This window comes from Cyprinodon tularosa, unplaced genomic scaffold (assembly GCF_016077235.1).
Source record: "Cyprinodon tularosa strain WSP-4 unplaced genomic scaffold, ASM1607723v1 ctg540, whole genome shotgun sequence".
NCBI lineage: Eukaryota > Metazoa > Chordata > Actinopteri > Cyprinodontiformes > Cyprinodontidae > Cyprinodon > Cyprinodon tularosa.
In genome coordinates, this window is record NW_024039275.1 from 676,028 (window position 1) to 964,385 (window position 288,358).

General features: G+C 39.4%; 7 protein-coding genes and 2 long non-coding RNA genes across 13 annotated transcripts; 5 read left to right on the forward strand and 4 right to left on the reverse strand.

Annotated features, from left to right (window-relative positions):
* Positions 1 to 9,110: 9,110 nt before the first annotated feature.
* LOC119796285 (WW domain binding protein 1-like) lies at positions 9,111 to 45,460 on the reverse strand. Of its 2 annotated transcripts, none has more exons than XM_038304778.1 (6): positions 45,080 to 45,460; positions 16,302 to 16,346; positions 16,059 to 16,097; positions 14,124 to 14,271; positions 12,767 to 12,928; positions 9,111 to 11,833 (listed from the first exon to the last, which is right to left on the reverse strand). In XM_038304778.1, exons 1-6 carry the CDS (start codon positions 45,128 to 45,130, stop codon positions 10,842 to 10,844), a joined length of 1,437 nt encoding a protein of 478 aa, XP_038160706.1. In that variant the 5' UTR covers positions 45,131 to 45,460; the 3' UTR covers positions 9,111 to 10,841. The 2 variants fall into 2 exon arrangements, with proteins under 2 accessions (XP_038160706.1, XP_038160705.1); XM_038304777.1 differs by having other exon boundaries at positions 14,124 to 14,337; positions 45,080 to 45,458.
* Positions 45,461 to 67,619: 22,159 nt separating this feature from the next.
* Positions 67,620 to 98,663, forward strand: mxd4 (MAX dimerization protein 4). 2 transcript variants are annotated; one of them, XM_038304729.1, is made up of 6 exons: positions 67,620 to 67,868; positions 68,281 to 68,392; positions 74,836 to 74,865; positions 94,877 to 94,991; positions 96,828 to 96,990; positions 98,489 to 98,663. In XM_038304729.1, the coding sequence occupies exons 1-6, from the start codon at positions 67,805 to 67,807 to the stop codon at positions 98,653 to 98,655; spliced, it is 651 nt and encodes a 216-aa protein (XP_038160657.1). In that variant the 5' UTR covers positions 67,620 to 67,804; the 3' UTR covers positions 98,656 to 98,663. The 2 variants fall into 2 exon arrangements, with proteins under 2 accessions (XP_038160657.1, XP_038160659.1); XM_038304731.1 differs by having other exon boundaries at positions 67,621 to 67,868; positions 68,293 to 68,392.
* Positions 86,898 to 89,464, reverse strand: LOC119796254. The gene is made up of 3 exons (XR_005282442.1): positions 89,181 to 89,464; positions 88,643 to 88,833; positions 86,898 to 87,519 (listed from the first exon to the last, which is right to left on the reverse strand). It is a non-coding gene; the product is annotated as an uncharacterized LOC119796254 (long non-coding RNA).
* A 4,733-nt stretch (positions 98,664 to 103,396) lies between the features above and the next one.
* LOC119796252 (PRELI domain-containing protein 1, mitochondrial-like) lies at positions 103,397 to 115,881 on the reverse strand. 3 transcript variants are annotated; one of them, XM_038304727.1, is made up of 7 exons: positions 115,464 to 115,510; positions 114,778 to 114,984; positions 112,041 to 112,266; positions 111,815 to 111,928; positions 109,659 to 109,737; positions 109,287 to 109,312; positions 103,397 to 104,165 (listed from the first exon to the last, which is right to left on the reverse strand). In XM_038304727.1, the coding sequence occupies exons 1-7, from the start codon at positions 115,493 to 115,495 to the stop codon at positions 104,130 to 104,132; spliced, it is 720 nt and encodes a 239-aa protein (XP_038160655.1). In that variant the 5' UTR covers positions 115,496 to 115,510; the 3' UTR covers positions 103,397 to 104,129. The 3 variants fall into 3 exon arrangements, with proteins under 3 accessions (XP_038160655.1, XP_038160656.1, XP_038160654.1); XM_038304728.1 differs by lacking the exons at positions 109,287 to 109,312; positions 115,464 to 115,510 and adding an exon at positions 115,730 to 115,881; XM_038304726.1 differs by lacking the exon at positions 109,287 to 109,312.
* Positions 115,882 to 119,001: 3,120 nt separating this feature from the next.
* Positions 119,002 to 123,494, forward strand: ndufb6 (NADH:ubiquinone oxidoreductase subunit B). The gene is made up of 4 exons (XM_038304732.1): positions 119,002 to 119,275; positions 121,572 to 121,664; positions 123,181 to 123,225; positions 123,349 to 123,494. Exons 1-4 carry the CDS (start codon positions 119,096 to 119,098, stop codon positions 123,412 to 123,414), a joined length of 384 nt encoding a protein of 127 aa, XP_038160660.1. The 5' UTR covers positions 119,002 to 119,095; the 3' UTR covers positions 123,415 to 123,494.
* Positions 123,495 to 125,757: 2,263 nt separating this feature from the next.
* toporsa (topoisomerase I binding, arginine/serine-rich a) lies at positions 125,758 to 130,237 on the forward strand. The gene is made up of 2 exons (XM_038304773.1): positions 125,758 to 125,901; positions 127,332 to 130,237. The coding sequence occupies exon 2, from the start codon at positions 127,335 to 127,337 to the stop codon at positions 129,678 to 129,680; it is 2,346 nt and encodes a 781-aa protein (XP_038160701.1). The 5' UTR covers positions 125,758 to 125,901; positions 127,332 to 127,334; the 3' UTR covers positions 129,681 to 130,237.
* Positions 130,238 to 134,346: 4,109 nt separating this feature from the next.
* LOC119796274 (methylthioadenosine phosphorylase) lies at positions 134,347 to 185,135 on the forward strand. Its single transcript, XM_038304767.1, has 8 exons — positions 134,347 to 134,460; positions 140,068 to 140,154; positions 140,234 to 140,292; positions 140,395 to 140,562; positions 153,414 to 153,516; positions 170,035 to 170,274; positions 181,370 to 181,492; positions 184,312 to 185,135. Exons 1-8 carry the CDS (start codon positions 134,437 to 134,439, stop codon positions 184,348 to 184,350), a joined length of 843 nt encoding a protein of 280 aa, XP_038160695.1. The 5' UTR covers positions 134,347 to 134,436; the 3' UTR covers positions 184,351 to 185,135.
* LOC119796276 lies at positions 138,437 to 138,766 on the forward strand. Its single transcript, XR_005282443.1, has 2 exons — positions 138,437 to 138,526; positions 138,655 to 138,766. It is a non-coding gene; the product is annotated as an uncharacterized LOC119796276 (long non-coding RNA).
* Positions 185,136 to 186,209: 1,074 nt separating the features above from the next.
* cdkn2a/b (cyclin-dependent kinase inhibitor 2A/B (p15, inhibits CDK4)) lies at positions 186,210 to 189,667 on the reverse strand. The gene is made up of 2 exons (XM_038304768.1): positions 189,254 to 189,667; positions 186,210 to 186,783 (listed from the first exon to the last, which is right to left on the reverse strand). The coding sequence occupies exons 1-2, from the start codon at positions 189,374 to 189,376 to the stop codon at positions 186,532 to 186,534; spliced, it is 375 nt and encodes a 124-aa protein (XP_038160696.1). The 5' UTR covers positions 189,377 to 189,667; the 3' UTR covers positions 186,210 to 186,531.
* Between the last annotated feature and the right edge of the window lie 98,691 nt (positions 189,668 to 288,358).

Sequence of the window (288,358 nt, forward strand, 5' to 3'; positions counted from 1 at the left end):
ATATATTTTCTACAATAAATCAACACATGTTCTACTCCATCTGTTTCCCCACAATAAGAACAATCACCAGATGGATGTTTCCCTATAATTTTAAAACCACTATTTAAACTAGTATGCCCAATCCTCAACCTGTTTATCCATACTGCCTCTCTCCTATTCATTATAATATGATTTCTTATGATTACCTCCGACAGCTCCACTGGCTCCCCATACAGTTCCGCATTCAATATAAAATTATCATGATGACTTTCAAGGCACTTCACCACCTTGCCCCCCCATATCTGTCAGACCTCCTGCATGTTCCCACCCCCTCCCGTGCTCTTAGATCCTCATCTGCTTGCACCTGTCTGTCCCCTCTGCCCGTCTCACCACCATGGGGAGCAGAGCATTCAGCCGCTCTGCCCCCCGCCTCTGGAACTCTCTACCACCTCAACTTCGAAATACGGACTCAATTCTCCATTTTAAAATGCAACTCAAAACCCATCTGTTCAAGATTGCTTATTCTCTTTAAAAATATAAATTTCACTGTCACAGCCTCTGTATTTTTTAAATGTTTTTAAATGTCTTCTTAATTATTATTTTTATTTTTCTGACACTTTTTATGTTTTTGTACGGTGACCTTGAGTGTCCAGAAAGGCGCCTTTTAAATAAAATGTATTATTATAATTATTATTATTTCTGTATTTTATGTGAATAAAAAATTCCATCTCTCCTGTCATTTATTATTTATTTTATCTTCAATAATTACTTTTATTTTTGCTCTACTTAATGGGACATCATATTCAATTTCTCTTGCTTTAACTGCTTATTTAGCCAACTTATCTACTTTTTTATTATCTACAATTCCTGTGCTGGAACCTATGTGAATTGAATACTTATTTTTTGTTGCTTTATACCATTTAACAAATAACTAACTTCAGCTAAAAGATCTTGAGTGAATTTACATTTTAACTTAGAATTCTTGTCAAGCAAGAAATTGAATATGTACTAATACCAAACTGTATGACCGGACCTCATTTATACCCCAACAAATGGTGTTGTATTTCGTATGGGGCCCACCTCGATAATGTTGCTTACGGGCCTATTGTTTTGTCGTTACACCATTGCAGAATCATTCATTATTCTGTTGTTTAAAACTAAGACTAAATGGATTTAGCTTTTCATAAAAATCTGTAGATACATTTAAATTTAACTCTTAAATTATGGGTGGGGGGTGGGGTCTGTTATTGTCAGCCCTGTTTTAACCAGTAGATGGCGCTAAACAGGCTTTAGTTTAAAAAGATGTTAATACCCCAAAGCCTTTTACCCAGTTAAGGCTGCTATGTTGATCCAACAGATCTACTATGCTACTTTTTTATACCTTGACAATTTTCTTATTAATCTATTACCTTAAATAGGCATAAGCATCTATCTCACCTGGGATATAACAGAGATCTCCAAATTATATTAATGTTCATGCATTTTATTACTCAGCACTATTCATATCTCTTTTAAAACTTGAAACATTACAACTACTTGGATATATGTTATTATATCCCCTGTATTTGACATGTTTGCTTAAACTGAACTGTATGCACAAACGTGATTGAATTCAGTTTTTATCCAATGTACAGTTATTTTAAATATTAGTTCATAGATATATCATTCATTTAGTTTATTTATGTAGCTCCAATCCACAACACAAAATCTTAACTCTTTCCAGAGACAGTTCAGTCAAGCCATATAAATAGATTGGTTGAAGGTTTTAGATCTAATAAAACCTGCCAGACTGCATCGAATCCTTGACTTTGCAAGATTCACTCCTCTTGAATGAGTGACAGTAGGCATTTGCTTGCATTTGACTGTTCAGCAATTTGAGCCATATGCTGCGTTTAACAGGAAGAAACCTCCAGCAGAGCCAGGATCAGTGTGAGCGGCCTTCTGTAGAGGTCGACTGGGGTTCAAGGAGACAGAAGCAGATATACAAGAGGAACATAGAAGTACTTTTTCATGAATACTTTATGTTAAAAACAGAGGTGTCATCCAATGCAGATCATTGGCTCCATCCACATCTAGTGAAAACTAGTGTAATTGGATGTGTGATATAACGCAAACACTCATTGGTTATCTAAAGGAAATCATCAGAAGTAAGCATGTGTTCTTCAAACTGAAAACGTGAATTGTCTATGCCATGCTACAATATCGGATTTAGAAAAAAGATGTTGAAATGTCTGAAAGGTCGGACACAGGCGAGAGCTTATCGGGATATTGAGACGGAGACCAACAAGACCTCCCTCATCCTAAGCACTATCTCAAAGAATTTTTCAAAATAGTCGAAAAATTTAGCTTTCAATCCATATAATGGCATCTGGCTGTTTTTTTTTTAAGGTTACTTTATATTTTTATACTTTTAAGTAGTTTTTGGAGCACATAATTTTTCACTTTTACTTGAGTAAAGAGGTCAAGTTGATACTTCAACTTTTACCAGAGTGTTTTTACTCTGCAGTATCTATACTTCTACTTAAGTAACAAATGTGGGTACTTTTGACACCACTGGTTAAAAAGGGAATGGTAAACTAGCAACACAAGTGGCTCTTAGTAAGAACAAAACAGTTTTTATGTCAAAAAGGACAGTAGAGAGCACTTACATTAGGTAGGATAAAAGCTGAGCCCATCACTATTTCTAAGAGATAAACAGGACTAAGAAATTAACAGAGAAGCAATGAAGAGAAATTATATGATGAGAAAAAGCAGAGAGAACATAAAGTTACATTGAATTAACAAATAATACAGAATTGGGGAGTAGTAGAATAAAGCACAATGATGAAAAGAGGTCTCTATGTCCTCCGACAGTCTAAGCCTATGGCAGCATAACTATAGAGATAGATCAAGAGAACTTGAGCCATTATAACTATAAGCTTTGTCAAAAAATGTATTGTTAGACCAGACTTAAAATGTTTTAAGTCTTAAAAGTAGACAGGGTGTCTGCCTCATGGACTAAAACTGGTAGCTGGTTCCACATGAGAGAAGCCTGATAACTAAACGATCTGTCTCCCATTCTACTTTTAGAAATTCCAGGAACCGCTAGTAAACCTGCAGATTGAGAGCAAAGTTCTCTGTTAGGAACGTAAGGAACAATCAGACCTCTGATATAAGATGCAGTTTGACCATTAAAGGCTTTATATGTGAGAAGGAGGATTTTAAATTATATTCTATATTTAACAGGAAGCCAATGAAAACAAGCGTGGATAGGATGAAATATTTCATTTTAATAATGATCAAGACTTTTTAACTGGAGTTTGTGGACTTCCCATTATTAATGAATTACAATAGTCCAGCCCTGAAATGACAAATGCATGGACTAGTTTCTCAGCATCACCCCTGGTCAAGATGTTTTTTTTTTATGTTCAATATCCTAGAAATGAAAGGAAATTCTAGAAACCAATTTAACACATAATTTAAATGACAGGTCCTGATCAAACATAAACATTGTTTTTTTAATTATCTGAGACCAATTTGATGCCATCCAGATTAGCTTTTAGAATGGTCCCTGTTTTGATTTTTTGAGTTTTCGAGAACTCACTTGAGGTACAATTATCTCACAATAGTCTCTCCAACTTTCCACCCATTATATAAGGATGCCCCAAAAACAACCAGGCCATAAAGGCGTCGTTCGTCAGTCTCAAAGCTCTATGAAAGCTGGTGTTCATCAGCTGATCCTCTGATGGTCACATTGACAGGCATTAATAACATTCAGACCACAGCTAGTTCAAGCTGCATCAGCAGTGTGATCTAATCATGGTCTTTTCCAATTCAGTGCCCCCCAACCTCCCTTGGAACATGAGAGACATTGCCTAGGCATTGTGAATTGAAGATAATTCAGACATGTTTCCCGGCACACCTACACCACCTGTTTGGGTTTACCAGGAGCGGCTGGTAGCCTCCACAGGCAACCAGATCCAACTCACTATTAGGTGGTGATCTGTTGACACCTATGACCCTCTGTCATCGAAACAGATAGTTCCATTGGTTTTTTTTTTAGGCCCAAAGTGTCTTGGTAGCAGTTACACATATGAACCACTTTGTGCTCAAAGTAAACGTGGTGTTTGACCATCGCTGCGCAGAAGTACTTAACAAAACAATGCTTGGATTCAGAGAGTCCAAGAAGGTCAGGTAATCTGAACTGCTGTTTCTTAGGCCCACATTAACGAAGACAACAATCAGAACTTTCTCTATTGGAACCTAAAGACACTAACAGCCACCCTTTTGCTCTCCAGAGAAAATTCGAAAATCAACAAACTCCGTCTTTGCTTGTGAATAAAAACAAGAATATATATATATATATATATTTATATATATATTATATAGTATATACAATGTATATATTTACTGATACAATTAGAATGTCATACCTTTATAGGACAGTAAAGACATCCAAACTCTGCCAGGATGGCTGTTGGGGATTTTTGCGAATCTCTCAACAGGGTAATCGCCCGACAACACATGTCTGTCCCACTGTCTACTGCATCTCATACCAACTTACAGGAAGAAAAAAAAACATCTAAGCTTGTGGTTTGGACTTTATGGACTAGATTTCTAAAAGAAAGAAAAACGTGAATGTCATCTGTTAGTTGTACTCTGATTTCTCTGGTAGATATTTGCACGTCAAGCACAATGGTGATGATTTGATACCTAGGAAATCTATTTATTTTATTTTGTGAGAACACAAAAAGAGAAATCACAATAGATGGGCTTGTCAAATCCATGCTGTATTTTATTCATAAATGAAATAATTATCAATAAATTTAAAAAATACAGTTTTAGGTTAGACCTAGAGGGTTTTTACGCTGGTTGTTTTTGTCAAACATAGCGGGTCAGAGCTGTAATATGTCATGTTAGGATGACTGATACAAATACCTGCAAGTCAAACTGCCCCACAGAGTTTTGATGATAAAAAATGTGAAGAGCTTTTAGAGTGATTGCTTCATCTGAAGAGGCTCAGTGACAGATCCACCAGTGGGAGATTTACATTACAGCACCTCTCTTGCCGTTTACAGAACATGTACACAGAGCAGTGCTGTGTTAATAAAAAGCAAAGACATATGAATGGTACCATATTTATTCAGTGAAAAAAAGGCTTTTTTGATTAAAGCACAAGTATTAAATGGGATCCAATTGACAGTGAAAAAACAGCAAATGGACAAAAAAAGGAAACACTTAAAACTTATTTTCAACAAGCGACAATTTCCATTAAGATACAAAAAAAAATTGTATACACGAAACTGAGTATCTTACTTAACAGACTTCTAGACAAATAGCATTAATACTCACAGTAAGCGACAATTTTAACAACACAGCCTCACAAAAACTTTCTCACACACGTGAGCAACACTCTGAAGAGCTGCAGGTAGAGTTCAACAAGGATGCCCTTTAAGTACACCACCACATGTAGTAATAATATTAATCTGAAGTACTACACAAACAGCCACATTTACATACTGTTATATGTCCTGCTCTGAACTATTAGTCATCATAAAATTACCTTTGTCAGCAGGGTTTGATGTTTCGGTGTGAAGTTGTACAGCTGTAACAATCTGAGCCTAAAAGCAGAAGATGAATTATGAAAGAGCAAATAGTCTTTAACAGAGAAAGCTCAAGCAAGGTAACAGTCTAACATCAGGCCTTGGCTTACAGTTTGGGCTTTTGTGGCTGCTGGAAAGGCAGAAAGGATGTGAAGCCCCAGGTTGTTCTGCTTTAAATGCACATATGTGCCATTTTGTTCACAAATGATCAGATCCGTACAGAATCCTACCAGGGCTCTTCTTATCTCATCTAATTTTATTATCTAGATAAAATAATAAAATATTTCTCTTAAATCCACATTAGTATTTAAACCAATTTTTTGTGCTTTTTTATTGCAGAACATTAAAATCCAAAAACAAATTACCAGATAAGTGGGGCAATACAAAACATGCTCTACATTGATACATTAGTGATTCTTCATCTTTTAGTTTCTTTAAAAGAAATATACAGACTAAAAGCAGCCCCACAACTTTTGGCTGACCCTGGTAAATACGTGTAGAAAAGCCTTCAAATAAATGGATCTTGTATTGCAGCGGTGAGACATTTGAAAAAAAAAAATGCAACATTCCAAATTTATTACATTTATTAATCACGTTAAAAATGTTTCAACATCATCAAGTACTTATATTCATCATGAAATAAATGTTACTGAAGCATTTTTGGAATCTATTCTTTTTAATTTTTGATTAGCAATAAGATGTTCTTTATTATTAATGTACAACTTCCTGTTTCTTTAAGGTACAAATAGTACAACCCACAGTAATGTTTGTATTAGCCACTCCTCAAAATGGGAAATACAGGAGATATCTAATTTAACAGGGGGACATTTTAGTTTGTTTAAGCCTGTAAATAACACATGAAACCTTTGGAAAGCTTTGCGATGCCAGAGTCCGGTTTCTGGGTAAATAAATCTGGACCCCATCCAGGATTCTGCAACAGATAAAACTGCACCCTGCAACAACAGCTGCTGATCTCAGGATTGTTTTATTCTGACATTGGAGTAGTTCAAGTGCAATAGAGGATGGTATTTGAGTAAAAGAATAATGGGAGGATAAAAAGATGGGCTCAAACCTGAAGATGTAATGGTGTGAAAGTAGGTATTTATGGAATACTTAAGATTGACAGAAGTTGAAAACTTTGCCTCTTAGTCAACACAGGGTTGGAATAGTATTTTCCTAATGTCGATACATGCAAATAAGTGTGAAAAGATGAAAACAAATCTAGTGACTGAATTTATCCGCTACTGATGTTGTGAAAGCAAACGGTGCAAACAGAGGGTGAGAATTTTTATACCTCCCCGGGTTGCCCATGTCACCACATAGTCTCCACATAAACTATCATGTGTAAACATGCAGAGTTTCTAATCTGGAACCTTCTGCTTTGGTACGAAAAAAGATAGAGATGTGGAGCGACGCTCACGGCCACTATATTGGCATTATCTGCCAGATAAGTTTATTTTAAGGCTTTTTACACAACTTAAGCAGATTTATAAAATAAGGAGACCCTATATTTCACTGCAGATAAAGACTTTTGTTCAATCCTGAACTTAAATCAGTGAATTTAAGATATTAAAATAGGGGTTTAACTTAAATCTCCTAATCTCACTTTGCATTTAGAAGGAATCCTAATGCAAAGGACAAGCATCTCCCCCCCGCAGGGCTTCCACATCTTTCATAAAGAGGTAAATGTTTTATAACAGTTTATGTCTTACCGATCGGAGCGGAATAGAAAAAGGAAAAAGTGCAAACACTATTGCTAAATACAGGTTTTCTTTCTAAGTCTCACATGTAGTTTTTCACAAAAGATAGAATACGTTCAGCACTGTCAAAAAACATGTGCCTAAGTAAAACTAATCACAGTTTAAAGAAAACATGTAGAAACTACAGAATGGCCCATAGTGTGTCTGTATTTCTCTACAGGCACAAAATACTTGATCAACAAAGACCGTATTAATTCTGATGAACAGTCACTCACCACACACTGTACACGGCTTGGAATAGAGAAATATCAGAGGATTAACTTCAACAAAACCACCTCATCAAGAAGCTTCACATGAAAAAGATACAATTATAACAGACAATCAAGTCCGCTCTTGACAAAGACACCCTCAAATAGGCCTTTAGTTGTGGATAGGGAACACGCTTGTTCCATATGAAGAACAATCACAGAGAAAGTTGACTTAAGACAATTGCTTATCTCCAACATAATTTTTCTGTACGTTAAAACCAGGCCAGTTCATTTGGCTGCTATTCATGTGTGTGGAGATAAATCAGGGTCATATTTGTATAAAAATGCATTGAAAAGCAATAAAGGGAAGTTATATTAGGAGCTGAATGGGAATTTCATATCTTGAATGTCAGAATTTAAAAAATGTATTTGGAAAAAAATATATTTCAGTTTTTAGGTAATCTATTTTATCTTTTATCTATTTCATGATTTTCAATATTTCCCTCCGTTCCTGGTTATTACCTGCACTGTAGGATATATTAATGCATTAATTGTATTGGCTCTATACACATTATAACTGTGTGTGTATGACTATATAAAGTCAGAAATAATGTGCATTTGTTCAAACAAATGCACCTTCATTTGAAATTGACATTAAAACAAAAATAAAATTAAGGAAAGCAAGGGTGGTCTAGAATTTTTTTTCTTGTAATAAATATTTGAACAATTTCCTAAATTAGCCTTCGTTAAAAAAATAATTTTCTGTTGATATAAACAAAGTACTTCTGAAAATAATTATACAAACTAAGTTGTTACTTGGACTCTATTCCTTAAAATGCACATGCTCACCTGTTTTAGTTCACTTTATGAAAACCAAAACACTTGAGCAGAAATCTGAATTTGGTGTGATTTTCTTCTCATATTAAAAAAAAGAATAAAAAAATCTTCAAAGATAAGATTTCTTTTCTCCATGTTCTGTCTCCTTCAGCTAAGCGTAATCCACTCTTCATGCAGTGAGATTACTGTGCAAGCATGGAAACTTCAAACCTTTGTAACCTTCAAATCTTTATCAAACACACCAACATTTTCTGTTTATTTGATATTTATTGCTAATCAGTTTATTTCTTGTTTTTGCATTTTAAAAATAAATGGGACAATTTTGAGGGATAGAGAATAAACAGCATATCCCAGAACAACAGGAATTCACAGAATAAGGTCTACAAATATAAATTAGGACAGATTTATAGAGTGAATTGGAGTGAATTATTTTTTGAAGTAATCCCCAAAAAAATATCTTAACAGATTTTGTTTTACTTGTTTGTTCGAAAGAAAGAAATAGAAATGAAAATTCTTCCCTACATTGAAATAAAATGGTCTTGATTTAAATGCATGCACATTTGTTTCATCCATTACTGTTTTATGTGCCAACCTTTACCTTAGCTTCTCATCCTTCATAGTTTAATTTTTTTCAGTTTAAAATCAAAAATTTAAATCCTTTTTCATTTCTGTTTTAAATAGACAAATCTGATAGCTGTTTTTCTGCTCCATACCAATGTGCCAAGCAACAGGTAAGCAAAGGAGAAAATGCTTTATAGATGCATCAAGTTCACCTCAGTATTTTCTTACATCAATTCAATGAGGCAAAGGCCTGAAAATTAAAAACCTCATCTCATAAACTCCCGCCTTTATTATTACAAAAACATGGAAATACATGGAAGCTGTCCATTTATTTTTAAAGCTCCCAGCTGTCTGACTGCATTGTCCTGCCGCAGTTTTCCCTGCAGCTTACTGTACTTTGTTTTTTTAGTATGCATAACTCTTCTACATTCATCATCAGTTGTCAAAATGTGATTTTATATTAATATAAAGACTCAACAGTCATTTCATGGAGGAACAGTTAACTGGAAACAGGCTAAGACACTTTTAGTTCAAAGTTAAACACTTTGTAATTACAGTATGAACACCTAACAGTCTGAAATAACGAAGTGGGGACACTATAAAGGAAGGAAAGCTTTAAAAACACAGCTGTGTTCTGGCTTTTTGTACAAGCATTGGGATGCAGGCTGGTAAAAATGTACATCTTCAGCATTCCCGTGTTCAATGTTCATTATTCCAAGTTTGCAGAAAGAAAGTTAGGACTACATTATGCTATCCAGTTTAGTTTCAGAGCTGCACCTCTAAAAATAGAAATGCCTATGACTCACCGAGGAGTGAACTTTCATATTCTTCTGCTTCTGCAGAAAATTTTCACCGGTACACAGGCTTGTTGGTGTGCTTTGCACTTTAATGCATGGTGAGAACAGTGGTATGTAAGGCAGTGGATCCTTATCTTTTTGCTGGATTACATAAAAAAAAAGTTAACAGTTGCTGAATTCTCCAAATGAAATGGATTTTAGCTTTCTCCGATTCCACACACGGATGTAAGTAAAAAAAATAAAAATTAAAGCTGTGCTGATCAGACTTTTACAAGCTGATACTGGTATAAATCTGCCTTTAGCGTTTGCTGATTTAGATTTTGGCTTATTCTGGTTTTTCAGGATCAGTAAAGGTTGATGAAACAGTGAAGGAAAAATAAAAGAATTTCTTTGGTTGAGGTAGAATCCTTAAATACAACAGAAAATAAAGAACTACAATGTTATCCCCTTATATGATTCAAGGCAATCTCATAACAGTCGGATAACGTATTTACAAAACCCTAAAAGCTAGAACTTTTTAGTTTTGATGAATGAAACTTATGGAGGAAATAAAAGTAATTCTTTATTTGACTTTTTGATCATCAATTGAAGCCAGTCAAGTAAAAACTAACTTATTTGTGCATCTCTAAAAGTCTCCTGTCAAAATCCTTTTTAAGTTTTTTTTAAATAAATTGCCCTCCCAGTTTCCCTTGGAGTTTCTGAAGCCCACCAGAACTAGATGCATGAATTAAGTATATAAATTTTTTTTGTATTACAGCGCCCTTTCTAGAGCAAAGCTGGATCAGAACTAAACATAAATGAGGAGAGAAGGATTACAGACATAGTTTGCATGCAATGCATGCTGGGTAACTGCAAAGACTGAGCTACTGCTATACTATTTTCAGCAAAGAAAAGACAGAAGCAAGATATCTTGTCATTAACCCAGGCATTAATCATTTCGATGTTTGATTTCTCTGGTTGTTAGTTCTTCCAGAAAGAGTGATCGAAAAGCTCTATCTAACCTAAGACAGTATAATCTGCAAGACTTTCCTTTAGTGATCTACCCTCTCTTTACCTATTAGTGCTGATCTATAGGAATGCTGTAAAGCATTACCTTCTAATTAATGCTTATTAAACCACCTCAGACCGGTTGTCTGGTTACGACGTCTCCAAAGTAATGACGGCGTCACCGGCCTTGTAGATAACAGTGGAGGAGGGGGGAGCCTCGCTGCGTAGCACCTCACGGGGACCCAGCATGGATGGTTGGACATTGAGCTTTGATCCAAGAGAAACTCCAGCGCTTTCATCCCCGTTTCCTTTACCCACATTCCCTTTCTGGTGGTGCTCCTCCTCCCCTCTCCTCACATGACAGCGGCACACCTCGATGCCAGAGTCGCCTGTAAGCCGTCGGTGGCTAAAATGATCCTCATCGTCTTCTTCCTCCTCGTATTCTTCTCCGTCTGGTTTTTGCTCCACTTTAACATGATTATCTCCATTTGGTGAGTGCAGATCCTGTGCAGAACAGGAGGGTGTTACATCATGAGGTGCAGACTTCACATCAGCTGCTGGGTCAGAGGGCAGGAGAAAGTGAACCTGACCTGGAGGAGCAGAGGATAACAGAACAAGGGGGGAGAGCGGGAGGCGGGCGGGATGTGAAGGTTGTGAATATAAAGGGAGGGAAAATGGAGGACAAGGAGTTGAGGGTCTGTCACTGCCGGCAGAGGAGGGTCGCTGCACAGGTATGACATCAGGAGTGGCAGCAGGTATAACATCAGGGGGAACTTGTGACGGGGAAGACTCAACAACATAGTCACCCCCAGCTTCACTAGGGGTGGACATGTGGCTGCTGTTGTACGTCTCGTCGGTCACCTGGACAGAGAATGAGGTGCTGGATGGAGAGGTGAGGGAGCAGGACTCGCAGGAACAACTGGTGTAGTTGTCAGAGCTCTGAGAGGAGGTCAGCCCACTGGGACCGGGGCCCAGGTACGGAGGGCAGGGGTGCCGGTGGTGGTAATGATGGGGGTAAGAGGAGCTTGGCTCTGCAGTTGTCCCTCCCTGCAGGGCGAAGATGGAGCTATATGGAGGTGGAGGCGTGCCGGGGCAGGCAGCTACCTCCTCATAGGTGGGCAGCTTCAGGGAAGTCAGAAAACCTATGGCAAAAGAACAATAAACTTTCACATTTTTTCATCTTAGAAAAAGCTTCATGCTGCCCTAAACCACCAGATATTGCCCATGGAGTCACACTTTTGTAGTTATAATTAAAAACAACAGATGTATCACCTTTTTTTCCCTTAACAAATATACTTCCTGTGCTTTGCAAAAGTGCCCCTTAAATGATTCAACATTTAACCAGCAAAGCTATAATGATTTATGGTAATAAACATACAAGTGAGGACATAAAATTAATATTTAATCCCAATATTTGGTGGGATTGATTGTAATAACAAAACAAAAAAAGAGAGACAATAACAAACACAAACACGGCTCTTAAAATCCATGCCCATTTTTAAAATGACTTTTTTGGGACTCTGGTTACATGCAGAAGTGTGAAGTTATTATTACTAGGTTAAACAATAAAATTTTTTTATCAGATGTTCTAATGTGCTGCTATATATCGATGATAATCATGACAATGAGTAATGATTCATAAAATGTCTATCCCTACAAAGAAGTTGGGAAGCGGAAGGAAAATGGCCGATTTAGTTTAAATCTGAATATAATAAAGTGTGTTTTGCTTTTGTATACAAGCACTCTGAGTCAAGCCTTACTTTTAGTTTCAATCACAGGTTCAAGTCCTTTAGAGATTGAAAAGTTTTCTCAAAATGAGTGACACTGGATAAAGATTTTCTAAAGATAAATTTCAAAGTGTCTGAAATAGTCATTCTAAGATGTTGCTATGCTTTGATCTAAGCCATCCCTTCTAGCTCCCTCTGTATGTTCAACGCTGCCAGCAACATGTGCCTCACCTTCTCATTATTTTATTAATGTTGTAATGCTGAAATATCTTCTCTCCCGGATCAAACTAATCAAGAGTTAATCAAGTCAAACAAATCTCAACAGACTTTAGAAGTAATTCAACATACTGAGATCCAGCATTGAGGACGGAAAGTTAGAGGCTCCATTATAGGCAATCAGATTGATTTCCCTTTGCCTTTGCTGCTGCTGGATTCTCAGCTTGGCTCGGCGGTGACGGTAAGCACAGAAACAGCTGAAAAGGATCAGCACCGTCCACAGCAGCCAAAACCCTGTAACGGAAGAAAAAGCTGTGAACAAACAATATTCGGCACATAGGTCAATGTGCTTTGGCATGCCATGCAAATAAATAAAACCCTGGAGGTTCCATACAGTTACATTACTCTGCTAAAGTAATTTATAACTTGATCTGATAGTTCCTTTATACCCCATCTGCATAAACCTGCTGCACTTTGTGGGTAGAGGCTTTTTCAAGCAAAAATGGACTGTTTAAATTCACACTACAATTTGAATCATAGATGAGTCCTAACTTTGACTAGGCCATCCTAAAATCATTACTGCAAGCCATTTTGATGCAGTAAAATGTGTTTTAAGTTGTTTATTTTTATTATTTTAAACAGCATGTTATAGGACCCTATTTCCAACCAAGATTCCCTTTCTCATTTCTTAGGATCTATTCTAAGAAGACACAGGGTATTTTACAGTTTTGGTAAATATAAGATGATGCTTTTTCTTCTTTTTAAACAGCAGTGGTTTTCCCCTTGAAACTATCCAGCGGATGCTAGTTTTGCAGAGATTATTTCATACTCTTGAATCATGAGTACCAATCTGAGCGAGGGGAGGCCTGAAGTAATGTGTTACTTTAGGCTCTTTTGTGATTTCCTGGATGAGATGTTGATGTGCTTTTGGAGTAATTGTGGAATACTGGACTCAAAGGTTTTGTACTCTAACCTGTTTTCTTATGGTGGCTGTGGAGTTCCAGAGCCTTCTTCAGGTTGTCCTTGAGGGTATTTTTAGTTATGTATTAAGTATATGTGTATGAAAACCTAAGGCCTCCATGTTATTTACTGATTTATCACAGTTCATTGTAACATAACAAGTGGGGTAGTGTGTTCTGCTGATAAATTATATTGAAAGCTGTTATTTATATTTATACAACCTATCCTAGTCATATATTAAAAGTTAATCTGATTATCTGCAACATTCAGGGCTGACAAAACATAAAATACACAAGAACTCTGTACAGAGAATTTTTTTTTTACACTTTAAATATATGACCCGATGAGCTAAATAACTGATCCTTATGAGGATTATTTAATAAAGCAGCAGTTCAGCTGAAACTTCATTATAGAAAAATAAAAACTAATCACAAATAGATGTACATATGGAGCCCTGATCATGTGTTTCCATTCTATACTCCTTAAGCATTTAACTTTTTGAATTTAAAAGTAAAGCTAGTTAACTCACACCAGAGTTCATAATAATAGGTACAGCAGCCTGTTTCTCCACAGCAGTGTCCTGTTTCACACCGGTAAGCCGGGCTGTTGTTGGCTCCTGGACAGTATTTGGGACTGACCACAGGCTGCCTGCCTGAGCCGACGTGATGCTCCACCACCTGGTGGACAAAGACAGGTGGTGTAGCAGGGAGAACCTTTCCAAAGAGATCCACCGATCCTCCTTGCTGCAGGAGAGTAAGACATGAGGTAAAAACACCTTAAAAACTGTTAAAAAGGGGATCTGAGAAAAGCAATGCCGATCTAAAAGTATCTTTAGAAAGGATAACTAATGAAAACTTAGAAATACAATTCACTGGAGCTATAAAATTAGTTAATTCTACTCTGAACACGATCTATAAGAAAGAAGTGTTAATCTCACAGTGAGCTGATGGAGGTTAAAAAGCTTAAAACATTATTAAATTTTTCTGATTTATGAGTCCCATGACACTCATATCCTCTACTATATAAAGCTATAACCCAGTCTAAATTTCTTCACATTTTACTGCGATTTATGTGACTGATGAACAAAATTAGGAGGTGAAAGCAAAACATTTAGCAAAATATGTATCCTCTTATGTACATTTGCATTTTGTCCCCCTTTCTTTGATACATGTAAATAAATTTCACAACAGATTAACAACTGCAAAATATGCCTTTAGCTGACAGAGGAACCCCCAAGATTGTCAAAAAAAATATGTAAAGCATTTTGCATTTAAGATAAAACTTTTTCTACTGTCTGCTCTTTCCAGAACTCCTCAAGTGAAAAACATTTTTTTCACCTGGGTTGAATTCATAAGAAGTCTTCTTTAGAGAAACCTTTGACTATCTGATTATTAATCGAAAAAAATAACCGACAGATTAATCAATTAGCAAAATGTTTAGTTGCAGCCCTGGAGCCCATTGGAGAAGCAACAGCATCACAAAGACCAAAGAACAGTGTAGATAATGAAAAAAAAGCTGAGATATTTAAATAGACGTAAAGTTATCTGAAAAATTATTCAGACACTTTCAACAAAGCACTTTCCATTATTGTGGTTAATGAGAGCATTAATCAAACAGGTAGCCAAGTTACACAACTGCCAAGATCCACTCAACAAATCTGCCTTTTCATCAATAGTGCCAATAAGAAACAAATTACTGTAGGTTAAAAAAAAGCTATTTTTAAGTCTATTTGAAGTGTAAGGCAGGCTAAGTAGGGGATACAGTGGAAGAATGTGGTCCAGTCACAGGACAACAGAAAGTAAATGATTTGGTCTACAGGATGCAATGGTGGAAACCATGTATTACACAAAATCCTAAATACTGAATCCAAGTGGGGATTCATGTTGGTGCAGCTGGGATACCTTTCTTTAGTAGAGACACAGAAACTGTTTGGAGTTGATGGAAGTATAGGTAGTGCTTTAAACAGAGGATGTCACCCACACTTGGGTGAATGTTCACCCTCCAGCGGGACAACCCTAAACATACAACAAGAGTCCAGACCCAAATCCAATTTAGAAACGGTGGCAAACCTGACAGTCGATGTTCCCAGACTCTCTATATCCAATCAGTCTGAGCTGGAGCTGGTTTACAAAATAATCTCCACATATTTTAGATGCAAAAAGCTAATAACTGCTGTAACTGCATCAAAGCATGGTTCTTCTAAGTAGAATAGGGTGGATACAACACACTTTCTGTTTTTTATTTGCACAAAACTAACACCATCTATCCTTTTCTTTAATGTCATCACAATTAACTTTTGTACAGTCAGTCATTCAAAGCCTAACCAAATACATGCATGTTTCTTGGATGTAAAGGACAGTTTTATTAACGCTGAAGAGGTACAAATACTTTTGCAAGGCACTGTATATTCCAACAGTTTAATGACAGTTATCAGTTCCAAATTAAAACTAAAGACAAGCCCCACCTCATCAACTGTGTTGCTGACTTTCTCCCTCAGAGGCACCTAGAATGAGAAATACAATTGTAGCTGAATTAGGCAGCAACAGGTCAAAGGCATCTAAATCTGCTCTGCTAACAGTTACAGTACCACACTAGAATCAAAGGTGCTAACAAGCAGTAAGGTTTGCTATAGAAACAGCTCAGAGATAGACTCTTCTGACTTCGTTTTCCATATACTGATTCCGTGTTTAAAGGTTGGTATGCTTACTGTTGAAGCTTCAGGTGAAACCAGCCCCTGCAGGGACATCGTCATCTGGTGAAAAACAGAGACACAATGATCAGGACAGAGAGAACAGCATGGCCATGATAAGATGTAGATGGCAAGACTAAGCAAACAATATGTGATTAGTCTAAGAGTGACACATTTTCCAGTCAGAGGCTGTCAACTGCTGTCTGCTTGCTTTTCAAGGTAATAAATAGGCTTTCTTTTCTATGCAATGAGCAAAGCTGATAGAAATCAACATTTCTGAGACATTTTCCCAAAATCCTCCCGTTCCTTTAAATCTTTATGAAATACACAACGTAGTAAAAGAAAGTTAGACAAACGTACCCAAAGGTGAAAGGAACAGATAAAAACATACAGTGGTTTATATTATCAGATACTACAACTATTGCTGGTGAAGATTCTCAGTCATCCAGGTCATAGTGATTCCAAAAAAGTAAAAAAAAAAACAATCCACTGGACTTTGTTTCCAAGTTTAAAGACATTTCGCTTCTCATCTAGGAAGCTTTTTCAATTCAAAATGTCAGAAGTACCGTTGAGTTTCAGGCTTTATAGAGTGGCCCAACAAAGCCTTGTTTTGGCTTAGAAAACATGCAAATGAAACGGACAAACGGGTCAACCCCTTAGGAATGGGGGCTGTTTGGCTTCTAACCTCTCCACAGATGCATACCCCAAGACGGAACAGCTACCCCCTCGGGACAAGACTCTGCGGTACATCTACACCTTATGGAGAAAGGACATTCTTTTGTAGGACTAGAATGTTCACATTTTGGAAAAAGAAAATACTGGGTGGTTTGAGAGGGGCATGAAGGAAGCCATCTTTGTTAAGAAAGAAAAGCCAACCTTAAACAGAGAGGGTCGACTCAGATTTCAGCTTTCAAAAACCTATAATGCAGTGACAAGAGTTGATTCTTTCCCGCCATCATGGCAACCCCAACCCCTCTACAGGGGAATGGACAAGAGGGAAGACCTTTGTCAGGAATCCAGTTTGTGTGGTCTGTTTTTGTGTTTCCTTTCCTCCTCCACCAGGTGGTGCCCCGTCCTCATTGGGGCTCCCTGCCACCTGCAGCTCATCGCCTCATTAACTGTGGATTGCTCTTAAGCTGCTAACTGCCACTACCTGTCATGTCTGGCTGAACCTTACGGACCCACATGCAGAATCTGGCTCGGACACGACTGAAGGGAGAAGAGTTTATTGTTTATTCAGCCAACACGGAATGGAGAATAACTGAGAGTCTCTTAGAATACACTGCCACTGGCTGTGCAGGTGGCTGGAGGTGCGCTGAGGGAGGAGACGTTGATCACGGAGCTGTCACAGAGGTGGTGAAGAGCGGGCAGTCAGACTGAGGCGATCGTCAGAGAGTTTTCACTGGAGCGGTGGAGAGCGGGCAGGCTGACAGAAACTAAGCTGCAGATAGGATCAGCACGCTGAGTTAGACGCAGAAGGGATCCGTCCAGGAGCGCTTCGATTAAAACCTGGGAATCCAGAGACACAAGAGGTGAGCTATCAGGAAGCTTTCAACAGGAATCAGATTAAACTTTCTCGAGGGGAATTTCACGAGGGCTAGATTGGTACCAGAATATGGGGACCATCAGGCGTGGAAGAGATGGCTGCAGCTCCTTAAATCCCTCTCAGGTGGATGGGTTGATTGGTCTCAGGTGCTCGGACAGCCAGCCACGCCCACCTGCAGTGCTCCAGAAGAAATAGAGAAACACTCCACTCAAGGGTTCTGACATCACCCCCCCCTCAATGACCGCCCCTTGGCGGTCCACTAGAGCCAGGACGAGAATCCTCAAAGTCCCTAATGAGGTCAGGGTCCAGGATAAGGGAACGAGAAACCCAGGAACGATCCTCTGGGCCGTAACCCTCCCAGTCCACCAGATACTGGAAACCCCTGCCTCGCCGACGGACATCCAGCACCCGCCTTACAGTGTACGCCGGGTGCCCACCAATGTCCCGAGGGGAAGGAGGTGGCTTAGGAGGCGGGCACAGGGGGCTAGATCTGACTGGCTTAATCAAGGACACATGAAAAACAGGGTGGATCTTAAGACTCGCTGGTAACTCTAGACGAACAGAAGAAGGACCCAAAACAGATTCCACTTCATAGGGGCCAATAAATCTTGGAGAAAGCTTCTTGTTAGCTGATTTCATTTGAATGTCTCTGGTGGAAAGCCATACCTTGTCTCCAGGGCGGTAGGCAGGGGCAGGAGCTCGTTTCCGGTCAGCATAGCGCCGATTCTGTTCAGCGGTTCGATGCAGGGCTCTCCGAGTCTGTTCCCAAATACGCTTGCAGCGTCGAAGATGATGTTGAACTGAAGTAATGGATGTCTGCCCTTCTTCTGATGGAAAAAGGGGGGGCTGGTAACCCAGCGACACCTCAAAAGGAGAAAAACCTGTAGCAGAAGATACATGACTGTTGTGGGAGTACTCAATCCAAGGCAAATGGGAACTCCAAACAGTCGGATTAGATGAACAAAGACAACGAAGGGCAGCCTCCACTTCCTGATTTAAACGTTCAGTCTGACCATTAGTCTGTGGGTGGAAACCAGAGCTGAGTGAAACCTTGGCTCCTAAAGCCGTGCAAAACTCTCTCCAAACCCTTGAAGTAAACTGGGGTCCCCTATCTGAGAGAATCTCCTTAGGGATGCCATGTAATCTGAACACATGTTTAATGAGAAGCTGAGCTGTTTGAAGTGAAGACGGGAGTTTCTTTAATGGAACAAGGTGACAGGCTTTTGAGAATCTGTCAATGATAGCTAGAATGGTGGTGAATCCACTGGAGACGGGCAACCCAGTAACAAAATCTAGAGCTATGTGAGACCACGGCCGCTCAGGTATAGGCAGGGGTTGAAGAAGCCCACTAGGGTGTTGATTGGATGATTTGTCCCGGGCACAGATATGGCAAGCAAGAACATAATCCCTAACATCCCGGTTCAAAGACGGCCACCAAAATGCACGTCTCAGAAGACCAATGGTCCTGCCAACTCCTGGATGACAGGAGAACTTGGCTGTGTGTGCCCAGTGAATAACACGGGAGCGGACAGATGTGGGAACATAAGTGCGATTGGGAGGACCGCTGCCTGGATCGGGTTCCTGGCGCTGGGCTGTCCGGACTAGGTCTAGTATGTCCCAGTTAACAGTGCCAATAATACAGGATGGTGGTACCAAGGTACCTTCAGTGGGTTCCTGGTCAGAGGAGAACTGTCGGGAGAGGGCATCTGGCTTAGTATTTTTGGAGCCAGGCCGGTAGGAGATAATGAAGTTGAAACGGGTGAAAAATAGTGACCAACGGGACTGTCTAGGGTTCAGGCGTTTAGCTTCTCGGAGATAGGACAAGTTTTTGTGGTCTGTCCAAATTAGAATAGGTAAATCGGTTCCCTCAAGCCAGTGGCGCCACTCCTCTAAGGCCAACTTAATAGCTAAAAGTTCTCTGTCCCCAACATCATAGTTTCTCTCCGGAGGGGAGAGCCGACGAGAGAAGAAGGCACAGGGATGTAATTTGTCATCCTTAGTTGAGATCTGAGACAGCACCGCACCGACACCAGAGTCAGAGGCATCAACTTCCAAAATGAATTGCTTGGATGGGTCTGGTTGGACAAGCACAGGAGCATTAGCAAACTTACACTTAAGTTCCTGAAAGGCCTGATCTGCCTCGGGTGTCCATATAAACAGCCTCTTGGTGGAAGTCAAGCTAGTTAGGGGAGCAGCTGTCTGACTGTAGTTCTTAATGAACCGCCGGTAAAAGTTTGAAAACCCCAGAAAACGTTGAAGATGTTTCCTTGTAGTGGGGACCGGCCAATCCAAAACCGCTTGAACCTTGTGAGGGTCAGCCTTCACCTGCCCGCTCTCTAGTATAAACCCCAGGAAGGAAATTGAGGGAACATGAAACACACACTTCTCTGCCTTGACAAAAAGTCTGTTCTCCATCAAACGTTGCAAAACCAGACGGACATGAGCTTTATGCTCCTCTGATGTCTTAGAAAATATCAGAATGTCGTCAATGTAGACGAAGACAAAGTCATTGATGAAGTCCCTAAGAACATCATTGACCAGTGATTGGAAAACTGCTGGGGCATTGGTAAGACCAAAAGGCATAACTAGATATTCAAAATGACCCAAAGGAGTCTTAAAGGCTGTCTTCCATTCATCACCTTCACGTATTCTAACCAGATGGTAGGCGTTACGGAGGTCTAGTTTGGTGAAGATCTTGGAACCCTGGACTGGCTCGAAAGCTGAGGTTAGAAGAGGGAGAGGATATTTGTTCTTAATTGTAATTTGATTGAGTCCTCTGTAATCAATACAGGGCCGGAGAGACCCATCCTTCTTAGAAACGAAAAAAAACCCAGCTCCCAAAGGGGACGTAGAATGTCGAATAATTCCTGCAGCAAGTGATTCATTGATGTACTTCTCCATGCTTTCCCTCTCAGACTTAGAGAGGTTGTACAAACGACTAGAGGGCAAGGTGGCTCCAGGAAATAACTCAATAGAGCAGTCGTAAGGGCGGTGGGGAGGGAGAGAGAGTGCTCTGGACTTACTGAAGACCAGTTCTAAATCATGATATTCAGAAGGAACGTTAGATAGGTCAACAGTTACCTCACACCTCATGTCAGCGGGTTGGGAACTCACATGGGCAGAACGGAGGCAGCTTGAGAGACAATGGAGGCTCCAGGACTCAACTCTACCCTCTCTCCAGTTCAGATGTGGATTATGTAATGAGAGCCAAGGATGGCCAAGGACCACTGGGGACTGGGGAGAAGGGAACACAAAAAAGTTTAGCTTCTCATGATGGTTGCCAGACACAACCAACTCAATAGGTTCTGTAGTGTGAGTTACAAAGGATAAAGGCTTACCGTCCAAAGCCGAGACGTGAACTGGAGAAGGTAAAGGCAAAGTGTTAATTTTTAACTGTTTAACCAGGTTACGGTCAATTAGGTTTTGTTCACATCCTGAATCAATTAACACCGGTACCTGAAATGATTCTTGATTAAGAAGCAGAGAGCTTGGAAGGATGAAACGGGAAGCAGTTTGGTTGAGCCCACCCACCAGTATTCCCGTAACTACTGGTGGGCTCCCCCTTTTGGCCTCTCTGGACAAAGGGCAATGTAATGACCAACCTGGCCACAATATAGGCACGCCCGTGAGTCCATACGACGCTGTCTTTCTTCAGCTGACAGACGGGCACGCCCAATCTGCATGGGCTCCTCAGGGGACATTGTAGTGGTGGATGGATTTGAGGTGAACCTGGCAAAGGCTGGCTGGGGAGAGGGTACCCCCCCCCTAAATCTTTTCTCACGGGACCGCTCTCTTATCCGGTTATCAATACGGACTGCTAAAGAGATGAATTCCTCCAACTCCTCAGGTTCATCCTGATAAGCAAGCTCATCCTTTAAATGTTCATTGAGGGCCTGCCGGAAAGCTCCCTTAAGAGCTGGCTGGTTCCAACCAGAGGCTGCAGCTAAGGTCCGAAAATCTATGGCAAAATCTGCCACTGATTGTCTCCCCTGTTTGATACTCCAGAGCTTTCTGGTGACATCAGCCTCAGAATCAGCATAACCAAATGTTTGCTTGAACTCAGCAATAAACTCCTCATAGGATCTCCGAAAAAGGGTCTGTTGACTGAATTTTGCCTCAACCCATCTTAAAGCCCTTCCTTGAAGAAGTCCGGCAACATAGGAAATACGGGAGGAGTCATCGGGGAATGATTGAGGTGAACGACTAAACACTAGTGAACACTGGAGCAGAAAACCCCCACATTTCCCGATCTCACCTGAATAGGGCTCTGGAGTTGGTGAGGAGGCGTCCCGGAAACGTGACTGTGCGGGAGGCGGCAGGGGGAGATCACTTGCTGCGCCGGCTGCGTGAGGGGGCGGACCTGCTGCTGGAACGGGACATGACAGTTTCTGATTAACTTCGTGCATTAACCTTGTTAATTGGTCCAAGCGTTGTCCTGAGAGGTGCTGCTGCTCGAAAAGGGACTGCAACATGTTTTCGTGTTTTACCAAAATACCGGCTGGATCCGCTGCGGAGCCAGGAGGTGATTCTGCTGGGTCTGACTGGCCTGATGGTTCTGTCATGTCTGGCTGAACCTTACGGACCCACATGCAGAATCTGGCTCGGACACGACTGAAGGGAGAAGAGTTTATTGTTTATTCAGCCAACACGGAATGGAGAATAACTGAGAGTCTCTTAGAATACACTGCCACTGGCTGTGCAGGTGGCTGGAGGTGCGCTGAGGGAGGAGACGTTGATCACGGAGCTGTCACAGAGGTGGTGAAGAGCGGGCAGTCAGACTGAGGCGATCGTCAGAGAGTTTTCACTGGAGCGGTGGAGAGCGGGCAGGCTGACAGAAACTAAGCTGCAGATAGGATCAGCACGCTGAGTTAGACGCAGAAGGGATCCGTCCAGGAGCGCTTCGATTAAAACCTGGGAATCCAGAGACACAAGAGGTGAGCTATCAGGAAGCTTTCAACAGGAATCAGATTAAACTTTCTCGAGGGGAATTTCACGAGGGCTAGATTGGTACCAGAATATGGGGACCATCAGGCGTGGAAGAGATGGCTGCAGCTCCTTAAATCCCTCTCAGGTGGATGGGTTGATTGGTCTCAGGTGCTCGGACAGCCAGCCACGCCCACCTGCAGTGCTCCAGAAGAAATAGAGAAACACTCCACTCAAGGGTTCTGACACTACCTCGACACCAGAGTGTTTGCTAGTGATGGTGAGATGAAGCCTCATGAGGCATTGAACCGTTTGGTCAAATTGCTTCAACGATCCCCACAGTTCATGAGGCTTCATGTGAACATGTCACCACCTACTGGTGGACAGCAGAACGACAGTTTGTAATAAGATCAGTGATTTTTTTTTTGCAACTGTTTTTCTTTTTTCCCCCTTTTAAGTTCCCTTGAAATTATTAATGGTTGGTGTGTATAATAAAATCTTTTGTAAGTTTTTTTAAGTGTAAAATTTCTTAGAACAATAATTTTAGTAGCACCGTTTTTCTGCCATTTTAGTGAAATAAACTCTAGCAGACAGTGACAGTGTTTGTGCAAATTGGGTAATGATGAGCAAAATGAAAGGTGTTAGTCATTTTTATTCAAACATGATAGTTTTTCCACGTTTTTGGGTTTTATTCAGGTTGGAAGTTGTGTTCAACCAATCTTTTGGCTAAACCGACCTAATTTACCCAATCTATATTTTTACTCGGGCAAAAAAATGCAAATTAGTCTCATCAGCCAAAATAATTAAGTGTAATCGAAATTTTCAAAAGTCAAAGACAGGATTTGAACCATCAACCTCTAGAGTAGGAGCCTGACTCTTACAGCTGACGCCACCTTTGTAGCTGATCGCACCCAGGAGAAAATACTTCTTAAGACTGACGTGTTAAGGCGGGCTTTGTCCGGTGGTTTGCTCAAATTTTGATAATTACATTGTTTATTCCAACCAAATTAGCAACTAGATTGGTTGGAAAAACAACCAATCTATTATTAGAATCTATCCAAACTTTATCCAGCTGAGAGCATCTCTCCTCCAAACTCCCACATCTTAACTGAACACTGTGGCTGTTTAGATGCCTTTCAAAATTCTTGCGCATTCTGAACCACTTCCCGAAGCGGGCACGTGGTATCACGGTAACGAGGCCTCAGACGTCATCAATTTTGGCCCCTCCTCTAAATGAATCACGCCTCGACACGCGCTTCGGGGAAACGCCCCCTCCATTACTCGACACACGCCTCGAAGCCTCGGCTCATCTCATAACATCACTAGTGTTTGCCTATACTGGGCATTCTAGCCATGCTTAGTTTAGCAGAGTCTAACCTGAGTCTTTGTTTTGCCAATACTGGGTACTCTAGCCATGCTTAGTTTAGCAGAGTCTAACCTGAGTCTTTGTTTTGCCAATACTGGGCACTCTAGCCAAGCTTAGTTTAGCAGAGTCTAACCTAAGTCTTTGTTTTGCCAATACTGGGTACTCCAGCCATGCTTAGTTTAGCAGAGTCTAACCTGAGTCTTTGTTTTGCCAATACTGGGCACTCTAGCCAAGCTTAGTTTAGCAGAGTCTAACCTGAGTTTTTGTTTGGTAGTTTTTGGTACTTTAGCCAAGCTGAGTTTGCTGAATTAAACTGAGTTTTTTCGTCAACCTGAGTCTTAACTTTGTTTTTTTGTCTTTGCCTCTCGGCAGGAAGTCATCCAGCAAACTGGATTTGTTCGGACCTTCTCTCTCTTGAAGGATCAACTGAGCTTCTAATTGAGCTGGGGTTCCAAACAGGAAGTTTGGATCCACTTACCCCAAGAGGTCGTTTGAGCTTCACACCGAGCAAAGGTTTCATCTGCACCACAGCACGTTCAAGTACCACAGGAAATCTGAGTGGCAGTCAGCTTCTCCATTCACCAAGGAACAGCAGCAGTCTGACTAACCCTGTCCGCCCAACACCAAACAAGAAAATCTCTGAAACATTCCACAAAGGACACCTTTTTCTGGAGAAGTGAGTCTGCAACCTATTCCTCCAATTCAAGCCAAAGAATCTAATTTCCCACTGAGCCTGAACTAACCACAGTGTCTTCCCCTCACCTTCCAGTTCCAGTTTGACAGGGTTCATAGCAGCACTGGTTTCATCACATTATTCTATATAAACCTGTTTAAACTTTTCCCTGGTCTCTCTGTTTGGTCTTCTGCATTTTGGGTCAGACCTTTAATTAAATCATGACAACCTTGCCTGTTCAGCCAGGCCAGCAATTCCTTTTAACGAGACCCCTTTCAGAAACATACAAGCCAAAACAAGGGTAATTTGGGCTACTCCACAAAGCCTTAAACTCAACACCATTGGCATTTTAAATTGACCATCTGACATTTTAAATTGAAAAAGCTTCCTAGATGGGAACCGAGACGTCTTCAAACTTGGAAACAAAGTGCAACGGGTTGTTTTTTTTTAACCCTTTTAGAATACCACAATTATAGTTTCATCAGGTGTTGGTATCGGTCTTAATTGGTTATCCATCCCTTCACTGATTTATGATCTTCCAGTTATCCACAGTGATTTTTGCTAATCAAATTTATTTTAAAGAGGCAAACTTGGTCGAAAGGAAACCAGACCATGCCAGGCTTTAAAAAAAAACAAAAAACAAATGCCCATTATCCCACAATGTTTGAAAATTACCTTAAACATTTCCTGTTTAAAGGCAGTTTGGGACTTCCAAAAGAATCACAACGCAGAAATTCACCTCTATCAACAGCTTTAATGAACAACAGGATGTGCAAAAGAACAAAAAAGTGTATCAAAGAAATATGGGTACAAAGTCAGACTAAAACAAAACAAATGTATATATGAAGGGATTAGATAAAAAAAATTATGAATAGAGCTTAAGGGCATCTTATATACAGTAAAATGATCTTATGTACATTGATGTATGATCTCAAGAAATATTTCTTAAGTCACAGCTTTGGAAGCTTATTTTAAATAACAGAACATTTAAAATAGATATAATACCCTTCTATATGTATTCAAGGCAACACATAAGCACTTTTTTTTTTTTTAAGTAGATTATCAGATAGACAATTGAGGATCTGCACAAGCCCGGAATGGAAAGCCATTTTGTTCAGTAAGCAAATGGGTCCTGTTTCCCAGAGAGGAATTTCTTCTAATGCAAAATATTTGTATCAGCAGTAGCACCTTGTAAAGATGCTGTCTGGAAATGGTAGACAGTCTTAAATTCCTGCCTTGAAATAAGTTTGCTAGTATCATTGGCTGAAAGGCCACTAAGCAAGGACGGAACTATTACTCCAAAAAGATTACAAAAAGACAGATTAGGGTCTGCGAATGAACCCAGAGACCTTCGTTTTGGAGATAGGCTTTATAGTCTGATGAAACTAATATTGACGTGTTCGGCAGTAATGCTATTTTTTAGATTTGAAGGTGAAATGGCTTTTACAAACCTCTCAAACTGAACTGTGAAGCAAGGAAGTGGCAGTTTCTTGGTAGCGTTTTTTTTTTTTTTTGCTCTAGGAGCAAATTGTGTTCTTTAAAGAAAAATGGTACCAGGAGGAAATATTTCAGCTAGATCTTAAGTGTCTCCCAGACAAGCAATACAACTAATCATATTATCAAATTAGTTGAAACTGAATTTTGCAGAGGCCAGAGCAAAGTTCTGATTTCAGTCGGTCAAAATTTGTGAGCAGAAGTTCAAACCTAAAGCACCAGTTTTGCAGAAGGCATGAGTGCAAATGTGGAAAGCTTGACAAAAGGATATCCAAAACATTTGACCCAGATGATTCAACTTAAAACCAATTTCTTCAAAATATTAAGGAAATACATGTTATCATCTTAATTTGAAAAGAAATACAAATTCTGAAAAAAAAGTTTTCCTGCTCATCAATCCAGCAGCAAATATAAACACTTTGTGTAATCCTGAATGAGTAGGATAGCTGTGATTTGATTTAATTGCAGACAGTGAGGGAAAATGGAGATACATCCTTTAATACACTGGATGAAAATATCAGTTTTCAATTGTATTTCCCAAGAGAGACTCCACCTCCGTGGACTCTCTTCCATAAAGAGTAGAGGCTCTATCCCAAGCTCTCTGGTTTCCAGATCTCTATGGCCAAGCCTAGTCATTCCACAGAGCAAGCTAATTTCAGCTAATTTTCCTTCATAACTTTTTACCATACCCATGATCTATGTTGTACCCGCAGAAGATGACTTGAACATAGATGTAAAGGTAAAAAGACAGTTTTGTTTTCTCTTTGAAAACAAAAATGCAGCTCAAATTGTCAAACCATCTTCTGCTCAATTCAGTTCAGTTTATTTATTAAGCACCAATTCACAACACATGTCATCTCAAGGCATTCACAGAGACAATTCTACCACATTGTACAGTCAGATTGGTTCAAAGTTTTCCATCTAAGGGAAACCAGTTGATTGCATCGACTCATTGACTCGACTGCAATCCCTCACACCAAGCAAGAGAATGAAAGAGAGCCATTACAGTTAGTCACAGAGAAACAGGACTACGGTACACTGAAAAACAGGCCATGCTCCAAAATCTATGAGCAAATGTGTTATGGCAGGAGCACAGCTGATAGTTCTCTCCAGGATGGCCTCACAGCCAAACAGAAACAGACCAGTAGAAGCTATTTTGATGATAAAAAGAGAAGAACGTGTAAAGTTAGGTGATGAACAAATACTGCAGGATGGGAGAATAGATAGAAGGAAGCAGAATGATGAAAAGGGGTTCCTGTGTCCTCCAGCAGTCTAAGCCTATAGCAGCATAACTATAGAGATAGCTCAGGATAACCTGAGCCCATCTAACTGTAAGCCTTATCAAAAAGGGAAAGTTTCTGTTCTATCTGGAACTTCCTTGTTAAGCTAAAGGAAAATGTACATCAGGGGTCACCAACCTTTTGGGCTACTTCATGAGTACCGAGTCATAGGAAGGGCTATCAATACTGACCTATGAACTGGAGGGATCAGCGTTCACCTAAACTTCATACATATTCATATTTTTTTTTTTTTTTTTAACTTCAGATTTTCTTTATCCTATTGTCAATTTGAAAGATCTATAAATACTTACAAAAGAAGAGCAACAGAATAAAATACAATTTTTGTCTAAGCCCACTGGTGACTTGCTCAGAAGATGCTGTTGCTACCCCATGTGGACCCTGAGGGCCCTGGGTGCCCATGGGCACCACATTGGTGACCCCTAATGAACATTTTAAATGTTTAGCAGAATTTCTTTTTTTTTTTGTTCAGCTAATTAAAAATGCATTCTTGCAGCGAAGGAGTAGGATTAAGTAAGTGCCAAACACTCAAATGATGAGCAGAATCAAATTATTTTAACATTGGACAGACAGCCACATCAACAGCTTCAGTTAAACCAATGAAATGGCACAAGGCTTGCTGCTGCAGACTGACTGCAGGAATGTTAACAAGTCATGCTTGGTTAGCAGTGAATACAGCCGGTGGTCATGCAGATGCAGCACTGAATACTGACAAAAAATATATTGCTTTGAAAGCCTTTACTGACCGATAGGATGCCAAAAGTGTGCATCGCCACAAATATTCAGTGGATGTTTAATAAATCCACATCCATGTTTAATGTGACATCGACTGAAGAACTGCATAAAAACGGTGGAAAAGTTACCGAGAGCATACCTGCAATAATAGGCAGAGAAAAAACCATGCAGCCTGATAAAAGGAAGGTTTAATGGACACCGGCACCAAAAGGCAGGACCTTCCCAGACCTGAAACAATTCATCTCTCACTTCAGCAGAGGATGCACAGAGACAGAACATATGAGGAGGAGCTTTGATAGTTGACCAGTGTTCGTTTTTATTTTATTTTATTTTTTTTTTTTTTTATCCCCACCGAAAGGGTCGCTAGAAGAGCGAGACTTGGTTACAACTCAGTGTCCAAATGTTGTTTGTTTATTTTCTTTCTTGATTTCACACTTGAAACACAGCAGGTTATAAACCTGTGGAAAACACCAAAGTTGTGCTATACATTAGATGCCATGTTCAGATATTTACATAAATAACCAATACAAATTCACTGCAATATCAATGAGAAATCCATATAAATACACATAAATGCATCCATAAGCTATAAACTCTTATTTAGACACACACCATAAAGCGTCAGTAACTACCGTATAAAGATGTGCAGCTTGTATAAATAATTCATATAAATACAATTCCTCATTAAAGCATAGCCAACAATATCTATAAATATAAACAATAGAATGCACAACAGCAGACACTACACTTAATCCATTTCATTACATACAAACACCAGAGCTACCACTGCAAAAAGCAGCTTAAAATAACAACAACAGGAGCCCATTTACAAATGCTAGGTGAGTGAACCACATCTCCCATCATGCATTACAGGAAACAACTACGACTTCGGCCCGACTACAACACCCAGAGTGCACCGCGAATCAGGAAGTAAGCGCATAGCATCAAACGCGCTTCGTTTCAAAAGTTTGTACCGTCAACTCAGACTAATAAACTTTAACAGTAATCGGCGGATTAAAACAATGCACTCGCCAAGCGACCACAGTGAAAAAGTTATAAACATCCGACCAGTTAAAGGGCAACAACAGTCGATCAAGCAGTTTAAAACAACCAGCGAGAGAATATTAAAACCCAGCACCTTACCGGTGATGTGCGTCGCTCTTCCAGCCATGCAATTGGATTCTGTCTCTGTGCGTGCACGCTCCTGTTTATCTACGCATCACTAGGAACACTACATCCAACGGCAAGCCAGCACACCAAACCAGGTAAGTGCCACCTCCCACCTAATCAGCTGTGCTGCGTTACACCTGATCACCCGTGAGTTGACGTTGTTTACCCACCACCAAATGACAGTGCACAAAACACCTCCCACTTGACTGAATGATCGCAAGATCCAATGAAGTCACAAATCTTACAATTAATTAATTTCTCTTTCAGAGTCCTTCAAAGCTCTTTCAAGGGGTGTTTTTTTTTTTTTTTTTTCTTCCCGGGCATGATGCATGTTTGCGGCTCTTCATGACGTACAACTTTGATGGCATAGTGGCAGCGTTCGGCGTTCACCACTACGTCAGATTGAGGCTGAGGACAGAGGGTTTTGATCCTCCACCGGAAGAAGGACCACAAGTCTCCTTACATCCCTCTTGATCACAGTCGTGGGCAAAGGAGAGCAGCTCTTCTTGCGGCTGCCCGACTGTGATGCAGGGATGCCAGTGCAAGTCGTGATGTCAGCATCCCGGACGATCCCCTTGTTGTCAGGGTAGACAGACAGAATTCTGCCCAGGCGGAACTGACCTCTCAGAGCATTTGGGTCAGCTACCCAGACGAGATCACCGACTCTGATGTTTCTCTCTGACCGGTGCCACTTCTGACGAACGAAGAGATTTGGGCCAGCAAGCTCCCTCCATTTGGCCCAGAAGCGATCTACCCCGATTTGGATAGCTCGCAACCGCCGCCAGGAATGAGTTTCCAGGTCGAGACCGGTGGTATCTCCCCCCAGCAATGCTCGACCCAGGATGAGGGAGTTTGGTGTCAAGTACTCGATGGAGTCCTCCTGCTCTTGAGCTCTGGCATCAATTGGCCGTTCGTTGGTTAAGTTGGCTGCCTGGTAGAGGAGGGTTTGTAGTTCTCCCCATGTGAAGGACCCTGTGAACCCACCGAGGTTCGTGAGCGCCCTCTTCAGAAGCTTCACGGCAGCCTCTGCAGCTCCATTCCTGTGTGGCGCATCTGCCGGGTGGAACTCCCACTTCCACTCGGTTCCATGTTTTGCAGCCACATTTTCCATGGATAGGGTCTGCAGGCACTCCAGGCGCTTGTAGAACTGCTGTAGGGCTGGTTTGGCGCCGGTGAAGTTTGTTCCCCGGTCAGACCAGAGTTTCCTTGGATGCCCCCTCAGGGCGACAAAGCGAGTGTATGCCAGGAGGAAGCTTTCTGCTGACTGGTCATCAGTGAGGTCCGCATGGACCGCTCTGGAGACCATGCAGCAGTAAACAATCCCCCACACTTTCTTTGAAGTCCTTCTTTTCACACTATCCTTAACCTTCCTATGGTGTTAGGGTCCCTACGGACCCGTTTTGAGATTTAGCATGCATAAAAGTACATCATACATTTGTTTTTTGCATTGAAACTTTTTGACTTTGTCAAGGACTTCCATTTTAACAAAGTAAAATCAAATTTAATTTTTTTACTAAATTATAAAGTGCTCTGGTGAAAAAAATTACTTTTGTGGTGTTCGGGTCATTTTTGACCCGGTTAAAATTGTTGATTATAAAACAATAAAAAATGCCTAAAATGTAATCATGAACACACAATCAACCAACAGGATCTTCCTTCAACCACTTCAGATTAATTTAGGGCCTTTTGTCTTTGCCTTTTTGTGAAAACAAACAAAGGGAGACATGTCCAGGCTTGTCAAGCCATTTGAGTGTAGAGGTGGTGACTTGAAGAGTACACATCGCCAATTCACAGGATGCAACAATGAGGAGAAGATTCACTGTAAATAAAGCTTTGGATCACATCTTTGCTGCAAATGAGGCAGAGGACACAGGATTTTAGCGATGGAGATGAGCAGGCCTCTGAGAACGGGCAACAATGTCTCTTTGGACGTTTCAGATGATCTCAAGAGTCCTCAGATTTGACAATCGATACACCAGAGCAAAATCTGACAAGCTTGCTCCCATCAGGGATGTTTGGGAGAGATGGGTGCAACTCCTTCCACTGATGTTCAACCCAGGGCCAGAGGTGACAGTGGATGAACGTTTTCTCCCTTTTTGAGGAAAATGCCCGTTCCGGCAATATATGCCCAGCAAGCCAGGCAAATATGGCATAAAAATCTGGGCAGCCTGTGATGCTAAAACAAGCTATGAGTGGAACCTACAGATTTACACAGGGAAATCTGCAAGATGCATCCCTGAAAAAACAAGGAAAACGGGTAGTCCTCGATTTGACTACTGGACTGCAGGGTCACAAAATCACTTGTGACAATTTTTTTACATGCTATGACCTTGGACAAGAACTTCTCAGGAGGAAACTCACCATGGTGGGCACCATAAAAAAAAATAAACCTGAGCTGCCCGCTGAAATGTGGCTGGTGAAGGACAGGAGGAGTGGACAATCTGGACAAGTTGACTGCCACCTACAATTGCCAGCGAATGACCAGGAGGTGGCCAATGGTTGTGTTTTACAACGTCCTCAATGTGTCTGCATACAATGCATTTGTGTTATGGACCCATATTCACCAAGGGTGGAATTCAACCCAAAACACTAAGTGGAGAATGTTTCTTGAGGAGCTCATGAATTCCCTTGTCAAGCCGCACATTGAACAATGGGAACGGGTGCCCCGAGACCCAGCTACTGCAGACTTGGTCAGACAGCTGCAGTGGTCACCAAATACGCCATCCACATCCAAAGCAAACAAGAAGAGCATCATCACCTTCCCCCTCTGCAGCCAGCCCTGCCTCAAGCACTCCATCCACAGCCACAATGCCAGTGAGACCACCTCGCTCAAAAAGAAAGAGGTGTCAGGTCTGCCCTAGCAAAATGGACAGAAAAACCTACATAGTGTGCTTCACCTGCAACAAATATATCTGCAAAGAACACACCAAAAGTGTAAATATACACAAATATAAATATTGTATTCAAGTTCTATTGTGTGGGGAAAAAAAGACTTGTTTTTGCCCTTGTCTTGAAGTAAATATATACGGGTCAAAAATGACCCGAAACACCATAGATGTTACTATATTTGATAATATTAAAATTAAAATCTTTTTTTTTTGTTGAACATTTATGAAATGTGTTTTAATATCTCTCAGTTGCACTCAGGTAACAGAACAACTGATTATTTTGTTGCCTTCTTCTCTTAAGGTTCATTTGACCACTTTTTAGACATTGAAAACGAGGGGTATGCTGCTAAAACAAAGGCCCAGGGGGCCACAAAAAAATATTAAAACCAATCTTTTAATAGATAAGGGAGCCCAATCAGCTAAACAAGAGTTAAGAAAAACATTGGATGATAAAAGATTGTTTTTAGGGTATTTTATGGCTGATTTAATACTCGGGTCCAAAATGACCCGCTAACACTACAGATGGCAGCAGAAAACTAACACAAGAGGAAGGTTAACCTCGAAGGGGCCAAAGAGGTCAAGGGTGGTGAACTCGAAAGGGCAAGCTCTCTGGGTGCGTTCTAGGGGTAGGTCGCTCATGACTTGCTGGCATAATTTGGCTCTTTGCTTTGCGCAGGTGATGCAATTGTTAAGCACCTTTTTGACGAGTTTTCGTCCCTGTGTGATCCAGGCTTTTCTTCGTGTTCGAAGTAGGGTTGGAGCGATGCCTTCGTGATTTTCTTCATGGGCCTCCTTGACCAGTAGGGATGCGAGCCATGACTGGCATGGGACCAGTGGCACGACCACTTTATCCTCTTCCAAACACTGGACTCTCCCTCCACAGACAAGAAGACCCATGGTTGGTTCTTTTTGAACGACTAGATGATCAAGCGTTGTGTCTTGGAACTTGACGCCGTGTTGGGCCTCAAGGGCTAAGAAGTTGAAGGCAGCAGCCCTTTCTCCAGCTGAGAGGTAAGTTTTGGCCTCCCACTTTAAGGCTCCAGGGGTCTGGGTGCGTCTGCTTAGCCAGATGTCAACTGCTCTCTTCAGCCAGCCAAGAGCCCCACACAGACGTGTCAGAGAGCTGAATCTTTTTTGTTCGACTAGTTCCACGAGAGCGATGATATTTTGGGCAGACCATTCCCAGGGCGGAGCTGCAGCTGACATGACTGTAGCAGAGAACGCCTTCCTTTGGAGTGCTGCAATATCTCCAGTGACGGAGGAGATGACTTCTCCAGCAGTTTTCACAGGCCATTCTTCAAAGGGGAGTTTGAGGAATGCAGGGCCTTCCTGCCAAGCTGAGCCTTCATCAAGGTCCTCAGGAGGTGCTCCCCTTGTGATGAGGTCAGCAATGTTTGCTTTCCCTTCGACCCATCTCCAATTGTCGACATGCCCGGCCTTTTGGATTTCCCCTACCCGATTGGCAAAGAAGGACTGATAACCATAGCTATCCTTCTGGATGGCTCCAAGAATGGTCTGGCTATCGACTATGTGGACCCACTTGTTGACTTGGATATGGCAGTGCTTTTCAAAGTAGGACCTCAGGCGAGTTGCGAAGACAGCCCCGCACAGCTCTGCTTTGATGGCATCACCCTTTTGGTCTAGTGGGGTGAGTTTGGCCTTGGACTCAATGAGTCTGACAATGACTCCATCCACGGTCTCCCAGCGGAGGTAGAGCACTGCTCCATATGAAGCTTCACTGCCGTCTGAGAAGGTGACGCCCATGGGGCAGCCTATGGCTCCAGGGGGAGTAAGGCTTCTGGGGAACCTCACCTTGCTGAGTCGTACGCACTGCTCAAAGAGGGTTATTGCAGCCTCCCTGAGATGCTTTGAGAGGGGGTCGTCCCAGGTGTCTTTAACAGGACGGTCTGTTCCGGCCTCCTGAAAGGACTCTCTCACAAGCATCACACCCTTTTGCTTGACGGGTGAGGCTAGGCCAATTGGGTCATAAAACCCTGCGACTTGGCTCAGCAACACTCGGCGGGTGAGAGGGTCAGGGGTGTTTGCACGAACCTCTTCCTCTTGTAGGTCCAACCCAGTTCTCATCTTTCCTCTCCGTTTTGAGAAGTTCACTGAGGTGAGCAGGCGGAGTTTGTCAAAGTCTGGCTCGTAGCCTAGACCGAGTGCCTTATTTTCTTCGTCCCGCATTTGATTTGGGAGTAACAGGGTCTTGGGTTCTGTTGCTCTGGAACAGTCAGGTTCTTTACCCCTCCCACTTTGGCCAGTGAGGACCCACGGTTTGAGTGAGAAGCCGCCTGCTTTGAGTATCTCTTCGACTCCCTCAGTCATCCTGGTTAGAGCTTGGAGATCATTGTGGGAGGTCAATATATCATCGACATAGCAGTCCTCTGTCACAATGCGACGCTCTGGGATCATGGATTTGAACTGGGGCAGGTTGGCAGTCTCCCTCATGGCCACCTGGGCAATGCAACCGGCAGGCTTGTCACCGATGTTGACCCTGACAACAGCAAACTCATCGATTTCTCCCTTGGGGTCATCCCTCCAAAGGAATCGGTGGAGGTGTACTTCCTCATCTTTGAGCCACACTGAGTTATACATTTTTCTGACGTCTCCGAGGGCCGCATACAGACCACTCCTGAATCTCAAGAGGACACCTCGGATAGGGTTGAGAACGTCAGGGCCTTTATGGAGCAAATTGTTCAAGCTCATCCCTTTAAACTCCTGGCTGCTGTTCCAGACTATTCTCACTGGCGTCGAGCTGGAGTGAGGATTGGGAGCGACCAGGTGGCTAATATACCACACCGGCCCGTTCCAGTCTTTGAGCTGCTCCTTGGTGAACTTGACAGCAGCTCCTCTTGCCACCATGTCATTGATTTGCTCTCCGTATGCAGTCTTCCACAGTGGTTCTTTAGCCAGCCGGGCTTCAGTGTTTCGGAAAGTAGCTTCCACAGCTTGGCGGTTGTTTGGCAGACTTGCGGGGTTCACTTTCCAAGGGTAAGCTGCATCCCAGTGAGGAGTATCACTGTGTTTATCTGCCAAAACATACGAGAGACAGCCTTTTATTTTCTCGAGTTCCCTTTCTTCTCCAAGGGTCATTTCCTGGCCACCCAGAGAGCATTTGCCGCACTTGCAGCTCCCGCATTTCGGGCTGCACGCTGCCCCGATGCTATCCCACTTGAACCATTCGAACACTTCTTTGTTCGTGACAGTGGTATTGCTGAGAGCGGTCAGTGGAAGCTTTTTGGCTGGGACGAGAATCTCTTTGTAGAGGCTTGACGAGGTCCTCATAGTCCGCGCAAAGTGGGTTTCGGACTGGTGGAGAGTCAAGTCCACAGACTCGAAAAGGTCAGGGTGAGTGCCACCGATTGTTTTGCCGAGCGGTCCATCCCACAAGACGAGATCACCCTCCCTCTTTAATGGTTGAGGGACCAGTCGACCCTCCCTGTGGCTAATTAGGAGATCGATGGCCTCAGGCCGGGAAAGCTCTGCAGCAGCGACACCAGGAAAGATTTTCTGAAGCTGTGCTGGAGTGACTGGGTGGCTAACCTCGGCAATGCTCTCTAACCCATAACAGAGTAGCCTATGTTCAGCCACTGTTCCCTTAGCGGTCTTCACTCGCAGGCGAAGGGAGTATCTCTTGGTTTTGACCGTTTTGGTCATCCCTCCGACACCATGCACCATCAATTGAATTCTCTCCCCATTCAGTCCAAGCCGCTGGGCGGCGCAATGGGTGATGTAATTGGTGTCGGAGGTGAGGTTTATCAAGGTTCCAATGAGCTGGCCAGAGTTGCTTGTTACTTCCAGGAGCATCATCACTACTGGGTACTCGTCTGGTGTTTTCCCAGCAGTACAGGTTAAGGCGGAAGTCTTATTAGAAAAGGCCTTCCTAAATTCTTCTCTGAGCTCAGGGGCAACTTTGTCCAGGAGCTCCTCCTGCTGGCTAGTGAGACCTAGGCCTTTGCTATTTACTTTTCTCTTGGTACTTGCCAGAGGTGTGGATCTGGGGCACAGCAGGTAGTGATGGGGCTCTTCTGTTCTGCAGTCTGCTTTGGTGCAGACAAACTTTTTGTTGCTGCAGACGTTCTGCAAGTGAGGACCAAGACACTGAGAGCACAGCCTGTTTGCATGGAGATGGCTTTTCTTGCCCTGAAGATCCATTCCTCGGAATATAGTGCATGCAAAAAGCCTACCTGCATGGGCCGTCTCAGAGCAGGCAGAGCAAGCAGCAGCCAGTGGCTTTGCCTGGGATCCCCTTTGGCCCGAGGTGGCTTTGGAGTACGCCTTCTTGGCTTCCTTGACTACTGGCAATTTTGCAGAGGGGATTGCCTCTCTGAGGCCTTCATCCAGCTGGTCTAGCTCCTCCAGCATAGCCTCTTGCTTCTGGAGGTAAAGCAGCAGGCAATCGAAGTGGGTTTGTGGGCTGAATCCATGCAAAGGTTCCGCTTTGTACTCGATCCACTTTTCTTTTAGTGAGCTTGGTAGTTTTCGCTCCAGTGACTGCGCAACAAGCCTGTTCTTTAAGATGTCCTCCTCTCCTAATATGACCAGGTTGCTCAGGGCCCTTTCCACGGCCTGGATTAATTCAATTGTCTTCCGGGGACTATTCCCCTTCACAGGAGGTAGGCTTTCAATGTCTTCGGCAATCTTAAGGACGATTCTTGCCTTGTTTCCCAAATGATTGTCGAGGCGCTTGAACATCTCCTCTGGGCTTGAGCAGCTGGACAGAACCAAGTCTTTTTTCACCCTTTCACTCAGGCTTGCCAGCAAGTGGAACCGGGTGACTCCAATGGTTCTCATCGGGTTTCCTAACTGTTCCAACTCTACCCACTCGGCCCTCCAACGGTAATAGTCGGTCATATCTCCTGAGAAAACAGGCAGTCGGGTTCTTTCAAGTCTGATCTGTGGCTTTGAGAAGGGTTGCAGGCTAGGTGATAGAGAGGGCCCTGGGACACTGGGTTGGTAGACCGTTTGGTGAACGCCAGCAGCAAAAGAGACGCTGGGTTGGTCAGCACTAGCTGAAATGGGCTCTGATTTGGACATTCGGCTTTGCTTTTTCCAATTCAGTTCCCAGTCTCGTGCTCTGCTTTTAAGTTTGTAGATTGCCTGCTTATGCTGACTGACTTTGTCAGACACGAGCCGTTCCCATGCTATAACCTTCTGCTCTAATTCATGGATCCCTTCCAACAGGCCATCATGAAGGGCTTCAAATTCATGCTCTGGCATGTCTGCAACATTTGTATTTTCCACTTCCTTGTATTTTTCTTCTGTTCCCTCAATGTGGAGCAGAATCTCAGGCATTGCAAACTTTTTGTACAAGGTTTCTCTGGTGAGCAGGAGAGTGTCACTGTAGACGATGACACACTGCTCAACTTTTGCTTTAGTCATCCTTGCCTCTTCTTCACCGTCCTCCACATCTTCCAGAGCCTCCAAGACAGCTAGCGCAGTGTCGTGCATCCTGTTGAAGTCAGCACTGAGTGCGCGCATTTCATCAGCAAGGGCTCCTTTTTCCAAGATGTCAGTAGTGAGAGAAAGCTTGTTAGCTCTCCTGGTGAATGCAGCTTGTGCAGTGGACCGTTTCACTTGTAGGTCTGTTATTTCGGTGGAATCCATTTTCCTTGTTTTGTTTTGAAATTTGATGAGGTGATTCGTTTAGAGGGATTTTGTTTTGTTTTGTTTCCTCTTTGTTGATGGCACCTCGGTTTATAACTGTTCGGTTTTTTTTTTTTTTTTTTTTTTTTTTATCCCCACCGAAAGGGTCGCTAGAAGAGCGAGACTTGGTTACAACTCAGTGTCCAAATGTTGTTTGTTTATTTTCTTTCTTGATTTCACACTTGAAACACAGCAGGTTATAAACCTGTGGAAAACACCAAAGTTGTGCTATACATTAGATGCCATGTTCAGATATTTACATAAATAACCAATACAAATTCACTGCAATATCAATGAGAAATCCATATAAATACACATAAATGCATCCATAAGCTATAAACTCTTATTTAGACACACACCATAAAGCGTCAGTAACTACCGTATAAAGATGTGCAGCTTGTATAAATAATTCATATAAATACAATTCCTCATTAAAGCATAGCCAACAATATCTATAAATACAAACAATAGAATGCACAACAGCAGACACTACACTTAAGTGTTGCATTACAGGAAACAACTACGACTTCGGCCCGACTACAACACCCAGAGTGCACCGCGAATCAGGAAGTAAGCGCATAGCATCAAACGCGCTTCGTTTCAAAAGTTTGTACCGTCAACTCAGACTAATAAACTTTAACAGTAATCGGCAGATTAAAACAATGCACTCGCCAAGCGACCACAGTGAAAAAGTTATAAACATCCGACCAGTTAAAGGGCAACAACAGTCGATCAAGCAGTTTAAAACAACCAGCGAGAGAATATTAAAACCCAGCACCTTACCGGTGATGTGCGTCGCTCTTCCAGCCATGCAATTGGATTCTGTCTCTGTGCGTGCACGCTCCTGTTTATCTACGCATCACTAGGAACACTACATCCAACGGCAAGCCAGCACACCAAACCAGGTAAGTGCCACCTCCCACCTAATCAGCTGTGCTGCGTTACACCTGATCACCCGTGAGTTGACGTTGTTTACCCACCACCAAATGACAGTGCACAAAACAACCAGACAGCAGGTCAGATCCGCCAATGAAGATAATCAAAGATGGAAAAGTCTGCTGGATCCTCAAAGAATGTTCTTGCTTTACTCTGTGATCAGTTGATTACTCTTTATTCCTACAGATTAAGCCTCACACTCATTAAAACATCTCTTCCTGGGCTATGCTGCATACAGAGCAAATTGTAAACAGAGGTTGTTGGTGCACTTCAGACTATCTGCTTTCCAAACTGTTAATCCTCATAAATTGCATCATAAACTGAATAACCAGGGCAGTTCAGTGTAAAGGTAGATTCCAGATTTCCTCCGAAATAGAAAACAACAATATGGGTGGTTTAGTAGCACATCTCATCACAGGGATGCCAAATTGGTCTAATCTGGTTACTGTTGACCACCATAATGGACATCTACTTTTCAGGTTGGGTGGCGGTTTGAAGAGGACAAAAATGCAGCCTGGAGCTGAGGTGGTTTCTTGCAAGATTTAATTCACCAAAAAGAGCAATAGAAGCAAAAATCCAAAAACATAAATCCACAAAATACTGAAAACCAGGAATACTCAAAACAAAGGCAAAGAAATGACAAAAAACAGCAAACAGTGACTGAGCAGGAGGTGCATATATGGGAGAGAGAAACAAAGACCAGGCTAATCAGCAGATTGGGAGCAGGTGTGAACAGAGGAGTCTAGAAGGGAGCTAGGGAAAAGGAGACTGACACAAGAAGGCAACAGAGGGTAAAGAAGAAATATCTAAGAACTCAAATACAATCCAAAATAACTAGAATAACACAAAATGGAAATAAAACCAATGAAAACTCGAAGATAAAACTTAAACAGAACCAAAACCATGACACTACTCCTGCAGACATCTGAAGATAGCCAGAGCTGTTAATCCCCCACTGTCAAATTAGGGCTGTTTAATCATTTTGCATCGTGTGGAACAGTACTATACATTAAGAAATAGTAAAATCTGTGGAAAAAGATACATATGATCAAAATCCAGAATGAATAATACTGCTCTATTATAGCAGTTTAAAAAAAAACGCTAAGCCAACCCAGGAAATACTTTTGTCATTTAGAGTTCCTGTGGTAAGGCCACCACGTGGCATTAAAGCAAGCATGAGAGGGAGGGGGAGTCACTCAGAGACCACCAAAAAACCTCAAATGATCTGCAGTACAGTTCCCCTCAAAGCACTCAAAAAAAGCAAACAAAAAGAAAAATCCAAACTGAATGAGGGACCCGTGTTAAACCAATGCTTTAAAGTTACCAATTGGTCATCAATACCTCACCTCTCGCCACCTCTTTCTTCACTCTTACAGTTTAAGCAAAATAGAAAATGATCTTATCATTTCAAAACCAAAATAAATCATTAATTATATTAACTTTTTTGGAAAGCAAAAAAAAGAAAAAAACTATTTTCTAATTAGCTGAAATTGGTTAATTTAACAAGAACCTGCCAGTTGTGATTTTCAAGATTAATTTCAACAGAAAGGCTTATTGAAATAATACAGGCAAAGCCGCAAATGATATCCCAGTATAAAGAATAATTTAAATAAACTAACAGAGAGGCTATGCTTGTTGATCAGAGAACGGACAGTATTCTGCAGTGGTTCCTAGAATTTCTAAAAGTAGAATGGGAGGCAGATCTTTTAGTTATCAGGCTCCTCTCCTGTGGAACCAACTACCAGTTTTAGTCCGTGAGACAGACACCCTGTCTACTTTTAAGGCTAGGCTTAAAACTTTCCTTTTTGATAAGGCTTATAGTTAGAGTGGCTGAAGTTATCCTGATCTATCTCTATAGTTATTCTGCTACAGGCTTAGACTTCTGGAGGACATAGGGACCCCCATTTCATCATTCTTCTTCATTCTATCTCTATTCTCCCACTCTGCAGAAAATGTTAGTTCAATCTCTAACCTTATGCTCTCTCAGCTTTTTCTCATAGTAGCTTTGCCTCGTCTGTGACACCATCCTGGAGAGAAATATCAGCTGTAATGCTGCCATCAAAACCCTTGTTTAAGATGTTGGAGATCGGCCTGTTTTCCAGTGTAGTCCTGTTTCTCTGACTGTGACTGGCTGGATGTGCCCTCTTCATCCTCTGACATGGGGGCTGGGTCGGAGCTCGTCTGCCTGGCTGTGTGTTTCCTGGACAGGGCCGCCTTTTACAGCTGCTTTTTGTATCTCTGCTTCTGTCTCCTTACAGTTGGCCTCAGCAGATGGCCGCTCACACTGATACTGGTTCTGCTGGAGGTTTCTTCCTGTTAAAAGGCAGTTTTTCCTCTCCACTGTCACTACAAGCATGCTTAGTGTGAGGGATTGCATTTAAGTCAATGAGTCAATGCAATCAACTGGTTTTCCTTTGATAGAAAACTTTGAATCAATTTGACTGTATGATCTGGTGAACTGCAACGTGCCTTGAGATTAGGGGTGTGCAAAATAATCGTCATGATGATGCATCGTGATTCTAATTTTCATGATCTACTGCATCGATTCTGAACGCCAAGTATCGATTATTAATTTAAAAAAATGAGTAAATAAAATTGCATGAATGGTTGGCGAACATCAGCCAAAAACAAGTGTAATACAACTTCCAGTCCAGTAGATGTCGCTGCGGATGTGTTGACGCACGCTGCCTTGTGTCACAAGCATTTCTACTGCGCCGAGTCATTCAAAAACAAAACATGGAGGAGAAAATATTACAATGCATCGCAATAATTCAAGTATCGTGATGCATCGTGATAGAATCGCATCGTGGCATGTGAATCGTGATTCGAATCGAATCGTGACTCCTTTGGCAATACCCACCCCTACTTGAGATGTTGGCGCTATATAAACAAGCTGAATTGAATTGCAGTCATACTGTCAATAAATCTTTCATAACTCCAACAATGTCAAATAAAATCAAATACCACATTCAGACATAACGAAGCACTGCAAGGCCTAACAGGCCATCGACATTAATGGAGAAAAATTCCCCACAGAGAGACCCACTGATGTTTCAGCAGCAGAATGATACACCAAATCCTGCACACATGACAGACAGGTGCTGGAGAGGAAACACAGGTACAGGAACGTCCTGTTTATTGCAACACAATGAGAAAACTACAACCTCAAACAGGAAAATTGGGACGAAATAAAACCTCAAACATATTTTTGTGACCCATCGTAAACGTTAACATGGCCTGGTTACTATATATATATTTAGTGAAAAAAAAAAAAAAAAAAAAAAAAAAAATATATATATATATATATATATATATATATATATATATATATATATATATATATATAGCCTTTATTTACATAATACTTTTTTAAGACTCTTGTGGCCTGAAATTAACCAGCTTATATATCATGTGTTACGTTACAGTGGGTTGAACCACCAACAACCGTAGATTTTAACATAAAAAAACTACTAATCAATTTGGTAACTGTTTACTCTTTGCTTTGAACAGGTCTGTTTAATAAAAACTATATATCAATAAATGAGGGATTTAGAAAACAATTTCTATAGTGAAAATAGTGGGGGGGTTTTACATCTAGTTTACATTTAGTTACTTTAATATATATAAGATATATTTAATATATATATAGATATAATTAAGCACATTCAAAAGGTGCATGATTTATTTTCTTTAGTGAAAATTAATTTTTCTTTTATGTCCCTTTTTGCGGCCTTGAAAGAAAAAATAATAATCTTATGTCTTATATAAAGCTAACCCAATCATTTTTTTTTTCTTTTTTTGTGGATTTATAGACATGCTGATGAGAATTCCTACAAATGTAATCTACTTGATCAAGTTTTACCACACTAAGTATTTACATTGTGTTTGCCTGCAAGATCAGGGGCGGAGCTAGATGGGGGGCCATGGCCACCCTTAGCCAATCATTGGCCACCCCTGTGGCCACCCCTACCATTTTTTTCTCTCAAGTAGACTATTCAAAACATTTAAATTTTATATATATTAACAAATACTTGACAACAAAAACACTGTGGTCAATTATGCACAACAATTTACTAACAGTAGAGATGATTAGTACAGAATTCATGCTCTTTCAGAACTAGATTTTGTTTTATATGCTGTGAAGAGAAAATTATGTGTCTCTGCAAGTCATCTAAGAGTCTTCATTGAAATCATAGATACTTTAAATAACTATTTGAATAAAATGCTATTAAATTATCAATTTATGTAGATATTAGTACTTGTAAATATCAATTTAATGTAGAATATTATTGATAAAAGTAGGTAAGTAGTGACAATGGAAAAGGTGTTCGCTCCAGAACTCAAACCTCAAAGAATTTTATCCACTATACCTTTTATCTAGACTGATTTTTAAATATATGCATCTATTGCTAGCAAAGGCTGTAGGAAACTATAGTTAGTATTTATTTAGAAATGTAAGTTGTGCTTGTTCCTGTTGGAACAGTGTAGATCAGTGGCGGCCGGCCCATAGGGGGCACTGGGGCACCGCCCTCCCTGATAAGAAGAGAGAAACGTAAATATATTTTTAGAAATTAACTCATAAATGTCAGTTTTACTCTCTAGACTGTGTACCTATAAGCAAAACAAATTATATAAACTACATTTCCCTATCTACTGTCATTAATTTGTGGATTTCCACAGACAGACTCCTACCGTCTCTGTTCTGGGGGCGCTGATCAGACTGACCCACATTTGCAGAGAATCTGTCAATCATGTACTATTGCTAGGTGAATTTAATGGCCAATCAGCGTCTCGGAACTTTATGGTATTGGGGCGCTGAAAATACTGCGCTTTAACAGGCTTCTGAACCCAAGCGCAGGTGCAGACAATTAGAGGGAAGATGGCGAATGTAACGACCGAGATGTAGCTTCCACCAAATTCGGTGAGATCCTTATTTATCTACCCGTTTGCCAGAAGAATATCCCTGTTGTAGGATATGAACATTTCATGTCATGGTTATTGTGACTGTGACGAATCCACCTCGTCGCTTAAAACAACCTCTCTAACTTTGCGCACCACACACACATTCTTGTTATACTGTGTTTGTGAGGACCAATACACTCGCGCTGAGACCAGTAGCTCCATGAACTTAAAACACACAAGCTGTTCCTGGTTACCTGCTGGCGTATTGAGGGTGCACACTTAATATTTCAGTGGGGTTAGCCGTGTGTGTGTGTGTGGGTGTGTGGGGGGTGTGGGTGTGTACGTGTTTATGCTACGGGGACTTGTCATCTTCAGTCTGGCTGCGTCTTTGCTGGGTTCAAACCCAGTTTGGTGTAATTGAATAAGTCAATGAATCTGTGTAAAAGAATTAAGTTGTAAAAATTATTTGTTTTTGTACATCAATTGTTTGTGGAGGTAATATATGGACAAAACTGATTAATGAGAAGAAATCAGAAATAAGAGAGCCTGAGGGGAGGGGCTTAAACTATTTAATGAGGGCTGTGGGAAGAAAAGCGGCAATTTTTGTTTTCTGTTTCTTTGTTACATTGCTGGTAACTGGAGGGAGGCTGAGGCCCAGAGTATCTTGTACATGTTTAGTTTCTTTTGCACCCTGTTTTGAGTTTTTGAGCTCAATAAATCACCAACACCGGTAACCCGACTGAGACTGGATTCTTGGAGGCCAAAGAACCCCGTCACAGTGACCCAAATCATCACTGTTACTGTTATTATATAGTAAATTAAATCATTACTGTTAAATTGTATGTATTGTCCAATTGTTTATTTGAATTCTTATTCCGGATTAGTTGGAGACATACACTAGGCTATATCAGCCCCACCAAAAATATTTTTCACCAGCCGCCATTGACCCTGAGGTTCTGGTTCTTGGTTATTTCCTGGCCACCCTTATAAAAATAAAATCTGGCTACGCCTCTGTGCAAGATTAAAATAAGATGACTGACTTTAATGAACACATTTACCTAATTGTATCTGATTTTAATGCCCTTGAGCCACGCATAATGTTAAAGAGTTGGTAACAATCAAAATGTAGAAGAGCCAGGTAAAGGCCAGCATGTTGCTGTGCAGAGTCACTCCAGCCCAGCTGTTGACAGCAGCAAAAACCTGCGCAGTGTTTTACCTCATTAGCCTGCAGCCCAAGGCAGAAAGTCAGAGTCTTTTCTGGATCCATGAAGACAGCCAGGCTCCACAGGATGCACAGGTTACGCACTGAAGGCTCGATTACCGCTGTCCCACTCCACAGACTCGGCGCCGTCCCCGTCCGCCATTCCTCTGCCCCCCTTGTCTCTGGCGCGCGCGCATCAGCGCCTCTTATCACAGAATCCGCTGAAAGCTGCGTCAAATCTCACTGTGCATGAAGGACGCGTCTTCTAGTGCTGCGGGGACGCATTTATGTTTCGGTCTGAGTTTGCAGCTGGGAGAGACAGAGCCGTGCATGATGTCATGCTTCCTCAGCCACCTGCTCCGGAGAGCTGCGGCTTTGATTGGCCGGAGCTCCCAGCAACAGCCGCGCGGAGGCTGCCTTAGCGGGGCTGAAGGGCTCCGATCACACCGCTCCCAAGACTTCCTGGAGGATTTAGAGTTTAACATAACATAAACCTCATCTGTGTGAAAAACATTGTCCAAATATGCTTTGCCTCGCGTTAAGTAAACCCTTATTATTTGTGACAACACGTTATTCAAATTAAAATAATTAGAATTTTATAAAGAGGGATTTTGAAAAGCATGAATTTATATTTGTCGAAGAAGATTTCATATTCACTTTTACTGTTTTATTTAAATGCATCAGCAGTGTAACAGGTGTTTATCACAAACTCACTCATCCTTGGTCATAATGCGCACTTACTGGGCTAAATCAACCAATCCTGAGACCATGGGAGCTTTTTAGGGATTTCCACTTTTCTGTCAGGTTTTCTTCCAAAACTTTTGCCACATATTTTTCTCCATCCACCTACCAACTAGCTCAGATTGCTTCCCTATCCCTGTCTAAGAAAAAAAGTCTCCTGCTGCCACACCGGATTATAATGTCCACCTGGAATCTTGTACTGTAGGTAGCTACTGTAGACTTGAAGCTGTAATTTAACCTCACCTGACCAGATCCTATTTGTTTTATCCTCCTTGGTTGTGTTTCCTAAATGGATTTTTTCCATTTTAAAGCAAGTTCTTATTGATTTCTTTCAAGAAAGAATACTTTTTTTCAAACCACCCCTCCTCCCTGAGGGTTAAATGAACTGATTGTTTAGATCAGGGGTCACCAGGGGGCCCTCAAGGACCTCTATTACAGATGGAGTCATGTAAACAAAGTAATTTCGCCCTGTGATTATTAAAGTATTTCTCATTCTGATTCTTCATTTATGGGACAGGTGTTGTGAATGAAATGGTGTCCAGCTTGAAAGAGCTCCTGTGAGTCTCTGAATGTGTGCATTGATGACTTAAAGACATCTTCTGCCTCCAGTTATCTGTTTACTACAGTGATTGGAATTCAGCTTAATGTGTATTTAAAGACATTTCAATTACTGGAAAAATTTTTTTTTTTAAAGTCTTCTCAACAAAAACTTTCATGACTGCCAGCCAGTACCTCCATGGACCCCCTAGGGGTCACGGACCCCCTGTTGAAGACCTCAAGGTTAGAGATTTGATTTTATTCTTTTTTAATCATTTATAGAGCATTTCATCATATTAATCATATAGGGCATTTAAGCATTTATAGGGATTTCAAAATAAAATTCAGGTGAATACTGACTCCTCCAGTTCATAGGTCTGTATTGGTAGCCCTTCAAACGACTCAGTACCCATAAAGTAGTTCTAAGCTTTTAAAAGGTTGGTGACCCCTTTTTTAGATCAATATTTAGATTATGAGCTTTACATCTCTGAATTATTTTTCCCTAATCTCTGAATAAAAGAAAGTTATACATATGCAATATAAGTTTTCGTGTGTTTTTAGGACACAACTCAATGCTATTTTTGCACAGCACTGACCCTTTCCATATATATGTCCTTTTGCACCAATATTTATAAAACTGGTTTTTGTTTTCTCCTATACTGTTTACATGAGGACCACTGCTGTACTTTAAATGGTAATGTTAATTTCATTGTTGTAAGCTGCTAATTTCCCTGTTGGAAGCTTTAGGCAATGTAATTTAAACATTAAAGTTTGTCTATGTCTAAGGCTAAGTCAGTTTATTTGGACATGACAGGTTCCTGTTGACCCCCATCTACAACCGCCCATGCTCACATGTCTTTATCCATATGTTAACTTGTTATTCTTGCCCTGTGTTTTAAACTGTGCATTACTTTCTTTGACGTGGCTTCGTTCTGCCCTTGAGTTTTTGTGTTCTATAAATGCATTTTTGTTAGTTCATGGCTGCCTACCTGAAGCCTGATCTGCATTTTAACATAAACCCTTTGTATTGTAAGGTTCTGCTCTCGTTTCAAGTAGCTGAAAAAAATATGACTGCCTAAATGTCCTCTGATTAGCTCTGAGCCTATTCCCTGTAAAGCTTTCAAAATGATGATGTTGGAGTTTTCTGCAAAAAAAAAAAAAAATTTCAGAACATCAAAAAAAATTCACTGCTCCTTATCAAATAATTAAATGACAATAGTTATTAAATAACTATGAGCTTGTAGTTGAAAACTTGTAAAGTGCCGATGTGCAAAATCATATTGAACAAGGAAATGATTTTCTTTACATGCAGTTCTGTGATTTGCCACATGAGGGCAGCAGGAAACTTAGTTTATTATGTTGTTTCTCGCAAGAGCCTCTGACAGAGGGTTCATTGACATGCAGAGGGAATTTCTGTAGAGTTATGGTTATTACAGTTAAGTGACACCTTATAAAAACCTGGTGTCAGTTTTTTTATAGTCACCACTGTATATAATCTTTGTTTGGATGTTATGATGAGAAAACTGTCCTTACATAGCATCAAGAGAGAGTCTTGTCATGTTTCTGAATTATACTGTATGCTAAGATTGTGCATTATGAGTTAAACTTAGCATTTTTAAGCAAGTGTTGTAATTGAATTTGGATAAAATGCAATTATGTACAGTTGTATAACTTACATATACTAAAAAAAGAGGTGTTAAAGTGAGACAAAAACAGTTTAAAAAACATGTTTGACTTAGAAATTAACACAGACATGACCTAAAACACATTAAAATTGCATTCATACTGCAGCTTGGATTACAGTCATTTTCTTAAGCATTGAAGAGAAGCCGCCTGGTCATGTCGTTTCCTGACACATAATGACACAGTTCAGCATAACATACACTTCCTCTGGCATGTTTTGGCACATTCACATGCATGCAAACACCCATACAAAACAATTCCTTTAAAGTAGGTGTAAACTTTCTGTGAAGGCTAAGAGGCTAATTACAGTTCTTACATAAAAAAAAACTTTGGGAAAAATATGGGCTGTTGCTTAAAATTAGTGCTTGAATATTGAACAGTCAAGGTGGATTGTGCGTGTTTGTTACACTTCTGAAATTAAGCTTTATTTGCTTGTTAACATTATAAATATGGATTATTAAAGTCAAAATGAAACTTATTGTATGCCCCATTCTTCTTTCTGTGGTAATGTTATGTATAATGTTATTGGCTGTCTTACATATTCACTACATTTTATCTAATTGGGATTTTAAGTGAAAGACTAACACAAAGTTGTGCAAATTGTAAGCAGAATTAAATAGATAACTGAGTTTCAAAGGTTTTTAGGAATAGAAACCAAGCAAAGTGTGACAAATATGTGTGTTCAGACGTGCTGAGTCACTATGTAGAATTACCTTTCCTCTGTAGTTGCAGCTGCATATTTGTTGTTCTATATCTCTGTCAGCTTTGCACGTTTACAGCCTGATATCCTTACCCATTCGTCTTAATGAAATGGTTAATATACCCATAAATTTGACTGAAAGTTCCTGAGCACAACAGTCATATTAAATTATGCTACTAATGTTTCAGAAATGTAGGATTAGTTGTTCACTGGGTCTTTGTAAACACATATATAAACTTTGATCTACATTTTCTATTGCAGCTCTGATTGTTTGCTGGAAGGTGAACTTTTGCCCCAACTTTAACTCAAAACTGCCCTGTTTTAACTCTCCATCTTTCCGTCAAAATGCTTCCTTATTCTTGCTAAAGAAAAATATGCCCACACTATGATTCTGCCACCAGCTGTTGTGTTCCTTTGACCAGAAATGCTGTTTGAATTTACCTAAATTACACACAAGTCAACTTTTTTTAGACATGATACATCGCTTTCTGAATCCTTCCTGTTAAATATTATGCACTTGTTTGTGTTGTTTTATTACAAAAGAATGAAAATAATATATGAGGCATATGAAGTTGAATGTCTTAATCACACTTCTTGCACTGCCAGTAATTTGTTTTCCTCATGAACCTAAATGAAAGGGATTTTCCTCTGCAGTTTTGGATTACATTAAACCAAAATGTCCAGCTATTTGTTAAGTTCAAAGAAAAATCCCACAATGACAACATGCTTATTGTTTTGCAAGACACAAAGCATCGTCCAGTCCAGTTTACAATGAGTTTGTATAGTGAACTTTTTGAAAATTATCCAAATAAATAAAATAAGGAAAGTAAAAAATGTCCCCAATAGTTGTACAGCTTCTGTGTTTTTTTGTGTTACTGTCCATCATATCACCATCATAAGCCTGGCAATGATGTCACAATGATGGTAAAAAGAAAAGCAAATTTTATGCAATTTCTAACTTCTCTTTTTTAACTGTGTCAGCTTCTGACAGGAAAAGCTCATTAATAATATGCCAGGTCCAGGAAATGCAAAGAGCAATTGTTCAGTATGCATCTGTTTGCACTTACCACAATGTGAAAATTACATCCTGTGCCTCATGGACTGATGACATTTAAAATTAAAATCCTACTGTAAATGACAACAGGATGCACCTCATGCCCCTGCTGCACCCGCAAAGAGTCAATTTTACCACAACATAAGTTGTTACCGGTAAATCTATAAAACCAGTAATGGTTTTATTAGTTAACTTTCATGTTCAGTTGCATCACAGTTGTATTTAAACATATTTTCTGATTAAAGCAGCTTGTGCCCTCTGTTGGAGCCTGCTTTGCACAAATTTTTTCTTCTTCTTTACAGCCCACAGTATTTAAAGAGCTGTGTAGAATTGGACCTTCTCCTTTTTTTAGCAGTGCTCCTGAAATATTTTTGAACTCAGGAGGACTGAAATGGAAATGTTGATTGCATAAATTCATTCTTAGTCCCCAAAATCTATATCTGACACTTCCGCCTTTTTATTATGGGAGGTTTTCAGCAGGACCGGTGTGTTTTTGCTGTGAGTTGTTCATATACACTTCAGCATGAATGCTGCCTTTGAAAAAGTCAGCAATGTCTGTGTATATATATTTATAATGATGTTCTGTTAATAAATATCTGAACACTTACTGATAAAGCTATGCAAAAATAGCGCTTATATCTGTTATAATCCTTTTGCATAGTTTCTATGTACTAACAATAGTTTCTTAAAGAGATTTTGTGCTAATTCACTAAGACATTTGAATCAGTGGCAGTTTTTATTTTGCTACTTATCATAGATAATGTGATTTAGAAATGGATTTTTTAATAACTAACAATATATTTAAGAAATAAATGAAAAGAATAACCTTTTTCATAGAATTTGGTGCTTTTCTCTTTAGAAATTACTCATATTGGCACAAACATCCACTTATGTAATGGAGGTTTGATCAGATGTTTAAATGGATGTGCAAACGAGCATTAGAAAAAAATATTCAGGGGATAACTCAGAGAAACATTTAATCTCTTTTTAAGTGCTTGTGGAACCCCTTAAGAAAGTGGAAGCCTAATTATAATGGTCATATCAAAAACTACCACAGCCCCAAATTACAAGATGGCAGAACCAGATAGAAACTTTGTTCATCACCCAACATTTACAGCATTCCTCTGGGGGGCTCCTACTTACATCTGGAGGACATTTGAAAAAGCAATAAAGAAGAATTATGCCACCCCCCCCCCCCCCCCCCTTTTGTGATTAATGGGTGCTGTTGTTTTTCTCTTTTTGAAGGAGACAACAAAAAAAATGAAGCATATTACAAAAAACATAAAACACGAAGAAATATTTCAAACTTTCTAAGATTTTATGATCAACTTTACTTTAACAATTGAGTAAAAATTATTTAAAGAGGCTATACTGTAAGAGGTGAAAGACTATGTTTTTGAAAAATATTTTTAAGTGTGAGTTTTTTTTTTCTCAATCCAATATTAATTCAAATTTTTTTTTTAATGTATTTTAGAAAGTAGCAGACAATATGTCTGCAATACGAGCTGATTTTATTGTAAGGCTCTGCTGATCTTTAACAAGGCTGCAAGCGATATTGGAAATTGGTGATGTTTAATAGACGCGGACATTTGTTTATTTTAATGAAGAACTATATATATGTTCTTTCCAGCTTTTTATTGTCATGACAATGTCACAAGTACAGAGCAGCGAAATGAATTCTGCATTTAACCCATCCCTTTTCAGAGCAGTGCGCTGCCATTGTACAGCGGAGCGGTGTGGGGTAAAGGTTTTGTGCTCAGAAACCCAGAGTTGCAGTCTGTGGGAGTGGGGCTCAAACTCAGAACCTCTGGATTCCAAGCTCTATGCCCTAAGCACTAGGCCGCCACTCCCCCTAATGTGCATGAGTCTGGGAGTATCTGCTGGTTATGACTTCTGACAGTAAAACCTGGCATCCAGATCCATCTCACGAACTGCTCGCTGACCACCTGTCCTTGATTAAGACTCTTAAAGTCACTGGATCCGCTTGCCTCTATGAAGCATGTCAGGAGTGTGTTAACATAAGCACACCAATCATCTGTCCCTGAGCAAAACTACAGCTGTCAAACTGTGCTGCACGCAAACAGATGCTATAAGGTGTTGAGAAAGGTATTCCTCTCCTGTTTGCAGAGGGATCAGACTGCAAGTCTGAGTGCAAACATTTGTCTTTATGTTTTAAAGCAGCAGGTCTACACCTAAAATATCCCTAAACAAACACAAACTTCAGTGTTTCATAGATACAGATGATAACACATCAAAACTTAAATGCAACATTGCTTATTGTTCTCAAAAACAACTCACTGACACCAGTCATATTTTCATCCCCATTGTTTTTGGAATGTAAATGGGCTTTAATATAATACTGAAAGTTTTTTTTTTTTCCAAACACATTAACTGTGCAGTTGAAAATAACGCTGAGTAGATGTTAGCAACTCAGGTTGTTTTATGACTTTTCTCTGCTGTTCCTTTCTTTGAAAGAGGATTAAAGTGACAGGCCCCACCCTTCTTTAGTGCGTACAAAACCAACATACACACATTCTCATCTTGCATTTGTAGTGAGGACCGTGTGTTGAATCCTATTTACTTGCATTGAGTTTCAGTTATTTTTCAACTCTTTCTATGCCGTAACCCTGATATAACCCCATACCTGACTATTACCAGTGCATTCTGCCCTCTAACCTTAAACTAAACTTATCTCATACTTTAACCCTAAACCCAATCGTTAGCAAACTGGGAAGCCAGGAACAGTAAAAAGTCCTCACTCAGGTACAAATCTGATAAAATTGATGGTGAGATCTGAGAAATGGTCCTCACTCTGATGCCAGGACAGAAGCACAAACACACACACAGACAGCACCACAGGCCAATAAGAGGCCTGGGACAAGCCCTGGCAAGCCAGACCGTTTTAACTAGGACCCCTACGCTTGTAAGTGCATATTATCAAGTGTTATTGTCATGGTGCTGAGTGAGACGACCAAAACATCACATGATACGACTTCATTAGATTTCATCACTGCACAGCCTTGACTGCAACTAAAAAAAGAAAGCAACACAAACAAAATGCCTTACATGTGGTGTGACTGCGAGTTAAAGATGAGACAACCAGCTGAGACTGACTCAGACGACTAGTTTGTTTGGCAGGCAAAAAAAGATTCCCCTGCTATGGGGTTAAAAAATAAATGATCATATATTTCTGTCTGTTTTATATTGTCTTGTTTGCAGAGCATGTACCGTTTAACCTGTTACAAACATAAAGCTTTATTTGTTTTACTGGGATTTTAAGTGATCGACCGACAAAATGTACCATGTAGTTGTTGGGTCAAAAGGACATAATGATTTTTGTACTTTTTTTTGTTGTTTTTTTTGCAAAGAAAAGTGTGGCATACCTTCCCTTTTGGCCTCGTATCCTGAAATAAATCAGAAGGTTTACAAGAAAGTATTGAAGTTTGAGAGAAATTTAAAGCAGATTAAGGCTAAGATCTATAGCTGAGGTGGAAAATCCATTTAAAGTCTTGTTGAAAGGTAGGCGTCTGGGAAAAAATTTGATTTCTCAATATATAATATGATTCTTGGCTGCCTGATATAATATCAATCTTCCAGTTCCCAATGTAAGTTTTTTTTTTTTTTAAGCAAACCATTACATTTGAAGTTGCCCAGCTCGTCATGACTCTTGGAAAAATATTATGGACATAATGTTTTACAATATTAAAAAAGAGAACTCTCCACCTTTGGGTCATGTCTTTTTTTTAACATTGGGATAATGAGAACAAGAAGAAAACAATATGATAACAAAAGATAAAGAATTAGGGGCTCACAATTTAAAAGTCTTTCTTTAGCTAAATTAATTATTCAAGGTTTGTCAGAGACAAGATTCTGGGTTGGATAATTTTTCTTGTGCTGTTGCAACTGCTGACTCAAAGTATTTTTTTTCTGAGGCCAGCACAAAAATAAGAGGATCCCAGAGGACCAGGGAGGAACAGAAAAGAACATCAACGACAGCCTGCAACCAAAACTCACTGTCAATAGTGACACCAATGACCCCGTTAAAAGTCCAGCATAGAGGGAAAAAGTGTTCTTGCTGCACATGTGTAGTGTGTCTGCTTTCCTTTTGGCTTCTTTAAATCTGCTGACAGGGGTTGACTAATTCAGTTCCTGATGCTGCAGCTGCACTTTACAACCTCTTCACCAGATATTGTTCTTCCTTTCTCTTGCTCACCCCTCTTTTTCTTGCATTTTCATTTGCTATGGTAATAAAAACTAGAACCTTTTCAGTTTAGTAGCTGTTGATGTGATACAGTTTGATGCTAAAGCTTGCACCCGTTGCAGACAGCTTATGAGGCATGCATTTTTCAGTGCCACACCTGCATCATCCTCCTGAGAAATAACGGTTGCCTAAACACTTTTAGCTTGCTGCTCTCCAACTGATCCTACAGTCTTGCTGAATGAATTTGTTGACCTTTCCTCCATTTTTGTGCACCGTTGTTGTTGCAGTCCTTTAAATTCTTGGCTGCCCCCGAGTTAACCACTCCCATGGTTTCTATTTTCTTTCTCTTTTTTCTTTTTTTTTTTTTGGGAGTCCTGAGACACAGTGACCCACTTCCAGTTCCTTCCTCTCTCTAAGCAGAGTGCGTAAAAAAATTCTAAAGTTAACAGTTTCTGTTTTTTCATTTGTTTTTCTCCAAGTTGTATTCTCCTAATCTCACACATGTCCACCCCTATCAGTCCCTACACGGTCTGCATCAACCAGCAAATAGTTGTCCTCTTTGAGCTCTGGAGTGGGCAGGGAACTTTGCCATCACTCATTATCAGGGGGTCCCCTGGCACGATGTCTCCCTCCTCTGCATGCAAGGAATGCAACCTAGATGCACCCCAAAAACTTCACAAAAAGCTGCACTCATTCAGACTCACACAGCAGAACTTTATAATTGCTTGACCAACAGCAGAGTCTAGTCAAAGGAAGGTAAAAGCAAAACTGTTTTGATCAGAGGGAACGTAAAACTGTTGTTCAGCTCTCTGTTTTACCCTTTTTAGCTATGCACAGCTGTATATTGAAGCTCCAGAAATATTCACACTAGTTTCTTCTTTTATGACATCTGTAACTTTAGCTAAATCTGACTTGCACAATCTGTTATAAACAGAAACCATTACATTGTTGTCCATCATGTTTTTGTCTTATTTCCCCCTTTCTTTCTACCAGTTTCAACCCCTGCCTCTCCTCTCCACCCACTTGTTTTTCTCTCTCTCCCTCTCTCTCTACCTTCCCCCATTGCTGAGTCTGGCAGGTCCACGGGTTCAAAGACGTGCACGAACCAGAATGTAGGTCAGCTATTGGTGCTGAGTTACCGATTAGAAACAGCTGTATGTTTGTGGGCCACTCTCTCTCTATTTATCTGCTGCTAGCAACCACTGCATGACAAGACAAAGAGACATATTCACACTGTTGCCCCGAGCTCTAAAAACTTTGCATTTAGTTCCACTTTATTCCCCTAAAACAAATGACAGCTAAAGGAATCACAAGAGCAACCAGTTCTCTTGTGTGGATAAATAAATAGGCCATACTCATCATTGCTGCAATTGATTTCAGGAAAAACAAAAAATGTGTATGCTGTTCGCTTGCCCTCTTTTTTTCTTTATTGCCATTTTGAAAAACTTTACAGTTGTTTATTGCTGCTCTCTTTCTCAGGACAGGTGGGAGTATCTGTGGCTTTCCTATTGTCTTTGGATGATTTTTTTTTAGCTGGTTTTCCTTCTGTTTACCCTGTTTTCACATTTTGCAATGTAAAGCCACAGACTTCTGATTTCACACGATAGAAAAACACAAAATTATGCCAATATAGAAGGAAAGTGGATTTTAACATTTTCAAAATGCCTAAATGTAAATGCTTTGTAGCGCAACCATTTGCTACAGCTACAACCCTTTTAGCTACAACAGAACATGAACTTTAACCAATAACACTACTTTCTAAGCTTAGTCGTTTCCATGTCTGTGCAAAAAAGCAATCTGTAAAGAGGAATAAGCAAAACTGCGCTGAACACTGCAAAAGTTTGAATCTAAGTAATTTTTTCCTAAAATAAGTTATTTTTTTTCTTGAATTGAGCAGGTAAGGGAGACACGTTGCAAATGGAATAAGACAATTTACAATTTACATTTAAAATAACAGTTTACATTAAAAAAGACAATAGCTGTCTCTTATTTCAAGTGCATAATATCAAATAATCAATTTTTAAGGGTAAAAATAGGCAGATCATCTTATTTACCAACTCAAATTAAGGGTAAATACGCCTAAACACTTGTGCATTTGCAGTAGAGTTTTGGGAACAAAAGTGATCAAACACCTAGAAGTAGGTGTATAATCCAGAAGGCGGGATAGACAGTGCAGTTGGTCTGACAACATATTCTCCCATCTGAGTTTTGGATCTCTGGGAATGTCTCGCTAGGTTTGCAGCTCTGTGTCATTCTTGCCAATTTCAGACAATCAAACTTAAGCTTTAACAATATTATTTTTATTAACAAGTAAGTATTAACAGCTTGGCGTATTGTTGTTTGATGAACATACTCAATAAAAAAAAAAGACTTACGCAACTTTCTATCTAACCTTAGTCCTTTGTTTTTGGTGATGCTGTTTGATAACTAATGCTCTCTAAATGGAGATCTATACAGAACAGGTGTACTTATAAAATCACACACAGGTCAACTCTACATACTTGGCTCCTAAGGGGTATTAGTTGCACTAGATTTTATTTAGGGGCATGATCTTAAATGAGGCTTTATAGAAATTCCCCAAAAAATATTCAGAGAATTTAGCCAACTTTTACTGACAAATTATAATAATCAAAATTAATATCAAAAGTAATTGTTTTTGTTAGGCCCTCATTCTACTATCACAAAGGGGAAAACATAAGCAAAAAAGGGAATCAGGGGATTTTGAGCATCAAGGACTACTGGAAGGATATGTTGGTTGATTTTTGTTTTTAGTTGAGTCTCTTTAACCGTTCCCCTTTATGCTCCCACCTCAGGACCGGATATGAGCAGTAGATGATGATGTAGGAGTGCCTAAAGGGCAGAAGAAAAAAAATCCAAACGCACGCTTATGCACACCTGCCTGACGTTCGCTCCTAAACCAAGTCTGCATTCAGGTATGACAAAGAGAATTGTTGACACACAATAAGTCACACACAACCAGGCAGTGCTCCGTGTGTGCTGGACCTTGAGGAATGGTGATAATTACAGCGTCGTTTTGTCTCTGACATTTGTCCCAACCACTCCCTGTGACCACTTGTGAGCCAGCTGATGAAAAGCTTAAGCTTCACATTTCAGCGGCGTAGGTATTTACACACACGAAAACAGCTGATTAGGGGAGCCACATGGGTTCTTCTTCACAGCTGTTGGATGGAGTCTGGTTGACAGAAAGTTTGAATATTGAAAGATGCAGTTGTTTTTAGGACCGTTTGTTCAGTTATGATGTTTTTATTTGACGTTTAGATACATTAAACACTCGAAAAGTTTGATCTCAGACTTTTAATTGTTTGTTTTTGCATTTTAATCACCATGGGATGATTATACAAAGATAGCGATTACTTCTGTGGACATGTTTCAATTGATCATGTTTTGCTTTCTTCTCTAATCCACAAATACTTAATTCAATTCAATGTAGTTTATTTATATAGCACCAATTCACAACATGTCATCTCAAGACACTTTACAGTTCAACCAGATCATACACTCAAATTGATTCAAAGTTTTCTATCTAAGGAAAACCAGTTGATTGCATCGACTCATTGACTCGAATGCAATCCCTCACTCTAAGCATGCTTGTAGCGACAGTGGAGAGGAAAAACTCCCTTTTAACTGAAGAAACCTCCAGCAGAACCAGGCTCAGTGTGAGCTGCCATCTGCTGAGGCCAACTGGGGTTCAAGGAGACAGAAGCAGAGATACAAATAGCAGCTGTAAAAAGCTTTAAAAAATTCCTACAGCCACAAAAATGAAACACTGAAAATAGATTCCCTCTTTATTGATTTATTAGTGAAATCTAATTTTGTGAAAGTGTGTAAACCTCTTATAGGATATTTATTAAATGAATTGTGTGAATGAGGTTTAGGTGTACATGCTTTTTTTCTTTTTCTGCTGGCCATGTAAACCAAGCATGAAAATAAATGTTGAAGGAGCACATGAGGTCACTTCAAGGTCACTGCTTAATTTATTCACATTTAAAGCTACCTTTTATACTTAAAGAGTGTGATCTTCAAAGGATGTATTTTGGGTGGACGGTCACTGCAAAATCAATACAAGGAAATTGTTCCAAGTCACCACAGGTCCAAAGAGGAGAAGCTGTCTGCACTTCAGGGATTTGTAAAACCCAGACATTCTGACAGGGATTCTCAGCAGGTTGTCAGACAAATCCAGAACCACCACATCCAGCCTTCAGTGTTTTTTTCTGCTCCCGTAACTTCAAACCATCCACTACAAGAGCAGAACCACATCTATTAGTGGGTGGTCTGTCACCATCCTTCTCTGCTGCCCACCCGCATGAGAGGATCTGACTGGTTTGCATATTTATTGGGCAGGATGTTTGTTGTTGAAGACCCGCTGTTTGAGTGTATGAATTAGTTCCAGTTCACCAGTTGCCATGGTCACGGATATGCTTGTTTTATTTGAACCCATTCACACCAACCCAGAACCCACCCACCCCTTCCATCACAGCCTAGTGGGATTGCTTTTTTTTCTATGGATTTTACTATGATGAGAACCAAACCAAACAACCCGGAAAAATATGTTTCCACAAACACATTTCATAAGACATAGTTAGCAGTGGTTTAAAAGCCTTCATGCTTCCACACTACATGAGACATAAGCAGGACAACATGATGCTCATAGTCATGTGGTGCTGAGCTTCAGAGGTGAGGGGGCATGTGACAGTTGTTATTTTACTTTAGATGGAATTACACAGGGAAAGGCCAGGAAACCAGGAGGGTTTCAGGTGTAGAAAACAGTCCTGTTTAGATGCAAAGACACATGAGATTGAAAAACTGAAGGACACTGAAACATTCTATCTGATGAATAGCCTCAGATAGAATGGTAAGAACCAGGCAGATGGATAGATTGATTGAGTATTCTGACTCCACCTCTAACACTAAATTCAACAAAACATGAAAATATATTTAAAATGTTTGCCATATTGTAGTTTTAGTAGGGATTCATTTTTGGAAGAAATGTATCATCAGTTTCTCCCCGGGTACTCCGGCTTCCTCTCACAGTCGAAAAACATGACTGTTATGTTAATTGGCTTCTCTAAATTCTCCTTAGGTGTGAGTGTGTGCGTGAATGGTTGTTTGTCTCTGTGGTCTCCTGCGATGGACTGGCGACCTGTGCAGGATGTACCCCGCCTCTTGCCCATTTACAGCTGGAGATAGGCATCAACACCCCTTTTGACCCCGCTTGGGAGTAAGCATGTTAGAAGATGGATGGATGGATGCATCATCAGTTTCCCACCATACTCCCTGGCTAGAATCACCTTGTCCACATGTCACTGATTTTATTTAAACATCCTTGTTTCCATTGATCACTTCTACTTTCTTTCATTTCACCATTCCCAGTTTAATGTCCTGTTGCCTTATTGATTATAAATTACTTTAATTGTTTTTTGTTCAATCTCACCATGCTGCTTCTGTGCACCTGTCTGCCTATGACAAATGACATTGGTGAAATGGTCAATGGTCACCAAACCTTTTCATTAATAGCCTGAAGTCTACCAAGTATACAAAAAAACTATCCAAGAACTTGTCTTCAGCAACGATTAACAGCCCAGAATAGTCTGCAAAATTAGACAAATTTAGCATTAAGTTGAAGCCAGTATATTTGATACAGTTGGCTTTAAGATGTGGACACACCAAGCTTCATTGTTTCAGGACTATTTCTTTAGTAACTACCCTGGTACTTCACTAATGCTGACTCATAGGAATCTTCAGTGGGAAGGATGATGGAACGTGTTGCGTGATTCAAGCAACCAAGACTAGTTGAGTCATCATTAACTCCTTAGATCATGTGATAAACTGCCTCAAGTTAATTTTAGCATGAGCTTACATATAACCTTGATTGCTGCAACTTATTCGTACCAGACTAGAACTGCTTTTGCCTTCTGACGTGACTTAATTCTTTGTGCAGATTAGACAAGATTTCAGTCACATTCGTCAGAAACTTTGATTAACCGTCAATTGATATCCAGTTCCACCATTTTCCTCTGACAACAGCATTCCTCCACAGAACAGATACTTTTTTCCTGATCATTCTCTATAAACCTTTAAGATGGTTGAGTCTGAAAATGTCAGCAGATCATCATTTTCTGAAGCCCAGCAACAGAAATCAACTCATGTTCCAAATCATGAAAATTATCTCTCCCGTTTAGATGTTCTGTTTGAACCTCACAAGTCATTTTTACCAACTCCAGATAGGCATTTGCAATTATAAGTCCTTTGTTATCAGCTGATATACTATTTGTAAACAGATGGGCCTAATAAATTGGCAGATGAGTGGACTCTACCAACTATAAAGTGGAAATATAAGAAAAACCATGCAAACCTGCTCATTAAAGCAGTTGTTTGCCACCAGTGCAGAGAAACACATAGGGGATCCTGATTTCTGTTTCTCCATTTCTTTCTTCTCAACTTATCTCATAACCTTTTTCCTTTTGGTCATAGTCGCTTAGAAAATCAACATTTCAATTACTGATCCTATCATCAAAACAGTTTTTCAAACTTTAATCTTCCTCTAGCAATTTTCACTTGGGTCACTGTAAATAAGGAAAGTGTTGGACTTTTGACCTGTGTATGGAGTGACAGTGGAAGGAACTGGATAAATCTTGATTACACGTGGAACAAAAATATTGGAAGGCAGACTGCACTGGGGAACTTTGGCCCAAAAGAAGCCAGGAAGATGGTGTTGGGTGCTTTGTGACGTTGAGTTTGTCAGTAAGCAATCAGTAGATTGCTTAATCATTAGATTAAGCAATAAATCATTAGAGCTAAAATAGTACCAGAGTCATTTTTCACCAACAAACCCAAGCCAGGTGGGAAACTTTATCTTGGCTTTATTTGCTCTTTAAACTAATGCTACTGACACAATGCGACTTCCTTGAATTTTGTCAAAGCCTTAACAACCTTCTGCAGAGGCATCCTCTCTGCAGCAGTGCAGCTGGTGTGTCACATTGTGATGTAGATACAGAGAATGCTCTCCACCACATAGAGATAAGTTTCTCAAGATTGAGCTTCCAAGTCCAGTTCTCTCCACAGCTTCCTGAGGAAGTATAAATGCTGATGGGCTGCTTTCCTGACCAGACAGGAAGTGTTGGCACTGCAGGTGAGGTCACTGGATATATGCACCCGCAGGTACCTGTAGCTGGAGACCACCTTCATCGCTGCTTCTCTGAGGTACAAGAGACACAAAAGATCCTTGTTCCTTCTGAAAATCCACCATAATCTCCTTCGTCTTACCCATTTTAATGTAGAGGTTAATGTCTCTGCACCACTGCACCAGGTGTTCAACCTCCTCTCTGCATTTGGAGTCATTATTGCTAGTGATGTGTCCCATAACTGATGTGTCGCCTGCATATTTCACTATATGACAGATGGTATGTCTAGCCATGCAGTCATATGTCAGCAGAGTAAACAGGAGGGATAAAGCCCTGGGGTGGGCCAGTCCTGAGGGTGATGGAGGACGATGTGATGTTGTGGATCCTGACAGTCTAAGCTCTGTTGATCAGGAAGTCCAGGATCCAGTTCCCCAGGGTGGAGCTTTTGCACCAAGGTCTGTGGGATGACGGTGTTGGGGGCCAAGGAAAAATCAAGGAGATGGATGTAGGAATTTCTGCCTTGCAGATGAGTGAGGGCTGTGTGGACCACCGACGAGATGGCATCAGCGGGAAATCGGCTCCTCACTGTGATTTTGATAGATTCCTTGATAGGGGTCATGACTGCCTCTCAAAGTACTTCTTAATAACCGTTGTTAAGGGTATAGTGGGGGATTTTCACAGATTTTTGAAAAGACCCGCCCTTTCTACTTAAAGAAAAATGTACAACGCTGTTCCTGCTCCTGGGGGGGAACACCTATTAAACGCGTGCGAGAGCATGCATGAGCCCATTTCTCCTTGTGCATGCTTTGTTTATAAGTTGCTGTTTGCACAGCTCATACAAGCTTGCTTTCCAAAAGAAGATTTGCAATTTTTCCACTATGTCAGACTCAGTGCCGGTAAATGAAAATGGGGACAAGCATGTAGGACGGCCTTACGTAAACATATTACCCGAAAGATTTACAATTTCTTGGGATCTGGAGAAGTTCCACCTGTCTCCAGCAGAGTTCGCTGTGGATCCTCCTGAGTGGAGCCTTCGACACACCCGAAGCCCATCTCATCATCAGGAGGATCCTCCACTATATAAGCAGCCCTCAGACCTCGCATCAACGCCGCAGTGTTTATCCAGTTTGGTTAGCACCTGAGCCTCTCTACCTCTGTGAAATCTTTGTTGCCTCTAGTCTCCTAGTTGGATACTAATTCCCCTTTTTGCCTCTGCCTACAGGAAACCTGTTTTTGCCCTGTAAGCTCTGGATGAGCTTAACCTGTCGAGCCTGCCCTCTGAGCCAAACCTGAAGACCTTTCTCTGGATTCCCATGCTGCTCTGGACGAAGAGCTGGAAAACCAAGGTCTGTCCTAACGTTAGATGCAAGACGCTGAAGCTGAAACTGAACTCTGCTGAATCAAACAGTCTCTGGAACCAACAGTGCCTCTCCCAAAGCCAAACCCGGATTCTTCAAGGTAGATCTCTGAAGATAACATTTCCACATTCATCTGCTATGTGGCTAACTGAACTGTCTCCCTTCCAGTATCCTGTGAACCAGATCCCCAGACGTGAACCTGAACCAGACATATACATATGTACCTTTGTTCAATAAACTTTGTTAAACTTTTACTCCAGTTTCCGTCTCCGTTGTGTTCTGCATATTGGGCCTCTCTGAACCAATCATGACACTTTAATTCAAATATACAAAGACATATAGTTAAAAATGCCACAAAATTGCACCTGAGACATGCAGGCTTCTTGGGCTCAACAGTTTATTTAAAAAAATAAATAGAGAGCCAACCATCTTATGTCACGACTTCTAACTGTTTTTATAAGAGAAATAAAAGAGAGGTGTTCACAGGGTTACTGCTGACTATATTATTTATTTCCACCACACTTTATGATAACTTTAATAGATGTTTTATTAAAATCACACATAATTTAGAAACTTACATGATAGCAGTTTCTACCAAACATGTTAGCATTAGGCTTAAAGATAGTTTCTGTCTCTATAACCTATATTTTCTCATATAGTCATAATAGTCTTATCATTATAACAGAGTTGGCCACAGCTGATCTGTGACATGAACGCCATTGGACAGAAAGGATCCGCTGTCAGCATGTCAAGATGTGGCCAAGATGGATGTTGGATACAGGAAAAGGAAGAGTTATAGAGGAGAGAGCAGTCATTTGGCTGCACAGCCCTGGGGCATGTGGAGCCTGAGCCACTATGATCACAGAGCATGCAGATGATAAGCCTATAAATAGAAAAAAATGAAAGAAGGGACAAAGGCTATTTCCTTTATAAAACTACGCAGAGGAATAAGTGGTACTGGAATGCAAACGCAACAACCACTAGATCAAATTATGATTTAAATAGCTGTGCATGATGGAAGTATTGACACCATGCATATTTTTAATTTATTTTAGGTTTATTTTGATAGACTACAAAAAAAATTCAGTTGGATTTAGCTCTAGACCTTAACAGGTTACTCATACAGTGGTCTTTGCTTTGATCACAACAATGTTCTCTGTTTAAGGTTGCTGCTGTGCTGGAAGATGAACCTCCCCCCTCCAGGACTGGCCTATATGTTGCTCACTCCCCCCTATGAGCAGCATCTCTGTCTTATCACTGAAAAGCTTCCCCATGACACGAGGCTGCCATTGTCATGTTTCAAGTGGGGGTTGATGTGATCAGGACGAGACAGACATGCTATTTTGTTTGTAGCATCACTTTATCCTGAATGTTTGTTCTTTCCACTACATTACTTGGGTTAAAGTAGTTTTTTTTAAATATAAATGTCTTTTAACAGTACAAAAAGTTGACACTCATTCATAGAGGCCAGATTTTTGGAGCATCGGCCTGAATGGATTCCCTATCTCCTGGGTAACTCCTTAAAAGTTACCATAGGATTCAACAGCTTCTTTTTGATGGCTTATCTTATTAAAAGAATCCTTTTTTAAACTTTTGCACAACTTTATCCTCGTTATTTCTGTGTTCATTGGTCTTAGTCCATTGGTTGAGATTGGATTTATTCATTTTTAGATTGTGCAATAAAGGATATAGCATATAAATCTGCACGATGGTTTTTTCAGATTTTTATTTTCAATTGTATTTAGCGATAAAGAGGAAAGCCATGAGACAAAAGTTATGGGTTTACAATCAGTAGTTTATCTTTTCATCAGTTCAGGGGAAAACAACTGCATTATCCAAATGACAGACTGATAGTAGTTTCTAGGAAAATGATCTAAAATGTGTACCCTGCAAGTGCCATTGACCAGAGAGAGTTAGCTGATTTCATGCTTTAGAAGCTGTCATTGGTGAACATCCAGTTCATGTCACGTTCCAAGTACCGTCACTGAATAATTACTGTAAACCGAGCAGCAGAAGCCACATCTTTCTTCTGAAATTCACTTCAGTTTGTTTTCAGAGGAAACAGAACTCCTAAAACAGAAGTGACTATGTGCTCATGATGATAAATGCTTCATAGAAGAGATCATTTCCGGGTTAAAGTCGACTTGGGTTTGCAATGCAATGGAGATTGACTCGCAAGGTCAGAAATAACGATAAACCAGGGTAAGTGCATGCTTCATGTGCCTCAGTGAGCCTGTGGCTTCCTGCAACCAGAATGTAGTTGCAGTTGTAAAGAGTTCACTGGTACAGTGCAGGAGTGTCATTGCACATGTGGGCTCATGATATGAAGGGTTCAAGTTGCATGACTACTCCATGATAACCCAAAAAGACCGTTAACAAACAAAAAAAAAGCATTAGGTGAAATTCAAGAAAATGCATCACTTTAGCTGTTGTGAAGCAGGTGAGTTTTATATTGTGTGTTATTTACTTCTCACTTTTACTTCTACATGGAGACCCATTTTACCACCACATTTATTTCTTTCATTAGCATAAAGACACCAAGTCAAATGAGTTCAAGACATCTAAAAATAGTGATTAGCATATTTTAAATATTTACTATCTCCCCCTTTCTGATCTGCATATCAATTTTAAAACTGTTAAAACTGTTGCGTTATAGAATGCAATCGGTTGCACCTCTTTTTGTCATTAAGGGGTAAATCTGTAAAACCTTTCTTACCATGTTTCATTTTCGATTCACATCATAGTTATGTGATTTTGTCTCTGCTTTATGTTAATCTTTTAAATAAATCAATCAAAATCCCTCGACCTTTATAGTCATTATATGAGATAAGACTTGAGAAAGAAAACTCTTCACAGCACCATTTATGTAAACAACACTATAGCATGCTCAGTTTCTAGTTGTATATTATCATCCGTCTCGATGTGGCAGATAACAAATGTTAACAGCTACACATACATGAGGGGATTCTTTAGTTTTGTCACAGTAATCTTTTTAAACTTGCTGACATAAACAGAACTCCAGACCCACACACTAACTTACACCATTCTATGATATACTATCTTGCTGTATGGGCCCCATGAGAATCTCATGTGTCACAGACTGTATTACCAAGAAAGTACAACACAAACGATGTTTGTGGACCTCAGGGTCTTCATAATTCACGCTGAGAGTCACTTCCTCATTGTGATGCATTTCTGATTTCTTCAGTATGCAATCCAACGAACATCTGGTTGCAAGCCTACAAAACTAGCTGCCATGCTCATAAAAGCCAGATTTGCAATTCCCTCTAGAGATATTCATAATTCTTCAATTTCTGCAAAACCTCTGACACGTCACTGTTGTTTTTAATTGATTGTGGACGGGACAGTATTTTTTTTTTTCAGAATAGACCTGAAAAGAACTGATCTTGGTCACACGATCTGACTTGACTGAGAACAGTCAAAAAATAGCTAGCTTTGTTGTAGAAAGTTGGCTTTTTTTAGCAGATGTGTGCGCAATAAATAGAAACATGTGTCTTGATGAAACATGATTACTGACCTTTGGGATACATGATATAATATGTAAAAAAATAAATAAAAATAAATCTGAAAGAGGACATTTTTGGGATATCTGAACCAATCAGCTGATGATATTCAAAGCATTGTGAGTTCATGAGAATCGTACAGACAAATACTCATACATAGCCCTACACACTTCATAAACACTGACAGACAGATGAGCAATCGGAAAACAAAGTTATTCTAAAATAAAAAATCTAATTAGAATATGCTTTAAAATTTTTGCTAGGGCTAAATAAAATACAAGGACAAATAAAGCTCTACCTATAAAATAGTTTAAATCATACACATTTTGCAAGTATAATATTATTTCATCAAAGTTCAAATCATATTTATATCTGGTGATACACTTCTGGTTGATCATTTAAATGCATACCTGGTTGCAATTTATATTATATTCGGTACATATCCAGCTGTAAATTTAGTTCATAACACTACTGATCTATATATTATATTCATTATTTATAATAGTATTCATCTCTATACTCATTCAGTAGAAAACCCATGTCCTGTGTTTATAGAACCATTATTTATCCTGCACTTGCTGCTATTGCACTTCTGGTTAGACCTAAACTGCATTTCGTTGCCTTGTACCTGTACATGTGTAATGACAATAAAGTTGAATCTAATCTAATCTAATCTAATAGGTTGAAAGTTTTTAAAACACTTTCCTTACAAAAAATACATGGACAAGAAAGTCCAGTTATTTAAACCACTTTTTAAAAGATTGCATTAATGCCAATATTTCTATTGCCATTAAGCAAAAAAAAAAAAAAAAAGAGGTCATGGAGGTCATGTTTTCAACCAAAAGGGATTTGAATAAAGTATTGCATAGTGATGTTTTATATTAAAATATATGTAAAATACTAAAACTAATAATAAAATAATAATAAATGTAGTGTGTAGTTTAAGATATGCTATTGCAATAAAGTGTCCAAACCTCTTTCACATTCTTACCAGGTGTGATAAATATGTATGTGCATAAACAATTCTTATTTTGCATTCATGCTGTATTGTGCACCAAAAGATGAAGTAAGAATAAAGAGGTTTAAAGGGAAATTGGTGTTGCAACGGGTCCTTTATCTTCACAGCTGGGTAGCTTGGGGTTATGAGCCTACTAACAGAATACTCTCAAGATGACTTGGACAGGAAATAAAGACAAAACACTGTCCCTGTTACTAAGTATTAGATGCCATGCCATTTAAATAGTCATATATCAAGTGTTTAACGGAACAAATATTATCGTACTGCCCTAGCGAGTGTTGCTTATCCCGTGACCAAAACGCAATAAATAAATAAATCATACTTTAAAAAGTTATCTAATTTTTGGAAACCAAAACAACATCCAAGTTCAACCAATGAACACGCCCACCTCTTCCGCACTAGCCAATCAAACGCCTACATCCAGTGCGGGCGGCCAATAAGCATTCAGTAAGGCGGGCACTAGCGGCTGTTGCTAGGGCATATCACCAATGACTTCCCCCGGTCAAGCCAATCACATCGCGCGGAGGTGTTTCATTCGCGAGGGGAGCGTTTCTGATTGGTCAGCGGTGTAATCACTTGGTTTCCTGAGTTCAGATGCTGCTGTTACTGTAGTTTGGAGCCGACAGGACTCAGAAGTGAACGTAGCAGCATCTAGGGATCGCTGAAGAACAGTTTTTAATTTTCATCCTCATTCCATTATTTTATGATTTGTACATTTGTGTAGATATATATATATTCTAAATTCTATTTTTTTAAGGAATAAATAAAAAAAGCCGGAGAAGATGGAACTGAATTCGCTTTTAATTTTGCTGGAGGCTGCAGAATATTTGGAGAGAAGAGATAGAGGTAATTAAAGCTGATGTTGGTGGCATGTATATGAAAAAGCTGTTTTTTTGTGCATGGGTAAATTAGAAATGGGCTCGACTGAATGCTGCTGGGTTTTTAACACATATCCTGCCTACAGTGCAGGTATGATGTCACTTGTTTCTCATTGGGACACAGACAAGGCGACAAAGTGGACCCTGAAGCATCATGTGCTTCAGAAAGATAAAGTATTTTACTTTTTTTTTTTTTTTTTAGTAATGCATCTTGCTCGGGTATTTCGTTTGATAAATGGAAATATATAAAATCTATAAAAACGTGCGTTATTTTGCACAGACATGCGTTATATCTTACAATGATTATATTCATCAATGCTTTGATGATGTGTCAGCACAGGAAAAAAAAATAACATTTTCCTTTTTTTTTTGTCTTATATGTGTGTCCACAGAGGCAGAACACGGTTATGCGTCTGTTTTTCCTTACAGCAACGACTTTTCCAGAAAGAAAACTAAAGCTGCACCAATTTCAAGAAAAGCTCAGAACAATAGGTAAACATATATGTCTTGCTTTTAATGTGACATGTCAATGTAAAGTGTAGTAGTGCCTAAGCATGAGTAGCCCAGCCCTGTGTGTGTCTGGGCTGGGCTGGGATCACTGTGTTTTGGTCTCTCCAATCAACAGTGCCACGCGTACACTGTCAACTCTGTCTGTTTCTGTGCGTCCCTCCTCACGCTGAGAGCCCAGAGAGAGAGAGACAATCACATGCACATCCGACTTGCATTTAACCTTTCGTTTCTGCAGCTTGTCTAACACAGCTTGCAATACTTTCACTCCAGTTAAAAGTCTTGTGTTTTTCATGTGGCTGAGAGTGTTTTGTTTGGTGTGTCTGCTTGCAGAATGAAAGTCCTGCAAAAAGAAAGAGGGGTCGCATTTCTTCACATAGCCAAACATACACAGAGACCAAAGGCAGACCCCATTCTGCTTGTCCTTTTATTTATTTTTTTTTTTACCCCTTTTAAATCAGACTATCTGGGGTTTTTTTCTTCCTTTTCTTCCTTTAGTTCCCCCCCTGAAAGGCGCCTCCCATTCCAGCAGACTTTAAGAAGGTCTGCTGGACTGCATTACATAACTGCAGCTTTCAGTTTCGGTTCAGTTTAGCTTTATGACTTTTAAATGGTTAGATGAATGACTAAAGGTCGATATTTTATCCTTTTTTGTCAGAATAGCTCTGGCTTTACCACTTTGTGTCCTGCTTAGCTTCTATTTATATTCCATATCCTTGTGCATTGAATATCAGTTCATTTTAGAACTCTTTATTGCTGGATCTGTGAAATTTCATTTTTAATTTCATATTATTGACATTATTTTCTGAATATTTTGTAATTTAAGGTAAAGCGGAGGATATTCTTTTTGTGGGTGGATCATCAAGATTAGTTGTCCTCCTAATTGTCAATCAAGGCGACATGCTAGGCCCCATTTTCATCTTTGGGACTGATATATTGGAAAAATTGCAAATCTTCTTTTGGAAAGTAAGCTTGCATGAGCGATGCAAACAGCAACTTTTAAACAGAGCGTGCACGAGGAGAAACGGGCTCGTGCACGCTCTTGCACGTGTTTAATAGACGTTCCCTCTCAGGAGCGGGCACAGGGTTGTGCATTAAGTGGAGGGGGCGGGTCTTTTCGAATCAAAAATTTGCGCAAATTCTCCACTATACTAATAAACAGAGATTTTGACTGTTACTAGACGGACGTATTAGCGGGAGTTTTTCAAGATGGATTTGTTGAGACTGCAAACTCAGATCTCGCCACTTTATAGCTTGCAGCACAAGATTAATTTTCAATGCTAATTAAGGACATATAAAAAAAAATACTTTAATTCATCAGAGGAAATGGAAGAACACCCTTTTTTTCCAGAAGACATTCACTCCAAAATGACTATATTACGAGGGTAACACTAGGTAGAGGCCGATACCCAATACTAGTACGAAAACATTACCATTTTGTTATTCATTCTAATTGTACCTACTTATATATAATCCTGTTTTGAACCCAGCCACTGACCCATTGTGTGTCACTAATATCCATCTTTGATTGCGTTTCTGAGTCATGCAACTGTAATGAAATCCAAGACATTCCATCGTATTATTAGACCTTACTGCAACCCTGAGTGACTTTAAACCATCAACACGCCTGCATCAGGTGGTTAGTTACTGTGGTTATTAACATAGGGTAAGGAGGGAGGAAGCAGTGTGTGTGCGATGATGTAAGACTTTTACTGAAAGCAGAACCGTTTTCAGGTAAAGAAGTGAATACTGTACAGAAAGCAGCGGAAATAACGGCAAATTTGCATTCTTTTATTCAGTTTTAGATTTTAGTTCGATGTGTATGCCGGAGATCTTCTAAATGTCCCACTTTCTTTACTGTTTCGCTCAGGAAGGTCGGTGGTGACACAAAACCTCGCATCTTCATTATTCAGTTCTGCTCTGTTCCTGGACAGTAATCATCCAAAGCAATATATATATTTTAGTTATTTTAGATGGTAAAGGGCATCCTTAGGCTTAGACCTTACAATAATCTGGATTTATAATAAAAGATGGTTTCAGGACAGTTATTTCCTGCAAGGGGAGGGGGGTATTGCTGCAAAAAAATCTTGCAAATATCCTTTTTGCTTATTGAAAAACTGCAACTTAACTTTACATACCACAGATTGCTGCCTGTTTGAAATGTAACCTGAGGAATTGATTGGGTAATAAATCCTTTAAGCTCATGTTGCTAAAAACAGAGTTGTCACACCAGATTGACCTTCCCTTCATTTGTCTGCAGAACCTATTCAATCTACTGGAGACACGCCCTTACTAGGAAACTAATTTAGTCTTTTTAAATGAGCATGTGTTTTTTTTCATAGGGAACTGATCCCGGTGTGTGACAGTGGTTATGTTTGGTTAGTAATTCCCTGTTTATCTGAATAAATAATGAGTTTGATAGGGAACCTGAATGACTTGATGGTTCTGTTTGTAGGAAGCATCCATTTAAATGCTGTTTTATGAAGAGGTTGCTTTTGGATCGTCATTCCTCGGTAGTGAACCTGTTTCTACTATTTCTGTGGGTCCAGTTTCGTTAAATCAGAAGTTGTACTTCAAGTGCATCCAGATCCACCAGCATGCTGTTGAACTTAGAAGGAAACGCATCCTTTCAGGTAATGGTGAATGATGAAAAGGATGTGCGGATGCGCCCCTGGGTGTGGTGGCCCACACACATACCTGTGGAACGAACCCACGCCCACCGGATCTGAAGTCTCTCTTTCACGCCATCCTCCTCTAACTGCTCAGTACCCACATTCCCTTTTATTTTTAAGGCTTTGACTGGACCTTTAGGTTTAGTCCTTGAAGCTGACTAATAATAAGTAGCCTATAGTGAATTAAAAAAGAGGGTCAAATAGAAAAAAGATGGAGGTAAAATGTTGAGTCAAATCAGTAAAAAAAAAAAAGAGATAAAAACAATAATTTCCATTGGCTTATAGAGAGAAGCAAACCTGGCGGAGTTTTTTTGTGTTTTAGCTTATCTGGGGGTCTGTTCCACATTTCTCATCTGAATTAGACAGAAATAGAAATAGCCACATGGAAAAGAGCTTTATATGCAGCCTTGAATTCTTTCCTGTGAGTAGGGAAATGGTGAGGGGATGGCCTCTGCTGTGCGACTTCCTCCTAAAAGCAGATACAGAGCATCATTGGTTTTGCATGCCAGATACTGTGCCTTTACATAATATGTAAAAAGTCTGTGTTAACTTGCAAGTATTTCCGTCCTGCTCATGACTTCCTGGTCATTCCCTGTGCTTTGACTGGGACGTTTCCCACAATTCGTGCCTCTTTGAATAGCCCGACTTCCTCCATGCTGGACGTCAGGCTCTTTTACTGGATATTTAGAAGTGCAGCAGTGTGACGTCCTGCACTCCTTTCTGGGATGATACTGTGCAGACAGATCCGGGTAACCCTTTAGGCGCATCAAACGTCGTCGTGGGACAGCTGTGGGAACCACTGCCTTGGGAGCAGTGGAAAGTTTGAAAAAGGGCTTGTTTTCAGCCTCGGTCCCCTTTGTTGCTGTTTTTGTTTGTTGGTGCTGCGGTATCCATGATGGCCTCATGAACAGAGGGCCTGTTTCGGCTGCCCTCCCGGCTGCCTGCGTGTCATAATGCTGGTGGGGAGGAGGTCTTGGAATATCCCACACACTGAGGAATTCTGCAGCGTCTGAAGCCTCCAGACGTCTGAGAGGGTTTTTTATTTTTCCATGTCCTCGTCCGCTGACCAGCTATCGTGCAGAAACAGCAGAAGGGCATCCAGGATGCACGCTTTGTCACACAAACCACACTGTCCAAAGAGAAGCTGCGCTCTCAGCATTTTAGATGGAAAGCCCTGTTAAAACTTTACATTAATAGAGCTTATTTGAAAGATTTTTATTGCTTCACCCCCATAAGGACTCAAAATTGGTGAAAATTTGCTGTCAGAAGGGGTGTGATGCTCTTCTGCAGCTGGACGTCGCCCCTCATGTCAGTCAGTTTTCCACCTCAGCTGATTTTTTTTTTTATTAGCCCATCTGTCTGTACACAGCAGCTTTAGTTAGAGTACAAACATATCTTTGAAAAGGTTTTTTGGCCTCATTAAACTGATCTGGAATTATTTTTCCTAGCTCCCTGTTTGCTCGGGCTTCTGCTTTATGACCTACTTTCTGTTGATGTTGGGTTCATGGCCAGATGTGCTGATGTTTTCTTGCATGGTTTGTTGTCATGCTTAGACGTGGCCAATCAGAACCGAACCCTCACATCATGGTTGATATTTTGCAATTTAGCGCCTTTCTTGTGATATTATTTTCTTGAGTTGAGGTCAGTCGGCAGCTTTTCCAGCTCATGCTTCGGCTGCAACTAATGATTATTTTGCAGATCATTTCAATTCAGTTTATTTATATAGCGACAGTTCACAACACATGTAATCTCAAGGCATTTTACAGTTCACCAGATCATCCAGTCAAATTGATTCTATCTATCTAATTGATTTTCTATCTAAGGAAAACCAGTTGATTGCATCGACTCATTGACTCGAATGCAATCCCTCACACTAAGCATGCTTGTAGCGACAGTGGAGAGGAAAAACTCCCTTTTAACAGGAAGAAGCCTCCAGCAGAACCAGGCTCAGTGTGAGCGGCCATCTACTGAGGCCGACTGGGGTTCAAGAGATTAATCTCTATATTATTTTCTCGATTCATAGATTAATATTCAGATAGCCAAAGGTTCCTTAAAAAAGACTTTTCACGAAATTAAACCAGGTGAAACTAAAACTTTTCTGCTTAAGGAGGATGGATAGAGCACATTGACAGACAAAAAATATTGTGTTTATCTTAAATGCAAAATGTTTACATATATTTCTTTACAATCTTGGTATAATTACAGCTCTAAGTGGGTTGCTCTGTCAGCAAAAGACACGTTTTAAAGTCTCTATAGTCCAGTTAACGATTATTTCAATAATGGATTAATCACGAGTAATGAATTGCTTCAGCCATAGCTCATACCCATATTTTATAACCCTACAGTCCCTTTGTTCTAACTTTCCCATAACAGTTAGATTCTTTTATGATATAATGTTGGACAAAATATGGACACAAATAATCATAGAAAATCTCATAGAATCTAATTGAAACATGTATGTGTTTTTTTTTTTTTTTTTTTTTTTAGGCATTTAATCCTATTTTAATTTGATTTAGTTTATTTTTCCATTGTGCGCCAGTAGATTCTTGTTAATGGGACTGATAATTATATTTAATTGCAGTTGAGGCTGGGTGTTTGCAGGACGAAATGTCCCGTACACCTTTTAAATGTTGCTGCGAAATGAGCGAAGCATAAAAAAAAGAGAGTTTCGCGGAATGACACAATTTATTTTCGTACATTAATGTCTAACAGCAAAAGCTACATTTCTTTTGTTGTTTGACCATCTGTTTCCATTAATTGTGGTTCTAATATCTGTTGGAATGAATAAAGCAGCATAACTATGAAAGACTTCCTGCTGGTGACTAATATTAACTTCAGCGCCATCATTCCCGTACATTAGACTAAGAGTTATAAATAATACTATAAATAACTATTTCTCAAAACCGGTATGAAACATTTCTAAGAGAACGAAATTATGCGTGTGACACTTAAGATGAGTGTTGTTGACTTTTAGTTAGTTTTCTAAATCAAAGAATTTTAAGCAGCTTTTCTTTTCTTTTATTTCCTGCAAACTAACAGACATCTTTGCGAAGAGCTTTGTGTGATTTTTTTTCCCCCCGCTAATAGTAGATTTGATTTGATCAATATTAACTAAAGTGAAAGAGGTCTTAAGATGCTTAGTGGCTAACCTGAGTTCCTTTTTGAAGAACCTTAGCATAACAGCTTTTTACACACCTTTCACTGGGGGTTATCTTAGTTGGCTGACCCCTCCCTGACAGGTTAACAGTGGTGTTGGGTTTCCTCCATCTGTACAAAACGTTCCTGGAGGATTTGTGTAATACAAACTGCTTATTAACCTTTTAACCTTTCCGCCCCTACGATCGTCTCCAAGCTTAAGGAGTTCAGAGCTTGATCGATCTGTGACCTCTACATATGATCTTGTTGACTCTTTACTGCTTTTCCTGCATTAATGGAATATAGTATATGTAGTATAAGAGTTATATGAAGATCTGATGAGTCAGTTAAGGCGGAAAAGTTCAGGAGCTTTGGAAAATTAACCTAGCGAGAGGTCAGCGTCCGTTTCTGCTCCTTTTTTGTCAGTATACTCAGATTTTTTCACTTTTAAAGCCTTTTTTTGTCTCTAATCTCTGTATGTTTTCCTTTTCTTGGTGTGTTCCTCTAAACTTGCTAAATCTGTTGCACATTCAAAAAAAAAAAATGCTTTTTATGATGTTGCCTGATATTTTAGGGGTTATATGATTATTGGTTTTTGACTTTCGTCTTTTCTTTTTCCAGATCGTCACACAACGAGCTGGAGAAACACAGGTAAGCTGTCATCGGACACCCTGCAGTCCTCTCTGTTGTTCTAATGTCTGTTTGATTGCTGGTTGTTTTTCTGAGAACCTCCCAGGCTGCAAATAGATGGCAGATTTATTCCTCTCAGGCAAAAAAAGTATGTATGGTCATCTTCAAAGAGAGAGAGAGAGAGATTTAGATAATTAATTTCTGGTGTCTGAGATCTGATAATGAGATGATTTCAAAGAGAAGCTCAGAGTGCATCAGATCTGTTTCCATTTCATAGCAGAAATCTGCCGGCATACTGGGGAATCCTGTCAGAAACATGATAATCCTGCCCAGAATATCGCTGTGAATGGAAGCAGGGAGAATCTGGAGCCTTTTTTGTCATTTCTCCAGACTCAGAAGTCCACAGATGGCACGCACACTCTCTGATCCAGCTTTTTTTCCCAGCATGCACCGCTCTCAAAGCACAAAATTGTTTTCCTTTTACTTATTTTTGGGAGCAACTCTCACGACTCATGGTGTGGGCACGGGAAGCACAGATGTCTGTTTTCGCTCTGTTTTGACTTCCATCTCACCAGGAATTAAGCTAAAACAAAAGCTGTTTTGTTTTCTCCCCCCCAACCCCCCCGTGTTAAGCACTGCTTCATAAAAATATTCATATGTATTTTTCATGGAACAAATGTACACATTTTTTGAGGGAGATTTAAGTGACATTATTGTATAATAACATGGTGGAATGGAAAATTCACCTTTTTATACAAGATTTACACAAGTAGAGAATGAGGCTTTTGCTTCCACAGAGGGGAAGCTCTGTTAGATTGGAGGGATTGTGAACGTCCTGCTTGTTTGCCATGTTTGTTGTGTCCCTCAGATCCCTTTTTCTTTCATCGATGGCTTTCTTCTTTCACTCTTCCATTAAGACCAGATTTGTGGAGTCAATATTCTTAGTAGTCCTGTCAACAGAAGTTTAACGGGTTTGATTACTTTTTGCAAAGCATGATAACAAGGTGCAAATTCTTCGGGTTCTTTGGTTTCCCCTAAATGCAGCTGGCCTTTTCTTGTGGCTTTAGAAAACCAGGTGATGTGACGGGCAGCATGTGAGCAGTGGTGTCTTTAATGCTGACACACACTGTCAGGGCTCGGGGTTTGCCAGTCACATGTCTGGGAGTGAGTAATTGTGTGTGTGTGTGTGTGTGTGTGTGTGCTATGAAGTGAAACAAGTAGGGACATATTCCTCCCTGACGTGCGAGGCAGAGACGTAGACCCTGGATGATTTCTCTGCAGGGGTTGAGACACAGAAGTTTCCTCATGTCCAATGACGGGTGTGGCTGGTTATTACTAATGACCAGTCAAACTGACAAACACGTACCAGTAAAGTCTTCCATCACCAGTTTACACACTTCCCTTATCATAAGTGGGGTTTTTTTCTTTTATAAAATGTGGACTGAAACACCTGACTTCTATTATGTTTACCAACGTTGTGATAAATATATATGATATATAATGGCCTGTTAATATGTCACCTTCTGTTTTTCTTTTTGTGGCCGTTTCTGTGGAAATTCTCAGTCTGTTATTATTATTATTATTTTCTTTGTAATGACAGGGCCCACCTTCTGATGGATGTCATTTTTATTATTTGCAACACCGTGACTCAAATCCTTGTCTGAGCATGTGCCCTCAAATTACAAGGTCCAAAGTACACGTCAGGACCTTGTGTCGGTAAACGTCTTGCATTAAACCCTCTACCTGTTACAGCTGGGTTTGTTTGGAAATTCTGGCGAATGCCGATGTGACGGGGCATATTTTATAGACATTCAGCTTGGAGTAGTTCAGCGCTCTCCTGCTCGCCACTGGGACGCGTTTCTTTTACTTCTAAGATTTAAATGAACATTTTTTACTGTTTGGAAAAAATTCCTGAAGCAAAAGTTTAATGGATGAAACATTAGTGGAACAAATCACCAGTTTTTTTGTGAATTAATGTTATATTGATTTATTTAGATGACGATACAATAACTGTCGATATCACAAAGTCTGTGTGAGTACGATTTCTCATAAGTCTGTGATTGATATTAGGCCATATTATATCCCTTTTAAAAAAAAATCTAATATGGTAGAATTATTTTATTCCTAAGCTTTTTCAGCCTTTTCCTAATCATAAAAGTATCATCCTACTCTAGTGCAGTGGATTTTAAAATAAAGGCATATAGATAAAGGCATATCCTAAAGGCCTTTATTTTGAAATTCACTGCCCTATATAAGGATTATACTTTTATGATGAGAAAAAGGCGGTTGCCTGTAAGAGTTAGAAGTCGTGTGGATGCAATGTTTTCATTTTGTATTAATGTATTGTTAAAACCCTATAAAATATTCTGTTCTAAGAACATTATTACTTAAAAGCTATTTATGGAGTTAAAATGATTTAATTCTATATTTTTCAATTTATAATAAACAATAATACTGACATCATTGTACCTGTAATAACATGTTACCTATGTTATTCTGGGAGTCATAGGGATAAGTTTTGTTTTTTTTCTTTGCAGTAAAAGTATGCTATATGTTTTTGCTTTAAACACTCTCCCTGTCATCTAGATGATGAAGTCCAAATGCATTGTGTTCGAAGCCAAAATATAGAATATTATTAAAACTAATTGAAACTTTCCAGACTGTAAAACACGCTGGAAAAGTCGGAAATAAAGGTAAACAGGATTTTTTCAGTTATTTAAAAAAAATGTTTGGCCTCCACTGATACAGCTGTGTTAGTGGGAGACTAGTGCCGGCAAGCCATTGTATCATATAATCTCCCACTTTGCTACCCCCGAACGTTTCCAGCTAGATGCAGTTATAACTTTTCTTTTTTCAATTTATCTACTCCAGCAACATCTAACTGCCTCATTTTCAAAATTTTTTTAGTAGTAATTTTGTTACTTAAGGAACCTAAATCATGCCTCATTATTTGAAAGAAGAAATAATATATCTTTTTTATTTTGTCAAATCACCTGTGGCAGTTTTATAAGGGTAATCCAGCCTTTTATGGTAGAACTATGTAATACTTCAAGCTAATAACAATAAAAATCTGTATTTTATTTGTTTTTAAATCATATTTTTGTGAGAACTATTATAAGTCTAGTTTTATTTTATTTCAGCATCATTGCATGACATCAAAATTCTATTAAATACATGTTTTGGTAGTTTAGATAAAAGCAATCGGAGCTGCCTGTTGATGTTTTAGAAGGGTTACTTTTTATGCAGTTCAACATTTAAACCATCATCATTTGGGAATTTGAGTTTAATTGGGAAAAGTGTCTCTTATCCTCTGCTGTATTCGGGATAATCTAGATGTGTCCTCAAACAAACTGCCGCAATATTTAAACAAATTTATTTGCATGACGCTGAAACATAAACGAGTAACCAGAGCTTTTTAGTACCAAGGCTTTTGTGGTTAACTGATGGCAGTTTTCCAGATTTTTTTGCTTATGTCCTTTATATTTTACGATCTTTTAGAATATTTTCGCCCACATATTAACCGTTTACTGAACTGAATTTGTCTGAAAGTTGCTTGTCCTGCTGATGATTCATTTTGAAACCAAAAGTCCTCCAGGAGTCCTGTTGAACCAGTTGGAAACATCTTTAACATACTTTTAGAGATGCAGACCTGTTAAATCCCCAGCAATCCCAGTTTCGTCGTCACCACCTTTATTTCTTCCATCACGCCATTAGACATATCTACAGGGAGGGGCTGCTGTTTGAGCCCTGACTCAGTGTCTTTGTCTGGCCACAGGCTGGGATGTTTAAGTTCACCCTCCATGAGCACAGAGCCGTTCCTTTAGCCGCTTTATGTTCACGTGGCTGACAAGGTGACAAATAAATGTCCAGTTCAGACGTGGAAGGCGTACATTATGGGCAAGGTCTGGTTTGACCTGCTACCAGACCTTAATTATACCCGATTTAAAACAAGAAATGTTTTGCCTTTTTGTCACTTTCAAAGCAAAATTCAGGCTCCATCATATAACTTCTCCCTATTCTTTAAAAATTGTTCCAATAAAATACACTCGACCCCATATTAGTAATTCCCATAACATGAGATGTATTTTAATTCAACAAAAGTATCAACATGAGGGTGGAGGTTGGTTGAGGACCCAAATGCAGAGATGAGTTCTTGTAGGTTTAATCAAAAAAAGGCAACAGAAACAAAATCCAAGAGCCAAAAACCAGGAGACAACAGGGGAAAACGCACATGGGGGCCAAGTTACAGCAAGAAACCAGCATTGAAGAACTGCAGAGGGAGACAGAACAAAGACTGGGGTCATCAACTGATATGGAGCAGGTGTGGATGGAAGACTAGAAGGGCGCTAGGGGAAGGGAGACAGAGATTAACTTAAGACTGCTTAAATGTAACATAAAATGGAAAATAAACCAAAGATCAGCTAAATAGAATTACTGAAAACTAAAAGAAAGTCCCAAAAGGGAGAACCCTAAAAAAAAGGTTTGTTTCTAATAGGAAATAAGACAGGCGGCTCTCTCCTGTTAATGTTAGAGGACTATTGAAGTTAGAAAAGCATGGTTCACTTGTTCAGAAGGCTTCCACCCTCATTTTTAGCTCTCTCCACAGATAATCTATTCAGTCATATTTTGCTGAGACAGAGTCTCATCAAAAGATAAATGATTGGTGAAATCATTAGATCACTTTAAATCAAAATATGAAATACTTTTAACATTGTCATTACTGAGGTCATCTTTATAAAGCCTTGATCAAAGTGTCTGCTAGTGATCTGCATGTATAACAGTAGGAGCTGCAGGGATAAACAAATAACTTCTCACAGAAAAACAGAAGCTTATAGTCACGCTACATTCGGATGTTAATATGTGTCATACTTGTATATTTCATGGCAGCAGTTTAAAGTAAATAAAAGTCTTCAGTATGCATTTTACTCAGGCAGTGGTTTTGCTGGCTACTACACTTTGATCTTCTGCTTGTGGGTGTCTGCCGCTGCTGAGTTGGCAGGCACTCTGGAGGCACCCTGCATATATTTGTGTCCCATTATCAGACGGAGACGTCTGCTGGGTGGGTGCTCGGGTCCCACCGGGTCATCTGTCTCTGACAGCCTGCTTATCTGCAGCAGCCCGACTTTAAACATGACAGCTCAGTTTCGATGGCCTCTGTCACGGCCCCGCTTGTTTTTATGGAGCTTTACAGCGTCGGCTCGAGTTTATCGTGTAACCAATTGGTCCTGTGTGGTTCTTATCCTCTGGCATTGCTTCCTTCCCCTTTCTTAACTTCAGCCGCTGTCGATGATGTCTATGACGGGCTTTTCAGGCCACAAGTTTCCCTTTCGAGCAACGCAGAAGAATTGTGCAACCTTCCCTTTTCCCACATGTCACCTGTTTAGAGGAACTCTGAAGTTGGTATTGTAATGCCGAGCATGTCAACCACGCTTCTCTTAAAACGAGGGAGGGATTTTCTCTCCTATTTTGATCTGCACTGTTCACTTCTGCCAGGAACTCTGGCTCCTGACATCATTGTGATCACAGGTATATTTTTCCCGACCTGTATCTCTTTCTGCTTCTGGATGCATCTATTAAATGCAGCTTTAAATTCACACGCTTCATGAGCAAGCAGGCCATTTGTTAACCTAATCTTCTCGCTAATTAAATTTACTCCTCTCTGAGATGAATGACTCCTTTTCCTTTTTTTTTCTTGCTTTTTTTCCCCCTCCCTCATCTGTGCGTCTTCATGGCAGTCAGCTCCCTGTCGAGCTGTTTGAGTTATGCCTCTGTTTTGACGAGGGAGGGAACCCCATCCACCCCTCCTTCTTTCTTCACCCCCTCGCTTTCTCCCTCTTCACTCAAGGGACCACATCTGTTTTTTCTGTTATCTTGATTTTCCTTTCCCTCTCCACCTCCTAATTCTACCTCTCCATTCCTGCTTACTGAAAGTCTTTGAGTCAGCAGAACCAGGCGGCAGGAAAACGGAATTGGAAAGCTTGCCTCTCACGAAAGGCCTTGATCGCTCTTTATTCAAAGAACCACTAAAACGTAGTTTTGCCTGTTTAGATTTGTGCAAACGAATTGCTTTGAAGGCACGTCTTTATCTTAGATCATGAGGTCCAGAGTTTTTTTAAATACAGTGTTATGCTTTGTTAACTAGGGGTTTCAACGTTGCAACAAAAACAGCTAGAACGGTTGATGTACTCCTTCCAGGTTTGTTTAAATGTGACGTGTGCACACTCACATGATTGCATGTGTAATTTACTTCCTCAACTGCCACAGCGTCAGTTAAAATTGCCCCGTGCGTGGCGACCTGGAGTCCTGGAGCTTGCATAAGCTGCTAATATAACCGATGATGATCATGGACACAGTCACATTCATTAGAACACTTAGAGCTTAAGAGGCAAGACTGAATGCTGTCCTTACACTTCTCTGGATCGGAGCCAAAGCACACAAAAAGAAGAATATGTGACATTGATTACATAAAGAGCATTTTTGGTCAAACATTAAATGCTCTGCTGTTTGTATCCGAGAAGGAGTCAATATATTAGCCAGCATGATTCGTCATAAACTCTTGAGCTGATTAAATAGATGCTGTTTACAATGCTTTAAGCGATGGAGTTTTAGCCAAGCTAAATTGAAACTAGCTCAGTCTTATTCTGGGTGTACACTGTGCCATTTTTTTCCCCCTTTACCGGCCAACTTTTCAGTCGTGCGAGAATTTTTCGATCGGCCCGACTTTCAGCCTGATGGTGTGTCTTGTAATGTACAGGGGGTAACGAACACCTCGCAAACATCTCCAAATCAGGAATCTCGATGTTTGATTTTTAGTCGACCGCCATGAGCAAATCGCTCAGTGCCATGAGCAAACAAGGATCCTTCTTCTTCCTCTCAGATGAAAACACAGAAGCATGGTGGGGGTGAGATGAGGTTATTTCTGTAAAATTGACAGACCGTAGTAGCCACGTTTGCTCAGCCATGTCTTTGTCCAAATACGTTGTTGCCTTTTCTTTTTAGGGCTTTCAGCACAAAAATTGCACAAATTGCCATTGGTTTGGCTTCTGGATAGAGGAGTCTGAGTCATGCACTGTATGACGAAACCCTGCAGTTTCGTCGTACAGTGTGAGCTGTAACTGCATGCAACGATTGCAAAAAATCGCACAGTGTATGTCTGGCTTCAGCTACCTGTAGCACATTATGATGCTTTCAGCTTTTTTTGGTAGTACTGATGCTGAAGGTGTAAAGTTTGAGTTCTGTTTAGGGAAAAAAAAAACAATCCTGCGTGTGTTGGAATTGAAATTTTGGGATAAATTAGCAAATATTTATGTATTTTTTATGATATTTCCCCTCTCATATTTAGTACTTATATGGTTTTGCTCTTTTTATTCTATATTTTTAACACCAGACCCCACTGCAGCAGGGAGGTTTGTGCAGACCATGCTTTGATTGCTGTAAATGTTTTTTTTTTTTTTAGCTTAGTCAATTAAATTCATTGTATTTATATTGCGCCAGTTCACAACTCGTCAATTCAAGACACTTCCCTAAAACAATTCAATCAGATCATATTGTCAGTTTGGTTAAACGTTTTGTATCTAAGGAAAACCAGCTGATTGCATTGACTCATTGAATTTGCAGGATTCACGCCTCCTGGATGAGCATGTGGCGACAGTAGAAATTTGCATTGCTTGCATTGCTGGCATCGTGTCGATGACTCTACAGCAGTATGGAGGACCAACTCTGGCATATTTAAAAATAAATACAGAAATAAATAAATGCTCAATAAATATATAAGCATACAATTAATTGCCCACATAAATACAATAAACAAATAAATGTCAGTAGAAATTAAATTATAAAGTGAGACATAAATGTATATAACTCTTAATTAGCTTCTTTATTTATTTGCCTTTGTTATATTTACCTTATTTATTTTTTTGTCCTTTATAATCTTCAACTTTATTTTTTAATTACTTATATTTTTAAGTATTTATTTATGTGCATGTTATAATATTTTTGTCTGTTTTATTCTTCCTTTGTATTTTTTTACCTTAGTTATTTCTTCGCCGCTGTTTATTTCTCTCTGCCCTTTTTACATTTCTCTATGCATTTCTGTCTCATTATGCAAATGAGGAGGGGGTGTGTCCTAGAGAGTCAACTTCTGCTCATTGGTTGGCTTGGCGGTCCATCTTCTTAACTCACAGAGCTCAGAGTACTAAGTTAAATGCTCTCTTTTCTGTTGCTGTTGTTCAATTAAAGTATGTTTTAAGATCATTTGAGGCGAGAACCTTATACATTTAATCATCACCATATGCCCCATTCACAGATTTAATGCATAATTTAAAAGAAAATGTGACGAACTTGAGAGGACCGTGGCAACCAGCGGAGCTCCGAAGCTGACGGCAGCCAGGTCTATAGCCAGGCTATGATGGCGATTTTTTGTTGTATTTGGCAAAGTTTGGCAAAGTCCCTACTCAAGTTCTAATGACTTCAGACTCGACATCAGACTCTCCTCCTGTAGATTCGACCGATGTAGTAAAATGCTAACCAACACGCTTCACACACGGCTATTCCGAGAGAGGGCCGCTGCAGATGGGCTGTGGTCGGACCTGGCTGCCGTCAGCTTCGGAGCTCCGCTGGTTGCCACGGTCCTCTCAAGTTCGTCACATTTTCTTTTAATTTACGCATTAAATCTGTGAATGGGCCATATGGTGATGCTTAAAAGTATAAGGTTCTCGCCTCAAATGATCTTAAAACGTACTTTTATTGAACAACAGCAACAGAAAAGAGAACATTTAACTTAGTACTCTGAGCTCTGTGAGTTAAGAAGATGGACCGCCAAGCCAACCAATGAGCAGAAGTTGACTCTCTAGGACACACCCCCTCCTCATTTGCATAATGAGACAGAAATGCATAGAGAAATGTAAAAAGGGCAGAGAGAAATAAACAGCTGCGAAGAAATAACTAAGGTAAAAAAATACAAAGGAAGAATAAAACAGACAAAAATATTATAACATGCACATAAATAAATACTTAAAAATATAAGTAATTAAAAAATAAAGTTGAAGATTATAAAGGACAGAAAAATAAATAAGGCAAATATTACAAAGGCAAATAAATAAAGAAGCTAATTAAGAGTTATATACATTTATGTCTCACTTTATAATTTAATTTCTACTTACATTTATTTGTTTATTGTATTTTTGTTGGCAATTAATTGTATGCTTATACATTTATTGAGCATTTATTTATTTCTGTATTTATTTTTAAATATGGCAGAGTTGGTCCTCCATACAGCAGTTCCTCAAACAGAGCATGCAGCGACAACAGGGAGTCAAAAAAAAAAAAATCCCCTTTAACAGGGAAAAAACCTCCTGCAGAACCAGACTGAGTTTGAGTTCTGAGCCTGTTTTCCTATCAAGGGGATGGAAGGAAGCACATGTAGTTAGTTACAGTAAAAGCTGGGCTCATAGCTATGTGTAAGAGAGAAACAGGACTAAGCACCAGAAAACAGGCACAAGTCTATCATCCTTAATCGAAGGTGTTTATGAAGCAGCCCATTTGGTGTTTCTCCTCAGGTTGGTGTCACAGCCAGACCAGATGACAAAAAAAGTAGCAAGAGCATAAAGTTAGTGGCCAAACTAATAAATACTGTAGAATTATTAGCCAGAGCTGGAATGAAGCAGAATAATGAAAAGTAGTCTCTTGTAATGAAATGGGACATGCCTCTAATTGATTTATACTTCTAAAAAGTCAGATTATTGGCTGCAATGGTTCATGTCAAAAGTTTTCAAACTGATCATTTTCAAATGATCAGATGTTATGTGTTTTTTACACCTTGAGCTGTAAAAAGACTAACGTACTCAGAGAAATAAACTGTTGCACAATGGCCAAGTGGTTTAGCTATAGGCATAAGTAAAGTGAGAGAACTCGGGACAAAGGGTCAAATTTGAAACCTGTAAAATGTATCCCAAGCGCTAAGGAATTTCAGTTTCTTTTGAATTTATAGCACTTTTTTTTTCTTGACGTAGACACACACACGGACACACCTAGAATATGCGATTGTGAGTGTTGCAGGCCTACATTTAGCCAAGAATGTTCACTATGTGTTTTTTTTTTTCAATGTTTTTTTGCAAGTGTTACAAGTTGTCCTCCTGCAAAACCTTCAATCATTAGCTGAAAACATCTGATGCAGAAGAGAAGTCATGCTGGATGTCGTATCAGTGTCTGTACAGTTAGGCTCACTGGTGCTAAAGGCTCCCAGATGGTGATGCCTGCAGTTTCTAATAAAGGAGCTCTGAGACACTTTCCTCCATAAAGCACAACGTTTAGACTCTATGTAAAGAAAGCAAGAGTTCGATTGTTCATTTAAAAAGGATAAGAATAAAACCGCCAGTACAGAGATAAAGGTTTGCTGCCTAAATCGTTGAGTTTGGCTGAAACCAGGTGCACCTGAAAAGGAAGGAGCTCATTCTCGAGTACACCAGAACGATTGGAATGAGAGGCAGCCTGGGATGTGGCTGCTACAGTATGTGTGTCAACCAGGCAGCCTCAGATTCAGGTCAGCAGAGCATGCAGCATATGCTGGAATGTGGAGTTAAGTAACAGAGGCTTTTTAAGGGGAGAGACTTGGCGAATAGCATGGGGAACTCAAAACCGTCTCCTGCAGCTGCATTCGCTTCAGCTTGTTTCGATTTTTCCCGGCGAGCAAGCATTCACACATGGCCACACACTACACTACCTACATAGAGTTTCTATTTTATTTTGAAGGGTATTATGCCTAGCTTTAATGGGTAAATCTAAGACATTTTAAAAAGATACATTTTCAATGCACTCCCAGTTAAAATAACCAAGCTAAATAAAGAATATTGTTGGTTGACTGATGAACTAATTCAATTCCATTCAGTTTATTTATATAGCGCCAATTCACAACACAAGTCATCTCAAGGCACTTTACAAATTCAACCAGATCATACAGTCAAATTGATTAAAAGTTTTCTAAGGAAAACCAGTTGATTGCATCGACTCATTGACTCAAATACAATCCCTCACACTAAGCAGCATAAGAAATTGAACTGAATTAAAATGTAAGATTGCATTATGTAATGCAAAATTGAGCAGTTGCAGAAGCAGATATATTTAAAGCAGATGGCCTTTGCTTGATATAAAAAAGAACAAAAAACAACAGACCCTGAACTACAAAAAACACAATAAAAGAAGCAGCTCGTGTAATTTATATGATACATAACAACAATAATTGAATTAATTACCAATTCCTTTAATAAATCAATAAATGAAAGGAAAAAAAATCATATTTTGTATTTTTTTTTTTTTATTGTGGAAAAAAATATAGGTATTTTAAAAGCCTGAAATTCTGAATTTTTAAAGGCAGGACTTCTGATATAATTTTTCACTTTTGCACAAGCCACAATCCGCTGAATCGAAGTTAGAGAAAAACCTTTTCCAATCTTTTCTCAAAATTAGACTCCTGAAGTATTTGATTTGCCTTTCTGCAACTAACAGCCAAGAGGAGCAAGAAATCTTCTGTCAGACCGTCACATTGATGTTGTTAATCATTGACGGAGATAGCGATAAAAAACTCTCTATAATAAGAGTTTGATGTGTTTATTGAGCTTTGGGAACTTGTCTCTGCTAGTCTGTGCAAACTCTGCAGATGTGCTTTTCGGCACACGCAGCAGAACACGGTTAAAGTCGTTTGGCGTCGTGCTCTGAGATCCACCGAGAAGTAACCTCCCCTTCCATGTCTGCTAACGCACATGCTTCCCTCTTTAAAATCCAGTTGACATGTGTTTTTCCCGTGAACGCCGCTGTAAGCCGGCTGCTCTGTGAAAGGGATTTTGCAGTGATCCGTACTCACACAAGGGGATCGTTTCAGTACACCAAAACAATCAAATGAATCCAATTACTCGGCATTCCCAAGCACGCCCAGCAAAAATTCCTGTTTGTTGCATGCTGGTGTTTCTACAACGTGTCAGCTGCACAGAAATACTACATCCTGTTCATCCATCAAACTTGAAGCATGCTGGAGCCTTTTTTTTTAAAAGTTTGTTGTTCTTTACTTGGAGACACTATGCTCAGGTTTTTGTTTACTGCCTACGTGTGAGAGTGGAATCATGTGAGTGTGAGTTAGCTCCATGTTCCTTCAGTCAGCCTTGGGGAGGGGGGGTAGTATTGTACCCGTCTGCCTCACCTCTTTAAAGCTGTCAGTGCTTTCAGTGGGCGTGGTGTCTGCCATGATAGAAAACAAACACAGCTTCACCTAGACGACTGACATTTCATATCGTGGTGATAAAAGCCTCTCGTGTCTCGGGTGTGTGTGTCTTTCTTGTCGCTGACGTGTGCAGCGTGGTGAACCAACCCTCCAGTTTCACATAACCCGTCTCAGTAACATCTTCTCCGAGACGGCGCTCCGGCTCTCTGTTGAATGTAAACATGTCTAGTAGGCCCAGAGGGTGACAGGGAGACTAATGAAGTTCTGCTGAGAGGTTGCGTGTGTGTAGTTTTCTGGGCTGGGCCCCTGAGTAGGTTCTCCCTCCAATCTTTCCTTCCATTCGCCTTGTTTTCCTCGGGAACCTGCCAACCAGATGTAGAGGCGCTCCGCTGGCAGCTTTAAATTCCAGGGCCTCTCACTACGGTGATCCGAAGTCACGCGATGCCTCGCACAGGGGAGACACGCTGCAAAGGGAACAGGCAGAAAATGTTTACAGAAGGCTTTTTTATGTACTTTAAGTTTTTTTTGCTCCTTTTGTTTGCATCACACAGCGTAAAGCTGTAATTTTAGAAAGCAGCAAAGACTTCTAAAATTATAACAAAAAATGTCAGGTTCAGATAAGTACTGTCATTTGGAGCACATGGAGGGCAATTTTGTTTTTTCAGTCGATGCGCCACAGATAATCAAGGTTTCATTTTACCTTTAAAATTATGGTTTGAAACCTTGTTTTATTATTTTTGAGATGTCAGATTCTGGCATGGGTTGGTACCAAAGTTTTAATTTAAAATATTTTCCATCTTACTGTCCCTACTAAGTGTAGGTTAGGTGTACTTTATGTTTTGAAAGATACATAGTCACTTTACATGCCAATTTAAAAAATAACAAAACACATTTGATCATTAAAATATAAGGGAATATACACCAAGTGTCTTTTTGATTGTCCTCCTTCAGCCTAAATAGAATTCCAGCACTGGGCTAAATGAGCAAATGTGTGTGCCATCTGCTGGCAGTTCTGCTGAACTACCAGAAAGCTAGATGGCAGCAATTGAAACATACTTTTCATTTATAGTTTCCCAAAATATTTTCCTCTTACCTGAAATAATTTGCCTTTATTTATTTACTAAACAAACTGTTTTCGAAGCAGGTTTATTACTGCAGGATACTGATGTGATCTAGGAGTCGTGTCTAGTGTGCCGCTTTCCAGTACAAACACTGTATGGTCAGGAAGGAGGAGCCAAGTTTAATCAGTCATGTCGACACGAAAACAGGAAACTGTATCAATGCTAAAATTTTTAATCATCAGTGGTGAAATGGACCAACTTTTCCGGTTTATATTCTATGTGAGAAGCTCCAGTAGCATTTCAAAGTTTTATGCAACAAAAATAATTATTATGCACTTGTAGTAATTGTTGCAGTTACATCATATACATTTTCACCTAAAATAATTGTTTAAATAACACTTTTCTTCACTCTTAAGGGTTTAATGTCTAGTCAGATGAAACACTCTTCAATTTGTTATGCTGCATTTGAAGGTTTTGTTGCTGAGCATTTTCAAAACCCTGTCAGAGCATCGTCTTGTATGCTGACCTCTTGCTGGCTCTGGTGAAAGCAACACCAGAGCTGCACGTTTTCACACATCGCCCTCTTTTTTACTTTAGCCGGGAACGTAGTGAGCAAACTTTTGGCAGTTGGATTTAAAACCGCAGTGGAGTTTCTGACGACCTCCGACCTCCGTTCTGCTGGCTCGGCTCTGTGCCAGATGTGCGACTCCGTCGTTCCTGCGTGGGAAAAGGAATGCATGGCTTTAAGTTCATTAAACAGCTCCATGAGTGACGGCTGAAGACTTGCTGTTTGCACTAGGTTGCCTTCTCAGGCCCTGTGCTCTTTGTGGGCACACAAAGCCTGCCGAGGGACCCTCGGTGTGTTTATGTGAGTGCATAGGGACTCAGAAGATACCTCTATTATAAACATTTCTGAAAGTGCATCTGTACAAATGTCCAAGGTCCTGCAGGGTCTCTTAGGCAACAAAACAAGTTGTTTGTGTTTGCAGGTTTTAAATAAAAAAATAAAAAACAAGTTTTGGTGTTGAAAGAAAATAAAGTGTATTTAATCAGTGTATAAATACCTGTTTCTCATTTTGGTGCGTCTCTTTTTGGACTCCGGATGGAGTGGAGTGGGGTGGAGTGTGTGCTTATGGTGGGGGTAGGGGGGGTATAAGGCCAGAGGTTAAACACAAATCCTCCCATGATACTCAGCTCGTGAAAAACAGTCAGGTGGCGACGTCTCTGAAAAAAAGCTCAGCTTCTCACTTTTAACCTGCTGCCTTTATTTATTTCTTTTAACCCTTTGGGTTCATTTCCTGCCCTGCTTGGACCATTGGGACACAAAAAAAATAAATAAATCGCTCCTTGAAAGATCGTAGTCATTTTGAATCGACAGAATTATATCCAAATTATTATTTTTTTTATAGTATCTCCTGTCCTTTCTTATTTCTTTTATTTATTATTATTATTATTTTAAACACAAAATGTGTCCTGTTTAAATGTTTTTTTTTTAAATGTGCATTGAAGAAACTGTCAGTACTTCCATGGGAGCGACAGTAATATAGAAGCACGTCCTGCAACCGTAGGGTTGCCGGTTGGAATCCCAGCTCCATCTGTCTCTGTTGTTTCTTAGCAGATGATGGTCAGAGGACCCGGCGATGTCTGCGTGGCGGCCTCGCTTCTGTCAGTGAGCTCCAGGGCTTCAATCTAGCTTACTGCCATCATTGTTTAGTGAATGACAGAATGGAGTGTAAAACACTTTGGTGGATACGGACATTTACCTTTTAAACCATTTATTTTTATTTTTTTAATCATAATCATCCCTGACGTTAGCAACCATAAATAAAAACATAAATATTCATACATTTTCAGAAAAACGCTGAAGTGTAGTATATATTCTAGTGACAGAAGTCTCTCTTTAGAAATGACACCTAAATTATATATCTTCTCTCATCTTATTTTTGACAGTTGAGTTTTTTGGCGTGTCTTAATCAACCCGTTATATCAGCAATCCTCTAAATTCTCTGAGCAAAGATGATCAAAAGAAAAAAAGAAAAGTGTTTTTCAAGCCCATTTATGAGAATTAGCTGGATGCAAACAGACAGGAAAATCAAAAATTTGAATGTCAGTGACCGCTTACGCAAATAAAGCCAAATTAATGCAAATGCTTAATTTAGTTTCAAGAAAACAAAATTCCATTTGAATCAGCACAGCCTCAGTGGTGCAAAGATAACATAAACACAACGTTTCCCCGCGAGGGGAGGGGGTCGGATTGCAAACAGCCTAATGATTGTGTATTGTGTTTGTTGCACAATAAAACTCTGAGTTTTGACTTCTTTGAACTCCCGTCTGACCCTAACCGAGCCTCTTGCTGTTTGCATCAAAGAGCATCCTGTTGTGACCCCCGAACTGTAAAATGTGTTGTGGCTGAAGAGCACACAGGTCAGACGGTCTACACCTTTAGGGACACACCGTTTACCTTCATCGGGCGCCGCTCGTGGCACGGCTGTTCCCCACGATCTGATAAACATTGCGTGACCAGCGCTCAGCTTAGGAAAAACAAACGTGAGTGAGCGAGGGTCTCGGCCCCCACCGCAAATCAGCTGTGCACTCTTGAGGAAAAACAGTTTCAGAGTCTCGTGACAGGGAAGCACACGGTGCTGCGGAGAGGGCTGACAGAGACACAATGCTGGGTTGAACGAAATCCTGTCCTGTTGATATGCATCAGGAACACAAAGCTCTTCTTGAACAAAAAATGTTGGCTTCCTACTAACAGGAGTGCATGTATCACTTTGTCAGGCTGCATAAATTGCAAGAAAAAGGCTTTACCAAACATTTCTAAGCCGTTTGTAAAGTTAAAGATAACTACAATCTTTCTATAGCATCTGGTTACATCAATAACAATCCTAGAGGATACTTTTTCGGCTGATTTTTTTATTGATTTGTAAATAATTTTTAATGCACTAAATGTGTATATAAAACGTCTGCATCAAATGAACATGTCAGTCCTCACATACTTTGCATCTTCCTTAAAATGTGCTTCTCATGAGCTAACAAGATGATAAATCAGGCATTATATGTCTGTTTAGGAGCTAGACTACATTTAGTTTGGTAGTTCAGAGGTTTACATGTTATAATAGTAATAAGAATCCTTGCTTTTCCAGCTTTATACCTTCTTCCTGTATGTTAAAGTACAGTTGTGCTTGAAAGTTTACATAATAATAAAAAAAAAAATTGCTAAATTATAATATAGTAAAATAAAATATTGATTTTGAATTTTTGTTTTAAAAAATAGTTATAAAGAAAAAACTGTCCCAAATGAAAGCACTTTGCAGATGAACAGTGAAGCAACATACCTGTGTGAATAGGTGCAGAAACCTGACTGAACATTTGCTGAACATTGAAGAACACCTGATTTCAGCGATCGGCTCAAAGTGTTCCCCAACATAATGTTGGTGCCCCATCAGGCTTGTTTTATTTATTAATATATGCATATATTTATTTATTTGATTTTATCATTTTTATTTCTTATATTTAAGGATTTACTGGTTGCTGAACTTTCAAGCACAGCTGTAGGTTTGTTACCGATACAGGAAGGCCAGGTTTATTCTGCAGACATATTTAGGAAACTTGAATGTGATTATCCTTAAAGTTCTCTCTAAAGGTCATATATCTGTGAAATATGTTAAACTGATTGAAAGAAAGATTAGATTTTAATGGAGGAAAAAAAAGTTATCAAAACAAAGTGCAGGTCGACAGGCAGAAAATAGCATAATTGCATAATCGATTTGATCACTTGCCATAGACATGTTACCTGGATGATTTGCACATCTCGGCATGGTGTGCATTTAATCAGGAAAAAAAGAAAGAAATGCGTTTTTGGCCTAAAACATGGCCGCTGCAGATCTATGAAAAGTTCAAATTTTAAAAGCGCTCATTCTAAAAGAGCTCATGCTGTCAGTGCGGAAATCCTGTTTATCATTAATGATAGAAATGTTGCTATTTCTATGCAAAAACTCTCTTTCTGTGGATGCGTATAACTGGTTAAGACATACTTGTAAGCAAATATTAAATGCAGCATGAGGTACGTTTGCAAATATATCAAATCCGGGATGATGAAGGTGAATACACAGCAGACTTCTCTGCTTTTTAACTATTCAAAATGAGTATTAACGTCTCAATTAACAAAATATGCTAATGTTTGTGACAAAATAGGAGAAATGTCGAAGCGGCTGTAATGCTTTTCCAAACATGGTGAGCATGTCTTTGGGACGGAGAAAGTAAATCATAAAATCACAGTTTTATACAGGAAGAAAGCAGATAGTCAGGCACAGTATTTTTGGGGAAAACGCCTTGTTTTTGTTATTCTATAACAAGAGAAGGAGATGGTTGGTTGGGTGGGGGGGTTTGAGGGCATGACGTTTGGCTCAAATTACTCTTTGGATGATGCCTGCTGCAGCTGAGCACACTGCACTGAAAGAGCCCTTCTTTTCAACCCCAGAATAAGTCATCCACCAGCTCAGACCTCGCTCCTGTTCCCAAAAAAACACCCATCTGCTGCAGACCCCCCGCTCCTTCCTGCCTGCTTCCCCCTGGCAGCAGACCAAGCACTTCATGTGGCTGTCCTGGAGCAGGCTGGGGTTGGCCCCCCCACCCCTGACCTCAGAGGACACTTGTTTTCCAGTGGGACCAGGGTGTGTTGGTGTTGGCAGGGTGGAGCAGGGAGTTGTAGGGGTTCGGTTTGAGTTTTTTTTCCCCCTTTGGGTGGGGAAGGTTAAAAGAGCTGGAACACTTTCACACGGCCTCTTTCGTGGAACACCTCCATACACCTGCAGAAAGTCGCCATTCGTTCTTATTTCCAAACCAGAAACATGCCCTTTTTACTCAGGAAGTTTAGACTCTCTTGCCGCCTGAGGGCCGTTTCTGATCGACCTCCACTCATAACAGACTGGTCCTGTGAAAAAATCAGGTGACGCCCTTCCTGAAAAACACGTTTTTTTGCACCCGACGACACTTGTGTACTTGCAGAACCCTCATGCCTCAACTCGTCCTAGCGAGCTCTGATTAGGTTTGTTGTGATGGTCAGAGAAGATTTCACATTGTTAGGAGTTTGTTTACCATAGAGCCGGAGTTAGCCAAATGAGATTCTGCAGAGGGTGGGTGGGTGGTGGGTTGGGGGGGTAGAGCTCAGAACAAAGAAACTGTTCAGAGACCTGCTGGACTAACAGAGAAATAAAAGGCTTTCATGAACAAATCTAAATGGACCCAGAACAGACAAAGGGGGTTTAGCTGATGTTGATACAGTATCAAGAGAAATTAGCTCCTCTTGCACAAGCAGATTAACTCCGCCTTGTCCTCGCTATCACCTAAATAAACATCGTAGTGATGCATCCAAAGAGCTCTTTACCCGAGGGTCCGGGGTTGTCGGCCTGAAGGGCTTTGGCCTGAATTTGGTCTTTTTCTAGGGTCACGGTCTCTTATGTCTTGGATTCCTGTCAGCATCATAGTCCCTGGAACAGCTGGAAGTCGTGTCACTGCTGGCATTTTCATCAACTGGGATGTGTAGTTTGTATTCTTTTAGGACATTTTCCATCCAACTTTGATTGTTGTTTATTTCTGGTGGAGGAGTGAAACTGCTGTCATAAAACCATCAAAAACGCTGTGACGAGTTAAATGAAACAGAATATGAAAGCTTTCAGACTGAGACGGTGTGAGGAGAGACTAGAATCCTGAATCACCTGTTACTGAGCGAAACTATCAGCAAGCAGGGATATAAATAATCTGAAACATCTCTCAGGCTCTCGTTATAAGTCAAACCGGTCTTCCTAATATGAGGTGGTCGGGGTCAGATCTTCACATAGTCCAAGTTCAGTCTGTGTTAAAAAATGTGTTTAAGAAATAGATAAAAAAAAAATAATAATAATAAATTTCTAATGTAAAGCTCCTCAACTGCACATTTTTTATTCATTTTCTATGTTTAATATGGAAATATAAAAGTAAGAGCCTGTTAATTAAGTGTCTGTTTTAGTTGCTATTTGCAGTAAAGCACATTAGTGTTGCAATAATAGATCAATGTAGATCAAGCCGCTTTTTTGTAATATATCGATTTGACGGCTATGGCCTTAAACAGCCAGCTTTGACTCTGCTCACACACACACACCATGTGTGTCGGGGCTTTTTGCTCCCTGTGTCTTTTCAAAACCCTAAATGTGCTGCGAATGACAGAGCATACAGGTGAAGACCCCCCACTTAACCACCCTGGAATCTTATTTTAATGACTTAAAGCCTTAAAAACAGCAATATGTATGCAGAAACCATTCCCCTGCCTAATAATCACTTATGCTTATCATTAGGTAAATGGTTTGCAACAAGCATTTAAAAATAAAATCTGTTCAAAGGGAAGGGACTTTCTGCTAAAATAATTACCAGAGCAGAAAATTAAGGCATTGGTCAAATTAATTGAAATTACAGAATGTTTTCCAACTTTACACAAACACAAAGCTCCCCTCCAACTCCCGGTCCAAAGCTGAGCTGTACCTGCAACAATCAGAGTGTCGGCCATAGTTGCTCAAAGTGGTCCACATAGACACACCCTAATAATAATCAGGGGACCCAAGGAGCAGCTTCTGCTGTTTAAGGACAATCATCTCGACCTGTATGTGTGTGTCTGTGTTGGTTTGTGTTTCTGTTCTGGTGTGTGGGTGCACTCACTTGTTTTGTTTTTTTTTGTTTTTTTGACGGGTGCTGACTCATTTTGTTCTTGTGTGCTTGCTTGCAGACGTGCCAAGTTAAGGCTCTACTTGGAACAGTTGAAGAAGCTGGTGCCTTTGGGTCCTGACAGTACGAGACACACCACCCTGAGCCTCCTGAAAAGGGCCAAAATGCACATCAAGGTACTTAAAGAGCACCGCGAAATTACATTACTGTGGTTATAGGCTTGTTGCTACTGTTCAAGACAACCACAGCTTGTGAGGTTTTGTTTTAATGAGTTTTTTCAATTAAATGGCTTGACCTGTATGTTTTTGTTTTTTTAATATGACATTTATGACCTGATACCATTACATCAAATCCAGGAAAACAGACTTTTCCCCACTATCTTTTACTATCCTGTGTTAAACTACATATGTCCAGCTTCCTTGTACCTGATGCCAAACATTCCCACAGCATGACACTGCCACCACTATGTTTCCTAGTTCAAAGGATGAATTTAGGAGGGATTCCAGTGTTTGTATTCCACCACATGTGCTAATATGCACAGTTTGAAAACAAACTTTTTACATATATATATATATATATATATATATATATATATATATATATATATACATACCATCAGGTATCCATGTAGTAACAGTTCATAACTGCACTGTTTAGTGCTGCTGGGGGCATTTTTTAAAGACACAGTATCAATAATTGTACTAGGCTTATATAAAATGACGCACAAGCACATCCAAGTAAAAACATCCCTTAAAAAGAAATCAGGAAAATTCTTCTTTTTTTTAATTTTTCATAGTTTAAAAAGATTCAGGACAAAAAGGAAGAAAAAACAAGGTTAACAAATGAGTCAAAAAAGTGGACTGAGCAGAGGGCTGGGTGGCTGATCTGTAGATAAGAAGATAATGGGATGTTTAGTTTGTATAGAAGCAGCTTCTCCATGTTTCAGGACACTTTAAGCTCACAGATGCAAAGATCTGCCGTGTGCACAAGAGGAGGAATATTAAAAGCCTTAAGAAATGTTTTTCATGCATGGACTGTTGGGCTGCAGAAGATGGGGTCATGCTGCACTGATCGCGGTGTTTACAGGCAGCAACACTGTGGTTGGATGGAAAATTCAAACGTCAAGAGTTTTAACCCTTCATTTCCTGTTTACCGCGCAAGTCCTGTCTGCTCAGACGCTGCATGCTGGTTCTCGTCACTGCGTCGTGTCTTCTTGTTTCACAGGAGGCCTCAGGGCTCGGGGTTAATTTGATTTACCACCGAAAACTTTCAGTTGCAAATGAGAGCAAAATATAACCCCAAACAGAGTCAGAATTTGACTGCGGTGCTCATGTTCATTTATTCATTTACTTTTTGCTTCACTCATTAAATGTGTCAAAGTGGAGCTTTAATACCTTTTAAAAGAGTTGTGGTTTTAAGCAGATAGATCCTATAGCTATAAAAGTTACTAAATCATATCACATGCCACAGTTTTCTGCAACACTGGCAAATATCCATTCAAAGCAGTAAAGTTATTTCCTATTCTATTGCTTTTGTCTAAACTCTGCCTGGAAATGTTCAAAGAAAACCAGCCTTTAATTTGAGCACTTTTATTAATGAAGCAAATGTTTAAGTGTTGAGAAAAAACATATATTTTTTGTAAAATTACTGGTGCCATTTATGACTTCCTGTTTTCCTGTAGCATAAATATGGTGTGATATGGAGGCCCATTCCTGCTAGGCAACCTCCAAAACAGAAAAACATCCCTTTAATGTAAGGCAGATATACGTTTAGATTAGCTTTTCATCTAATGTTACTCTACAGTAATAGACTTCATGCACTATGAAGGGGAAGGTTTAAAAACTATTGAGATATATTTCAAGAACTGGTCACAAAGGCTTCATAAAATGTTTAAATTTGAGTTGCATTTAAAAGGAAACCTAACAAAATGTGTATTTCTACAGCAGGATCTTAAATATATAAATTCTATTATTTTATGTTTGCATTTTCTGTGTTTTTTTTTTGTCTTGCAGAAGCTGGAGGAGCAGGACAGGAAGGCTCTAAACGTGAAGGAGCAGCTTCAACGAGAGCACCGCTACCTCAAACGCCGCCTCGAGCAGCTCTCCGTTTCGGGATCCGTGGAGCGCATCCGCACCGACAGCATGGGCTCTACCATTTCCACCGACTCAGAGCAAGGTATGCTGACGTTTCACTGAGGAGGTCCGAGAAACAGAGCCATAGATCCAGCATTTACTGCAGACCAGAGACTTCATTTAATTTCTCCCACTAAAGTCAATTTAAAGTGCACTGCAAAAAAAAATCATGCAAATTTAACTAGTTCACACCATCATTAAGGTTGCATCTGATAGACAAAGTTACACACATTTTAGAATTAATTAACAAAGCGCTGAGAAAATGTGGCGTCCATCCCCTTTACTCTGATACCACCAATTAAAATCTGACCATAAATCTATTAAACTGTTCATGTAAGCTCACATGGGATTATTGATTAACTACGGGTAAAACAATCCTACATTGCAAAGAATAGAAATCTAAATAGGTCATTTTTTCTTAAAATAAGTGATTTTTATTGGATTGAGGAGGTAATAGAACAATACAGATGACATTTAAAATAAGCAAAAACAGTTGCATTGACTTATTTCAAGTGCATATTATCTAATTATCTCATTTCAAGAGTAAAGATGCTGATTCCATTGGCAAAAAAATCGTATTTAGTAGCTCAAATTAAGGGTAAATACACTTTATTTAAGACATTTTTACTTATTTCTAGATATTTGTAGTGTAGAATTATGAAATCAGGGATATAATCTGGTCATTTCTGTACAAACCTTTTTTTTTTCAGTTTTCTCACTAAAAACTCATTTTCAGATTAGCACTAATCATATATTGTGAAGGTATATACTAAACTATGTGTTTAGCCTGAATGCAACTATGAAACAGGGTAGCGACATTAGGCTGTGGAGAGGCATTCTAGAAGAAAACTTTTAAATACATATTTGATATCCTTTGCAATCAAGCAGAACTTTGCACTGGTTAATCACATAAAATCAAATAAAAACAGACATGGCTGAATGTGAAAAGAGGACATATTTTTCTGGTGTAATAAATAGGCCTTATAGCTGTGATGAAGGAAAGCAGCCTCACTGTCACATCAAGGCATGTCGACAGGCTGGAGTGTCAGCTGCAGAAATAACAGACAGTCTGAGGTCAGGCTGGTGTTTTATATGCAAAAACCCCTGAAAATCTCTAGAGAAGTCAGAAGAACCCGTTGTGTCGCTGAGAAGGTGTTTAGAGATAAGAAAGTTGTCAGTGTTGGAGCTAAACTCAGCGCTGCGCTCAAATGCTTTTGTGTTGCAGTTAGATCGCTTGTAGTGTTTCTTAGGGGGAGCATCCGAATCCTGAAGTTACTGGCTTTTTTCCAGAGCTCTCTGTCCTGCTTAGCTTTGGGCAGCTTTAGAGTGTTAATAATCCTGCAAGAGGTAAACACATATGTGGTTCTTTATCAATGTAAGGGGATTTACCTGCGGGAGCACAAAGATCTCCTTCGCTCCGCATTAAAGGTGGTCCACATCCAGGTTAAAACCGCAGACCTCCCTCACAGCTACGCCGTATTCGCAACAGTTCAGCAGAAGCCAACATTTCTCCTCTTGTCTTCTTGTTTTTGTGTAAGCAGAGGTTGACATCGAAGGTATGGAGTTCACACCGGTGGAGGCGGACAGCATAGACAGCATCAGCGACGGCGACGAGGAGGAGGAGGACCACTACAGCGTCCAGAGCAGCTCCAGCGACACCAGCTACACAGCCGCACATTCCCACAGACTGCAGCCGCACCACTGTTAGGCGCCTCCCGGTGCAGTTCTCCCGACTTTTCTGCCCCCCCCCACCCCCCCCCCACCCCCCCGATTCTCCATCACCGCCTGCTACCTGCATCAAACCAGTCCACAACGGCGGTACAGCCTCCACCTGTTCCAGGCCACAACTCTGCAGGCTGACATGGTAGCTGAGCCCTCACCCCCCTCACACCTAACCATGATCTTCCCCTAATGCATCCTGCTCCCAACACCCCCCACCCCCACCCCCTCCCCGCCTCACAGCCCCTTCTGACCTGAAGTTTCTGAAGGCTCAAACAGTTCAGAGGAAAGTTTATGGTGTTTCCTATCAGATAGATCTGCAGGGGGTAAAGGTGAGCAGCTTTGACCTGTTAATAGCTTCATGCCAAATCGAGCTTCAGTCAACTTCCAGCAGCATTACAACTCATACCAGGTTTTGCAAAAAAAAAAGCAAAAAAGCACTTCTGTTTGCACAGCAATACATGCAAAGTCACAACCTCAGAAGCCAGTTTTGTCTAAAAGCGTCATTTATTTCCCAAATCACTGCTGCAGAAGATCTTAGAGACTTAGACTAACTTTATTGTCATCTTGTACACTAAGAGTGTATACAAAACGAAATTTCGATGCATACAGCTCACAAGAGTGGAATGAAAAGAACATTACCATTTATAAAAGTGAAGCAGTGATCAGAATGTAAACAGTTAAGGAGAAAATGAAACCAGTTTGAAAGTCACGGTGCAAAAGGCATTGATATGGAAAGGTTCAGTGCAGTGCACAATAAATAAATAGAGTCAAGTAGAAAATTAAGTTGTGTTCTATTTAAAGGGATTATATCCTAAAGCATACTGCTTTATATGAAGGTAATAATACCTAGATCCATCTTTATGCTTCCTCAGTGGTTCTTGTTGGCTTCGCTTGTGGGATTTAAGCACAATTTGTTAGTGTTCTTCGTCACATAATGTGGCCCAAAAGGTTTCCTTCTAGAGCTCATATGCTGTCCCATCCCATACAATCTCGATAAAGCATGTTGAGGTTTGTGGTTTCGATGTGAAAAAAATGTGTAAAAGTTTCAGCTTAGCTAATTCAGAGCTTTCGCAATCTAAATGTAAAACTCCAGAGCTGCAGCAGAGCAGAAACAGTGTAAATAGATCAGCCAGTTCCTGTCCGCATCCCCGTGTCTCCCTCTGGTTGGGTTGCCTAACCACTAACTCCACACTACTGACCACTACACTATACCACCAGATGGTGTGGATGGACTACTAAGTCAGAGAGAAAAGAAGAAGGAAGGAGTTGTCATACAGCTATAAATCTTGTGTATTTTTTTTCTCCTTCTCAGTAGCTAATTGATGTAGCAATAAGATGCTTCCTCTTACGTTTTGAAGTGATCCTGGTGGACCACGAGCTATTGTTATTGGGAGATTTTACTTCTTGTGTTTTGTTTCTTGTTAGCCTGACCTTTGTGTCGGATTCACTAACTGATCCTGACCCTGTCTGCACGGCGCCATCTAGCATTATAAAAAGGAAAATTCTCTGCAGCTCTGTCACTTTCTTCCCTGGCGTCCGATTAGCAGGTCAAAGCTGGTCAATTAAAAGAGGGGAAAAATTGGTTTTATGTAGAGGTAACCAACATTAACCCTCCTTCAGTTTCTCTAACAGAAGTAATCATCTTTTCTTCTCTGCTGTCTGTTACTTTTGATCCCCTGCTGTCTTTTGACTGTAACTCATGCACAACAGTGGCTTTGGAAGGACGAGGTGCTCTTGTTGCTCTCTGATGGTGTTAGTTATCAGTAGCCCCCACCCAGCCCTTGTCTCTTGCAGTCTGTAGAGCTTGGCACTTTAAAAAATAAAATAAAAACAGAAAAGCTGCCTGTCCACTACGGCGGGTGGGTCTGACCAAAAAAATATAAAACTGTACTAAGAAAAAAAACCCTGGAAAGAAAAGAAGCTACTCCTCACTTAAAGTGAAATCTGCTAGTGTAGTCTATATTTCTTGTACTGAGTTTTGTATTATATTTTCCTAAATGTTCTCTAAACCTTGAAAAACGACAAAAAAAGAGTGAGTATATCTATCTATATCTATAAATATATATATCTATATAAAAGAGACAGACAGACAGGACGCCAGGCTTGTTGAAGGGAGAGTGGGGGCAGGGGAGCCCGTACACTGGCCCCCTCTCTCTTGGGTGACTCTCCTGCTGTCATTCTGTGCCTTGGTGAGCCTTCCTCCTCCTCTTCCTCCTCGCCTCCCCCAACTCAGGTCACACTCCCCCCTCCTTTTACTTGTCTTCTCAACACTTCCAGAACCTGAAGGGTCATCAGAACCACCAAAAAAAAAAAAAAAGTGCTTCGTGGTGTCTGCTCCAAACGGCCACACCCCTTCCAGAACCCCCAGTCTCCACTCTGTCATGGAAATAAACAGAAAAAACAAACACTGGTGAACACCCATGGCAGCTTCCTGTCATGTCCGACCCTCCACCCCTCCACCCATCACCTCTACCGAACTGACACCAGCGGGGGGCTAAAAACGTCTGCGCTAGACGCTTCTTCATCTGCTTTTTTTTTTTTTTTTACAATTATTGTGTGTTGACTAAAAGTTTGTTCTGCGGGAGCCACCGGGAGAGGAGCGACAAAAGAATAATCAATGGCAGCTTAAGGTGTTATCCTCTGAGCTCCCAGGTGGTCCGACCCAAACTGAAAAAGAAACAATAGTGTTACCCATCGATCAGGGGGACTTCTCAACTCACAGCAATATGACCATCTTGTGCTTTCGGACAAGGGAGGGCGGGCAGGGCAGGGATTTTTAAAGACAAGCAGGTGGTTTACTTTGCTTTTACTCTGTAGTGCATTTATGGTGACCAACACTTTGTTTGCTTTTTTTTTTTTACCTCCTATCTGCACTCTCTACATACACTGCAGGAGGGCAAAAAAGATTAAATATAACCCCAGGTTAAAATGCATTTTCTTTTGGTCATAAAGAGTTTACATTCATGTCAGAGCATTTGTACATGACTGTTTGTAGCAAAAAACAAACAAATAAAAAAAAAAAAGCCGCCCTTATTGGTTGAAATGAACAACTGGGTATACCATTATTAATGGGTTCTAATGATTCTCTCGCACAGAACCTCCTGTTTGAAAAGCAACAAGGATAGAGGGAGCCAGATTTGAGATTATAACGATGCAGTTATTCTTGGGGGGAAAAAAATAAAAAAGCACACATGCTCATGATGAGAGGTAATAGAGCAGCTGACTGGACATGTTGACATTCTGGTTGTTTCATGAGTGGCTAGGTGGGGATGGGAGTTCCTTCAAAGATGTGCCTTGCGAAGAGATTTAAACAAAAAGTTATTTTCTTTACAAACAAGAGATTGTACCAGTTAAAGACTGTTTGTGTTCCGCTTACCTTCTGCAGCTGATGTATAGAGGCATGGGCCGGGGATTGTTTTGGAGATATTGAAAGGACTGAACTCTTTCGCCAATAAGTAGAAAAATGCACAGATTAGGCTTTTACTGTCTGATACCGACTTCCCATTTTCTTTCAGGTAAAGTTTTTAATTTTAACCATTTCTATTACATTTTTTTCTTTCAAGGATTAAAAGAAAGAACAAACTTCTGCTGCTGACAGAAGCAGTGTTATGAGTCCAAATGGATATGAAGGAATTAAAAGATTATACTAACTGGCAGATTGATTGTGAATTGGCTGTTTCAGTTATCTGGATGCTTTATTGGTGCATTTCTAATTGAGTCCCTTGAAATAAAATTACAGAAAAACTACAGGATTGACGGGTTTTTAAGTAGACTGATCTTGCCCGTTCCCCACCTGTTGCTGCACACTGCTACAGTTCTTTTCATGAGATGCGCAACTTGTTGTTTTGAAATGTAAGACATTAGATCATCCCCTGGCTTTTTGTGTTAGTGTTGTGGTATTGTTCCCCTTAGGTAATATCTTTAGTGTATCGTAACCGGCCCATGCCTACCTTCGTTTGGCTGTCGTATAGAGAAAAGGTTCGTTGTAGATAACAGCAGGCTTGGACAAAATAACAGAGAAACATCTCAAGAGATCGAAACCAGTTCAAGTCTTCTGCTGCTTTTAAAATTCACCCCATTACTTCCATAAGAACTGTTATTCCTGCCAAACAAAGTCACTTTTATTCCTGATTTTATGTTAAACAACATGGATTGCTTTAACTACCTTTTAGGTTTTAGGTCTGCTTTCCAGTTTCTGCACTTTCCAGCTTTTATTTCTTTCGTTCTTTATTTGCATCTTCCCGCGTTGAGCTAAAGTCCTCCAGAGTAGGAACCACCGAGTGGATGCCTGGGTTGGGATCTAGCAGAGGGGAAAACGGAGAAACAGTAGGGGACTGACGTGCTGAGCAGAGGAGGGAGAGTTCTGTGCCAGAGACCTGTGAAATATGTTCCTTTATAGAGGATGTGTAATTTGCATACAGAAGATGTTCTTTTTTTTCATTTTGTTTTGTGAGTATGAGTGCGTCTATACGAGTACCTGGTGCTGGCTACATTTTAGCAAACACTTGGAGGTATTGTCTCATTGTAATATAATTAAAATGTTTTATACATAAACGTGTCGCTGTAATTTACTCATGTACGCAGCTGAGCAAAGGAGCAGGAAATTTGTATGAAGGCATTGAAATGTTATGGGGGGGGGCTTCCTGTTTGGTTTGTGCAGCTGAAATCTGGAATATCTGTTTTTAAAGGTGAGAGTGCAGCTACAGTCACAGAACCCAGAAACAAGACAGTGTTTTCATTTGTTTTATTGGAGCTTATCTAATCAAATAAGAGCTTTCTGAAATTTTACCTTGATGTGAAATCAAACATTGGAAGAATTGAGGATTTTCAAGAGATTTTAAAGTTTAAAATGACCTGAAGAAATTAAGAGTACATTTGTCACTTATTGTAACTTAAATCCAAGACCCAAAACGAAAAAAATCCAGTGAATTCAAACCTTAAAGGAATGCAGCCGTTGAAATCAAAACTAAACAATCTTCAGAAGAAGCTTTTAAAAGCAGAATCAGATGATCCAGTTTCATTATTGCACCTCAGACAGTCATAGTTACAGGCTGATCTTATTACACGATAAATCAGTGAAAATGTTGCTCATTCTAATAGAAGCCACTCTGTTGTGATTGTCAGTGTCAGCATAGGCATTTTATGCTTTCTAATGACCGATTTGGAGTTTGCCATTTAACTCATAACATAATGCTGTCCCCCCCCCCCCGAAATTTAAATTAACATTATAAACTAACAGGAAGCTGGACTTTCTGACAGCTAAAGCAGTAAAAGGTTTTATACAAAGACCTGAGATTTAACAAAGAACTGATAAACGAATAAAAGATAAATCTACAGTAAGTGCAAACAGGGTGAAGGCGTCATCGCTCTGCCATCAGACGTACTGCTGGGGCTTCTGTGGAGCGCTGGCGGCTGAAGCCAGAGTCTTGGCCGCCTCCTTGGCCTTCTCTGATGGAGGTTTCACGGTGTCTCTGAGCAGCCATTGGGGCGTCTCTCCTAACAGAATCAGAGGGAGGAAACAAAGGAGTGAGGGACATAATAAACTCACCTTCAAGTCAATAAACAAACACAGAAATATCCCGACATCTTCAGCCACAAAAATATTCATTCCCTCCGCTTTTTCTGTGTTGCAGTTGGTAACTTGAATATTTAACATTAAGAAGACCCAATAAAGTCTTAAAAAATGATTTAATTTTCAAAAAAGAATATTTCAATACTGAGAAATATGTGAAAATATATTCAACTACTGTTGTTACCGTCGTAGGGATGTGAATGCTTTTGTAAGGCACAGTTTCTTGTTATATTTTTTGGGTTTTTAAGCAAATCTAAAGATGCTTAAAAAACATTGTTGTTTAAGCATCTTGACTAAATACAATAGAAAGCAAGTACCAAAGATTTAACCAGCAATAAATAAGATTTGAAGAACAAATGAGACTCTAAATCCCTCATCTAAACATGTCAAACTTTAAAGGCTTTAATTTAATCCAAGTTCATTTCTGAGCCCTCTTATGTCTAGACAGCTGCCATCGGTTCTCTGTATAACGGACTCATGGGTGTCAGAAGAAGAGGTGACATAACATCAAGCACAGAGGAACTTAAACCAGCACACCCTCATTTGTATGCTGGTATGAACCGCCTGACACCGGATTCACTGCCTAGGGCTGTGGAGGATATTTGTGTCTGCCCTGACTGTGAACCTTCGACCTCAAGGGAGATCAACAAGCCTAACGAAGGCAGAGCGGACAGCAGAGACCCACCGACCGCTCTCCTCCAACCCTGCAGCACATCTCAGCTAAAAGGCAAATAGAAAAGTTTCAAGGTCATCTCAGTGTAGTCTACTTACTCTCATATAGCACCTTGCAAAAGTATTCACACCCCACCCCAAATTTATACCCGTTTTGGTACATTCCGACCTGTCATCTAAATCAACCTTTTTTGACTTTTACAATTACAGACGATTGGCCAGAAGTGGAACGTACAGTAACTAATTATAAGATAAAAACTATTTTACTTAATCTTTTTAATTTAAGCATTTAATTCTTGGGCTTTTTATTCTTTACATCACAAATAGAAAAGCAACATAAATGTGTTGCCTAGAAGTTAGTAAGGAATCAAAATAAATACAAAATATTATAAACCTGTATTTATAAAACCTAGAGCTCCTCCGACTAACTCCCTTAAAATCACATTAAAACTTGATGAATTGGGAACTTAAATTATAGTCAGACTGACTTAATCAGTTTGTTTTCATCAAGACACCTGAGCTGCGTTGATGGGGTCCTATAGCTCAGTGTGAAAAACAGCTGATCCTGCAGGCTGTTCTTACTTAAACATATAAGAAAAACTTACTTTGTAGTTGATAAAAGCTTGTTTTATTTTTCAATTGGGTCTTTGCAAAGCAAAACAGATCCCAACCCTATTTTATTCCCTAACAAATAAAATATTTTCATGTACACCTTGCAATGCACTCGTGGACCATTAGGGGTACCAGTACCCCTGGTTGGGAATCACTGATCTAAATGTTTTTAAACTTATTACATTTTATGGATCTGCACAAACCTTTGATGAAGTGAAATAAAATGTATAAAAGTAAAAACGGAATAAAACCAGATAATTTGACTTTATATGAAGCCTCTAAACACAGGTAGTACTAAAACATTCCAATACATTTAAATGTGTTGGAATGATGTGGTTGATGGCTACACCTCAATCCAATGGAGAATATCTGGTTAGATTCAAGTACTGCTATTGACAAGCAAAAAAAAGCACTTTTTCCTGCAGGAATTTGAAAAATCTCAGTCGCAAGTTGTTGCTGGCTCATTCAGCTAGAATCCCTGCAGAACTAACTCTAAGAAGTACAGGCTTGAAAGGGTTGAACAGCCAGGTATGCTGGAGTTTTGTTTATTTTTTTCTTCCTATTTTCTGTTGCTAAAGAATTAAACAAAATATCTGCAAAGTTTTAGGCATGTTCTGAAAATGCAAGGGTGCAAACTACAAAACAATCTGTATTTACCATAAGCTATGAAGCAACTAAGTATAAAATAGGAGGAGGTGAAAACTTTTCCTAGGCATTGTTTCATAGGTAGCCATGCTGCCAAGATTTACTTAGAAACATAAAACAAAAACAGCTTTTTTATGGAAATGAACTGAGGCTGTACCAAAGCAAACAACCTAGCAAGATTACTTCATCATCTATTAATTTAACCAATCCACAACAATGGTAATCAGGATCAGCGGTACCATGAAGCTGGTTATCAAGTTATCGCTAAATCAATCCAGCTTTAACTGATCATGAATCTGTGAACTATAAAGGGCAGATATTGACTTCATTAATCAGCTTCATCAGGGCAGTGGATACTTGACGGACAGCTTAACTGTATTTTTACTTGAGCTGCTCAGCATCTACGACGGCGTGCATGAAGCTGCTGGTTGTGTAATATTACATGGTCATACATGCAGCTTGTGTTACAATTAGGGCTGCATTCCTGCAGGTCGCACAGCAAACACACTGTTCTAGGATCTGACATGTATCCCAGTTCGCCCAATGAAAACCTATATTACTCAAATAGTCATAGTGATCTAAAGGATCTTTTCACAACTGGGGTTCTGATTTTTAGTTTCTTTTTATTTAGCTTCATAAATCAATTATACAAGAAACAAGTGAATCCCCGTTGTGTATAAGGGACATTATACAGGGGGGAAAACCCAGCGATCCTGCTTCATGGTACAGGCCTCTGACCCGACTTTTTACCAGCTGATTCAAACTCTGACCTGCTTTATTGAATTAAACACTCAAATAGAGCTGAAAAAATAAATTAGATTAATAAATAATTAACAGATTATTAAAATAATAGATAATCAAAAATTATTAAAATCATTAAAGTTAGTAATCAATTAATTGTTAACTGGAGTATAGAGACTGAAACTTACCTTTAGCTGACAGAGCAACACTAATTATACCAAAATTGTAATTTGATCTTTAAGATAAAAACTTATTCTTAAAAATAATAATTGAACTTTATTGATCTCACATTGGAAAAATCTACCTCTGCATTTAACCCATCCCCTTGGTAGTGGGCTGCCATCGTGGGGCGACCGGGGAGCAGTGTGGGGCCAAGGATCTTACTCAGAGACCCAGAGTTGCAGTCTGTGGGAGTGGGGCTCAATCTCAGAACATCAGGAGTCCAAGCTCTATGCCCTAACCAGTAGGCCGCCACTCCCCAATATGCCCTCTGTCAATATGCTCTATCCAGAAATCCTCAAGTGGAAAAGTTTTCGTTTCACCTGGTTTAACTTAGTAAAAACACCTTCTTTAAGGAACCTCTTGCTATCCAATTATTAGTTTATTAATAAAGAAAATAAACAGATTAATCAATTAGCAAAATATAGTCATTAGTTGCAGCCCTAAGAACCCTTGAACTTAGTTGGGACCTGTTTATTAAAGACGAGTGGGATTTTATATTCATAAAGTTTTATAAACATGCAGCATGGGAGGAGTGCGTTCAGGACACAGTGCTAGTTTTGCAACGTGCATTTTGCATCTAGGAAAAAGAGTTTAACTTTGGGGTAGTCTGATCCTCTTCTCATATGTTTACTGTGTCCTCTATCTGGCCTTCTTTTATATAAGCCTTTATACAGGTCTATATGTTTAATCAGGGCCAGATTAGTGGGGAGAACTAATATTTCTTCTACTAACAGATTCTCCCATGTGAGCAGCGAGACTCTGCAGCTCCTCCACAGTTACCATGATAACCATCCCCTAGCTGCTTCTCTGGTTAATGCTCCCACTGTTATATCCTGGTAAGTTTAAAGTCATCCCACACTCTTTAAATAACTGGTTGACGAGCTGATTAGATCTCTGTGAGTCTAAAATCTAACTTTGCTTCAAACCTATTTACAATTTAGCAAATTGTGGAAAAGTTCAAGGGTTGAATATCCTGCATTTTTTAAATTAATGTTACTAAGCTATTCGAGCTAAAGTGAATTTCTCTAAACTTGGGCAGAGATGATAATTTATCATCGGCAGGACAGAAACCAGATGTGGAGCTGCATGTTTAAAATGATAGAAAATTTAAATCTGACAATTTTTATTTGAAACAAATCAAGAAAGAAAAAAAAGACAGATCAAGGAAAACCTCATGCATTTATTTTGTTTAAATCTATCCCACCCATCACACTGTCCCCAACACGTTTCTTGACCTTAAAACCAGAATAACTGCGAACCAAACAACTAAAACATGTAATCTGGAATACTATGGCTGTGTCCGAAAGTCCGCCCTAATCACTATATATTTTAGATGAGTGTCCGAACGTCTAGTGAACGAAAAAGGAGTGGACTTGAAATTTCCCACAATACACCTTGAAAAGTAGTGATTAACCATGGTGACTAGACCATGCTTTGCGCAGAGAGCTCTCCTCTCAATTGTTGTCACAGCGGCCCACTGTCACTACCCGACAGTGGCGGCTAATAACAAAGATGGCACAGGCACCGCGGGGTGGAGGCAGAGTTACCAACAGGGAGCGGAAAGTAGTGATCATCTCTCAGAACGCTCAGTTAACTGAGCTCACTATTAAGTCCACTATATAGTTTCGGCTCTATATAGTGATTGAGGGATCTAGGGGTTAGGGCAGACATTCAAACATAGCCTTGGTGTGTTTCTAGGCTACGATTACAGAAAAACAACAAGAACTCCCCCTAAACTTTGAATCAAAACCTACTGAACAACAATGACTTTATTTAGGCCTTTTAATCTGAATGCAATGCAAACACTGTAACCATGCATGTTACCTCAATTAAATATTCAGGTCTCACTATAGTTGCTTCATGCAAAAGAAAAGTAGAATTATGAAATTGCGGGCACTTTTCCACAACAGCTAGCATTAATGCTAGGCCGCCCATGCTGCATTGAAACAAGCATTGGTTTTGATGTAATGAAGACCAAATAAAGACATTGTTGAAATTACTTTCTCTAAAGGACATTTAACTGTTTTTCATGAAGGTTTGAGGTTTCAGTACCTGAACTAGCCTATCTATTGTTTCAGGCTCATGTGACAACCATAGGCAAAGGCCAGCGGTGTCAGACTGTCGTCACCTCACCACCCACCCAACATACTCACCCCAACGCTCAGCCTGATGCCCAGTCCTGCAGAGCCATCAACAATGGGGCAATAAAACAGAATCACAACAATGGAAGAACTCCCTTTTAGACAACAGCAGGCTGCGGGTTCAGCACAACACAGGACTACCAACAGCTACATTATGAGTGATCAAAACAAAGCAGGTAACTGTTAGTAGCAGATTACATTGCTTTTTGTTTTGTTTTTTTAATCAAATTTACATTTTAGACCAGATTTTTTTTTCCTTTGGACTGAGTAAGAACAAAGAAAAGTTTTGTTGTTTTCTTATGAGTTGTTTGCACTTATTGCCTGTAAATAAGAAGCTACGCCTCCCTCTTGCCCTCATCTTGAGCTCAATGGCAGCGTACATACCCTGCAGATTGGACAGAGCGTATTCCAGCCCCTTCATGGCCTTCACCTGGTTGCTCTTGAAGCGGGCCAAGCCAAACTCCTAGGAAATCACACAGCAGGAAATGGTTATTAAATGGCTGTATCTAAGAAAAACATATTTGTCTGTGTCTCTGTCTGACTGGAGACATTTAGCAAAGCCTGGAATAATGACGCTGTATCTACTACAGACAGATTACAGCTTCTGGTGTTAATAGGGCTCACCCTGCTCTGCGGCCAAATGTTTAATAAACATTTAAGCATTTAATCATTCTTTATATAAGACCCCTTCACAGGTGAATTGAATTATGTACAGTGACTTGGAACAGGATTGTTGCCCCCTTTAAACCACAGCACGCCGAGTCTTTTGCACACTTTTTTTTAACAATGTCTTTCTTCAGGCGCTTTATTAAAGGCTATTTTCTTCTCATTACTAATTGTTCAACCTGAGCTGATGATTTCTGCAGCTCCTCCAAAGGTTACAATGGTTGATTCTCTGATATATGCTCCGTTCTGCTGGTTTGTCAGCAGCCAGACAGTCATATCTTGAAAAGTTTGCGATTGTGTCAGATGATGGATCAAACGGTTCTCTATGAGATATTCAAAGCATGCAATAATGTTTTTTTAACAACTTTATCTATGGTGCAGGATTATTTCAATTCAGTTTATTTATATAGTGCCAATTCACAACACACGTCATCTCAAGGCACTTTACAGTTCACCAAATCATACAGTCAAATGGATTCAAAGTTTTCTATCTAAGGAAAACCAGTTGATTGCCTTGACTCATTGACTCAAATACAATCCCTCACACTAAGCATGCTCGTAGCGACAGTGGAGAGGAAAAACTCCCTTTTAACAGGAAGAAACCTCCAGCAGAACCAGGCTCAGTGTGAGCGGCCATCTGCCGAGGCCGACTGGGGTTCAAGGAGACAGAAGCAGAGATACAAAAAGCAGCTGTGAAAGGCGGCCCCGACCAGGTAACACACAGCCAGACAGACGAGCTCTAAACCAACTCCCACATCAGAGGATGAAGAGAGCAGATCCAGCCAGTCACAGTCAGAGAGACAGGACACTGGAAAAACAGATAGATTAAGGCAAAAGTGAACCACAAGCTTATATTGTGATGTGATGGCCACTCACACTGAGTCTGGTTCTGCTGCAGGTTTCTTCCTGTTAAAAGGGAGTTTTTCCTCTCCACATGCTTAGTGTGAGGGATTGCAATTGAGTTAATGAGTCGATGCAATCAGCTGGTTTTGCTTAGATAGAAAACTTTGAATAAGTTTGACTGTATGATCTGGTGAACTGTAAAGTGCCTTGAGATGACATGTGTTGTGAATTGGCGCTTTATGAATAAACTGAATTGAATTGGGGTCAACTATTTTTATTCACCACTAGCTACACAGATATATAACTAGCTATATAAAGCTAAACAAGCGTGTTTTTAAATAATATGTACGTATTGAATGTGCCACATTCACAATTCAGTGACCCACAATAAGCTGATCTGCGTAAAGATGACACACACCCATGGGAAAAAACTGAAAAACAACAGAGTGAATGGTTAGTGCTTCATTAGAGCAGGTTTGTAGAGTTAAAATGATCATTTGTGCAATTTTTGTTTCTGAGGAATTACATATTTTTAGATCCTCCAGAGATCAACCATCTCTGCCATCAATCTCTGAATTGAACCAAAGCATTTTATTATTTTAGTGCTCAGTTAGTGCAGATGTGCACAGCTGTACTGCTGTGTTGTGCATGTGGGACATTATGCCCGTTTAGCATTATATAAGCTTGTGGTGAATGAAAATAGGGGACTCCAATGCACCCGTGGAGCATAATATATGCTCATGTTTCATTTTTGCAGTAATCCTGACACCATATTTACCCCGACCTCTCTGCTGTGCGCCTTGGTTTTTCAGGATGCTGTTGTGTCATTAATGTTCTCCAACAAACTAAAATGAATGAACTTAAACAGATATAAAATTCAATTTTTTTAAGGAACTCTTGCATCTAAACAGAACTCATAATAGCCCCTTCATACACAGAACACAATGGTTAAAAAAGGCGCATCTAGAGCAATCGACAAGGATTGTGCTGGTTATTCAGGTACAGCTGTAGCAACCTGAAGAGAAAAGCACCTGAATGGGTTTGGAGAAGCCAAAAATGCCTGAAGATATCCACGCCTCCCGTTTTAGTAGTGTGGTTGATGGCTGCTCCAACGAGTCTTGGAAAACACAACGCTCCTCCACAGACTAAAGGAAAGGAAACATTTATTGGATGAAACTTTCGTTAACACTGGGTTTCTAAACAATTTCTAAATCTAAGGGGCATTTTTCTTTGCTTTTACATGAAATGAGGCCTCACCATGAGAGTGGTGTGATTCAGGTTCCAGGTGTAGGTGGTTAAGCTTCTGTTGACGGGGTCCACGATGGAGTCCTCCACGATGTAAACGCAGCGAGACATACCAACAGGGAAGAACCTCTCCGCCCAACGAGGCAGCCGATTGGTCTTCATCAGCAGGCGTCTGGAGAGGAGGCGGTGGTCCGTGGTCACCTCCCGGTACAAAACGTCCTCGGTAAGGACATGGGTGCTGGGAGACAGAGACACGTTAACTATGGCTGCTTAGATTGACTTCAAACTGATCAGACAAATAGGTGAGAAAATTAATAAAATTATACATTTTTGGTATTATATTTTTCTAAAATAATTCAAATTATGTTGTTCCGATTTAGAATTGTATATATGTGTATGTATACACACACACATATATATATATATATATATATATATATAAAAACATGATGATATGCATTTTTCTGAATAGATCTAACAGGGCTGATCATAAAATATTTCTGTGAAGTCAAAAACTCTGGTAAAAAAGGGCAGAACAGTCTCAACTAAAAATACATCTTGGAAATAGTTTAAATCATGTTACAATATCCAACACAAAGCAGAGGTTTTCATTAGGGCTGCGACTAACGATTATTTTGCAAATCGATCCATCTGTCATTTTCTCGATTAATAATCAGATAGCCAAAGGGTCCTTAAAGAAGATTTTTCGCTAAATGAAACCAGGTGAAACTAAAACTTTTCCGCTTGAGGAGTTTTGAATAAAGCATACTGACAGAGGGCATATTGGGGAGTGGCTGCAGTTTTTTTTTTTATCTTAAATGCAAAATGTCTACATATTTCTTTGCCATTTTGATACAATTACTGATCTAAGTTGGTCACTCTGTCAGCTAAAGGCATATTTTACAGTTTCTATACTCCAGTTAATGATTAATGGAGTACTAAATTAGTTGACAATTATTTCAGTAATTGATTAATCCGTATAACTGTTTCAGCCCTAGTTTTCATTCAGGGTTTGACAAGGCTTAGTAACGGGGGACAAGTACTTAGAGATTTACTTCCATACAGAAACCCCACATTCATATCTTCAGCTAACACAGAGTACATGTCAGACTTAATAATATTACTTTAGCGATAGTTTCCAGGTGTTGCTTTATTGTATATCTCGTACCATGTCTTTCGGTTGTGCTGTTCTTTTTTCATCTTGTTGCAGGTGATGAAGCAGACTGAAAATGTTTTGTCATTGTCTCCTTTCTATCTCTTCCTTCTTTCATCTTTTCTATTTTTTTTTCCTTTCTTCTTCTGTTTTTCTGCTCTATTTAGATTGCAGTGTCCATATAAACTGTAAAACTCCCTGCATAATTATAATAAAGCAATTTATATGCATGAAACAAGTGAAACAATATGGCAATTGCCATACTGCTACACTTGTGAAAGTAAAATCTGTTGGGCTCTTTTTGGCATCAAGACAATTATTCTTATTGCCACATTGCCAGACAGGACACTGTTAAAAAAAAAAAAAAAAAAAAGTAACGGGGACAATTCTTCTTTTGCACATTATTTCTATTCATACAGTTTTTTAAACAGCAACAGTTAACACTGAAAAATCTTATTTTTAACTTGGGTTATTAATATAAAGACAGGTATGAGCTACATGTAAACACTATTACAAAGTAAAGTAAATCAATGTCTAATGCAAAAAATTGCGCAACTCAAGCTACAGTATAAATATTTATAATCATAGCTTCTCATATAACGTATTTGAAACTCTGTGGATCACAAGACAAGCAATAATAACACATTTTTCATTCTCATGAAAAAAATAAAAGTTGCAACAAGACCAGTTAATGCAACCATCAGTGCAAGTTAAACACACAGCAGTTTCAGGACACGGTGGCTTCTTAACATTTGCACATTTTTTGGATTAGTTTCAATACTGAACTGAAAGATAAAAAAAAAAAAAACTCTCAGACTGATTGGTTATCAGTTTGGAGAAATGTTTGCATGCTGCTTTAGTTGTTCTCACTCTTAGTGTTTCAAAGGTGACCCAGTCTGAACTTAATAATTGGAAATAAAAAAAAGTGGCTTGTGAGAAGGTTAAGATTGAAAAAGCTGATGCTTTTAGTCTGTTTAGATTGTGTGAATCATTTATTTTGCCTGCATTTTTTATATTTGTTTTGCTTCTATAGTATCTCCAATCCATCCTTATATTTGCAAAATGCTAAAAAACCTTTAATATTCTCATTTTGAGAGCACGAACCAGAACAGCTAATCTACCATCTGACCACCTAAAAACAATAAACGTGGTTTTACTTCTCTTCACACCTATTTTTCAGTTCTCTATTTGCATCAAGACTGAGTTCCTTATGCTTGTTTTCTGAAGTCATCAGTTATTCTCAGCGTGAATTTGAAATGCATCTTTATTTATTTTATTATCATTATAACATTAAACCCATGTTTGGCACCTTGTGTGCATTAAATTATATTCAAAGTGTTTAATATTTTAAGTTAGTGAACAGAATAAGTTTTATTACCATTTGCTGTGAACTGTATGAGGGTGTTAAGCCTAATAATCAGTTTACTTGATGAGTAATTTGAGCAGGCTTGCATGCATCCTAAAGAATTTGTTTAATTTCAAACAAAAAGGGAATATTTGATCTACAATAGCGCTCATGACTAAAGAAGCAAACTATTTATTTTTCTCTCAATGCTCGATTTTTCACTTACACAACAAATAGAGCAGCTTCATTACCTGAAAGGATTCGGGTATCTCTGCCAAAAAGCAGAGACAACATGGTCCCAGGTGCTTTTGATGTCTGTGGAGTTACAAAAATATTTGACCATATTTCTGCCACTTCGGTGAAAGATGATCTGAATCCTGACACCTGAGGTCCCTTTGTGTGATTTTGCAAAATAACGAGAAGCTGGAAAATGACTCCATCCAAATACTGGGACTGTCCTGAAAATGAGTGGAAAAAATATATGAAATTCAATATCAGAGAAGCAAAAATACATCAGATTCACCTTTGAGACAAAAGTTTAAATCAAACACAAAATGCATCCTAAAAGAAAACACCAAGCAAATCATAAAGACACAAGATCCAGTGTTTCTGGATTAAAAATGACAACCTGTCAGAAGGTATTTACCAAACCCAATAATTCTCAAGTACATATTCTAATCTAAAAAAACAAAAAAGAAGCTTGGAAAGATAAAACAGTGTAATTAATCTATAAAATGTGAATAAACTTCATGATTTGAATTCCTGAAATGACAAATATCTAACAATCTCTTACTTTCTTGAGATGTTATTGGATAACTTAAGCCAGTCTGGGCTATATTACACCAATATTTGATCATTTATCATAATTATTTCACTTGAATCATTTATATATTTAAGAGAAACTGAAGTAACGGTTAAAATGGTCACAGGTTCTCACTTTATCACCCCCAGCTCACATGACACATCCATAGCGACTTCTAAAAATGACCTGATATAATCAACCAAAAACGAGCCTAAACGCTACAGAAATGGTAACAGTAATGACCAGGTTCAGTTGTCATCTATTAATTCATCTTTGGCTCTTCTAATCACAACAAATGATTATAGACCAACCTAACAGATCGAGACCAAGGTTAATAAATAACCCAGCTTGGCTAGCCTAAAACCCCGACTGAACAAGCACCGGAAATCAGAAACTCTTACCTTTATGAAGTGCTAAATAAAAGCTACGTCGACTGACATTAATAAATTATATTTTTATAGCTTCAGGCCCCAAAATACGAAAACATTAGCTAATCAAAAGACATGATGCTAGTAGTGACTGAGAGGATAGACGTCATAGGGTCGTCGAAATAATACTATTTCCGGTTACTATTCAAAATAAAAGAACCTTTCTTTTATTTTCAAAATAAAATAACCTTTCTTTTATTTTGTTTTATTTTTTTTATGACATGGGAAAACCTCTCCATTCAATATAACCCTAACCCTGCAAACTAACATTAGAAAACAGATATTTATTTCAGCACACATACAGTGCATAAAAGCAAGACATTGCCCTAATGTCTGACACTGACTCAGAAACTGGAATTGACTTGATACAGGTCATACCGTTTTTTTTTATGAAAAAATCCGAGAGAGAGAGAGAGAGACAGAATATAATTTATTAAATTATTTCAAAGATGTTATACAGTAATGACTAAATATTATAAGCATACCACCAAATTTGTTACACACTAGCTTAACAGCCCAGGTGTTTTAGAGTGACTATAATTAAGTAATGATCTGTGGATTACACTTTTTTTCATATTCCCACCTGCACTTTTTTTCCACTAATTTAAATGTCTATAAATACACATTAACATCAATTCAACACACTGTAGTAAACAGATCATTGAAGGCAGAAGATGTATTTCAGTCTTCAATGCATTCAGTTACACACAGGTGCTTTTTCAAGCACTGTTTCATTCACAACACCTGCCCCATCAATGAAGAATCTGAATCAGAAATACTTTAATAATCCCAGGGTGAAATTACTTTTGTTACATTACTCAATCTGTAATAGAGTGACTATAGGACCAATTTGATATAACACAATGTCATACAATATATATAACTTGGGGGTCCCCGCTCCATCCAGCCATCAGTTTAGGGGTCCTTGGCCTGGAAAACGTTGAAGACCCCTGTCCCAGACATTTAATCAAATCATAAAATTTGAAGTGCACTTTGACTTTAAATGTCACATTTTAAGAAGGAATATGGGAAGAGGCTGGAAAGCAAACTTCAGAAAAACAAAACTTGAGATATGTGGTCAGGGATGAAGATCACATACTTGAAGCAGAAGGTTGATCAGACAGATGAAAGTCTGGACAGAGCCAATGAACTGAGCACCTTCTTCAGCAGGTTCAGTTCTAGAACAAGCTCAGCATCCCTTTCTCTTGTTCACAGACACATGGACATCTTGCCCTGCTCTGGTATTGACTCTCCTGCTTCTATTAGTTTGTTGTCAGCCAAATCAGAAGATGGAGCTGCTTCCTGTGCATTTCGCCTTTGTCTGTAGAAGTCAAGTAAAGAGGCAGTTGAGACTGGATCATAATAAGTTACGATTTTAAATCCTGTAGGCCAGAGCAGCTCTGTGGGATTCAAAAGCACCTCATTAACCATAGCCTCACCCAGGAGAGAGTTCCAGTGATGTAGAAGACCTCCTGCCTTCTTCCAGTTCCCAAGAATAAGCCAACAGTAGACTTGTAATTTACCAGCATGAAGGACATGCATGGACTTCTGTTGGTTCACCCCAGCAAGCAAACAAGCAGCTATCAGAACTCCCTTCTGTTTGCTTGTCACCATAGAGCTGGTGTTGAAGGTGCCATCATACACCTGCCTTAACAAACCAACTATCATTTAGACAAGGCAGAAAGCACTGCAGGGATTATGTTCTTTGATTTCTCCAATGCATTTAATATAATTCACCCTGACATACTTTCTGAGAAACTCCAGAAGACTCAGATGGAGGCATCAGCAATCACCTGGATCAAAGACTGCCTGTCAAACAAACCACAGTTTATTAGACTGAAATGTCAGCGGTCTAACCAAGTAGTCAGATATACATGATCACCGCTGGGGACAATATGCTGACCATACCTTTTAACTCTGTACACCATGCCTTTCAGGACCAGACAGAGTCCTGTCATCTGCAGAAATACTCGGATGACTGTGCAGTCATGGGGTGCATCAAAGATGGTCAAGAAGCTGAGTACAGTGAGCCGATTTATGGCTGGTGTGGAAATAATCCTCTGACCCTGAATGTGAACCAAAAAAGGGAGAGGATTGTAGATTTCAGAAGAGATTGAACAAGCTGGATTGTCTTACTGAGGACCATCTCCAGTAAGAGGTTTCACCAACTATGTATGGGGGAAAACAAATCTCTGTCTCTCTGTCAAACACACACTTTTCTAGGTATTAGAAAATATTAAGAATTTTTTTCCATATTAAACTTTATCTTATTTTCTAATGAAATATTTTGAATCAGGGACTGAGGTTTAGTTGTGAAGGTTCCAACCTGTGGATGCTCGTGAACAGATGGAATACTTAAGTTGTTTGCTTCATAGACATTGCTTTTTATACATTTTTTTAAGTTGACATCTAGCAATTAATCATTTATTGGGCAAGTTACTGTTTTTAATCACTTACATTCCCCTAAAAATGGAGTCCCCCCATCCCTCAATGAAGTCTAGAAGCCCAAGATCTATATCCAGACATTCAGCATGATACTGCAACATGGCTGTACCTCTTATTTTGGCATTTGACCAATTAGATGAGTGCTTTAATGATATATTACTTACTGTAAATTAAGTTGAAATAAAAAGTTAAGTCAAGAAAAAGGGGTAAAAAGCCAATTGAAAAGATAAAAGGTAAAGTAAAATAGTTAATAAGCCTAGTTAACAAATATTTTTCGGTTTATAAACTAAAAAATGTAAGTGCCAGTATCAGCATTAATGCCTCTAAGGTTATGTTGTACAAAAAAAAAATATGTGTTTCTTTCTCCCTCAGTGTTTTTAATGAATTTCTTATTATTTTTCTTAATATATTCGGACAAGTTGGCGTTTCTTGTTATTACATTGACATCCATTTCTGCAATCAACATATTTTTTTGAGTGTTACAAAGGTAATGAGGTCTTGTCCTGGATTCCAATAACACTACTGGCTACTGCTTTAATTTTCAAAGTATTTACTGAGAGGGTTAAAAAATAAAAGTTAAAAAAACAGTGCAGGGGTTACAAACACCTTAAGGCAGTCAAAGAAAAAATTAGACTGTTTTTATTGTTTTGATCTCTTTTAATGTTGGTGTATTTAGGTGAAAACAGATGCTTCTACTTATGCCATCCTGTATCCCACCCATAACATCATCGTTACCTCTCACTGTCCAGTAGGTGTCGCTCTCAGGTGTGTCACACCATTCATTTTCTCTCCGTTGCCTTCTTGTGCTACTTCCGGTTCCCCCTGGCCCGCTAAGGGAAGTGTCCTCCATAGTGTCATTGTAGGATTGTTGAGGTTGAACGTTTAGGGACAAAAATGTCTGGCTACACACCAGACGAGAAGCTGCGCTTCGACCAGCTAGTGAAGCTCCGGAGGCAGTGGCTGAAGGACCAGGAGCTCAGTCCCAGAGAGCCCGTGCTTCAGGCTAAACCTCCCGGGGCGGTCGCTAAGTTCTGGGCCGGGTTTCTGGAGCCGAAGAGCTTGTGGAGGCTTTATGTGAGTCCAGACGAAAACACTTTATTATTATGTTAGATGTTATCGGAACTTGGAAGTATTTGTAAAGAGATAAATATACGTAATTAAATAATTTTCGGCCATTTTGAAATATTTACGTAAATACATTCATACAAACACATTCGGGTATGTTGTAATATTGTCACATCGTCACTCTTTTATCAGTTTCCTGAATTTTATTTTATTAAATTATGAGCATTTCTAATCTTGTATTTCCAGCACCCATCCTCTCTTTGAAACTCACTGAGATCAAAGGCAAAATATGTCATTAAAAATAAAATCCCCTTTTGCAGAATATCACAAATTATGTGCAGGTTATGTTACATTAACAGGTAAATTTAATACATTTCTATTGTTAATCAGGTTTATTGGCGTCATGCTACAAAATATAACATCTTTTGCTCTAAAAAAGCTCCATAGGAACATTTTGAATGGATAAATTAAATTATTATTTCATGGTTTTATCCTAATTTAACACTTAATCATTGTTTGATGTTTTCTACTTCAAGTGTAGAAAACCTCTAGTGTGTAAACTGCCAACCAGGACCTTTCTCTGTACTTCAGAAATCTGGTAAATTTAGGAATAGAATAGAGAATCCCTTTATTGTTCCACAATGAGGAAATTGTGGTGAATTGTCCTTGAAAATGTAGACAAGTTATAATTACCTTCCACATACAGACAACATAAAATTTCATAGAAACAGTGTGCTTATACAGATGGAGATACAAATGCGGCTCACATCCTAAAGCAAAGTTGTTGTCCCTCCTGGAAATGGAAGAAAGGGGGGAAGTGAGGAGGCAGCTGGTCAAAAGAACTGCAACTTCCTTCAAAAAACTGTCACAGTTTTAGTTTTGTCACTAATGTAAGTTTGAAAAAAAATGAAGGCTCCATGCCCTAACTGCAAGAAAGTACACATATTGTGACTAAAAAACAGCAGTTTTCTCCCAGCCACTTTGATTAATTGTTAACTGGAGAATAGAGACTCTAAAGCAGCTAACCCTAGCTGACACAGCACTGCACTTATAACAGTAATTATACCAAAATTGTACAAAAACGTATAAATATTTTGCATTTAAGATGGCAAAAACTACTTTGTTTGTCAATATGATCCATCCAGAATTCCTCAAGGGGAAAAGTTGCAGTTTGACCTGAAAAATTCTCTTGTTTTGGAACATTTGCTATCCAGTTATTGATCAAAAAAAATAAAGAACAGATTAAACGATTAGCGAATTATCATTAGTTGCATCCCTTGTTTTGGGATTCTCTTCTTTGGAGCAATAAATGAAACCTGGAACTTTTTGGCACTGTGTCTCTGCAGTTGATTTGGAGGAGGATGAGTGAAGCAAAAAGTAAAAAGTACACCATGCCCCAAGTGAGGCATGGTAGTGACTCAATTATGCTCTGGGCTGCTTTGCTTCCTTTGATTCTAGAAACCTGCAGCTTGTAGGGGGAAAGATGGAGTCTCTACAGGTTTAAAGATCGACCCATAAAGATTTTTTAAAACTGATACTGATTAATTTTACGTCTGTCTATCCGACCCCAGATATGGTTGTTGATATTTTTTGAGAGGTCATTGCCTTTCCCTCCCCCATTTACAAGATAAAAATGAAACAATGCTACACAAGTCTAAATTTGAACAAAAGAACATATTTCTTAACAAGTCAAAAAAACAAAAAACTAAAAAATGTATTTCCTACTGTGAAGGCTGCATTGCCCGTGCACAGAAATAAGAAATAAGCTGTTGGATAGTCCTGTCAGAACGGACTCTGGAAAACCAAGGTTTTAAGGTCATGATTTAAAGTCTGGAGTGAAACATCTGCATTCTTGTAGATCAAATTAAAACGGTAATATTGAATTGAAAAAATCTACTTTGAATTTTGGCAAATTCATTCAACCCTGTCTGGACAATAAAAGGATTCTAAGCTAAGGTCAAACAAGGTCTGGTTGCCTGACCTAAACTGTACAAAAACACTAGTGATATTTGAGAAATTTGGACTGAATTTAAATATAAAACACTGACTACCTTCAGGCTTCAGCAGTGGGATGTGTTTCCTTTAGGAATGTTGGTAGTATTCTCACAGAAGGTACTTGTAATGTTAATGGTGTTAAACAGATAAAATCTTAATATAAAAGAAGCTCTCAATATTCAAATTGTTTTACCTTCTACATATCAAATGCCCACTGGGGGTATAAAACCTCAGCTTAAAAGAAAATAAGTAATCATAAGTTCTGAACGGATTTGATCATATTTCTGTGTTGTTGTTTTTTTTTTTGCAGACCTACAAAGCGTATAAAGGTGGAGTTTTCACTTTGACACGGCTTCTGATTCCTGCCTGGATTGTTCACTACTGTGTGAAATATCATATTGCTGTAAGTTTATAGATATTATTACATCTCTGCTTATTTATTTATTTTTTTTATTGTTTCTTATTTGAACACGCATGTAGAGAGAGAGCGAAGTCTCCTTCCAGTGAACTAAATATTGCTTTTAGGCATGCAGAAAAATATATATACCTTCAAAATGGTCAAATTTGAGAAAAATAACAATCTGGGATTGTAATATAAAATGACAAGGTTTGGTCACATGCTCTTTTCTCACTGGTTTTTTATTACTGGAAACTCAAACTGATGTAAATAATGATCTGAAGAATCATTTCTTAGAGCAGCACACACAAAAAAATCTATCTATCTATCTAGATATAGATATTTATATTCAATATTTATGTTTTTTCTACAAGTATACTACATAGATTCAATTCTTTTAATAAGATTTGAGTAAAGTAAAATATTTCAGTTACAGCACTTTCTTTGCATGCATTAGTGAAAGTTTAACAAACACTATTAAATACTTCAAGATGGACGTGAAGACAATCAACTGATGAGGCTAGTAGCATATCTATATTTTAGGGGTTTGTGTCCAACTACCAAAATGATTTTTTTGTAACTAAGCTACAAAGTCCTTGGAGGAGGAGACTTCAGTTAGCTGAAAAATGCTGTCCTGTCGAGGTACAGGGCAGGTACATTTAGGTAGCTGATTATCGTTGATACTGAAGGTTGTGCAGCAGAAAATGGCGTCAGAGTAGGGTCAGTGGACTTCCAGATGTCTGAGGCCTCACTGCCTTTGTAGTTAGAAAATCAAAAGAAAGGGATCACAATAGGTCGTTGGAGGAAAAAAAATCATTAATACTTTATCCTTAGCAGGATAAAGTATGCACATAGCAAACAAAGATGAAGTGACATCTTGCAGGCTACATGAACAGTTGAGAAGGATGAGAGGTGCGTGAATCATATCTGAGCATTAGTGAGTGTGCATATGTGTGCCAATTAAGTCCATGAAGCACTGTTCCCAGGGTCAATGTCCTTGAAATATGTAACAGTAAACAAAATAAAAAAAATTGGCTGAGTTAATCACAAACCACCCATAATCACTGAATTAGGCTAAACCAGAATGTTCAGAGTGAAAATTGAAAAGCCGAACCAGACTTCATTGCATTAAATATTGCAACTTTCTTTTCTTTCCACTTATTTTTTCAATACCTATAATGTGTAAAAAAATAAAAAATAAAAAAAGAGAAAAAAATTATTTTGTTAAATCAATATTATCTAAGTAAATGTATTGTATTTATTTCATTATGCAAGGATTATGTACAGCAAGTTTAAGTTAGAAATGTAACTTTAAGCACATCGCTGGTTTTTAAAACTTTGAGTTTGTTTTCAGGGTAACTTGTGACTTTCAAGTTGGTCCTGATTATCTATTATAGCTATGTGGCCGTGTTCACTTTGACTTTTATCATTAAACGTTATTCTTATTAGTGTTATTGGTAGGTGAATAAAACCTTTCCTGATCAGGACAGATACTAATTAATGCTGCCTTCTTTCTTCACAGCAAAGACCTTATGGCATTGTGGAACTAAAACCCAAGCTTTTCCCTGTAAGTATAAATTATTCGGACTTGTTGACACTCGTTTTTAGATGTTACATGTGGACATCCTTATTTCTTTAACTGTGACCTCATACTCCTACTTTCTGAGTCGTTGTTTTATTTTGTTCTCAGGGTGACACCATTCTGGAGACGGGGGAAGTTGTTCCTGATCTCCCTGAGACCCATGGCCATCACTGAACTTTGAATAGTTAATTCATTTCATTGAGTGTTTGTTGTAAAAACTGTATATTCCAATAAAAACTAAAATATGGCTTTAATGATTGATGAAATGTTTGGTGATTTTTGATTTAATAGTTATTCTTCATCTCTCTTTTAAACAGCAGTTTAGCAGTTTTAATTTATAAAGGTTAGGTAAAGTATGGGGGCAATATTGGAGGTGAATGTTTTTTTTTTTTTTGGTTATTAACATGTAATATTAACGAGACATATTTTTGGTTTACTTTGCACACAGAATTGAAGTTGCTTCATCAAACTTATTGATGCTATTAGTAATTGTGTTTTATTTTGCTGGATGCAGCATCGGATGTGATGGTTTTCTTGCATGGAGCATCTTTAAGTGACCTCACTTAATCTGTCTGTAATTTCCACCTAGGTCTTCAGGAGGTCGCTCTCTACCATCAATGCTAGTTTTGGCTTGTTATTTTGGAAGACGGAGCAATGACCTAAACCTACTTAAGCTGCAGACTGCCTTCAAAATGTCATCTTCGCTAATCATGATTCTTGATTGACAAGGTTCTCATACACAGATGCCGCCCAACATGCTTAACAGTTTTTTTGTATTTTAATTAAAGGTCTTTTTCTTAAACAGAATAAATTTATTAAAGCTAATCTCATCTGAATAAAAGGCATGCTTCCAGTATGCATAGTTTTTCTAATAGATATAGTTTAGCTCCTAAGATGGCTCTTTTACAGATTAAGCTTTTCTTCAAGGTTTCAGTCCTTTCTTGCGCAAAGTTTCAAGACTGTATAGTATGATTGCTTACTTCCCAGGTTTGTTTTATGCCCTTGACTCTTAATCTCCTGATCTTAATCTCCAGTAACATTTATAATCCTACTTCTATTTTGTAAATTAGGAAAAAACGAATTTCTTTTTATTGTGTATATATATATAAATATATATATATATATATAGCGGCCTTTAGCTCATTTGCATTGTTGGGTCTGGTGTCTTTCAGCTTCTTCTTCACAATACCCCACAAATTCTCTATGGGGTTCAGGTCAGGGGAATTGGCAGGCCAATCAAGGACAGTAATACCATGGTCAGTACACCAGTTACTGGTGGTTTTGGCACTGTGGGCAGGTGCCAGATCATGATGGAAAATGAAATCATCTCCATAGAGCTTTTCAGCCGATAGAAGCATGTAGTGCTCTAAAATCTCTTGGTACACAGCTGCATTTACTCTGGACTTGAAGAAAGACAGTGGACCAACATCAGCAGCTGACATGGCTCTCCAAACCATCGCTGACTGTGGGAACTTCACACTGGATTTCAAGCAACTTGGATTTTGCGCCTCTCCAGCCTTTCTCCAGACTCTGGCGCCTTGACTACCAAATGACATACAAAACTTGCTTTCGTCTGAAAAGAGGACTTTGGACCACTCTGCAACTGTCCAGTGCTTCTTTTCCATAGCCCAAGTCAGACGCTTCTTCCGTTGTCTTGAGTTCAGAAGTGGCTTGACCATGGGAATACTATTGCTACTGTAGCCCATTTCCCGGACACATATGTGAACAGTGGCTTTTGATACCTGTACTCCAGCTTCAGTCCACTGTCTTTGAAGCTCCCCCAAATTCTGTAAGGGGCTCTTCTTCACAATGCTGTTAAGGCTGCGGTCACCTCTCTTGGTTGTGCAGCGTTTCCTGCCACATTTCCACTTCACACACTTGACACACTTTTTGTGAATGTGCTTTGAAACTGCACTCTGTGAACGGCCTTCTCTTTGAGAAATTTCTTTTTGTGTCTTACCCTCCTGATGGAGGGTGTCAATGATGGTCTTCTGGACAGCAGTCAGATCAGCAGTCTTCCCCATACTTGTGATTTAGTTTACTGAACCAAGCTGAGTGTTTTTCAAGGCTCAGGAAACCCTTGCAGATGTTTTGAGTTAATTAGACGATTCAAGTGATTGGTTGAATAGCCTACTAGTATACTTTTTCACGATATTCTAATATTTTGAGATAGGATATTTGGGTTTCTTAAGCTGTAAGCCATAATCAGCTATATTAAAACATTAAAAGGCTTGCGATATTTCAGTTGATTTGTAATGAATCCAGAATGTATGACATTTCATGAATTTTAATTGCATTACAGAAAATAAAGAACTTTATCACAATATTCTAATTTTCTGATACAGTGCCGTGTGTGTGTATATATATATATATATATATATATATATATATATATATATATATATATATATATATATATATATATATATATATATATATATTTAAATATATACACACACACAATTAAATTAACTTTAAACTTTTAAGAGGCTTTTATTTTGAAATGCGGAAGTTGTCCCTAGGACTACCTGTTATGCCTTGAGTTACAAAACGTCAGGAAGGAGATGTTTGTCCGTAAAATTACCCTGAAATGAGCGAGTTTCCCCCAGAACAGCAGGGAAAATCAGTTACCGACTGTAAACTAGTTCTACAAATTAAAAGGTAAATGTTTAACAACTTTTCCTTAAGCTGTATTTTACCAGCTGTAGTTCTTCTAGCCTTCCTAGCTTAGCTAGCCTGCTAACTTTCACCAAGTTGATCTGTAAATAGCTTTTCGTCATTTATTTAGCTCTTGTAATATAAACATGTTCAAGAGAAAAGTCTAAGTAAACCTTGAAGTTGGCGTTTTTTATTTATTTATAATTATTCACAGTAACTTGCATTAAATTCCAGAAAATCACAATAGTTGTGGTAGTCTTTAGCTCTCCCGGGTATCTTGGTTTTAGAATGGTTAGATTTTTCTTTTTCGCATTTGTTGACCTTACATGTTTATATGTTGGTTTACCCAAAACAAGACCCCGTGTACACCGGTTATTCTACTTAAAAAGGTTTGCTTCGGTATAGACGAATAGACGACCTCTCTGCTTTTATAGATATCCCCACAAAACAAAAAACATGTAACTTTTACATATAAGGCCATTTTCTTCAATAAAACCTGATATATTTTTAGGGAAAATAAATGCTAAACAATCCTTAAACCATAACAATACTCGTATTATTTTTTTTTAAATCAGTGAATGCATTACATTTTATAAAATGTACTCTTAAGTTCAATATGGGGGGTTTTGTAGATAGGGCTCTAAATTGTTTTCTACCTGTAGAAAGTTGCTCTGATTCATGTTGGATGAGTGATCATTATATATCATGTGTATGAATCCTGGATTACAACCTGATCATTTTTATTAGTAGTAACCCAGAAACTTCAACCAGATGCATTAGTGCAGTTTTGCATGGGTCTCACCTCAAACTTTTCAAACATTAATATCCCCCCCCCCCCCCCCCTGCCAGCGGCCAAAATAATTTTTGCCTGCGAATGGTCTAGCCTCGATCAATGCCCCAGGCCCTAGAACTGGCCGGCCAATCACAACACAGAGATGTGTTTTGAATGTCTGGATGCAAAGAGGGCGGCGTTTTGAGGGCGTGACAACAAAGCTGCGCAACGCTGGAGTTTACAGATGGCAACACCTAATGAACAGTACTCATTTGACTAATTTGAATCAGTTTTACAAGGATTAGACTCAAGGTTTTTGTTGAAACATGAGCAGGAAGAGGCTCTACGCTCATTAATTTTTAAGGACGTATTCATCGTTTTAATGACAGGCTGTTTTGTTTATACTCCCCCACCAGCTTTCTGTTGCACTTACTATGTCTTAGTCAGTAACGTTCATTGGTCAGAGCGTTGGCCAATAGGCACAGACATGGTTTGAAAAACAATGGGTCGTTTTCCTCAACAAACTTTCGATGTCTCATTCACAGGGGCCAGAATAAATTACATATTTATTACACATTTAATTTCACATTTAGTCTGCTTTGTCAGGCTACATCTCTTTGTAATTGAGTTGTAAAATGCATTTGACTTTCTTTCTTCTCAGATCATGTCAGCAATCAAGGTTGCCCTGCAGCAAAGCCCGAAGGGTAGACGAAGTAAAACCGCAAAGACGATGTCTGCCGAAGTGTCTCCAGACTCCAAGTGCCCCATCTGTTTGGATGCATTTCATAACATGTCGTACTTGGACCGCTGCCTGCACAAATTCTGCTTCCGCTGTATTCTGGAGTGGTCGAAGAACAAACCCGAGTGTCCACTTTGTAAACAGCCATTTAGTTCAATCTATCACAGCATAAAATCGGACCAGGACTTCCAGAAGTATGAGCTGAAACAGCAAGTGGATAATTCCTCCTTTGGTTATTTCGAGGGAGTGCGGTTTAGGTACCGAACGACTCTCACTGGAGTTCATCGACAGATGAGGAGAACCTCTCCGCCTCCAGACAACGGTGTAATGTTTGAAGCCTCTGCAAATTTCCAACAGCAGCGGCAGGATCGTTACATTCGACGCATGATGAGTAGGTTGGCGGCTAAGAGGAGAGCTGCGAGCGAAGGCAGGGCTGTGAACAACGTTAGGGAGCAGGAAATGATCAACTTCAGGAGGGAGCTGTACCGACGGGGGGTGAGGGTTCAAAACGTGAGAGACGGGGGACGCTCCCGAGACACCTCTGCTGAATTTTACCGAAGAAATCCCGCCTGTCTACATAGACTGGTCCCGTGGTTGAAAAGGGAACTCATGGTGCTTTATGGGGCCCACGGCTCTCTGGTCAACATAGTTCAGCATATCATCATGTCACGCATCACACGCTACGACATGGAGGACGGGGCCATCCAGGGAGAACTCAGACCCTTTCTGCAGGGCCGGACGGAGCATTTTCTCCATGAATTTATCAATTTTGCAAGGTCTCCCTTCAATATGGAGGCCTATGACCAGCATGCTGTTTATGACTGCCCAGCACCCTCTTCAAATGAGCACAGCAGCTCCAACTCATCTGTAATCGCCATCTCAGAGGAGGAGGAAAGCTCTGCCGATGTGGAACCTCCTGGGATCGCCGCTTCTGCTTTGGGTCAGTCTTTATGGGACGATGAGACACCAGGGCCGTCATATTCAACTGCAGCAGAGACCAGCAGACCACAACTTGGTTCAGTCCTGGAATTGGACTCAGAGAGCAGCTCAGAGGAGGAACCACTAGAGCTTAATGTTTCTCCACAAGAGATTACATCGCATAGCCCAGTCAATGTTGCTTGTGCTGAGCGCACCGATAACGGCTGCGCGTCTCCTGACAGTGACGACTGTGTTATAGTGGGATACATTAAGCCAGCAGCAGAGCGGACTCCAGAGCTGGTCCATCTCTCCTCTGACTCTGACGACTCTTCCATTGAGGAGACCAAGGACGCTCCCATCCAGTCCCAACACATCCGTTTCACCAGCTGTAGCCCTGCTGCTTCACACAGAAGCGATTCTAGTAGGGCTAAAAATGTCCAAACAGACCACCAACATCGGTCGTCTTCAAAAGACAGACCTAAATCAAAAGTACACAAACACTCCAGAACGGATAAACGGTTTGAAGAAAGAGAAAGATCAACGGAGAGACGCAAGTCGAAGGAGAGAGAGCACAAGAGAAAGAAGAGCAACTCGAAGAGCAGAGGGAGCAAGCACTCCAGAAGTCCGGTAATTTCTCACGGCAGTTTCGGCTCTCATTCCAGCAGTGGACACTTCTCAAATAGTGACAGAGTCCACGCGGAGAGGGACAGCTACCAGTCATACACCCATTACAGGCATGAGAGGAACGGCAGCGTGACTCACTACACACAGAGGCGGTCCTACTATTACAGCAGCCGCACGTACTCGCCCTCTGAGTCCAGGAGTCGCAGCAGGGACTCCTCTCAGAGAAGACGCAGGAGGCGGCCCCGATCCGGGTCTCAGTCCAGCCGATCCCCTTCGCCTGATAGGAGGTCTCATCATGACAAGCCTGTAGGCAAAAGGAAATGCAAAGCAAAACATCTGGAGGAGCCACCCAAAAAAGACCAAAACCTCTCCAACGAAAGCAACTCGGTGTCTGTAACGAAACACAAGAAGAAAAGCAAAGAGAGGCACCATAAAAAACCTAAAGACAGGTCGAGGAAGAGGAGCGGGAGCAGAGAACTTGACAGTGAACGACACAGACACCACCATAAGAAGAAGAAGAAACACAAAAAGAAAAGTAAAAAAAGCAAGAGCACTGAGCGCAAATCGAAGTCCTCAACAAATGTGATCACCATCGAAAGCGACAGCGATTCTATTGCCAATCAGGGTGTCAGTCCTGTCAGCAGGACCACTGAAAATCCCTCTGACTGCGCTGCTGCTGATGACAGAGTAAACCTCACGCCTGCGGACCACAGTTTACAATCACATTGATGCATCGAACCTTCATTTCTACAACTGCCAACAAGTATTTCACATCAGAACTATTTCTGCTATGTTCAAGGTTATAAAACCACACAGGAAACTTTAAATTGTGTCTAATTACTGTTTTTATTGATAAAATGTTTTCTTACAGTAAAATTCATTTGTCAGCCATGCATCAGGCAAGCAATCATCTCTATATTCAAAGCAGCATTTTTTAATTCAGTATCGGCTCCATATAAAGTATGTCCTAAATCAAGCTGTTTTTATCCTAAACACAACAATGTAAGCAAGGGAGAGGTAAACCTATTTGGAGTTAGATCTTTTGTGTAACAATAAGCTCTTATTTTGTAAAACAACAAAGTATAATTTTTGCAATTCAATATGCAGTAGTTACTGCTCTTTCAGGGATTTAAGTACCTTTCTGTTTTTATAGATCTGTAATATTTATGGGTAATTTTAGCTCTCAGTTGCTCAGTTGTGTGTATTATGATTACGATGGTATTTTGACTTCAAAATGGACTTGTATCGAGTTTTCTTTTAAGAATAAATTTGAATGGGTTACTGTATTTCCTTTTTTTATTGACTGGTAGCATGAAGATGGTTGTTTATGATTTAATTTCCTATTGGACTTTTGGGTTCATTGTGTCTATAATTGGATGCAAACAAAGCACCTGCTTTACTTATTGGCACTCCTAATAAAGATATAGAAAATCTGGAAATTATTGATCATAATCATACACTGCAAAGGTATACTAATACAACCTTTAAGTACAGTATATTAAGTGAAGCAGGTGGAAGGGATGCATTAAAAATGTTACAGAGCAATTAAGTGGTGTGTAGGTTTTTGGCACCTAAACAATTCCTAATAAACAACTACATTAAAGGAGGTAATGCACCATTCAAGCTTCAAAACGGGCAGAGTGAGAATGTCTTTTAGATAAGGCTGGGAGTGGCATCAAGAAAATATCTACTTTTCCTTCTTTGGGAAAAAAACTGAATAGCGAGGCCAGACGAGATTTTAAAACCAGAGCAAGACTGGGGAACTCCAGCACATAAGTAACTCTGCCCAACCTATATTTTTATGACTTATTTTAAGAGATGTTTTTATTAGATATGCTGTAAGACAATATGAGATAAAGTTCATAGATGGGAGACATGCATGCCTGCAAGAGCAGTTGTGATTACTCCCATTTTCAGCTTTGAAAATAAAGGCTCTTCTGTGGTTCAAATTGCTCTGCTTTAGGGATGTACCATTGTTTCTAATTGCAGGTTTATCAGCTAACAGTTTAGAGCAGGCATCCCCAAACTCGGTCCTCAAGGCCCGCTGTCCTGCAGGTTTTAGAGGTTTCCTTGCTCTAGCACAGCTGATTTTAATTGAAAGCTGATTAACATGCTTATATAACCAGCTGTGCTGAAGCAGAGAAACCTATAAAACCTGCAGGACAGGGGGCCTTGAGGACCGAGTTTGGGGATGCCTGCTTTAGAGAATTAAACAACCATTAAACACAAAAGAATCTGTGCCTTTGTCAAGAAATGACACAGATGAATTTAAAGAGTCGATTGAAAAAATGAATACATATTTTGCTAAAAAGATAAGTCAAAAATGATCAACACCTTTCTTAGTAATTAGTGTTTACCTTATCAAGTGCAGCCTTGATAAGGTAAGCAGCAGTGATTAAAGATAACATTGTGATAAAAAAAAACATTAATGTAAACATGACTGTATAGTTACAGTTCTAATATTCAGGTTATTTTTTTTTATAAAATGAGCGCCTACCTATATAATGAGCACCTTGTTTGAAGTTGAGAAGACTTACTTGCCATCACCCTAATGTTTAGATTCCATTTGATTCCAGTATGTTGGCATTGTTTCACAACTGAAAAAGCAGGCTTTTATAGAATAATCTCGTGTGAAGCTATAGATTCTCAACCATTCCAACACTAGTTTTATACACATATGTAGATATACACATATATATATATATATATATATATATATATATATATATATATAGTTATATAGTCATATGAAAAAGTTTGGGTACCCCATTAATCTTAGTTATTGTTCTTTCTAAATATTTGCGTGTTTGCAACAGCTATTTCAGTTTGATATATCTAATAACTGATGGGCACAGTAATATTTCAGTATTGAACTGAGGTTTATTGGACTAACAGAACATGTGCAATATGCATTAAAACAAAACTTGACAGGTACAGAAATTTTAGAACCTCAGCAAAAAAGACATTAATATTTAGTGGATCCTCCTTTTGCAAAAACAACAGCCTCTGGTCGCTTCCTGTAGCTTTCAAAGGGTTCCTTGAAGGCATTTTTGACCATTCTTCTTTGCCAAACAATTCCAGTTACATGAGGTGTTTCATGAAGTCTTTCGATGTGCTTTTAACTCTTCCGCCCAGAAGGGGGCAGTGTTATAAAGGTGACGCCACCGAAAGAGAGCTGATAACGGTTACATCTGGTGGGTGGAATTAGACAGTTGGGGAAAAAAAGGGAATAATTTTGCTTTTCCCCTGAAAAAATAAAGACTATTATATTACTATTAGATGTGTAGATATAAATGTGTTAACATTACAATGACATTCGATTGACAACCATTTACTTGTGTTTTAAACATATGCTTTGTCCTTTCATAAAAGGAATTAAGGTTAAAAATTGGGGCCTTAAAAAGATGAAAATATTTTTTCTATTACAGATGAAGATACAGATGGTGTCCAAACTTTAGTCTCTATAAAGCTGACACAGTAGAGAGAAAATAAAATTATTGCCCTTTCTGCTTAGACAGTTTACGCTCTCATTGGATTATCCAGCTGTTGATTATCCGAAAATAAGGGGCGTCATAAATCACGACCATCTGGCAATTAACCTCTGTTAGATACTCCGCAATATTATCCTTTTATAAGTGCATATTAAAGGAAATACGGAAGAAAATTAGGGCCACTGAAAAAAAGTGAACAGATTTTTAAATATTATTTCTGTTTAATCTGCGAAAAAAGTCAGAATTCTGACTTAATCTCAGAATTCGGACTTTTTTTTCTCAGAATTCTGACTTTTTTTCTCGGAATTTTGACTTTTTTCTCAGAATTCTGACTTTAATCTCAGAATTGTGGATCTTAGTGTAGATGGGCACCATGAAGAGATGTGGGAGTGAGCGCTCAGCTTCACTGAAAAAGATGTAAGTTGTTTGAGAGGAACAGAATAACATTGGTGGAAAATGACGGAATTAGGCAACGAAAAGAGACTAAAGTCAGAATTATTAGAAAAAAGTCAGAATTCTGAGATTAAAGTCAGAATTCTGAGATTAATGTCAGAATTCTGAAAAAAGTCAGAATTCTGAGAAAAAAAAATCTGAATTCTGAGATTAATGTCAGAATTCTGGGAAAAAAAGGCAGAATTCTGACATTAGTCAGACATAAAGTCAGAATTCTGAAAAAAAGTCAGAATTCTAAGATTAAAGTCAGAATTCTGAGATTAAAGTCAGAATTCTGAAAAAAAGTCAGAATTCTAAGATTAAAGTCAGAATTATGAGAAAAAAGTCCGAATTTTGAGATTAAAGTGGCTTTAATCTCAGAATTCTGACTTTTTTCCAATATTAAACTGAAATAAAATCTAAAAATCAGTTAACTTTAAAACCAGTTAACTTTGTTTTTTTTTTTCCAGTGGCCCTAATCCTGTTCCTTAATGAAAAATATATGAAAACTAAAAAAATAAAATAAAAAACGGATGGAATGAATCGCACTTTTGATAAGACTGACTAGTAAACTTGCTGCATTATTTTGTAAAAAAAAATATATATACATCTTAACCCCCTTTGGTTAATATTTTTTTTACAAACAATTATCTACACACTTGGGTGTAGCTCGGTGATAAATAACCAAAGGTTGGCTCGTAAAGAAGATAATCTCTCATTTAAGTAATTGGGTGTGGATATATGCATATTTTTTCGCAGTGCTTTTATTTTTTACCCAAAAACAGGAAGAGAATAGACATGAGTACGGAAAATGTGGAAAAGAAGCTAAAATAAAATGCTGTAATTGTGGTGGAGAACATACTGCTGCCTATCGCGGCTGTGAAGCAAGCAAAAGGTCTGAGGAAATTAAAAAAATGAAATTTGAGCTCGGAATAACCTACGCTGAAGCTGCAAAAAGGATCCCATCTCAGTCAGAAAAACCCAAACCTACAGTTCAACACACAGCAAATTCCAAACCTCTAGAGAAATCTCTAAAAATTGATGAAGACTCACTTATTGTTAAAAAGACAAATTTTGTTCTTTTCATGGTAGAAGTTATTAATTGTACTGCACAGACAACAAAAAAAACGGAAAAAATCAAAATAATAGTGAAGGCTGCAGAAAAATATCTGGACATTAAAGATTTGAACTGGGAGATGGTTGGAAGTATGATGGGAGGACCGATGGGACCATCAGAAACTGGCAGAGTTAAGATGACCTAGAGTAAATTAAAATTATATGGGCAAATGTGATTTAGTATTATGTTGGTTTAAGTTACACAGGTTTTTTTTTTTTTTTTTTTTTTTTTTTTTTTTTTTTTTGGGGGGGTGAATCGTTTCCTGTTTTCTTGCTTTACTCCATATCAGTTGGTGGCGGTAATGCACAATTCACAAGTCTGCCAACCGCCATAAAATCCCATAAGAAGAAGAAGAAGGAAGAGAATAGTGGGTGTTCATTCTGCAGACGGATGTTGTTCGCAGCGGGTCTCTTTCTATTTTAACCAAACCTAGCAGATAGATGTGATGGCGTCCTCCGTGCCGGTGAAGGTATGAACCGTTGTTTGATGATGATTAGCTGTTAGCTGATGTTAGCTGCTGTTAGCTGTGTAGCTGCATTCGCTGACAGGACAGAATAAACCACATGATGGGGAGAGGAGGACAAACCTCGCAGAAACAAGCTCCTCCATGCTAGCGTTGCAATTAAGCTACAGCAATCAGTCGCTGCGGTTTATGATCTAAACATGTCTTTCTGAACACTATTCTGGCTGTAAAATGCGTGACTTTTAAAAAATTTTTATTTAGAAAACATTTAATATGAGTTGAACCATCCGAAAACACGTGGCAGTCAGAGCACACCCTGCTGTTTGCAGCCTGTAGTCTGACCCACAGCTGACTGTCATCTAGGACAATAGAGTAGAAACCACAATGGCTGGAGTTATGTTAAACTCTTTTATTCCTCTATTGACATGTCCTCAAGGTTGATCAAGTTTATTTCACTATTTCCATTAGTTTTCTGCCTTCTTACTTTTAACCAGGGGCGTAAATCGCTAAAATTTTAGACTAGGACGACTCCTTAGTGATGTAATGGAGCGAAAAATTCCTCTTAACCCCAAAATACTCCAAGTTCATTGACCAGACGGTGTTTATACCCCAACACATGGCAGATGTCTGCATGATGGTGAGCCGTTTAAACACGACACCAATAGCAAAAGCAGTCAGTGGGACTGTTAATTACTGTGTATAGTTAATTAGATGGTTGGTTAAAAAAAAAAAACACTTATATAATATGTTTTAAACCGCAATAAAGATCTTAAAAGAACGATGTACCACTTGGAATTATGGGTAATCCAGTGCGTCGATTAAAACCTTAACCGTTACGTACAATGTGTTAGCGACGATGGATTCCAAAAAGATGTACTTAAGCGGATTCCAGAAAAGAAACAGCAAAGAGGAGCTGCTGGAAGAACGGAAAAAACTTCCCAAATAAACATGTTCTTTCAAAGAACCGAAGAGGAAGAGGTGGACGTTGCTGCTACAGTTAGTAAAGATTGCAACCAGGAGATGAATGGAGATGGTGGGTGAGGAGGGGGGCTGTGAAGCTCAAGGTAGACTGATAAGGCTCATTTTAAAGGAATAGTACACCCAAAACATGATTAGCCTTCATTTTCTACTCACCCCCATGCTCAACAACACTCTGGAGTACTTTTTTGATATCTCAAATGCATCTGGAGATCTGGGAGGCTTCTTGCTGTCTGCTGACATTCAAATAATGGAGGTCTATGGTGCCCGAGACAGAAAGGTCCATAAAAGTCCACAAAAAACGTGTCAATATTCCTCCATAATGCTCGTCCAATGTATTCCAAGTGTCCTGAGTGGGTAGCATCCAGAATTTACTCGAAACGAAGTCATTTAGAATGTTTTTAGAGCATAAACAGTAGTGTATGGGATTTCCTGAAAGCGCGCACATGCGCGATCACGACGCTACGGAAGCCGGCAGACCAAACCAGATGAAAGTGCGCATTCAGCGTCTGCTCTGCCAATAATGCAAGAGTAGAAGAAGAAATGTGCTGTTTACCTGTGCAAAGAAAGAAACAACGAAAGAAAAATGTCTGAGGACTTCAGTGTTGAGGAAGAGCATGAGTTCTTTCCCGAGCTGAATGCGCACTTTCATCTGGTTTGGTCTGCCGCGGTTTCCGTAGCGTCGTGAACTCGCTTTCAGGAAATCCCATACACTACTGTTTATGCTCTAAAAACATTCTAAATGACTTCGTTTCGAGTAAATTCTGGATGCTACCCACTCAGGACACTTGGAATACATTGGACGAGCAGTATGGAGGAATATTGATACGTTTTTTGTGGACTTTTATGGACCTTTCTGCCTCGGGCGCCATAGACCTCCATTATTTGAATGTCAGCAGACAGCAAGAAGCCTCCCAGATCTCCAGATGCATTTGAGATATCAAAAAAGTACTCCAGAGTGTTGTTCAGCATGGGGGTGAGTAGAAAATGAAGGCTAATCGTGTTTTGGGTGTACTATTCCTTTAAGGCAGAATATACTAAAGTATATCCATGTGTAGTGAAGGTGAAGAATGATGAAGAGGGTTGTAATGATAATTAAGCAGATTTTATAATCAACTTTATTGCTCTCACATTATTGCCATCCCCTTGGGGAGCAGTGGGCTGCCATTGTAGGGCGCCTGGGGAGCAGTGTGGGGTTAAAGGTCTTTGCTCAGAGACCCAGAGTTGCTGTCTGCGGGAGTGGGGCTCAAACTCACAACCTCGGGATTTCAAGCTCCCCCTAGGCCCCCACTCCCCTTCATAGTCATTTCATGAAGTAGTGATGTCTGCTCAATGTGGTTAGTCAGCCGGTCACTTAGGCCAGTGTTTTTCAACCCTGGTCCTCAAGGAACACTGCTCTGCATGTTTTGGATGTTTCTGAGCTTCAGCACACCTGATTCAGATGATTGCAGTTCAGCAAAGCCTGATAATCTGCTATCAATTGAACTGGTGTGAGAAAGCTGTGCCTTGAGGACCAGGGTTGAAAAACACTGACTTAGGCTATGTTCACACTGCAGCCTGAAATGTCCCAAATCTGATTTTTTTTTTTTTTTTTTTTGCCCATATGCGACCTGGATCTGATCTTTTCATGGCAGTCTGAACAACACAGATCCGATTTTTTCCAATGCGACCCAGGCCACTTGGCTATGTGGTCCCAATCCGATACGAATCTGATCTTTTCAAATGCGACCTGTGTGTGAACGGCCAGGTCGGATTCGTCCGACCTGCACATCGTTAATACCCGACAAAGGTCACTATACTGCGTCTTGGTACGCAGAAGAGGCAAGAAAAACAACAACCATGGCAGATGATGATGAGGAGAGCAGTATTTATGTTTAACCGTATTTAAAAGATTGTGTTTTTATGGATGGAAAAGACTGCTACATGCGTGCCGGTACTACCATCCATGTTTACTTCTGAAAAAAAAAGACCACCCTGGCCTGTGACGTCATTCCGCCCCCTACTGCACATGCGGGACACTTGCGTTGTATGACTGCAGTTCACACAGGCGATCACATACAAGTCGCATATATTTGGAAATATGAACAGCCATGTAAAAAAATCGAAATTGAGCATCAAGGCCTGCAGTGTGAACGTAGCCTTAGTCCTGCTTTACCATCTACAGCACAGTTTATTTCATGCCAGATCACACCAGAGGGGAAAATGAGAAAAGCAGGGTGGGGCTGTTCAGTAAGGTAGTAAGATAAGATCAGGCTGCAAGGGTCAGACTACAAGCCGATTAGTGGTGAGGCAAACAAAATAAAATAGCAAAAGGTTTTACTGATTGTGAGTCCATGCAGAAAGGGAAATCCAAACAGGAATGTAAACAGATTTCTTACCAGTAAATGTTTTTCACAGGTTTATTATCATTGCCACCCCTAGAAGTCTACTCCAGTATACAACAGAAGTGCAGAAATAGAAATCAATACTTCATTACCCAGCCGTCTCTCTAGTCTCTGTTTATTTGCATATGAAGCACTAATGAATTAGAAATTGGCCTTGAATGGGCTACATGTATGATTTTATGGTACATTACAGTGGGGCTGAAACAATTAATTGGAATTAATCTTGATTAATCGATTATTGAAATAATCATCAACTAATTTAGTAATCTATTAATCCTTCACTGGAGTGTTACCAGGCGACCTCTCGGCTGGATTTTCAGTGAGGCAATGAACTTGTCCGGCAGAGTAAAGTTGAGGCATCAACAGGTTTATTTGGCTCCACAGCATTCAGTCTCCATCAAACACACAATCTCTAGCTTAAATAGACACAGCTGATGGACTAAACCATTTACAAAAAAAAAAAATAAATAACTCCTCACTTCCATCAAAAAATACACATTTAAATCAAATATCTACAAACATACACTTAAGGTTATTTTTTTATAAACATTTTCTGATTTAACTTGCACCCGAACACTATAGAAATCCCACAAACTATGTGCACAACTCCCCCTGTATTTTCCATGGCCTCTCCCAGAACCTATAAATGGTGTCTGGACCCCCGGGGATGCATTTGTCCAAACACCCTGGAGAGGACACAGAAAAGACAGGTAAGTCACTTTCTCAGCACCACAACACTTATTTTGCACTTACTTCTAACAGACTTTACACTAACATTTGCTGAAGTTTCTAAACAGTAACCCTTGCTTGCTCTAAACATCAATCCTCTTTTCCACAGACAACCACCCCAATTGCTAATGGAGAGCAGCTGTGGAGAGCCTTGAACAAAAGGCTACATGCTAACTATTAAAATACCCAATAAATATTCAATAAATATTTTAAAAACCTTGTGTGCAAACTGTTCTTTATGTGCAAATCTATGCTTAAAGTGCAGTGCCTAATAAAGTGTCCTAGTGCTAAGCAAGCTGATTGTTAATAAAGTGCAAAGGGCCCTTAAAAGTGCTACAAGCTATTTACATAAAAAGCTATATACATAAAAATAGTCCCAGTAATGAAGACCTCTTCATTACATGGAGTATAAAGACTCTAAAATGTGCCTTTAGCTGACAGAGCAACCCGCATAGAGCAGTAGTTATGCCAAAATTGTTAAAAAATATATCCACATTTTGCGTTTAAGAAAAAAAAAAGTATTTGTCTGGCAATGTCTTCTATCCAGAACAAAAAATTTTTTATTTTCCTCTGGTTTAATTTCGTAAGGAATCTTTGGCTATTCGATAATTAATCGATTAATCAAAAAGATAATCGATTTGCAAAATAACTGTTAGATGCAGCCCTAGATTAGAACTTTGTTAAATAAACAACATTTCTACCACCTAAAAATGATCCAAATATATATGTCTGTTGTATTTAGAGAAATGCAACACAATTAGTCAATGGAGAAAATGATAACCAGCTATTGTTCATATATCTGCTTTTTAGCGTTCGTGATAATGAGTCATTGTGGAGTGTCTATAAAGAGCCACTTATGGCTCCACAGCCACAGGTTGGAGACCCCTGGTCTAGACCAACTTAAAACTGACGCCTGAGGATGAGGCCCTCCAGGGGAAAAAGCACAAATAGTGTACAACATTCCTTTAGTTGATTTTACTAACAGAGGAAAATCTAATGCTGTTAAAGGAAAAAAAAGAAAATGTGGTGTTCACAGTATAGTTGATCACATAGTTGTTCAGTTTTGAAATATTTAAAGGAAAACAACGAATGATGAAAGTTTGAAGGATGTTCACACCGTGTGTATATTTTCTGTGGGCCATACGGTATAATGAAAGTCACTGGCGTTGTCCCCTGATGGTCTCATGCTTTCAGTAAGAGCACAGTATCCTATTCAGTTCACAGTTTGAATGTAGCCAAACAGACCTCTGCAAGACTGAGGCCACTTGCATTAAATAATTAGGTGTTTTATATGATGAAATCACACTTTTATTGTGGGAACTACTGCCTGTGGTTGGAGTGTGTGTCTAGTTTGTATAGTAAATCATTTGAGTGGGGATGAGGCGATCGTTGTTTCTGTTTGTAAGGACTGTTGTAGTGCAGGAAACCACTGGAGCCGAGTGAAGCCACCAAAGTTGTAGTTTCAAATTTCAACTTTTGTTGCTGAAGTCTGATTTATTGCTTTGTTTTTTTTATTCTTTAGATAGGAATCATTGGTGGCTCAGGCCTTGATGATCCAGATATCCTGGAGGGAAGAACAGAGCGTTACGTTGACACACCCTATGGAAAGGCAAGTCCCAAAGTACACTTACCTTAGTGTTAAGAAGTCAAGTTTCAGTCTGAACGGTCTGTTGTTTATTTCTAAACAGCCATCAGATGCTTTGATATTGGGGAAGATCAAAAATGTGGAATGTGTGCTCCTGGCAAGGTAAGCTCCTCAGTGCTCACTGCATCCAATGGGGAAAACATGGTTGGATTTGGCTTTTGCTCCGTTTATGTTTATAAAAATCTCTATTATTGCCAAACGTAGACATGGGAGACAGCACACCATCATGCCATCGAATGTTAACTACCAGGCCAACATCTGGGCTCTCAGAGAGGAAGGCTGCACTCATCTGGTGGGCACCACAGCTTGTGGCTCCCTGAGGGAAGAGATTCAGCCTGGAGACATCGTCATCATCGATCAGTTCATTGACAGGTCAGTTAAATGTGCTACACTTTGATTGGTATTTATCTGACTCATCTAAGCATGGCAGCTTACTGGTACAAGATAAAAACCACTAAAATGTTCCAGCATAACGTTCCCGGAGGTCAATCTTCGTTTTAGGGGCCTTTTCAACAAAAAAAAAAAGCAAACATCTCAGTGCCCTGAGCTTTCTTGCCCTGCATGAATCATACGCAGATTTATCACCCCATAAAACCTTCTTCAAGTCAATATTGTGAAAATACCTCAAGCCTTTCCTACAGCCTACAAGAGACGAGAGTTTACACAGTAGGCCAAGAAAATATGAAAAAAAAAAGTTGCATTAATAAATATTTTGTAATAAATAATTTTCCTCATTAGGTGTGCTGTTGAGCAATGTAGACCAAACATCTATAAACTAAGATGTTAATGGCAGCAGCACAGCTGATATTTTAATCCAAGATGGAGTCACAACTGAACAGGAACATACTAGATGAAGCTACTAAGATGAGAAAAATCTAAGAGAACATGAATGTATGAGTGGAAACTAGGGCTGCAACTAACGATTATTTTAAAAATCGATGAATCGGCCGATTATTTTTTCGATTAATCGATGAATCGGACAAAAAATATTTTTTATATTAACCTCTTTATTCCAAAATAAAAATTTTAGAAAGAACAAACAAGCACACAAGTACAGGTTGTTGCAGCCCTAGTGGAAACCGACAAATATTGCAGAATGAATGAAAAGAGATGGAATGAAGTAGAAGGAGGAAAAATTATCTCTATGTCCTCCAGCAGCCTAAACATATAGCAGCACAAATACTGAAGAAGGCTAAGGATAACTGATTATTTTGGATGACGTATAAAAAAGGTAGAGACACAGTGGGGCCAAGCTAGAGCCAAGGAGAAACGTCTGTCCGGACTACAATTTTCCCCCTGCTGGAGTAAATGATGGTGTAAAGACTTGGAGAAGCTACATAAAACACATGGATCAGAGACATCTATCCCTTAGTGCTACTGACCTAGCCCGAGTTAGCTGTTTTAATTTTAGGTGATTTGTCAAAATGAGAATTAAAGAAAGGCACAGTTACTCTGAAAATCAGGCCACTATGTCCTTTTTTTTATGAGCATAAAGGCCCTTTGACTTATACCTGGGTACCTACACAGCCTTAAGTGTTAAGTGTCTTGCTCAGGAACCCACCACTGCATGAAAAGTGAGATTTTCGTCCCCGTAAACCCCCGTAAACTCCCGCAGATCTCCCTGATTTTCGTCAGTTTCCGACAATTTGCAACCCGTGCTTGTCCGCGTTTGTCGTGCCACAAATTGTCGGAAACGTACCATGACGTATGTGGAGAGCGATCAGCTGTACTAATGGCCCTAATTAGCATATGAATGCAGCAAACCCTTGCGGCTGGCCAGGTCTGGCTTGAATAACCTACTCAGTATTGGCTGAAACCACTATTCTCAAACAAGTAAAATCGCTCGTGATTGGCAGCAGAACCACACGTGGCCACGCCAGGCTTTAATTTTCTTACTGAGTATTGGACGGAACCACTTCTTTTTAAACAAGTAAAGTCGCTCGTGATTGGTTGGCATATATATATATTTACATATATATATTTATTCATATATATATATATTTATTCATTCATATATTTATTCATTCATATATTTATTCATTCATATGCTGTGTATTTATGTTATCCTACACTACTACACAATTATTATGCTACCATCAAGGACATGAATGAATTTATACAGGAAATGAAGATTTGCCAGGAAGCTGTTTATGCAAAGAAAGAGCTTTATTAAAACACACACAACTATATACAACGCATATCCAAACACATGCGTTTCTAAAAATTAAAAGTCCGTGAACGGTCCGTTTGCTTCCTCGGGGTTGGAGGTAACTGGCAGCATTCCCTCCGAGGCAGGTCCGATGTGCAGACGCCTACTGTGCGTGGCCCTGTACTTCGGCATCGCTTCTAACCGGTACTGCAGCTTAACACAGAGTTCAGTGAGATCCGGCCTACGAAATGGCGGCGACCGTACAATCCATCCAGAGACACCGCCGAGGAAGGCGGACTTCCAGAGTTCCACTTCCTCATCTGCTAGCACACTATGCCTCGCTTTCAGCAGCTGAAAAAAAAAAAAATTCAATCAGCGCACTGCGTATGGACACAACACATCTATTAATGCACCTGAAAAATAGTCACCAAATAAAGTCTTACCCTCTTTCTTATGGCCCGACTCCGAGCAGATAGCCTCCGCACGCAGCGTGTTGGCTGGCTGCGTATATCTGAAGCTCCTGCGTACCGTCTGAAAATACGTCTTACAGGCAGCTGGAAAACAATTAAATGAGAGTGGTATAAATAAAAAATCAAACGCAAGTCACAGTAACAAGGAAGGAGAAAACATTAAAACAAGTCACTTACACACAATGTCGTCTCCATCAACATCGTGAAAATCTGGACTTGCTGATATGACTCCGAGCAAATAGGAGGCCTGTGAAAACAAAATGTACAGCTATGATCGGTATCTATCCGTATCCATTGCCTTTTACCGCAGAATGAAAGCATATTCTTTAAATCTTACCCTTGCTCCGGTTCATAGCGCCTGCAATTAGTCTCCGAGTTGTTAAGACGGCGTACTGCTTCCTGTGAATCACAAAAAATACACTTTAATAAAGCTTGTTCTTGCAAGGCTAGGCTAGATAGGCTAATAGCTAGGCTGCTATTAGCCGTAGCTCAGGCTAGGCCGCTTTTAGCTTAGCAGGCAGTAATCGAACATATATTTACCGCTAGCATCTCTTCTTTGAGTTCATCTTGTTCGATCCAGAGTCGCCATCGCGTCCAAGAGGAGTTTTACCCCGAAATCCCACATACTTCGCTCCAGACCGCCTGCACAAAGCAAAGCATCCATCCTCCACTGTGGATCCAGCCGCTCCGCTCTGAGTTTCCTTGGAGATCGTACAGAGCATGCGCGAGATGAACCAGGGTGTCCGCGGATCAATAAAAATAATTAAAAAATCATTCTTTTTTTTTTTTTTTTATCAAGGCCTTAATTGGCACTAAAATTATTTAAATATGTTTATCGAAGTATTTATAATTCTTTAATAAAAAATGCTTATAAAAACAATTTCGTCAGATATATTATATCGCTCCAGGCGGAGAAAAAGCTAGAGGATATATATATACGTATATATGTGTGTGTGTGTGTTTACATATATACAGGAGTCATGGAACTCTGCTTGCAGCTCCTTCATATTTCATGTACACTAATAACTTGTGTACATGGTTCTTGTTGATGGCATTAAAATCATTTCAAATAGCATTAAAATAGCATTAAATTAGAGTCACTCATTCCTGTATGAACCCTGTGAGCGCTTAATTTAATATGACATATTAAAAAAATCCCACCATCATCCAGCATATGTTCAGTTTCTGCCCAAATTTATATATATATTTTTGTAGATTTTTGTAACGGGGATAAGGATAATTCAAAACTGCTTTTTTTTAATGAACTTGTTCACTACTTCCAAACTCAGCATCTCTTTTCATTCCTGTAATAAGAAGTTTCTTTTGAATGGATTTGATTAAAGTTTAAGTCCCTCGGGATAAAATAAATATTTTGATGGAGATGAGCAATCTGCTTCCTCGTTGGTGAATAACCAATAGTTTGGATCCAATCATTTAAATAAACGGTGTTAGTTTTTTTTTATATATATATATATATATATATATATATATATATATATATATATATATATATATATATAGGAATTGTGCTATAATTTCTAGTCACAGATCTGTTGCTGCTATATTTTAATTTGACGAACCGGAATTTGTCGATGTTCTTTTTCCTGTTTGGTGCGATTGCAATTGCGGATCTTGACCTGGCCGGACCTTATGACCACAGTGTACCAATCTTCTCATGGCTACTTCCAGCAGGATAATGCGCCATGTTATAAAGTAAATCATCTCAGACTCATTTCTTGAAACTTTTCCACTTAAGTAATTGTGAATTGAGCATATTGACAGACAACATTTTATTTTTTATCTTAAATGCAATTTTTTTTTTATAATTACTGCTCTAAATGTATTGCTCTGTCAGCTAAAGATCTGTTTTGGTCTCTATACTTTAATTAAATAAATCAATTCAAGCTAAAATGGAAGAGGCTATACTAAGCCTGATCTCTTTGTATCAGAGATGTTCTTACCCAGAAAGATGTCACTTGGGGTAAAACCCCCCCTGCAACCCTGATTTGCATTTGTATAGCTCACAGCATGTTCATTTGCATGTTAAAGCCTCCCCTAGAATTCCATGGGGGGGAGGCATGGGGGGAGCACTGCCTAAGAGAGTCCACGTCAATTTCTGACAATTTACGGGAGTTTTCGGCGAAGCCTGCAAATTGTCGTAAACTGCCGCTAACCTGAAGTTCCACGACAATCTACAGTGCCGCATATTGACGAAAATCCCACTTTTCATGCAGTGGCACAGTGGAGGCTGTGGGGATCGAATCGGGTAGTTGCAACCTGCTCAGAGCACAAGCACACAGCTCTAACTCAGTAAGCCAACACTCCCTTTATCTGACAATTTCTTTGTCAAGACTTTTTTTTTTTTCTGTGGCAGCAATGGGTCCTGGTTGTCTAGAGGTAAACGTTTTGCTACCCTGGATACATCCTTTTAGCTCTTATGCTTTAGCTGTTCTGCGTATGGAGAAAAAAAGAGACTGGAGAACAACACAGAGATATGATTTTTTTTTTTCAACCTAAAATAATGAAATTTAGCTTTTTGCTCCTTTAAGGGCACTCTTGTTTTAATCTGTTTCTCAAACTATTTGTAACTTATTTTGATTTAAAAACAATTCAGCGCTCAGGTAAAGGTCACTCTACAGCCAACTGTGGGAAAGCCTGGTCTTTTTTTTTTTTACAGTGTGCATTTAATCTCAGCCACCAGTTTAACTGTTTAACAGTTTAACATTGATAGCGATCACAATTTTATTGCTTGTCATTAAGGTCATTATAAGTCTTTCATCAACACTTTGTTAGGGATAAGTTCAAGCCTGCAGCCTGAGGAAACCTTCTCTCTGCATTCATCCTGTTCATATGATCAGAGGATACTGTAAGCAGTTTTAATGACATGCATGTTAATTGATGTGTATTGCTCTATAGACTTTAAGGCTCTTTATTGTTAAGTTTTGGTTCGTTATGTACCGATGTCATTAATTAAGGCATAAACCAGACATGTGGCTTTAAAAAGAGCAGAACAACCAAATTGTATTATGCCCCATGCCAAAGAGCCTCATGTTGTTAGGTTAGAAAAATTTGTTACCCAAATTTAATGTAACATTTTGATTATTTAAGCAGACTTTGCGATTATTGTTGCTTTTCCTTTGAATAAAATCTGATCAAGTTATATTTTTAAATGTTTTTACAAAAATTACCCTAATTTAAGATCATCTAATTGTTTTCATGCATTTTATTAATTTAAATGAATAAATATATTAGGGCTCAAACAGTTAATCGTTATTAATTGATTATTGAAATAATTGTCAACTAATTTAGTAATCGATTAATCGTTAACTGGATTAGAGACTCTAAAAAATGCCTTTAGCTGACAGAAAATCCAACAACTCAGAGCTGTAATTATATCAAGATTGTAAAAAAATATGTAAATATTTTGCATTTAAGGTAAAGAGAACTTTTTCTGTCTGTCAATATGCTCTATAAAGAACTCCACAAGTGGAAAATTTTAATTTCACCTGGTTTAATTTCGTAAAAAGTCTTATATGAGGAACCTTTTCCTATCTGATTATTATATAAAAAAAAAAATAGACAGCCCTAAAATATATTGTTTTGTATATTTACATTTAGAATGGATAAAACAAATCTGTAGTGTGGTTAAAGGATTGGTTTCCCTTTTTTAATGAATGAAACACTTTGACTTTACATCAGCAGACCTTTTGTTTAGAGATTAGAATCATGTTGGAGCAGAATTAGTCTTAATGTGTAACTCAAGTGTTCGGATGTCCGTCCAGGAGGAAGGAAGTGTTTGTTTTTTTCATCGTTGTTTTTTTTTCGTCATCGTGTTTAGTGTAATGTGTGAAAACCATGTTTTGCCTCCCATCCTGTTCAGTAGGAAACGTAGCTGATATCTTCTGATGTCACAAACTGCTTAGAGATTTTGTGAAAAATGTGACACTTGAGCAGAGACGGAGACCAAGATGACAACAGAAGTTTTGAAGTATGAACCTTTGGGAAGGAGATACTTCTGTAAATGGCTGTGGTTTATTTAGGCTTCCTGTGTGTCTCAACTTTCATTCAGTGAGGTTTTATTCTTGCAGGAGAGTTATTGCTGTAACTTTATGTTTACCCGCTGTGCCTAGATAAAATCCACGCCATGCTTTGTTTATGACTAATACAATGGTAAGTTATTTGCCAAACCTGTTTAACGTATACTTGGACTGTGTGTCCGGTTTGGCAGTTAGTAGAAAGTTCACTGTGTGTCGAATGACTTCAGGCAGATATTTTGGGTTTCTCCAATATTTGGTGTTCATTTCTGATGTCCTCATAGGGGCTGTTGATATAAAATAACTGATGCGGTGCCCTTTTAAACAAATGCTCTATGAATTATTTGAAATTTCTGTCTAATACTGATAAATCTAGACAAGGTTGACTGTTTTTAGTTCATTTATAAATCTCCTGGTCTGATGTTCTCAAAGCTAATATTAAAGAAGCAGAACCTGATACACGTGGGAGGAATCTTCCGCCTGAGGCCAGAATGAAGCCAAAGAAATGCTGAGAGACCTGAAAAGGTGTTTAGTCATCTTGTAAACACAACTTCTCTGTGGGTCAAATGTAAAAGGGAGTTAAGGTGTTGAAAATAGGCGTGCAGTGCAGCTCTAATGCCCAACCAGTGAAGAGTTGCTTTTAAAAGCATTCACAGACCTGGGACCTTTTAGAATGCCAAACCACAAGCACCGTGTGTTTTTCAGGTTTAGGGACACACACTTTGAAGTAGGGAAAAAAAGGAAACATATCTTTAAATAGTTTTTAAAATCTGAAAAGTGTGGCATTGATTTATATAGAGTCCACTTCTACTCTGATGCCTCTAAATAAAGTCCAATAAAACCAGGTCCCTCTGGAAGTCCTATAATCAGTAGTTTTGTTTTCTTCAAATTTTTATTCTCTTACAAGTACAGAGTAACAAAATGATCTCTCTGCATTTAACCCATCCCCTGGGGAAGCAGTGCAGAAAAAGCATCCTCCACTGAGATCAAGTTAGAAAAAAATAAAATCAGTAAAATTTCAAAGTCAGTTCAAAACCTGGATGCTGAGATGTTAAAGCTCACACATAGACGTGACCAGCCACTGGGAGGGATTGTAGAGCTAACTAAGAGTGGAGGGACATTGTTATAAATGGGCAAAAATATAAATCTGAGTTAATGGTTATCCATGTTGGCTGTGCTATATGGCAATAGTTTCGTAGTCAGGTGGAACTGTTTTCATGCTGCCCCAGTAATAAACATATCTGTTCTGTGAAGGCATCAAACTATTTTCTTAAAGGACTAACCACATCATGGAGACCGTGAAACAGCAGATAATTTTTTCCCATCAAATCCCATTAATCTAACTGCTATAATAATATTATTATTTTATTTCTTTACTTAAGTTTCTTAATCAAAAATACAAATGATTGCTTTAAAAAACTAGCTGTGAATTCAGTCATCCCTTCTGCACTGCAAAAATCTGAAATTTATGCAAGATAATTTTTCTTAAAATAGTGCATTTTCTTCTAGAATTTGGCAGTTAAGTAAGACACTTTGCCAACAGAATAAGACAACCGACATTTGAAATAAGAAAAAACAATTTCTACTTATTTTTAAATTGTTTTTGCAGTGTCAGAGGTGACTTTAATTTAAATGGCAATAAAAGTCAAGCATTGAAAAATGCTGTAAAACAATCATTTTTCACTACAAACTAATGAACTAATTTAGCAGTAATGAGAGTACACAAAACACAATGAAGCAATGTTACTTTGAGCTACGGAAGCCCAAGAAGTGAATTGATGAAAAAAAAAAAAAAATTAATCTTCATTTAAATGAAAAAAACAAACAAACATTTAGCTTGATTAATCGCCGAGCCCTACCGCACACTTTAAACATCTGTTGGAAAACAGTTCAATCAATAATGGGGAAATACGATTGTTCCTGCCATACTTCATTAGCTCTAGCATCTTAGCAACTGACTATATCAGGTGTGAGCACTAAAGCCTATCGGAGTCCATCCAAGTGCCAAATTTAGTTTTAGCATGCAGTTGAAGAAGGGCCATCTAAACAGTTTGTAACACAGCACACAGTTTTGTTGGCAGAATTATAGTAAAATAGATAAAGTACAATGCAACTATAAAGTTATGTGATGCCTTAGTTACTGTATTTCAAAGGTTTTGTCATTGATTGTGCGTTTAACGATAAAAGCAAAGCTATCTTTGTTTTTTTTAGTTAAGAATTTATCCTCAGCTCCTCCTCACCTTGAGACTGAAGCACTGCTGGACTTGTTTTGTACCTATGGAAAGCTTATGGGTTAAAACGAGGCCACAGCATCTCTACGACCTAGTTGTACATTTTTCCGAGTTCTCATTTGTTTGGGATTACACACAACAAGTCGAGCCGATTTAAATAACCTGCTCTCCCACATTTCTCAGCGGGTTGGTTTGTTGTGCATGGATGAACCAGATGAACTATCAGTATTACAACTTGTTCATCCATGATGAGGAAGTGAGCGCGAGGACTTGCTCAGACTTGTCCTGCTGCATGTGACGGTATCGATTTAGCTCAGCACGTCTCGTTGGCTCATCGTGCACAAAGCAAATGATCGATAAATAGGGGCCTTTGTCTGTTTAAACTGATGCCCTGAGTTGTTCTAAAAGCCTGAACCGAATGAGTTGATTTCCTTTGTTTTCATTTTCGCTTTGCACTCGTCTGTAACTTATCTTTCTAGCTGATTAAATAGCTAAATGAATCTGCCCAAAACTGGCTAGACTGCATTTAAAAAAAATTAAATGTACTCCATGTTTAACGGCTGCTGTTTCATGGACAATGCAACAATTCTTAGGAATGTTTACTTTATGATGTAAGAAAATAATTACCTTTTTTGTAATAGCTTGGTGTTCCTTAATTATATATTAATCATAAAATACAGTAAGTTTTAATTATATATTTCCACAAAGTTTGATTAGAGAAAAAAGTCTGTGCTCTACAACCACTCCCAGAATCTATTAAAAGCAAATTATATTATTTAAGGCCCTTTTTTTAAAATATATAATCAGGGGTTTTTCTCCTATGCAAAAGTGGCTCTATACCTTGGTAGAATATCCCTTTGATAAATAATGTCCTTATTTTCACTCTTCTCTTTACCCCCAGGGCTCTTTTTAAAAGGAAAAAAAGAAGCAGTTAGAGAAGGTTGTTTATTGCTTTTAACCTACTTATGCATGGACACACAAAATAATTATTGGTTGCAGACATACAGAATGTCACACTGCTGACTGAATTTCTGTCTTCAAACTTGGATGTTCCGATAACTTTAAATTTTTTTAGCTTTTATTTATTCATTTTCAGGGTGGAGCTAGCATATATTATTGGTTTAATATATTACTATTTATTATACCATATTATATATATCAGAATAAACAAGAAACATGGGCAGATAGTTTATATATAATTCTACCATGATGCCTCTGCCATAGCTACCACCTCCTAGATTTTTCTCGAGTTTTAAAGCAGCACTAACTGCTCTAACACTCTTCTAGTAATAATTCTTTTTATTTATGTAGCGCCATTTACCAACACATCATCTCAAGTCACTGTACAGAGTTTTAACTTTTTCGATCAAGGAAAACCAGTTCATTGCATCTTGTCATTGACTTGCAAGACAAGCTCCACCTGAAGGTCCTTGAGGCAACGATTTTTGTTTGCATTTTGTTGTTGACTTTCCAACGGCCCCTCACAACAAGCATGAATATAGCAACAGTGGAGAGGAGAACTTCCTTTTAACAGGAAGAAACCTCCACCAGCACCAGACTCGGTGTGAGTTGCCATCTGCCAAGCCCGATTGGGATTTAAGGAGATAGAAGCAGACATACAAAAAGAAGCGGAGATGAAAAAGGTAACTGTCAACCAGCTCCACAGGCAGTCCAGTCCAGGAAACACACTGCCAGGCAAACTAGGGTGACCAAACGTCCGTATTTCCCGGGACATATCCGTATTTAACGTCCTGTCCCGGGCGTCCCGGGTTTTTTTTAGAAAGTGAGGAAATCTCCTGATTTCACTGCGCACAACGCTCCGTGTGACGTAATCCCTGAGCCGCGTCAAAGCGGGCAGCCCTGCTCTTAATCAGAGGCTCTGTTCGAAAACCTAGGACGCATCCTCCAAGGACGCGGTCTACCTAGACTGGATCCTTCGAAGTCCTTGAAAATAAGAAGGCCGGAAGAGTTTTGGCTGTGAATTCGAACAGGTCCTCCCTTCAGCGGGTTTTACTGCTGTATGCTCTGTTGCTTAGCAACCGTGAAAGTTGACACACAAAGCAGGAAAAGAATGAATACCGAGGTTTTCAAAACTGTTTGTTTATTTATTTATTAAAAAAAAAAGTTAAAGTGAACAAAGACTACACTCACAAGAATCCAGAGTGGAATAAAGGTTTCAACCACCGGGAGCAGGAACAAATAAAATCAAATGTAATGATAGAAACCTTAGTCAGTTAAATAACGTGCTGCTGTCATTCTGCACATCTCTGATGTTGCTGCTATTTTCAAATATCCATTACTGTAAAAATGTCCATAGCTGCATATTGGTTATTAATTCTCCAGTTTTATATTGTTAAAACACTTTACAGAATTTTATTTTTTATATTTTAACTCTTCCCTATTATGTTATTCTTAGACATTTTTCTAAGGTCCTCATTTGTGTGACCATTTTCAATAATCTTTCTGTTGCTGTAAATTTGCCCATTGTGGGACAATAAAGGGATTTTCTATTTTATTCTATAAAAGGGGTAGAAAGATATAAGTAAATCTAAACAATGTATCTACAAAATGTATCTGCAAAATCTCCCCCCACCCCCCCCACACGCTGCAAGGTGTCCTGGTTTTCCCAAATGAAAATATGGTCACCCTAAGGCAAACGAGCTCTGAACCAGTTCTCATATCAGAGGATGAAAGAGAGCACATACAGTTAGTCACAGTAAGAGAAACAAGACTACACTGAAAAACAGCCCAAGCTCCAACATCTATAAACAAAGGTGTCGATGGCAGCTGCACAGCTGATATTTCACAGCAAACCAGCAACAGACCAGATGAAGTTACTATGAGGAAAAGAAGCGAGAGCATAACATTAGAGATTGAACAAATACTGCAGAATGGGAGAGTAGATATAGAATGATGAAAAGGGATCCCTTTGTCCTCCAGCAGTCTAAATGTATAACAGCTCTGGATAAATAGCTTGGGATAACGATAAGAAAGGTGTAAAAAGGGTGGCTCAAATAATTCATAATGACCCCTTTAAAAAAAAAATTAATAAAAAAAATAAAGATTATGTAACGGACCATCACATTAAAGGGAACTCATTTCTTGAACGGACTTGATCAAGTAATATAAGAGTCAAAATGATGATGGATTTAAAAAAAGAGCAAATATAAAAACTACATTGTTAGGGCATTGTTCTCTGCTAATACTTTATCCTGGAAAACATCCCTGCTATTCACATAAAGCTTTGCAAAGATTGCACAAAGCATTTAAAGGTTGATCATAATCATCTGTTGTCCGTTACAAGTAAAAGACAAGGGCAGGGCATCAGAGGTGTTCATACTTTGGATGTCAGAGATATTTATGCTGTGACTGTATATTGGCTGAGAAAACTCAAGGAAACAAGAAGTCGAAGTTTTGCCTTGAGTCAGGTGTGGAAACATTTTTTTTTCTGCTGTATATGTTTCAGTAGAGGGGAGGTTTGGACACCATTACTTTTCCTTATTTCATCAAAAAAAGTTGAGATGACACTCAAAGGCATCAAATGCATTAGAATAGAGATACCTTTATTTTCCCACAATGGGAAAATTCTTCACCATTACTGCATGCAAATAAGGTCACTGAATCCCAAAACACTCACACATTCATAAATAAGAAAAAGCTGGAAGGCTTTTGGTAAGCACAGAAGTCAAGATGTTAGTTTGCAGGGAAAAGTCAGTTGTGTGCCACCCACCATTACTCTGCTTTTTGGGCTCAATGGAAACAGGGTTGAGCCATGTCTTTTTCAGCGCTGCTGACTCGACATGTACACACACAGGAGCACAGTTGTTCACTGAAAAAAACTGCCTCTATCCTGTCAGAATGCTTTTGTTGTCTTGGACAGATGAGAAAAACAATGCTTATTAGTGTCATGGCAGTCTGTACGAGTTTGCAAGCAACCACTTATTGTCAAAATTGGTTTCTCAGTGCATTAAGTAGGACTGCACATTATACCATAAATGTATCGTTACTGCAACATTAATGTGTGAAAAGTTATTTACAGAAACTGAATGGTTTGTAATAAATATTTGGTCATTAAATAAACATCCTGCTGCATCTACGGTAAACCCAAAGCAGGACGAAACGAACACTGTAGACTTCATTTTTTGCAAGTCAGTTGGTCGCTATGCTCCCGCAACATCATTGCATACTTGCCTGATATTTTGCCCTCTAACTCCTCATCTTAGCGATCATTTCAACAATTATTCTTTATTTTCTTGGTTATGTTACATGTTCCATTTTGTTTGTGGCTACCTCTGCTTTGACAGACTCCATATAAAAACTTGCTGCCTCTCCTTTTCAGAACCACCAAGAGGCCTCAGACGCTGTATGACGGGCAGCCCACCAGTCCGCCGGGTGTCTGCCACATCCCCATGGCTGAGCCTTTTTGCAACAAAACCAGAGAGGTCAGTTTGAGTAAAAAAACAAAACAAAAAAGTAGCATGAGGTGCTTTTAACCTATTTAGAGACAATGCTGTCATTTCAATATGTGGATACCAGCAGAATTTCAGCAGAATCTTAGAACCAAGCTAAAATAAGACATCTTTATTTTTTTATTATTATTTTTTTTTAATAAAAAACTAAAACAGCACCAGCAACTATTTTATGTAGATATTTGTAATCAATGTTGACAAAGGAACAAAAATTACAACAGACTTAGGCCCAGTCCCATTTCTCTCTCTTGGTTCTGAGAACACTCCAGTGAGTTCCCTCCACAGTGAAGTACACTCGATCAGGGAAGTGCAAGTGAAGATTTTCTCCCTAAGAAATGGGACACTACTATTTGTAAAATCCCAGCCCAGTAGATGGCGGTAATAAATAGCCTGTACACTTCAGTGATGTGCTCAGCTAGGTCATGCGTAAACACAACCTGAGTCACAACATATGACTCACTCACTACCGTATGTTGAATCATTTATTAAGACAAAAGGTTGCGTTCATGTTCTAGAACATCCAACCTCCAACCAACCCCACCGCGGTCATAATCATCCTACTTTACGTAAAAAAAAAACACTCTAGATTTTGCAAAGAATTCAGTTGTTTTTACGTCTAACTAAGATATCCCTGGCTGGCTACTCCTACGTACTGCTGTCCTTCAGCAGAATCCTTTCTCCCACCATTGGCATCCCCAGAGCACTTATCCAATCTTTTACCCTGCCCCTTCAGTCCTGCTTTATCTCCATGCTTCGGCCCGCTGTCTGCCCAGTGATCTATCGCTCTGGTTCTTTAGCTCCAGAGGGTGGCAAGGCTGGCTGCTAGTTATGTTGCTCTCTCAGCCGCTGTTCTCACACTGATTTCTTGCTCCTCCTGTCTGAGCTCAGAATGCTGTTGCCCCTTACCTCCGTTGTTGAACAATTTGTCCCCTTATTTTGGGTACTCTGACTTAAACAAACATGGCCCAAGTGCAGGAGAAATATGCATGTCCACTCAGGAAAAAAAATCCTCAGCAACACAGTGACCAGCGCTTGAAATCTGAGGTCTTTATAATGACCGCCCGGTCGCCGATTGTGGCCGATCACGAGAAAATTGGCTGATTTCTGAGCACTGTTGATTGACCGGTGCAAGTCTGTACTACACCTATGCCTGGTCTGACTCCCTAATTAAATAGTTTCATTTTCTAAATTTTTTTTACGGCACTAGTGGCTCGTTTTTTGGACAGTATGCTGACATGAAAGGGGCGTCGAGTACTAGGCCTCTGTACATGGGTCGTGTGCGCTAACCACTGCGCCACCGAAGCACGCCCAAGTTTCATTCATAAAGCTTGATTGCTTTTCCGTTTGTAAAAGCAATAATTTGTCTTCTCTTGAATGTGAAACGTATTTATGATTTGTATAATGTAAACAGAAGCTTTTGGTAACTATGTCAATATCAATAAAAAAAAAATCATAACACCTGATACTATGGCACTTTGGACTTTTTTCTGTGTTGAGTATGATACCTATTTTATGATGGGTAACATATCATTGACAAAGGTTAATTGGTTACTATTTATTGCCCTTAGATATGTGTGTGTGCATGGTTATTTGTCATATGTCTTTTTATTCTCTATGATGGACAGGTGGTTATAATCTGTGGATTACACCAAAGACACAATTTCAGTTGAATTGGACACCATTACTCTCTCAGCCGTGTCAGATAATATACATCTTTAAAGCTGAAGGAAAAGCATGCATGTTTTTCCTCTTTATTTTTTATTAAATATCTAAAATAAAATACATGCATTTGTATTCAGCACCCCTGATCTACAACTTTCTGAAACTACACTGAGCTATGATTACAGCCACAAGGCTGCAGGAGCATGACAACTGTCAATTTAAGATATTTTTCCAAATTTTCTCCTTTGCAAAAGGACTAATGCACAGTCAGCAGGCCTAGGACAGACACTCATTTGGATATAAGGTTTTAACTTTGCTTAAAGGAATAGTGCACCCACAACATGATTAGCCTTCATTTTTTACTCACCCCCATGCTGAACAACACTCTGGAGTACTTTTTTGATATCTCTAATGCATTTGGAGATCTGGGAGGCTTCTTGCTGTCTGCTGACATTCAAATAATGGAGGTGCCCAGCGCCCGAGGCAGAAAGGTCCATAAAAGTCCACAAAAAACATGTCAATATTCCTCCATACTGCTTGTCCAATGTATTCCAAGTGTCCTGAGTGGGTAGCGTCCATAATTTACTCGAAACGAAGTCATTTAGAATGTTTTTAGAGCATAAACAGTAGTGTATAGGATTTCCTGAAAGCGCGCGTGTTACGGCTCCCCCCCCTTTATTGGGGAGAGAGGGAAGTAACTTGACAACCACAAAAAAAATTCAGAGACCAAGTGAATGTTAGAAAAGAAAAATCAGGGATTTATTGGTTACAGAAAATCCCAAGCAACTCATACAAATGGTGGGGGAGAAAGGGATGATTAGGTGGTGCCAAATCAAAGAAAATAATAAAACAAGAACAGGGCCTACCTACGGTCTAAGCTACATAAAACAAATGAAACAAAAACCCTGCTTAACTAATCTAACAAAAAGATTCACCAAAACTTTACAAGGGTGGCATCCACCTACTTACCTAGTGTGTTTAACAGAAATATTCCTACGTGATGAGATGTACAGGGTACCCCAACCTTACCTTGTCCACTAACTCCCACCACAGACCATTAGACACACAGAACACAACCATGCAGCAAGCAAGCCAAGGAAAAAGGGCCTAGGATCTCTAAGTGGCTTGCTTATATAGGACCTCCCTGGATCCTGATTGGTCCAAAGGTGGAGAGAATCAATCAGGGGAAGATGGATCCCAGCTTCTGCTACCTGTGTAGAAGCAGAGGGGAGGGGGGAGGGTAAAGAAAAACAAACAGCCTGGCAGGCATGTAACACCCCCACCCTTCTAAGTCCAAACATAAATGTTTGGAATGCACAAAATAAAAAACCTTAAGCTTAAAGGGCACGTGACAAAGCATCTGCCAACACATTCTCCGACCCTTTCTTGTGGCAGATCTTAAGGTTGTATTCTTGAACGACTAAAGCCCACCGCATAAGTCTTTGATTCTGGTTGTACATCCTGGAAAGAAAGACAAGTGGGTTATGGTCTGTAAAGACAGTTATGGGTTTCTGTTACGCCCACCAAGGACACAACATATTTGAGGACACGAGACAAAAAATGAGGGTTCAAAAAAAAATATTTTATTAATAAATTCTCTCCGTTTTAGTTGTTCTTGGTTCGGCTTCTTCAGATGTTCTGCGAAGAGAAAAATAGTTAACGGCCCTCAAATCCCGTGCCCCAAAAAAATAAAAAAATAAACCCAAAGTAACAACAGAAAGTTGGACCTGGCAGGCCGATCAAACAGAATAAAACGGTACAGCAGGGGGCCAACCCTATACAGGGCCGTCGAAGCCCCTACTGGTACCGGACTAAAGGCAAAAAAATAACCTAAGCGAAAGAAAAATCGAAAACAGGACTACCAACAGGCCAAAAACCTCAAGAAAAAAGTAAGAAAAAGTTAACAAAAATACCACATGGCAGGCTGGAACGTCCGCTGCAGGCCGCAGCGACAAGACAAGTGCGCACCGCGCACGATGGAGTAAATGAAGCAGGTGGAAAGTGGCGTCCAAACGAGGTTGGAAAGGAACGCGCTAACGTGCTGAAGGCCAGCCTATTTATAGGCGGACGACAGCACCACAAATTAACATAATTAACTTGCTAAAAGAATCCCAAAATATATTGACAAAAGATCCTTCAACTAAAGTTTATAAGAAACAAAGAAAAGAAATGGACAAAAATCATAATGTGCCCGAAGCACATAACACCCCCACCCAAAGACTCTGAATGGGGTCTGAAGTAAAAAAAAACCCCAACCCATTCAGAGAAAAAAACAAACGGGACTAGAGACGCGAGAGTGCGTCGGCCACTACGTTGTCTTTACCACGAACATGCTGTATAGAGATGTTAAAGGATTGGAGTCGCAAAGACCAGTTCATCAAGCGGCGGTTTTTATTCCGCATGCGAGCCAGAAAAACTAACGGATTATGGTCCTTAAAAACAACCACAGATCCGCTAGAACCTCCAACATACACCTCAAAATGTTCCAAAGCAAGGATCAACGCTAATGCCTCCTTCTCAATGGTGGAATACCATCTCTGATACTTATCCAGTTTCTTAGAAAAATAAGAAACCGGATGTTCCACCCCATCAGTACCATCCTGGAGCAGGACAGCTCCGACACCAGAATCACAAGCGTCCACAGCCAACTTAAATGGTACATCAAAACGAGGAGCAGACAACACAGGAGCATTAACCAGCAAATGCTTAGTTTGCTCAAAAGCAGATTGACACCGATCAGACCAAATAAAAGCCACTTTAGGGCTAAGTAGGTCTGTCAACGGGGCAGCCACAGAGGAAAAGTTTTTACAAAACCCCCTGTAGTAGCCAACCATCGCCAGATAGCGGCGTAGCTCAGTACGAGTGGTGGGCACTGGGACAGAAAGAATAGCCTCTACTTTAGCCTCAACGGGGCGCACCTGACCTCCCCCGACCCTTTTTCCAAGATAGGTCACCGTCGCGTGGCCGAATTGGCATTTAGAAAGATTAACCGTCAAATTAGCCTCACTCAGACGCGTAAAAACAGTTTTTAAATGGTCAACGTGCTCAGTCCAGGTAGCAGAACAAATCACCACGTCATCCAAATAAGCCTCACAGAATGATAAACCCGACAAAACAACATTCATTAGCCGTTGAAACGTCGCTGGGGCGTTACGCATCCCAAAAGCCATCACGGTGTACTGAAGGAAATCATCGGGTGTGACAAAGGCGGAAATCTCCTGGGCTCTCGCCGTTAAGGGCACCTGCCAGTACCCCTTTAGCAAATCCAGCTTCGTAACGAACTGGGCAGCCCCCACATGGTCCACACAATCCTCCATACGAGGGAGTGGATAGCAATCCGGCCTAGTCACCCCATTTACCTTCCTGAAGTCCGTACAAAAACGGTCCTCCCCATTGGCTTTAACAGTCAGGAGACATGGTGAACTCCACGCACTACTGCTGGCAACAGCAAGTCCATGTTCCACCATGTACTCCACCTGCGTCTGCAAACGGCGCCGTTTGTCTGGGTTCACTCTGTACGGGTGTTGTTTAATTGGCCTGGAATCACCAACGTCAATGTCATGGCTGAGCACACGAGTCTGAGTGGGAATATCTGCAAACAGAGACCTATGAGACTGGATCAAATGAACCACATCAGCCTGCTTGGAAAAATCAAGGTGTGACAACAAGAGAGGCAAGTTCCCCAACACCGCTGAATTTGGAACCCTCCCTTCAGTAACAGCCGGGGAGAAAACGTCATCTTCAGGTTCAGCACCGGACAGCTCCTCCCGTGCATCTGCAGCTGCCCCGACATCTGCGTCATCTCATTCACTGGAAACACAACTGATAGATTTATGCAGAGCAGATGCACGTTCGACGTACGGCTTCAGCATGTTCACATGACATAAGCGTGAAGTGCGCCTCCGATCAGGAGTAGAGATCAGATAATCACGATTACCAACCTTTCTCGTGATTGTATAAGGCCCACTATAGCGCGCTTGCAAGCTGGAACCAGGAACCGGAAGTAACGCTAACACTTTCTCCCCAGGCTGAAAAACTCTCAAAACTGCCCTTCTGTCAAACAAGGACTTCATTTTAGCCTGTGCAGTTTTAAGATTCTCTTTAGCAATCTCACACGCACGATTCAACTTCATCCGGAAATTACTAACATAGTCTAACAAATTCAGGTCAGATTTGTCACACAACCACTTCTCTTTCAACAGCCTTAAAGGGCCTCGAACAGTGTGAGCAAAAACCAAGTCCGACGGGCTAAACCCCAGAGATTCCTGAACCACCTCCCGAATAGCAAACATTTGTAAATGTACACCTTCACCCCAGTCTTTTTCAAACTCCAAACAGTAGGTGCGAAGCATTGTTTTTAAAGTTTGATGGAAACGCTCGAGTGCGCCCTGACTCTCTGGGTGATAAGCGCTGGAATGACAGTGCTTTATGTCCAATTGACGTAAAACCTGTGCAAAAACTCTAGACATGAAATTAGACCCCTGGTCAGTCTGCACAACCCGAGGTAAACCAAACAATGAAAAAAACTTTGTCAATACTTTAACCACTACGGGCGTAGTTATTTTACGCACCGGAAAAACCTCTGGAAAACGAGTAGAGGTGCACATCACCGTTACTAAGAATTTATTCCCCGCTTTGGTTCGAGGCAACGGACCCACACAGTCAACCAATACTCTCTCAAATGGTTCAGTGATGGCTGGGATGGGATACAAAGGAGCAGGAGAAATCGTCTGATTTGGCTTTCCAGACACTTGACAAAAGTGACACGAATTACAATAGCGCACGACATCGCTCTTCAATCCTGGCCAAAAGAAATGACGCAAAATGCGATCATAGGTCTTTCTGATGCCAAGGTGACCCGCTAACGGATTATCATGTGCCAACCGCAAAATTTCTGAACGATATGGAGATGGAACAACAATCTGCTTCACCACACTCCACTCTTCAACAGCAGACACATTCAAAGGGGTCCATTTACGCATCAGAAGACCATCATCCAAAAAATAGCCAGTAGAAATGGAGTCAGGCTTATCAGTTAATGCATCGCCGAACAATGACTCCAAACTCTTATCACTTTTCTGGAGCTCGATCAACTGCTTCCTAGACCATGATAGCGTATTCACATCCAACATGTCATCCTCCACAGTTCGCTTCAATGGAACATGTTCGGATTCAGCGTTGAACAAAAAACTTCCACTCAAGTCAAACTCATCTTTCCTCTCGGCTTGATGACGTTTAAGTGCTGCACGCGTAACTGCGCATGACGTGAAAACACCTGGGAATTTACAGGCGAGCGCATCTGGACAGTCGCTCAACACCGGAACAGGTGTAACCTCTGGGGTAACCAATACTCGACCCCCAGCCAAATCGTTGCCCATGATCATGGAGACGCCCGCTATTGGAAAACTAGGACCCACCCCAACCACAGCGTCACCAGACCACAGCTCAGACTGGATCACGATTTTATGCAGAGGAACGCAGATTTCTTGCATGCCAAAACCACGCACTGGAACATCAGAGCCAATCGCAGTGTCGTTATTCAACGGCAAGATTCCCTCCATAATAAAAGATTGAGAGGCAGCAGTGTCTCGTAATATTTTTACAGGGATCTTTTCACCAGTTAGAGACAAAGAAACAAATCCATCCATAATGAAAGGCTTAAAATCAGCATACTCGCAAGGCTGTGTTGAAAGCGGATGAACATCGCCTTTCAAAGTTTTAATTAGAGCGACGGGCTTAGTGTTCTTTTTCTGCAAAACCGGGCAATTGGCTATAACGTGTCCACCCTTTTTACAATAAAAACACGTCCCATTAGTTTTTAATTCCAACCTGTCATCCGATTTCCCTCCCACGCCACCGAGCACAGCAGATACATCTGTTTCAACAAGCGAGGCAGTTTTGGCCCACTCCTTCCCATTATTTTCAGAGTGGTCAAACTTACTAAAGAGATGTGAGCGCTCAAAATTACTTTTGTGCGTTAACATGTACTCATCAACGAGCACCGCAGCTTCTGACACATTTGAGACTTTATTTTCATTCAAGTAGGTGGTAACTTTCTCAGGCAAATTATTTTTAAAGTCTTCCAACAAAATAAGTTGCTTAAGCTGCGCAAAATCGGCAACCTTCTTAGAAGCGCACCAACGATCAAAGAGAATTTCCTTATCTCTAACAAAATCCACATAAGTTTGATTGTAGCGTTTTTTTAACTTACGAAATTTCTGACGATAAGCCTCTGGTACTAGTTCATACACAACAGTTTCACACTCAAGCCGAGGTAGGCTTCAAAATGCTGTAATGCCAAAAGTAGTGCAAGCGCTTCCTTCTCAATAGTAGAATATCTACTTTGATGATGAGTAAACTTCCTTGAGAAGTAACTTACAGGGTGCTCTATTCCATCTTTATCATCCTGTAGAAGAACAGCTCCTACCCCAACAGCACTGGCATCAATGTCCAGTTTAAATGGCAGACTGAAGTTTGGGGCAGAAAGAACAGGAGAACAAGTGAGCAATCCTTTAAGTTGTTCAAAAGCATGCTGACATTCATCAGACCAAGTAAAAGGTTTAGAGGGGCTTGTCAAAGTTGTTAAAGGGGCTGCTACCGTGGAAAAGTTTCTGCAAAAGCGACGGTAGAATCCAGCCATGCCCAGGAATCAGCGGAGCTCTCTTCTACTGGTAGGAACTGGAAAGTCAGAAATTACTTTGATTTTAGCATCCACAGGACATACCTTTCCTCCACCAACCTGTTGGCCAAGATAGAGAATGGTACCTTTGCCAAACTCACACTTTGAAAGATTGAGTGTCAGTGAGGCAGCTGAAAGGCGTTTGAAGACCTCAAGCAAAGTGGCAAGAGGACTAGACCAGTCATTTGAATACACAACAATGTCATCTAGATATACCCGGCAGTTTGGCACATCACCCAGTACTTTATTTACAAGCCTTTGAAATGTGGCCGGAGCATTACACAGCCCGAAAGGCATCACTGTGTACTGGAGAAAACTGTCCGGTGTGACAAAAGCTGATATGTCAGAGGCTCCTTTTGTTAGGGGCACCTGCCAATAACCTTTCAGCATGTCAAGTTTAGTGACAAATGTTGCAGGTCCAATCTCATCTATACAGTCTTCAATGAGAGGCAAAGGGTGTGCATCAAGGACTGTTACAGCATTCACTTTGCGAAAGTCTGTACAGAACCTTGAACTTCCATCAGCCTTCATGTCCAACAAACATGGAGAACTCCATGGGCTATAACTTGGAATGGCAAGTCCATTCTCAAGAAGATACTCAACCTCCTTTTTCATGATCTCCCTCTTGGTGGGGTTGACACGATATGCCCTCTGCTTTACAGGTGCTGGTCATAAAATTAGAATATCATGAAAAAGTAGATTGATTTCAGTAATTCCATTTAAAAAGTGAAACTTGTATATTATATTCATACATTACATACAAACTCATATATTTCAGATGTTTATTTTGTTTAATTTTGATGATTACAAATGACAACAAATGAAAATCTCAAATTCATCATATCAGAAAATTAGAATATTACTGAAGACCAATAAAAACAAAGGATTTATAGAAATGTTGGCCAACTGAAAAGTATGAACATGAAAAGTATGAGCATGTACAACACTCAGTATTTAGTTGGGCCTCCTTTGGCCTGTATTAATGCAGCAATGCGGCGTGGCATGGAGTCGATCAGTCTGTGGCACTGCTCAGGTGTTATGATAGCCCAGGTTGCTCTAATAGTGGCTTTTAGCTCTTCTGAATTGTTGGGTCTGGTGTATTGCATCTTCTTCTTCACAATACCCCATAGATTTTCTATGGGGTTAAGGTCAGGAGAGTTTGCTGGCCAATTAAGAACAGGGATACCATGGTCCTTCAACCAGGTACTGGTAGCTTTGGCACTGTGTGCAGGTGCCAAGTCCTGTTGGAAAATGAAATCTGCATCTCCAAAAAGTTGGTCAGCTGCAGGAAGCATGAAGTGCTCTAAAACTTCCTGGTATGTGGCTGCGTTGACCCTGGACCTCAGAAAACACAATGGACCAACACCAGCAGATGACATGGCACCCCAAACCATCCATGACTGTGGAAACTTTACACTGGACTTCAAGCAACGTGGATGAAGTGCCTCTCTTCTTTTCCTCCAGACTCTGGGACCTTGATTTCCAAAGGAAATGCAAAATTTACTTTCATCAGAGAACATGACTTTGGACCACTCACCAGCAGTCCAGTCCTGTTTCTCTTTAGCCCAGGCAAGACGCTTCTGACGCTGTCTGTGGTTCAAGAGTGGCTTGACACAAGGAATGCGACAGCAGAAACCCATGTCTTTCATACGTCTGTGTGTGGTGGTTCTTGAAGCACTCACTCCAGCTGCAGTCCACTCTTTGTGAATCTCCCCCACATTTTTGAATGGGTTTTGTTTCACAATCCTCTCCAGGGTGCGGTTATCTCTCTTGCTTGTACACTTTTTTCGACCACATCTTTTCCTTCCCTTCGCCTCTCTATTAATGTGCTTGGACACTGAGCTCTGTGAACAGCCAGCCTCTTTAGCGATGACCTTTTGTGTCTTGCCCTCCTTGGGCAAGGTGTCGATGGTCGTCTTTTGGACAACTGTCAAGTCAGCAGTCTTCCCCATGATTGTGTAGCCTATAGAACTAGACTGAAAGACCATTTAAAGGCTTTTGCAGGTGGTTTGAGTTAATTAGCTGATTAGACTGTGGCACCAGGGGCCATCAATTTTGAACCTTTTCACAATATTCTAATTTTCTGATATGATGAATTTGAGATTTTCATTTGTTGTCATTTGTAATCATCAAAATTAAACAAAATAAACATCTGAAATATATGAGTTTGTATGTAATGTATGAATATAATATACAAGTTTCACTTTTTAAATGGAATTACTGAAATCAATCTACTTTTTCATGATATTCTAATTTTATGACCAGCACCTGTATAGGTGCAGGATTGGTAAGAACAATGTCATGAGACACCACACTAGTTTGGGTGGGAACATCCCCAAACAGACATGGGAAGTCAAAAAGGAGTTTTTTAATGTCCTCCACTTGGCTATCTGATAAATGGGATAGATAACTGGGCAGGTTAGCTAGTATTTCACTATTGCTAAGTCTTGCAACCTGTGGTGGGTCTTTGCGCATTACCACATCCTCCCCAGTCAACTTTGAAATGCAGGACACAGGGGAAACTGCTTCAACCTGACTCTGGGCTGGTTGATCAGTCACCCTGGAATGATACAATTTCATCATATTAACATGACAAAGCCTGGTCTTGCGAAGGCGATCTGGGGTTTGGACAACGTAGTTCGTTTCACTAACTTTCCTTTCTACCACATATGGTCCTGAAAACTTTGTTTCCAATGAAGAACCAGGGATGGGTAGTAGGATCAAAACTTTATCACCAGGATGAAACTCACGAGTGACCGCTTTCTGGTCGTAGTGCCGTTTCATTTTGACCTGCTTTGAAGTCAAGGCATTCTGAGCAAGAGAGCAAGCTGTTTGAAGGCGCTCTCTCATCTTCGAGACATACTCTGGAATACTTTTTACAGAGGGAGAGGGTGAAACTAGCTGGTCTTTAAGGACATTTAGAGGTCCCCTAACCTCATGTCCAAACACAAGTCCAGCAGGACTGCAACCTAAAGTGTCCTGCACAGTTTCACGCACAGCAAACAACAAAAATGGGATACCTTCATCCCAATCCCTCTCTGTTTCCATACAGTATTTTCGCAGAATTGTCTTTAATGTCTGGTGGAATCTTTCTAGTGCACCTTGGCTTTCAGGGTGGTAAGAGCTTGAGGTGACATGCTCTATCCCCCACTGTTTTAGTGCCTGGGCAAAGGTTCTGGACTTGAAGTTGGTGCCCTGGTCCGTTTGGACAACCCTAGGAAGACCAAACATGGAGAAAAACTTAACCAGAGCTTTTATGACCACGGAAGCAGTGATCCTCCTCAGGGGCACGGCCTCAGGAAACCTTGTGGAAGCACACATCATCGTCAAGATGTACTGGTTTCCACTTCTTGACTTTGGTAAAGGCCCCACACAATCCACAATCACCCTTCCAAATGGTTCACCCATTACTGGAATTGGGCACAAAGGAGCAGGAGGTATAACCTGGTTTGGCTTGCCTGCAACTTGACAAACATGGCATGTACGACAGTAAAGTGAAACATCAGATTTGAGACCTGGCCAAAAGAAGTGTCTCAGAACTTTGTCATAAGTTTTATTTATACCCAAATGCCCTGACAGTGGATGATCATGAGTTAATGCTAGCACCTGTCTGCGGTATGGGGTTGGCACAACAACCTGATACGTGGCACTCCAGTCTTCCAAGTTCTCACCAGCCCAGCGTCGCAACAGGAGACCATCATCAAGCACATATGCCACCTTCTTCCTCTGGGCTTCCTGCTGAGTAAGAACAGAAGAATGGCATTTCAACAGAGTCATGTCCTGTTTTTGTGCCACAATGAACTCCTCTCTAGAAGCTGGTAATTTGGACATATCTGGACCAGGAAGAGGAAAGACACTTTCAGGTTTGTTGAGTTCAGTCTCTGATGTGACAGGCTGAGACTGCCCTGTGGCAAGAAAAGAGTCAGACAAATCAGGACTGTATTTCTTTGACTGGGCCCGTGTGACTGCACAAGCAGGGAAAATACCAGAAGACATTGGTTCAAAGTCCACGCTTGTGTCAGGTGTGTCCAACACCTCAGGCACAGGTAATACCTTTCCACCAGCTAAGTCATTCCCCAGAATGAGATCAATCCCCCTTATGGGCAAGGTGGGAAGAACAGCAACCCTGCAAAAACCACTCACAACAGATGAAGTAAGGTGGATTTTATGCAAGGGTGCAGACACAAAAGCCATTCCTATACCTTGGACAACCACTCTTGACTGACAAGATGAGGTGACAGGCAGAGACAAAATACCCTCTCGAATGATTGTCTGGGACCCGCCTGTGTCCCTCAGTATTTTAACTTGCCGGCCGTCCTTTGGATCCCCTGTTAAAGAGACAAGACCCTGGTTAACAAAGGGTAGAAAACAGGGATCTAGTTCATCTCCATTTTTAGCAGTCTGATTGCTAGAGAGCGACACATTTTTAAGCAACCCAACACCTTTTGTCTGTGTTGCCAAAGCCTTGCTTTTTAAGGACAAGCAGTCAGCAATGACATGGCCCTTTTTATGGCAGTAAAAGCACTCTCTTGCCTCACGAAGAGAAAGTGGAGGCTGCTTAGCCTTAACTTCCGATGGGGTGGGGTCAAGCTTTTGCTGACGGATGTTCAAAACTTTATCTGTACGGGGTACAGACACAAATACATTTTTGTGTGTCAACATAAACTCATCAGCTACAATAGCTGCTTTAGACAGAGAGGCCACATTTTGCTCTTTCAAAAAGACTACCAATCTCTCAGGCAATGTGTTCTTGAAGTCTTCCAACAGAATTAGTTGGCGAAGGGACTCAAAGTTACCTTTAACCTCACTGGCAGCACACCATTTGTCAAAAAGGAGTCCTTTCTCACGTGCAAATTCCACATAGGTCTGGGCACTAGACCTCTTATGGTTTCTGAATTTCTGCCTGTAAGCTTCAGGTACAAGCTCATAAGCACGCAAGATTGACTCTCTCAGTACATCATATTTCATGCTGTCCTCTGTTGACAGAGATGAAACAACCTCCTGTGCTTTACCCATGAGCTTGCACTGCAGTAGCACAGCCCACATCTCCTTTGGCCACTCAAGTGCTACAGCAATCCTCTCAAATGCATTAAAGTAAGAGTCCACTTCTGACTCCCTAAACACAGGAACCAAAGCAATATTCTTACTGACATCAAACTTGTTCCTATCTAGCACCACATGGGGAGAATCAGAGTAGACAGATGAACGAGGTGGTGATTTATCACGTGAAAGCCTCATATCCTCAACCTCAAGCTGTTTCAGTTTAATCTCCTTTTCAGCTTCAATCTCCAACTTGCGCATTTCAAGCTTGAAATTAAACTCAGCTTTTCTCACCAACTCGCGCTCCTGAGCCTCCAACTGCAGGCGAGCTAGCCGAACCTTGAGTCTAGCGTTACCACTGGAGCCACTGAACTCTGGTGACACAGGATCGAACCGTGGTAACGTTGTAGGAGGCGTCCTTGGTTCTACCAATTCCTTTGGAGGAGTGGCCAATGCAGGAGCTCCTTTATCTTTCGAAGGATGGAGTCCTAGATCAACAGAAGAGTCATCACACACATCTACATCCATTTTGCTTGAGTCCGTGAGGACTTTAATCTCAACCAGTTTTTGAACAACGTTTTTAATTTCAGCTTTCGAAAAATGTTTTTTCACCGGAATGTCAAAATGCTCAGCCAGACATAACAAGTCGTCCTTACGACACATTTCCAGCTTTGCATGGCTAGGAGCCTGTACAAACTCCTCGAAGCTAAAGCTCATGTCTAAACAAACACAAGGTTCTCCCAAATTATTGTGGAAGTCAAAAGCTTAGGGAAAAAGTGACTATCCCGGACAAGCCCCCACTTGTTACGGCTCCCCCCCTTTACTGGGGAGAGAGGGAAGTAACTTGACAACCACAAAAAAAATTCAGAGACCAAGTGAATGTTAGAAAAGAAAAATCAGGGATTTATTGGTTACAGAAAATCCCAAGCAACTCATACAAATGGTGGGGGAGAAAGGGACGATTAGGTGGTGCCAAATCAAAGAAAATAATAAAACAAGAACAGGGCCTACCTACGGTCTAAGCTACATAAAACAAATGAAACAAAAACCCTGCTTAACTAATCTAACAAAAAGATTCACCAAAACTTTACAAGGGTGGCATCCACCTACTTACCTAGTGTGTTTAACAGAAATATTCCTACGTGATGAGATGTACAGGGTACCCCAACCTTACCTTGTCCACTAACTCCCACCACAGACCATTAGACACACAGAACACAACCATGCAGCAAGCAAGCCAAGGAAAAAGGGCCTAGGATCTCTAAGTGGCTTGCTTATATAGGACCTCCCTGGATCCTGATTGGTCCAAAGGTGGAGAGAATCAATCAGGGGAAGATGGATCCCAGCTTCTGCTACCTGTGTAGAAGCAGAGGGGAGGGGGGAGGGGAAAGAAAAACAAACAGCCTGGCAGGCATGTAACAGCGCGCCTGCGCGTTCACGACGCTACGGAAACCGCGGCAGACCAAACCAGATGAAAGTGCGCATTCAGCTCGGCAAAGAACTCATGCTCTTCCTCAACACTGAAGTCCTCAGACATTTTTCTTTCGTTGTTTCTTTCTTTGCACAGGTAAACAGCACATTTCTTCTGCTACGCTTGCATTATCGGCAGAGCAGACGCTGAATGCGCACTTTCATCTGGTTTGGTCTGCCGGCTTCCGTAGCGTTGTGAACGCGCAGGCACGCGCTTTCAGGAAATCCTATACACTACTGTTTATGCTCTAAAAACATTCTAAATGACTTCGTTTCGAGTAAATTATGGACGCTACCCACTCAGGACACTTGGATTACATTGGACGAGCAGTATGGAGGAATATTGACACGTTTTTTGTGGACTTTTATGGACCTTTCTGCCTCGGGCGCTGGGCACCTCCATTATTTGAATGTCAGCAGACAGCAAGAAGCCTCCCAGATCTCCAGATGCATTTGAGATATCAAAAAAGTACTCCAGGGTGTTGTTCAGGATGGGGGTGAGTAGAAAATGAAGGCTAATCATGTTTTGGGTGTACTATTCCTTTAAGCCATTCTAATAAATTCATATCTAGTGAAGTGAATGAGACATTCTCCCACTAGAGTTTGGGATCTCTACAGCTTCTGTGCCGATTATCAAAACACTCTTTAACTTAAAGAGGTTGAAACTGATTTTTGAAGATTGGGTGCAGTGGTGTGATAAATTACACCTTCTGTGACACAAAATAGTTTTTTGCAACGTATTTAGGCAGGAATGAAGCTGTGTAAAATTCAAATATCTGCCGAGTTGATCAAGATGTTGCTTAACTGCAAAAGGGCTCAGAGGTTTTTTGGAGGTGTTAGCCCGCTTCTCTAGCTGTCAGCTGACCAGGCAATTGACAACTTGTTCCAAGCAGATTTTCAAGCTCCCCCTAGCTTCCACCAGTAAAAAAGAAGTTAAACACATGTATACTTTAGTTGGATTAAATCTAGCAGTTAAGGTTTAGTTCATTTTGATGTGTAATTTATCGCTAAGCTGAGCTGTTTGACTTAGATTAATGTTAAGCTGAACAAAAAGAATTGTTTTAATAAACTTTAATGTCTGGATAGATATACTGTAGAGGATATTAGGAAATCAATAATTTACCTTTGTCGCATGCCTGATATAATGATATAACTGCCAGAGTTATTCAAAGATTAAATCAATAAAAATCAAAATTAGGAAAGTTTTACCCCATTGCCATAAGTGGCACCGTTGTCGTGGAACAATCTACTTTTTAATGCGATTAATATGCAAGATTTAAGAGTTCTCATCATCACTACCTGCTGGACTGGAGCTGTAGTGCAACTTTTATCACAGCCTTCCTATACATCGTTAGGCTGATGAATACAATGTCCAAGGCGTTACACAGCACTGGAAACATAGAGCGAAAAAATAACCAGGTTTTTGTTGTAACAGATTAAACCAAAAATCACTCAAAAATTTGGTAATAAAGTATCTTACGATGTTTGGTTCTTCTAATACAATAACCCCTGGTGATAAAGGTAAATAGATGAGCAAATATTAGAGTTTTAAGAAGGGGCTGTTTATATGCAATAGAAGGAAATGCCATGAATGAGCAATTCCCACGTACAGCTTTTATAGGTAGTGTTCTCTGTGACAGGTTCTGGTGGAGGTGGCGCGGAGTTTGGGCGTCAAGTGCCACGTGCGAGGGACCATGCTGACCATTGAAGGACCCCGTTTCTCCTCTCGGGCTGAGAGCCTGATGTTCAGGCAATGGGGCGCTGACGTCATCAACATGACCACAGTCCCAGAGGTGGTCCTCGCCAAAGAGGCTGGCATGTGCTACGCCAGCATCGCCATGGCAACAGACTACGATTGTTGGAAGGAACATGAAGAGGCGGTGAGTGGCAGGACATGGCTGAGAACTGTTTTCAATTTTTGTTGTTTCTTGGCTTTTGACTCTGGGGAAAAAGGGTTGTGCAGATGTGTCCTGTCTGGTGTTTTGCACCAAGAGTTTCAGCCAAGTCAGACTCATGGCTGAATTTTGTTTCAATGCTGTTTTAAATCAATCAAAGATGGAGCCAATCTGTGTTTCTAGATGGTCGTTGAGGTCTATCTACTGAAATAAAAAAAAAAGGATAAAATGTTTTATACTTTTGCTGTACACTATAATAACCTTTTGTGCTTTAAACATCTAAGCAGTCAACGATATGAATAGAGCTATACTAAATGCCGGTTTCTGCTAATATTTTTGACATTTTATTTTTTGAGATCTTGAAATTTCTCAGCATTGGTAACATCAGATAGTTTCACTTCTCTGTTCTGTCAAAAATGGACTGAGACTTCTCAAGTATTCACAGATCTTTTGTGTGCCATTTGAACATTGAGCTTAACCTATTCGATATCTGACTGACTCATTAGGATGCTATGTAGCTGTGGTTGACCTGCCTTTTTAATGTCGGCTGGAGGACTGGGTCAACACCTTTGAAGTGACAGACCAGGATGGTGGCCCTAACCTTTTGAAATTGAAGGCAAAAAAATACACATGTATTGAAAAGAGTTGTTTAGGAAGTGGTGAGTGTCGGGGGACTGGATTTTTTTAAACTTACAGGCAAGACACCATGGTGGTAAGTTTCTTTTCCAGTAGAAGGAGACAGTGCAGCAACACGTGGGGGATGGGCAGTTGTGTGCTACTTTCTGATCACCAGGTGGAGTCTTTACTCAGACTGGTGCTTTCACTGAGTTTACAATGAAGCCACAGGAATTATAAACAGGTATTATGACTATAAACATTCAGTTTCCCTAGTTAACCTGTCCAGTTTTCCAGGTTTGGAAATCTACATGACAACAGCAGCTCCCTTTTAAAACAGTAAAATATGTCCCTTTATTGGAAGCTGGTTTACTAAGGTCTAGAAACCGACGTCCATTTATTCCCCCAAACCTACTGATGGCAATCTCTCCTGAAGCTGAAATGAAAGCGGTCATTACAAAAATGCTGAATGTGGTCAGCCTCTTTCACTTTACTTTAGGGCTTATAAGGAAGCTGGCCTACAGTATGATGCACAGCTGTTCCTTACTCAGCATTTTCCTTTTATTAGCACAGCTCTGTGCTGTAGGTCCAACGAATAAAACGATTATTTTACAATTATATCCCCGTGTCCCATGATAGACGTCACTTTTAAAGGCTGGATATGGTTTAATTGCAAGGCAGGTTGGAAATCATTAACTGACTCCTCTCGTCTGCAGTTCTGTTTACAACTGCTTTCCTGATCACAGTTTCTATTACTTTTAATATTTCCTCATGCAAGGTGTTGGTAAATCCTTGTGGTTTTGCACAGTTTTGTATTAGTTGTATGATATTGAGCTCCCAGAAGTCTGTATTGTCTGTGGGTTCCTAAAGCTTCCGGCGTGGCCTCTTCTGTGGCAGCCACTCTCCTTAAAGCAGTTCATACATTGCTTGTGTGTGGGCGAATTTTGGCTTTATTTGTCTCGAATCCAGCTAGACTCAACTCTACTTCCGAGTTCCTGCAGCTGACCTCTTCCCCCTCCTGTTGCAAAACCCTCGCCACATCCTTCCGCCCCCCCCAATCACTCCGTCTCAGCCTCATCCTACCTCCTAGCCTCTCCCTGTTTGCCTCCCCCCTCCTCACCCACACTCAGCTCAGCCTGCCAGCCTCCGGTGGAAGCCCTGCCAGAGGAGGTTGAGTCACAATGAGTCATGAGCTTCACTGTCTTCGTGCTATGAAGTTCCACAAAAACACAAACCTATTCATTAAGCATGACATAAAAAGGGAGGAAGGAGGAGGAAAGCACCGGATGGGTATAGCAGCAATGTCTGTTTGTACTTAATGCTCATTACATCATCTTCAGACTTCCACAACTGATATATGTTGATGTTTAAAAGATAATTTCCTAAAAATAAAAAACAGGGTCCATGAACACATTTCAGATAATTCATTGTGAGATATTTTCTAAGATGCCTAGAAAAATGTATGTAACAGAGAGTCACCAAATAATCACTTGTGTTGAAACGTTCTCACCTACAGGTTCAAGCAGGTGCAATTTGTGTTTCCAAGCTGACGATAAAAGAGTTCCCTGCTATTTTCTTAGCAGTTTAAGAAGAAAAACTAAAGGTTGACGGTGACGATAGATATTTCTTTAAGCCGTTGATACTTAAATGTACAGGTGCTGGTCATAAAATTAGAATATCATGAAAAAGTAGATTGATTTCAGTAATTCCATTTAAAAAGTGAAACTTGTATATTATATTCATACATTACATACAAACTCATATATTTCAGATGTTTATTTTGTTTAATTTTGATGATTACAAATTACAACAAATGAAAATCTCAAATTCATCATATCAGAAAATTAGAATATTGTGAAAAGGTTCAAAATTGATGGCCCCTGGTGCCACACTCTAATCAGCTAATTAACTCAAACCACCTGCAAAAGCCTTTAAATGGTCTTTCAGTCTAGTTCTATAGGCTACACAATCATGGGGAAGACTGCTGACTTGACAGTTGTCCAAAAGACGACCATCGACACCTTGCACAAGGAGGGCAAGACACAAAAGGTCATCGCTAAAGAGGCTGGCTGTTCACAGAGCTCAGTGTCCAAGCACATTAATAGAGAGGCGAAGGGAAGGAAAAGATGTGGTCGAAAAAAGTGTACAAGCAAGAGAGATAACCGCACCCTGGAGAGGATTGTGAAACAAAACCCCTTCAAAAATGTGGGGGAGATTCACAAAGAGTGGACTGCAGCTGGAGTGAGTGCTTCAAGAACCACCACACACAGACGTATGAAAGACATGGGTTTCTGCTGTCGCATTCCTTGTGTCAAGCCACTCTTGAACCACAGACAGCGTCAGAAGCGTCTAAAGAGAAACAGGACTGGACTGCTGGTGAGTGGTCCAAAGTCATGTTCTCTGATGAAAGTAAATTTTGCATTTCCTTTGGAAATCAAGGTCCCAGAGTCTGGAGGAAAAGAAGAGAGGCACTTCATCCACGTTGCTTGAAGTCCAGTGTAAAGTTTCCACAGTCAGTGATGGTTTGGGGTGCCATGTCATCTGCTGGTGTTGGTCCATTGTGTTTTCTGAGGTCCAGGGTCAACGCAGCCACATACCAGGAAGTTTTAGAGCACTTCATGCTTCCTGCAGCTGACCAACTTTTTGGAGATGCAGATTTCATTTTCCAACAGGACTTGGCACCTGCACACAGTGCCAAAGCTACCAGTACCTGGTTGAAGGACCATGGTATCCCTGTTCTTAATTGGCCAGCAAACTTTCCTGACCTTAACCCCATAGAAAATCTATGGGGTATTGTGAAGAAGAAGATGCAATACACCAGACCCAACAATTCAGAAGAGCTAAAAGCCACTATTAGAGCAACCTGGGCTATCATAACACCTGAGCAGTGCCACAGACTGATCGACTCCATGCCACGCCGCATTGCTGCAGTAATACAGGCCAAAGGAGGCCCAACTAAATACTGAGTGCTGTACATGCTCATACTTTTCATGTTCATACTTTTCAGTTGGCCAACATTTCTATAAATCCTTTGTTTTTATTGGTCTTCAGTAATATTCTAATTTTCTGATATGATGAATTTGAGATTTTCATTTGTTGTCATTTGTAATCATCAAAATTAAACAAAATAAACATCTGAAATATATGAGTTTGTATGTAATGTATGAATATAATATACAAGTTTCACTTTTTAAATGGAATTACTGAAATCAATCTACTTTTTCATGATATTCTAATTTTATGACCAGCACCTGTATATTTTCTATTCACTTTATTTTTATAGCTCAAATTCAAAACCAATTTTTTTCCCCCAGCGTTATATTGCCATTACACTGTCGATAGTACAGAGCAACGGAATTAACTCTCTGCATTAAACCCATCCTTATGGGGAGCAGTGGGCTGCCATTGTGTGGCGCCCATGGAGCAGTGTGGGGTTAAGGGTCTTGCTCAGGGAGCCATAGTGGCAGTCTGTGGGAGTGGGGCTTTAACTCAAAACCTCCGGATTCCGAGCTCTATGTCCTAACCAACAGGCCGCAACTCCCCACTAACACATGTCCTCTCAAGGCACTTTACAGAGGCAATTCAACCAGATCATATAGTCAGATTGGTTCAAAGTTTTCTATCTAAGGAAAACAAGCTGATTACTTTGACTCAACAGCAATCCCTTACACCAAGCATGCATGTATATTAGGGCTGCAACTAACGATTATTTTAAAAATCGATGAATCGGCCGATTATTTTTTCGATTAATCGATGAATCGGACAAAAAAAATTTTTTATATTAACCTCTTTATTCCAAAATAAAAATTTTAGACAGAACAAACAAGCACACAAGTACAGGTTGCTCATTAACTGTACTGGTGCAATATGAAAAATAAATGTTTGTGTAAAAACTACGCAAACTTACATGAGAAATGTAGCTGTACATCCACAAAATATAGGCTACTTTGTTTCATAAAGCGCAAAAAGAGACAGGCATTTTTGTTTTTTAAAGCCCCAAAGGGGTTCAAACAATAGGTCCCCCCATTTCAACAAATGAGTTTTTTTTAGACTAGAAGAGTTCTGCCTTTTAAGACAGGAAAGTATAGCAGTTAAAGTTGCTGCTTGAGAAAATACTGAACCATAGAGATAAAAATAGCCCTGTGATTCAAATTATAAATTGTATTTGGAATAAAAATGAGAGAACTAGGGGTGCTAAAAAACACATCCTCCAAAGACAGGTATTTACATGGGAATGTGGCAGTTAATTAATTGACATATTACTGATCTTGCTGGATTTTGTTCTGCTTTACTTCCATAAATTGCAGGATCTTCTTTTCTTTATCTTTGCCAGAAGATTTAAACTTTAAAAGCCTTGCCCTCATAATTTGCAAGTTAATTTATTTATAAAGAAAATATAAACGCTGCTTAAACAAATTTAAATGAAATTAAAAGTAAAATAAGTAGCCAACCTTATCACTGTCTGTAACCTACTAACAAGGTAAGGAAAGCATCAGATGAGCTACCTGAGAAACTAACGTTACGTTTCCCCTCTTTAAAATGAAACAAACATGGTCGCTCACCCTGCTGATCAGCTCTCTTCACTGCCATTGAAGGCTCCAACGTGTTTTCTTTTCAGGTGCTGCATCATAACAGTGGTGCTTCCGCGCCATGTTCATTTGTTTTTACAAAAGTTGCATGTTACGACTTTTTTCACTTTACAAAGCGCAGGCTATTTTAATTATTGTGATCAATTTGCGCCGTCAATCCCGGCGCATGCGCGCTTCATTTGCAGTCTGGACGCTGAGGGTAAACTCCTCACTAAAATCCTGCGGCTCTGACTGCCGTGCTGAGAGGGATTCCTGTGGGAGAGGGAGAAAGGCGTTGGGATGGGGGAGGCGCCCCACGGCAGGCAAAAGCCGCCAGTGACACCGTAAAAAGTCGCCAGATTTGTCGCTAGTCGCTTTTTTGAAAAATAGTCGCTGGAGGGGTCTGAAAAGTCGCTGAGTTGACAACACTGCAACTGCGGCGCTGACTCGCTCCGCCATATTTTTTTTTCTTCCCCCGGATGACGGCGGCGGCGGATGACGCATTAATCGCGCGACACAACTAATCGATGATTAAATTCGTTGCCAACGCTTTTAAAAGTCGATTTTTATCGATTTTATCGATTCGTTGTTGCAGCCCTAATGTATATGCATGCATACAGTTATGCATACAGTTAGTCACAGCAAGAGAAACAGGACTATACTGAAAAACATGCCAAGCTCCAACATCTATAAGCAAAGGTGTTGATGGCAGCAGTACAGCTGATATTTCTCTTCAATATGTGAAATCTGGTGATTATTCGGTACGTGAACATTTAAATGACTGGAGGGAATTGCCTCATTTGTGCTCACATAATTCTCTTGCTGCAGAGAGGTGTGTTAAACTACGACTCTGCTTCATGGTCTGCACCATGTGTTGGAAGTGTTTTGGAAGACTAATAACTTCGGTCAGATTCATAGAAAGAAGAGCTGCACCATCCATAGTGGGATGGATGCCGTCTCTCCGAATCAGACCAGGTTTTCCCCAAAAGGATTGCCAATTATCAATGTAGCCCACATCGTTTTCAGGACACCACCTGGACAAGCAGCGTTTGAATGTCGACATGCAGCTAAACATGTCATCTCAGGGAGGGAACCAGAGAAAATGGCTGAGTTTAACATTGTTTTGGCAAACTTACACACCGAAGCCTCCGAGCAGGGAAAATTGGTTACAAATGTGGGAGGGTTGGTGGTGACCAGTGGGCAGAGACCAACGACTGTGCTTTTTGCGTCCCTTCACCTTGTCACCTGGCTGCTCAGAAACTGTTGAAAGACCACTAAACTAAAGTTTTCCTGATCTTGGTGGCTCCAGGCTGTTCACTAGTGGGCCTAATCTGATTCCATGAATTTCGACAAACCAAACCCGGGTTTCTAACTCTGACACCCTCGCCTCCAAAGCTAAGGGAGATTTAGAGAGAGAGAAGGGTCAGGGGAGACAAAGAGAGAAGCCATAGCTAAGCTAGCTCTAGCGTTGGCTAGCTACCTCTTAATACCAGAAATAAAAACTGTGTGAATGCATGAAGTTTCTTGTGGAAAAGTGCTTCTGGACAATTAGTTACTCGGAGATATAGAAAAGAGAACTCTGCTCAGACAGAGATAGCCTGACCATCACCACAGAATGTAGGTCAGCAGTCAAAACAGGAAGTATACGCAATACGCCTCACCGATAGCAGCACCCTCTAGTGGCCAGGACCTCTAGTGGAGTGGAACTTTTCTGAAATTAGTTTAGAGTAATTAATAAAGAATAAAATGGTAAATGAAAAATGCCTTTAAGTAGTTCTCAAGGGGTTAAAAGACAGCCCAGCTGCCCCCCCCCCTCTCTCTCTCCACATCTCTTTTGGTCTTCATATAAAGGGAGCTCCTCAAGGGAGAAGAGTACAGCAGTATGTTTACAGATAAAACCCAAGTAGAAGATTAACAACAGACTGCATTTAAATGTTATATGATTATTCACTAAACTTTTGGTTTCTTTTCCACATCACTGAATTTACAGGATTAAGTATTTTAAAGACTTGTGTCATTGTGAATAGCTCTGGTGTTTAGGGTAATATTTGAAAATAAACAGCTCTGATTTTACTCAATTAATTGAAGGTAACCCAGAGAGGTTGTATGATCAACATTTTTGATATTTGAACATGAGGTGCTTTGTGTTAGAGAGTTGTCTGCATTTATTAAACAGATAGTACAGCTGGTATTTGAAGCAGGTTTAAGCATTTTGTATGGGGAATTTCCGATGTTCGCATTACTAAATGTGAATGAGTATTTCCTGTAGGGTTATAACCTTAGCTGTAAAACGTGCAAATGAGTGCCAGCACTTCCTGATCAAGCAGTGGTAGAAATAATTGAACCCCTTGTTTTTTTTGTTTTTTTTAATAAAACAATGTTTGTAGCTTCCTGATATCTGCTGTGCGGCCTGAATGAACAGCCTGTAGTTTTCAGTACAAAGTACAGCGAGGTGGAAAACTATTAGCACTAGTTCTTTGGCATGCCAAAATAAATATTATTTTCAGTATATTTATATAATATCTATAAGCACAGTGATCCAACTCCTCTTCTAATTCCGGACTAAGCTTTTCTTTTCCACTGGTAATACAATTTATTTATTAAAATTTTTTTTTTTTGAAAATGTATCTTTGAGCTCCGTGTCTTTGTGGCTGGAAGGCCTCTTTGCTAGAGCTGGGTATTTTCACCAAAGTCCTGAATCGATTTGATTTTGATTCATACAGTTCTAAAGCACTTTGGGTACAATTTGGCTATTGTAAAGGGCTATACAAATAAATTTGATTTGATAAAACGATTAATTTTGATGCAACCGTTTTTACAGTAATGAAAGTGATTCAACCATGTTTCAAAATACTCATGTATTTTATTTTTTCCAGTCATATTAAACACTAAGTGCAAACTTGTAAATCAGACAGTTTAAACTTGAGATGTGAACAAAACTGCCTCAAAAGTGCAAACTTGTTAGTGAAAAGTGAAAAAGTGAAGCCTCACACGAGCAAGCAGACGTGACACAGCGGGGACACAGCAGACATGAGCTGCATTATCTTCAATGCACAAGCCATATTTGCAGCGTTGTCTGTAACAACTACAGGGTGTTTTCTGGTCAGCCCCCATTTGTTAATGTCTTCAGTCAACCTATTGGTTATATTTGCAACTGTCTGGCTTGAAGTGATCTTGGTGGTCTGTAGCACGAGATGCTCATAATCAGTGTAGAGGGAAGCCACCTTGTAGCCATGTTTATATCCTCAGAATTCTTTGATTGGATTGAAATGTCTTTAGATTAAATGAAAAAAGTAATCCAAGTACATCTTTATGTCAAACTTCCCAAAACAACCAACGCAGACCTGTTGTGCTTCTCCTCATACAGCCTTGATCTAAATTCGAAGTGTTTAGAAGAATGCCGGTCAAATCATGGATCCTCCTAAATCACTCATCTTAATCAGAATACAGTCTAACAGAGTTTCTGTTGATATTATGCCAACTGGCTTATTTACACAACCCATTTTATTCAGATTGGCCCATTACTAGAGCCCGACTGATGTGGAATATTGACGGCTTTAAAAAAAATGATATGATATATTAACTGATATCTGATGAATATCGACCAGAATATTAGAAAAAAACATGTACATACGCAAGATATGCGGCTTTAAAGCAAATTATTTTCTAGATTTATTTAATATTTATGATAAATATCAGCTTTTGGTAGAACTGTCATATTGGACCCTAAGTTACTTATTTAGTCATCATGAAAATCATTTTACAGTTGCTAAGTAAACCCTCAGGGTTACATGAACGATAAAATTAAATAACAGCCCTTAGGAAATGGAACAGGCTCTCAAATAATGGCAATAATTGAGAGTCTTTTCCATTTTGTTTTGCTTTTACGTACACACACTTATGCTGACACAATGTTAACCACTCGTAAATCAGCTGTGTGATGAGAGAAAACGTGGCGAACTACCTCATCAAACAAAACATGCGCTGAACAAGCGAGCTGCATTTGCACATACCTGTAAGTTTAGCTCTAAAATGTGCAGATTTTACAGCCTTTCTTTTAATTAGACTTATAAAAGGAAACAAATCAAGAAATCTTAATAATTTCTGACAGGAAATTTGAAAAATTACGAGATGGAACTTCTAAAGACTTTCCTGTTCAAAATGAATGACTATTTTATTTTTAGAAAAGTTCTGCCTCTGCACTTTGAGTTTTTTTGTTTAAAACAGGTGTGTCATTTAAATGGGTGTCAATCTTTCCTTAATAGACACAAAACTTTTATGTTTGGATAAATATGGAGCAGAGAGATTTTAATTTTTTTTATTTGTAGAGTTGTATAGGCAGCAACTTTCTTTCATTGTAGTCTCAGTCATATGTCCTGTCACGATATACTGTATTTAAACAGGCAAAGATAAGTCAAACATTAAGTCATAAATCTATATTTTTTATAGCTTGAAGAATTTCCTATGAAGAATTTCCTTTTTTACTATGGACAATTTTTGTTTGTGGTATAAAGATTGATTGATTGATTTTAGTTGAGTTGAGTGACAGCTCGTATTATTTTCTTCTTTTCCAAAACTTCATTTTATAGTTATAGCACTGTCAACAGTTAAGGAATGCTGATCAAATGCACCATTGGAAAAACTAAGAGGGGCTAAAACGCACAAAAATGTCATAAATATGTTTAAATTGGCTTGATAAGCAAATAATTTATTTTCAATTGTTTATCACATTACTGCCATCCTAAAGGAGTGTTTGTCTGTGGAGTACGGGGGAAAGGATTTCAAGGTTTTTTTAAACGATACCCAACCGTCTTTTATCAAAGATGATAGAAGGCATTGCCAAAGGAAATACTAATAAGTCATTTTTGCCACAAACGATGTAGGAAGTAAAACAGAGATGTGAAAGAATGTGTTTTGTTCAGATGAAACCGAAGGGGAAATTTTTTGCCTGATGGGCAAAACTTTGTCTGGCAGATAACTAACGCGACACGTCCCAGTGAATGCAGCACCCCACAGATAAAACATAGTAGTGGCAGCATCATGCTGTAGAGATACTTTATTTTTTTCACCAAGAACAGGGAAGCTGGTCAGAAGAGTTGATGGGGAGTTGGAGCAACAAATAAAAAACAAGAAGGCAACCTGGAAGACAATCTGCTAGTACAATGCTTCTAAACACACAGCCTACAGTGATGGAAATGTTTTAGACCATATGCGTTAGAATGGCGCAGTTTAGTTTTAGCAACTTGTTGAGGAACACAATGACAGACTGTCCCCATAGTAAAATATAGTAGTGACAGCATGATGCTGCGGGTATGTTTATACTCAGGAACTCATTAGTCAGTGTATGTTTAAGAAAGCCAAACCATGATAAGGTCTCTCTAAAGTTAGGCTGTTTTCAACATCTTCCTCTAACTTTACTTGACTAAAAAGCCTTTTTTTGCTTTAAAGAAGAATGAAATTTGTAATTTAGATTTATAAATGAACTATTTTGTATTTAATGTGATAATTTATCCTGCTTTATCTTAATACTTCTGGTAGGAGAGGAAAAAAAAAAGTTGGGTTCTTGTTTGTTGACATTTCTTTTGGAGAAGACATGAAGAGGAAAATTGTGAAAGAAGAACCTGTTCAGCTGATTAACCTAACCTTCCATGATTATTTATTTTAATTGAGCCTGGAGCAAGAAAAGAAAACTGAAAGGACTTCTGAAAACTTCCTATTAACCCAAGCCACTGTCTGAGGTCATGGCTGGGATACCCATACATGTAACCCGCTAACAGAAAGTCAAATAAAAAAGGAACATGGTCATTTTGAATGGGATGCAAACAGTTTGAGACATTAATGAAGGATGGATCATCTATGGTATAATGCTGCTGCTGCTATTTTCTGCTGTGTTTTAGGTTTGTGTCGACAATGTCCTGAAGACGATGAAAGAAAACGCAAACAAAGCCAGCAGCATCCTGCTTACTGCCATACCACAGATCAGTCAGATGGACTGGACTCAGACCATGAAGAACTTAAAAGTAAGCAGAGACGCTCTATTTCACTTCAGGAAGGTCTTTTGGAACAATTCACTCATCCTTTTTAGGGCTTCATCCTGTAAATAAGCTCCTGTTTCTGTTTTTTTTTTTTTTTTCCCGTTATTTGTCACCAACTTTGAAGTTCCTCAGTAAAACACAACCGTCAAAAACCTCAACGCAGAACCCAAAAGAAACTACCCTAAAACATTCCTTTGCTTTACCAGCATAAAGTTAGACTCTGTATGCGTGTTACGCTCACCAAGGACACAACATATTTGAGGACACGAGACGAAAATGAGGGTTCAAAAAAAGATATTTTATTAATAAATTCTCTCCGCTTTAGTTGTTCTTGGTTCGGCTTCTTCAAATGTTCTGCGGAGAGAAAAATAATTAACGGCCCTCAAATCCCGTGCCCCAAAAAAATAAAAAAAGAAACCCAAAGTAACAACAGAAAGTTGGACCTGGCAGGCCGATCAAACAGAATAAAACGGTACAGCAGGGGGCCAACCCTATACAGGGCCGTCGAAGCCCCTACTGGTACCGGACTAAAGGCAAAAAATAACCTAAGCGAAAGAAAAATCGAAAACAGGACTACCGGTCCCGCCAGGCCAAAAACCTCAAGAAAAAAGTAAGAAAAAGTTAACAAAAATACCACATGGCAGGCTGGAACGTCCGCTGCAGGCCGCAGCGACAAGACAAGTGCGCACCGCGCACGATGGAGCAAATGAAGCAGGTGGGAAGTGGCGTCCAAACGAGGTTGGAAAGGAACGCGAAAGGAACACGCAAGGAACACACCAACATGCTGAAGGCCAGCCTATTTATAGGCGGACGACAGCACCACAAATTAACATAATTAATTTACTAAAAGAATCCTAAAATATATTAACAAAAAGATCCTTCAACTAAAGTTTATAAGCAAACGAAGAAAAGAAATGGACAAAAATCATAATGTGCCTGGGGCACATAACAATGAGATAATTTACATTATGTGGAAGTAAATATGTAGAGTTCAACAAAAAGTCAAAGTTTTTTCCTGTAGTTTAACTCTGGTAACAGTTGAAGTAAATTTCTCTTATCAGTCATTTAAAAAGAGATAGAATAATAATTAAAATGTCTAAAGACGATAATTATTTTCTATATCCCTAGAATAACTTTATTCCCATACATTAAAGTGTAATGGGAGAAGACTATGCTTAATTCAAAACGTGCTGAAAAAAAAGAAAAATTCAACATGTTTCAGCTTTATGGAAACTGCATAAATGGAATAAATACTGTAGGTATATTTTTATTTAGAATCTGAACTGATTTACATTTCTGGTTGAGCCTAAAATTATCCATCTATTTGTTAGATTTTGGCTATCTTTTGTGATTTACTAATTATGTAGTTGTAAATAAGTGATCCTAATTTACTTTACTGTTTCATTTAATTTTAACATATCTTGTACAGTATTCATTTTGCGTTTATGTCTCTGGCTAAATCTGGCATATTTACATGTTAAACCTTGTAAATATCTGCCATTTATAATAAAGGAATAAGAATTTCACAAACATTTTGTCTTCTAGCTGTATGTGGTATTAAAACGTTTAGTTACCCAGCCAGATTTCCAGTTTAAAACTGAGAATCTGTGGGAGCTAAAGATCAAGGTGATGGTAAGGAGGCTTTCCCAACCTAAAACCCTCGGAGATAATCACCTGAAATAAATAGTCAGAAATATGGATATGTAAAGAGTTGACATTTACACTGGTTTGTTGAGATTTCTGATTTTTTTTTTTTATTCGTTTTTTTTTTTTCTGTCAGGATACACTGATATCTATGACACGTCTATAAAGAATATATAGAGGGGGAAAAAAAAAAAAAAAGCAAGGGATTGGCTAATTTTGGGCTTGGATTTGTAACTGTGATTCTGAGAACTGCTTCATTGGACCAAAAACAAAATCCCACATTTCCTGTATTTACCTCATAAAACAACCTTGTGACAAGAGGTTTTAATCTCAATCTAGGGTAAAATACCTCTTAAAATGCCAATGATTCTTTGAATAATTACCCTCGCTGATTGACCTCCATTTTAAACAAGCACTTTTAGTTAACGTGTCCTTCACACAAAGACTGCTGTGTATGTTTCAATTACTCTACTACACCTATAATTTTAAAATGATAAAATATGTCAAATATAGCTTTTGACCCTATTAGTTATTTTGGAAGAATCTTATTTTTAACATAATTGAATGTAGGGTTGAAACAATTAATTGGATTAATCATGATTATTCGATTATTGAAATAATCGTCAACTAATTTAGTAATCGATTAACATGAACTGGAATATAGACTGTAAACTAAGATTTTGCTGACAGAGCGACCTGCTGGGAGCAGTAATTATATGGAAATAGTAAAAAAAAAGTGTGTGTATGTATGTGTATATATATATATATATATATATATATATATATATATATATATATATAAATATAAATATTTTGCATTTAAGATAATCTTTTTCTTCTGACACTATGCTCTATCCAGAACTCCTAAAGTGGAAAAGTTTTTGTTTCACCTGGTTTAGTTTAATAAAACATCCTCTTTTAAAAGCCTTTGGCTATCCGATTATTAATCAATTAATTTAAAAAATAATCAACAGATTAATGGATTTGTAAAATAATCGTTAGTAGCAGCCCTAATTGAATGTTCATCATTCATCGCATTTCTCCTATTCTCACTATGGAAAACAGTCTCCTAAAAAACTCTCAACAACTTCCTCATCACTGCATCTGAAATAAAGTCTATAAAAATGAAAGGATAAATGGTTTCCTTTTTCTCGTTGCAGACGATGGCTCTGTGTTCAGTAATGTTACCAAAGCACTGAGTTGGCAATCAAAACTTGGACCAGAGGAGGAGGAGGAATAATCCCACACAAACACGTGCACGTATCCAGCCACTGACGAAACGGCGCCCAACTCTGCTTAAGGATTCATAATTGGTGAATCATTGAGAAGTGCCTCACAGGAATAATGCACCGGTTGTTTGTGTCTAGCTGGAGCTTAGGGACTTTCCTTTTTTGAAATGCACCTCGAAGCTTCATGCTGATTCACAGGTCAATCCTTTTCACCCTTTGATCCATGCTTTTTAAAAGTCTTGAAATTATACTTGATATGTTGCAGAGTGATATATTTTGTATTTTATAAACCTTTACACTTTCTATATGTTCTACCTTTAAACTGTCCATCTTAGTCGCAATTTAACCAGATGGAAAGATGAACTTGCACGTTTAGCACATACATGTATTATATCAGTCTTGATTTCAATACAGCAGTTAAATTTAGATTTTTAAATCTCCAGATCATAAAAATATTTTTTTGCTTTTTTAGGAAATTGCTTTTTAGTATAATCTTTTTCTTTCTGCTATCTTACAATTAATTGACAATAGAACTTGCAGTTTAAGTGCTACATGTAGTTTTTGCAGAACATATATTTCATGCAAATTTATAACATAAGAAAACTGTAGGTTTATCCGTAAGTCCAGCGTTTCAATTCACTTAAATCATGTTTTGTGTTCTATCTTGTTATTTTGTTTGCCTTTACTTTTCATTGCTCTGTGTGTTGCACAATATCCAGCTCACTTGCATTTCCTCTTTTTTTTTTTTTTTTTTTATGGCGGAACTGTAAACGCATCTGTATGAAAAACAATATCTGAATAAAACTATAAAGCAAAACTTTGAGGTAATTTCTCAAGTTAAATGAAAAAAGAAAACAAATGTTCTTTGTTGCTTTTTTGTTGTTGTTCTTTTTAGTTTAAATGCAAAATCTCAGCAGAAAATCTGAAGGATTGGATTACAGAAAAAGCAGCTTTGAAATGTTCCAGTCACTACTTATAATGAGTTAAAGACTGGCACTATATGAATAAGCTGAGATGAACTGAATGCTGAAAATCAGGTTTTTTTTTCCAATGAATAATTTATTAACGGATACACAGTTTGTCAGGTTATTGCCACAAAGCTTGACATGTAAACTAATCCAATAATTTTTTGGAGGTAATGGATTAAGCTAATGTTTTTAAATGCAGATGATATAAAGGCCATTCCAGTGGAGTATTGGTATTTGCCACGTGCATTGGGGATTTTTGATTTGGGCTTTAAAGAGGCTTTAGAAATGGAATTCATGCCCAAACTCCAGATTATGGTATTTAGCTTATGTAATTTATGCCCTGAACAAGGTTGCTATTAATTTTGTGCATGGGAACTGGACAAAATTCTACTAAATCTAACGGCTGATTGCATTTCAATAGGATAAGGTCGGCAAAAGGAGGAGCTGCCCAGGGTATATCTGCATTTATCAGGCTATTCAAGGCCAGTACAAACTTCATGATTTCTTAGTCAAACCTGCCGATACTGATTTAACCTTATGCAAAAAAAGGAAAAAGAAAAAAATGTATTCCAGGTTTTGAATTAAGGTGGCTGTTTTTAGTCAAATAAAAGAAGCAATTACAAGCTTTACCCCATTCTTGCATTTAATCATTTAGCCCAGACTTGAGAAAGTGCATCAAACTAAATCCATTTAAATTGTCCTTACAGAGCTAGACTTCCCATTGTATCTTTTACTAGCCTGTAAAAGAAGGATCCAATTTCCACGCAATTTCAAGCATGTTTATCTTTACTTTTCAAGGGTTTAAAACCCTTACATCTATAATACAGCTTTTTTAATCATCAAAGGTTAATTCACTATTGATTTTATAATAGTGCATAGTTTAAAATAATTATTACATGTGCAAAAAGTCATGTCTTCTTATTTTGCTCTGAGTGCTACAAGTTCCAAAAAAAAAAAAAGGTCCAGGGACAATTTTTTCAGAAGAGCAAAGGACATTTATAAAATTTTATAGCACCCTCTTAAATAAAAATTAATAACTGTAAAATATATAATTTTAAATGTGTCTAATAAAAGACCTATCTGGTTAAATAAAGAAATAAATTAAGGCCTTTTCAGGGCCGTATTTTCGGTCCTCAATCAGAACCAACAGAGTTAAATAAAGAAATATCAAAGCAAACACTGCTTATAGAGTCTCTAGGAAGGAAACCACATCGCTGTGTCCGCTCTGTCTGGCCAAATCAATCGGGAGACAGTCCGCTTTGTCTCGGGCCTGCAGGTTGGCCCCGGCCTCCACCAGGAGCCGCACCGTGTCCAGGAAGCCCGCCCGGGCCGCGTCATGCAGCGGGGTGGACCCGGTGCTGCTGTCCGCCACGTTTGGATCCGCTCCGTGTTCCAGCAGGAGCTGAGCTACCGGCGAGCTGCCCATCATCATCACCTTCACACAACACAACAGGGACATCAATTTATCTACTGACAAAAAGGGTTCTCTCCCGAAAAAAAAACAAAAAACAAAAAAAAAACAATAAGCATAATTGATTGGACATATGCAAAAAAATAAAAAAAATATTAAAAAAAAAATACAAAACTTATTTTCATTTTAAACGCTATTACACAAAAAATAAAAATAATAAACCGAATTGCTTACAGTCACTGATTTGAAAGTGAAGCTCTGCAAATATTTTCTTCTGTTAAACAAGCCGCACTAATAGGCTACTGCATTCCTAACAAGTTTTACCTGTTAGATTAATTAACAAAACACTATTGTAGAGTTAGAAAAAAGAATCCATTTATGCTCTCAGTTGCTCTGCGTTATTTAATGTATTTACAACAAATTCATAGATACACATAAAAAATCTTGCAACTTTATAATTACTACCAATTTAAAAATTAAACCACTATTTAATGATTAATTTATATATATATATATATATATATATAGGCCTATATTAAAAAAAACTTACTTTACAGGATTATTGTATTTTTTAGATAAAGCTGCTTAAAAGTGTACTTTAATAACAGCCTAAATATCAGGTCTCATAATGGAAATTAAGCCTGCAGTCAACATGAAAACTAATCATGAAAACAAAACTGTGTGTATATTATATTTATTGTGCGGTTTCGTTTCTGGGCGGCTTTGAAATGCATCCCACTTTTCTTTCTAAGCCCTAAAAAAATTCCCGTCACCGCTTTTAAATGAGATAAGTGATAAATGTTTAAATCAGTCAATATTGCATATATATATATATATATATATATATATATATATATATATATATATATATATATATATATATATATATATATATATATATATATGGCACATACACTATATTGCCAAAAGTATTTGCTCACCCATCCAAATTATTGGAATCAGGTGTTCCAATCACTTCCATGGCCACAGGTGTATAAATTCAAGCACCTAGGCATGCAGACTGTTTTTACAAACATTTGTGAAAGAATGGGTCGCTCTCAGGAGCTCAGTGAATTCCAGCGTGGAACTGTGATAGGATGCCACCTGTGCAACAAATCCAGTCGTGAAATTTCCTCGCTCCTAAATATTCCACAGTCAACTGTCAGCTGTATTATAAGAAAATGGAAGTGTTTGGGAACGACAGCAACTCAGCCACGAAGTGGTAGGCCACGTAAACTGACGGAGCGGGGTCAGCGGATGCTGACGCGCATAGTGCGAAGAGGTCGCCAACTTTCTGCAGAGTCAATCACTACAGACCTCCAAACTTCATGTGGCCTTCAGATTAGCTCAAGAACAGTGCGCAGAGAGCTTCATGGAATGGGTTTCCATGGTCGAGCAGCTGCATCCAAGCCATACATCACCAAGTGCAATGCAAAGCGTCGGATGCGGTGGTGTAAAGCACGCCGCCACTGGACTCTAGAGCAGTGGAGACGCGTTCTCTGGAGTGACGAATCGCGCTTCTCCATCTGGCAATCTGATGGACGGGTCTGGGTTTGGCGGTTGCCAGGAGAACGGTACTTGTCTGACTGCATTGTGCCAAGTGTAAAGTTTGGTGGAGGGGGGATTATGGTGTGGGGTTGTTTTTCAGGAGCTGGGCTTGGCCCCTTAGTTCCAGTGAAAGGAACTCTGAATGCTTCAGCATACCAAGACATTTTGGACAATTCCATGCTCCCAACTTTGTGGGAACAGTTTGGAGCTGGCCCCTTCCTCTTCCAACATGACTGTGCACCAGTGCACAAAGCAAGGTCCATAAAGACATGGATGACAGAGTCTGGTGTGGATGAACTTGACTGGCCTGCACAGAGTCCTGACCTCAACCCGATAGAACACCTTTGGGATGAATTAGAGCGGAGACTGAGAGCCAGGCCTTCTCGTCCAACATCAGTGTGCGACATCACAAATGCGCTTCTGGAAGAATGGTCAAAAATTGCCATAAACACACTCCTAAACCTTGTGGACAGCCTTCCCAGAAGAGTTGAAGCTGTTCTAGCTGCAAAGGGTGGACCGATGTCATATTGAACCCTATGGATTAGGAACGGGATGTCACTTAAGCTCATATGTGAGTCAAGGCAGGTGAGCAAATACTTTTGGCAATATAGTGTATATGCATATGGCGCACTGTCTCATGAGCATGGATAATATCATATATATATATATATATATATATATATATATATATATATATATATATATATATATATATATATATATATATATATATGTATGATATTATCCATGCTCATGAGACAGTGCGTCATTAGGACCGTGACTATTCTTTTTTTTTTTTTTTTAGTGACCCTGATTCCACAGTCTGTTTTTAAAAGCGGCCCCTGAGTTTTTAACATTGATAATTCAGGCAGAACCTTTAGCAGTGGTCGCTGTTGGATGTTGTTGTTTTTTCCGCGGATGCTTGAGCGCATCTGGAGCCACTGACCTGCAGAGCCGTTCGCCCAAACCCATTAAGGCCGTTAACAGGAGCTCCTTTCAGCAGCAGACGCTTCACCTCGGCCGTGTCTCCCTTCGCCGAGGCCGTTGTCAGCTCATCCTCCAAGGTCATTGTCAGCGACAGGATGTTTCTTTCTTCCAGCGTCCTCCTCTGACAGGTAGGGCGATGCTCCCGAGGAACGGCAGCTCACAAACTGGTCCGAGCGCTTTCTATATTGGTCCAGAAATGCGCTCACAGCTTTAAAAATGAATCCTCCGGAGGTTATTCCTTAAGTTCTTCTCTGTCTTGTTTTGTTTTTCTCCAGGACCCACTGGGTTCGGCCAGAACAGCCTGAGCTTGTCCACCGGCTGTCGGACGGACGGTGTGTGTCCGGACTTGTCTTGTTTTTAATGAATGGGTGGCGTCATAATGTTCAACTGCTGCGCACTGCTGCGCATGCGCAAAGGACTGTACAAATAAGGGCTGTCGCTCCTCCCTTCACTACCCTGTTCATGTGTTTAACCTGTCATACAGTAGCTGCCACCCAATGAATGAAAAATAACGTAAAATCATGTAGAATTAAAATAGATAATAATATAATAATAACACAAAAATAATCAAGATGCAGATTAATTGAAATAGGGAAACATTACAGAGTTTGCATTCCAAAACATGTGAAAAACAATCCACTGAACTTTGTTTCCAAGTTTGAAGAGGTTTCGCTTCCCATCCAGGAAAGATATTTTACTGTTTGTTTTTTTTTGTTTGTTTTTTACAGGGTCCTGTCTGGCAATTTGGCAATAAGAATAATTTAATCTGAAAAACTCACACAAAGAGAAAAGACAATTAGAAGAAATGTATTGATACAATTACTTTGTCTTTGGCGCCTCCATCGTTTCACTTAGACTTACAGTGCTGTGGAAAAGCATTTGCTTCATTTTAGATTTTTTACATTATATGTCACATTTAAACATGGCAAATAATAGAATTCAACTTGTAGGAAAAAGATAAAATGATTAGATACATTTATTTTTAAATTGATAATCATCCTAGAAATGTCACCAATTATGGCAATAATACTCCTTTAGAGTTTGTGATAATCTGCAGTTATACATTTCTTTACATATGGGAAAACTTTTGCCCACACTTAGTTGTGTCATTTTTGTCACAGTAAATGTTTTTTTGAGCATAAACAGTATATGTAAGGACATATCATAGCATCTCAAACAATTTTAGGTCCTGACTTTGACTGAAGTACCATAAAACCTTTATTTTGGCCTATTCAGAGTTTGACTTGCTTATTTGCATTGGACCATTGTTCTGCTTCATAACCCATGTAATCTCTTCAAAATCACAACTGTTTCCAAACACTTTTGCTGAGTAATCCGCAAAGGAGGGGAGGCCACATTTCTTAGGGTGTAACGCTTCCCTGTTTGAAAAAAAAAAAGCAAAGGGGTCTGAATGTCTAGTTAAAGAAATCAGTACTAGCCAACAAAGCACAATGCATGAGAAGTCATGCAATTTTGGTGCTGGATATGGGCCGTCAAATACAATTCTTTTTGGGGCCCTGTTCAACATTTTATAACTCAACTTTTCCTTCAGCTATATTGTGTTACCTACTGAATATGGGGACCAAAGCAGCGTAGATCAGATCAGATTGCTGAAAGGATATCTACTTATTGTACATGTTCTCTTGGAGACAGATACCATCTGAACATGAATGCTTGTGGTTAAGAGATTGAACGTCATGCTCGAACACACTGGAACCTCAGCAAAGCCAATCGCTTTTCATACATGTGTGTAATTAAAAAAATAATAATCTTAAGTGCACTCAGTGTCAAGGGATTACTTTTTTATTTGAGGCTGGGTTTTAAGTGATTCACATTGCCTAATGTTTAAACACCTTTCTTTCATGTTTTTGCAAATTATAGATTAGGAATCCTAACCAGCTATTTCCAGGAGAGATGAGAGCAGACAGATCATCCCTGTATCAATATTGACTCAGACATGCAGACATATACACTCACAAAAAAGTGCTGCAGCTGTCTGTTTTGGGCTGAGTGCTGTCTGAGCTGCATGCAGAGACTTGCTTTACATATGTTGATAACAGACTTTTGAAATGTTTTTTTTTTTTCAACTTAAGGAGAGGAAATTGACTCATATCTGAGGGAGATGACAACACTAACAAAGCGGTACAGCCTCTTATCTAAAAGCTGTGCAGTAGGATATGAAATCAGTTTTCAGTCATGTGAAATGTGTTTAGGAAACTCAGACATGACCTAAACTAAACAGGTGGGTAGAGTGATCTCCCCACTGAAAAGAGGAGGTTGAGTTATTTTAGGTCACAAACAGAGCTCCCACGCTTAAGGAGATGGGCAGGGTGCATTGCCTGTATCAGTACTTACTTAGTCATTAGCTCCTCCCCCTTCCCAGTCTCCCATTTTTAGATGCCCTGATTTTTGATGACTACCTGCGTTTCCTCCTGAACTGCGCAGCCCTTGTTTTCTCAGACTAAAGATCAAAGTGAGGAGGGCTGCGGGTCCAGAGGGCATCAGATCCAGGCGATTGAGGTCCTTGAGAACCCTGCCTTAAAGCTTTACAATGTTTCCCAGCTTCAGCAGAGCTCATTCAGGTGATTGCAGTTCAACAAAAGCTTGTTAATCAGCTATTAAGGGAAATGAGCTGTGCTGAAGCAGGGGGAACCCCTACTGCCTGCAGGACAGCGGCTCTTGAGGACATACATGATGTAAGGAGGCAGGACTGCGTGTCTGACAGGCAGGGCTGCAGCCCAGGACCACCGCAAGGAAATGCTATGGCAAATATCCTGTTGACCCTCTACACTGCAAATCCCTCCATCAACTGCCTGCAACCTTCAGAAGGTCTCAGAGAACTATGCTACAGTCAGCTTCATCACAGATGAGACAGGAAATACACAGCTGTGTAAACTGCAACAGAACCACATCAAGGCTGAGATGGGGAAAACCAAGGAGCTGGTGGTTGAGAAATACATGAGGCTGATGTAAACATCACATTTATATCAGGGTATTCAGCTTAACATAAAATGGACTGGAACGACTAAATTCGAGCCAAAAGTGACCCTGTCTTCTGAGGAGACAAATCTTTTGGAGTGCAGGCAGAACTCTTTTAGACCTTCTAAAGCTTGTGGTGGCATCAGCCATCTTTTAGGGTGTGGTATGTTGGAGCAGTTCATCTGTAGCTGAGAGGAAGCTGGTGGATAAGCTCATTAGGATGGACAGCTATGTCTTAGGATGCCCCCTGGACACGGTGGGCAGGGAAACTGTAAGAAATCTAACATTACTGTCAGAATATCTCCCAAGCAGCATTAAGCCACAGAAGCCCTTTAGTGGCCTGTAGGACTCCTGACCACATAGAGGCACAAAGGAAGCAACGGCAAATCCTTCCAGCTGCTGTTAGATCTTATAACCCCCTAACAGGCTCAATAGGCGTTTACAACCATGGCATTATTATTATTATTATTTTTTTACATCCATTTAGTTATTTGCATAGTTTTTCAATTCTATCTCTAAAAGGACTTTTTTTTTCTTGTGGTCTTGAACATTTTCCATTTAACCTGAGCATTCCATTTCTTTAAATACCTATACAGGTAATACAATACATATATATCAAGTATGGTAATTTGTCCATTAAAGCTACAGTGTGTAATTTTCAGTGACATCTAGCGGTCAGACTGCAGACTGCAGCAACATGAACATCTCCCCCCCACCGCTTCTCCCCCCCAACAGTACGGCGAGCGTTACGGGACAAAATGTCTTCCACGACGTCCGCATCACCTACCTTCTCAAGTGATGAGGTTTGTTTACATAGATAATTTTACAGATAGTATTTCATTAGTCTGTGTAGGGTATAGATTTCATGTAGACTTTAGATAATAAATATACCCGTTATTTTTTCTACGTCGTTGTGACGTTTTGGTGAGCTGCTTTGCATGGTGATATAAACAGACGAAGTAATTGTAGTCATTAGTTTAACAGCGAGATTGTGTTCGCTGGAAGAATATATATTCCCCGTTTACAGAGTCCAAGTCATTTTGGTGGCACGGGGGTTACAAGGCGAGGAAGAGGAAGAGGGCGAGGGCAGGGAGGCCGTGGTGGAAGTGCAGCTAGGGCCAGGCGAGGGAGGGGTGCCAGCGGGGTGAGAGCAGAGGAGGAAAGGCTTGAAGATCTCCAAAGGAGCCGGAGAGAAGTAACCGAGGTATATATCCAGAAAATTATTTTACAGAAAATAACAGAATCATTACCTGTAAAACGTCAGGGACGTTGCTGAATAAGTATACTGGAGAGTAACAGCATCATCACGCAGCATGTTATTGTTTTAGACAGGTCTGAGCATCCTGTACTCCAAAAACTGCAGTGATATTAGACAATTGTGTGTGCAGGATTAATTACCTGTCCAAGAGAAAACTGGCAACTTGAGCGTCACTCTGAAAACCTTTTTGCTCCATCAGTGACTTCCATCGTGTAAATGCCGTGCCAATGTTGATCCGCGTTTTTTGTCGTTTCTTGTCACGCTTGCGTTTATTCTCGTCGTGTTTCCGCTTCTTAGATGACGGGGGTTCGGTGTCCGCCGCTTTTCGTTGTGATACAGAGTAGGCATGATCCTCCATTCGTCTGATGTTTGGCCACACAGTGCCAAACAGTTTGCAAAGTCACTTACGCCTGCCGCCTTGTTCACCTTTCTTGTTACTGAGGCGCAGTATACCTGCTTCTTCTTCTTCTTTGGTTTCAGGCAGACTAAACGCTTCTCAGGCATAATACTGCCATCTACTGTTCAGTACCGTCTCAGTTCATCTCTCTCAACTTGCCGTAGTTATTTTCGAGCGTAATGGGCGATCTCGCAATCGCTAGTTTTTTGCCTCTGCGCTTGCCGTAGCGCAAAGATGTCAGCCTCCATGGCTGCGAGACCCGCTCCTATGTAATTATAAATAACGAATTCTAAGGCAACGCAAATATTATGGTTAAAAGGCTGAGCTCATAGGTGATGATAAATAACATAGTTATGTATAATATATTAAATTTCTGACTTTATATGCCTGTAATTATTACACACTGTAGCTTTAAGTATGATTGTTAAATTAATTCCATTATATGTTAGTTAATTTACAATGTTCGTTTCATAATTTTACTTTTAATGTTATTGAAGAGTTCTTTCAAAGGATTTCCGTGTTTTGGCTCCATCCACACCAAGCTTGTGTTTCAAGAAGCTTTGTTCTGGAGCAGGACTGAGCCGTGCTGTGCAGTGCTGTAATGTGATGGCAACAGAGTGCTGCTTGGCAACAGAATGGATCGGCTGTATGTTGGTAGAAGGTGAATGGAATGAAATGAGTTTTTGAATGACCAGCTGAAGATTTTACAGCATGCCCCACTGTACAAAACTGTATGAAGCTAAAAAACTTGAGAGCATCTACAAAAATTTTAAAGATCACAATGGCTGGAGTCAAACTGAAAGCGATGTGTGGAGGTTAACGTTTATTAAAAAAGAAAAAGAAAAAACAGCTGTGACAACCCCTTCCTTAATAGGTTACAATACACACACAAGAGCATTCATTTCATTTCTAACATTTAAAGGATATCATTTTGCTATTTGCAAATCTTAAACCATGCCTGAGGGCTGTTTGAAAAGAGAAAGAAAGAAAGACACATCGTTTCTGAGTTATACACAAGCAGGGACTATTCATTAAATACGTCAATCAGCTAATGACGGACCAACACTTCTCCAGAAACACGCAAAACCAAAACCACCATGAAACAGCTAATGCAACAGCAGGTACAGGAAAAAGAAAGTATCTCTGAAATAGGCCTGCAGCCAAGATCACAAGCTGCTGGAGGAGGAGCTTCAGGTCATAACTCCAGCCATCAGTGAGACAATCGAAACATAACAGGTTCAGTGCAGAGTGCAAATGGGTAGAGTGGTAAACAGAAAAGAGGCATTGGTCATTCTTCCTTTATTGTCTTAGAAAAAACTCAAAGTTCTTCTTCTCCTGAAACTCATTACAAAAAGAAAGGAACATGTTAATGTTTAAAAATGTATAAAACTTGTTTTAAAGCATTTTTTGCTTTAAGACAAGTTTTAAAATGTGAAATATTAGAAACAAACCAAAAGTGAGTTTAAAAAAAAAAATATATATATATATTTTATTGCCATGGCTTTGTTCCACCTGTGGAAGCTGTACAAGGAAAGATGGTATGGTGAGAAATAAATCAAAACATGGCAATTTTTTTCTTGGTAATTTGTCTGTTCTTGGTAATGGGTTTATTGAAAATGAGGTCACATTTGTGTAGCAACTTGCAGAATGAACAGATGCATAAAAAGAAAAAAGAAATAATCAAGAAAAATATGTTATGAAGTTAAATGACACAGTAAATATATTTTGAACTAATGAATGGAAAGTGCAAAAACGCATAGAAAGTAAAGAGAGCTGTTGAAAATTATCAGTATTTATGCAGAAATCCTGCATAAAAACCTGATGGACTATACCAAGGTTTCTGATTTCCAATGTTTCTCCCAGCAAACAGCTTTAGATAAAAGGAGCTCTAATCTTTTGTGTGTTCAAATGAGGGCGCCATATTTGGGAAGTGGAAACAATCCAGAGGCCAACCGTGGTTAATTTCTCACATGATTTCTGACAGAAGAGCCAATAAGTTATACTTAGAAGAGCATCCTTGACACTCCTGAAGCACATCCAGTAAAGTGTGTCCAGATGCGTCTGATGCCTCTGCTCTGGCAGAGAGCGGCTTTGCTATACTTGCTGTTGAAAGTGGGTAAAAAGTAGTTTTGATATGTTTTTAAATGAGATAGTCCACCTGAAAACTTAATCTGTGCAGTCAGTTAATCAAAATTACCATCCTGCCTGCAAATATTATTGCCCTGTCGGAGCCGCTCAGACCCAAGCACACCTGTGGTGCTCTGTCACTGGAAATCCCATTTAAAGGGAGCCTCTGGCCAGGTCGCCTCTTCATGGTTTTCTGCTACTGTTCATGATGCTTGAAAGGCATTTTTCACATACGTAATCCGTCCCAGCCAGAAGCTCATGACATGCTGCTCCTGCTGCTCAAAATCCACTGCAGGACCTCTTGCTGCGCCTTGATGAACCATTTTTGCATGTAAACTAGCTGCTTCTGCTGCCTCTAGCACGTGCGGTCTGAACCTAGCATAATGGCAACAGTAATATTATAAGTAAAGGAAAGAGGAATTGAAAGTTGTCCAGGAAGTGCTTAACAGGAACCCGAGCATAAAACAGACTGTTTTTGTTTTTTTTACAAATACAATAATATGATGAACAGTCAAGAAATTATTTTTTATTTTCATAAAAAAATAACAACCCAGTAAATCATCTATTTAATTGAGTTAAAAAAATGTAGAGAGAACTAGAGATCAGAATATATAGAAGATCCATCTTCTGTTTATTCCATCAAGGTCAGTGGGGCCTATCTCCAGCAGTCAATGGGCGAGAGGCAGGGTACACCTGGAACAGATCGCCAGTTTGTCACAGACTTCCAGAACCTTTAAGTTGTAAAGACCATTTAAAAATCTGAAAAAAACAATGCTCATCATGGCTTTACCCATAAAGAGCAGGTATCAGGTTATATTCATTTATTTAATATTCATTCACTTTGTCATTCTATGTTAACTGCATATTGATTTCTTCGTATCTGTAGATTGTTTAGGGTTTCAGTAAGAGAAAATTCTGAATAATTTCTGGGGTAAACATCTGCATATCTTGTTTTTTTTTTTTTTTTTTGGTTTCAGAAAGCCAGAGAGCTTTTATTTTGAGTTCAAGTTATAACTGCAAGGACTCCTTGAACTGCAGTCAGTGAATAATCTCTATACAGTTTCAGCCGGCATATCACTCCGATAGCAAGATGAGGACAAATTCTTTGTGCTGTGCTTCGTTATGATGCCAGCAACATGCTGCGAGGGATGTTACTGTAGCACTAACACTCCTACTGTGTGATAGAGGCGCCAATGGCAGAGTGTTGAAAGTCCGTCCCAGCCATAAAGATCCCTGGACTTCAAACCCAGACAGGGACTATGATGCTGTGCCAACCTGTTTCTCTGTCATTGAGCAAAACAGAGCTTGGAATTTGTAAGATTATATGTTTTAACATATATGGATTATACATTTATGTTTTCAGAAAGGAAAGCATTGTGATTTTGATGTTTACAGTAGTGGATGGATATCTAATATCTGAACTGTTGGCATCCCTGCTGCACAGTTTTGTGATGTTCAACTGTTACAGACCATAATGACAAATAAAAGAAGAAGTCTACTGTATTCGATGTAAAAGTGAAAGCAATAATTTAGTCAGTTTCACATTTGGAGACTTCAAACATCTATCTATTCATTTATGTTTGGGTTTCTAGGCATAACTGGAAGCTTAGATAGCATCACATTGTTGAACAGTTTTTTATCTGCTGAGCAAGTGTAAACATGTCATATTTGTCATCTCAAGGGGCAAAAAGGGATTTTTTTTCTATTCAATTTTGTATTAAATACTCTAAATCAGTGCAAATATGTCAGTTTGTAATTAACTCACATATATCGTTTGTCTACATTAATTTCTTTTGATTCTTCTGCTTGGTTAACACATATATAATTATCATATTTCTTATCATTTCTAATTTACCAATCACTTTCTAAATTAACTGCAGTAGTTATTTCCTTTCATTGAGTGCTCTTTCTTGCCTTGCAAGTAAAATATCAATATTTTGAACAAAGTAATAAAACCGTCCACCTTTAGCTGATGCAGTTAGATTTTGTTTCTTTTTTTCTGAAGCTGAAATTTGAGCTTTTCTTTTTGGGTTACATATATTTCTGTTTTCCTTTGAGCACACCCTGCACGATTATTTCCCAGTGATCTTTAGATACAGAAAAATTTCCCAATATCAGCTGCATTTCTACTCATTTGCCCTTAAAGTCATGAAGGTGTTCTTCTTACCAATTATTGATAATATTTGTTGAATATAGACAAAGAATGCTGTGTAAATCATGTGGTACATGTTAAATATTTAATTTAGTCTTGATCTACTCCCATGTCTTTTTGTGTCTTCTTTAACTTTAAATATCTATCAAATCATAATCATGCATTAATTTAGTCTCTACCAGCAGCATTATTGCTATTCGTTTTAAATATGTTAATGTTTTAAATTCCATTAACAAGAATTATGCCCTAAGGCAGGGGTCACCAGCATGGTGCCCACAGGCACCAAGGGGCCCTCAAGGACCACAAGGGGTGCCCTTAGAGTCTTCTGTAAATAGAACAACTCAACAGTGAGCTACGTTTGAAATTTCACTGTATTCTGTTGCTCTTCTTTTTTAATTGTGTTATAAAACATTTCATCATTTAATCATATATGGCATTTAAGCATTTATAGAGATTTCAACATGAAAATGTCTAAAAGAAAATTATAAATTTAAAGAAACGATAAAGACATGTTTATAATGTATGAAGTTTAGGTGAACGTTGACCCTTGCCATTCATAGGTCAGTATTTGTAGCCCTTCCTGTGACTCAGTGCCCCTATATTAGCCCTCAGCTGTGAAAAGGTTGGTGACCGCTGCCCTAAGGCTTCTTATTTCCTCCTGTTTCCACTTTATATTGTTTTATTTATGTGAGTTTCTAGTCACACTCAGACTTACTCTGAACTGATTTGACTCAGAATTGAGTTACTTCCTACACTCTGGAGTGGAGGAAGTGGCTTATATCCATCATGGACAACACCCTCTGCACCCCACTGTAGAGGAGCTGAGAAGCTCCTTTAGTGGAAGACTTTTACACCCTGTTTGCAAAAAGGTGTGCTAGCGCAGTTTATTCATCCATGCTGCAACCAGACTCTATGACAGCAATAACTTGTGCAATGTATAATTTGCAATTACTATTTGATACCCTGTGGAAAAAAACAGTTTCTCTATATTTAACACCCAGTGCATTAACTATATATATGAATAAAAGTATCCATCTATGTAAATACCCATGTAAACACCCTGTGCAATATCCTGCTATATAAAAAAAAAAAAGCTGTCATATCTGGACACACTTTTACTGTATATATCCCATGTACTTCCTTCCTTTGGCACCTTCTTCTTCTCCTTTGACTATTTGAGCTGATGTAACAAGTTAAATTCTCTACTGTGAGATCAATAAAGTCACTCAATTAATCAATCAATTGATATCACCTGTTTTGAGTCAACATCCTGGATATCAAAAACAAAGTTGGTATCCGCTTTCTACTAAGAATAAATGAAGCCTGCTTACTGAAACAGGCTCCAGATCACAGCTTCCTATCAACACATAGGATTAAAGAGAAAACAAAACAGTAAAATCTTGCTTTTTTTTCAAGCTGATTCATTGAGTAAAAACTATCAGTGCATTGTTGCTTGATTTGCCAGAGAAGCTGTTATAATTGTGGATTTTTTTTTTTTTTTTACAATTCTCAAACATTCATAGCAAAACTTTACCTAAAAGATGAAAAAAATGATGTGAGTGTTAATGATTACTGGTGTTAATGGTTGCTAAACGTAAAGACTAATAGGTGTTTGCATTTTATAACCACTTAATTATTTACCCTAAAAGTTAAGTTAATCTAACTTCCTGGGGTTTGTAGCTGTACTGGTGCTAAAGCTGGCTCTAAATCACAAAAGCAGGTAGACCTTCTGTTTCAGCTATGTAGTTGGATTCTTATGAATGAATATGAATGAAAGACTACTGTAAAGCATTTTTTTTTAATAAGAAAATATTTTAAAGTATGCCAGAAGATGCTCCAAATATAATTTTAATCAAGAGATTAAATCCACTGACTTTAGGTTTAAGTTTCTCGTCCTGCAATGTCATGATTAGGGATAGCCCTCAGGGGAGGAAATAAACAGAAGGTATTAAATTAGGTTTAGGTGCTACTGTTGGGAGCTGGAGAAGTTCCACCTTTCTCCAGCAGAGTCTGCCGTGGATCCTTCTGAGGGAGCCTCCTGCACAGCTGCAGTCCATCAAGATCATCAGAGGATCCACTATATAAGCTGTCTTCAGACCTTGCCTCAACGCTGCAGTGTTGATCCAGTTGGTCAGCGCCTAAGCCTAGATCCTCAGTGTAACTTTGTGATTTTGAATCCAGCCTGGATTCTAACCGTTGTCTCTGTCTTCCAGGAAACCAGTGTCTCCTCTGTGAAGCTCAGGAAGAGCTAACCTGCCGAGCCGACCCTCTGAGCCAAACCTGAAGATTCATAGAGAACTTCCATGCAGCTCAGGACTAAGAGCTGGAAAACTCAAAGCCAAGGTCTGTTCATGATTAGACGTGAGACGCTGAAGCAGCAAGCGGACTCTGCTGATCAACTCCTCTCCAGATCCAACAGTGACTCTCCCAAAGCTAACCTCAAGAACCCTCAAGGTACAATCAGTTGTCATCTAGAAATCAAGCTCCAGCTTGCAACGCTAACTGAACTGTCTCTCACGCAGACTCCGGAGAACCAGTGTCCAGGCCCGAACCAGAACCAGAACTTTCATTGTGCTTGTATCATAATAAACTTGTTGAACTTTTATTCCTGTGTCCGTCAGTGGTGTTCTGCATACTTGGGTCGCTATTAGTGAACCCATCATGACAGCTACAGTAAGTCTGCTCACCTCCGCTGTATCTTTCCTTAAACACCTGAAAAGCAAACTTTTTTGTGTGTGTGTGTTGTTTAACAGAACTTTATTGGCCAAAGTATAAAATATCAAGTAAACAAAAAACAGTGTTCAAAAACGTATATTCATGAAATCTGGGTATAAATTGAAACTTTGGATTGCCTTAAGATTTGAAATAAAAGAATTTAACTAAAAAGAATTACAATTTTGGCTGAATTAATCAACGTCCGGTGTAATCTGGTGTCTTTACTTATATATGTTTCTTCTTTACATTTGTGAAACATACATTGTAACCTGAAATAGCTTTAATTGTTTAACTTAATTTCCTGAAAAAGTGTGCTTATGATGCAGATGATTAGCTACAGTAGTATCACAGCTAATAAACAGATTGATATATAGTGATTTTGTTATTAGAATCTACAATAATAAATGATAAATGTCTGATAGGCGATGTCAATAGATCCAGTTGTCTGTTTAAATGTGAGCAGACCTGCTTGGAATGTCATTTTGTCTCGAAGTTCAACCTCTGAGAGAGCGTGTGGGTGGAGTTGTTGGCTTGGAAGTCCCCTTTGTATGTGTCTGTGTGTCTTATGCTTGTGTGAGAAAAAAAAAGACCCTTTGTGAATGAAACTGACATGATTTTTTTTGGTGCAATCCTCTGAGTTTTATCACATTTAAAAAATATATCACTGAGGTTTTTTTTCTTCAAAAAATGACAGGAAAACGAGGAAAGTAAGGATTGCTTGTAAAAGCGTCTACGGCTATAACCAATGGGAAGACATGACATCACTGTGCTGGGAGTGTTCCTATGGGCACAAAAAATGCTTGATGAAGAAAGTCCCTTCTTTGCTGCTAAATTTAGCAGTTTGGTTTGTAGAGATTTGGTCAGTGGTGGTCTGGATATCACTGTAATCTGTCAGTTTTATTAAGTTTAGTTCCTCCAGCATTTTTTGTTATTTGTTCGAAAGATTATGATTTTTACATTATAACACCTCTGCAAACCAACACAATTACACACCCAAAGCCTCTGTCCTAAGCAGCCGAGAACGGGAATACCTGGTTGCTGGCTCCCATTGAATTAAATTACATCCGGTTGACTGACCTTTACATTCTCCCTTTATTGCTGCTTGAAATACTTCCAGCAAGTTTACCTGTAAACTTAGTATTTACAATCCTCACATATGTAAATGAAAAGGCATTTGTCACAAGGAGAAATCATATGGCTCATTGCATTTTTGTGTTTGGTTGTTTTTTGCATGCTTTTAACTTCTTCCTGTTTCTTGCCCCTCGGTGACCACCTTCTAGTGACTTAAGTAATCAATACAAAGTCAGTAGACTGTGGCAAAGACAGGGAGTTAAGAGAAAAAACAACATCCAAAAGGACATTTTGTATTCCATCTACTCGGATGGCTGGTAAGCACTTCTACACAGCGTGTGATGTTTCACTGCTCTGTGTTAAGACGAAACTCAGCCCCACATGCCTCTTTTATTGTTTTACAGCAGTCACATCTTCCCCATGTGTCAAAGACAGCTGATGAAGTACAGAAACTGTTTTTAGAGCAATTACTTTTGTGACTTTTAGGCTTAAAGTGCAAAAACATTTCAATAGATGTCTTTGTTTAGGTTATCATAGGGAGGATTGACACTGATCCAGGTCTTAGTCTGCTATTTGCAGGAGTGGTCATTATCACAGAGACTGACCTTACTGGGCTTTGGCAAACACAATGTAGTACACTGTCTAGCTGGAGAAAAAAAAGCCTTTCTTTCCTCATCTACAGAATTTGGTTTGAAGTCAGAGGTGGATCTCATTTTTTATTTTTTTAACTAGAGGCTGCCTTCTGACTGGAGTTGAACTCATCTGATAATCCGATGTCATTTCCTGAACTTATGTATCACATAACTCTGATGACCAAATCATCCAAAACATCAATGTATTTCTTTGGGAATTTCAGTGGTAGACAAAAAACAAGCACATAATTGTTTTTTATGAAAAGAATAGAATATATTTCTTCTAAATTTCTGATAAATAGTACATGTATACCAAGGAAGAGGGTATACATGTACAGAGTGAAGGGCCAATTTTTCCCTAAATTACGCTACACATCTATTTAGGGATGTCTGAGGCAGCTTTGCACAGTTACAGATTGACATTTTCTGCTGATCCTTCTTGCAAAAAATAGCTTAAGGTCAGGGAAATATGATTCAGAGCATCTTGAAATTATTTTCCTAATCGTACTACAGAGGTCCAGTTCTGCTTTTCATTACCTTATTCTGCCAAATTATGGACCTGATCTCTGAAAGGTTTGCATTTTGAAAAGTGCAATTTTGTTAGCCTGTGTGAAGCTGATCTTCAAAGCAGGTGCAGTTCATGTTGTGGGTGTGTAAGCTGTGCAGAACAGCACATGCAACTGTTTTTGCTGCTTGTGACTTGATGAATATGTAGATTGTAATGTTATGAGTAAACCATTCAAAGTACTGGGTGTAGAATGTTCAAGTGTTACCTACGGGATATAGATTATTCAAACCTGCAGGACATATCTGGGGCTGAAAATTATTTAAATGAAAGCTGAAAACTTCCATGCAAAACTTTGTCAGAGTTGCCAACAAAGAAGCATTGATACAGAAACAGAAAAGGAGGAGTCTGGGTGTACGTGTATGAACTTAATTGGGAACAGAAAAATATTAGTGTTAAAAAAGACATCTGTGCAGACAAGCTCTGATTTTTTTCAGCGTCTAACCCGTTTTCTACCAGGATTGCTCTGCAAGGCTGGTGCTGTGTTTTTTTTTCAATGTTTGCATGGTTCAAGTCTCTGAAATAAAACAAAACTTTATTGAACAGGCATCTGTCCTTCTCAACTTGCTGTTAAGAAGTAAATCTAATCAATTAAACCAGCTGATTGGGAGCAGACACATCTTAACACATCAGTATAATTAGATGTAGAACATTCTTCTCTGTAGTTTTTTTTATTTCTTTGTCCGTGCATAAATAGGCCTGTTTAAAATGGTGCACAGAAACGCTGAATCATTCGCTAACAGTAGGTGAACAGGTTTTGCATTTCAGTTAGCACCTTCACTATAACACAATTATCCTTATTTTGAGTTAGTCTTCCTTGTTGACTATGTAACATGCAACTTTGGGAATTTTTTTCATCTTATGAAAAACTGAAATAAAATGTTGTATTTCATTAACAAGCCCTTTTCCAGCAGGTAGCACTTGGTGAGTGGGCTTAAAATAAATGTCATCACAGATGGAAGAACTCTTTAAGGCTTTCCTTTTCATCTTTCATTGCAAAATTACTTATATACCCTTCTGAGAAAAATCCAACTGTACTTAATGAGTAGGGAAAAAGATAAAAAATACTTTATTGATCAAAGTGAAATTAAATTAGATATACACTCCTGAAGAGAGACAATTGTTGTGCTTTTTAAAATTTCAAATCTTTTAATTTAATCAATGGTAGCAAACTAAATTTATTAGATACAATTTTTTTATTACATTAAAATGAATTAGCTAAAAAATGTTGTGGCTTTTGTTTAGTTTTTTTCTGAGGTATAAATATGGCACAGAGGCCCACTAGACACTCACTAGAGTGTCCACGGATACACATTTCTTTGCAACTCCACCCGGTCAGTGGAGAGTGGGGGTTGGAGAGGTGGGGAGGTGGAGATACATTTCCAAAGTTCACTGCTCAAAAAAAGTGACTTTTTGAGGGTCACCAAAGCTTCTCAACTACCAGTAGACATTTATACAGCAGTTTTTTGTTTATTTTTAAACCAGGTGTAAATATGTGCTTATTGTTCTCTGTTTTTCCAGGATACTACCAGCAATAAAGGAAGGCTTTCAGTACTTCCAGAGTTGGTTAATAATTAACAGGAAGGGTGACTTCAATACTCCTATAATGAGTGTGATTATCGTCAGCTTGATAAGATATGCCTGCAGAAAACTAAACCAGTGACTTTGGGGAATCCTTACACTCTGACCTTTGAACCTAATGTAATAATCGGACAAACAGTTATTTGTTCTTTTTCTTTTACTGATCCCTCTCTTTACATTATTTGGAAGACAGCAGATAAGGTTAGGGGCCATTGTAGGGCTTGGAGATTCATATGGTGTTATGCAGGGAGAAGGCAAAGGAAAACAATGACTCAACACCGCTTTCATCACCATAACAATAACAACGTGATACAGATTATATCAGGAGGTTACCTACTGCATCTGTCCTAAACAGCCTCTACAAGTAATCAACTTTATATATAAAAGACTTTCATGTATCGTATTGCAACAAAAAGTGCTTCACAGAGGCACATAAAATTAAAGCACAAACTTTAATTAAGCAGAGACACAATGGAAGACAATCATAGGCTAATTTATTTATTTATTTGAGATGTTTTTTTCCGCACTATCAGCTTTTTCAGTCGTTTTTAGTTTCATCTGTTAACCTGGAACTTTGTCCCATCTTTTTTCCCCTTCTCTGATTTCGTAAGGTTTTATTGGTTGTTTATGTGATATATAAACCTAAAGTGGACCAATATTTAAAGTGACATCACCAAGAGTTTTCCTTTGAAATTTTGAAAGCGGTTGTTTACATTGGATTTAATTTCAGGGAAAACAACAGAACATGTCCTATTTGCAGATTTGTATATGTTAAACCAAAATTTTGAAAAAACTCAGTGGGCCTTTATGCAGTTGAATTTAAAGGCAAATCTACAGAAGGATCCCTCCTAAACAGCTTTAAAAGCTTCTCTCTCACCAGATTTGAATTGGAAAAGCTCTTCAGGTTTAGGATGAGAAGAAACTAAAACTGATCTCCAGCTGTTCTATTTTTCTAAACCTTTTAAAATTTTGCATATCCTGATGACTGAGAACCTTCTGCTTCATCAGATAAAAATCACAATAAAATACATTAAGCCTTGTGGGAAAAATTCAACAGGAATGAACTTGAAAGTCAGTTTTTTAGATTTTCAAGTATTTTCCTCATGGGTTTCTCTGTGGTTAATTTTGCAAGCTGTTACACAGGATCAGTTCCTCCTGTTGAGAAGTTGCTGATAAAGATGGTAATATCCACTTCTACAGCTGTGTGGGTGCCTAAAATGCCCTTAGGCTTGGCTTTGAAAAAGAATTGTTTGCAGTGCTTCATTAACCACGGAAATTACTTCATACAAAAAAATCCCTAAACACAGCAAGTACACAAGAAACTAGAAAAGTCTTTAACTTCCAATTAATTTTTCACTTTTAAAAGAAAATGGAGCTTTTTAAAACCACTTAAAGAAAGATTACCCAGTTATGCTAAATTCTAACATTTAATTGTAAAGAAAGTGATGTATAACACATGCTTGTGCTGTACCCAAGTATTCTGCTAGAAACCTCAGAAAGGAAAGAGTCAAACAAGAACATGCTGTGGATTGTAGCCGTGGTTATTGCTTAAAGGGCTATTTAGATTAATCTGTTGCCAGATATGATGTCAGATATGTGATCTTGGATCAAAAGTCATATTTTATGTGAAAGTAATTTTTGCCTTTTATTTGTAAATCTTAGAGTTTGGAAAAGGTCAGGATAGGAACAGAATCAAAGTTGCATAAAGACAAAGGGGACATTGTAGCCCCATTTACAATACCCTTATGAAACCGTGCCGAGATCGATCCGAGGACGGTAACCGCAATAACTGTTGAGTGTAAATGGACCGGGCCGTGCCAGACACAACCGAACCACGCTAAACTGGTACTAGTTAATCAGTAGGGCACGGCGCGTTACAGTTCTAGCTCAGATCTCAGATAACAGAGAGCGCATGAGCAGAATGCGTCATCTCCTTACAGTCAGCCTCTGTAATCAGGAAATTTCAGACATTCATAAAAATACTAGCTTCCCTGCCGTACCATACGATTTGAAGTGATGATTCTACTTAGCAGTGTGATGAACCTCAACATCTGTTGTTGTTTCCTGCATCTGTAAGCATTGATTAGACAATCGTTTGTCGATTCCACTTCCCAAAAGCCGAGTCTGTCAAGTAAATTCACCTGACTCTCTGCCAACAACATGAAATATCGCAATTATAACCAAAGTTCTTGAATGTTACCTGCGCTGCCATATTGATTTGCTTGTTTCCCTCTAGAGAGCATTAGTACTGTAGATCATCACGAGGAGGCGAGGAACATGGTGGGTAAATGGTTTTAAGGAACCGAGGTACCATTAACTGATCCAAGCTCGGTTCGAACTTGACAACAATCGGTTTTCAGAGGGTAGAGTAAATGGGACTTTTGACAGTCTGTTCATTTGAGTGCTTGAAATATTCTAGCTTTCTGTCATGTAGGTTAGTAGTTTTTTTTTACCCACATGCAGCATCGTTAAAACACAGAAAAGTTTTATTTACAAAGCAACAAGAATCTGGAAGTGGAGAAGTGCAGGGAGTCAGTTGAACTTTCTGGTTGGTCTGAGGGGGGAAAGCAGGCTGATCAGGAAGGAGTTGATTGACGACAACTGATGATTGATTGAGTTGCTTACTTGAGAGATGAAGGGGAGGTACCATGGATCTATAGGGGTTTGATTCAGTGGGAGAGAGCAGGGTAATGGCATGCTGAAGGATGTGTTCTTAAAACTGCCAATTTGCCCCTTTCTTACCAGTAGGCCCTCCCTTTTAGGCCATTTGTGCAGGAAGAAATAAAGTGACCTCTTGCACCTCAATACAGCTAGTCCAGTTTTCATCCAATGTCGCTATTCCTCAGGTGACAACCCAGTATGGCTACTCTACACCTGTTCTTCTAGATCTGGTCAGGAAGAGTCAGAAGTTTGTGAACGGTCTGAAAGATGAGATTGAGGATTAGGTAAATGATTCCGTTATTTTGCCAGAGTTCTATTGAAATCTGTTGTTCTGCAGTTTTAGACTCCTCCCTGCACATTCATCCTTAATTATTTCACCCAAGGCTTGAAGAAAAGCTCCCTTTAAAGCTTCAGCCTTCCAGGTTGAAGAGGCTACTTAGAATCTCAATGGCAAAGTGTCAGAAACATACACAGTATATTGGATTGTCTGTTTGTACTGAGAGATAAATCGGTCAAAGGAAATTTGGAATTGAAACTCAGCCCCAAATCTTGCTTTAGCCCATTAAAGGACTCAACCTCTCAATAAACCAATCACAATTGAGATTTGATCCTTAAAAAAAGGCCTGAGCGATTCACTAAAAACTAGCGAACATTTTAACAGAAACCCTCAACACCTTCTATTTTCACCCGCATAAAGCTCAGGTGTGGGGAAACTGGCAAAATGAAACTGAGAAGTTATGGGACGAGTTAGTTCAGGAACTTTGGCTGCGCTGGCTGTAGGGGGGTAGAACCCACTGGAGTGGTTCTGCACTGCAAAAACAATCTAGATATAAGTAAAAATGTCTTATATTAAGTGTATTTACCCTTAATTTGAATATGTAAATATGATTATTTGCCAATATAATTAGTATATTTACTCTTAAAATAGGATAATTAGATAATATGCAATTGAAATAAGTCAATGAAATTGTTTTATCTTGTTTAAAATGTAAATTGTCTTGTTCCATTGGCAAAGTGTCTCAGATGACTGCTCAATAAAAAAAAAAATCACTTATTTAAAGAAAAAATGACTTATTTAGATTTAATTTTTTGCAGTGTGTTAAGCAGCTCCTTGAGCCTTTCTGTAAACTGCTCCTACTGTTGACTGGAACATCTTTGCTTTGCAGCTAAAGGGTGGATTAACTGATCTGGTCATGCTGATGAGGTAATTTAGGTTCAGTGCAAAGACCAGAGGGATATTCTGCTGGGTCAGACTGGCTAGATGATTCTGCCATGTTGGTTTGTAGCTTTTTTGATCCACATCGAGAATCACACAGAGAACCAGCGAATTTTAACGTGTATTTCTAAAAAGCAAACAAAATTTTGAAGCTGGGAACTGTAGAAAATTAGTTGTAACTTTCTGGTTGGTTTGGGAGATGAAGAGATTCCTTGCATCTGTCAGTATGTAATTCAGCAGGCTGTACAGATACATACGGTACATCAAAGGTCCAGGTGAATCCGAGTGAGATCCATGAGCATTGGTACTTTCAAGAGACGTCGTGATGGAGACCGGCAGGCCGGAGAGGAAGACTGAGAACCCCTGCACACAGATAAGAACCTTTCCTTGAAAATGGGAGATGAAATGAGGTTTACTGGTGTCTGGAACAATAACAGAGTCCACATTAAAGAGATTCACAAAAAGACACATTTTAACAGAAAGACTATTCCTGGTTTAGGCCTTTGGCTGGAATACCATCAGGGGTAATCATCCAATGAACAGAGATGATCCTTCGCCTCCTTATTTACACGCTAGTCAGCTTGATTGAGTATTATTCTCAGGTGTGCAGCAACATGGGGTCAGCCCAGCCACCAGAAAGGTCTTCTCTCCGACCGGAAGGTCACTCACACCACAGCAAGAACGCAGAGATTCAAACACTTTTAGAGAAGCTGAGTTTTAATTTTCAGTAGCTGTTTTTCCTTGTCATGGATCCCCATTAGCTATAGCTTAGGGCTGTTGCTATTCTCTCTGGGGTTAGTTGAAATCATTAAATATCAAGATAAAAGATAGACATGTGTAAGGTAAACAAGAAGGGGAACTCCTCCCTATACAGCATTTAATCACATCATAACAGAAGAAAGTTCAGTCACTGATAAGATCATTGTCACAGAAACAGCCTGTGTTGATAAGAAATGAAACTTAAGCTCAGCATGCTGCCATAACGTCCACAGTTTATTATTTTACCATCACGAGACTTTAATCTGCATTGTAAAATTCTCCATGACAGAGATTTGAAATATTTTTTTCACTGGACACTAGAGGGCATAAGAGAGGTTTATTTTTTATTTTTATTTTTTACAAACAGGGTGACATATTGCCAAATGCATTTATGAAACAAAATTACAAACTAATGAATTATAAAATATTAAAAATCCATTCATTAAATGGTAAGAATGAATATAATGACATAATTCAGCCGAACAGTATTTTGTTTTTCCAAATAGAATAGTTATAATTTAAAATCATATTATAGTCTATTTATATATTACAGCTTATCCATTATATTAATAGATGATATTAAGTATAATCTGGAGGAATCTGGAGGCAATTTCATTCCACTTAAACTAATATATTACTGATGAATCTAACGAGGCAAACAACGCCTTTGATTATTTTGTGCATTAATGAATGTGTTAAATGCATTTTCTGCTAAATATCTATTTGTTATGGGAGATACACAAGTAAATCTCAATAATTTAAAAATAAAATGTTTTTTAGTTAAAGAGTAACTGTACACCAAGGGATATGCATCACATGCTTGTGTATTTATATATTCTACAGGGAGGTTTGTGTAGAAAGAAAAAATAGCAAACAGAAACATAAAAAATATCTAAAAAAGTTATGAAAGCTGGTTGTGAATCAAAGCCCACAGAAGAGTTGAAGGGTAATTAGAAAGACTGACTGCTGATTTATCAGTGGGATGGGCCATTTGTTTCAGCTTTATTTGTGACAGGACAATTTCCCACAAGGAATTGATTCTGCAAATATTTAAGAGTTCACTGACAAATATCAACAATGGACGTTTTCAGTATTCCCTCTTCAGGAGACCTTAATCTTCAGTGCAAAATACGTAAAAATAAAGGCAGTTTCTTCCGTGGCCACAAGGTGGAATAAGAGAGACGCATTTGTGTGGGACAGAGGAATTGCATTCCATTCAGAATTTTGTTTTTTACAAACAAAGTGGCAATTTCCTAATTTATTTGTAAAGCATGCATTGTACCAAAAAATAAAATGAGAAATTTCCCTTTATGAATTAATAATCAAACAATGACAATAGTTTGAGCTGTGTTATGCATTTCCAAATAAAACGGATTAACATGTTAAAAATCAAACATCTATTCAAGTCTACCTGCTGCATTCTTGTATGCTGTTGGAGATATACAACCTCTTAACCTCTAATTTTTACCACAACAAATCACACAGGCATAGACTGAGTGAATGTGAAAAGAGCAACGTGATGTGTTCCAGGTTAAATACTTAGCATTAGTGTCAGCAGTGAGGGGATGGAGAGGCTGCATCCATGCATGTGGCTTGAGCCTTTCAGAGAGATAGTGTGTGTAGTCACCCAGCCTCCGCCTACCGCATCAGCACCATCGCTCAGGGCTGCATGAGACGTCTGGGGAAGCAGGGGGGTGTAACTGGGGAGATGGTGCAGTCACTGGCCCATGTAATAGAACGATAGAGAGGTGGGATGGACGCAGACGCACCCCCCCACACACACATACACATTTGTAAGTTACAAGGTGAATATTTTAAGCAGAGTAACCAGAAAAGCACCCTTGATTTATTTATGCCCTAGACCTACCTTGGCCAAATCTAAGCATCTCTGGCTGCTGGGGTTTGATTAATGTGCACACGTAAGGATTCCTGCAAAAAAAAACATACAAAACCCCCAAAAAACAACCAAACAAAAAAAATATACAAAAATCAAACAGTTTTTACTATAGCTATTTAGGATTGCATGGCTGCGCTAACGAATGTACAGCTAAATGAAGACCCTTTGTTGAAAAGATTAGCCTTTATCTAACTTTTGCACAATTGTTCTCAGATACCCTGTCAGAAATTGAAATACTGCCCAAACTAGCCTCCTTTAAACTGAAAGCCCAAGGATTTTGTATTATCTGGATAATGCGAATATTGGGTAATTAATCAAGAGGTTTTCCTATTGCTCCTGAGGCCCTGTGAGAATCAGCCTGAGAAAATCTACATTACACTTTCAGTACAGCAGGAGAGGGTAATAAAAACTTACAAGGAGTTCTCCCTTTACCTACAGAGGCCCATTTCACAAAGCAGGTTTAACAAACCCTCACCTCTGAGGGTTATGTTTTATGATATTATAATATGATATCTGAAATATAATTCTTACTCGTCAAAATAATACAAATTATGACCTGTAACAATAGGAATATGGAAATATCAAAGTCATTTCTAGACATCCAGAATGTTTATTTCAGATATGAAGGATGTAATTTTCCTTAAAATGTTCATTTTGGCAAGGAAAAAAATAGATTTTGGATATCAGAAATACATAGTCAGTTCAACAATTACATATTAAAACATCTTGCCATATTTGGTGTAATCACAATTTTTTTATGAGGAAAAGTAGTGTACTGCTTGAGTGGTAGTGGACCAATGTTAGGTCCATTCTCACAGGGGTGTAGGGGGTAAAGCCAGTGTTTTTTCAAGGGGGCACAAACAAAAGAATAATAAACACACACAAAAAAAAAAAAACAGGGAAAGATCCTGTTGTTTTGCATTTTTAGAGAGCAACAAAGTTAAAGCTACAGGTTCCTCATCGGTGCGTTTCTGTCTGAGCTGGCTGCAAAGCACAACCAGAAAACACTTTTAGTGAAAATGTTCTTTTTTTCACATCCACATTTGTAAATCTTAATGTCAAAAAGAGGTTCTAGAGAGCGAGAGAGTGGATTCAACAACGGAAGGATCCCCATAAGCCAAAAGACAGCATCCAACTCTTTAAGTCCTGTCAAAATTCTGTAAAACTATAAATGTGTTTATACATGTATATAAATGGTTATACTCTACCAAATATGGCTTAGCTGAATAGCCAATCTAAGGAGAATGCATATTTCTTGTTTCTACAAGGAAAAGTGAAATTGCCCCATCAGATCATAGCTCCATTGTTCCAAATACTTTTCTTAAACTCTGGCAGAACAGTTTAGAATTAATAAGTAATTCTATTTTCTGGCTCCTGCCTTTTTTACCACATACTTCATCTATGGTTTACATTCTCCTTCAGTCAATATACAGACGAATATCAGGCAGCGGGAAATCCCCGCCCACCTGGTCTTGTTCGACAGCTTTTGCTTGGGATCATATCAGAGTCAGCGACTCCTCTCTCTGAAAACATATTTAACAGTAAGCTGGTTAGCCAGACATTATACTACATACCTGTCTGAGGAAGGAGCCCACGCCGACCTGAACCATTCCAGTTATTGAGGGCTGGCATCCTGCAGCTTTTAGATGTGTCCTTGGTCCAACATACCTGCATCAAGACATGACTCAGGAATAATTGCCTGCATACTGAGGAGGTAATACAGCCACTTGATTAAGGTGGCTTGGACTAAGAAGAAATCTTAAAGTTTTAGGATATTTGCTCCAAGGAGGTGGAATTACCTACTCCTGGAATAAACAGATTAAGTTTGGAGATGCAGTTTCTCATTGAAAAACATCTCAACATGACTTTTTGTGTTAAAATAATTAACGGGCAATGACCGACAAACAAGGCTGCGGTTAGCTGGGGCTCCGGGCTGAGAAGGCAGCCCAAAAGAGCCTGGCCTTAAGAGCCGTGGCTCTGCTTCTTTGATGCAGATTGAAACTTAGGATATTTCTTGACATACCCTCTTCACAGCTGAGGTACTGAGGTGTACTTTCTCACTTAAAAACATCTTACAACATATTTCGTAGCAAAGTTAAGGTATAAAAAACAACAGTTTTACACTCACCTTTATCAGTTACTGCCACTGATGTAAGAACAAGCACTGCAGCTCTACAGGAACCACCCCTTGAAAGAAAGTACTAGGTCTCTAAAGGACCAAAGGGCCAGGAAAGTAATGCCCCAGGAAAGTGAAATTCAACCGAGTAAATGTGTATGGAAATGCTACCGGATTTTGGAAGACCCCAGGCAAGGAGAAACAAATCCGTAGGCCTAAGAGAACAAATATTGTAATTTTCTTCTTGCAGCTGTGGGAGCAAGAACAACTGTGTCACCTCTAGAGGAGTGTGTGATGACCTTTATGCAAACCATTCCCTTACTACATTTGCATGTGACATGTGAAGCAAGGTGAAGGCAAACTATAGACTTACAAACTGCAAGTCCTACTAAACTTGCATTGTTCCATGAAGTAGTAGCAGCAGGTGGCTGACATCTGTTTAGAATTGCAGAAGTGTAAAATCTAAGCCACCTTTAAACCAAATCATCAGTTTCAAACCAACATCTACAGATTTGCATTCCCCCACCCACCCCCACCACCCATATTTTTGGCTGGAAGGAGACAAAGACTAAGACTTAGCCACCTAAGCAATGAACAATTAGTGTTAGAATCAGCTAATTCTGTTTGTCTGCCTTTAGTGATTTTACAACCAATAATTGGATCCTAGTTTTTTTTTCTCTGAACATTTAGCCATTCAGTTGAGTTTACTTATATGTCTCAAATTCACAAAAAAAATTGTGTCACGTCTTGGTTCTGTTAAGTTTTCTTTTGAGTATTCAGTTTTACTTTTCTCCATGTTTTCTAGTTTTATTGGTTTGATTCCTATTTTGTTGTGTTTTCTGGATATATTTGAGTTCTTTGGATTTTCTTTAGTTGGTTTTTCTTGTGTTGGTCTCCTTTTCCCTATCTCCCTTCTAGAATCCTTTCTTCACACCTGCCTCTAATCAGCTCATTAGTCCTGTCATTGTTCAGTCTCCCATATAAACTCTCCCTGTGCAGTTCCTCAGTGCTGGTTCTTAGTCTTTCTTCGGCTCCTTGTGCATTCCCTGTGTTTCCCTGATATCTCCATGGTTCTTGTTTGTTTTGCATTTTTGTGTTGGATTTTTGGATTCCTGTGTCTGTTACCTGTTGAGAACTCCAATAAAAATGCAAGAACTCACCTCTGCCTCACCGCCTCTGCATTTGGGTCCGCAAAACCTCAACCAAACCCTGACAATTGGGCTCTTCTCCTGTCAAGACCATCACTACTACTAATGTTTCAAAACAGATCGGGTGGAAGCAGGCAAAAGTCAACTGGCTGATCTTAGGAACAATAACAACTAATGGGTCATCATTTGCTGGGATTTTTTACATAAACAACCCAAGTTCAAACAGAAAGGAAAATATAAAAGTTGTAGCATTAGAGTAGAAAAACTTAATAAAATGAAGTAAGAAAGATTATTATTTTTTTTACTTTTACAAATTATTAATTTGACGATTCCTTTACATGATAATATAAAAAAATTCACTTATCCACTGGAAGAATCTGTTTACAAAACATAACATGACCAAAGCAGTTTCTAATGATGCGAAACACACGTCAGATTTTCATTTGTAAAACTTTGTGTGTGTGACTATATCTGCAATGTTGCTCGCCTGCATTGATGTCTGTTACAGTCCTGATTTAATAAAGTTACTCACACATTTTAGATACTGTCTTTATATTTCCTTTCTGTAGAGTTAATCTACCCTTGCACATTTAGATATGCAGGTCACCTATAAGGTATGCCTAAAATGACGGACAGAACATTTAAGATTGTCTTTGCAAAGTGACAAAACGTAAAAAAGATTTAAGATTTAAATCTGTTGTGTGAACTGTATCAACAAGACATAATGTTCAATGAATTACAGTATTAATATGAACGGATCAGCTGTAATACATCAGTGAAGGAATATTAACATTTGGGGCAATTTATTTACCACTAATCCTGCATGTCAAATGGCTCCTTTAGTTCACATTTATATTTTACAAGAGCAAACTCTTACAGTGCATTACAGTAGAGGCAGATTCCCTGAAAAACTTGAGAAGGCAACTTGAGATTAAGTGTACAGAGTTATATCAGCAAGGAGGAAACTGGAACTACAACTTTCCTATTACAAGACACAATTGCTCTATCCACCGTGCCACAGTCATTGCTGGCTCCTTAGTACAAGAGTCAAAGACAAAAGCCAGATTGTGTCAGTTTATGCGTCAGCAACGCTGCAGGCGGCACATGAGAAATACCACTTACATTCACTGAAGGCTTAGTCGTAAATCATCATTATCCTTTGATTGGATCCCCATCCACTCCACAAACTGTCCACCTGAGGATGATACGTACATTTCAACTTATCACCCCTAGATGGCACTGTCCCAGCAGCAATGCGCCCTCACTGAGCACACTGACCTTATTCCTTATCTATCTAATTACACATTAGACCTGTAATACGCCATTCCGCATCCAGAGGCCTCAGATGAATGGCTTCCCCCCTCCCATCCGCTTTTTTCCCCTTCCTCTTCTCATTCTAGTCTTCACTCTGCTCTGGCCAGCTTACCTCAATTACTGTCAGGCACCGACCACAACACTGGGTGCGTGGAGTGGGGTGGAGGGTAGGTGTGAGAATGTAAAGCAGGGGGGGTGGGGGGTGGGGGTTAGGAGATGGATGCGATGAGAGGAGAAGACAGTTGGTGACATACTAGCACATGGTATATGTTTACAGGTGTGTCCATATGTGTGCCTGCTTCCCGGCTGTGCTTTTGTGCATTTGTGTGACATGCCCATGGGGCAATTGCTTGCCACATGCCAGTGCTGTTGGAGCAACAAGACTGTGACAACAACGATTTGACATTTGTGAAAGATAAATATATTCCACTTAGACGGAAGCTGTTGCTGCTTCAATGATAGGGGTGAAACTTGAAAAGTTTAAAAAATGTCTAGATTTCCTTTTCCTATTTTTATTATGGTGCAGATTTACGATTCAGATGCAGTCACAAAACTTTTAAAGCTCTATCTTCTTTATTATTAGAGAATATTACAGAGGTATGTAGTGTTTTTTCTAAATCCCTCTTGCATTTGCTCTCATGGTGATGTAGGTTGTTTCCTTTTAATGATGTAGCAAGGAGTTTATTCTGAACTGAAATTCTGCAAAGTTAGAGGAGTTTGAGAGAACAGAATGAGAAAAAAATTCACTCATAAACAAAATGTGTGCAGCGCTACTCCAAATGCCAACACTAACAATAATCTAGAACTCATTCACTCTCTGTGCTTTACACTAACGAGGACAAGGAGTGATGCTCAGCCTCGTTAGGGTCTGGCTTTAGCCTGCGAAGGGACAAATTTGCCCTGATGAATGCTTAAAGACTGAATTAATAAACACATAAAAGCAACATTTTATATTGTCCAAAAAGTCTACAGATTTATTTTTGCCTGAAACAAAAAAAAGTATCAGGGGAGAATGATCAATGTTACTATTTACTATAATCTCAAATGCTTAGTAATGGCTTTGTAAGGTTTTAAGAAATTATATATGGCAAGGAGTTTTTTTTTTTTCTGGCCTGTTTTTATTTCTAAAATGTTTTTGGTCTACTTCGTCCTGTCAGACAGGTATTATTTAAATTAATTCTAGGTCAATCAGAAATCAGACCGCGTTATATAGTTAATTAATTTTTCCAGTCTTCACAAAGGTAGTTATTCACAGTTACCGGTAATTAAATATTTTATATGTTTTTACAGACTTTTTAAAAAAGGAACAGGTCTGTCTTGAAAACCAAGTCTCCATCTTCCTGCTGCAGAGATGGGAGTCTAACCATGACCATACATCTACGCCACCATTAAAAAAAATCCAATTAAAAAATCAACAGTCCCATTTTTGATTCTCCCCTTATAATAGAAATAGAGGAGTTGTAAAAAAAAGACACATTTTGTTTTTTCTCTGTTTCTTTTTTTTACATTGAGATTTATTTGATCATTTGAACTATTTACAGGTCTCAAAATCACACATTTAAGACACAGCTAAGGTTTTAAATACTTCTTTACTCCGATGTGCCACTGAGGAATTTAGTGAAGTAAAAAATATACTTCACATTTTTCAGTGAGAGATCGTGCTCTAACAATATAAGGAGAGCATGTTTCAAGACCTCTTATACGTTTCCACAGGCAGTACCAATAAATCTGTCCATACCTGTGCTATATGTGTCCCACAGACTTAAAGCCTTCAGCTTCATTCAGCATTCATATTTAGAGCTGCCATAGTCTTCTTTTATAGGTTTAAGTTCACTCCAGTAAAAATTAATGTGATAGCATTTCCCGCTGCCTCCGTCTTCATTTATGCAAAGCAAAATCAAAGACAGTATGAGATTTACATTTGGCAAAATGTTAAAAAGTCTTACTGACCCCTAACCAGAACCGTTAAAGGCAACTCCAAACAATTGCTATTAACCCTATTTTATTTTTTTTCCTCGTTTCTTTTCTTTCTTTTTCTGTTTTTTTTTCCAGATTACAACAGCAAAAGAATTAAATGCTGCTTAACCATTTGTTTCTGGTTGTGGGTGTGTGGAGTTGAGTTCAACCAGAACACCTAAGAGTCATGGTGGTTGATAGTGAGAACATGTCTGTAATGTATTTTGGATACTAAGCCATTCAGTGATTAATAGACCAACAGAAGTGCACTTTATAGCTGGGATGATGTGCTCTTGCTTTTAGTGAGGATACTGACAGCAGCATTCTGGATTAACTACAGCTGTTTGATTGACTCTAAGTCAGACTTTTCAAAAAACACAATTCTGATAATTCAAATAAAGGTAAATGTATTGATTAGGCTTTCTGATCCTTCTGAGAAAATAGGTGATAGAATGCCTACTTTGTTACTGTCTATCACTACAGCCAGATTCCCAGACTTGGACTTAGACTCAAGTTTACTTATCCCTCGAGATTACTCCTTCAGGGAAATTCTCTCGACCTGATTAGTGGGTTTCAGCTGAAGTTTTGTCCTTTTTTAGGTCTTTTTTAATTTAACTGAAGAAAATGTTGGCATATCCACATATTGATTTCTTCACTAAATTTATCCAGCAATGTAATCAGTTCATAGTCCCCTGTTGACTTTGTAATGTAGAGTATCTTTTAGATATTGTCATCTTTAGCTCTGCCCGGTTCATTAAGAAGCTTGTTCATGCATCCCAGCCATGGAAAATACTTCATACATTAAATCCCTAATTTCCTGTCTGGGAGTGTGTGAGTAAATGCATAATTTCCCACCAAGGAAAGATAAAGATCATCCTGGGGTGTGTTTTACAGAGTCTCGGTCAGTGTGTCAACTTATCAGGGGGTAGTTGGCTAATGTTTGGACTTAATATTTGGAATGCAATTTACTTTATTATACATATATATTTATTTGCTTATTGCTTTTTTTTTTTTTTACAATTATGCTATTAATTTTATTCATAAGTGTTTTAAAGCGATGTTTAGTTTTACATTTTGATTTTACACTTCTATTATGATTTTACCTGTAGCTCTTTGAGATTTCTTTTTTTAATGTAAAGTGCATTACAAAAAAAAAATCTATTATTATTATTATTACTACCTTGTTTTATATTGTATTCATAGACAGTAAGGATATTGTGACACTTTCTCTGGTCATTGCTGATATAATAGAAATTATTTTTATTTGAAGTCATTAATTACAGTTAAGATCCACAAGTGATCTGTGTTCCAGTTTGTAGAACACTGGCTTCTTCATCGAGATTACAGGGTACCAAGGTAAGAGCCCTGACTATCGGACATGTTTGTGTTTAACAGTTAATGTCATTTAATGAGGTTAAAAATTAGATTAAACACAACATCCTACTTAAATGCTGTGAATGGCATCTTTTTTAATCAACACTTCCTAATTTAAAAGTGATCCAAGATTAAATTTAGACTAAGAGTCATGAGGTCTACAAAAAGCCTGTCATTAAAGGGCTCATAGAATGCAAAACGGAGTTTACATTATCATAGATGAATAACGAAAGTTCAGTGGGTGAAATAGACGAACAGAGAAGTTCAAACCCCATGGACACCTCCTTTCTCTGCAAATCTCACAATTATAAACTTCCACCATAAAAAGGGCGAATCCAAACGAAGAACCGAATTGACGTCAAATCAGGGATGTTGCCTTATTTGGTTCTGGCCTTCATTCGGGGGCTTATAACCAGGCTTGCATTACACTGGTAAAATTATGTAGAAATAAGTAAAAATGTCTTAAATTAAGTGTATTTACCCTTGATTTGAGTAGGTAAATGAGAAAATTTGAGTATTTTTACTCTTAAAATAAGATAATTAGATAATATGCACTTTAAATGAGACAATGCAGTTGTGTTTTCTTATTTTAAATCTAAATTGTCTTGTTCCATTGGCAAAGTGTCTCTTTTATCTCCTAAATTCAAGAACAAATGCACTTATTTTAAGAAAAAATGACTTATCTAGATTTTTCATTTTTTGCAATGTAGGGCTCATAGAACAGACAATATGTCATTTTCAGCCCAACCAATGTTACACACCCTATTCAGAGACCTTAAGGAGCAGCACCAAATACCCTATATAATCATTCTATGACCCCTTTAAATCACAAGAGCAGACAATAAGCATTAAAACAGGTTCACGTGCTTCATCATACTCTTTGATTTTAATAAAATGGAGTAAAAAATGGTAATCATGACTGCATACTGGTTTACATATTTGTGGTGTATTGACTGATGTAAACTTTTTTTTTTAATCTATATTGTCCTTAACAGTTTTAGAGTAACCAAACTAATCACAGAGACTGACTTGCTTCAAATCCAGGTCGTGGAATGGGACGCTATCTGCACTAATATGACATCCGAGATACCAGGGAGTTTTTGTTTTTGCTCCACTAGCACTTTGTTGAATGGAGAATTGTTAAGTATTTCATAGGTAGTACCCACATACTTAACTCTGCTGCTCCACCTATAAATAAATAAAAATAAACAGGTGATATATGGTTAATACAAATAAACATTTTTACAATTAAATCATACATTGAACAGAGATTCTCTTTATTTCTTGTACTAAGTAGATATAACATCCTGGTTGCCAACCTTTTCCGATGCCCTTTTCCATTACCTCGAGTTTGGTCATCTACATTTACTAAATCATTGCATTACTTGCATTACTAATTCCTCTCCTAACCTTTTTGCCTTAGTTCATCTAATCTGCTTCAGCTGCACAAGAGGTTGAAAAGGCTTTTTAGGGCTCGAGGGAGGAGGTGAAAGGGTGAAGAGCCGGGTGGATCTGCGTTGCATTGTAGCTGCACATTAATTGAATGGGCTTGGTCTCTGAATCCCTAATTAGGGACAATGGCTATGACATGGGCAGCGGAGAAGCAGAGAGCTCTTCAGGGAGGTAAGTGGGAAGTTGAAGGACAGCCATGGGAAAGCACCTCACACTCTTATACAGCGTCCTCCAAAAGCTTTAAGAGGCTATTGTATGAGCACACACACATATGAATGAAAGAGGTGGGCTGGAGTAGGGCGGTAGAGGGGGGAGAGTTGAAGCAAGATGGCGCTTCAGTAGGCTCTCCGTGTGTGCTCCTTCTTCCAGTTACTGCTGGTGAAAGACATGTATGAGGGCTCTCATTGGGAAACAAAAACACAGAATTTATTAGAAAAACAGCAGGGTGTGGCTGTATGTTTGGAGGAAAACCAAACATGGATTTGGTATGATGTTTATAAGTTTCTCTTCAATAATCTGAAACATGCTTTTGTACCCATTTCCAGTAAGTTGGTATACTTGTGTAATTTCTTGTATGGTGAATAAACTTATAAAGAATTAATAAGAAAAAAATCTGGGAAGTGTTAATACTCTACACTATAATTAAATAGTAGTCCTATAGAATGCTTTATATAGCCTTTCAAAGTCACCTATAGGTGAATATATGACAAAATAATGCATTTAGAGCTAAATGGGTTTTCCTTGGTTTAAATACAAAGTTTTCCTCTAATCCAGAAGCTGCCTCTCCCCATCTGTGTGACCATTTCATGACGTACCCTCAGAAAGCCTGAACAAAGTCTGAGACCCTAGGCCAAAAAACAGATTTCCAGGACTTAAGCTTAAAAAGAAAAGCTGTTGCTATGTGCAAATTGGCTGCAAAAAGAGCAACTTGGTCTTAACTTTGAGCCCACATCCCTCTCTGATGAGAGATAGAGGGCATTTGTTTACATTGCCAGTAAAGCGGAGTTAAGGTAGGTGTTTCCTGGAGGGTACCTCGCTCTACGTAGATACTCTCTAAACCCTTTTTTCAAAGGTGATAGAGAGGTATCTGCTCAGATAACAAAACTCATGACAATTACTCAGAGAACGAAACATCACTTTGTGCACAATACCGATGAAGGAGTGGAATTATAACATTGATAAAAGGTCAACAATGTTGATTTTGCATGATAAAGGCCCTTAACATTTTACTTAAGCACAGCTGGTTTTCATTCATAGCTGATTTGCTGAGCTGTAGTCACCAAATTAGCTGTTCTAAAGTAGGGAAAAATCAGATACCTGCAGGACAGCGACCCTCAAGGACTGACTTTGGACATACCCGTTTTACAGCAACCAGTCTAATTATTTTGCAGTCATTACTAGACTGTTTCAATACCTCTTGTGTTTCCTTGGAATGATGCCCTTCATAGCACACATCCCTAAAAAGGCAAATGCTAAGAACATTACAGCCTCTACTGTCCAAATGTATGGAAAGGGTTGTATGTTATCACTCATGGTGTCTGAAAAAAACTTGCCTACAGAGTAAACTAGGCATGGAGAAGCAGACCTATTCTCTAAACACAGCGGTAACACACAAATTCTGCATCACTAAATACTGTGATTTTATTTGTGAACCACCTCTACTTCTAATACTATAATCCCACTGATTCACCCATCTTTGACTTTATGGATGAAGAATTATTTAATGAGTGGAGCAGAGCAGATGTTTTATAATATTTTTAAGTCGTGTACCTTGGTTTTAAATACCGGATCTCCTCAAGTTCTGTTTTTATCCTTACTCCTGTTCTCCGTCTGGAGTAACAACACCAGTTGTAGAAGAGTGGGATTAAGTATTCTGGAAACAGGGACAGTGTGACGGCTCTTACCTAGTATCAACTAGTCATTGACCACTAGCAACTCTTGTTGAGAAATCACTTGAACTCAATGTAGGGAGCACAAAAAGACAGAAACTAAGGCAGATCTAGAAGGGGTCAATGTTCAATGCTCCTTTAGAACTGTTCATGGCTTCTATTGTGGCCCCTGTATTAAATTCAGAATAGTAATTATTTTCTTTAGATGACATGTGCTGCGACAGGAACTGTAACTGATTGGTTGCTAGGAAAAAATATATATATTTTTTTTCCTTTACAATGTACTTTAATGTAAATGGCCTGTACTTATATAGCACTTTTTAAAGTCAGAGGACTTGACTAAAATGCTTTACACTAAATGCTTTACACTAAAATGCTTTACACTGGCGCCACTAGTCCCTCTGACCCCCAGGGGTAGGCAATGCGGTGGAAGGGTCTTGCCCAAGGACCCAACGACAATGAATGCCAGAGCTTGAACTGACAACCCTACAATTGCAGGGCAAACTCCTTCATCTGACGGCACTGTTGCCCTGTGTTGACGCGATATGAGTATCAATAGGAGACGTATTAAGACAGGTTCAAGGTTTCCATCTGTAAGGGGTTTTCACCTGCAGCCCTAGAGTAACAAGTGGGGCTGTGGCTCACTAATTAAACAATTAATGTTTCTTTAATTCTATTGTCCTGTGCCCCAATGGAAAACATTGGTCCCAAACTGGGCCTCTTGGTAAATTTGATCCAGGACTCTCTCCTTTTTTCAGCCTATCACTATTCAGGGAGAACAGGCTGAACAGGTGGAGTGTTTTAATTATCTGCAAACACAGATAAACACATGTTTGTATTTCCACACACAGTCTGACACAGTTTGTAGAAAAACCCTGATATGTCTACATCTTCTCAGGAAGCTGGGTTTTTTTAACATCAGCAGAAAGATTTTTAGTAATGGTTTCCAGTCATCCTAATCCTTTCTCACCTTCAGAATAACGTCCTGGTACGACTTCTTTACTAGCAAACTAATGCAAGACAAATCTGGCTAACAAAATAATTTATGTGGCAAAGAATTCACTGTCCTATTGAGTTTGTTATGATTGGAAAAGCTGTCCTGATCAGAGAGGAACCATCTCATTCCCTCCATCCCTCATTAACTCTCCTCCCATCAGGCAGGAGATGCAAAGTCCCACTGGCCAAGACAAAACAGAAAAAAATATGCAATGCACAAAAAGCATTTATTCAAACTGCGACAGTTGGGGATCAAAAGGTGAGGGATTTAATTGTAATATTATTATAATTTTTTGTATTGATTTATTAATTTATTTTCAATTGAATTTAGTTTATTTCCTCAGTTCAATTCAGTTTATTTATATAGTGCCAATTCACAACACAGAACATTGAACCAAATCACACAAATTGATTCAAAGTTTTCTAAGGAAAACCAGTTGATTGCATCGACTCATTGACTCGACAGCAATCCCTGTCCCTGCAACAATGAAGAGGAAAATTCCCTTTTAACAGGAAGAAACCTCCAGCAGAACCAGGCTCAGTGTGATTTTCGGCCATCTGCTGCAGCCAACTGGGGTTCAAGGAGACAGAAGCGGACATAGAAAAAGAAGCAAAGATAGAAAAGCAACTGTCAATTCGCTCCACATTCGGCCCCGTCCAGGAAACACACAACCAGGCATACGAGCTCCAAGCCAGCTCCCATGTCCGAGGATGAAAGAGAGCAAATAGAGTTAGTAACAGTTAGAGAAACAGGACTACACTGAAAAACAGCCCAAGCTCCAAAGTCTAGAAACAAAGGGGTTGATGGCAGCATCACAGCTGATATTTCTCTCCAGGGTGGTGTCACAGCCAAACAGAAACAGACCAGATGAAGTTACTATGAGAAAAAGCAGAGAGAGCATAACATTAGAGATTGAATTAACAAATGTTGTCAACAGTTTGTGGATTTTAAATGCATTTTGGTATATTCTTGCATTATAGATATTGGTTTTATATCTGTGTAAATTGAGCATACATTACTGTTACCCTTGGGATAGGCAACTAAAGTTTCTATTCTATTCTATTCTACCATGAAAAAAAGTTGCCCCTGTTGCCTTGGTTACAAATTCTGGTCTTGGGCTTTTCTGCATGGAGTTTCTATGTTCTCACAGTGCATGTGAGGGTTCTCACTGGGTACTGCGGCTGCCGCCCACAGTCCAAAAAACATCACTGTTCGGTTGATTGGCATCATTAAATTGCCCTTAGGTGTGAATGTTTCACACATTGGAAGTTGGAGATACGCACCAGCCCCACCATGACCCTGATAGTCAGATGGTAGGCTGATGCTACCTTCTCAAAAAGTAATTATTATCATGTTAAATGGGGGAATAGGAGAACTCTGTGTATTCCTCAAGATGCATACAAACACTAAAACCACAGAAGATCTACAGTAACGATGAAGACTTTAATCAAGAGTTTGTTTATGAACAGGCTATTTGATTTAAAGTTATCTTAAAGAGGGCGTTAAATATTTGATAACATCTACCGGTTTAAAGTCTAGAGTTTACTGGGAGAGTTTGAAGGTCAGAAGCCTTAAGAAATGTAATTTACAATGACTTCTTCTCCTAATTTTTTTCTTCCGTTTTTGAGTTTTTAAATCACAGATTTTAAGAGCAACAAACTAATTTAATAAAGATAACTTTAGCAACCACAAAAAAGCAACGAAAACCCCCCCAAAACTTTTAAATCACAAATCAGTTGTGACAGACTAAAATTTGTCTGGCAGAGGAGCAAGGTAAGTTCAGTTCCTCTCAGCAACATTTAGGTCTGATACCTGCCTGATATGCACTTTCATAAAATCACCTTGCTGGAACCTGTCTAACAAAACAATGTAGCAAAATGATCCCAAAACAACATGGCATATAAGTGTGACCAAGTGTAAAATAAGGTGTAAAGACTTAAATAGTGGCAAAATATTTGTATGTTTATTTGTAGATATATAAAAGCATCATTATTATTTTTTTCTAAAATCTTATATAAAAATATCAAATATGGCAAAACAGTTCATTGATGGGCTGTTTCTAAACAGGAAAAGAGTACAATCGGCTGAATTGGGGTCGTACAATTATCAATAATGTACAGTTAGAAAACACAAATAAAATCAATATGACATGGCCAACAAAGCCCAAAACAGAAACCAAACAAACCATGCAAAGATGCCCCCAAGTCAAACCAATTTGACACAGTTCAAAACGTCTATACAAGCCCAAACAAATAATGTAAAGCCTAAACTTTAACCAAGGGAAAAAACAGTGGATGGCAACTCAGCAGCATCAGAATCATCACTAAAAGATACCAATATTTTACATCAGCATGACAATTTTATTATTAAATTACTATCTTTAATTATTCAAAAGTTACCTTTGTTAAAATCCAACAAAAGAACTCTCCTAGTTCTGAAGGCCAGCAGGTGATAGGATCTTTCAGCAAGATCTTTCCCAAGAATGCTGACTGGTACTATTGCTTGGACCTAAGAGGATGTAGTCATTATTGGCTGCATTGCTTTTGTGACAAACATAACATAACATCTATTTACCTTCTTGTCTGTGCACCAAACCCAGATTTGGCTTAAAAGCTCAAGTGTAATGGCTGCCAGTTGCCCTCTACACCCATGTGGAGTAGCTGAGTGAAAGGCCCAGCTTTGCCTCCCTCTGGCTTTTAAAGACTAAGCTCCGCCCCCCAACTTCCTACTTCCTGGTTCACCCTATCACATTTGCCCCCACTTTGAAAGGTCACCGTCCCGGTGACACATTAGACTCTTCTTATTAAAGCCATGGTCTAAAGGACGCAAAAGCAGTTTGACTAGAGACCTGGGGAATAACAGTGTCATTAGCATTAGGTCTATGTGTTGAGCGTGGCAAGTTGAAAGGGTTGGAATGCTGTCCAGCGGTAGCTCTATTGGAACGCCTCACTTGGCTGGGGGGGCTAGAGGATGGGGAAGAGTGTACAGGAACAGTTACCTGGGGCTCAGAAATGTGGGGTGGCGTGTTTGGTTCAGACAGTAACTGCGGTGTCACCAATGGCATATTCACTAGAATTAAACTCCCCATCTCACTTTCCCCTTCCAACATAGAGATGCCCTCTGAGTCACATGATGGAGCGAGTTGCTTGGGTAATTGAGACTCATGCAGTGCTAGACAAGAGTGAGGGCAGGGTTTGAGTTCAGCTCGATTAACATTCTTCTCCGAACCAGGCTGATTCAATGGTCTAATCTTATACACTTTTCCTCTGTCGTCCAGACAGTGCACGACCTCAAAAACAGTTTTATCCCAGAAATCCTGAATTTTATTTCGCCCCGGTGGATGACTTCTTTTCAAGACAAGTGTTCCCGGGGACAAAATCTCTTTCACATTTGGTACCATTTGTTCGTTTCTACGATCTGCTGCCAATTTTAAATGGTCTTTCGCATGTGCATATGCTGCTGTTAAGCGTGTATGATGTTCAGCAATCCAATCATTCATGCAGCCTGACGTTTCATGCACTGTGGTACCCAGCAAAAAATCAACAGGTAAATTTGGCTTTTGTCCAAACATCAATTCGTGTGGGGAATAGCCAGTGGATGAGTGTTCAGTGGTATTGTATGCAAAGAGAAGTTGAGGTAGGTGCTGTGGCCACTTTCGCTTTTTTTCAGGTGGAAGGGTGCGAAGTAGGTCATGCAAAGTACGGTTGAATCTCTCGCACTGGCCATTTCCTTCTGGGTGGTATGGCGTTGTACGGCTCTTTTCGACCCCATATATTTTACACAGTTGTTTTAGAAGCTCCCCCTCAAAATTTCTGCCTTGATCACTATGTAGGCGTTTTGGAACTCCATATGTATAAAACCATTTTTCTGTTAGAATTTTTGCAGTGGTACTTGCTTTCTGATCTGGAGTTGGAAAGGCCTGAACAAATTTGGAGAAAACATCAGTGATAACTAGGACATTCTCCCTCCCATCAGTAGCTTTTTCCAAGATTGTAAAATCAACAGCTATCATTTCCAGGGGTTTAGAGGCAACTATATTGGCAGGGAATGTTCTTACTTTAGGGTGATTTGCCTTAGCTAACAGGCACCGACTACAGTTATGGCAATACTCCTCCACATCCTTCCACATATTGGGCCAGAAACACCTTTCTCTCACTAGCTGAGTAGTCCGTTCAACACCCTGATGTCCATGATCATCATGGAGCTGTTTGAGAACCTCAGCTTTAAGACATTCAGGGAGAAGCAACTGAAAGTAGTCACTGCCTGTTTTTGGTGGTCTACAACGACGGTATAACACCTCCTCTGTCATATGAAACCTGTGCCACTGCTGTGCGAGTTTTCTGACTGGTTTAGGCTCTCTCATTAACTCGTGTTTAGTTGGAGGCTTTGCTCGTTGCCAATAAAATCTGAGGGCCCCAATTACTTTGTCCGCTTCTTGCAATGCTTTCAAGTCTGCCTTCTCGCGAATTGGAAATGCTTGGATTGCTGATGACATGGCAGGGGAAGAAACACGTGGCTCATATTTCTGATTACGAATCATGTCAGGGACTGATAAGCCAGGCATTGTAAAAGTAGTAATGTTACATGGATGCTGGCGGGATAACGCATCTGCATTCCTATTTGCTGTCCCAGGGCGATATTTGATATCAAAATCAAAAGCAGCCAATTCAGAAACCCAGCGCTGTTCTACAGCCCCCAATTTAGCAGTGTTTAGATAGCTCAGGGGATTGTTGTCAGTAAAAACTACAAACTTATTTCCCAACAAATATTCCCTGAATTTGTCAGTCACTGCCCATTTAAGGGCTAAAAGTTCAAGTTTTCTAGAGCTATAATTTGACATGTTTCGTTCTGTTTGTCTTAGGCCCCTGCTGGCAAATGCAATGGGTCTTCGCTGGCCATTTTGATCTTGTGATAGAACAGCACCTAGTCCCGCATGGCTAGCATCAATTTCTAGGACAAAAGGTTTAGCAAAGTCAGCATAGCCTAGGACTGGGGCACAGACTAAGCGTTCCTTTAAGGACTGGAACCCCTGCTCACAATTCTCACTCCATTTTTCAATAATAGAGGATTTCCCATGGCCCTTGGATTTATGTTTGCCTCCAAGCACTTCTGCCACAAGACTGTGTAAAGGGGCTGCAAACTTTGAAAAACCTTCAACAAAGCGACGATAATAAGAAGCAAACCCAAGGAACGATTGAAGTTCAGTTACAGTTGTTGGTCGTTTCCATTGGGCGACCACACTGATTTTTTCTGGGTCTGTGGCCACCCCATCAGATGATACAATATGTCCAAGATATTTAACTTCATGTTGAAAAAACTGGCATTTTTTGAATTTTAACTTCAAATTATGGTCTTGCAACCGAGCCAAAACCACCTCTAACCTCTGCATGTGATCTTCAAAGTTGGATGAAAAAACAATGATATCATCTAAATACAGAAGGAGTGATTGAAAGGACTGGTCACCAAAAATACGCTCCATTAAACGCTGGAATGTGCTAGGTGCATTGCACAGACCAAAGGGCATTCGATTGAACTCAAAAAGTCCAAATGGAGTGCAAAAAGCCGTTTTTGCTTTGTCCTTTTCAGCAATGGGCACTTGGTTATAACCACTTGCCAAGTCAAGTGTGGAGAACCATCTTGCCCCTCCCAAGGCATCTAATGACTCTTCAATTCTTGGGAGTGGGTAGGCATCCTTCCTAGTTTTGGCATTTAGGAGCCTGTAGTCCACACACATCCTAATGCTCCCATCCTTTTTCTGCACAATTACTATGGGGGATGCATAGGGGCTACAGCTTGGTTGAATAATGCCACTGTTCAAAAGTTCCTGTATATGCGCTTTAACCTGTTCATATTGAGAAGGGGGAAGCCTCCTATAGCGCTGACGAACAGGAACGTCATCTAGCAGAGGTACTTCATGCTGCACTAATTTGGTACAACCCAAATCCCCTTCCCCCTGGCTAAAAACAGCAGTATATTTAGCCAACAGTGCTTTCCCTTGTCTTTCCTCGTCAGATGATAGCAGAGGCCACGACGCATTATCAACATCAGAGCTGGAGCTGTCTGTTGCCCAAGTGGATTGTAGTACAGCTACCTGGCCCTTCACTTCTTCTAAAGTCACTGAACATGAATAAGACTTAGTCTGGACAACATGCAGCGAACCTAGTGGAGTGTGAGGTTTAAGCCAGGCATTTTGTGAGCCCACATTTACAATTGGTATCTCCACTATTCCCCTTTTTGCTGTTAGTAGGGCCTTAGAAATTAGCACACCAGCGGGAAGGCGGCTATCATCAAGGGGCTCCAATAGAACTGAGGGTAGTGTTGTTGTAGCAAATCTTGGACAGACAACAGAGATGAATTTTAGTGACCCAGCTGGAATCCACACTGGGCGGCCTTTAACCCTAGCTATGCCCAAGTATCCCTGGTCATTAAGTGACTCAATGGAGTGACACACTGTCATAGCCTGTTTCCAACCAGAACCAGCTGATTTTAGTGGGGGGAAGTCAAAAAGCTTTGGACCAAGCTGAATGAACAGCTCATGGTAACAAGAACGAATTATGTTCATGCCAAGCAAACCAGGGATAGACCTCTTTTTCTGTTTAAAGTGGGGGTCTTGGGGGCTTTTCACAACCAAGACTCCCATTCTGGGGAGATGCTTACTCAGGATATTTACATCTACTTCAAGGTAACCAATGTAGGGGATACCTAACCCATTTGCAGCTTTTAACTGTAACCAATTGCACTGACGCAACTTGTCCTCACCCTTTGACTGAAAATGTTCAATAAAGAAGTCTTCTGTAATAGTGGAGACCATTGACCCTGTGTCAAGTAGACATGGTACATTTAAACCACCCAGATTAACCTCCACTACAGGACAATCACTCATCAGTTCAGGTGCTTTAACCTCTTGGTTACTTGAGCCTGAGCTCTCCCCTCCAGGTGTTTGGCTCTCCACACCAGAGGGCGCTAGTTTTCCTGTGGCCAAGACTGGGTTTCTACTGCATCATTACTTTGCACTGTAGCTTGAGGTCCTGAATTTCTGTTAGAATTGGTAGATTGTATTTGAGTCCTACAGAACCGTGCTATGTGTCCAGACTTATTACAGCGCAAACAGATTGGTTTACCACTGGGTTCAAAGCGATATGGTTTAATCTCTTTTTGCCCTCTGTATGGGGCTTGGGGAATTGTGGATGGAGTAGAGAGGCCTATATGCTTCATTATAACATCCAGCTGTTCTTGTTGTTTCAAAAGACAGTCCTTAATTTCCTTGAATCCAGTGGAAGGTTGTACTGACATCACATTAGTCTCTGCCACTATATTCCCCAGGTCAGAGTACATATCACAGGAAAATGCTCGTGCCCTATGTTTATTCACATTTCTGCTCTCCTCTGCCCATTTAATAGCAACAGTACGCAGTACAGAAAAGGACATAGCTGGATCTTGGCTAATGTTACGTTTGAGTTCCCTTCTTAACATATCATCATGTAGTTGTTCTATAAATTGGTCACGTAAGATTTGGTCAGAATTAGGGATACCCCCTGGTGTTTTAAGAATAACCACATCCATGAGTGCCTTTAACGAATGAGAATAATCTCTAAGAGATTCCCCCTCTTTCTGAGTGCGCTGAAAAAATTGAAGCTGTGCTGAAACATAGGACTGGGAGCAACTATAGTTTTCACTAAGGATGCTAAATATTTTTTCTGGTGTATCCTTTTCAGATGTACTATGAAAATCAATCTCTGCCTTAGCACTCCCCTCTAAGTGATCATATAGGAAGAGAAGCTGCTCTGCTTGTGACATGCGCCTGACCATTAAGCACCTGCGGGCCTCTTCAATCCATTTTTCAACAGTTATTAAATCAACAGACAATTTACCAGAAAATCTGGGGCATTTACGTTCTCTTGGTATGTACAAGACCTGAGCTGGTACAGACAAAGATGCAGGAGTTACATTGACATTTGCTGATGTCGAAGCTTTGAGTCATTGGACTCTGCTGTTTGTGGCACAGTACTTTGATTAGCCATCTGTGACCTTAACTGTTCATTTTCAGCCTGAAGCTGTCGTACCTGGTCCAAGATGGCTTGAATGTCCTCCATTACTTTAGACTCCGATCAGCACCAAGTGTCCTGAAGACGAGCCTCCGTCGATCTTGATTGTAGATACCAACCACTGTTTTTTCCCTTTTATCAAACAACTATGGGCTACCAAAGTCTCTGGTCCTACCAGCAACGCCAATTGTGACCAAGTGTAAAATAAAGTGTAAAGACTTAAATAGTGGCAAAATATTTGCATGTTTATTTGTAGACCTATGAAAGCATCATTATTAATTTTCTAAAATCTTATATAAAAATATCAAATATGACAAAACAGTTCATTGGTGGGCTGTTTCTAAAACAGGAAAAGAGTACAATCGGCTGAATTGGGGTCGTACAAATATCAATAATAAATACACAGTTAGAAAACACCAATAAAATCAATATGACATGGCCAACAAAAGCCCAAAACAAAAACCAAACAAAACATGCAAAGATGCCCCCAAGTCAAACCAATTTGACACAGTTCAAAACGTCTATACAAGCCCAAACAACTAATGTAAAGCCTACACTTTGACCAAGGGAAAAAACAGTGGATGGCGACTCAGCAGCATCAGAATCATCACTAAAAGATACCAATATTTTACATTAGCATGACAATTTTATTATTAAATTACTATCTTTAATTATTCAAAAGTTACCTTTGTTAAAATCCAACAAAAGAACTCTCCTAGTTCTGAAGGCCAGCAGGTGATAGGATCTTTCAGCAAGATCTTTCCCAAGAATGCTGACTGGTACTATTGCTTGGACCTAAGAGGATGTAGTCATTATTGGCTGCATTGCTTTTGTGACAAACATAACATAACATCTATTTACCTTCTTGTCTGTGCACCAAACCCAGATTTGGCTTAAAAGCTCAAGTGCAATGGCTGCCAGTTGCCCTCTACACCCATGTGGAGTAGCTGAGTGAAAGGCCCAGCTTTGCCTCCCTCTGGCTTTTAAAGACTAAGCTCCGCCCCCCAACTTCCTACTTCCTGGTTCACCCTATCACATAAGGATTGGAAGAAATCTGAAAATAGATGATGAGCGAGATGAGATGATAATGTGTAAATAATAAGTCTCTAACATTTTGAGAGAAGCATACTGCTTTGGGAATCTAATAAACCACCATGAGAATCATTATCCATAAATCAAGCAACATGGAACAGTGATGAAATTAACAGGAGTAGCCTATGCTTTAATGATCCCCAAAACATATCAACTGCTCATCTAGGAGATCACAAAAGGCACGACATCTAAGCACTGTCAGCCTCACATTTCTCACTTAAGCTCAAGGATTAAGTTACGATAATAGGAAAGTGACTGGGCCAAATAAATGGTCTCAGCTCAATTTTGAGAAAAAAACACAAAGTCAGGTCTTACATCTGCAAAAAACATATTCATTACCTTGTGGATTGATATGAGAAAAGGGGAACTTTTTGCAAGGTTTACCTCTGTAACAGAGCATTTTAGCAAAAAGATACGGCAGCTTTGGAGGAGGCTTCACTGTGTAACGGATGAACCATGAACTCTGCTTTTTGACGGAAAATGATAATTATCTGCTCATTAGTTTGTGACATTAAGCTCAAGTGCACTTTGATTATCTGCACCGACCATTATCTGAAGCACACTAGAGTGTACTTGTGAATGGCAAAAAACAGAAACAAAATAAGAATAAAGCTTTGGAAAGGTTTAGTCTAAGTCTGGACTTTTCAAATGCTGTGCCATGAGCTTAAACTGACGAAAATACAAAAACCCTTCTAGCGTAACTAAATAAAAAAACATAATAACAAATCTGCAAACTGAAAGTTAAAGTCTTGAAGAGTTTTCTGACTAAAGCACCAATTGTTTGCCAGAGTAAATGCATGTGAAAAGGTAAAACGCTCGAGTAAAACAACTCATGACTCCCAGCTGCTAGTTAATTTGTTCTAAGCCTAGTTGATCAATACATCCTCCAAGATTGTCTGCTGTCCTCCAGCTGTGTTTACCAAAGTTGTGGAACAACAGCTGCAGAGAGGATCAGGGTTTGCTCGAACAGGTTTGCATCCTACAGAGATCCGCAGCTGGAGGCTGAAGGCCAAGAGTGTCAGCCAACCTACCAACCGGAACCCCCTCCTTCTTATTTTTAACAGGATAACGCCAACAGCTACCTCTCCTCCCCCTAGCTAGCCGTGTCATAGCCACAGGGATGGAGAGATGTGAACGTGGATTAGTTTCTATGCCAACAGCGCGAGGACGCACTAACACGGTCAGCCAGCCAGGGTTTCTGCAAGACACTTGTTTTTGTCCCCCTTGTTTTCCTCTCCTTGTCGGCCCTGCCCTCCCTTTCTACGCTTTCTCTCTATCTGCTGGGAAGATAAGACTGGGCCCTGGGCTTTGTATTAACACCTTATCTCCCCAGCTGGGGCTAAGGCCTGCTGGATTTGGCGACACAAGTGCAGCGGTTCAACTCAAACAAGCCTGATTTTAATGGCCACACACTACATCTCGTCAAAGCAGTAAACTAACACAGAAATCAGAATCATTGGCCTTCTTATATCATTTCTGTTTCAACTTTTATGTAAGTGAACATCTTAACAGGTCGATTTTTTCTGCTGCGTTCCCAAAATCTCTCAATTTCTTTGTTTGATATTTCCTCCCGTTGCTGCCGCTGCTGTCCCTCTCTCCTTGACAGGTTTGAGGGTGGGTGGAAGGAAAGAAGGGAAAAAAGGAGAGCGACAGACAGGAAAGAGGTAGACAGAAAGAGAGACAGGTGCAGCAAGAGCTGGAGGAGAATAGAGGAGAAGGAGACAGACTCTGAGGGAAGGGAAACAGGCAGGAGGAGGGAGGGGGGTTAAGGTGAAAACAATAACACGGGAAGCAGGGATCGTGCGTCTGTGTGCGGCTCCCTGGAAGTGTCAGGCGCTCTGTTCATTGACAGTGTCGTGCACCCGCCGCCCTGAGAGCGCCGGCAGCCTCACAAAGACAGACAGCTCGAATTAATCCCACGGGGGGAGTGCGTGACAGTTTGGCAGAGCAGAGAATTGAAAGGGAGGAGGATGCAGAGGATGGGGAAGGCGCGAGCATTTGTCAAATCATAATTAAATGATGAATCACTATTCCGTTATTAAGGATATGCCCACCCAAAACATCCCTTGTTATAGGGGGAAAAAAGGACGTTGTAGAGAATTGAACCACCAGCAGCAACGCGGCCACTGGAAAATGGGAGGATTTATTTCCTTTCCTGCTTATTTGCAGATCTGTGATGCAAGAGGGTAGCTAATGGTTGAAGGTTTTAGATTCTAAAACCAAAACAAATAAAAAACGAAGAGTTTGAAAGAGTCCCAGTTAAGGATTATTTCAAAACATGCTGTTTTGTTTTGTAACAAATCTATTTTTCCTAAATTGATATCACATTATATTTTATGCCACACGAGTATGGCAGCACACGCAGTACTATTTGAATCAGGTTTTTCAAATATTGCCATGAGATTCCAAACTAAATATGATTTTTAAACCTTCATCTATAGATTTTAATGTCACAGTCAATCAAGTAATTGATAATTACAAGGCTTTTAAACTCTAAATATTAGGTTTAATGTACAGCATTCTTCTTATCAGGGTTTTTCCACATTACCATCTTATGTTATGGTTCTTCCTTTTTTAATTCTTCTTTAGTTTCTTTTTGAGTTTTCAGTTATTTATGTCATTCTGTTTTTTCGGTATTTGGTTTCTTTTCCATTTTGTGTAGTATACAAGCGCCCTGCGATGGACTGGCGACCTGTCCAGGATGTACCATGCCTCCCGGATTTTAGCTTCTGTTGACCTGTCCTTCTAATCTGCATTTGGATCACATCACAACATCTACCAAACCTGACAAAAGGCATCTACATGACAATTTCATATAAATTACACATAAAAACCAAGATAATACTTACAGGACCTAAATACATGAAAATATCTGTGTTGTTTTTGACAGCCATCTTAGATTTTGTCTTAGAGTTGAGGACTAAACTATTATTAGTCGCATTTTAGTCATTACGATATATGATAGTTTTAGTCTGTTTTAGTCAACTAAAACTTAAAAAGGTTGTCAGTTTTTTTGTTGCAGAAAAAGTTAACCTTTACAACTTTGAATAACAACCAGATTATTTACCAGACTGACAGCTCTTGCCTAGATACTATGCAACATATTGTCATTATCAGTGCGTATGAAATCGTACGAAAAGTTATGCACGCTATTTCGTACGTTTTGGACGTTTTTCCTCAAAAAACCACATCAGTGCGCATGCGCTGGCAGACAGAAAAAAAAAGCAGATCCGCAGACGGATGTAAAAATGGGAAAAACAGTGCAATCATCACTTATTCATGTCTCTAACTATGTTGCTTGCTGTTTTATATCTTAGGGTTAGGGTCAGGGTTAGGGCTAATTGTAATTTATATTCTATATTCGCGAATGGTGCGTCAGATGCGCATACGACGAAAAAAAAACGTCCAAAACGTACGAAATTACGGTGCATAACTTTTCATACGATTTCATACGCACTCATAATGAGAATAGGTTGTACTTTGTGTTCCACTGAGCAGCCCATTCCTTTTAGCTGTTATAACTAAAACATAAATATATCTAATAATTGAAGGATTCATATTTAAATTGTTAGCACATTATTTCTTACACCCATGTCTAACTTAAGATAACTTATGTTAAGTATTGACTAACAGCAAGTCTAAGGTTAGAAATGGGACTGGGCCTACAGTTTTGTTCTGAAGAGAGAGCAGTTATGATGTTGTCCTACAAATATCCTGAATCATCCCTTCAAATATTTCTCTGTTGCTCATAAAAATACAAGGTCTCTATGATAACCACATGCCATGGCTAATGAATACGCAGCTTTTATACCTTATTTGTATCTTAATTTACTTAGTAAAAATATATATTTCGGACAATGATTCTTGAAAAACAGGCCTCTCCGACTATACAGTTGAAGAATACAGCTGTGAGTGACTGTATGTCTTATTACGTCAGTGCATCTAGTGGCAAAATAAAGTATTACAAGAAGAAATTTGCCTTTAATTTTTTTTTTTATTGCCTTTCAGGGCAGAAAATAAAAGAAGAAAAAAACCCCTGCAAACTGTTATTTTCCAGTTTTTTTTCACTCTTGCCTTTCAGGGCTTTCATAGTTTCTTGATATGTTGCTGTGTTTTCTAATATTTTATTGTGGTTTTTAATATTTTGTTGTATTTTTTAAAATTGTAGCTGAGTTTAAAGATTTACTGATGGCCCATCAGGGCCGCTGTACAATAAAGCTGTGGGAAAAAGACTTAACAAAAAAAAAACAAACAAAAAAAAGCCCAAATATCTAGTATTTCAATTGCTACTGATCATATAAGAATAACACATGTCATGTCCAGATGGTTTCCAGGAGCAAAAATTAGGTAGCTTTACGGCCTGTGTGAACCTCTGACTGATGGCATACAAACATGTCTGTATATGTGTATATTCAAGCATGCACAGGCTGACATATTTTATGTACACATGCATGCTTTTCCTGCCTTTTGATTAACAGCCGTGGACGTTTTAATATCTAAACATAAATTAAAAGGTTGAGTGGGAGTGAGTAACTTGTAGGATTAACATATCAGGAACACGGATGTCAAACACTGCGCCTGAGATCATGATGGGCCCTTTGACATGTCTGATCACTCATTGAGCTTGTTTGCAGCAGCAGGCGTAGTCTCCTGATACCGCAAGCCACCAGAAAATGATTTCCGATACCTCTTTGAGAGGGAGTCAATATTAGAGGGGGAGGATGACTCTTACATCTTGACTCTCAGGTGAGCGGATGCATTAAAACTGTTTAGATTTGGAACTTTATATTTGTCGTTTTATTTTAGTTAAAAGTTAGGAACAGTTGGCTTTCACATCTTTCTGCTTTATGACAGCTGTGGGTGTTCAGAAATCAGTTCTACAAAGAAAACCATGCAACTACACTATCTTTTTAAAGGTATTCCTTAGGACCAAGCCCTTTTGAAACCAGGATCCCCTGAGTGGCATTAGAATTGTGCATAGTAAAAAACTGTTGCTCTACCATAGAACAACCCACTTCACTTGCTACTAATTAGCAAATATAAGAAGATGTTTGGTAAAAAAGACTAGAAAAGACTTTTTCTCCCTGTGTCAATTGTCTATTTGCTGCACATTAGGAGGCAGGAGACAACATCCTGGAAGCTTGTGAGGGGAAGTTGAGCAATTAAAGAACCATTAGCTGCACCTCTCAGCAAAAGTCATTAATCAAGAAGCAGCGCTGCAGCTCACAATGGCAAGCAAAATGTGCACTAAAGAGAATGAGCGATAGAGGATTAAATGAAAGATATCTGTATTTGTGAAGTATCTCTAGGCCAGACACGCATGCAGGACAGTAAGTACAGGTGTTATTTAAAAGAGGAAAGACATCCAGAAAAGCTGCAGTGCTACCTCACACTGAGCCACATCAACTTAAAAATCCTTTCTATACATAAGTAGGAGTTAGGATACGGCTACAAAATTGACAACACAAGTTTAAAGCATGGGGATTTGAACATTAGTGAATGTAACACTTTAAAAATTATGTTTTATGAGCTTATGTTCATGCAGTTATATTCCACTGCACTGAGTTTCTATAGGAACTGATTATTCATCATCCATCTGTTTCTCTTCACGCTTTATCCCTGCTGGGGTCACGAGGGTGCTGACGCCTATCTCCAGCTGCCTATGGGCAAGAGGTGGGCTACAATCTGACAGGTCGCCAGTCCATCGAAAAGGAACTGGTCATGTTTTCTTAAAACTTCTCCTTGTCCATGGAAGTTTGTCATCTCCTCATTTTTTTAGACAGAAAATCAATTAAAGCACCCTGTGAAGTTGGAAATTTAGAGGTCCTTAAGTAGGACAGAGTTCCAATTAAATTTACCTGAACCAAGGCTCATAGGTAAAGATGGAGGCTTGTTTTTTTGTTGTTTTTTTTTGCATATGAAACAGTTTTTATGTTCTTTTTTAATTATCGATTCACCCAAATTGAAGTTTTTAGAGTTAAAGAACATAAATTATGTTATGTTATAATTATGTTATATAGTTTTATGGTTAATATAGGTTATCATTGCAATCATTTGTAAATCACACAGGGTTCTCAACTTGCAACAAGAACGAGCTCAGATATGGTGTGAAATGATTCCCAGATTTAAGTTTCAACTTTTAAGACAAGTTCAAAGAAGAGTAATGTTGTCTCATTGGTCTAGTTAAAATTCAAAATTTTATGTTTAATCAGGGACTCCATGGTGGAGCAGCTCCAAGGCAACAGTGCAGCTGTTGCAAGAAAGGATTTAATTCCCAGCTTAGCGACTTTTCCCTTCAGACACTCCTGCTTCCTCCCACAGTCTTAAAAAGCATGTCTCTTAATTGTGCTTATGTGTGATGTATGTCTATCTAATGCCCTGCAATAATTTGACAACCTATCCAGGGCCTACCCTGTCCTTTCCCTAAAGACTGTTGGAAATAGGCAGCAGCCCCAATGTGACCCCTGAAGAATGAGTGGTGGAAGTTGGATTGATGTTAAAGCTGATTATTAAACTGCTGGACTAAGTTATTTCGAATTTTCCAGACTTTTCCTTTGAAATGAACCAAAAATCTTCTTTTTTTTTTTTTTTACATACATTTCGGAGGACTTTATGATTTGGAGCCGAAAAGTTGCATTAAGGTGTCTACAACTATATTTATGATACACCATGATAACAAAAGGTTCCTCTCATATAAAAAACTTACTGTAGCTTCATATAATAACCTAGATTTTTTACTATTGTGAATAATGAATCAAGTTTAATTTTTTTCAGCCCTAGAACCCCATTGAAATGTCGGCCCTTTCCTCATGAAGGCCATGTCTTAGAAGAGATTTATGTCCACCGGTACCATCCCAGAGGCTGTAGTTTGTATTAAGGCCAATTGAGGGGCCATGGCACTGAACCAGAACAGACATATTCTAAGAGAAACGCAAGTGCATGGTGGTAATGGCCTCTATGCACAACTCCATAGTCCAATCCCAAACCAGCCTCTAAACACTGCCCCTAAACACTAGACCTTTGTTTGTGTGTTTCCGCCGAGGTTCAGCCACATTAAGGGCTGTCCCAAACCACATACAGTAGTGGGTAGGGTGAGTGAACAGATCAGCCCTTTTATAGAGAGTCTGCATCAGTGCAGACTTGCTGGAATTTGGAAGCAGGTGTAATGGGGAGGAAACACTGACATTCATATGCAAGTTTCACTGGTTTGACACAATGCTGCTATGTTGTATTTCCAGTGGAGGGAAGAGAGTCTCCCATTCTCATTCAACGCCCCCCATCCCACCACTTTTCCATAGCTGTGAAAATTTGTCTAATTTTATTGTGAGTAACAATTGATAGTGAATGGGTAGTGCTTAGGAGGGAAGTTTGGGATTACCCTCCCCGATATCTTGAATTAAAGGCATCTCCTTTGTTTCTTGTCTTTCTTTACTGGATGAATTGATTAATCAAGGTGTGCCTGACCTCAGCAACCATGACGACATTGGCCAGACACACCCGGATAATCAGATCCGTAAAGAGAGACAGGAAACGACCCAGCTGCCTCATCGAAGAGCGACACCTTGACATGGTTGACACAGCAACTCTTAGTTCCAGAGAATCTTCCTAAAGCCTGCTATCAGAACATGGGGAAAAAAATCTTGTTCCTACGAAATGCAACAGGGACGTATCATCAGGGTAAGAAATATTTAAATTAAATAAATGAAAAAAGTCATAGTCCAAAACCTTTTTAATGGACTGAACCCAAATGAAACACCATAAATGCTATTTCCCTGTCAGCGTATCACTAATGAGCCCTGAATTAAATCTGCACCCCCCCTCCCCCGCACGCTTTGTTTATTTCAATCAATCAATCTCTGTCAGCTGAAATTAGACCGTAGAGACTAAGAATAGCATTGCTATCACTAGTACCAGTATTAATAAGGATGTTTACTCATGTATCCATTGACTTCCCAATGGCATCTGGATACCTCCACTGCTTTAGTTTTCATTTTAATTAATACCAACCTTAATACTACATTCCAAGTGCGATTCGACTTTTATCTGTCTTTAATTTGATTGTTCTTTATGTTTGTTCACACCTATATCTTGGCATTTTCTTCACTAGTTTCATAACTCTTTTCAGAGGGTCTACCTGACTTGGCCCAATGCTTTCTTGTTTACCTCCTAAGCACATGCGCAGTATTGTGACTCCAGTCAAGCACTGTTGTTTGCTTGTGGTTTTGCTTAGCTGCACACTGAGAGTGCAGGGATGTGGCTGTGTGAGCTGAGACAGCTAAGCACACATAATGTTTAGTGTTCCAGGAGCAGGCAGAGCAAACCGACACATGTGCAGGGATGAAGTCATGCTTGAGGTTGCAGAGATGCAGAATTTAACAATGCACATGAGTCTCACTGCGTCCTCTGATTGGTAACTGGCTGCTGAATTTGCTGGCACAAAAAAAAAAACTTGCATCATTGCAGGCCTTCACGGTACTGTGTACCACCCCTTCAACTGGTACGCAGTAGCGGATTATCTCGTTTTCCTTTCACCCGTAGTTGAACCCCAGAAGCCAATCAAGCCTTTCAAGAGTCAACAATCAACTTCTCACAGGGTCCCATCCTCATCCATCCCAATCTGTTGAAATAATTAATCCTTAAGGTTGTTTCCTCTGATACTGGGGTTGATCCCGCTTGTTTTCTTTTGTTTGTTTTTTTACAGAGACTTAATGTCTGTTAGCCATGAACTTCACTGTCCTAATCACAGCTCATTCAAAACCGCGTTGGTTTGATATTTCCTCGGGCATTGGTAAGGTTAACCTTGCGCTGCAAGCTGGATTGTCGCGAGATCTGAATTTTTAGTCCCACAACAAATCCATCTTGAGAGACTCCCACTAATACGACCATCTCGTAACGTCTCGTGAGTCGGACCAATGACATGGCAGCAGTGATTTTTTGGGACGGGACATGAAGGAATGACGTCAGAAGGGCCCTGCTGGGGAATTACAAACATGGCAACGTTGGAAAACCTGTCGACACCGCAATTGACTCGGTTTTAGCTAAAATAGCGACAATTTTTTAAAAAGGAGCAGAGAAGCAGTTTGTGCAATTGTAGATGAGAAAGATGTCTGCGCTTTTCTTCTGTCATGAAAGTTTGATTGATCAGCTTACTCTGCTGAAACATTACGATTTGCTGCTACGATTGGCTGAAAGCGCATTATGGAAAGCCGGTACTAGTTGGGACGTCACCCAATCAGCTGGAAATATTGTACTAAACCTCCCATCTTTTAATGGACCGACTGAACGGCAGCCATCCCAGATTGATAACGTAGAACTCAGCTCAGTTCTACACATATCAATCTGGCCACTGCCAGCATATAGGTAAATAACATTTTCATTCAGGCTAAGATTTCTTTTTTTTATGAACAAATTAAACTAAACTACCTAAAGGGGGCATAATAAGCCATCAAGCTTTAGCTAAACACTTAAGTAGCGGTTTTTAAGATGATAAAAAAATGTCCCTACCCTGCACTAAGAGAGAGAGAGTGTGAAAGATAAAGGATGCCACTGCAAATATTATTGATTACATAAGTCAGCCATATTGTACATATACTGTCAAAAATATGGCAGCTGCTCAATAATTGCAAACATTGATCAAATGTCAAGGTTTCTGCTGGCTAAGCAGCCTACATGTTATAAAGGAAAGGTTAAGTGCTGACCAAAATTTGATTTTCTTCCTTCTACTAACTCTCTGAACTCTTACTCTTTTACATCTATGATGCTCCCTTTCTATGTTAATCTAGCTCTCCTTTTTTATAATATAAAAAAATATCTAATAACAGTAAAAAGAAAGAGAGGGGATAATAAATATGAAATCTGAAATAATATACATTTTCCTTGAGTGGGGAAAAAACACGAGTCCACACATTCACATTTTTGTAAAGAAATACATATGCGTAAGACACGCATGAAAAAAAATTAAATACACCTTGTCCATAAGATTGGGAGGGGAAAGCTGATCCCAGGTACTGCACTACCTTGATTGGCTGTGATTGTTCAGGTGCAATTTTTGTCAGTGGAAACACTCCAGTGCACACAAGTTATACACCACTGTACTACTGAAGTATGCACACACGCACACACACCCTCACTGTCATTTAACAACATCCTCTTCAGCATCACACTTGCAAGATGGATGTCCTCTCCTGTGCGTTTATCCGCCAGCGCTGTGGTGCTTTATTATCTAATTCTGACAGCCTGGTAACACCCATTGTGCTGCTGTATTTCTGCTCATGGTTCCCCCAGAGACACCTCTGGTGAGGCCTCTGCTGGAGCCACTCATAAACTGTTAAACAAGGTGCAGTGTTAATTTACTGTAACTAACCTGCTGAAGGACCTCTTTTAATTGCAGCTGCTGCTTTGGCCCAGCTTGGCTATCACCAATGAAAAAATGACACTCTCTCAGACATGCTCTGATTTTTCTTTTTCTTTCTGGTCCATAAAATCCTGCATCTCAGTGCCGCCCAGGGTCCAAGGTTTAGAGGGATGATAAAAATGGAGATTTTGAGGATAGCTTTCTGCGCCCAGAGGGAAGTGACAAGATTGAAATGTGTATGGAGCTGTCCCAGTCAGCTGTGATGAGGGATGGATGTTCAGTCTTACTAAAGTCTGAGCGAATAAAACAAAAAGCTACCTCAGAATTGCTGATGGAGGGTTGATTGATGGTCTAGTTAGCCTCATCGTCATTTGTCATTCCAACTGAGAAAAATTGCGATCCATCTAACCAATCCTGTGGTTTGCATCCAGATTAGTGTTTTATTTCTGTTCTCCATATATTCTGATAAGTAAGGTTGGTTAAAAATAATAAATAGCCACATTGTTTTTAAATGAGTTAAAATAACACATGATGACAGGAAACAGAAAGGTGTTAATTAGAGGTGTAACAAGATCTCAATACATGAGGCCTCGCTGTAAACTGTATATCTACCTGCCGTTTTATCACATGTTAAGCTATCATTATAAAACTGAATGTAAAAGTTATTGCCACTAGATCTACACCTCATGTTTATGTTTTCATTCACAGAAAGATAGGATATAGTACTTAAGTTATTGAGAAATTTTACGAGGGTGTCAGATTGAACAGTTGTTTAAAAGGTAAACATCCACTTGTTCTATCTAATTAAGGTAAAATCATCCAAAAATTAAGCAGAGAAAAGCTGTCAAAAAAGTATTGATCAATTAAGTATGTATTCCTACTAGAAAGTCCTGTGGTCTCCTTGTTTGGACCAGATAAAAAACAGAAAATATGTTTCTTTGTTGTTGTTGGGTGGGGATTCACTTTCCCAGTGAACTTTTTTCATGAAATAAAATTAGTAAACAAAGTCCCGCCTAGGAAGAATGATTCTCCAACTGGGCAGAAATGACGAAGTTGGAACCTAAGAACAGACCCGCTATATTCTGCTTGTTTATGCTGTTAGTACAGTTGCTAAATTATTGTGCGCGACAAGAGCAGTTCCTTCAACACAGGTTTGGTGATATCTATTTCTAATTTCACAATGACATCAGTGACACATACTACAAGCTAAAGAAGACTGTGTGCTGTACACCTGAGACATGGCGTGCTGGCAGCAGAGTTGCTATGCCGAAGACCAGCTATATCTTCAGAACAAACCAGGTAAACCCATTTGTTAATAATTTACCAAGATTTTCTAAATAAAATGTGTTATTGATACATTTCCGCTTCCCACTTTTTTGTGGTTTATATATGAAACAAATATCTGTGGGGACTAACAGGGACAATGAAACAGGTTCCCTCTTTGGAAATGGTTGTCTTAAAATAAAAACCTTGAATTATACACATCAGGCATAGATTGACACTGGGACTGAGCAGTTACCAGAACTTGGTGGGTTTATTTGTTGTTCTTCAAGGACTACCGGACAGAGATTGGATCAGAGCGTTTATACAATAGTTGGGCCACTCCAGGTAATCAGGGTCAGTCAAGCAGAAGATCAGGGCCAGGGAATTCAAGGTTGGGGAGCCATTCCCAGCAGGCAGAACAACTGGGCAAAAGAGAAAAATGAGCAGGTTTGATTTTACCGGACTTGGACAGACTAAGCAAATGTCCTGTAAGTGTTAACGTGCTGTAACACCTTGACGATATGCCTGACGTCCAAGAATCTTCTAAAACGCTGCAATATGCTGAACTTTCTATGTATTTTTTCAATTTTGGGCTTATACATAGAGTATTCCTAATGAGTCCAGAACTTATGTCCAACAACAGCCTTACTTATGCTTAATGGCCATGAAATCACAAGCCACTGTCCTGAGGTAAGCAGCAATGTGCCCGGAGGTGCCTGGCCTGCATAAAAAGATTTGTTTGATTGCGGTATTAACCTAACTGTCAGGATCCGGGACTTTGCCCACCAGAGGGCGCCGTGGATCCAGGCCTGGGGAGCTTGGACTCAGCTTGATCAGCTGTTTCCTATCCGCTGATTAAGGAAGCTCCCTATTTAAGCTGTGTGTGAATTTCTCTCTGTGCTGGATCGTGTGTCTTACCTGTGCCACCATGCCTGTAAGATTCCTCTGAGTTCCAATAAATATTGGACTTTTAATCCTCCCTCTGTGTCTGTGAGTCTGCATATGGGCTAGTAAAACCATCGCATCATGACAGAACGATCCAGCCAACAGACTAGCCCCGCAGACTCCTTCTACGCGCTCCTGGAGAGCTCGCTCTGTGCCGTCTGAGAGACCCCTGAGCCCGCTCTGTGCCATCTGAGAGACCCCTGAGCCCGCTCTGTGCCATCTGAGAGACCCCTGAGCCCGCTCTGTGCCGTCTGAGAGACCCCTGAGCCTGCTCTGCGCCTTCCAGAGACTCCGGAGGTGGAGCCACAATCGGTTGATCCCTCTGTTCCTGAGGTGGAGCCACAGTCGGTGGCTTCCTCTGTTCCTGAGGTGGAGCCACAATCGGTGGATCCCTCTGTTCCTGAGGCAGAGCCGCAGTTGGCGGCTTCCTCTGCTCTGGATGTGGAGCCGTAGTGGGCGGACCTGTTGCAGAGCAGCGGGAGCGGAGACGGCGTCCTTCCCGGGGCTTCTTGCTGAAGCGGAGACAGAGTTTCTCCCGGTGCTTCCGGCTGAAGCGGAGGTGACGCCCTCCTCCAAGGCCCCTGCAGCTTTTGAGACTCTGCTCTGCTGCCGGTTTCATGGCGGGCCACCTGAGACTCTTCCTGGCATCCCTGGTTCGCCCTTCGCCCTCCATGGGCGAGTTGTTTCTTTTTTTTCTTTGGGGCGTCTGGAATCCGCCCTTGAGTGGGGGGGTACTGTCAGGATCCGGGACTTTGCCCACCAGAGGGCGCCGTGGATCCAGGCCTGGGGAGCTTGGACCCAGCTGATCAGCTGTTTCCTATCCGCTGATTAAGGAAGCTCCCTATTTAAGCTGTGTGTGAATTTCTCTCTGTGCTTGATCGTGTGTCTTACCTGTGCCACCATGCCTGTCTGAGCCTTGAACCTGTAAGATTCCTCTGAGTTCCAATAAATATTGGACTTTTAATCCTCCCTCTGTGTCTGTGAGTCTGCATATGGGCTAGTAAAACCATCGCATCATGACACAAACTGCTGTTTACCGCCTGCTCCCCCCAAAAAGAATGAATAAAAATAAAAACAAAGAAAGAAGGTTTGCCATTGCAGCAGATTCAGCTTCATGTCTACTAAGAAGTTTGTTGGTCGTGGCCGTGAACGCAGGGAGGATCCTTCAGGCTCATCCTCCAACTGGACCAGAGTCAAATTGATGAGATCATGCTGATGTTGGTAGACAGCTCGTACAGTATGTATATATATTTCCTTCTCTGCCTTGCCGGATCCTCCGTCTCTTTTGGGGCATCTGCTCACCATGAAGTCTGGAGGAGTACTCACTGTTTCCTCCTGTGAACCCCCTTTTATACCAAAACCCTGCCAATATGCCATTAGACATTAGCTGTAAGTTAACAAACATGTTCAGCGGTCGTCTGGAACACGTTAAAAACATTGATATGCATTTGAGATAAGTTGTTCATAAGTAACACATAAGTTATGCACAAGTTACTCAGGTTGTGGATAAGCTAGATGCCATGACTTATGAGTAACTTATACTTAACGTATGTCAACAATCGAATAACTTACCTGTTACTTATGGGCCACGTATGAGCATAATGCTGGCATACATACTAGCCATATGTCGACGAGTGCCAGCGAGCTTCAGCGTGCTCATAACTTATACAAAGCTGACCCATAACTTTTCCAACATATGCCAGAGTTTTTTTTTTCTTCAGATTTATCGTACGTCAGTCATATGCTAGCTAAATTGTTAAGGTATTACGACTTTACCACTGGGGTTAGACAACAATCTGATGCTGTACAGGTGAAGGATCCACCCTTAAATGGCTGCAATTGCTGATAAGGTGATGAATCCCAGGTATGTGGGTCATAGCAGATGAGTAGGTGTGACAACGAAAGAGTAAAACTCTTTTTTTTTGTTATAGTCTACATTCTTTTTCACTCTGTGTTATTTGTTTAAATTAAACTTCACAAAGAAGCATAATAAATTAGAGACAAGAGTAAACAGATTCAGAGAAAACCAAGATATAGTCATTTTTCTTTCATTTTTATGATGAAAGACCTTTATCTATGCTTAAGGTCCACAGAGAGGAAAAGTTTTCCTTAAGACGTTTAGGATCCATACCACACTTTATCACATATCCTTGGCTAGAATTAGATTACCTTTTTATTTGGATAATTTAGATAATTAACATTTATCTAAGAAATTAAAAACCAATTTTCATGGCTGACTTATTGTCACTTTTTGATAGAATTTAAGTGGTTACAGACAATATACCCCATGCATGAAGTTATGTCACCTTTGAATTGGATTACTTCTTGAAAAGAAATGTCATCACCTAGGCATTTTTTGAAGGTCCATTAATTTTGTTATTATAATCACAGCAGTCATTTGGTCTGTATCATCAATAAAACAGTAATACTTGAATTTGAGCATTTATCCATCTTATAGCATTTAAGTCATCTTACACAGGACTTCTACACACTTCAACACATCTACTTCTTCAGATTGGTTCCGGCCTGCTTTAAACCAACCAATAATGATATCATGCTCTGTGTGTTCCCACTGTTAAGGGCTTTAGCCGCTGACTTAAAAATGTAATTCCTGCCCAGTTTCCAAGGATAACCTTGCTTTTCCAAATCCCTTCCTTACGTTTTCAATCCCAACATGCAGGCACTGCAGTTGGTCAAATTGCCTAAACCCAGAGTGATTGTATTTCTGAATTTCTGAAGAGGTTGCTGAGTGGCGTTCTGAAGGAGGGAGGAGGGGAGAGCTGTAATGGCACTGTGCAATAAGCAGGGATGGGTGAGGAGCATGGGTGTAAAGAGGGGTGATGTTAAGTGCTTTTGCAGAGGAGTCGGGCTGTCCCTCAACACAGGACACAGCTGTGCTCTCTCCGGACTGATCCCTTATAAAACAATTACCCTTTCACCTGTACAGGCTCATTACAGGATCTCTGCTCTAAAACCACCAAACAGCCATCAGCTCCACTCAGAATCATCGCTCAAACAGAACAGAAAAATGGAAGTCTGGACACAAAACTCTGGACATGATAATGAATTATGCCTAAGCATTGTTGGGAGTTGTCATTGCAAATTTCCAGCTACACATTGCAATTAAAAAAATTTAGCAGGTTTTGAACATGTGACACTTCTGAAATCCTAAAATCCTGATTGTAACCCATGTTTTACATTATGACAGACAATGCAAATTTTGTTGCTGCAGCAGGGTACAGATTAGACAGAGATAAGTCCAACAGTAAGTGGGCAGCCATACCAGATCATCAGCCCTCCACTTCCATACTTGACAGCTGGTATTCAACCATATTTGGAAGAAAATGCTACTCAATAATGTGTCACTGTTTGATTTTAACAACTGGCTTAATTTATAAAAGAAATATTTAACTCAACAGACAAAAATGTAAGATTTTATGGCTCTCACAAAAGTAAGAGGACCCTTCACATTTAGTCTCATATTATCTTAACATCGGGCTCACTGAAGACATATACTGCAATATTGTTAATGTACAGCTTGTGTAATTGTATAGATTTGCTGTCCCCTCCAAATAACTCAGTCATTAAAGATTAAACTGCTGGGCCAAAAGGTGAGTGGACCCTTAAGTGAAAATATCCATCTGGTTCCCAGTTAAGACTTTTCCTCCCTGGTGTCATGTGACTCATTACAGTGTACAAGGTCTCAAATGTAATCAGTGGGCAGGTGTGTTAAATTTGGTGTCATTGCTTTCACACAATTTCACACTGATCATCAGAACTTCCAAATAGTAAGTCTTTGTAAAGAACTCTGTGAGGATCTGAAGAAAAGAGTTGTCTCCCTTTATATTCTTACAGGCTAGAAGATAGCCGACCACCTGAAACTGTGGTCAAGACCATAAAGTAGTTTGGTTTAATAGGACCCTCATATTTTATAAGGCATTTTCAACTTGTAAAAGGTTTAAACCTCTAATAATAATTTTAGTGTCAACTAATAGAAAGGTCCTAAGATGATATGGATGTAAGAAATTGGGAGTAATGTATCCTGTGAATGAAGTTCAAATGCCCAAAAAATAAACATTGCCTAGAAGAGCAGATGTTAACATAAAAAACTCTTTCTCTCACTGTAAAGAAAATATAGACAAAATAAATGGTACCCTCAACATAACATCAACATCTGAGTCCCATCTGTAGCCGTTTTGGTGTTCACTCAAAAGCATAGCTTGGTTTTGATAATGTTAGCAGTGAGATGAAAAGTTTTAGAGATTTGCAACTGAGTTTGACTTCGATGGGTTCATTATGGCCTTTGTTAGCATTTTGTCTTCCGGCCCTGGTCTGTGCTAGCCTGACGTAGTCCTACTCAATTCTAGTCAGAATATGAGTCTGATACTGCTCCATAGAGCTGTGATTATGGGGCGTGTTTCGAACGAACTAGGAAAAAAAATGCCTCTGCACTCAATTGGATAGACCTACAACCAATAAGAGCAACGGAGTGCGTGACGTATGTTAAGCCACGCATAGTTGTTGTCAACAAAAATCAAAGCGTGCAGTTGCATGCCTAGAATAAGAAGATGAGCCTTGATCGCGTTTCTATGTTCCTCTTTTAAAATTAATTTGCTGTCGATATCTTCTAGAACAGACCTAATAGCAGAATCTACACACCTCAACTCTCCAGCGGCAGCCATTGTTGTTGTCACCCAAGCGCGCTTTGGTGACGTGGCTGATTACGTTACTGTTGATCATCTGTCCATCATCGTATAAAGCCCGCCCTGACAATTTGATTGGCCCGCCAGATATTGTGCGAGCATACTCGCGCTACTATTGAGAAATGCCAGACCGAACTTCCCGACCTCAAACGTTGTGGGCGGGACTAAGTTCGGAATGGCACCCAGGCTAGGTCTGTGCCCAGGAAAACAGAAGTTATATTTTGGCTATCTGCACAATAGATTAAAAAGGCAATTTTACAAACAAAGTTGGAAATACATTTGTATGCCCCAAAATTATTGTAAAAACCATAAGTTTCCTTCACCTTAATTTCTGTGGAAGGAAAGATAATATACTGGCACTTAAGTTCTACCATTCTATGACTTTTGTTTTACTTATCCTAGTTAAACAAATCATATATTTCTGGTTTTAACAAAATAAAAATCAAGATAATATAGTGTTAAACCCATGATGGACAAACTCAGACTGCACCTAGTATCTCTTATTTTCTTTTTAAAATCTCTACCATTACACATGTTGTTTATGAGATTAAAATCTCCTCTTTTTTTCTCTTATCATATCCCTCATCTTGCCAATAAAGAAAAACTGAAATAAACAATGTTGAATATGGGTGGAACTGGTTATCAGGTTTGACTCTGTTCTCTAAATCTGCACCCGGAACCTATTTTTCGTGCACTAGCACTTTTATACATACCTTTATAATAACTTTTAAAACCAGACAATCCCTGTTTTCTGTCAAGTTTTTTAGAGATGCAGAAAATCTTCCTCGAGAAATGTCAGAACAGTATATGGATGCATATATTTGTATGCATGCGCGTGCGTGTCCAGCCTGGTGTGCGCTGGCTCTCAATTTGGTGCTCACACACCGTCCTGTCAGGGGGTCTGTGCAGCTAATCTTTATGCACTCTGTGACCTCCTCACTGCAAACCCTGCTAAATATATTATTCCCCAGGGCCTTTCATTGCTGCTTGGTGTCAGAAATCAATATGTATGAGGCGCGTAGATGGGAATTTCTAATAGATCTCTGCGGCCCCGCGCTGCTCTTCAATATCTGCCTTGGACTATTAGTGCCGGCTCAGTGGCGGTGAAATAACCGAGATAATCTTTTAAGGTACCTTGCTTAAGGTGGAACTGCAAGTCCCGCTTTGCATCTTCCTCATGAGTGCCGAGGTGGGTTATTGTTTAGGTAGCGGCTAGATGAAATGGTCTAAGTTAAACAAAACCTTCTGTAACAGCTTTTTCATTCTACATATATATATATATATATATATATATATGGATGTGAGTGTGTGTGTATAAATATAACTATATATGTATAACTAAACATTTGTTTGCGCTTTTTCAGTCTGGATTCTCAGCAGTTTTGCATGGATGTGTCTGGAAGGATGCACCATGGTGCTAATTGCCCCTTTCTTATTGCGGGCATGATTTGCTGCAGCACTTTACAGCAGCAACCTGACTCCCCAAACAGTACCTTCGCCCTCCCCGCCACACTGAGAAGGAGAAGAGGAGACATCCGGCATTGGCAGGCAGGCAGTGAGGAGATTGGTGGGGGGTTGGGGGAAGGTGGTAAAGGTAGGGTGAGGGTAGGTGGGGGTTGGCGGTTGGCTCAGACAGCATGTGGTCTCCAGGGAGGGAGAGAGGCTGAAATTATTCTACGGTCACAGCCTGCTCCCCGCCCCCCCATCCCACCCCACGCCATCATCCACCCTCTCCATCTCTCAGCGAGGACCTCGGTGTATAATCCTTAGCACTCTCCTGGCTCGTATATCTGCCGTCCCTGAGAAAAAGGTTATATCTCTTTCCTGCAGTAACACTGACTGAAGACCACATACCTGCCCCATTATCAGCACATCATCAGCACCTGTAGTGCAGAATTAATTAAACCAGCAAGATTCCTTTTTACTCCGTCCAGAAACAAATGATCTGATCGTTAATGGATTCTACAATGACAAGGATGCCTGATTTGTTTAGATTTATTTTAAAATGTTGCTATATGCATTAACAATGAGATGCATGAAATTCACAAATGGTTCTGCTCCCTTCCTCCTTACAGGTGAGGCATTACATGTCCGCTGTTCTGCGAACTGCCAGAGAAGGAGAATAATTATTCCCTCTCTACCGCTCTGGTCTCTCCGTGGCTCAGGCATTACCTAATCCCCAGTGCAGCCAATTCATTTCAATTATCCTAGCGGAATCATTAAGAGATATTGGGATGTAATGCGGTGCAGGCCGTCTATGTAAGTCAGAGGTTCGTGAAAGCTTGGTTTTATTCCGCTTTGCTGGCGATTCAGTGCCCTGATGAGGTAGGTTAAAACAGAAGAATTAATAGAATGATGAAATATGCAAACTGGAAAATGGAAAATAAAGATTGCAGAAAATGTTTTAAGTGTAAATGTTTTCTTGTTTTGGGGATTTTTTGATGTGCCATTTCTAAGTTTGAGGATCTGCAATTGCAATGTGGTCATGATATTTTGCCTCCATATGCAGAAACGCTCTGTAACACAGCCCGTCTTCATGCTTCGTGGCTCAATAATTACCTCCCTCAGGTACTGCTGCACAGGGATACGCCACACACGTGCTGCCACGGGGGGCACTGCGCCAGGGAGAGCAGACGGCAGCCTTTCAGGGGGCAGGGAGGGAATAAAAGTGACAGAGGAGGTAGAGGAGTGATGTTGATGATGTGTGAGTTTGTGTGGGCTTGTGATGGTGTAGGGGAATATCTGGAAGGTTTGCGCCAGGGGGACAGGAGGAGGCTTCTAGGAGACAGGCGTCACGGAAGACGTAAGTTCTAATTACGCAATGTCCCCCACAGCCATTAGCAGCTGTCAGGAACAAGAAGGAACGCAACCAGCCGATAAAGAACAGCAGTCCACGGCAAGCCACCACAGCCTGTTGGTGCCGATCCTCTGCATGTGGCTTTTAAGCTTTGACTTTTGAGTCTGCATGTTTGGGTCAGTATAAAGAGACTAAACTTATCAGAAGAAGCATGTCATGAGACAATATGCTAGTAAGTGACATAGATCATTAATTACGTTGAGCTGTTTGAAAGATTAACCCCATTAAAGGTAAATCTAAATTAATTTTAGGATCCCAAAATGAAGAAAAACTGTCTAGGTTCTGCAAAGTTAGTATGGAGATTTTATTGATATTTAGAATAAAAACAACAAAAGAATGAACTTTTATGTCCACAAAAATATAATAAAATTACTTTCTAGCAGAGCTTGTGTTTTCAAACTCATTTACACATGGATGATTCAAAAAGTGTTGTTTTTTAATCAAAAACTTAATCAAAGTTGTATAATCCTGCTTTTTGTGTATTACTCTGGGTTACATCACAACCGCCTAGACCATAATCTAATCAGCTGGTATTGGTAAACACTGCAACAGATTGTTGACAAATAATTTCTTGACATATTTTCGCATTGAATGTGAAGCATTCAATTTCTATTAGGGTTTCATCCTAACTTACTGGGCCACTAGATTTACAGGTGCTGGTCATAAAATTAGAATATCATGAAAAAGTAGATTGATTTCAGTAATTCCATTTAAAAAGTGAAACTTGTATATTATATTCATACATTACATACAAACTCATATATTTCAGATTTTTATTTTGTTTAATTTTGATGATTACAAATGACAACAAATGAAAATCTCAAATTCATCATATCAGAAAATTAGAATATTGTGAAAAGGTTCAAAATTGATGGCCCCTGGTGCCACACTCTAATCAGCTAATTAACTCAAACCACCTGCAAAAGCCTTTAAATGGTCTTTCAGTCTAGTTCTATAGGCTACACAATCATGGGGAAGACTGCTGACTTGACAGTTGTCCAAAAGACGACCATCGACACCTTGCACAAGGAGGGCAAGACACAAAAGGTCATCGCTAAAGAGGCTGGCTGTTCACAGAGCTCAGTGTCCAAGCACATTAATAGAGAGGCGAAGGGAAGGAAAAGATGTGGTCGAAAAAAGTGTACAAGCAAGAGAGATAACCGCACCCTGGAGAGGATTGTGAAACAAAACCCATTCAAAAATGTGGGGGAGATTCACAAAGAGTGGACTGCAGCTGGAGTGAGTGCTTCAAGAACCACCACACACAGACGTATGAAAGACATGGGTTTCTGCTGTCACATTCCTTGTGTCAAGCCACTGTTGAACCACAGACAGCGTCAGAAGCGTCTTGCCTGGGCTAAAGAGAAACAGGACTGGACTGCTGGTGAGTGGTCCAAAGTCATGTTCTCTGATGAAAGTAAATTTTGCATTTCCTTTGGAAATCAAGGTCCCAGAGTCTGGAGGAAAAGAAGAGAGGCACTTCATCCACGTTGCTTGAAGTCCAGTGTAAAGTTTCCACAGTCAGTGATGGTTTGGGGTGCCATGTCATCTGCTGGTGTTGGTCCATTGTGTTTTCTGAGGTCCAGGGTCAACGCAGCCACATACCAGGAAGTTTTAGAGCACTTCATGCTTCCTGCAGCTGACCAACTTTTTGGAGATGCAGATTTCATTTTCCAACAGGACTTGGCACCTGCACACAGTGCCAAAGCTACCAGTACCTGGTTGAAGGACCATGGTATCCCTGTTCTTAATTGGCCAGCAAACTCTCCTGACCTTAACCCCATAGAAAATCTATGGGGTATTGTGAAGAAGAAGATGCAATACACCAGACCCAACAATTCAGAAGAGCTAAAAGCCACTATTAGAGCAACCTGGGCTATCATAACACCTGAGCAGTGCCACAGACTGATCGACTCCATGCCACGCCGCATTGCTGCAGTAATACAGGCCAAAGGAGGCCCAACTAAATACTGAGTGCTGTACATGCTCATACTTTTCATGTTCATACTTTTCAGTTGGCCAACATTTCTATAAATCCTTTGTTTTTATTGGTCTTCAGTAATATTCTAATTTTCTGATATGATGAATTTGAGATTTTCATTTGTTGTCATTTGTAATCATCAAAATTAAACAAAATAAACATCTGAAATATATGAGTTTGTATGTAATGTATGAATATAATATACAAGTTTCACTTTTTAAATGGAATTACTGAAATCAATCTACTTTTTCATGATATTCTAATTTTATGACCAGCACCTGTATATTATTGGCAGAGGTTTCCTGAAACCCATATTGCATTCTTCCATCATTTCTCAATTTTTCTTATAAGTAAGGTCTTAGAAGAAGGTATATAACAAACAAAAAAAATAATAAGAATATAAAATATTGCACCAAAAGATTCCAGTGATTATATTATTGTAATTATTTAGGAAAAATATATAAAGAAAAGGTAAAGTTTTTGGTCCTTAAAAGAAATATAATTAAATTGACATCCAGCAGAGTTTATAAAGTTTTTAGATAAAAACACCGAAGATAAAATGCATATAATTCTGCTTTATGTGTATTACAAATAATTCCGTCCTGCCTGAGCACAGGAACGCTGTCTCCCATTACCTATGTTGTCCTGGGGATTCTACCCCGTTATGGGCGCTCTGACAAAAACAAATATGGACCGAGGGCAGGAGAAAGATTCGAGTCCACTCAGAAAACAAAAAAACTAAAATATAACAACCGGCGATGTAAGCTGTTCGTCTACAGAATAACCAAGCCCTTGCTGGTTGTGGCCGGTGTAAGTCTAATTTATATAGATAATTTTATAAATGGTATTTTATTAGTTTTTGTAGGATTGATCATAGGACTAACTTGCCACAGTCCCATTGAAGTGTAATAGCGATCTCTATAGTCTCCAGTTTGTCAGCTCTGCGTTACTGTAGCGTAAAAGATGTCTTCCTCCACAAAGGCTAACCCTCTCCTGCGTAATTATAAATAACAATTTCAAAGGAAAGGCAACATAGAGATTCAGATTTCAATTCATAGCTGATAATAAATGACATAGAAATAGATTATATATTAAATTTATGTCAGTAAATCCCTGTAATTATTATTGTACCTTTAAGCAAAGAGGTAGAATGTCAAAGCTCACCCTGTTAAGCTCAGAGGGTGTTCAACTGAAAAGACTTACACATAAGTACACATACATTAACGATTAAATTATAATAGAGCCATGATTATACAGATACCATGTCTTATTTGTCTGTGATTAAATCAAGGAAATTATTTTTTTTTTTAGCCTAAATTAAAGATTTTTTTTCTAAATACACAGTAAATAAACCACCCTAAAAGTCCTTTATAAACTTCATGAGACACATCAGATTGTGTTTATAAATATCTTTACTATAGCTGCAGCAAATACGGACTGAATCTGTTCAAGTATATTTGATCCAAGATAGTTTTAGTGCACAATTCTACCAGGCGGAGATGAAATTATGGTCAAATTAAACCAAATGCATTAAAACTGTCCCAAATCTGTGTTTAGCCTCATGAAAGAGAATCTGATGAGATAAAAGTAATTATTTCTATTGTTGAAGTTCTGCATATGACAGAGCTATTAATTATGACCTACAGTTTATATCATCAACTGTACATACTGTACAGTAGTTCATAAAGAGAACTGTGACGGGATCAGCGTACAGTATGACACTAGAGCCGCCTCTGCCTGATTATGTTAAGGAAAGTACTCAAACTGGCTAAGTTTACCAACAAATGCAACAACAGAAAAGTGAAACACAGAAATAAATAAGCCAAAAGGGCATCTTTATTTTTATACAACCAGAGTGAGCTATGGGCTTAGAAAATCATTAAGTCACAGGATGTGTCTGGACCCCTATAAAGTAATCACTTTCATATTCAGAATCTATAACAACAGTCTAGATAGGGATTTAGGAAACATATTTTGAGGAAAAATTGTGCTTAAACGTCCCATGACACCCCAAGTTGTTTTCACAGAAAAGTGATAAATCAAATTGATTTTGAAATAGATTTCAGCAATGTTATGAAACTTACCTCTGTGGTCATTTTCATCTGTTCCCATAAAACAAGAAGTCTAACTCAAACAAGGTCAATCTCAGCAGGTGCTGATGTGAGTGTCCATGTCATATTTGTCTGTTTTTGGTCCTCTTGTCCCTGTATCTGGCAGTATGAGGCCTGCCAGGTTTTTCCCTCCACTGTCAAACCAGCGATGGGCTGACATTTTGAAATGTGGCTGTCTGCCAAGTAAAGTTCTCAATGTTTGTTTCTCTGACACTGAACTGGAAATGCGAATGCTTAACAAAATTCAGAATTAAAGTCATCTCAAAGGGACCTTCATACATAATGATAATTTACAGTGGGACTGTAAGGTACAGTACGTGAATATGGAGAAAACCTATCTTACTAGTACAGGTAAAAAAGGATTGTGTTCTTCTTGCTGTGTTTTTGTGTGATGTCTAAGATGTGTTTTAGAACACCTCTAAGATGTCTACCTGCAGGTTAAGAATGTATTGCTTTTACTGTATCTTGAAAAATTGCATCTATTTTGCAGAAATCTGTTGTTTCTTTATTTGGTTAGCTTTTTGCATGTACCCATGTCAGCCCACACTAAAAAGGGAGAAACCTTAAGGGTTCAGTATCATCATTGCAATATTAGTGTGAGTGATTATATTGATCTAAATACCACTTTGTGTGCTGTTTAGATTGACATGAATGCACACTTTGCATCGTAAGAAGATATTTAGCTTCTAGGCCAGGTTTTCTTAACCTCTTAAAACCCACTGGGTCGCTGACGACCCAGTGGACCTTAAGTGGGGCTAATAACTCAGAATGCATAAAATTCCACCGGTAAAATTTTAACCAGCAGGTAGAGCCATTGTTCGCAGCTCCAAGCTGACACCAAAAGGTCAAAGCCCCACAGCTCTGGAACTGTTATAGCTAGAGGTCTGAAATTTCCTGCATTTGTTGTTGACATTATGTAGAACAAATACAATACAATAAAACCTGCTTTTTCTCAAGAATGTCTTTATTACTGCTGTTCAAAAAAGACCTATCATTTCCGAGAATAAAAAAAATACGACTTTGAATCATGTTTGAACTGATTCAGGTTGGTCTATGTTCTAGTCCCTCAATTTTAATTTATATATTAGAAGGTGTTAGTGTGTTGCACATTTAATTTGGGCTTACAGTTCCTAAGTTATTTGCTTTTCCATTTGGGTATGCAAAATAGGCTTTATAGGATTACCCAAAATGAGGTGGATGTTAAGAGGTTAACTCCGTCTCTTTGGGTCCAGCGTCTTGCATCTTTTTGATGTATGTCTGCTTTCGAACACCTGAAAGAACAGGCTCAGTTATTTCCTAAGAATGCAGTTAAGTTCTAGAGAGACCTTCCAATGAGTTTATTATTTCACATAGGTGTTTTTAAGCTGAGATATAAAAGTTGGATCCCTACTTAAAGGAATAGTACACCCAAAACATGATTAGCCTTCATTTTCTACTCACCCCCATGCTGAACAACACCCTGGAGTACTTTTTTGATATCTCAAATGCATCTGGAGATCTGGAAGGCTTCTTGCTGTCTGCTGACATTCAAATAATGGAGGTCTATGGTGCCCGAGACAGAAAGGTCCATAAAAGTCCACAAAAAACGTGTCAATATTCCTCCATACTGGTCGTCCAATGTATTCCAAGTGTCCTGAGTGGGTAGCATCCAGAATTTACTCGAAACGAAGTCATTTAGAATGTTTCTAGAGCATAAACAGTAGTTTATAGGATTTCCTGAAAGCGCGCACATGCGCGATCACGACGCTATGGAAGCCGGCAGACCAAACCAGATGAAAGTGCGCATTCAGCGTCTGCTCTTCCAATAATGCAAGCGTAGAAGAAGAAATGTGCCGTTTACCTGTGCAAAGAAAGAAACAACGAAAGAAAAATGTCTGAGGACTTCAGTGTTGAGGAAGAGCATGAGTTCTTTGCCGAGCTGAATGCGCTGGTTTGGTCTGCCGGCTTCCGTAGCGTCGTGATCGCGCATGTGCGCGCTTTCAGGAAATCCTATACACTACTGTTTATGCTCTAAAAACATTCTAAATGACTTTGTTTCGAGTAAATTCTGGATGCTACCCAAACAGGAAACTTGGAATACATTGGACGAGCAGTATGGAGGAATATTGAAACGTTTTTTGTGGACTTTTATGGACCTTTCTGCCTCGGGCACCATAGACCTCCATTATTTGAATGTCAGCAGACAGCAAGAAGCCTCCCAGATCTCCAGATGCATTTGAGATATCAAAAAAGTACTCCAGGGTGTTGTTCAGCATGGGGGTGAGTAGAAAATGAAGGCTAATCATGTTTTGGGTGTACTATTCCTTTAAGGCATTAAGGCTAATTTATACTCAGAAACCAGGTCTTCTGTGTGTGTGTTGCAGTGAACGCAAATGTGCCCCTGCCCCTTCCGCAGACACTCTAGTGCACCTCTCCAGAATTGTAGGTGACCTCAGACAGTGCCACAGACAGGAGGCATATGATTGGTGAAATCTACATCCGCTCTACACTATGCGTGTTTCCTGTTTGGTACCTTACCGGCTTGTTTTGTTTGTATGACTGCCATTGTGAAGATGGACCAGCTAGAAGAGCTCTTTTTCTCCCTCATGTCCCTACGTTCTTGCACAAACTTGCCCCCACTTCCTCACCGCCTCAGCGATATCTAGACCCACAGCTAGTTTGTGATTGTCCCTCTTGCATTGTGCTTTGGAATAACGTAGAGCAAACCACGCTTTAATATTGGGCATAAATTAAAATAATCTGCAAAAACCCTTTAAAGCTTTAAATACTCTGTACAATTTTTTGCCGACTTTCAGCCCGATTGTGTGTTGTGTAGTGTACAGAGGGCAACGAGGGGCAATCAGCATCTCATGACCAAGGCAGGCCAAGGCAGCACGTGTCACTCTAGCTTCATATTCCTCTTCTGCCCGTTTGGCTTCTGGATAGACCGGTAGGAGTAGCTCCATCTCACTGCGGAGCTGAGTCCGACGTGGTTTTTAGACGTACAGTGTGAGCAGGTAGATCGCATCAAAGCGTCAGGCCACACAGTGAGAGAACATACATTGTGAGTTGTGAACTCACGCTGTACAACGAAACTGCAGGGTCGTACACTTTGTAGAGATTTCACTCTCCACAAAGTGTGATCTTGGACCTCCTCCTTGAGTTACATCATTTGTAGATTGTGCTAACCTTGCTTTTACTCCCAGCATTGGCGGATCTACCGGGGTGGCATGGGGTGGCATTTGCCACCCTAAATCAAAGCCTTGCCACCCCAGTTGCCACCCCAGCGGACAACTTGGAAATCGAGAATCAGATCATAGCAATTTGGACACTTACAATTGGGAAGCTTCGATGTCCTGGCTGCATTGAATGCAGCCAGGACAGGGTAGCGCGAGTGCGGAAGAGAGACGGCTTTGTGGCGCGAAGGGAGGAAGAAGAACAAGAACAGAGGGCAGCAGCACGGAAGGAAAGAGGTAAAAAGAGTGAATTTACTAAATTATAATAAAGAGAGAATAAGAATGAAAATTTGTGCTAATAATAGTTGTACTGCCGAATCTGAGACAACGAAAAATAACCGTTCGTGTTCGTACATGTTAATGTGCAGGTCTGTGTAAGGTAGAGAAGCTGAAATTATTCAAACTTTGTCAAGGAAAACATTGTAAAGTTAGTTAAAATCTACAGAGATGAAGAGGAAAGACTGCAGCAGCATATCAAGTTTTTTCCTCCCGAAGAGTAAGGTGGGAGAAAAGGCAGAAATAAAAGGGAAAAGCAAGGCTGACGGAGAGAGAGATGAGGTGAAAGGAGAAGAACAGCATAAATCTGACAGGGAGATCATGGATGATGACCAAACCGATGAGGGAAAGGAGGAAGAGGTAGAAGACCACAGCAATGAAGAGATGGAAGAGAGAGATTTTCAGCAAGATGAAGGAGGAGGCGAGAGAGGAGACAACAGGCAGATCTCAGACAGTGACAGGAGAGAATCAGAGGCATCAAACATCTCCAGGCCAGCTGGTCCGCATGGTATGGAGACTGCACACTAAATTACATCTTAATAAGAAAAATAAATTATGATAAAATGGACATTTTGCTGTATTTAAATAGTTCTTGCTCAGTTCTCTTTGAAAAAATATATTTTGATAGTGATCATTGTTTGCTTTAATGTAAATTACTGAGAAACAAGAAAAAATGAATGAAAGAGTATTCAGTATATCAGTAGTATGTGAAGGCTGCAATGTTTTTAATCTAATGCTTAAGTTTAATTTCAAAATTAAATAAATTGACCTTAACATTTCCCTTAATAGGCCTTTACATTATGGAATGCAAATTCATACAGCCTGATGGTTGGCTAATAAATGATAATTTCATATTCTGTCTATATTAATTGTTAAAATGTTCATTTTACAGACATATCCAGGTCGTGGTGTGAGGGGCCGGCACAACCAAAACGTGAGAACTTCCCAAAGACTCTACAAGGGGGAGCCAAGAGAAGCTTCAGGATTTACTGGTATAATTCCAATCCCTGGCTGGAGTACTCGCTGCTGAGTGATGCAGTTTACTGTTTTGCCTGTAGGCACTTTTCTCTTCCTGATGCACCTAGGACTGTTTTCACCTCCCTCGAAGGCTATCGGAACTGGAAAAAGGCAACAATGAAGGACAGTGGGTTCTGTTCTCATGCCAGATCTGAAAGTCATGTAAATGCAATGTTTGCATGGACAGAGAACAAGAAAACTGCAGACAAAAATACCTCAATTTTGGGACTAATGGATGAGAAAAATAAGAAAGAAGTGATTGAAAATCAGTACTACATTAAAACCTTAGCTGAGATCCTACTTCTCACTGCAACAGAAAACACAGCCCAGCGGGGTCATAGGGAATCATCTGACTCAGATAAAAAGGGTATCTTTCTGTCTGTGTTAGATTTGTTGAGTAACCATAACCCAGTGATTAAAAAAAGGCTTAAACAACAAGCTAAAAATGCCAAATATACAAGCAAAACAATCCAGAATGAAATACTTGAATGATTGGCTGCAATGGTTAAAGAGGAAATCTTTCAAGAAGTTAAAAAGAGCAAGCAGTTTTCAGTGATTGTTGATGAAACTCGAGATGTTCAGAAAAAAGAGCAAATGTCTTTTGTTCTGAGATACTACTACAATGGTGTGGTTCATGAGAGCTTTCTGGAGTTTGAAGTGGCAGAACACATGGATGCTACTGCCTTAAGTGAAAAAATTATAAACTTTCTTGAGAAGCATGGGCTGGAGTATAAGGAAAACCTTGTAGGCCAGGGCTACGATGGTGCTGCAGTGATGCGTGGGGCACATGCAGGTGTTCAAGCTAAAATAAAAGATGTAGCCAAACATGCCTTCTATGTTCACTGCAGTGCACACTGCTTAAACCTGGTCATAGTAGATGCTGTAAAAAGTGTGGAAGATGCAGGAAACTTTTTTCTCCTTGTTGGAAAGAATGTATGTATTTATTTCTGGTTCCTATGTACATAACAGATGGCTGGAAGTGCAGCGGGAGATGTTTGATGGTGCACCAAGGGAGCTCCAGCAGCTAAGTGATACACGTTGGGCGTGTAGGCACATAGCTTGTCGAAATGTTATGGACAGGTTGCCTGCAATAGTACAGGTGCTTGAAGAGATTGCATCTGAAAACAATCCTCAAAGAGCTGTTGAAGCAAGAGGGATTTTGGCTCAGATAGATATAAACTTTGCTGGATCTCTTGTTCTGTTCAGAAAGGTCTTGAGTGACTCTAAATTTTTATCAGACATGCTTCAGTCTAAAACTGTGGACTATTCAAAAGTTGTTGAGCTTATTGAATCTCTTAAAGAGACACTGGTCCAGTACCGTAGTCAAGACTCTTTTGAAGAAATGTGGAAGGAAACTCTTGACTTATGTGAACGAAGTAACATTGATACAATTCAGCAAAAACCGAAAAGATCGAGACAAATGGCAAAGGTGCTTCAGGATAGTGTCATTGCCTCAACTTTGGGACAGCATACAGCTCCAGATAGCAAACGTACTTTTTGTGTCTCTGTGTACTATCCAGTTCTGGATAACATGATAGGGGAAATAGAAAGGAGATTTTCAAGCACAAATTGTAACATTATGCAAGGTGTACAGGCACTAAATCCATCTAGTCCAACTTTTTTGAAAGAGGAAGCTGTTGTTCTGTTAGCTGACGCATATGGATCAAATATTGAGGATCTCAAGCATGAGTTACATCAGACAAGGAGAGTGTTGGACAGAAAAAAGGTGGAAAATGAGAACCCTACCACTCTAATGGCATTTACACAGTTTTTGGACCCATACCAGGATGTCTTTCATGAGTTGTTCAGGTTGTGTAAAATAGCAGTTGTGTTACCAGTGAGCAGTGCATCCTGTGAAAGAAGTTTTTCAACTCTGAGGCTCATAAAATCCTATTTGCGGTCTACCATGACAGAAACGAGGCTAGCAAGTTTGGCTGTACTCAGCATTGAATCAAAACGCACAAAAGCTTTGGATCTGGACAAGTTCGTTCAGCGTTTTGCTAAGCAACATGCAAATCGTCGCATTCAGCTTTTGTTGGTATGACAGCTACAAGATATTTTCATTGGTGAGCCTTTAAATGATGATTACAAAAGGTGTGTGTATAAGAATTTGAAAGTTCTGATTTTTGGTTTAACAAAATGTATGTATGCCTATAAGCAACTGAAATGATGACCATAACATCTGTATAAGAAACATACTGTTTTGCATTTTTCTTTTGGTTTTATACAGTATGTATGCAGTTATTTCAACCACTAAGAAATGAGTGGAAAGACTGTTCTGAGATGATATTAAAAGCACAGAAATTTCCAGTACTTTGTTTCAGTTAAAATTTATTTCTAGTGCATTCAGGGTCATGGAAGCCCATCCCAACAATTATCAGGTGAGAGGCAGGGTGCACCCTGGACAGGTTTGCAGTATATTATATACTGACCTACAGTATATTTAAATCAATCTATCTATCTATCTATCTATCTATCTATCTATCTATCTATCTATCTATCTATCTATCTATCTATCTATCTATCTATCCATCTATCTATCTATCTATCTATCTATCTATCTATCTATCTATCTATCTATCTATCTATATATATATATATATATATATATATATATATATATATATATATATATATATATATATATATATATATATATATAATTATCTGTTGCCACCCCAGAAAAACTGCTGCCCCTCCTTTGCCACCCCATTCATATTTTTCTAGATCCGCCCCTGACTCCCAGCTATGTTCCACCAAACGGATTATAAAAAAACAGGGACTACAGTACAGTGCAGTTGGTAAGTATTGCTGTTTGTGTAACTTTTTTACCAATTTTGTAATAGACTGAAAAAGGATAGTAAACAAACCTTGGCATACTGTTAATGTTGCCCAACATTACATCCACATGAATGCGCCTATACACAGGTCAAATTACCATGCCTAACCTTGCGAGAAAAAGGTGATAGGTACTGAATGAGCTTTATTTAATTTTTGTTTGCCAATATAAATGTTCAAACCTGAATCTAAAAACAATTTTATAACAAAATGTCTAAAATATGTCAGTATGTCCGATACCAGGTTATAACTCAAGGCAAGAATCTGAAACCGGGGAGCATTTTCTTCTGCACAAGAACAATCAGTACCAGCACCCCTCCAGTGGTCTGTTGTTTCCCCAGCCTTCTGTTTCTACACAAAAACAATTGCATTTCAGCTGACATGTCTGTGAAAGTTCTGAATTTGACATAATATTTATTAGTCTGATTCGGGATGACAAGTTTGTATGCAGGATGGAGATGGATCTGGAGCATCACCTACAGGTTGACCATCTCAAGACAGTGGAGATGAGCAGGTCAACCCCCATTGTGGTAAAGTGGTGCAGGAAGCATCAGACCTTTACGTCACACCTTCTTGTCTTCTAACCCATCACAGCTGCTGTGGCAAAAGACCACCGCATCCACACACACACACTATACACACATTTCTCTGTCTTTGCCTATCCCTTGAGCCTTCCCCTTTAAAGAGGCACGCGGGTGGCTGCGCTCCACTTGACATGTGCGCCTGTATTCTCACCTTAGAGACGGAGGATGGGCATGGTTACAGACTTTGATGGCTTAATTATTGCTGTGGAAACAGGAGTGGATAGAGGGGGAGGCAGAGGGAGCCAGGGTTATGTGAGTGTTAGCAGCTCTGATAAGCTCGTGAGGATTTTCACTGTGAAGCTGGAATGGCACTGAGATCCCAGAAGGCATGTTAAATCTTTGCTTAGGTGAAATGAAATTTGAATTCTCATTTTATCGTCACAAAGAGAGAGACCTATTAAATATTTTTATTCCTCCTTTGTTTTAAAAAATACTAAAGCCTGCTATGTGGCAACAGGTTAAGTTCAGAATAATTTGAGATCCAACACTTTACAGCACTATTTATGTAGCTTAAAGCTACTCATGCTGATTTCTAACTTTACTTCATTCAATGCAATTATATGGATAAGTAGAAAAACATGAGCAAAATTCTAATTCTAGAGACATAATGTTATGAAATTTTGCTGAAAACCAAAAGCGCTAAATTAAAATTAGTTGAATAATTTGATTAAATCAATCCAAGTATTAAATATAGATAGATTCATAGTCAGTTGCCTTATTTTCAAATTACGTTTGTCAAAGATAATAAACAAAAAATGAACTGCAGTTTGAGTTTAGAATTTTCTTTTATGTTTTTGCATAGTTTTGAAGCTATTTAGATACATTTATTGTATTAAAACTATTAAGACTATAACAAAATGGAGCCTACAATTTTCAGATGAAACTTGTGCAATTCAATACATTATGGCAACCTGTTTTCGTCATGAAATGTTTGTGTGTCTTTGTTATTTACATTAAAATAGGAACACTAACCCTGTCAAGAGTATGGCATCATGCTGCTGTGCCTTCTTTAGTTTTAATCAGTATTAATCTGTATTATGCAGATACTCTGTCTGCACTGATGAAGATTTACTTGAAATTCCTTTTCTTGAGACTTGCTTGATTGGGTCTTATAATTTGGTCTTTAATGAAAGGAAAAAAGAAGTAATGTTACTATATAGCCATACAAATATATACTCTTGAAGCACTGTAGTTTTAGTGTTATGCACGGCTATTTCCGAGAAATAACTCTGAATAAGAGGTTGTTCTCACCATATTCTCACCAATAAGGTGATCTTATATGACATTTATGAAATGACACCATCAGTGACATGTCTTTTGAAAACAGACCATGTTTATTAAAATAAGGACTTTAATAGAAGACCAATAGTCAGTTCACATATAGTCAAATATTTATCTTGATTACCATGTCAAGCATAACATTGCTTAACATAATGTTTTATTTTGTTTGGTAGCTATTAAGAGAGTGCAAAGTCATTATATTCTTTACTTTCTCACCTTTCACTTAATGAAACAAAGAGTCTAAAGTGCATAGTTTAGGCATCTACTTTGCAAGAAAATGAAGGCTTCCTATGCAGGTATAGGTGAGATGGCTGGACGAAACTAAAACTTTATATCAACCTATAAGGTTTCAACAGCAATAGGGCATGTAACAGTGTGGTCAGAACAAGGGAAATATGGGCAAACCAAACTAAGGTACTAATTACACACAAATAAGGAATGAAAATGGTTGAAAACGATAATCAATGCAATGAAGGAATGATATCACAGTTGGCATGAACTTGATGTTTAAGAACCAAAACTTATCTAAAAGAGTTTGAAATTAGATTCAATTAGCTTTTAACCTAATTAAAGAAGATGGAATGTGCTCAAACTAATTCACAATGCAAATTCCACAGGTAGATGTACCAGACAATGTAAAACATTGTTTGGTAAAATAATGTTTCATTCAATTATTTGCTTAATCATAATCAGTAACCCTTTTGTCAATTGATAAATAACCTTCTATGATTGTTCCTTAGAGAATAGTTAAAGGTAATGCCCACCTAGCATTCTGTTAGCTATACTGAGGCTAACACCCACTGAGGTATTTCTTTAAAGAAATATAGAAAAACATTAGTTATTTAAATTCTTAAAAACTAAAGTCAGTATAAAAAATCAGTACTTATTTCTATAAAAATACAAGAAACCAACATCCTAATTCCATGGATAGAAAAAGAGGATCTACAAGACAGAAAAATATTCCAAGAAGGTCTATATGCCTTTTGTCTGGGTCTTTAAATACAAATAAATAAGATAATGAAATTAGAATTTTGGATAGAAATATAGGGATTTATTTGGTAGAAATTAAATAAAGTTTTCAACCAACTCTCATGAGGTAGAATAAAAAAAAACTATGTGCAGAACCTATTATATGTACATAGTATATATGAGGTTTAAACGCAGAACAACTGTCTCACTGTGATCAGATTGGTAACTGTGCCATGAAGTTGGTGAGAAAAAACAGGCCGCAGGTCTTCCTGGTACTGCGTACCACCCAATCTTTGCAGGTACATGGTGCCAGACTATAACTTTAAACCTGACGGCTTTAAAAACATGGGAAACAGCTGGTCTTTCTACTTCTACAAGTTAGGCTTGGTCCATTTCAAGCTTGATATCATGTCATCATGAGTGAGCTGCCTGATATTAAAATAATAATAAAAAAAACAAACAAGATTTAAATCACTTGTGGAAGGGATTTAAATTACCTGTTCCATGTGGTGACTCATTTTGGCCACTGCCAGCCAGCACAGAAGAATTATTTATATCTTTTGTGTCAATTCTAAGTAGTATCAGCGCTGATAGTCAATAAAACATGGATTATTGCCCACTTCCACACAAACTTCTTTTTGATTGGTTATAGCATCATGCCTGTGTTGCGTTCATCAGAAATGGAAAACTACAAAACCTCTTATCATTTAATTTCTTATTTCTCGGGCTTGATGAGAATCATTCGGGGCTAGAGCCAGTAATGCCCAGGCCAGGCAACACCACTGGCTCTCGTGTTACCCACCAACCCAGCCAGAAGGTTCTGATTCCAGTGGCCTTCATGGCCTTTTCATTCATGGGGTCTCTCCAACGTAGCTCATTCATATGAAGCGAAAGAGGATTAGGCAACAACGAAGCAGCTTTTTTGTAGCAAGCACTGTTGGGGCAAGGTCGGATGTCCCTGTGGGAGTGTCTTGTGGTGGCCTTGTGAGATGGGGGTTTGCGAAAGGAGTACAGTTAACCATCGTGACATTGGTACTCAATGTCTAATATTTGTATCATGGCTTATGGCATTAGATAAACATCCCAGACACTAAAAAAAATGTTTTTTCGACTTCCAAATGGCTACATGGTATTCTATCAGCAGAAATCCACACAACATTTGAATGCAAACCCAAGGAATCTATATGCTGATTTGAGGGAACTTTTTTAAAAGCTGTGCATGATGCTTTCAGTTACAGTTTAAGGTACAACTCTACATTTATGAAATATATAACCAACTCAAAAGTGATTTAAACATGTTTTATACCAACAATTTTTAGTTCTAATGAAAATGAAAAAGAGAGATCATATCTCTCCTATCCTGGCTTCTCTTCATTGGCTTCCTGTTAAATCAAGAATAGAATTTAAAATCCTCCTTCTCACATATAAAGCCTTAAATGGCCAAGCTCCATCTTATATCAGAGATCTGATTGTTCCTTATGTTCCTAACAGAGCACTTCGCTCTCAATCTGCAGGTTTACTAGTGGTTCCTAGAATTTCTAAAAGTAGAATGGGAGGCAGATCTTTTAGTTATCAGGCTCCTCTCCTGTGGAACCAACTACCAGTTTTAGTCCGTGAGGCAGACACCCTGTCTACTTTTAAGGCTAGGCTTAAAACTTTCATTTTTGATAAAGCTTATAGTTAGGGTGGCTCAGGTTATCCTGAGCTATCTCTATAGTTATGCTGCTATAGGCTTAGACTTTTGGAGGACATAGGGACCCCCATTTCATCATTCTGCTTCATTCTCTCTCTGTTCTCCTATTCTGCAGAATCTGTTAGTTCAATCTCTAACCTTCTGCTCTCTCTGCTTTTCCTCAGAGTAGCTTTGCCTCGTCTGTTCCTGTTTGGCTGTGACGTCATCCTGGAAAAAAACATCAGCTGTGCTGCTTCTATCAACACCCTTGTTAATAGATGTTGGAGATCGGCCTGTTTTCCAGTGTGGTCCTGTTTCTCTGACCGTGACTGAGTGGATGTGCTCTCTTCGTCCTCTGGCATGGGAGCTGCCTTGGAGCTCGTCTGCCTGGCTGTGTGTTTCCTGGACGGGGCCGCCTTTTACAGCTACTTTTTGTATCTCTGCTTCTGTCTCCTTGAACCCCAGTCGGCCTCGGCAGATGGCCGCTCACACTGAGCCTGGTTCTGCTGGAGGTTTCTTCCTGTTAAAAGGGAGTTTTTCCTCTCCACTGTCGCTACAAGCATGCTTAGTGTGGGGGATTGTATTTGAGTCAATGAGTCAATGCAATCAACTGGTTTTCCTTAGATAGAAAACTTTGTATCAATTTGACTGTATGATCTGGTTGAACTGTAAAGTGCCTTGAGATGACATGTGTTGTGAATTTGGCGCTATATAAATAAACTGAATTGAATTGAATTGAATTAATCTGTTTATTAGTTAAAAATGTTTCAAGATCAACACTGCCCATTCTAAAGTGGATTGATATTGTTGTATAATCTGTTAAGCTTTGATTATGCCTGTTTATATTATTCAATTTATAAAATGATCCATCCATATCCTTAATAATTCTGAAAAGTACCATAAATGTACCCAGCCATAACTTTAAAACTAGAATATTTATTTTTTGGAAACATTTTTATAATGTTTGTATTCATTGCAATGAATTAATATCTACAAAAATCAAATAGAAAGTAGCAAAAAATTGTTTAGAGGCTTACAATTTATGATCATTAAAAAAAAAACGGTAATGCACATTTAAACACAAAAAGCTAAATATTAGCAATAAGGTTAATAGGTAAACAATGACAACAATGAAAACAGACATTATAACACACGGTAGCCCTATGGTTCCCCTGCAGGGGAATGAAGCATTTATCATGGGAATGAGGGCCCATGAGCTTCAAGCCCATCTGTCTCGAGCTGGGGGTTGCAGGGTCGAGCTTGGTTTAATTGAAGATTATCTGCTTAATTACTCAAGCAGAGCCAGCGTTAAACAGCCATGGATTAAGGAAACGTCACAGAGGCAGACCTTGAGGTCCAGTGCTGCGCTCAATTAACAGGAGGCCCCAGATATGGCTCTCCCCTCCCTCCCAATCACTGCATGGGAACTGAGGCTGCATACTAAGGGACGGGCCACAAAGATAATAAACATATAACTGAACGACTGCATGAGCATGCAAAGTCAAAGGGAGAATATCACCTCTGCACCACAGCGTTCACTCCTCTGACTTCCAACCTCTAAACTTTTCTGGTAATGTAGTATCACTTTCATTCTACATATTTTACCTGGTTCTATTCAGCTTTTTCAGCAAATAAAGTGATGTTTTTACATAATAGCATTCACAAAGCATTTACAAAGTAAATATACACAAATAATCTAGTTTATTAATCATTTTACGACTTCTGTTTGGCCAGAATATAGTTGCAAGGACTAGTTACGTTTTTTAAAGACCGATTCTTGGGATTAAGCCTGTTTCTTTCTTTATAGTGAAAAGAGTGTTAAATGATTTTATTCCTACCATCAACATAAGGTAGGACTTTTCACTCTGATATTTCGGTTAGCACTGCCGAAACTGCATGTTGACATCACTCTGTTGACTATTCTCAGTTAATCATAAACAAATGGTTTGCTATGTTGATTCACTGGAAGATTCCGGTTAAAACTCCAGTTGCTTACTTCCGTTTCAATGACATTTTAGGAACCTTAAGTCATTTAAATCAATATTTTATGACAGATTTACACTCCTACAACATTCATTAGACATAAGACATATGATAAATAAGCAGAGAAATATATTTATGTCTTGCTATTCCACTGTCTATAACTAACACATTGTAGCCCTAGTGTTCACAGTGATGACCACTCAGCCAGGAATCAGGAGGCTACATTTAGAGGTGGACTATGTGAATCATCCACTTCTGCTTAATCAAAACCCTAATATGATATATGGTTTTAATCAATGCTACCTTTAGGACCAAATGTGCTCTTTAACACTTTATACTAGATTTTTTATTTTGGACCAACTTGATAACTAAAATCAAAATAAAATACTGTCCTTGAACCCACCATGAATTACTGCCAAAACCGTATATTTTAGTAATTATTAGGAGGCCTAGATATAAAGTTCAATGCTCTGAACTTAACCTTCCTTTGACACTAGTATTTTTGAGTAACAAAGAATGCAGCTCTCGAGTTGCCCCTACCTCCATTTTCTTGATGGCATATTGGGCATTTTCTAAGTGAGTAAATATGGCAATAACTTGCGCATTCAAAAATGGTACAGCAGGTAAAATAAGTATTGAACACGGCACCATTTTTGTCATGAAATATATTTCTACAGGTGCTATTTAATAAAGTGATATTGCACAGGGAAAAAGTATTGAACACACTTTACTGAAACCAGTTAATATTAATTTGCAAGGGGCAGGATTTCTTTCTAATTACTGAGAGATAATGGCTTGTGTCTTGGCTTTCCATGCTAATCTAATCTAATCTGATCATGTATCATTTATTGTAGCCCTTACTCTTTTTTATATATACATATAAAAAAAACATACAGGATTTTTTAAAAATGATTTTCAAAGCTTAATTAATAATCAAAAGTAACAATTAAGACTCTGTGATATGGTCTAAAAAGGTTTTAAAAAATTGTGAAACTGGTGTAGGTAGAATATATGTGTAAAGAAATAAGTAGTCTACCTGAGAATTAGTTTTTAAGCAGATGAATTCTCCATTTACCGCCGTTCACTTGAATGCATTTCAGTGGAATATTGGGTTTGTGATCGCAATGGACATATAGACAAAATGACTGGACATTAATGGAACTTATTTGCATTTTGTTGTACACATCTACAAGAGGGGAACATATATGTGCGACTTATTTTTTTGCTTGATTATATATTTGTGCAAGAAAGAAATTTTAACCGGTTCAGAGGTACACACAGCAGATTGATTTTGAAGATGGATAACACATATGAAACTTAGCAATGTTGTATTAAAATCAAAATACACTTGTTAATGTGGAATAATAATTTCCTATTTCTTGCTTGGTGCTGTAAATGATCTAAAATAATAATGTCCTACATATAAGAGATACTGTGCTCCAGTGTTAATTTTGAGAAAATCTAATCAGACGTTCTCAAATAAAACTATGAATATAAAACAAATATTAAAAAATAAATACTTAAAAAAAATATCCAGAAGTAAATATAGTAAACCTTAAATAAGATCAGAGAGAGTGTTTGTTCTTTACTTTTTTTGCAATTAGGCTTATTTGATTATAAATAGTATTAATAATAAAATTATAGATTATAAATATTTAATCTTCTGCTATTCAGACCATCTGAGGGAGCTAAATGAAAACTTCTTTCAGCCGCTTGTATCCAGAATCTCGCTCTTTCGGTCATGATCCAGATTTCATGACCATAGCTTAAAGTAGTGCGTCAGTAGCCGTCTATAAGTCTAGACTACCAAGCTTTGACCATTATAACTAAAAATGTTTTATATCATTTACCAGTAATAATTTGACTTACCTGTAAAAGTGTATATTTAAACCAGCTGTAAACCCCAATTTGAATGAATTATTTGTAATGTACAATTACAATTGGTAATTTTTGATCAATAACTAAACTAGAAGAAATGTCTTTATTTACTTAAGCTATTAATATTAACTGGATATACAGTGCTGGAACTTAGCACTCAGATCATAGATACAAAATATCTACAGACAACCACTATTCATTTAGGCTAAAATTGATCAAATTTTAGCCTTCTTGATCAAATTCTGGGACCTGCCCAACAGGAGAAGGCCCAGAGGAGAACCCAGGACACACTCACGGGACTATGTCTCTTGGCTGGTCTGGAAGCTGCCCAGAGCTGGAGGAGGTTTGTGTCCATCAGGATCATATCTGCTGAGACTGCTGGTCCTGGTCCTGGAATAAAGGCTGGTTTATGTCAGAAACCAGGTCGTCTGCATGTGTTGCAGTTAACACAGATATGCTCCCGCCCCTTCAGCAGACACTCTGGTGCACTTCTCCAAAGTTCTAGGTGACTACAGAAAGTGCCGTAGAGAGGAGGCATCTGATTGGTCAAATCTACATCCGTTTTACTCTATGCGTTTTTCCTTTTTGTTGTTTTCCAAATAGATTAGCCTGGGCATAATTTTTTGGATTAATCAATTAATAATCGAATAGCCAAAGGTTCCATATTTTATTAAATTAAACCAGGTGAAGCCAAAACTTTCCACTTGAGGAGTTCTCGACAGAGCATAATGGCAGATGAGAACGTTTAGGATAGGTAATAATAAAATAAGAACATCCCCGTGGTTCCACCTCATTCTACCTTTCCGCTCTGTGTTCTCTCTGTGTTTTCTCCTCTATGAATCCTGGATAACTGAGTTGTTCTGCACATCCTCTTTGTACGTGGTTGGTCTTTTCTTGGGTGATTGATCTTTTAAAAAATAATAATAAAATGCATGAGCAAAACATGGACTAAAACTGGAACTAAATCAGGTGGCTGAATTAGAGCAAACAAGGAGTAAAGCTCACTAAAGAAAGCAGTAGATGTAGAAAAAACAAACCATTTGATATCAATTTTTGATGTGATTCAACACGCATTCCCACATTGATGATTTAAGCTAGCTGCTCTATACTTTATTCATATTTACTCAAGTACTAGATTGCTTAAAATCTTCATAAATTTAGAAAGTGAATTATGTTAGTCCAGATAAAATAAAGCAAAGATAAAAGTTCAAATGAAATACCTTCTAATAACTGTTCAGAATTCCCGGTATTTTATAATATCTGGCACAGGCCCTTTAGCTTTGTTGCTGTCAGCAGAGTAGGGTGTCAGCAGACCGTCACGGCTCGGGTTCGTTCATAGACCCAGACCAGCCCTGGACCCTAACCCCCCCCCCCCCCAACAAAAAAAAAAATTAATAAATAACTGTCCTCCTTTTCACAAACACAAATCCGGTCACCCTACAGAGTGAATAGGAGGGCTGGTGTAAAAATACGGACTGAGTATGAACCTGGCATGTCCTTGTGTGTTAGCACTAAGGTTGTGTTGAAAATGCAAACTGGACTTTTATAACTATGGTATTGTATACATAAAGTGGAATGGAGTTAAGTTTTAATGTCCATCATTTCTTAGCGTGGAAATTTGGGGATCTGGAGTGTGAGCGTGTGAAGACACTGAGATGTGTGAGAGTCATGCCCAATGGGTGAGAGTTGACAGCCCTGAAAATGCATCACTGTGAAGTGATGTATTTCAAGAAAACAAAGAAAACTCATATGGGTTCCTTCCTCGTCAGAGCTGTGACGGCTGGAGAAAAGAAAGATGGCGGCTATTTGTTATCACTTTATCCCCTTGGGTGCGATGTAGAAGCTGCAAGGTCTACAGGGAGCTGCAGTTACAGTTTGATTATAATGTAAGAATTCTGGCATGAATCTGGGAAAAAATACAGTTTCAACAAATCTATAGAAAATCCTAGAGGAGGAAGGCAGCATAAGCTTTTGTTAGAGATTTTCATGGTATAGTAATAGCCTGTAAAATCCTGCAAGAGAGATCCGGAGAGGCAAATTCTGGTCTAATTCAGCTATAAACAAATAACTTGGACTTTGATGTTTGACCTTATGATTTGCACAAAATACTGTTGGAATCCTTTTTTTTACGTTATTTGATTTATCTTTATTTGTGTTTGAATAGTCTTGTGGTTTTGGTTTAATTTTTATGTTGTGTGTGTTTTCATTTTGTGAGTGATGAGGCTAACAGACATGGTTGAACATCTGTATTATTCTCAATAGGGAAAATTTCTTAGCTTGCAGACTTTTTTTTTCACATTTACAAACATGAGGAAGATATAAATTCCAAAGAATATATATTTCTTTGGTGGTGGTCCTAAACTCCTTAAAACAAATGCATACATTAGAACTCCCTGTGAAGGTCTGGAGATTAGTCTGTCATTTGTAAATGCTGGAGAGCATGCGAGGATAGGCAAGCAAACAGAGTGGAAGGAAAGGTTGTTTGGTGGTGAAAGTGGAGTGGGAGGAAAACGGGTGAAGATCTCGTTCAGGCTGAGTGCTTCACTCATGCAGCGGAAACACTGAGGAGGTCAATCACCAGCCACCCCACCTCCCTCTTCAATCCTCACTCCCTCCATCTCCTCCTGTCATTCAAACTACTCCTTTTTATGCCCTCTCTTTCCTCTCCCTCTTATCTGTTCCAGTATTTCCTTTCCTCTCCAGCCATGTGCCATTTTGACAAACAGATTTATTGGTTACGTCATATTTCTTCCCCGTTTTAATCAAACGCCATGGCGGCGGGGCTGACTTGTGCTCAGATTAATATCGCCATTGATCAGATTGGATGGAGGTGTCCTCGCAGCACGCTCCACGCACCCTCCCTTACCATTTCACTGCTGGGAAAAGGGCTTTGCCTTCGGAATTACAGTAATGTGCTTTTCCAATGTGCAGCTGGGATTTGCCTCACACATACAGTATACCACTTGCCTTATGTTTTACAGATTCTATATATCCATTGGTTAAGGCTTTTGATATACGGGTGCATCTAAATAAATTACAGTATTGTCACAGCAATTTTTAGGTACTTCTGTTTAAAAAGTTTAACAAATATGTGCTGTATTTATTAAACACAGAGTGAAATATGTCAAGCATTTATTTCTAAGTGTGATGCTTATGCACAACCAATGAAATCACAATATTACTTTTTTTTTATATGAACCTATTTGTATATAAACCAAATGAAAGGGATTTATACATATAGAAACAAAGGTTAATGCTTATTTAGCCATTGAAAAGAGATCATGTAGAAGTTGCCCATGTATAAATTCAGCGATACCCTTCAGTGGAAGGAAAGCCATGAAATTTATATATTGGAAAATAATCCAGGTTTTGGAAATAAAGCAGTTAAGTGGAAGGAGAAAGGATGTTAGAAAAAGTGAACAAATAAAAGGTATAGGTAGCATGACAATTATTGTGAAATAAATCCCACTTTAAGTTCTGTGGAGACAATTAATGTATATACTACAGTTTCAGCCACTGAGATCCACTACACGCATACAGACTTATCTCTGTTGGCAAGTCTTGTGTTCATGCAAATCCTGAACAAATAAAGAAGCATAAACTGGACTTTTAGTGAGTGGTCTTAAGTCTGGTCCAAGTTACCTGGTTTCCAGTGTTAAGTTCCCACCGACTGCAATGATTTGGGTGCCAGTCATCTACCAGGAAATATTGAAGCACATAAATTCATACTTTGTTCTGCTTACAAGCATTTCCTGGCAGGATATGGTACCTGCCCAGAATGTTATATTGCGCTAACACTTCACATAACGACCTTGGTATCACTGTGATTGGTTGTTCTGCAAACTAACCTGAGATAACTTTCAGAGAAAAAGTTGTGTCAACAGCAATTTGAATGACACCAGACCCAAAGTGGAGATCAGGTAAAGAATGACAATAGGTATCGAGGCCCCCAGCTATAAGTCAACAGTGCCATACCATGCCTTTTCAAATTCCCCGATCAGTTGCAACAAATGTTGCAAATTCCCTCATACAGATCTATGATATGCTAGGATATGACTCCCTTTCTTGAGTTTTCTCTAGTACAATCCTTTTATTCATTCTACATAAGTGCAAGTGTTGTTGTTTTATAACTTCCAAACCTCAACATCTCTCCGAACCTCAAAATGGATTGCAAGGCATAATGGCATCACTCCAGAGAACACACCTTCAATAATATAGATGCAGTTGTGGTGTGCTTTACACCACTGCAACCTATATGTTGCATTACTTTTAGGAATGGAAGATTTGTATGCCGCTCCTTGGCCATGGAGATCTCTTCAATCAAGTTTTCTAGGCATTCTTGAGTTCATTTTGAGGCCACATTAAGTTAACTATTTATTCTGCAAGAAGTTTGTGACCTCTGTGCACTATATGCCTCAGTCTAAGCTCACTACTACAGTATATGATTCTGCAAAATCTATGATATGACATTATTCCACTAACAGTAGACTGTAAAATGTTTGATAGGGAGTTAATGCAATGGCTGGACTTATTTAATAGGGGGCATAAGTCAGAATTCCACAAAAAAGGGCACACGGTCATTAAACACTCATAAAAGCAGATTTATTTCATAAAAGCAGATTTATTTTGTACATACGTATACTCTCCAAGTGCATTTGCAGTTGCTCTCCGGGAGCTGCACAATGGACGCCCACTGCTCCCCAAAGGGGATGGGTTAACTGCAGTTAATTTCTCCATTGTGAGATCAATAAAGTTAAATTGATTATTTATTATTATTATTTCAAAGCATATGGCTACAGTTGTCAGGACACAGTCATGTCTGCATTTAACTAAATTAGTTTATGATGATATCGCTTAACCAATTTTTAATAAAGATGTCAGTATGTCTTAAATTTTTTTTAAGATAACAGTTAGCTTGAAGATGGTTTACTAACATTAGGAGTCACAAACTGAAAAAAAAAGAACAGTTTAGATTGGTGAAATCTACTGTTACTACCTTAAATATGCTGGTGAAGATTCTTAGTCATCCAGGTCATAGTCATTCCAAAAAATAAAAAATAAAATAAAAAAAATCCCATTGGACTTTGTTTCCAAGTTTCAAGACGTTTCGCTTCACATCCAAGTAGCTTTTTCAATTCAAAACTTTTTCATTTTGAATTGAAAAAGCTTCTTGGATGGGAAGCAAAACGTCTTCAAACTTGGAAACAAAGTCCAGTGGATTGTTTTTAATTTTCTTTTTTTTGGAATCACCTTCAGTATGAAAAACCTGGTTGTGAGCGCAGAGAAACAGATTCCAAACCAAGTATACAGTAGGAAAGAGGCAATGGGAACGTCCAAAGCAAGCCATATGGATAGGGAGCATACACTCATGTGTGACATACAGGCGTCTTTTGGTGCTGAATTGCCATGCATGAAATTTTCAAAATGCACATGGAGATTAGTGTGTGTTAATATATTTAGATATAAATAAAACTACTTGTATGAGTATGCAAAATCTACTCTTTTGGCAGCTTTCTGACTTTACTATAATTAAAAATCAAACGATTAAAAGCTTATAACTTAAATCTTGTCTTGTTTTGATGAAGCTAATATCAATGTGGGGTTCTCAATTCTCCAGCTCCGGACGTTGTTATAGAGGCACTTGAGGTAGAAAGCTTTATGTCTAAATGCTACCTTTTTTTAATTCAAATATTTAAATATACGTCTTAAATTTGAATAGATAGCAATTTCTTCCCAGCAGTTTTCATAAGTTATAAATTTGAAACACATTGTCAATATTCATCATAAAACCAGTATGTTATTGTGAATGATTAAATACTGTAAAATAAATAAAAACCTGACTGACAACAACTGTTTCCTGTTACTCCTTCAACAGACATTACACCCATTGTAGAAGAAGTGTGCTAGTTTAGCAGACGTCTGACATCTAGCTGGTTTATCAAAGGCATTGATGCCTCTGAATAGAGCAGTTTCTAAAAGACAAGCTGAGCATCAACCAGATGCGGGCAAATGGGTGGTTTGATAGAAAACAATAATATTTTTCTCTAATTTATCTCATGACATTGGCAGTGTGCATTACCCTTAAAACATCATTCAGTAGATCCAATTATATTATATGTTATATATAGAATTGAGATGGATTATTAGTGAAGTGCTACCTTCTTTGGATCTGCTCAGCTCGACCTCGGTTAACCACATCTGTACCGTTTCATCTCTTCATACCAGCATTTTGTATTTAAAGCAAATCACACCCTTTATTTATTGATGCAACTTGTTTGGTAGTTTCTTAAATCATGGAGACAAATGTCATAAAAATTTTAATATTTCATGAATAATTTAAATTGCATGAATATTGTCTATAGACTTTGTATAACACTCAGAGTCAGCTCTCCTAATGAGTTTGATGTTTCCTTCTCTCCTGCCCCAGCAAACCACAGCATAAAATATGACACTGGAGACACCTTAATGGTCAAATATCTACCATTGTATTTGGTCCTGTACATGAAAAAGATTCTGCCCTTTCATGTAGAGGGCAGCGTAGTCCAGTTTATTGTCTTTGTGAACCCCCAACTACTTATAAGAGTCTTTAATGTCCAACTCAGTACACTTGATGTTGATAGGGTGGGGGAAGTCTTCTTCCTGTTGTCTACTCGCAGTTCTTAAATTTTTCCTATATTAATTTGCAAGTGTTTATTTTAAACCTGCAGGGTAGCAAACTGGTAAAATGAGTCATTCCAAATGTCTCTGCAACCTGAGATATGGTGGTTGGGCGTCTGCTTTGTGGCTTTACACTAAGTTAATGTTATTGTCAACACCTGTTTGTGCTAAAATCCCCAGGGAGGCGATAAACAAAAAATGCCACCTACAAAAACCTCCATGAAATATGGAAGTCCTTCTTAACTCGGGTTTGCTTTCTTTTTCTTCGCTCAAAGAAGAAGGCTTTCTTCATGCATCGCTCTTTTTGTTGTTTGCCGCCATGAAGAATGTTGTAACCAGGCAACAAGAATAACAATGACACAGGTGCTCTTCCTTTCCGTCTCTCTCTCTCATCCAGTGTTCGTGGGTTTAGCATCCAGTCCCCAATAATGGTAAATGGCTCTACTTTTAACGTCATCATGAATTTCTTCAAAACAAAGCAGAACACTGAAAATATCCTCATTACGTCAAAATTTTTCTTCCACAATATTAGTATTTTGTTATTATAATTTTTCCTAAAATAAGAACGTGTTGAACACAAAATATAAAAACAATGTGTCCAAAAAACTTTGGTCTTTTTTTTTTTTTATTAAGGTTTTCAGCCATAAAACTAACATAAGATACTTGGTCTATAATTTTGGGAAGGACAAAAGTTTATAATCTTTCAGCCATGTTTTTGTTTGCAAGGAACAGAGCAGCAATGTTCGAAGTTCTTTTTAAAATCCTGGAGTAATCCCAGCTCACGTTTTTTTTTTTTTTTTTAAACACCAAATCCTAAACAAAGACAGAAAGGAAGAAAAGCAAGGGCAGAACTAACAAGCTGTTAACACCAGCCTGAGCTCGTCCCGCTCTCCTCCATGTCTGCTTCCTTTCTTGCCTTTCAGAGACGCCAGAGCCTTTGAGCTTCGTTAAATTGTCCCTCTTGCCCCTCCCCCACCCCTTGGTCTCCTTTTCTCCTTTCTCTCTCCTTCTATCTCCTCTCCCTGTATTTCCCTTGCTTCCTCACTCTGTTCTCTACATCCCTCGTCCTCCTCCCTCTACTGCTCCTCCGCCCCATCACCTCAGCCGACAGTATTTCGCCCTTAATCAGAAGGCTGCGGCTCCCAGCTCCTCTCTGCCTCCCCCCCTCCACATGTTTCTATCCTTTCCACCACCAGCCACCACTTTCCTCAAAACGCTCTCTCTTTTTCTCCCTTTACATTTTTCCTTCCAATCCCGTCACCCCACACCTCCACACCTCCTCCCACAACCCTGCAGTTAGCATCTGCCAAAGGCCTCCTCTGTTCATCACTCACCCGTGCACTTAGCAACAAAAGATGGGTGGTAATTTCCCACCGCGTGCGGCAGACTGCTGGCCAGTCACACCCCAGGGGGCGATGGAAGGAGGAGTCCGCTGAGGCTCTTTGCCTCGCCACAGCTCGCTACTGACCTCCATGTCACGCATGATCGACGCAAGGGAGAGCGGAGGGCTACAGCTGCGTGACTGGCAGGCCGGGAGATAACTGCTGTGGGGTAGAGGGGGGCAGGACGATTGAAAGCATTGGAGGTGATGTGATGGTGTGTGTGTGCAACAGGAGAAGGAGCAGAGCTGATGGCTGCCAGTGGCCCTGGCCGCCTCGGTGTGTTTGTTAAAATGACTTCCTCATGGAGCATTGTCACTGCCTTGGTGCTGCACCTGCTCCCTCCTCTCCCTCCTACTCACATGCATCTCGACCACAAACATCACAGCGCCCTACTTCACAAATGACAGTAAATTTGCCAAGTTGTGACGCCTCCATAGCAGCAGGCTTAAATGAGTTTTTGCGCTGCATTTAATTAAGATTCACGTAAAAATCACTGTAAAACACAGCATGTGTAAATAATGATCCTCTACATTTTCTTTTTTCAAAATACCAGACTCTTTTTTTAGACCCAAGTTGTGTAATATCTCTGTTTCTTTTCAAAGAATCACAAGTAGTTCTGTTTAGTTTGCAAGAGAATCAAAGCAAACTCAAGACAGTCATCATTTCCATGGCTCAAGTTGTACAAAGGCCACCACCTGGACAACAGACTGCTTCTGTGAACTTTAGAGAAAGATTGGGTCACTAACAGAAACTCAATGAATTCCAATGTGGCGCCCAAAAAGGATATAGTCATTCTACCAAAAAGGGCACATGCACTAGAGACTGACATTTTTTCGGGAATCCCACGGGATTGGAGTCAGTATTAGTAACGATCACGGGATTGGGACGGTACAGGATTAAACATTAACGGGAGCAGACGGGAGCGGGAGCAAACCAATAGTAACTTCTGCTCTGAGTTTTTCACCCGTGCTCAAAAACAACAAGAATGGGAGTGGTGCGGGAGCGGGAGTCATTCTGAATGGGAGCGGGATGGGAGTGGGAGTAATTTCACCAGGAGTGGGACGGGACAGGATTTAGATTTCTACTCTGGCCCGGGATTGGGACGGGACACCATTTTTTTCTGTGGGAGTGGGACGGGACAGGAGTGAAAATCCACTCCCGTGTCAGTCTCTAACATGGACAAGGCATACTCATACAAGCAGTTTTATTTAAAACACAAATATACTAAGGCTACGTTCACACTGCAGCCTGAAGTGCCCTAAATACGATTTTTTTGCCCATATGCGACCTGGATCTGATCTTTTCATGGCAGTCTGAACAACACAAATCCGATTTTTTTCCAATTCGTCCCAGGCCACTTGGCTATGTGGTCCTGAATCCGATACGAATCTGATCTTTATAAATGCAACCTGTGTGTGAACGGCCAGGTCGGATTCATCCAACCTGACCTGAACGCCATTAATACCCAACAAAGGTCACTATACTGCGTCTTGCTACGCAGAAACGGCAAGAAAAACAACAACCATGGCAGATGATGATGCGGAGAGCAGTATTTATGTTTAAACATATTGAAAAGAATTACTTTTTTATGGTTGGAAAAGATCTCCAGATGCGCGCAGGCACTACCGTCCATGTTTACTTCTGTAAACATGGAGCACGCTGGCCTGTGACGTCATTGCGTCCTCTACTGCGCATGCAGGACACTTGCATTGTATGACTGCAGTTCACACAGGAGATCACATACAAGTCGCATATATTTGGAAATGTGAACGGCAACGCAAAAAAAATCGGATTTCACAAAAAAAAACGCAATTGAGCATCAAGGCCTGCCGTGTGAACTTAACCTAAATGCCCTCTACTGTATGCGCATTTTGGGCTTTTCATCTGTGCCTATTCAGTATCACAGGACGCCACTGTGTCATAGGGGCATTGGCAATGCTCAATCTCTGCGCTTGTGGTTTGGTTTTCATGTGCCTATAGCCTCTCTTCTAATCTGGTGTGTACATATATCTGCCTGTTCATTTCAACTTTTGTCACCTTGAAGGAGGAACTGACCTGAGAAAGTAAACTGCCTGTGGTTGGCTACATTTTAGGAAGTCCAACCTATTAAGACGCTACTGTACTTTGTTCTGAATGTGGCTGTTAGATAGCAAAGCTTCTTCAGGCTAAGTGTTTTTAAAGAGTAAAAAATTGGTTAGATGAAGTGATAATTATATTACATTGTCATGAATTTGTTCTGACACCAGTAGCAATACGATTTTAAATTAGCAAAGTTAACCTTTGCTTCGTCAGAAAGAGCGGCATAAATAAATTCTCGTTTATGATTGAACAAAGACATTTACATTGACAATCAGTTTGCATTGAAGCATTTTCCTTTTGTGTCTAAACTGTGTTTGTAAAGTTGTCAGTTGATGACAGTGATGGCTGTTGCATTTTAAGTCAGAACTTGACTCTTGAAGGGAACACCAAATGGCTTGGATATACTTTTACTGTTATTAGCCACATCCAGGAAGAAAACAGTACTGTCTCAAGAGGCAGGGTTTCCTGAAAAGCAGCCAATCACAAGGAGTTTTCTCCAGCTGTTACCAGCCTTAATGTCAAAGTGACAAAAATTGTAAGGAATGAGCAGAAATAGATCTACACACAGGTGGGAGCGAGGCTATGGGCAAGTATAAAACAACCCACGAGTGGAAAGAAGGAGCATATAGTGAGGTCCTGTGTACTGAATATTACTGAACACTGCATGAGTAAAACATTCAAAATAAACGTAAAGATTAGTCTATGTGAATGTATATTCAAGATAAACTAGTGGTATAAGTGTATGTGCACTTTTGGCAGAATCATGACTTTATATTAAACAAAGACATTATAATATTTCAATCTAAGATTATTCTTATTTTTAAATAGTTCAGAATAAGCTTGATGAATTGTGTTTTGTTGTGTTTTAAATAGTGCTGTCAAAATTATCGCGTTATTATCGCGTTAACGCGAGGCCATTTTAACGGCGATAATTTTTTTAACGTGAGATTAACGCTATGTGGTTTTATGGTACAATTTTCCAAGTACATCCCGCTGCAGCCTGCGGGAAGGCGGGGCTATTTTCCCCCAGTCTGTGCATTTCTCATAGGCTTCCAGAGCGGAGCTCCTCAAGGAAAAAAGACGCTCATACACTGGGTAGCGCTAGTGCCTTTTCTTTAAGCCCCACAACCAACAAACAAGTTGAGTGTCTGGTAACTAGTAGCAACCTGAAATACGCTGAGAAAACAGCTTACTGAGGTGAAATGGAATCTGCTACGGCACTCTTGCTGTCACAGCTCGGTATCGTGTGTGTGTGTGTGGGTGGGTGTGTCTGTGTGTGTGTGGGTGGGTGGGTGGGTGTGTGTGTGTGTGTTCTCATTTTTGTTAAGAGTCTGAAAAGTAACTTTCATAGACTGCCTCCATCTAGTGATGTCGGTCTATTGATTTTGATGTATTGATTGAAAATTGTTCATTATTATCTTGGTTAATTAACATCTAATGTTAACTGTACTACATTTTATAGCAGTAGGGTAAAATGCTTGTCTTTGTTCAAAAGACTGTATTAACTGTAAAGACTGTCTTTTACATCAGCCTGTTTTCAGGGCCTTTTTTTTGGCTACATATTTGTTATTTTTTGCTACATGCCATCTTCTTGCCATATGTTTCTATGGCATATATCAGTATCTGTGACCTGTTCTTATTTTAAAAAAAGAACATTGGCACAAACCTAGCCTGTATGTATTTTTTGTATGTCATCGAGAGTATTTGAATGATTTTCAATCAGAAAAAAAATTTGCGATTAAAATGCGATTAATCGCGAGTTAACTCAGGCATTGATGCGATTAATCGCGATTAAAAAAATTTAATCGATTGACAGCACTAGTTTTAAATAGTTGCTAAACTGACAAAGCAATCTAGTGTAGTTTTTATATTAGTTCTGATAAATTTCAATAGTTCAGTTTTGATTAAAAGAAATTTTACCAATTTCAATATCTTAGGTATCTGAAGTGTAAGATATACCTTTTATACAAAACAATCGTATGCACCATATCCATATTGAAATCAATGAAATAAAAAAATGTTATCCATATTAAATTAAATTAAATAATAAATAAGGTAAGGAAACAACTGACAAAGAGCATGTCACTTAAGTTCTGAGCCATAAACATATCAGGACCACCTTAAGAAAATGTAGAAAATTGGTTTCAATAATTAATTCAACAAAACCCTCCTAGACTTTATTACTTAAAAAAGATGAAAACGGAATTATTTGACAATGGCCACCTTTTGCCCGATCACAAGCGAATGGTAAAATATTTTGAAGCCCTTTTTCAGCTGTAATACTGAAAGACTGACCTTTCATTTTTGCCAGTCGCCTACTAATTTATCACGTTAGTGACTTTTGCTCTGTTGTCAGTACATCTTCAATTTCTAAACAAACATGCCCTCTCAGAGTCTGCTGGTCTAATTGGCCGAATATATACCCTTATCCAAGCGTCAGCTGTTGGCTGTGTGTTTAAAACACATGGAAAGCTCTTGCTTCCTTAAAAAACAGAGGGGAGATTACGCAGTTGGTTTGCATGGTAATTTAATAATGCAATGGTTTAACAAGGTGCATGTGCACCTAATGAAACCTGGGCCTCTTAAGAGGGAAGATATTCTCTCCAAATTTAATATTAAACATTTTCCATTACAGAAAATTTCCTTATTTTCTATTTCAAATGTTGTAATGTTCTCCCTCAAAACTCTGTTCTCACATGGCAAAACTCCCATACACTAAAACATATGCTTTGCTTTCTCTTAAATTAAGTTTCCACTATCATTATTTAATTTGTGTAGCAAAAATGTTCTCTTGTTCTGTTTCAACCCCTTTAATCATCCCTACATGCTGATATGTACCTGTTCTCACAATGTTTGCTCTTGTTGGAACTAACCTAATGACTCAGCACAGGAACAGTTTCAGCTCATAGAATGGCATTTAATTAACAGAACTTCTCTTCCTTCTTTTAGGTACTCTTGTTTTGAAATGGTTCACTAAAAAAAAGGCAAATTTAATTAGCTTCATACAATTCCCAACAAACCATCTCAAGGTATCTTACAGAGACAATTCAGTCAAATTAGCTGATTGCATCAACTCTTGACTTTGAGGTATTCCCCTGGATGAGTATGTACCAACAGTAGACATTTGCCTGCATTGTACTATTAAGTGCAGAAATCCCTAATACTAATACATGTATGCAGTGATGATGGAAATGAAAAACTCCCTTCTAAAAGGATAAAACCTCCAGCAGAAGCATATATATATAAAAAAAAAAAAAAAAACTAACTGTTTTCTCACCCCTCGTGGGGTGGTATGTGTCATCCTCAAGCTCGGGTCCTCTACCAGAGGCCTGGGAGTTTGAGGGTTCTGCGCAGTATCTTAGCTGTTCCTAGGACTGCGCTCTTCTGGACAGAGACCTCTGATGTTTTACCTGGAATCTGCTGTAGCCACTCTCCCAGTTTGGGGGTCACAGCCCCCAGTGCTCCAATTACCACTGGCACCACTGCTGCTCTTACTTTCCACATCTTTTCTAGCTCCTCCTTCAGTCCTTGGTATTTCTCAAGCTTCTCATGTTCTTTCTTCTTGATGTTGCTGTCGCTTGGGATTGCCACATCTATCACTACTGCCTTCTTCTGCTGTTTGTCGATCAACACGATGTCTGGTTGGTTAGCCATCACCTGTTTGTCAGTCTGGATCTTGAAGTCCCATAGGATCTTAGCTCGGTCATTCTCAACTACCTTAGGAGGTGTCTTCCATTTTGACCTTGGGACTTCCAGCCCATACTCATGGCAGATGTTCCTGTACACTATGACAGCTACCTGGTTGTGGCGTTCCATGTATGCACTTCCTGCCTGCATTTTACACCCCGCTGTTATGTGCTGTATTGTTTCAGGGGCATCTTTGCACAGTCTGCATCGGGGGTCCTGCCTGGTGTGGTAGACCCTGGCCTCTATTGATCTTGTACTGAGTGCCTGTTCTTGTGCTGCCATGATTAGTGCCTCTGTGCTGTCCTTCAGTCCAGCCTTTTCCAGCCATTGGTAGGATTTTTTGATATCAGCCACTTCTTCTATTTGTCTGTGGTATACGCCGTGCAGCGGCTTGTCCCTCCATGATGGTTCTCCTTCCTCTTTCTTGTCCTCACTTTCGGTTTTCTCCTGCCTGAGGTACTCACCAAGCCATTTGTCTTTGGGGGCCATCTTTCTGATGTACTCCTGGATCTTAGTTGTTTCATCCTGGACAGTGGTCTTGACACTCACTAGCCCTCGGCCTCCCTCGCTACGCTTGGTGTACAGTCTCAGAGTGCTGGATTTGGGGTGGAACCCTCCATGCATTGTGAGGAGCTTTCTCGTCTTGATGTCAGTAGCCTCTATCTCCTCCTTTGGCCAGTTTATTATACCAGCGGGGTATCTGATGACTGGTAGGGCATATGTGTTGATGGCTTGGATCTTGTTTTTCCCATTCAGCTGACTTTTCAGGACCTGCCTTGCTCTTTGTAGGTATTTAGCTGTGGCAGTCTTTCTTGCCATCTCCTCGTGGTTTCCGTTAGCCTGTGGCACCCCAAGGTATTTGTAGCTGTCCTGAACATCTGTTATGTGGCCTTCTGGTAGTTCAACCCCCTCGGTTCTGATCATCTTCCCTCTCTTTGAGACCATGCGACCGCACTTGTCCAGTCCGAATGACATCCCAATGTCGTTGCTGTAGATCCTGGTAGTGTGGATCAGTGAGTCGATGTCTCGCTCACTCCTGGCATACAGCTTGATGTCATCCATGTAGAGGAGGTGACTGATGATTGTTCCGCTTCGGAATTGGTATCCGTAGCCAGTCTTTGTGATGATCTGGCTGAGGGGGTTAAGGCCTATGCAGAACAGCAGCGGGGATAGTGCATCGCCTTGGTATATGCCGCACTTGATGGTGACTTGTGCTATTGGCTTTGCATTGGCTTCCAGACTTGTTTTCCACAGCTTCATTGAGTTCTTGATGAAGGCTATTAGAGTCCTGTTGATCTTGTACATTTCCAGGCATTCCAGGATCCATGTATGTGGCATTGAGTCATAGGCTTTCTTATAGTCAATCCAGGCAGTGCACAGATTTGTCTGCCTGGTCTTACAGTCTCGGGTGACTGCTCTATCCACTAGTAGCTGGTGCTTGGCTCCTCTGGTGTTGCTTCCTATTCCCTTCTGGGCAGGGTGCATGTATTGAGCCATGTGCCTATTCATCTTAGCCGCTATGATGCCTGACAGGAGCTTCCATGTTGTACATAGGCAAGTTATTGGCCGGTAGTTGGATGGGGTTGTTCCCTTCTGCGGATCCTTCATGATCAGGATTGTCCGTCCTTGGGTTAGCCATTCTGGGTGGGTCCCATCCATCAGCAGTTGGTTCATTTGTGCTGCGAGGCGTGCATGAAGTGCGGTTAGTTTTTTCAGCCAGTAGGTGTGGATCATGTCAGGGCCTGGTGCTGTCCAGCTCTTCATACCTGCCGCTCTTTCTTGGACATCTGCCGTTGTAATGGTTACTGGTTCCTGTTCTGGGAGATTGCTGTGATCTGTTCTTAGATCTTCCAGCCACTGAGCATTGGTGTTGTGGGATGCCTCCTTCTCCCATATGTTTCTCCAGTACTGTTCAGTCTCAGCCCTGGGTGGATCTGAT

Coding starts and splice junctions, on each gene's coding strand:
- cdkn2a/b (XM_038304768.1), bottom strand. CDS start 189,376: ATGACCTTGGAGGATGAGCTGACAACGGCCTCGGCGAAGGGAGACACG. Junction 186,784..189,253: donor TTGGGCGAACGGCTCTGCAG/GTCAGTGGCTCC, acceptor TGTTGTGTGAAG/GTGATGATGATGGGCAGCTC.
- toporsa (XM_038304773.1), top strand. CDS start 127,335: ATGTCAGCAATCAAGGTTGCCCTGCAGCAAAGCCCGAAGGGTAGACGA.
- LOC119796285 (XM_038304777.1), bottom strand. CDS start 45,130: ATGGATCCAGAAAAGACTCTGACTTTCTGCCTTGGGCTGCAGGCTAAT. Junction 14,338..16,058: donor TCAGCAACACAGTTGATGAG/GTGGGGCTTGTC, acceptor ACTCTCCTGCAG/CAAGGAGGATCGGTGGATCT. Junction 12,929..14,123: donor CTATTATTATGAACTCTGGT/GTGAGTTAACTA, acceptor CTTCCGTTACAG/GGTTTTGGCTGCTGTGGACG.
- ndufb6 (XM_038304732.1), top strand. CDS start 119,096: ATGTCTGGCTACACACCAGACGAGAAGCTGCGCTTCGACCAGCTAGTG. Junction 119,276..121,571: donor AGAGCTTGTGGAGGCTTTAT/GTGAGTCCAGAC, acceptor TTTTTTTTGCAG/ACCTACAAAGCGTATAAAGG. Junction 121,665..123,180: donor GTGTGAAATATCATATTGCT/GTAAGTTTATAG, acceptor CTTTCTTCACAG/CAAAGACCTTATGGCATTGT.
- LOC119796274 (XM_038304767.1), top strand. CDS start 134,437: ATGGCGTCCTCCGTGCCGGTGAAG. Junction 140,293..140,394: donor GAATGTGTGCTCCTGGCAAG/GTAAGCTCCTCA, acceptor TGCCAAACGTAG/ACATGGGAGACAGCACACCA. Junction 140,563..153,413: donor ATCGATCAGTTCATTGACAG/GTCAGTTAAATG, acceptor TCTCCTTTTCAG/AACCACCAAGAGGCCTCAGA.
- mxd4 (XM_038304729.1), top strand. CDS start 67,805: ATGGAACTGAATTCGCTTTTAATTTTGCTGGAGGCTGCAGAATATTTG. Junction 68,393..74,835: donor AGAAAAGCTCAGAACAATAG/GTAAACATATAT, acceptor TTCTTTTTCCAG/ATCGTCACACAACGAGCTGG. Junction 94,992..96,827: donor GGGCCAAAATGCACATCAAG/GTACTTAAAGAG, acceptor TTTGTCTTGCAG/AAGCTGGAGGAGCAGGACAG.
- LOC119796252 (XM_038304726.1), bottom strand. CDS start 115,495: ATGGATGTGTCATGTGAGCTGGGGGTGATAAA. Junction 114,985..115,463: donor TGTGAGCTGGGGGTGATAAA/GTGAGAACCTGT, acceptor ACTCATTTTCAG/GACAGTCCCAGTATTTGGAT. Junction 104,166..109,658: donor CGCTCTGTCCAATCTGCAGG/GTATGTACGCTG, acceptor TGATTCTGTTAG/GAGAGACGCCCCAATGGCTG.